At 38.5% G+C, this 244,516-nt stretch overlaps 1 protein-coding gene, 1 long non-coding RNA gene and 1 pseudogene across 4 annotated transcripts; 2 read left to right on the forward strand and 1 right to left on the reverse strand.

The window, feature by feature from the left end:
- Nucleotides 1-26,718: 26,718 nt before the first annotated feature.
- Nucleotides 26,719-172,823, reverse strand: LOC140712942 (uncharacterized). 2 transcript variants are annotated; one of them, XR_012094804.1, is made up of 6 exons: nt 171,335-172,823; nt 168,685-168,767; nt 164,642-164,807; nt 49,449-49,522; nt 31,285-31,335; nt 26,719-27,201 (listed from the first exon to the last, which is right to left on the reverse strand). It is a non-coding gene; the product is annotated as an uncharacterized lncRNA (long non-coding RNA). The 2 variants fall into 2 exon arrangements; XR_012094805.1 differs by lacking the exon at nt 49,449-49,522.
- LOC140713067 (far upstream element-binding protein 2 pseudogene) lies at nt 68,763-71,879 on the forward strand (annotated as a pseudogene).
- A 156-nt stretch (nt 172,824-172,979) lies between the features above and the next one.
- Nucleotides 172,980-242,486, forward strand: MTAP (methylthioadenosine phosphorylase). 2 transcript variants are annotated; one of them, XM_073021666.1, is made up of 8 exons: nt 172,980-173,131; nt 185,389-185,475; nt 186,666-186,724; nt 187,979-188,146; nt 200,845-200,947; nt 217,810-218,049; nt 222,559-222,681; nt 225,207-226,229. In XM_073021666.1, the coding sequence occupies exons 1-8, from the start codon at nt 173,099-173,101 to the stop codon at nt 225,243-225,245; spliced, it is 852 nt and encodes a 283-aa protein (XP_072877767.1). In that variant the 5' UTR covers nt 172,980-173,098; the 3' UTR covers nt 225,246-226,229. The 2 variants fall into 2 exon arrangements, with proteins under 2 accessions (XP_072877767.1, XP_072877766.1); XM_073021665.1 differs by lacking the exons at nt 222,559-222,681; nt 225,207-226,229 and adding an exon at nt 233,825-242,486.
- The last annotated feature ends 2,030 nt before the right edge of the window (nt 242,487-244,516 follow it).

A 244,516-nucleotide genomic window follows, 5' to 3' on the forward strand; every position in this document is an offset into this window, starting at 1 on the left:
TAAATAGAACAAAACTGTGGAGAAAGGGAGAATTCTCTATCTCTGCCTGTCTTCAAGATGAGACATTGATTTTCTCCTGAATTCAGACCTGAACTTATACCATCAGTTCTCCTGGTTTTCAGGCCTTTGGACAAGGACTAGAACTACACCACTGGCTCTCCTGGTCTCTAGCCTGTTGGTGGCTGATTATAGGACTTCTCAGCCTCTGTATCCGTCCATTTTCATGCTGCTGATAAAGACATACCCAAGACTGGGAAGAAAAAGAGGTTTAATTGGACTTACAGTTCCACATAACGGGGAAGGCGTCAGAATCATGGTGAGAAGCAAAAGGCACTTCTTACATAGCTGTGGCAAGAGAAAATGAGGAAGATGCAAAAGGAGAAACCCTTGATAAAACCATCAGATCTTGTGAGACTTAATCACTACCACCAGAATAGTATAGGGGAAACTGCTACCATGATTCAAATTATCTCCCACCAGGTCCCTCCCACAACACATAGGAATTATGGCAGTACAGTTCAAGATGAGATTTGGGTGGGGACACAGAGTCAAACTATATCATTCTGCCCCTGTACCCTCCAAATCTCATGTCCTCATATTTCAAAACCAATCATGCCTTCCCAAAAGTCTCCCAAAGTCTTAACTCATTTCAGCATTAACCCAAAAGTCCACAGTCCAAAGGCTCATCTGAGACAAGGCAAGTCCCTTCTGCCTGTGAGCTGGCAAAATCAAAGGCAAGCTAGTTACTTCCTAGATACAATGGGGGTACAGGTATTGGGTAAGTATAGCCTTTTCCAAATGGGAGAAACTGACCAAAACAAAGGGGTTACAGGGCCCATGCAAGTCCAAAATCCAGCAGGGCAGTCAAATTTTAAAGCCCCAAAATGATCTCCTTTGACTCCAGGTCTCACATCCAGGTCATGCTGATGCAAGAGGTGGGTTCTCATGGTCTCGGGCAGCTCCACCCCTGTGGCTTTGCAGGGTACAGCCTCCCTCCATGCTGTTTTCACAGGCTGGCATTGAGTGTCTGTGGCTTTTCCAGGTGAAAGGTGCAAGCTGTCAGTGGATCTACCATTCTGGCATCTGGAGGACAGTGACCCTCTTCTCACAGCCCCACTAGGCAGTGCCCAGTAGGGACTCTGTGTGAGGGCTCTGACCCCACACTTCCCTTCCACACTGCCCTAGCAGAGGCTCACCATGAGCACCCTGACCCTGCAGCAAGCTTCTGTCTGGATATCCAGGCATTTCTGTACATCCTCTGAAATCTAGACGGAGGTTCCCAAGCCTCAATTCTTGACTTCTGTGCACTGGCAGGCTCAACATCACATGGAAGCTGCCAATGCTTGAGGCTTACACCCTCTGAAGCCACGGCCCCAGCTCTCCCTTGGCCCCTTTCAGCCATAGCTGGAGTGGCTGGGACACAGGGCACCAAGTTCCTAGGCTGCACACTTCACACAGCACGGGATCCTGGGCCTGGCCCACGAAACCATTTTCTCCTAGGCCTCTGGGCCTGTGATGGGAGGGGCTGCCGTGAAGTCCTCTGACATGCCCTGGAGAAGTTTTCCCCATTGTCTTGGGGATTAACCTTCAGTTCCTCGTTACTTATGCAAATTTCTGCAGCAAGCTTGAATTTCTCCTCAGAAAATGAGTTTTTCTTTTCTATTGCATTGTCAGGCTGCTCTGCTACCCTTATAAAACTGAATGCCTTTAACAGCACCCAAGTCACATCTTGAATGCTTTGCTGCTTAGAAATTTCTTCCGCCAGATACTCTAAATCATCTCTCTCAAGTTTAAAGTTTCACAAATCTCTAGGGCAGGGGCAAAATGCTACCAGTCTCTTTACTAAAACATAACAAGAGTCACCTTTGCCCCAGTTCCCAACAAGTTCCTCATCTCCATCTAAGACCACCACAGCCTGGACCTTATTGTCCATATCACTACCAGGCTTTTAGTCAACGCCATTCAACAAGTTTGTAGGAAGTTCCAAACTTTCCCACATTTTCCTGTCTGCCTGTCTGCTTCTGAGTCCTCCAAACTGTTCCAACCTCTACCTGTTACCCAGTTCCAAAGTCGCTGCCACATTTTCGAGTATCTTTTCAGCAACACCCCACTCTCCTGGTACCAATTTACGGTATTAGTCCATTTTCACACTGCTGATAAAGATGTATCTGACACTGGGAAGAAAAAGAGGCTTAACTGGACTTACAGTTCCACATGTCTGGGAGGCCTCAGAATCATGACGTAAGGCAAAAGGCACTTCTTTACATAGTGGTGACAGGAGAAAATGAGAAAGATACAAAAGCAGAAACTCCTGATAAAACCATCAGATCTTATGAGACTTAATCACTACTATGAGACCAGTATGGGGGAAACTGCCTCCATGATTCAAATTATCTCCCACCAGGTCCCTCCACAACACATGAGAATCATGGGAGTACAATTTGAGATGAGATTTGGGTGGGGACACAGAGCCAAACCATATCAGCCTCTATAATCATGTGAACCAATTCCTTATAATGAACCAATAAATTATCAACAATTATCTGTCTATCTATAACTATTGCACACATCTGATCTCATTTAATTTTCACAATAACCATAGATAGATAGATAGATAGATAGATAGATAGATAGATAGATAGATAAAGAGACATCTGGAAATCCACTGGAGAAAAAAAAACAATATAAAACCCTGGACGGGTTGATGTCAGTAAGACAGCTTTGGTAAAGAGCCAACATTACAAGGCTTTATCCCTTCCCAATTATGCTAAGAATACAGTGGGCTTTCAGATGTACCAATAATATATATAATTTATATATATATATATATATTTACATACATAGATTTTTTATATAGACCACTTTCTTAGTAATATATTTAATCATTGGTACTATTTCTCAGGAGACTCCTCACTAATATAATGCTGGAGGAAAGGGAGAAGGAGAAGGCAATGATGACTCCCGGATCTGTCACCTAGAGGTGTTGCAGAGTGTTAGTCATTGACCAATATCTGTACTGAGAAGGTAAATAACTTTCCACCTTTCAGATGATGACACTTTTCCATTCCCCACCCCCCTCAACTTTTTAGCAAGCACAAATTCATCAAAGCTATAATTTTTTTTCAAACTCAGATACATGTATATTTAGCTCTTTTTCTCCAAGTGGGTTTGGCCCTTGATGTATAATTTTCCTCCTATGTTGAGTTGATGAGACTGAATATCTGAAGGAGTTAAGTTTTGGTGTAAGTTGCGTGTTAGCTGTACTTAACATTTGAGAGAGAAAAAACACTATAAAATTCCGGATGGGTTCATATCAGCAAGTGTGAGGGTGTAAAGAGGCTGGGTAAAAAGCAAACATTACAAGACTTTATCCCTTCCCTTCTCAATTATGCCGAGAAAACAATGGGCTTCCAGATGTACTGTGGGGAACAAGATAACCAAGGCTTTTATTTAACTCACTGCCTCCAAGTCCCATTTTCAAGTTGTGCACTTGACTTCATTTAAAAGATCAAATACTAAAGTCTTGAAACACACCCATACACACTCACAAGCACACACATACATACATACACATTATAGGTACTTAAGAAAGAAGTGGCTACTTATGCTGCTGAAAGGATCTTGATCAACTCTTGACTTTTGAGGAGGTCATTTATGGTTTTCTTTTTTCCCTTTTTCTTCTGTTAATGGTTTCCTTTAATGTTATCTTCCCTTTGATGATTTATCTGTTTGATAGAGACTCCAAAGAAGGTAACAAGGAAAATGAGATACTAAAAATGGTTCTTAGCTGACTTAAAAAAAGATTTTTAAGGCAGCAAATTGTCCATGGCAACCATACACAATTTGCAAGCATTCTAAGGACCCAGAAACATTTTCATGACAGGAGCTACACAATATTCAGCAGCTCTTACTGTGTCAATACTGCCTGGTAGGATGGAGTTAGTGGAAATTAGAACATACAGCGTGAATAAATACAGACCCACTTAAGAAACACAGGTAATTTATAATATGCCCTAAATTATATTAGAGGTTATATCTGTGAGCCTCTAGAGATGGAAGTCAAAAAAAAAAAAAAAAAAGGGAGTTGCAAATTTTTAATGAAACTGGTCTTCAAACAAAATCTTATACTGATGTCCAATAGTATAAATCTAATACAGGTTGAAAGCTGGACTAGGCCCCTTACCAATCCTCTTTGTCCCTTGCAGGGTCCTGAAACAAATTCATGGGACTATTAGACTTTCATAGAGAAAGTCTGAAAGCTGTTTGAAAACCACTCCTTCAGGCAATGTATAGAATGCATCATAAACTCATTCATGGATAATGATGCTTGACATTTTGAAGTGTTTATTTTGAGAATGCTGCTAAATGCATATGTTTTGCATTCTTTAGATAATCCATTAGTAATGTATGTGGAAGAAACCATTTTTTAATAGATACTATCATATGTTCAGTTTGTAAATAAAATCCTTTAAAATTATTGCCTGTGGCAACTGACTAAGATTTTGGTGGATTAGTATCTCATGAGAAAGTTATTCACAGGCATCCACTTCTAGCAATATGACAGATGTGAATCCTGGAATCCTCCAGATACAAAACATCTGGCGATATGGGGTATGAGAACACACACATACAGACATATACACACATACTTTTAAATCAATGGAAGATAATGGAAAAGGTAAGAATCATCTGAGGGTAAGAACAAAGCAAAACAAACCAGTCCATGAAGGAAAATGATTACTGAAACTTCCACATCCCTTGAGTACATGTATAGAACTCTGTGACCAAGAGGTTTCATACATGGAAGTTTGCAGGAAGGAGGGGGTTGTGTTCTAAGTCATGGTACTGTACAGACTAGATGACCTTAGAGTCTAACCCACATTATGCCAAGCTGAGGAAGTGTACTTATTTGTAAAAATCAATTGTTACATTCTCAGGAATGTTGCCAGCTGAATGGCTTCATACTAGTGGCTTTAAATAAGCCATAGTGAGTGTACTTACTCCACAGAAATCCACATAGGCTATAAAGTAGGGCACCCTTTTCTTATCAGACAGTAATTTGCTAAATATTTACCAGTATATCACTGGCCACTTTAAGAAGAAGAAGCATAGTTTAAATTAAATGAAAATCTCCACAGAGAGGCAAATAGAAAAAAAAAAAAAAAAAAATGTCTGTCATGTTCTAAGTTCTGGGTAAAGGTGAAAAAAAGGAAAGAAAACCAAAAACCTTCCTCTGAGATTTCAAAGCTACCTTTGACTCCCAAAATATTTACTCCTGAATACACAGAATTTGCATGGTTAAAAAATTCTCTAAGGCAAAATTTTTAAGTTAAATTTTAAAGTTAAATTTCAAGTTAGAATCTAAAGCTGGGACCACTTCCACCATGTAAGGATACAGGGAGCATGCACCATCTATGAACCTGGAAGCAGGCCCTCACCAGACATCAAATCTGCCAGCATCTTGGTCTTGGGCTTCCCAACCTCCAGAACTCCATCAGAGTCAGAATATTGGTTGCTGGCAGGCACAGCTTCCCATTGTGCTGGGAAACACTCAGATGGCAGAGTGGGCAATTCTACCCATTCCTGCCTCTCATAGCCAAGCAAGCCATGTCTGCTAGAGCTTCCAGCCCAGCAGTCCTAATTCTGCCTGAATTTGCTAAGGGAACAGCCAGACAGCAGGGAAGCAACTCATCCACTCCCATCTCTGGTAGCCAGATGAGCCACACCTGCTACAGCTTCCAGCTCAGTGGTCCCACTTCTGCCTTAACTCTGTTGGCAGGTGCAACCCCATTTCCCCCAGGAAGCACTTGGACAGTAGATTCAGCAAGGATATGACCTGTCTGCCCTCTGTGGTCCCTGCCAGAGAGAACCTATGAATCAGAACACCCCCTACTCCACCCCCACTCCAAAAAAAGGCACAGAGCTAAAAGATGAAATAGTTATTTTAAGAAAGAACTGAACTGAATTGTTAGAGCTGAAAACACTCACTTCAAGAACTTCATAATGCAATCACAAGTATTAACAACAAAAGTGAACAAACTGAGGACAAAATCTCAGCACTCAAAGACTGTCTCTGCAGAATAACTTCAGTTAGAGAAAAATAAAGAAGCATAAAGAAAACTTCTGAGAAATATGGAATTATGTAAAAAGACCAAATCTCTGACTCACTGGCATCCCTGAAAGACAGGGAGAGAAAGCAAGAAACTTGGAAAACACATTTGAGGATGCCATTTCCCCAACCTCACTACACAGGATAACATTCAAATCCAGGAAATGTAGAGAACTCTTACAAGATACTATACAAGATCATCATTCCCAATACACATACTCATCAGATTCTCCAAGAATGAAATGAAATAAAAATGTTAAAGGCAATTAGAGAGAAGGGACAGGTCACCTACAAAGGGCACCCTATTAGGCTAATAGTAGACATTTCCGCAGAAACCTTACAAGCCAGAAGAGATTTGGGTCCTATATTCAGCAGCGCAGAAGAACAGAAAATCCAACCAAGAATTTTATATCCAGCCAAACTCAGCTTTATCAGTGAAGGAGAAATAAGATCCTTTTCACAAAAGCAAATGCTAAGGAAATTCATTAACAAGAGACCTGCCTTATAAGAAGTCCTTAAGGGAGTACTACATATGGAATGGAAAGACCATTACTGGCCACCACAAAAACACAAATACATACACATTAACACTATAAAACAACCACATAATCAAGTCTGCAGAATAACTAGCTAACAACCCATTGACGGGATCAAACTCACATATCAACATTAACCTTGAATGTAAAAATGTCCCAATTAAAAGGCATAGTTGGATAAAGAAGCAAGGCCCAACTGCATGCTGTCTACAAGGGACCCATCTCAAATTCAATGACACTGTGATTGTTAATCTTAGGTGTCAATTTGGTTGGATTGATGGATGCCCAAATAGCTGGTAAAGTATTGTTTCTGAGTGTGTCTGTAAGGGTGTTACCAGAAGAGACTGACAATTGAGTCAATGGGCTGGGAAAGGGAGACCCACCCTCAATGTGAGTGGGCACCATCCAATCAGCTGCCAGCATGGCTAAAACAAGGCAGGCAAAAGAAGGTGGGATAAGCTGACTTGCTGAGACTTCTGATTTTCATCTTTCTCCTATGCTGGATGCTTCCTTCTGGTCCTCCTGCCTTTGGACATCAGACTCAAGGTTCTTTGACCTTTGGATTCTTGGATTTACACCCGTGATTTGCCAGGGACTGTCAGGGCTTCAGCCACAGACTGAAGACTATACTGTCAGCTTCCCTGCTTTTGAGGCGTTTGGACTTGGACTGAGCCACTACTGGCTTCTTTCTTCTCCAGCTTGCAAATGGCCTATCATGGGGCTTTGCTTTGTGACTGTGTGAGCCAATTCTCCCTAATAAACTCCCATTCATATATACATAGACCCTGTTAGTTCTGTTCCACTGGAGAACCCTGACTAATAAGACTACCATAAGCTGGATCCAAAGAATGGAGAAAAATCTACTAAGCAAATAAAAACAGAAAAGAGTAGGGGTTGCTATTCTAATTTCAGACAAAAGAGACTTTAAACTAACAATAATCAAAAAGACAAAGAAGGGCATTACATAATGATAAAAGGTTCAATTCAACAAGAAAACCTGACTATCCTAAATACATATACACCCAACACAAGAGCACCCAGATTAATAAAGTAAGTTCTTAGAGACCTACAAAGAGACATAGGCTTCCACGCAATAATAGTGGGAGACTTCAACACTCCACTGACAGCATTAGAGAGATCATAGATTCAAGAAATTAACAAAGACACTCAGGACCTAAACACAACATTCGAACAAATAGATCTGATAGACCTTTGCAATACTCTTCACCCAAAAACACAGAATATACATTCTCCTCATCTGCACATGGTACATACACTAAAATTGACCACACAATTAGCCATAAAACACTCCTCAGCAAACTAAAACAAAATCATACCAAATGCACTCTTCAACCACAGTGCAATAAAAATAGAAATCAATACTAAGAAAAATTACTCAAAACCATATGATTACATTGAAATTAACCTGCTCCTGAATTACTTTTGGATAAACAATGAAATCAAGGCAGAAATCAAGAAATTCTTTGAAACTAATGAGAACAAATATTCAACATACCAGAATCTCTGAGACACAGTTAAGGCAGTATTAAGAAAGTTTATAGCACTAAATGCCCACATGAAAAAGTTGGAAAGATCTCAGATTAACAACCTAACATCATACATAAAGAGCAAACCAACCACAAAGCTAGCAGAAGATAAGAAATAACAAACCTAATAGCTGAACTGAAGGAAAATGAGACTCAAAAAATCATAAACAAAACAGCAAATGCAGCAGATGGTTATTTGAAAGAATAAATAAGATTGACAACCACTAGCTAGACTACTAAAAAAAGAGAGAAGCCTAATAAATGCAAACAGAAATGACAAAGGGGACATTAACACTGACCTCACAGACATACAAACAATTCTTCAGAGGCTATTCTAAGCATCTCTATGCACACAAACTAGAAAACCTAGAAGAAAGAGATACATTCCTGGAAACATACAACCTCTTAAGATTGAACCAGGAAGAAACTGAATCCCTGAACAGACCAATCATGAGTTCTGAAATTGAATCAGTAAAAAAAAATACTACCAAACAGAAAAGGCCCAGGACCCAGATGAATTCACAGCCAAATTCTACCAAATGTACAAAGAAGAGGTGGTACCATTTCTACTGAAAATGTTCCAAAAAACTGAGGAGGAGGAACTCCTCCCTAACTCATTCTATGAGGCCAGCATCATCCTGATACCAAAACCTGGCAGAGAAGCAATAAAAAAAGAAAACTTCACACCAATATCCTTGATGAACACAGAAGCAAAAATTCTCAACAAAATACTAGGAAACTGAATCCAGCAGCAAATCAAAAAGCTAATCCACCACAATCAAGTAGGCTTTAATCCTGGGATGCAAAGTTGGTTCAACATATGCAAATCAATAAATGATTCACCACATAAACAGAACTAAAAACAAAAACTACATGTTCATCACAATAGATGCAGAAAAGGCTTTCAATACAATTGAACATCCCTTCATGTTAAAAACCCTTAACAACCTAGGTATTGAAAGAACACACCTCAAAATAATGAGAGTCATATATGGCAGATCCATAGCCAACATCATTCAAAATGGGCAAAAGCCTGAAGCATTCCCCTTGATAATTGGAACAAGGTCAGGATACCCACACTCATCACTCCTATTCAACATAATACTGGAAGTCCTTGACAGAGCAATCAGGCAAGAGAAAGAAATAAAAGGCATCCAAATAAGAAGAGAGGAAGTCGAATTATCTATGTTTGCAGACAATATGATTATATACCTAGAAAACCACATAGTAAAAAATTAGCCAGGCGCTGTGGCGGGCGCCTGTAGTCCCAGCTAATCGGGAGGCTGAGGCAGGAGAATGGCGTGAACCCGGGAGGCGGAGCTTGCAGTGAGCTGAGATCCGGCCACTGCACTACAGCCTGGGCGACAGAGCGAGACTCCGTCTCAAAAACAAACAAAAAAAAAAGAAAAGAAAGAAAACCCCATAGTCTCTGCCCAAAAACTCCTAGATCTAATAGACAATTTCATCAAAGTTTCAAGATACAAAATCAATGTACAAACATCAGTAGCATTTCTATACACCAACATCCAAGTTTGGAGCCAAATCAAGAATGCGATCTCATTCACAATAGCCACAAAAAAAAATAAAATACCTAGGCATACAGCTAACTAGGAAGGTGAAAGTTCTCTACAACAAAAAAATTACAAAACACTGCCCAAAGAAATCAGAGATGACACAAACAAATGGGAAAACATTCCATGCTCAAGGATAGGAAGAATCATTATTGTTAAAATGGCCATACTTCACAAAGCAATTTTACAGATTAAATGCTATTTCTATCAAACGACCAGTGACATTCTTCAGATAATTAGAAAAGGCTGTTTTAAAATTCATATGGAACCAAAAAAGAGCTCAAACAGCCAAGACAATCCTAAGCAAAAAGAATAAAGCTGGGGCCAGGCGCAGTGGCGCATACCTGTAATCCCATCACTTTGGGAGGCCAAGGGAGGCAGATCACCTGAGGTCAGAAGTTTGAGACCAGCCTGACCAACATGGTGAACCCTGTCTCTACTAAAAGCTACAAAAATTAGCTGGGCGTGGTCGTGGGTGCCTGTAATCCCAGCTACTTGGGAGGCTGAGGCAAGAGAATCATTTGAACCCAGGAGGTGGAGGTTGCAGTGAGCCGAGATCATGCCACTGCACTACAGCTTGGGTGACAGACCAAGACTCTGTCTCAAAAAAATAAAATAAAAATAAATTAAAAATTAAAATTAAAAAAATAAAGCTAGAGGCATCATATTATGTGACTTCAACCTATACTGCAAGGCTATACTAACCAAAACAGCATGATACTAGTACAGAAACTGACACATAAACAAATGGAACAGAATACAGAGTCCTGAAATAATGCTGCACACCTACAACCATCTGATCCTTGACAAAAACAAGCAATGGGTAAAGGACTCTGTATTCAATAAATGGTGTTGGAATAACTGTCTAGCCATATGCACGAGATTAAAGCTGGATGCTTTCCTTTTTTACACCATATACAAAAATTAACTCAAGATGCATTAAAGACTTAAATGTAAAACCTAAAACTATAAAAAAGTCTGGAAGACAATCTAGGAGATACTATTCTGGACATAGGCCCTGGCAAAGACTTCATGACAAAGTAGCCAAAAGCAATTGCAACAAAAATAAAAATTGACAGATGGGACCTAATTAAACTAAAGAGCTTCTGTACAGCAAAAGAAACTATCAACAGAGTAAACAGACAACATGCAGAATGGGAGAAAATATTTGCAAATTACATATCCAACAAAGGTCTAATATCAGAATCTGCAAGAAATGTAATCAAATTAACAAGTAAGAACCAAATGACCCCACTGAAAAGTGGGCAAAGGACATTAATGAATGCTGTTCAAAGGAGGACATACATGTGCCCAACAAGCATATAAAAAATACTCAACATCCCTAATCATTAGAGAAATGCAAACCAAACCACAATGAGATACCATTTCACACCAGTCAGAGGGCTTTTATTAAAAAGTCAAAAAATAAGAAATGCTGGCAAGGTTTCAGGCAAAAGGGAATGCTTATACATTGCTGGAGGGAACGTAAATTTGTTCAGCCATTGTGGAAATCAATTTGGCAATTTCTCAAAAAACTCAAAACAGAATTTTCATTTGATTCAGCCATCCCATTATTGGGTATATACCCAAAGGAATGTAAATCATTCTACCATAAAGTCACATGCATGAGTGTGTTCATCACAGCAGTATTCACAATAGCAAAGATATATAATCAACTTAAATGTCCACCCATGGTAGAGGGCATAAAGAAAATGTAGTACATATACACCATAGAATATTAGGCAACTATAAAAAAAAATGTGATTATGTCCTTTGTAGGAATATGGATGGAGCTGGAGGCCATAAACCTAAGCAAACTAATGCAGAAAAGCAGAAAACCAAATGCTATGTGTTCTCTCTTATAAATAGGAGCTAAACACTGAGTACACATAGACACAAAGAAGTGAGAACAGACTCTGGGGCCTACTTGAGGGTGGAGGGTGAAAGGAGGGAGGGGAATCAAAAAACTACCTATCAAGTACTGGGCTTATTACCTGGGTGATGAAATAATCTGTACACCAAACCCTTATGACACACAATTTTTCTATTTAACAAACCTGCACATGTTTCCCTGAACCTAAAATAAAAGTTAAAGAAAAAAAAAGAGAGAGAGAGAAGGCCCAGGTGTGGTGGCTCACGCCTGTAATCCCAGCACTTTGGGAGGCCAAGACAGGATAATTGCTTGAGCCCAGGAGTTTGAGAGTAGCCTGAGCACACGGCAAAATGCTATCTCTATCAAAAACTAGCTGGGCATGGTGGCATATGCCTATAGTCCCAGCTACTCAGGAGGCAGAGGTGGGAGGATCACTTAAGCCTGGGAGGTCGAGGCTGATGTGAGCTGTTATCATGACACTGCACTCCAACCTGGGTGACAGAGCAAGACCCTGTCTGAAAAAAGAAAGAAAGAAAGAATCTAGATCTGGATTGGAGAGGTATAAAATGAGCCAAGAACATCTTGTTTTGTAAGAAAGCAAGGAGATGATCCGAGAATGTTGAGAACATGTCAACACGACACAGAACTAGTTTGAAAGGTCAAATCTGACAAAATTTGTGTCCCATCAATACCAAGGGATATTATTTAGCAATAGAAAAGAACAAATAACTAAGACCCACAAAAACATGGTGAATCTCAAATAATCATGCTAAATGAACAAAAGGAGATGGTAAAGACTACATACCATAGGATTCCACTTATATAAAATGTTAGGAAAAATAGAAACACATTGATTGTTGCCAGGAGTACATATTGAGGGGCAACAGAGTAATTCCTAATGGGCACTAGGAAACTTCAGGGTGATGAAGTTATTCTGTATTATGGTTACGGTGGTGGTTTCCCTAATAAAGCTGACGAAAAATAAAAGAAAGGAAAGCTGCTATCACTCTTTTAACATCAAAGTAGACTTCAGGGCAAGAAGCATGACTGCACAAAAAATGGGATATTTCATTAAGATGAAGAAATCAATCTGCCAGGGAAATGTTAGAATTCTAAAGCTGTATGCGCCAAATAATGTAGCTTCACCATATGTATAAAGCAAAAATTCTGAGAACTGGAAGGAGAAATAGGTAAGTCCACAATCATAGCAAGAACAAGTACAGGTTCCACACAAAAATCTGTAAAGTAACAATAACAAATTTGATCATGTTGACATTTCTAAACTATTACACCCAACCACTGCAGAGTACACATTCTTCTCAAGTGTATATGGAATATTAATAAAAATCCATCATATTCTAGGTCAAAGAACATTTCTCAACAAATTTTAATAATTTACAGTATGTTCTCAGAATACAGTGGAAAAAAGCTATGAGAAATGTTAAAAAAAAAAAAAAAAAAAAAACCTAGAAATTCCCTAACTACTTGTGTAAGGAGAAAGAATCTATCTGGTCTTTTTTCTTTGGTTTCTCTTTCCTGACACAGAGCTTCAAAAGTCCTCAGAATCTCCTCATAGGAGTGTCTTTTGTTATTTGTAACTTTTTATTATTATGTCACTAGTATACCTGAGTTTACTAGTGGGGTGACTCATGAAAAGCCCTTAGATACTGTTGAGAAAGAGGCTGGTCATGTCAGAAAAATCAAGCACTGATTAGAGGATTAAAACTATTGTCTATTGAAGAAATTGAGTATATAATTTTAAACCCTCACACAAAACAATCTCCAGATCCAAATCACTTCACCATTCAATTTTTCCATCTATTTAAAAACTAATCTCACAAATGTAATACATAAATTAATCTCACAGAAATTATTCCAGAAAACAAGAAAAAAGTAGGATGCATCCTATGTAATTTTCTGAAGACAAAATAACTTTCATATTGAAATCTGACAAAAACATTACAAAAAAAATTGCAAGTTGATTTGTCTCATAAATATATGTGCAAAAATTCTAAATAAAATATTAGCAAATAAATCTAGTGATAGACAAGCTGAATAATGTCTATCACATTCTAGAGCTGCAGATATCTCAAAATATTGTTTACATTCATTACTGAAATTAAAGTAGTTATCAGGTATACTACTATATATTATTTACTGTACTAGTAATCAATACACATATGTATCACTGATTTTTTATAAATTTTAATAACTGTATTTTGTAGAACTTGTTTTCATTTTAAATGAAATGTGTTCCTTTTTAATCCTATGTGTTCTGTTTTGTATCTTTCAAAGCATACTTCTAAGAAGGGTACATTGACTTCACTAGACTGTCACAGTGATTAGTGGTACAAAAAAGGCTAAGATATCCTGTTTTAGAGTGATGCTTACAATTGACATGTTTCACCCACATGCTCAGAGCTTCCAAGCAGATGTTATATATCCTACTTTTAAAAATGAGTAGATAATCAAGGACCCAGAGACACAGGAAGAAAACATCGCATATAAAATACAGTGATTAAATAAGCAAATGGCAGAGGGAGCAGGGGCTCAGTAACCCGGAGAAACAGACTATGCAGTAAGAAGACAATTAAAATGAAAATAATATTTTCAAACAGATAAAGATATTGCATTTACTAAATTAGAATGGATCATTATATTTAAGGTACATTCAGATAATTTCAAACACTTTTAGAAATTAAAATTCCAATAAGAGAAGTGAAGAAATAGAAAACTGAAAGATAAGGGTGAAGAAATCTTTCAGAAGATAGGGTTGGAGACACTAGTACTAATTTTTGTTAGCTTAATACAGATATAAATGGTTACACATAAAAATAATTTTATATATATATATATATATATCAGCTAATATACACACATATGTTCTTTTGCTCTGTCTGCTGAGAGGTCTAGAAACAATGGTAACCCAGTAGTAGCAAACATACCTAGTGTCCAGATTTGGTTTCTAATGCCATTCTCCGATAACAGGATCCAGAGATCCTTGTATAATGGCTGGTTCTATGACTGGGATAAGAAATATAAATGATAATCCTGGAGAATCTTGTAATGCCAGAAACTAAAGAATTTTACACACACACACACACACACACACACACACACACACACACACACCCCTTTCTCTCTAAAGGAGCACAGGAGCCAACTGAGTAAGTTCTCAGCCAAAACTGGAGCAGTTTCAGCAACATAATAAAGTAGTACTGGATTATAACCCAAAGTATAAAATATATATCCATGATCTAAATGATTAAATAAATAAATGGGGGAGAAGGAGCTGATTTCCTTTGCTAAGAATTACAAGTAAGTCATGTGAATACACCCCAGCAAGAAGATGTGACATAACTCCCCACTCCTGAAGTGTGGGCTGTGCATAATGACTTCCTTCCAAAAAGCACACTATAGAAAGGGGGAGAAAAGAGTAACATTATAGTGGAGAAACCTGACAAATGCTATCCCAGCCAGGTGATCAAGGTCAATGTCAAGAATAATAAATCATGTTGATAGAATGCAGCCTTGATATGGTATGATGAGAATGGAACTTTATAATCTTCCTCCCTAAAACTCATAACCCAAGTCTAATTATGAGAAAAACATCAAACCAATTCCAACAGAGGAGCATCCTACAAAATACTGGACTAGTACTTCTGAAAACTGTCAAAGTCATTAAAAAAAAAAAAAAAAGAAAGAAAGTCTGAGAAACTGTCACAGTCAGTAGGAGCCTACGGAGACATGATGACCAAATGAATGAATATGGTATCTAGGATGGGATCCTGGAGCAGAAAAAGTAAAAACTAAGGAAATCTGAATAAACTATAAATTTCAGTTAATAATAATGGATCAGTGTTGGTTCATTAATTGTAGCAAATGTACCATACTAATGTAAGATGTTCACAATGGGAGAACTTGAGTAAAGAAGTATATGGAAACTCTATACTATCTTTGAAATTTTCTATAAACTTTAAACTCTTCTAGAAATAAAATCTATTTAAAAAGGTAAGGAATAATAAAAAGATGTATAAATTTAATAAATATATAGATACTATATGACAGCCTTTCTATTGAGGAGATGATTAACAAAAGCAAACAAATATGCAAAAATAGATTTTAAGATAAAATAGATTTTAAGGCTGAAGAGAATCATTAAAGAGGACCATTGTATAATAATAAAAGCTTCAAATTACCAAGAGGATACAGTAATTCTACGTGCACTAAAACCTAGCACCAAACACCCATCATCATAACAGGAGATATTAACTTCTTTCAGCATTTGATATATCAAGTAGACAAAAATGTCAGCAAGGATATAAAATATTTGAACAACATAACTAATGAACTTGGTCTAATGGATATTTGTCTGTATATAGAGAGCCTTGTACCCAGTAATTTGATAACTCATTATTTTCAAGCACACATGGGATTGACCACACATGTAGCCATAGGGCAAGCAAAAATGAGTTTAAAAAAATTAGTCTCACACAGATCACTTTTCTGACACCAACAGAATTCGACAAGAAGTTAATAAAAAATAATTTATGTGCAGAGCGGTTTGATCGTTCGTTGAAGGAGCACATTTCCTTTGCTAGGCGACTGCGGCTTCTCCCTGGGCAGTACAAGTGGCCTGACTCAGGAGTTGTGTGAAAGAGAATGGTCCGAACCAAGCCGATTGCTCGGTTCCACTGGTGGGAGCCCCTCCACCTTCACCTACGTAAACAGCTGGCTGCTAAAGATGCCAAGGAAACAGCCACCTCTACCAATGGGGTGAAGAAACCGCATCGCTGAAGGGCCAGACACTTCGTCATTACCAGAAACTGACTGAGCTTCTCATCCAGAAACTGCCTTTCAAGAGGAGGGTGAGGGAATCGCCCAGGATTTCAAAACGACTTGAGGTTTCGGAGCGCAGCCATTAGTGCGTTTCAGGAGGCTGGTGAAACGTAGCTGGTGGGTTTGTTTGAAGATACTAACCTGTGTGCCATCCATGCTAAGAGATTCACCATTATGCCCAAAGATATCTATCCAGTTGGCTCTCTGGAAGAGGTGAGAGAACTGAGAGAGAGCTCTCTCTGGGGAGAGACCTCAAGTGAAGGCAAATTTTATGGTATTTTGTAATAAATTCTGTAAAATACTTTGATTAGGTTTAGTTTGTGATTTTTTTTTTTTTTTTTTTTTTTTTTTTTTTTTTGCTAAGAAATTGCTTTCCATATGTTGCATTTGCACTGAAGTCACTCCATCTTTCACTCAAGATGAGTGTGAAAAGTGACTGACTATTCACAGACCTCAATGACGCTCGGGAGTAATGAGCTGCTAACATGCAGAGGAGCCAGGGAATATTTTGTGCTCCTCATGATGCATGTTTATGTATGTTAATGACTTGTTGGGCAGCTATTAAGGTAATCGATTGATAAATAAATTATACAAGGTTATTCTGCAATACAACTTTATGACTTGATCCAAGATTTTAACTCTTAGGACTGCTAAGTCTGACCACATATCGCTGTGATAGAATGTGGGCTTTTTCCAGGGTGAAGATACAAGTCTTAACCATAGTGTAGCTTACAGCTTCGAGAAAGGAAAAAAGGAAGGAAGGAAGGAAGGAAGGAAGGAAGGAAGGAAGGAAGGAAGGAAGGAAGGAAGGAAGGGAGGGAGGGAGGGAAAGGGATGGAAGAAAGAAAAGAAAGGGATAAATATGAAAGGAAAGAGAAAGAAAGAGAAGAAAGGAAAGAAAGAAAGAAAGAAAGAAAGAAAGAAAGAAAGAAAGAAAGAAAGAAAGAAAGAGAAAGAAAGAAAGAAAGAAAGAAAAAGAAAGAAAGAAAGAAAGAAAGAAGGAAAGAAAGAAAGAAAGAAAAGAAAGAAAGAAAGAAAAGAAAGAAAGAAAGAAAGAAAGAAAGAAAGAAAGAAAGAAAGAAAGAAAGAAAGAAAGAAAGAAAGAAGGAAGGAAGAGGGAAGGAAGGAAGGGAGGGATGGAGGAGAGAAGGAAGAAGAAGGAGGAGGAGGAGGAGAGCATTTATAATAGTTATTTTATGTATTATAGTGTCAACAGTTTTAAATTAAATTTTTTACATTTACAAGTGGTATAGAGAGTCATTAATATTGTCATTAATATGTGTGCAATTTAGAGTCCAGTTGTCTTTCTCCTAACTAAATTATGCTTGTTTTCACAGTATTAAAATGCTATGTGGATATCATACCTTACATAAGTCCTTATTCTACCACATGTTAACTAACCCCTAGCTGATAATAAACACAAACTGGGGGATTGTATTTATAGGGCTCTATAATAAAATATGAGCCATTCACACCAGCATTACCTTTTATCAATATTCTTAACCAGTTAGTGCAACTTTTCCTTGTGCTGTGGTTGGTCTCAACTAGGTTGAGATTTTTCTCCTTCACTAAGAGAAAACAATGTTGAAGTTATTTTCCTTGTGGCGTTAGTATGATAATAACCCTTTGTGTAAATTTTCTGTGGGGAAGTAGAACACAGCTCCAGCTCATTGAACCTCTGCCAATTAACATGGTGTCCAGTTAGGTTACATTTGGTTATCATCCTGAGAAAATCACTTTTAAGAGTTGGCCTTCCAAATGGTTTAAAAATTTATCCTTCCATTAAAGCTTTTAGGTTAATTAAGTATGTTGACTAAATTTATGAATAAATTTCTTTATTTAAAAAAAACTATGGCTTCATGTCTAATATTAAAAAAAAACTTTAAAACAACTGTTGTGCTAAAGAAGAAATCATAAGATAAATATACATACCAAAAGTTATGGGATACAGCTAAAGCAGTACTTAAAGGAAAATGTGTAACTCCAAGTATATTTACTGAGGAAAAAACTAAGTACGAACTAAATATACAATTGAAAATGTTAGAAAACAAAATAAGATGAAAGAAAGGAAATGATATGAAATAATCTTAAAAGGACAGAAAGTAAGTGGGAAATAAAGCTAAAGGATTGACAAAATCAAAACATTACTGGATTGGCAAAATCAAAACTTTACTGGAAAAGATTTATAACATTGACAAAATGTTGTTAATATCAATTAAAAAATAAAAATATAGAGCAAAACATATTAAATATTAAAAATAGATATAACTACTAACACAAAAGACTAAGAGGATAACAAATTTCCAGGAACAAGTCTATGCCTAGAAATTTGAAAATTTAGATTAAAAACTGAACTCAAGGAGAGATTGCAGATTATATGACCTTATATTTGGCAAAACCTAAAGACCCTACCAAAAAATGATTAGAACTGATAAACAAATACAGTAAAGTTGCAGGATCCAAAATCAACATTAAAAAAATCAGTAGCATTTCTATATGCCAACAATAAATAATCTGAAAAAGAAAAAAAAAGGTAATACCTAGGAATTAACCAAAAAAGTGAAAGATCTCCGTAATAAAAACTATAAAACACTTATGAATGAAATTGAAGATGACACACAAAAAAATCAAAAGATATTGAATGTTCATGGATTGGAAGACTCAGTATTGTCACAATGTTCATACTACCCCAAGCAATGTACAGATTCAATGCAATTCCTATCAAAAGACCAGTGACATTCTTTGCAGAAATAGGAAAAAAAAAACCTTAAATTTATATGAAATCACAAAAGACCCAGAATAGGCAAAGCTATCCTAGGTAAAAATAACAAAACTGGAACAATTATATTATCTGACTTCAAATTATACTACAAAACTATTGTAACCAAAACAGCATGGTACTGGCATAAACAGAGACACACAGACTACTGGTACAGAATACAGAACTCAGAAACAAATCCACACACCTACAGTAAACTCATTTTCAACAAAGTTTCCAACAACATACATCGAGAAAAAGACAGTCTCTTCAACAAGTGGTGCTGGGAAATTGGATATCCATATGCAGAAAAAGGAAACTAAACCCCTGTCTCTCATCATATACAAAAATTAAATCAAAATGGATGAGAGAGTTAAACCTAAAACCTCAAACTATGAACTTACTACAAAAAACATTGGGGAAACTCTCCAGGACATTGGTTGGGGCAAAAATTTCTTAAGTAATATCCCACAAGCACAGGCAACCAAAGCAAAAATGGACAAATGGGATCACATCAAGTTAAAAAGTTTCTGTACAGCAAAAACAAAAACAAAAAAATGCACAAAGTGTAGAGACAACCCACAGAATGAGAGAAAATATTTGCAAGCTAGCCATCTGACAAGGCATTAATAGCTAGAATATATAGGGAGATAGAACAACTCTATAGGAAAAAAATTAACAATCTGATTTTAAAATAGGCAAAAGATTTGAATAGACATTTCTCAAAAGAAGACATACAAATGGCAAACAGGCATATTAAAAAGTACTCAATATCATTGATCATCAGAGAAATGCAAATCAGAACTACAATGAGCATCATCTTGCCCCAGTTAAAATGGTTTATATGCAAAACAATAAACAATATGCTGGCAAGGATATGGAGCTAATAACAACATGCTGACGAGGATATGGAGAAAAGGGAACCCTCATACACTGTTGATGGGACTGTAAATTAGTGCAACCACTGTGGAGAAAAGTTTGGAGTTTCCTCAAAAAAAAAAAAAAAAAAACACTAAAAATAGAACTACCATATGATTCAACAATCCCACTGCTGGGTACATATCCAAAAGAAAGGAAACCAGTATATCGACAAGATATCGACACTCCTATGTTTGCTGCAGCACTGTTTGTAGTAGCTAAAACTTGGAAGCAACCTAAGTATCCATCAACAGATTAATCGATAAAGAAAAAACGTGTTGCTTGCAGCAACATAAATGGAACTGGAGGTCATTGTGTTAAGTGAAATAAACCAGGCACAGAAAGACAAATATTGCGTGTTCTCACTTATTTGTGGAATCTAAGAATCGAAGCAATTGAATTCATGGTCATAGAAAGTGGAAAGACAGCTACCAGAGGTTGAGATGAGTAGTAGGGACAGGGGTGATGTGGGGATGGTTAATGGGTACAAAAAATAGTAAGGAAGAATAAATAACACCTGGTATTTGATAGCACAACAGGAGGACTATAGTCAATAATAATTTAATTATATATTTTAAAATAACAAAAAAGATATAATTGGATGATTTTGTAACAAAAAGGATAAATGCTTGAGGGGGTGGATACCCACTTTTCTATGATGTGGTTATCACTCATTGCATGCCTGTACCAAAGTGTCTCATTTACCTCATAAACATATACATCTACTATGTACCCACAAAATTTAAAATAAAAAATTAAAAGAAAAATACATTTAAATGAATTATTAAATGAATTGAATTCGTATTTTAAAATATTTCCATGAAGAAAGCACCAGGTCTGAATAATTTTAGGTTAGTTTTACCAAACATTCAAGAAATAGAAAATCCCAATTGTATTCAAATTTTTACATATAATCAAAAAAGAAGGAATAATTCCCAATTCATTCAATGAGTTTAGTAGAACTTAATTACTAAGCTGGAAAGAACAGTATGAGAAAGGATAATTAAAAGTCAATCTCACCCTTGAACACGGATTTTTTTCAATGTTAAACAAAACACCTGCAAATTTAATACAGCATTATACTAAAACGATGCTACTTCATGGCTAAAGATTATCTACCCCAGGAATCCAAAGTTATCTTAACATTAGACAATGAGACAGTAGAAAGCAGATAGGTTAAACCTCTGTTATACTCACTCTTTATACTGGGAGTAAAAATTGAAAATGTGTTCTCCATGGCAGAGAATCATGGGAACAGTGAGAATTCCTTTGTAATACCATTAAAGTCCCCTGAGAAACCAGTACTTGCAGACATTGTAATATCTTTATATGTATCTGGTTTGAGGGACAAAAATATCTTTCTCCATATTCCCTAATCAAAAGCATATTTCTCAATAGAATCTCAACGTCTATTAACCATCATTAGAGGCTACCTTTATTTTTAATACTTCATTTTATTTTTTAAATTGACACTTAATAATTGTATGTATTTTGGGGATACATAGTGATGTTTTGATATATATAATGTATAAGGATAACCTTGATTTAAAGGGACCATTTCTAGGAGCTTCCAGCAAGAGCTATTAATTTGTGAGTACATACCACTTTGCTAGATTGCTTTTCCCATGACCACTAGCTGAGACCTATACTCTGAGGGAATAGGACATGGGAATATAAGTTGCAGTGGGAAGAGAACAAAAAGAATTTCAGAAAATAGGGAACTTCAGATGACGAAAATATTTATCCCAGAACCAGGTGTCATCCATCACTGCTGCACTTGCCCCTTCCTCAGCTCACACCTATAGTCACTGGTGGGCATATATGCCTTGGTTAGCTCAAGTATCTGAAAGTTTATAGAGTATTTGGTCCAGATATTGAATCCTGAAGGTAACATCAGATCAAGAAGCCCACTTTTTAGTAAAGGAGGTGTGGTGCTAGGCATGTGATCATAGGACCCATCAGCTCCTCTCACAACTGCACCACCCAGAAGCAGGTGGCCTGATAGAACACAGGACTGTCCTATAGAAGGCACAGCTGAGGCTCCAGCTTAGAAACGATACCCTTCAAGGAAGCGGCACCATCCTTCAGGGTGTAGTATATTCTCCAAATCAATACCCTGTATATGGTGCTGTTACATCCACAAGAGGTAGAATGAAGATGTGGAAGTAGCAGGGGTCCTATTTACCATCATTCCCTGTGACCCTCTAGGGGAAACTGTGCAGCTGCAAGGATTGTAGGTTGCCCCACTAACATTCCTCTCAGTTTTGCCTTCGAAAAGGACTGAAGAAATCCTGGAGGGGCTGTTCCCAGATAGGACAAACTTATTATACAAAGCAAGTAGACCACCCAGTGCAAAGGACCACCCAATATAGAGGATGGATGCTGTGGTGCACTGCACAGATTTCTCCCTTTATTACTAAATCACTCATTCCCCCAGCTGCCAACAGCACAAAGCTATGTTCCTACCTAGGAGCTACCTCAGTCAAAGAGCTGCCTTCCCCAAGGCTTTTCCCCTTCCTAGATGCACCATGCATCACAGGACTGACTGATCATGTTGGGTACAAAGGCCTGGCCCTCCTGCATCAACTCTGAAGAACAACCCCCACTCCAAAGAGGTTTTTTTTGTGTGTGTGTGACCCAATTGCAGTTCAACAACCCTCTGACCAATCCTGCTGCTTTTATTTTTCCCAGGTGTTTTTCTCCAGAGCACTCCTAATAAACTTCCTGCACTCAAATCTTGCTTGCCAGAATGCAGACAGCCCAAGTATTCTACTGTTTGGTAGAGATAATTGAGATATTTGAATATGTAAGACAAAACAGAAAATAGTCTCCACAAAGTAAACCTGCCTTAATGACATACTTTTATCAATATCTTAGATAAACATATGAAAATTTGAGTTATCATTAATTCAGTCTTTCATTCATTCAAAAGATATTTCTCTATCATCTATAATGTGTAGAACTATTTCAGATTATAGGAATGCAGAGATGATTAAAACACAGTCTCTGACCATAAGAAGCTTACAATTAAATGGGGAAAGAGACATATATAGGGGAACTTAAGTATATGAAAATAAGCTCAACATAGAACAAACAGTATAGATGTCAAATGTGGAAATTTATTAATTTATTTATTAATTAATTTATTTTTCTACACCCATTTTTGCCTTTATTGAAAGTAGTGAATACATATCAGTGGCTGGGCGCGGTGGCTCATGCCTGTAATCCCAGCACTTTGAGAGGCAGAGGCGGGCAGATCACAAGGTCAGGAGATCGAGACCATCCTGGCTAACACGGTGAAACCCTGTCTCTACTAAAAAACCAAAAAAAATACAAAAGAAATTAGCTGGGCATGGTGGCGGGCGCTTGTAGTCTCAGCTACTTGGGAGGCTGAGGCAGGAGAACAGCGTGAACTCGGGAGGCAGAGCTTGCAGTGAGCCAAGATCATGCCACTGCACTCTAGCCTGGGCAACAGAGCAAGACTGTGTCTCAAAAAAAAAAAAAAAAAAAAAAGTAGTGAATACATATCAGATAGATTAAAATCTATTTCAATGCTAATTTCTGCATGCTCTGGTTCTGTTGGAGAGAATACAGAGATATTCTGATTTTCATAATTTGTTTTTTAAATTTTTTTATTATACTTTAAGTTCTGGGATACATGAGCAGAATGTGCAGGTCTGTTACATAGGTATACATGTGCCATGGTGGTTTGATGCACCCATCAACCCATCATCTACATTAGGTATTTCTCGTAATACTATCCCTCACCTAGCCCCCCACCTCCTGACAGGCCCCAGTGTGTGATGTTCTCCTCCCTGTGTCCATTTGTTCAACTCCCACTTATGAGTAAGAACATGCAGTGTTTGGTTTTCTGTTCTTGCGTTAGTTTGCTGAGAATGATGGTTTCCACCTTCATCCATGTTCCTGCAAAGGACATGAACTCCTCCTTTTTTATGGCTGCATAGTATTCCATGGTGTATATGTGCCACATTTTCTTTATCTATCATTGATGGGCAGTTGGGTTGGTTCCAAGTCTTTGCTGTTGTGAACAGTGCTGCAATAAACATATGTGTGCATGTGTCTTTATAGTAGAATGATTTATAATCCTTTGGGCATATACCCAGTAATGGGATTGCTGGGTCAAATAGCATTTCTGATTCTAGATCCTTGAGGAATCACCACACTGTCTTCCATAATGGTCAAACTAATTTACACTTTCACCAACAGTGTAAAAGTGTTCCTATTTCTAATCATCCTCTCCAGCATCTGTTGTTTCCTGACATTTTAATGCTCGCCATTCTAACTGGCATGAGATAGTATCTCGCTGTGGTTTTGATTTGCATTTCTCTAATGACCAGTGATGATGAGCTGCTTTTCATATATTTGTTGGCCGCATAAATGTCTTATTTTGAGAAGTGTCTGTTCATCTCTTTTGCCCACTTTTTGATGGGGTTGTTTGTTTTTTTCTTGTAAATTTGTGTAAGTCCTTATAGATTAGCCTTTTGTCAGACAGATAGATTGCAAAAATTTTCTCCCATTCTGTAGGTTACTTGTTCACTTTGAGGATAGTTTATTTTGCCATGCAGAAGCTCTTTAGTTTAATTACATCCTGTTTGTCAATTTTGGCTTTTGTTGCCATTGCTTTTGGTGTCTTAGTCATGAAGTCTTTGCCAGTGCCTATGTCCTGAATGGTATTGCCTAGGTTTTCTTCTCGGGTTTTTACGGTTTTGTGTTTTATATTTAAGTCTTTAATCCATCTTGAGTTAATTTTTGTATGAAGTGTAAGGAAGGGGTCCAGTTTCCGTTTTCTGCATATGGCTAGCAGTTTTCCCAACACCATTTATTAATAGGGAATCCTTTCCCCATTGCTTGTTTTTATCAGGTTTGTCAAAGATCAGATGGTTTTAGATGTATGGCATTATTTCTGAGGCCTCTGTTCTGTTCCATTGGTCTATGTATCTATTTTGGTAATAGTATCATGCTGTTTTGGTTACTGTAGCCTTGTAGTATAGTTTGAAGTCAGGTAGTGTGATGCCTCCAGTTTTGTTCTTTTTGCTTAGGATTGTCTTGGCTATATGGGCCCTTTTTTGGTTCCATAAGAAATTTAAAGTAGATTTTTCTAATTCTGTGAAGAAAGTCATTGGTAGTTTGATGGGAATGGCATTGAATCTGAATCTATAAGTTACTTTGGGCAGTATGGCCATTTTCACAATATGGATTCTTCCTCTCCATGAGCATGGAATGTTTTTGCGTTTGTTTGTGTCCTCTCTTATTTCCCTGAGCAGTGGTTTGTAGTTCTCCTTGAAGAGGTCCTTCACATCCCTTATAAGTTGTACTCCTAGGTATTTTATTCTCTTTGTAGCAATTATTAATTGGAGTTCATTCATGATTTGGCTGTTTATCTATTATTGGTGTCTAGGAATGCTTGTGATTTTTGCACATTGATTTTGTATCCTGAGACTTTGCTGAAGTTGCTTACAGCTTAAGGAGATTTTGGGCTGAGATGATGGGGTTTTCTAAATACACAATCATGTCATCTGCAAACAGAGACAATTTGACTTCCTCTCTTCCTATTTGAATACCATTTATTTCTTTCTCTTGCCTGATTGCCCTGGCCAGAACTTCCTATACTATGTTGAATAGGAGTGGTGAGAGAGGGCATCCTTTCTTTGTGCCGGTTTCTCCTCACCTAGCCCCCTACCTCCTGACAGGCGTGTGATGTTCCCACATTTGAACTGAAACTTGGAAAACAGGTATGATTTTGATAGGTGAGGAAAAGGGAAGGACATCTTAAGCAGAAGAAACTGAATGAGTAAAGGAATCAAAGTTTCGCAATGCTGTGCTTATCCAAGGAATGGCAACAGTGGTGTTTGGCTGGATTCTGGTTACTTGGAGAGCTAAAGGTGGTAGACAGCCTGGAAAGAGAGCTTAGGACTGGATTATAAAGGGCTTTGGATCCCAGTTTAAAACTATTGAATTGTATTCAGTAAGTAATAGTGAAGGAAAATTTGAGCAAGTGAATAATCTCAGGTTTGTGTTTTAGGAAAATTAGCCAGTGGCCTGCAATCAAGAAGTGTCAATTCAATCTCAGCCTCCTCTTGCTGTGTATCATTGAGTAAATTATATAACCTCTTTTTGTTGTGGATTTCTCATCTGGAAATAAATCTGGAGTTAAACAACTTTTCTTAATCAGAGGGATGGTTTACCTGTTATATAAGCATTGAGAGTTTATTGTCTAGTTATTAGATTTTCTGTTTTGATGGATCTAAACTATAGGGCAATTGAGCCCTTTACTCTCCCAACCTGAGACCTCAATGACTATACTGAGTGGTTCTGTTTTAAAATGCAATTCTAAGTCCTGAGCACCTCTGTGCATGTGTGTTGGTGGGGATGGGTGGAGGTGGTAGAAGCAAGAGATGTCTTGATGGCTCTCGACAATAATAGCTGCCGTATACTACAGATTTACTATGTTCCAAAGGCAGTATTAAGGGTTGAAAACATATTTTCTCATTTATTCAACACAATAATCTTATAAGAAACATCCTGAGAAACACTGAGTCCCTTGTCCATGCATCTGCTATAGAGATGTTATTAAAGCAATACTTATGACTGTACAACAAAGGTATTTGCTCCACGTAGTGACTGGAAGATTCTGATTGTAATCAGCTAATTCAAAGAGTCAGGAGATGCTGGACCTACATGCAGTTAAGTGATGTGGGAAAGGGGGCACAGTTCAATCCCAAGCTGACACCCTCCTCATGTAAAATGATGATTTTTTTTTTTTTTGGAGGCTAGGTGAGGAAAAGAAGTAAAGGTGATTCATTTACTAATTTGCTGAACAGTAGATATTTGAACTGTACATTGGTCACTGATGCTGGAGGAAATATATTCTTCCACATTATTTTTTTATCTCAGTAACGTATTATGAACAAAAAACAACCCCATAATATTTATTCATGATATATTTTAATAAACCCTGTTTTCCATTTCACCAGAAGCAGTCAGGATTCACGTAAACTCTTCAATCTCTTGGAGTCTCACTTTTCTCATCTGTAAAATAAAAAATGATATTTAAGTTACAGAATTATTGTGAACATTAGAAATTAGGTATGCAAGGCACCTAATATAGTACCTGTCACAAAGTAAGCGATCAATAAAAAATGTCCATTAAGCACTTCTGCCTGACTTTCCATATAAACAGATTGCTATGATTTTGTTCAAGTAGGTTATATGTCCTTTTACTATAACATCTTTCCAACCATTTGGTTCTTTGACGATCATAAGTTGGTAAATTTGCTCAAGTCTGATGGAAAATGTCAGGATACCATTTATGGGCTAAAATGTTGTGGCTTACAAGACTTTTGTGATGTGATCCCTGTCCAACACCTTGTTCAGCCCTCTCACCAGTTCCCTACCTGCAAACTTATATGGCAGCTAAACTTAGCTATTGTTTGTTTGGTGTTTTTTGTTTTTTGTTTTTTTGGTGTTGTTTTTGTTTTTGTTTTGAGATGGAGTCTTGCTCTGTCACTCAGGCTGGAGAGCAGTGTCATGATCTTGGCTCACTGCAAGCTCCATCTCTCAGATTCACACCATTCTCCTGCCTCAGCCTCCTGAGTAGCTGGGACTACAGGTGCCTGTCACCATGCCTGGCTAAGTTTTAGTATTTTTAGTGGAGACAGGGTTTCAGCGTGTTAGCCAGGATGGTCTCAATCTCCTGACCTCATGATCTGCCCACCTCGGCCTCCCAAAGTGCTGAGATTACAGGTGTGAGCCAACTTAGCTATTTTTCCCTCTTCTACACATATTTCCTCATGATTCTGAAATAACTCTTCTTTCTCTGCCTGGCTAATTCCTATGCAGGCATTATATCCTCCATAAACTCCTCTGTACTAGTCAAAGTTCTTCAGAGTAACAAAACCAATAATATATCTATATATCTATATCTCTGCATATAGACAGATTTATTATGGAAATTGGTTCATATGATTATAGAGGTTGAGAAATCCCACAAGCTGGAGCTGCAAGCTGGAGAACCAGAAAAGCCATTGGAATAATTCAGTCTAAGTCTAAAGTCCTTTAGACCAGGAGATGGGGAAACAAGTGGTAATAGGGTAAGTCCTAGAGTCCAAAGACCTGAGAACCAGCAGCTTCAATGTCCAAGGACAAGAGAAGATGGATATCCTAGCTGAAATAAAGAGAGAGAAAATTCTTCCTCCACCTTTTTGTTCCATTTGGGCCCACAACAGAATGAAATTATGCCCACCTACATGGGGGGCATAATTTCTTTACATAGTTTACTAAGTAGAATGTTAATCTCTTCCAGAAAAACTCTTACAGACATACCTAGAAATAGCATTTTATCATCTATCTGGACATTCCTTAGCCCAGTCAAATTGACACATAAAATTAATTATTACATCCTCCATTCTTCATCCCCACCCCAGGCTCTTGGCTGAATTTGGTAATTTTTCTCTGCCTGTGTTTCCACACTTACCTTTTTTATGTTGAGGAACACATTCAATTGCTACAGTTGGTTTTCTTAATTGTTTCTCCCACCAGACAAGAAGTGTTTAATGGTGGGGTCTGTTTTTCTATTATCATTATGGGTATCTAATATTCAGAGTCTGGTACGCCTCCTGGTTTATTGTTAATGTTCCACTAACATTTGTTGCTTGTTAAATGAACATGAGGCAGGGTAACAAGTGTGGATGGTTTTCTCTCCAGGGAACAATGCTTTCAGTGTGGCACCAAAAGCAGTGAGTACCTTAAGAATGTAAGGATAAGAAAATCATGTCCTCTGCCAGTCAAGCCTTTTGGTTCTGACAGTGGCACTGGGATATATATTTGGAAAAGAATAAAACACCCTCATTATGATCAATTTTTAATCATCTCTAATGACTGAGAATGGAGCTATCATTCAGAGATTTTTCTAACATCTTTTCAAAATCATATATTCAACCTGTGTTTACTCTTTAAGCTAACAAAAAGTCAAGCATTCATGTCAGCTACACAATAGTATTTATTTATTTTTTTGAGACAGGGTCTCACTCTGTGTCCAAGCTGGAGTGTAGTGGCGCAATCATAGTTTACTGCAGCCTCAACCTCCTGGGCTCAAGCAATCCTCCTGCCTCCGCCTCCTGAGTAACTGGGACTACAGGCATGCACCATCAGACCCAGTCTCGCCTTGTTTCCCCTGGTGGTCTCAGACTTCTGAACTTTAGCCATCCTCTGACCTCGGACTCTCAAAGTGCTGGAATTACAGGCATGAGTCGCCGTGCCTGGATATAATAGTATTTAATCTGGAGACTTCAAATCATCTTTATTCAAGTTTTATTTTAAATTTAGGTGCCTCTTAAATTTAACATAAGGATTTTATTAATTAGTGAATTAGTTTATAGCTACCCTATTTATTTTTCTTCTGATTTGTTAAACTTTAAACATAGCTCCTAATTCATTTTAGCTGAAATCATTTTAGCCTGAGGAATTCTTTTTATCTTATTTTTTTTCCTTTGCAATCTGAGAGAATTTTCAACATTTCATTACAAACATCAAAACAAAGTCTTTACCAGCAAATGCCAAGAAAGGCATTTTGATTTATATTTATGAGAACTTGAATAGTTATCAAATGCAAGCTGGAAAAATCCAAACTTGTAAACATAATGTAAATGTATAGCTAGGGAAATCTACTTGGTGATTTCAGGCATGTAAATAACTCAGAGTTATTCTTTTGGTTAAAAGCCAGTTTGCTAAATTCTGTGACTATTTTTTAAAAGGTATATATTTTAAAGTCTATTTTAAAAATTATAATGTTTTTCTCCCCCTTATGCTGAGGTCTTTTCCCTCTTATAGATTCTGCCCTGTTTCATTATGAAGAGATTTTTGTAGGAGGGATTTTCTAAAAGAATTTTTCTCAATGTGTATCAAAGAGCATGCTGTTTTTGTGATGATCTCATGGTATATCACAGCAAAAGTGAAAATTTTCTATGATTTAAATTTATCATTTTCCATTCCTGTGACGTGCTCCCTTTTGTAGTATCTATTTACTTTTTTTACTGGTAACCCTTACTGGCTACAGCAAGTTCTAGTTGACATCATTCAAATGTAGCCAGTGTTGGAATCACCCACGATAAACTGCAATGCTTTCCGAATAACTTGTCTTCCTTTTCACACTGACTCCAGGCACAGAAGTAGGCATCTCATAGTGCAAAGCACACTAATCTAAGAGTCAAAAAAAAAAAAAAAAGACATATTCCTGTCACTTTCTGGTTGTTCTTCCTCGGGTAAGTCTACAAGCCTTCTAACTGATTGTAGGACCCATATAAGTTAGAAGTACTTTTTGCTTAAGGAATTTTAAAGGATTTTAGTGGTCATGATAGTTGACTCTCCAGCAGCATTCCATCCCAGGATGGAATGTAGATTGTGGATAGAAAGTGGTTTTCAAATTTGGTGTACATTAGAATCACCTGAGAAACTTTTTAAACTCTGGATGCCCTGGCCACATCTCAGACCAATTAAATCAGAAACTCAGGAGGTTGGATCCAGATATTCAAATTTTCAAAACTTCCCAGGGGATTCCACTGTGCAGCCAAGGCTGAGAACCAGTGGTCTTGGTAATACCTTAGCTGGTAACCAGTTTACGCATGAGCGTGTGGTTCAATTCTAGCTAACAAAATTTAAGGCAGAGGCTGAAGGAAAACTTTGGGAAAGACTGCTTAACTCCCAAAGCAAATACAAGAGACAAAGAGACTTGCCAAAACTCTGAGGTTGAAAACGCTTCAGAGTCAGCAGAGCTGCCAAATCAAAGGAAAATGTAACCAAAACATGACGCATGCCCAACCTGTAAGCTTCCAGTTATTTGAGTATAAATATCCTTATTGTGTAAACCAGACTCGCAGTTTTTCTGTTATTAGTAGCTGAAACATCCCAAGTGATTTGCTCTAAATGAGCAACATCAGTCTTACTCCTGGCTGCTGTAGCTCTAGATTAGGGTTCCCAAGCCTGTGGATATACGTTAGAATGAGTATCACTTGGGAGAGCCTTTTTTAAATTGCAAATTCTTGAACACTACCCGGACCTACTGAATTAGAATCTCTAGGAGCAGAGTCTAAGAACTTATATTTTTGCAAAACTTACCAGAAGATAACACAGCCAGTCTGTACACTGATGTTTGGGGATAACTAAGTTCTTAAAAAAGAAAGAAAAAGGATAGGAAAACAGTTACTATATCATGCAATTTAAGATGTAAAGAAACTTAAATATTGTCTAGAAAAACTTTATTACCTGAAAGATGCAGGAATTGAGGCACAGATAAGTGAAATTATTTGCTCAAAGAAAAACATTTAGTTCTTTGACACCAGTAAAAAAAATTTTAATGTATATATTTGCATTTGGTCTTCTTACAACTGAATGTCCTTTTCATTCTGTGTCACCGAATTAAGAAGTGAATTAGGCTCATAGCTTGTGGGCCCTATTTGTCAAATTATACAGCTTGGAAATGACCCAGACTGCATACTAAGAGACATATTCATTTATTATTTGGCTAATACGAAGCTGATACCACAGACTTGTTTCACACACTGCTTATCCTCAAAATTGTTCAGTTAGTTTCACTGGAATTTGCTTGCTCTGTTCTCTGCTGTGGGAAAATGTGGTTGGAAACCAAAGATCTGGAGAGAAAATTGCCAATGGTTCAAACAATATCTCTTGCTAGTTTCATTTGATCTCCTTATGTCTATTGTCCTCTTAGATTTGCTTTGGATATTTTTTCCTTGCTGTAACAGTGAGTCTTTAACATTCAACTGAGGCCATTTTAGGTAATTGGACACCATATGAAAGCTTGTATTTAGATTGACAGTCCTTATTACACATATCAACTTTTATAGAATATCACTTTACATTGTATCACCAGCGAGGAAAATTTGCCTCTACTTAGCCCAAGCCCTGGAAAAAAATCAATACATTTTGATTTTCCCTTCCATTTTGGATGGAGATGGAAGACAGAATTTCTTCATAAATTAGGTTATGTCTGTAGGTAAATTGTAAGTGGCTACCATAGGGCAAAGCTCAGATATTGTTTCTGAGAAACAGTAATATACACCTTCTCCACACTCACTATACAATTACACATTATCAGGGTGGAATTGTGCATCTTCAGACAGCCTTATTATTTATGAATTTCTTATGAGCTTTGAATTTGCAGAGTAAGGATGTAGGAGTTCTGTACTCTTTATACTCAGGTTACCTTCGAGTAAAATGAGTAGTGGTTTGAGGCTCTGTACGTGGAGGGTTTATGCTCCTTTATGTCTGATGAATAAAATGTTTGCATATATATATATATATATATTAAAATATCAGTAATGTCAGGTTCTGTTCTCCTGTTTCTAAGATTTTGTCTTTTTTTCTTCCTCAGATCTAATCTCAAGTGAATTTGAGACTCTAAAACACAACAAATGGGCCATAAAAAGTGGGAAAAACAGACAGAAACCAGGAAAGGAAACCCACGCTGTCCCATTCCCTTAGGCGCCATGGAACTTTATATAAGGAGAGGTGTCAGGATAAAATGAGAATGTATGGAAAAAGTGCAAATGAATAAAAATGCAAGAGATGAGTTAAAATGCTATATTGCTACAGTACTACATTTGCATTAAACACAATTTAACCTCTGTCACAACAAGAAAGCTAAGTCTGAATTAGCGTTTCCTAAAGTATATTCTTAAGAACAATAATTATGCAGCATATCAAATAAAATTACATGAAAAAATTTAAGTGATTAAATAGTATTCAGGAAATTGGGTTAAATAAGACCTCTTGAAGCCTTTAATACTCTTAGAATGTGAATATCCGTAAGTGAGGCTCTAATATGCCACCTTTTCCAAACATATCTTATCACATGATTGTTTTTCAATGAAGCATTTTACAGGAGTAAAGTTGATCTGTGTTTATTTAAGGTATCTCGGTAACCACAGTAAGGATGAAGCAGGTCAACCATCTAAGGTCAGGCGGAATGGATTTCTTAAGGTGGGAGAGCAGAGCCAGAAACTAAGGGCTGGAACTGTCCAGTGCGACTGTCCTTGAAGAAGAGGAGCATTAGAATGGCCCATCCCACAACCTTGGCAGAGATGTTACACTAGAAGCATGGAGCTTCTTCTCTGAAGTTTCTTGAGATTTACTAGTGTCCCTCAGTTCCAGAAAAAGTTACCTATAAATTCTCTTTAAAACTTGCATATCTTTTGGTGTTTTAGACATGAAGTCTTTGCCCATGCCTATGTCCTGAATGGTACTACCTAGGTTTTCCTCTAGGGTTTTTATGGTATTAGGTCTAACATTTAAGTCTCTAATCCATCTTGAATTAATTTTCGTATAAGGAGTAAGGAAAGGATCCAGTTTCAGCTTTCTACTTATGGCTAGCCAATTTTCCCAGCACCATTTATTAAATAGGGAATCCTTTCCCCATTTCTTGTTTCTCTCAGGTTTGTCAAAGATCAGATGGCTGTAGATGTGTGGTATTATTTCTGAGGACTCTGTTCTGTTCCATTGGTCTATATCTCTGTTTTGGTACCAGTACCATGCTGTTTTGGTTACTGTAGCCTTGTAGTATAGTTTGAAGTCAGGTAGCGTGATGCCTCCAGCTTTGTTCTTTTGACTTAGGATTGTCTTGGAGATGCGGGCTCTTTTTTGGTTCCATATGAACTTTAAAGCAGTTTTTTCCAATTCTGTGAAGAAACTCGTTGGTAGCTTGATGGGGATGGCATTGAATCTATAAAACACCAAAAGCAATGGCAGCAAAAGCCAAAATTGACAAATGGGATCTCATTAAACTAAAGAGCTTCTGCACAGCAAAAGAAACTACCATCAGAGTGAACAGGCAACCTACAGAATGGGAGAAAATTTTTGCAATCTACTCATCTGACAAAGGGCTAATATCCAGAACCTACAAAGAACTCAGACAAATTTATGAGAAAAAAACAAACAACCCCATTAAAAAGTGGGCAAAGGATATGAACAGACATTTCTCAAAAGAAGACATTCATACAGCCAACAGACACATGAAAAAATGCTCATCATCACTGGCCATCAGAGAAATGCAAATCAAAACCACAATGAGATACCATCTCACACCAGTTAGAATGGCGATCATTAAAAAGTCAGGAAACAACAGGTGCTGGAGAGGATGTGGAGAAATAGGAACACTTTTACACTGTTGGTGGGACTGTAAACTAGTTCAACCATTGTGGAAAACAGTGTGGCGATTCCTCAAGGATCTAGAACTAGAAATACCATTTGACCCAGCCATCCCATTACTAGGGATATACCCAAAGGATTATAAATCATGCTGCTATAAAGACACATGCACACGTATGTTTATTGCGGCACTATTCACAATAGCAAAGACTTGGAATCAACCCAAATGTCCATCAGTGACAGACTGGATTAAGAAAATGTGGCACATATACACCATGGAATACCATGCAGCCATAAAAAAGGATGAGTTTGTGTCCTTTGTAGGGACATGGATGCAGCTGGATACCATCATTCTTAGCAAACTATCACAAGAACAGAAAACCAAACACCGCATGTTCTCACTCATAGGTGGGAACTGAACAATGAGATCACTTGGACTCGGGAAGGGGAACATCACACACCGGGGCCTATCATGGGGAGGGGGGAGGGGGGAGGGATTGCACTGGGAGTTATACCTGATGTAAATGACGAGTTGATGGGTGCTGACGAGTTGATGGGTGCAGCACAGCAACATGGCACAAGTATACATATGTAACAAACCTGCACGTTATGCACATGTACCCTAGAACTTAAAATAATAATAAAAAAACAAAACAAAAAAAACAAAAAAATATCTTGCATATCTTACATGGTCTAATTCTTATTAAAATGCCTACTTCTATTTAAACACACAATATGGGCAGCTCGTACACACACACGCACATACAAACACACGAACATGCGCACCACTTTCACCTCCCGAAAAGGAGTCATACTTTCGGTCGGTATTCAAAAAGGAGCTCATTTTGTTCCTGTTGCTGATCTCATGGATTTGTGAGCCAACATTCCTGTGAGGAGCTGGCTTTCAACTATATTCACCAGGGGCTGCATAGGAGGATCAACACGAGGCACCTCTTTTTGACTGACTTTTCTTCAGGCGCTAAAGTCATAACCATCATTTATTGAATCTTACACTATATAAAGCATTTCTGCATTGTCTCTCCCCCTTAAAACAACCCTCTGAAGTAGTGATTATTCTCTGCATTTTACAATCGAGGAAACTGAATTGGGAAGTTTAAACAGCTTGCCAAGATTACACAGTAGTCTTCTAATACGCCTGTACTTTAATAGAAGTTGAAGAAGGAAAGTATCGATAGCTTCAAGAGGACAATGAAAAGGAACAGTTAATCCTGACAATGTATTAATTTGTAGGTATCTAAGAAGTTCAAGGTGGCAACTACTTTTCTCTCTTTCTCTCTTTCTGTCTCTGGACTTCATAAAAATCCTTCTAAGTCTATTTTATTCAATAGCCAATTATACCAATCTCCTATAAAAATGATCAAATCCAATATGTGTGTTAGAAAGAATAAATAAAAAACTTTAATAATTTTGTCAAAACCTTGCACTTATAAGTTGGTAAGTCAACCATGGAAAAAACCCAAATACAAAATTAATGCATTTAATGGTGTTTATGTTTTTATTACCCTGTAATTATATCTTTCCTGTGATTGTTTTTCTTTTCATGCTGGCCTATAAAATGTGGCTGCCTCAACCTGTTTTAAACATCTACATTTGTAGGATTAGGACTAGTGATGTTTTGCCAGTTTCCATGAAAGAAGCCAGATGCACTGAAGCAACCTCCTTTGATAGTTAAAGTCCTTCATTAATTTGACACCTGGCACTCCCAGCTATGATCTTATTTTTGGTAGAATTGTTCTGGTCTACAGATAAGAGCATATTCTTCTGTCATGATAAATGAATTATGAAAGTAGCTATTGTACTGATTTTTATACTCTGCTGTTATAACTTACATTAGCTATCCTCTTACTGTAAATATTGATTCATTGCAAAGTTAAGACTGTTTGTATTTAGGGTTGCCTAGTTTAAGAAAATTTTCCATATCATCTTTTCCCTTGCTATAAAATTCTTCATTCCAAAGGCACTTTTAATTTGGTCTCATTTATTTTGTAGTATGTCAAATGCTGCCAAAATTTGCCTAAGTGCATGGAGACAAAATTGAGTCCAGATTTTCCAAGACGGATAAATTTGTGGGTGGTTGCTTTTTTCTTCTCCACAGAAGGGTTGATTGCAAAATTCCAGTAAATGACAAGTTTTCAACATAATCAGTTTTCTAGAACTCCATATTCTAGCAAATTTTCAGAAATTAATACCTTACATTAAGTGAGTTACCATATGTATGCCTGTAAGCAAAAAAAAAAAAAATCCTACTTTTAAACGTTTTGGTTTGTATCTGGAAATAAAAAACCTATTAATTTGTACCATACACTTACGTTATCAATTAAAATACTTTTGCAGTAAATAAATATCTAATAGTTTATATATATGATATAAATATATACTTTATACATAAGAAATATATATATCTCCTTCTGGCATGAACCCAATAGTACTCAATATTTTAACATTTGTTAGGAAATCCCTAATAAACCACTAGGTTTTTACTTAACAAATGATCAGCCTTTACCCCAGAAATTTTTTAAAGAATATAAAATATTAAATTGCTAATAAGCATTTCCTGTTTAAGTTGGCCTCTACCTTTATCTGTTCTGCTTTGAAGAAGTTCCATACCACTCTGGCTTGGACCATGTAATCTAGTGCTTGCCAGTCAAAGCAGCATTTTGTAAGAGCATCCCATGGCTCTTCTTTGACCTACATCTCACCAGCTTTCGTACTCTCCTCTTTCTTCCTCCCCTACCTGCAGCACCCAAAGGGCATGAGGGTAGTTCCATGACTACCACTTTAATTCTGTAATAAATATTGCTAGAGGAACAGAGGTCATGGGGCAAGTGTGGAAATGAATGCTACTTTGTAAACTGCTTTATTATCGACTATTTCCACGCATAGTCTTTAGATGAGTGGCATCTGAACTCGCTTCTGATGCTTGTTTAAAATGCAGACACCTGGATCCCACTCCAGACCTACTGAAGCTCAGGGAAACTCTCTGGAGTCTGCAATTTTAACAAGTTCCCAGGTGTTTCTTATGCATATTGAACTTCAAGAACCACTATTCTAGATGACTAGACAGACTTCTTTGTACACACTGTAAAAAGAAAACAAAAGTATGTGGGAGACTTATCTGAAGATGGTAAAATGAGGTGACACCTGAATACCTTCTAGAGAAATTCTGCTAAAATATTTATGAAACTATTTTTTTTTAATCTCCAGAAAGCATAATAAATAACATGAAATAAGCATTGCTGGGTTCTGTGACATTTTCACAAGTGCTTAACATTTTTAAAAACCTGTTTTTCATCTCTAAAATGCATCAAAATCTCTACCTCATAAAGGGTTGTGACGATTAAAGAGAAAGGCATTAAACAAACAAGCTAGTGCAGCACCAATATATAAGTAGCATTTAAAAGTTGTCCACACTTCACTCTTCCCACTAAGATTTTCCTTAGCCTCTGGTCACTCCAGGCTGGGTATGCAAGGCAGTTATTTGAAAACTGTGCGCCACAGAGGTCCGAGCCCCTTTCCTTACCAGTCAATGGGTTTGATATTATTCTAGAGCCTTGAACTCCAAATTGTTAAGGCATCAGTTTCAGTGAACCTACACTTGTTTCCTGATTCCCAGGGTTTATACAAATATGCCCTGCCTCCTACCTATTACTTATGTCCGCTCAGACTTTGCAGGAACTATGATTTAGGCAATTTTCAGACACCAACTTCTAGTGAGATCTGAAAGTCCCCTCTGATATCTTCTTATCCTTTATATGTCAGTATCCACTAGCCTAAGACTTATATTCACTGCTCCATCATGGCTCCATTCTGCTGACTCTTGGAAGGATTCTCCTGGAGGTTCCTTAGTTCCCACTTTCCTGCTAGCCACAGATACTCTCCCTCTCATTCCAGAATGTATCATAGCTTGAAACTTATACCACTTTCTATAAGTCTCCATTGAAACTGTATGCAGTGGGTAAAAACCCTTCCCTAGTCTTCAGCCACTCTCCAGGATTGCTCTTCTATGTATACACTACCTTGCCTGAAGCTTTGATTCAAGTTCCCTACATAATCATTTATGGCACAGATTAGTCAAATAAAAATTAACACCAAAAAAGCAAGGAAAAAAAAATCTATTACAACTTACTGTCAAAAGAGCAAAAATTAGCTTATTTTTAATATTTGTATATGTGTAAACATCCGTTCTGAAAGATCACAGAGTGACAACAACATCTCTGAATAAAAGTGAGACCTAGGAGTTTTGTATTAAACCAAGCCACGTATAAAGAAAATAGGTGGGTGTGGTGGCTCATGTCTGTAATCCTAGCACTTTGGAAGGGCAAGGACAGAGGATTGCTTGAGTCCAGGAGTTCAAGACCAGCCTAGGCAACATAGGGAGGCCTTGTCTCTACAAAACTTAAAAAATTTGCCTGGCATAGTGGCACACAACTGTAGTCCCAGCTACTCAGGAGGCTGAGGTAGGAGGATTGTTTGAATCTAAGAGTTAAAAGCTGCAGTGAGCTGTGATCATACCATTGCACTTCAGCCTGGGTGACAGAGTGAGATTCTGTTTGGAAAAAAAAAAAAAAAAAAAAAAAAACCTTAAATAGGAAACTATCTGATTCCTAACATCCTTGAAATATACCACTTGTGTCTTTTCTATTAAAAAGTTATGCATAGGCTGAGCGCAGTGGCTCACACCTGTAATACCAGCACTTTGGGAGGCCGAGGTCAGGAGTTTGAGACTTGTCTGGCCAACATAGTGAAACCCCATCTGTACTAAAACTACAAAAATTAGCTGGGCGTGGTGGTAGGTGCCTGTAATCACAGCTACTCAGGAGGCTGAGGCAGGAGAATCACGTGAACCCGGGAGGCGGAGGTTGCAGTGGATCTTGCAGAGCCAAGATCGCGCCATTGCACTCCAGCCCGGGCCGACTCCGTCTCAAAAACAAAAACAAAACAAACAAAAAAAAAGTTATGCATAAAGAGAAACTGCGATTATTTATCTTTTCCCAATGATTTCTAATGTTTTCAGACATACGTTCTCATAGGAGTTGGGAGGGAGGGACAATAATCACTTGAAAAGATGTTTCTGTTTTTCTTGATCATGGTATCTTCTATTTCCCACATGTATAGGTCATAAAAGGATTGAGTATGTCATCCAGTCATTTTTTGGATAAATATTCAACTGATAACACAGCTAAATTGTATTTCTTAGAAGAGTCTCCTTAACTCCATGAAAGCTGAATATGTAAAGACAATCACTATACACAAACAATTCTATTTCCAATGTCCTCATTGGAATTTACAGTCTTAAAGAGTCAGCTAAGAAATTTCTTCCCTAAAATTCAGTTTGTTCTGGTTGAGGGGAGGAGGGCAAAGCTCCTACTGCATCTGCCTTTAGAGAAATTCCAATCACTGTCTTGTTTTCAGTTTAAGGTAAGTGATCATAGACATTGAACATGACTTTGAAAATGTTTTCTCCTTCTCTCTTGAATTCATGTATTTTTTCAGCTAAAACATATCATGCCAGGGACCATCCTAGGTATAAAGACAAAAAACACAGATAAAACAATCTCTACCCTCAAAGAAGTTGAATCAAGAAGAAACATTAAAAGCTAGAAGCTGCTTCTTTAGCTTATATAAAATTTATTTTGCACTGACTCTTGGAAAATGCAAGATAGAGTTATAGAAATATATATGCTGTGCATATGAAAAAATGATACATAAATCCAATTGACTTCCTTAGTTTTTTTCATTTATTTAGTGCTCACTATATACCAGATCCCATACTAAGTACTTTAAAATTTTTGTTTTCTATAATCTTTACAGTAGTTCCATTTTGCATAGGAGGAAAACAGCTTTATTTTCATTTTACAAATTAAGAAACTGAGCTTAGAAAAGTTATTAGTCATAAGAAATATAAATAGTGGATGACAAAAAGAGGTTCAGCTCCCAGTCTCTATAGCTCCAGAGTTGGTGGCTCTTGACTTCTCTGCTATCACATTCCTACAACCAATGTGTGGACAACAAACATGTCCTGTGCCAAACACACAAAGTGAGACTAACTTGTATGTAAAATCTTCTCTTTATGGCGCTTTCTTGCCACCCAGTGTGATCTTGATTGACACTGGTTCCAATGACTGGATGAGGCTGACTCAGGAGTCTGTTGTCATTTGAGCTGATGGAGGGGATAAGGAGAAGGTGGCAATTTATAGCCCTTTACATATTCTGTTGAAAATACGTATTTATAATTAGAAGCCTTCCCATTAGACTGACCATTTCTAAAGTATGGAGCTTTCTTATCTTTCTGTTAACAGAGACTACATTATGACAGACAAGAACAGCCATTCAGTATCTGGTTTGGAATGAATGATGCAATAAGATAGGTAGATATGGTGGACCTCCCCATGACATCTGTGAAGTCACAGCAAAAATGCAAATGGAAACCTTCAGTCCATGGCCTCCCCACTTGCTTTTCTCATTCCTCACTCATTCCTACATCATAAGGGACCTTGAAACTTGTATGTGGACACTCTAGCCTGTTATGTCCAAGGTCTGTCCACACTATGCAAATAGAACTCCACTTCTTCGGCCTATGCTATGCCCTCAGGAGGATGGGCCAGGGAACATGCTCATTCCTAGAATAGAGCTTGGGTCCACTTTGGACACAGAACTCCAGAAAGCTGTGTCTCAGATCATAATCTAGAAAAGGTATGGGTGAGTCAGGCTTCCCTTGGTCCCTTTGACCTTTAGCCCTTTGTGAAGGGACACCACAGGAAAACTAGATCAGAGCCCTTCAAAATTCAGGTTCTAATGGTGGTACTGGATCTTGCTATGACCTACTTTATAGAATGAGAAAATAGAAACTCAGTGCCTCATTCAGGTTCAAAAATCTAGTGAGGAGATCTAGAACATGAACCAGTGACTTCTAGTGTCAAATCCGAGACATCTTCCACTCTACTGGTTGTTCTGTTGTATTTGTATAGGGGAAAATGACAATTTTTCCTAAATATTTAAAAGAAATAATTTCTCTCTTAACATTTCTCTGCATATAAAGCTGGGTTCTCCCTCTGGATATCATCAAAAAATTCACACCAACTTTATTACCTCTGGGCCTCTGCCCTCTAAAGCAAAGAATGGGACTGATTGAGAGATAGCAAATTTGTAAGGGCTTCTGTCTTCTGTGGAGCAGAACTGTCAAAAGTGATGCTTGTTGTGTTGAAAAAAAGTTGAAGTTTTGTAAAAGTTGTAACCAGAGACGTCTCCTTATCATAATAGGTCACTCATTCAAATACGTTTTTAATTTGGACAGGATTGTGGGAAATGAGCATTTTCTTCCATTGCAAAGACCAAACTGAACACCAAATAGTTCTTACTATTTGCATCTCTGGGTTCTAGTCAATGTTTTACATAAAGATCAACTTAATATAGGTATTTCATTTTAAACATGAATAAGGACATGTTAAAATATGAGGAAGAATTAATACTAGTTTTTCATTTAATTATCTTTGTGATTGAAACCTTCTTTAAATTGAAGAGGAAAATGAAGTTTCTTATGGACACTGCATTTCAGGCTCTAGGCAAAAATGTGACACAATTTAACAACAACAAAAAAAAGAGGCCTGTAAGTTCCCATGCAAGTGCAAAATGCATAATATTTATGTTATTAATCCTATGAGGGAGATGGTATTTCTCATTTTAAATCCCTATATGTATATTTATGATGCTTTGGGGAGACAAACATTTACTCTGACATCTGCCTTAAGTACCAGAAACAGAATGAAAGTGTGAGAAGAATAAAGAGCATGCACTAGGCTTATTTTTGGGAAATATGAGCCTAGACCTGTGAACCTAATATATATGTTATATGTTACTAACCACCATGTGATAAAGAAGAAACAAGTCTCCAAGAATGTGTGTGGGCTACTGCTGAACCTGGACAGGTTTTGTGCTTCCTACAAATATTCCTGGCTGTGCCGTAAATCCAGCAAGGTGAACTACATTTCTTGGCCACTGTTCATCCCGTTTTCAGCTCACCTGGAGATTGGTTGGACGCTCTCACGGGCTATGCTAATCTTTCAGGCTTCTGAGCTCATGCAGTCCTTCCATCCTTTTGAAAGCACAAATCTCACCAGCTGAAATCAGTCATTATTTCCTTAGGGAACCAAATCTAAACACTAGACCTTCTCTCCCAGCCTGTAATTAAATCTGGCGGGCAGGTCACCAGTGCTACTGGGTCAGGAAAGAGAAGAAAAAGGAAGTAAAAGAAATGGCATTTGTTTCTTGGCTGGCCCTGGTGCTTCTCTGAGAGGTAGGCTCTGGCAGCCACACAGCAGAGTCCCTGTGCCCAGAATATTCGTGCTTGCTTCGGGTCTGCCAGCTGGCTCCAAAAAGGTTCTTTCCAATCAAGGTCTTGCTTGCTCACTCAGCACTTGAAGCTGAAGCACTTTGCTGGTGGTCTATTGCTGCCCCAAAAGAATTTTCCCTAATTCACCACCTCTGATTATGAAACAGCAGAGCTTGTCATACTTTAAAATGTATCAGAATCACTCAGAAAGCTTGTTAAATAGATTCCTGGAATTTATTCCCAAGACTTTGATTTAGTGGGTCTAGAGTTACGTCTGAAATTTTGCATTTCTTTTTATTCTGATTTATTCATTTATTTTTCTTAATTGACAAATACAAATTGTATATATTCATCATGTACAACATGATGTTTTGAAATATTATAAACATATATTTCAAATATATGTGGTTAAATCAGGCTAATTAATATATGTATTATATGTCAATATATAGTTTTATATTTTTATAATATATAGGTGTTACAGTATTATATGTTAATATATGTCAAATATACGAAGCTAAATCAAGCTAATTAATGTATATATTACCTCACATATTTATTTTTTGTGGTATGAGAACACTTAATATCTACTGTCCTGGCAATTTTCAAGAATACAACACATTTTTGTTAACTATAGTGACCATGTTGTATAATAGATCTCTCGAACTTATTCCTCCAATATAACTGAAATTTTGTACCTCTTGACCAGCATCTCCTCAACCCACCCTGCCAGCCCCTGGTAAACACAATTCCACCCTCCTCTTCTAGTAAGTCAATTCTTTAGATTCCACATATAAGGGAAATCACGCAGTATTTGTCTTTCTGCACCTAGCTTATTTCACTTACCATAATGTCCTCCAGGTTCACCCATGTTGTCACAAATGACAGGATTTTCTTCTTTTTTATGGTGGAACAGTATTCCATTGTGTATATACACCACATTTTCTTTATCTATTTATCTGTTGATGGACACTTAGATTGATTCTGTATCTTAGCTATTGTGAATAGTGCTGCAATAAACATCGGAGTGCAAATATCTCTTCAACATACTGATTTCATTTCCTTTGGATGTATACCCAGAAGTGGGATTGCTGGAATATTATGATAGCTCTATTTTTAAGGTTTTGAGAAATTTTCAAACTGTTTTCCATAACGGCTGTACTGAGAATTTGCACTTCTAACAAAGCCCCAGGTCATGCAGATGTTTGTGATCCACAGCCACAAAAGGCTATGGATGATCAATTGTTTTCTTCCTTTGTCACCCAGATTTTTGCGTCTAATTTTAAAGTTAAACACGGCTATTAGGTTAACTTTTACTGTCATCACATTGGCATTCTTCTTATCCTTACTGCTTATTTTCTATTTCTATTTTTCTTTCTTACTGTATATGACTTTCATTGAAGAGGGGGTGGGTTTAGTAAATTCAATAACTGAAACTAAGTAGGGTTTTCTTATTTATTCTACTAAGTAATTAGACTTGAAGCTATCTACATCAAGTTTTATTCTGTGATAGAACATGAAGAACAGGTAAGACCCCAGAAAGAGGTACCAGAGGTGATATTTGGATAATATCTACCCCATTGAATAAGAAATGTTGAATTTAATAGATTCATGCCTCCTGCAATAAAGTGGGGTCCAAATGTAGTATCTGCCCTCTGACAAAGAACTTCCCTGATTCTGTCTCACCTGTGTTTAGTTTTGGTCCAAATGCCTGAGGGTTGCTACCTCACTATGCTGCTAGTTGGGGTTCTATCTGTTCCATTTGGGCAGGAAGAAAAAAAGAAAGTGAAAAGGATGTGGTTTGTCTCACCCTGCCTTATCACAAGGTTTTTACCCCTGAGTTTGGGGTGAGGTTCAAGGAAGAATGAGAATGTGACTCAGCTGCCCCATCAATATATTTTCCCAAGTAAAAGAGAGGTGTATGTAGCTAGTCCTGCCTTACTATCAAATACCAAACTTTTCATTCATTTGCAACTATTTTTAGTATATCAGCAAAGTTTCTCTTAGGTTTCAATGTAGTTAAGGCAGGCTATATAATGTGCTAAATACTGATTCTTAAAGTGTTATTTCCCAGCCAACCTATCTCTCTCCCAAAGTAAATGTAGTATAATGCAATTGAGTAGAAGAAATGTTGTTAGAAAGATAATCTTAAATCCTCCATGATTTATGAAAAGTTAAAAGTAAGGCCTTTGCAGGCTTGGCATAGTGGTTCATGCCTGTAATCCCAGCACTTTTGGAGGCTGAGGTGGGTGAATCATCTGAGGTCAGGAGTTTGAGACCAGCCTGGCCAACATGGTGAAACCCCATCTGTACTAAAAATACAAAATTTAGGCAGGTGTGGTGGTGGGTGCCTGTAATCCCAGCTGCTTGGGAGGCTGAGGCAGGAGAATCGCTTGAACCCGGGAGGCAGAGGTTGCAGAGAACTGAGATCATGCCATTGCACTCCAGCCTGGGCGACAAGAGTAAAAAACTCCGTCTCAATAAATAAATAAATAAATAAATAAATAAATAAATAAATAAAATAAGGCCTTTGCAAACATTGACACATTATTAGTTGTGCATTTTTTGTCATATACGTCACTGCTAACTGTGGCATGCTAAGACGTCTGGGCTCTTATTTGAGTCCTTAACTTTGGTTACTTGCTGGTCATCATAATTTTGGTGAAAACTTACTTTCTATTATGTGTAGATTTTTTTGATCTTCTATTTCTCCACTACCTTCTCATATCTCTGAAAATTACTACTTACATGCATTTAACCTGAAAAAAAAAATCAAGGCCTTAAAGAAGGTCCACTGGTCTGTACGAAATATTTGGAAAATAAATAAGAATGTATTCTTGGGAAGTAAGAAAATATCATTAGAAAACATGACTTTGAATAGGATCCATCATCTCTCATCCAGAGCTATCAATCTGGTACCTTTCTTAAGCAATTTACTCTAAAGGGAGACAGATAGAAAGAAAACCCATATGGTTGAAAGAGGTACAAGATAGACAAATATACCCAAATCTATTCTATTTAATTTATCTATCATCTCCAGAATTAAAGAGAATTAAAAGAGGGAGATTTTAAAGAGTAGCTGCTGTTTTGAAAAATATAATTAAAGTGAAAGTAACAGAAAAAGATTTAAATAATGTTTGTTATACACTAAAAATGCAATCCTTTTTGCTTCATGGTCTGTACTACAAATAAAAATTGGTATCGATTATTTATGCTCAAATTATTTCACTGCGTAAGATACCATGCTGAGACTATGCCAAATGATCTGTTTTAAAAAGGTTAAAATGTAACTCTTTCATGCAATGCAATAAATATTTATTTTTAATTTGTTTATTTTATTCCCTATGGTAGACTCTGCTTCAGAAAATCAAAGAGAAGTTCTGCTTGCAAAGTTTACAACCTGGAAAAGCCACGGGTTTGGGGAGGGAGAAACAAATACCTGTGATATTAAGCAAAATAGGCGTACTTGCTACAGTAGAGGGGAGAATTGACAAGAAGCAGTCAAAGGGATAGGAGAAGAATCAATTATTGTCACTCATGCAAAGGCAGGACGTACGCAGTGGTGATCAATGCTGCAGATTGGTTGAAAGGGATAAAAACTCAGAATAGTTCTCTGTAATTTGAGATCACAGGTCACTACCCTCCTTAAATACAGCATTTTCAGCTACCAGTTGGGACTGAAGCTCATGGGTAGTAGTTGAGAGTAAGCTAGTAGTGAGACATGGAGGCAAGTCTTTTAAAACATCAGAAAGAAAAAGATAAAACGACAGTTTTGAATATAACAGATTTGAGGGAAGAGATTATAGACTAGGTGAGGACTAAAAATGTTTGTAGGCAAGGAGAAAAAGCCAGGAGAAGTAGAATTTGAGGATGAAATGGTTAAAAAAAAATAAAAACAATTTCTAGAAGTTGAATATGTGAACACAGAAGAAATATAGAAGAAAGGAAGTCTCTTTTTTGTCAGAAATTTGGAGAAGGGATAGGAGGCAGGTAGAGACTAAAGGAAAACATAGAGCCAAAGAGATCTGGGGTGGAAGCAAGTGATGCTAAAGCAACAATAAAGGCCTGAGGTTTCTGAGCAAAGATGAAGCTGAAGACTATTAGGTCTATCAGTTCTCATGGAGAAAGTTAGAGAGAGGTGTTCAGTTCTAGAAAAATGATGAGTGATTCACCATACCCTTGCTAGGCAGTAATGAGAGTCCAGCTGAAGTCAGTGAGCATAAGTTTGTAATAAACCAAGGCTTGGATTCCTGAGATTAAGTGCGGAAGTGGAAGGCAACATGAGCTTCCCATGGCTGGTGGCTGACACTGTGTTCATGGCTATCCTGTGACCCACTCATGAAAAGTCATTTAGGATATCAATAAAGGCACCATGAGACTCAAAGTGTTAATTAAGAGACCTTTGAAGCATTCAAGAGAAAAATTATAATGAGGATAGAGAGCTGACTGGAGTGAAGGAATGAAAAAGCCCAACAAAGGGGAATTTAGGAGCCCACGAACTTTGAGGTGGAGCAGTGTCACTTCTATTGGGAAGGATAAAGTACAATGAGACCAAACACAACAGTCAGCACCATGGATGATCAAATCATTGACACTGATGATGGGATGTAATGGAGAAAAGGATTGAGAGCTATGTACTAAAATAATTGAAGGTAAAATAGAAAAGAAAAAAGAGAGATACTTGGCATGAAAAAATAATGGAAAGTTGCTCCAAACAGAGGAGTATAAGTAACTCAACAGTCTACTCCTGAACATGTGCACTATAAATGAGAAAAGTGGGAGAGCATAGGGACAAAATGATAGCTGATAAGAATAGGTAGAAAATAGCATAAGCGATGGCATCAAAGTCACATTGTTCTTGATATGAGAGGGTTGAGCTAAGTACTAGGTTGCAATGGTGCAAAAGTAATTGCAGTTTTTGCCATTAAAGTTATTAAAACCGTATTAAGAATTTGGGTTTTTGGCCGGGCGCAGTGGCTCACATCTGTAATCCCAACACTTTGGGAGGCCAAGGCAGGCAGATCATGAGGTCAGGAGATCGCGACCATCCTGGCTAATATGGTGAAACTCTGTCTCTACTAAAAAATACAAAAAAATTAGCCGGGTGTGGTAGTGGGTGCCTGTAGTCCCAGCTACTTGGGAGGCTGAGGCAGAAGAATGGCGTGAACTCAGGAGGCAGAGGTTGCAGTGAGCCAAGATCATGCCACTGCACTCCAGCCTGGGCAACAGAGCGAGACTCGGTCTCAAAAAAAAAAAAAAAAAAAAAAAAAGAGAATTTGGGTTTTTATTCTAAGAGCAATGGGAAGGAATTGAATGATATTAAGCAGTATGATTAACTGGTATGATCAAATTTTACAATTTTCTTTATGCATGGTAAATAGATTGGAGGGCTAAAAATATATGTTAGGAGCCCATTTAGGAGACAATTATAGTAGTGTATGTGAACTGTGATGGTAGCTTGTCTAGGATGGAGACAGGCAGATTAGAGAAATATATCCAAGTACAATTGACAAAATTGGTTTTAAAGGTTAGGGGGAGAGCTGACTTCTGAGAGTCTGACAGGGGTCAACAAATCTATAAGAAGGGTCAGATAATAAGGATTTTAAGTGTTTCAGGCTCTATGGTCTCTGGTCTCTGTTATAACTGTTCAACTCTGTTACTGTAGTGCAAAAGCAGCCATAGCCGCCAATATGTAATATGTACAACTATGTTACAATTGCCCTTTATTTATAGACATTGAAATTTGAATTTCACATAATTTTTGTGCCATGAAATATTTTTCTTTTAAAATTTTTTCAACCATTTATAAATAGTAAAACCATTCTTAGCTTACTAGTCATATACAATCAGGCAGAGGGTTGGATTTGGCCTACAGGGCTGTAGCTTTTCAACCTCTCGGCTAGGGCAACAAACTAGAAGGTGTTGTTACATGCTGAAATACTGGAAGGGAACCAAGAAAACATTCAAGGATTGAGAGATGTTTATTGTAGGAAAACTAAGTTCTAAAAAGCCTACAAAAACAACTGTTAGAACAGTGGATATGAATGAATTACGATGGGGAAAAAAAGAAAGTATAGCTTTCAAATTACTTGGTGGAAAGGGGGAATGGAAATTTACTGGAATTAAAAAAGTGGGGTTTTGGGAATCTTCGGCAACTATGTCATTAAGGGTCTATGAGTAAATAACTTCTGGCATAATAAGGTCTATGATAAAGGTTTGGATATTAATTCCATAATATATTACTCAGTGAGTAACAAGCTGTCATTGATAATCCAAGCAGGCACACCCTCAGTTTAGGACTATTACCTCAGCTTGAGTCAGGGGTCATCCATAATTAGGAAGTGATTTCTGCATCTCCCATCTCCACTTGGACAAACCATAGAGGCTCCAGATGCTTCATTTGTTGACAAAAGTGGTGAATCGGGCAGGGTGAGGGATTTCGATTCCAGAAGCTGAAGCTCCCTTAGGGACTCCATAGCCAATTATGAAAGAAGTAGCATAAAATAGAAGTGTGTTCTGCTCAAAATCATGTAAAGCAAAGTTTTTGTCACTAATTTACTTTGTTACCTTGAGAAGTCAAGAGAGCTAAGAAGCACCAACTGTCTACTGCTTACCAGGCATTAAAATACACAATTTTAATTAAACCCTCCATGGCATTCCTAGCAAGTAATTATTATTATCTCCAGTCCATGAAAGAAAATTCCAAGAATCAGCAAACTCAAGTAACTTGTCTAAGTTTATATAGTTACTAAGACAGAATTCAAACCTGGTTCTGTTTGACTCCCAAACTCAAGCCCTCGTACAAAACCTCACTGGCTCCTTGAACTTCAGTTTGCTCATCTGTAAAGAGAAGAAATGTCATTAAGTGATTTCTTATGTGTCTTTGTTCTCTAGCACTCTGTAAGTTTAGTTTCATCGAGGCATGATGGCCATAGGAAGCAGGAGAAATGGAAATACGTAATGTGCCTCACCTTGTAACATAATTTTCCTTCCGATTTAATGCCATCATCTGAAATTATGAGATGAATGCCTGTCTAAATTCAAAGTTACAGGATAATACTACTTCAGATTTAAAATCAAAAAGTGTGTGAATTATCCAAACAGACAATATGAGCACTGGGTATTCATTCTTTTCAAACTTTGCCAAAAATATTTTTAAAATAAAATAAAAATTATACAATGTGCCAACAAGCATGTCAGTTATTGAAATTATTAGGTAAAAAACTTACTAATCAGGTTTTTAATCTGACACTTTTTAAACTGACAAATAGTGAAGCCTTTAAAAGTGATTTTATTCTCTTACTGTGCTGCTGTTAGTTAAGTGCTTTGTAGTTTAATGGAAAGCATTAGACTTGTCAAAATATTTCCCACACAATCACTGGGTAGGAGGGGGAATGAAAGACAGAATGAACCAGGTAGAACCCTCCAATGAGGGGGAACCATGAGCAACAACATTCCAGTGAAGTTTCTACATTGAAAAGTGTTTCTAAGCAGAATGTTAAACATAAATGGACATGGCAGCAATAATCATTTTGGAAAATCCCTGTGTAGACATTTACTAAATATCATAGTGATACTTATTTTCATTTATATTTGTAATATCTGAGAAACTAATACGACAATTATAATACTCTCCACAAGTGTGATAAAAGGACGGGAGAATGCAGGCTTTATATTGAAAGAAAGGAAAAAAGAAGAAAAGAAAGACGGAGGGAGAGAAGGAGGAAAGGAAAAAAATGAAATTTTTTGTCAACTTCTGAGTTCACTTTTCAAAGGTTTGGGGTTTTCTCCTTTATTCCTAGTGGAACCTTTGCTTTGTAAAAGTTAAATTGCATGTGCTTAAACCAATAAGGGTCTTAAAATAAGTTGTTGCTGTTATTGTTATTGTTTTGCAAAAGGGGGCATTTTTCTTTTCCCTTTTTTCCATTATTTTGAATCCATATTTATTAGGAGTTTAGATCCATCAAGAGAATTCACAGAAAACTTCCATAGCACTATGCTCTCAACTTTATATGAACTTTATATGCAAGTGTTCTTATACATTTCGTAATGTTCCTAGAATGTATCTACAGGGTCACTCTTCAATTACGATATCTTGGAGCTAAGTAACATTTACGAGCATTATTTTTATTATATTTGAAACAGAATGAAACAGAATACCACACATTTTGGTATTTTACTTTAAAAATGTTTGAAATCTAACGTCAAACATAAAAATGTAAAGAGAATATATTGTTTTCTTATTTTCATTGCTATAAGTAAGCTAAAGATTGTAAGTTGTCATTAATGATATTTAGAAAGATATTTCAGCAGATATTTTGTTCACACCTTAAAAACATCCAAATGGGCTGGATGTGGCGGCTCACATCTGTAAACCCAGCACTTTGGGAGACCGAGGTGGGCAGATCACTTGAGGCCAGGAGTTCAAGACCAGCCTGGCCAACATGGTGAAACTCCAACTCTACTAAAAATACAAAAATTAGCCAGGCGTGGTGGGGCATGCCTGTAACCTCAGCTACTCGGGAGGCTGAGACAGGAGAATCGCTTGAACCTGGGAGGCAGAAGTTGCAGTGAGCCAAGATCGCACCACTGCACTCCAACCTGGGTGATAGAGCAGACTCCATCTCAAAAAATAAAAATTAAAAAGCAAATACAAATTTAAAAATTTCAAATGATTCAGCTAATTCTTATTCATATTTAAAGATAATATTCCAGAGCAAAGTATCAGAGCTTAATTTGTTAAATTCTTCTATCCCACAGCCTGCCAAGCCAAGGGTTGAAGACCAGACTTGCCCAAACCCACAGAAAGTGAGAAGATTTCATATGGCTGTGTATGCGAGCTAAGGGCTTCTGTTCTGGTTGGATGTGTAGAGAAAGGGATAGTTAAATGCACAGCTTTTTTGACTTTCAGTTTTCCCTGACCTTTTTGGGAAATACAGCTTTCTTAACCTGTGTGAAAACAGCAGATTACTGAGTAACACCTAAGAGGCTATCAAATAAATATTTTCTGCACTTTTGATTTCCTTATTATGCCACAAGTTAATTTATCTTCCGTAGAGAAGGTAGGGTAAAATTAGCCACAGAGAGTGAAAGTGACTCTAAATCCCTGAATATTTTAAGGATATGTGTAAGCATGTAATAATTATGACTTATTCTCTTTCATGCCTACTTGCTTAATCAGGTGTGATTAAAGCTTAATCAGCTTGGAACGTGGTTATTGTAAATATCATAAATAGATATACCAATTTAAACACTGAATAAAGCATGAATTGCTGCGTGATTTTTATCAAAAAGGCAAGGTATGACTCATCACTTCCTTTCTCTTAAGTAAATGACCTAAATACCATGCTGCACCCACACTAAGATTAAATCCAAATACGTCCTCCTACTTGTCCATCTTTTCTATCAAGTCATCCTATTCTATTCTTTGGATGAGTCCTGTGATTTTTTTCAATGGGTCAGAGCCCATCATGGGTTATTTCATCTCTGTGACACCAGTAAAAATGTTGGATTCAGTTTTTTTAAAATTATTAATTCATCTAAGTAGGTAATATAAGTAAAACAACTGGGGACTTTGGGAATTTTTTTTTAATTTACAATATTTGAAGACCTGTTTCAATTTGCCAGAGCAACTTATACTTAGATATAATTGCTTTTCCTAATTGCTCCAAATAATTTCTCAAGTTTCTGACTTTCCAGGCAATATGGGATTTATCATAAATCCCTTACAAGTCTAGAACAGAAACAAATTTTTTAAATGAAAGTGTTTTTCTATTACTTTTCTTCTAAAGATAATAGTTTACATGGCTTCTCTGAGACATTCTGGAAGTAAAATATGAGTGACATAAGGCAAAATTATAATTGTTGAGGATGATATGATATTACAAAGAAATGTGTTTATTTCCAGATTCTCAGCTCTGTAGAAGAATTCAATGTATAAATGTCCACATGTAGTGTTAAATTTGTTATTTTTTTGTTTTATTTCTCCCAAAATGAGTATAAATGCTATTGGGAAAAAGAGGTCAACACTTCTGAATATAATCAAGATTTAATAGAATAGATTATAATTTACATTTTATAATGCTCTGAAGTTGAAGCCAAAAACTGCTTCTAACCTAGAATCAGGTTGAAATATGTTATTAAGTCTTGATTGAGACTATTAATTTCAACAAGATCCTTTTTTGCAATTTTTATACTTTTGTAATTATTTAAAAGTGCAGTTATTTTAAATGTATGGGAAAATTTGCTTTCCTTCTTTTTTTTTTTTTTTTTACAAAAAACAATACAAAAATTAGAAAAGAGAGTTAAGGAAACTTATGTCTATCTTCTATTATAAACTTTTGGTGATACAAAACATAATGTTACTGAAATAGGTCATAAATAATTTGTATTTCCCTGGAATAGTAGAATTAGATAGGTAATTTACTAGAGCAAAGTATTATGTTCTGAATTTTAAAGACAACTTTAGCATAAACTTTAATGCCAAATTACACTTCAAATTTTTAATAACGACAATGTCATGGTTACACATATTTTAGAAAGTACACATTTGTATGTGCAATCATTTTAAATACATGCTGCGGTTTTTCTTATTCACATGATTTTAAAAATCTAATTACCTGCCTTGGATTTTTCTAACTTTTATAAGAGTGTGGAAAAGAACCATTTTATTTTACCTGGTAAATAGATGTTACATTCTACAGTGGTATGGGGAGCTGAATAAGATTTCTTTATAACTAGTGCAGCTGTTCCTAACAGAATTTGAACTTTTTTGCAGATATGAGTCTGACAGGTAGAAAAACTACAGAGCAGCCAGGCTCAGCTGGGTCCTGAACCTTTGAAAGACTGTCCGAAGAATCCTGGCAGCACCCAGATGATAGTGTGCTCCTTTCGACAATCACCGTATTCATTCCCCGGAAACCAGTATCAGGCTGAGAATTCTCTAAGGAGCATTTGGCAGCCAGGAAACTGATTCCAGCCCTGAAAGCAATGTTCTCCAAACTTCATTTACTCCTTAAAAGAATATGAAAATCTCTACAACCGTTTGCAAAAGTTTAAAGTGACATCTAAAATTTGTCCAAAATGTAAATATTACAAATTATGTAACTTTCAACTATTCTTAAATATTGATCTTTTTATGTTGTTTTAAAATTGGTATATAATTTTAAAATGCATCTTATGAAACTTAGATGAGAGAGTGATTTAATTTCCTGTCATCAGAAATCTAAGAAAATAGTAATCCATACATGAACTCATTAACAGCTGGAAATTTTACATCTTCCCTCTATTTTTTAAGCCTATTTTAAAATTTCCCTTTCTCATAAAGTTTTATCCAAGTTGCATATAATTTAATTCACCAAATATAATTTTATTTTTAAATCTTCTACTAATGACCCTGTTATACTTCTTTGCAGCAAAAATGCAAAAGAAATATAATTTTTTAATTTCCTAACAGGTTGTAAATGTTAAAAAATATTTCCTGTGTAATATTACAATTATTATTAGTAAGTATGTATTAATAATGTATCCAAATACATTCTATTATTGAATTGTTTAATATAACTAAAATATTAAAATATTGATAAGTATACATTAAATTTAAAAGAATAAAATTATCTCTTAATGAGTTTTGGTTTTTCCCTCATAGATCTGTATCCAAATGTTACTTATTGCTAGAATAAGTTAGAGTTTGATATTACTTCTATTCTTGTTTGTCATTTTAATTGAGCTAAATGCTAAAACAAACAAACAAAATCCTTATTTATAAATGAGAACGAAAACACTTTTTAATTACAGTTACGACATTTAATTCTTGGACTTTCATACAGCTTTTGTGGCAAAAAATTACTGTCATGCAAAAATATTTTTAAAGATCTGCAAAAACTTTGTTTAGCCCTTCTTCATTTTGGCAGAAGGCAAAGAATTAGAGCCCCCCATGATTTGTTACCCAGACATGAAACTCTTTCCCTCTTCCACTCCTACACCAGCTGAAGTGTTTTTCCCTCCAAGACATCTTCATAATAAGATTTCAGGTGGAGGAAAAGCATGGCTTCTTCATAACTACAGACTCTTTTTTAGGAAAGAATTCACAGGATACATGTGGCTCTGAAACCATCCTTAACATTATCCATGCCCTTAGACAGTCTTTGTGAACCTCCACATAAGTACTTTTGTTGAGGACCACTGTCTTGTATCTGTGGGACCTTGGTGACCTAAGAAGTATTAAAGAAAAAATAAATAGGAAGACGGGCTGTTTTCATTGCATGCCTGCTGATGGATTTTCTACAGCATTTTAGTTTGTGATTATTTCTTAAAATCCTGACAAATAGATAAGAAACACAAGTCAGTGTGCTGTACCAAGAAAGGCCTGGATTTAAGAATCCCAAAGCATGGTTTCAACTATTAGTTATATTCCTAATTGGCCTCTGGAAAACATCACTACGTTTCTCTGGGCCTCAGTTTTCTCGTTTGAAGGCTGGGACAGTATTTCCCAAAGCTAAGTGAGATGACTTTAAGTGGTGTACGTCCAAACTTGACTTGACACATATTTCTTTTATGGTTTATCAGGAAAAAATAGTCTACTAAATCCTTGATCCTTGAATATAGTTTTTTAGAAGGTATCTAAAGCATATTTTAGGTTTTTTTAAAAAAAACTACTTAGAAAAAATATTAAATAACTAGATATTAAAATTCATGTGTAGGATTTAATGAAGTTTGTGAAAAACTAGAAGACTGACAATTTCCATGGTCTATCAAGGTCTAGCATTATATAATTTTATTTAAAACATTTGGAAGGAAAAAAAAGGAAGGGAGAAAACAAGAAAGGAAGAGGGAGAGGAAGGGAGAAAGGACTTTAAGAAGGCTATATATTTCTAGGTAGGCTTTTAAAACCTCATAGTCACGGATGGAAAATAGCATCCCACGCAAGAAAGTTCAAAAGACAAGTTCAGGCAAATTATTAAGCTAAGCATTAATGAATAGATGTTTTAAAGGCAGAATACCAATTATGCGAATCAGGCTTTCTTAACTCTCTGAGCTTCAGCTAAAAATCTTCACCATGTCTATATAGCCAAGTGATGAGGAAATTTGAGTAATTACCCAGAAAAGGCAGGCAAATAAAACTTAACCACAAGGCTCAGAGGACTGAGTTGCATGCTTACATAGGCTGTCTTTACTGATAGAATTATTCGGGTAATCTAATAACCCCATTATCACATGGCCTATGTGGCCACAGTCAATTTCTAATGCCAGACTTTTAGTCAGGATAGCTTACAGAGAATAAATGCTCTGCAAATGGTGTAGGTTTTTCTAGGTTAGTAAAGAAATTCTACTTTTCAAAAAGGTTATCCATTACTCAGAGATAAAGAATAGACTGAATTAATGAGTATTCATATAAGCAATTTTCTAAGCCTTATAGATCAAGAATATGTGTAAATGCATCCAGCTAGTAATATTAGGATATTTTTAGCTTCATTATTTTTCTTATTATGTTCAATTTTCCTGAAGTTTTTAGTAATATATTAAGAGTAAAATCTAACTTTTCTTCTCCTTCCTTCCTGTGTCCTAATACTTAAGATCAATAAAACGAACGTTGTTCAGTCAAATAAAAATACATAGTGTGTACATGCACAGAGGTACACACACACATACATACACACACAAATGAACACAGGTACACATAAACACCACCAAACAAAATTTATTTTAGAATTGCATCAATTAAAGAATGAATCAATCCAAGAAGCAGATGAGAAACATTATCTCAGCTATGCCCTAAGCTAATTCCTTTCTTGTCCTCTTGTCTTATATTCTAATAAATGAAAGTCTCTCTATTTGGCCTAGTCTACAGTGTTTCTCAGGCTCTAAGTGACTTTTCTCCAAATAACCATAGTAACTCTATGTTTGTTGTTTTACAAAGCATTTTTCCACCCATTTTCTGTATTTAATATAACAGCCTTATGGGACAGGAACACCTAAAGAAGAACTGGATGGTTTCTCTGAGCATTTCCTTTTGCTAGAAAAGTCCAAAATAATAAGAAAGCAACACTAATAACAGCTGGCATTTATTAAACACTTATTACTATCGAAGAGTTTTTAAGCACAAAAATATTTCTTATTCCTCACAACATTGAAAAGAGATATTACTTTATTTTATAAATCAGTAAGGGATGCTCTGAGGTTAACATTCTCAGGGTTATACACATAGTAGTGGCAGAATTGGGGGCTGAACCTAAATTGATCTTTTCCTGAAACCAGAAGGATTTTCTTCTATTTCAGCCCACTCCCTTACTGATGGTTCTCACTTAATGTTTGTTGAGTGAAACCTAATACTCAGACATGCTCTTTTCAAATGAGCTCAATAGCAGATGTCAGTTCAAATCCTTTAGGTAGTTAGAATTAAGTAGAAATGGTCGGTGACAGTTTTTATTTACTCACTGTGAGGCTGGGAACCCTTGAAGCCAGGTGTTCTATAAACATGCTCAAATATAATATTTTATGCAAAATTTTGGTAATATAACCAGTTGTATATTGCCACAAAGAAAGAGCAGATTGTTATTAGACATGCAAATAACCATATTGATGTAAGAATACTAAGGAATAGTTTTCAAATTTTAGAGTAATCAAGTAGGCATATAAATCAAATGTTTCTATCTTTGTTTAAAAAAGTATACTTTACAAAACTGCTGTAAACTATAGATAGCTTACTAAAGAAAATTTTCTTAAATATGAAAAACAAAATGTTTAAGTAAGGACCAACAATGTTTCAATTAAAAGTCATAAAACATTATCGGTTAAAAAAAAAAAAAAGAAAAGAAATGGTCGGAAATTTCATTATTGACTATGAGTAATAGTGAGGCCATCTGGGTACCATATAAACCCATTCACACCAATTCTTCTCCAAATGCCCCAGAAGCATTATTACTTAGCAGAGCAGGCCAAAGAAGTTTAACTGGCTGCTTTAAAGGAAAGGTGGGGAAAGAGGAGCTTTGCTCTAACATAGTCAGGTCATTCTACTGCCAATACCGTCCTAGAAGGGTCTGGTTTCAACAGGTGTCAGTCCAGGGACTATTACAAAGAAGGAAAGGGAAAGATAGGGCAAGCACGCTTTTTAAAGTCTTTCCTTATTTATTCATAAGTTGAAAGGAGAGAGTGTTGGCAGGATGTGAGTGCAGTATATCAAGAAAGGAAATAAAACAATTGAATTAGTGCAGTGTTTTCACTGTTCTGGTACAAATGAAATACATGGGTATATTCAAACTAAATGCTCTTATATATGCATTTTAAACTGGTATTTCTCAATATAAAGATATATGATGAAATGATAAAATTCACGCCAATAATTTAAATTAAAATCTTCTTTATTTAGAACATTAAATAGCAAATAAAAACACCATAAGAAGCTGAAGAGGGTCTGTCAAAGGAAGACCACCAATCTACCACCAGGAGTTGATTTCAGTTCCCCTAAATATCCAAGCATGAGGGAATGCTGGCAATGTGAACATTCAATGGCAAAGTAGCTGAGGATTCTGCAGACGAGGTTGTCATACTCATCATTAATGGAAGTAATCAAGTGCTATAAGCATTCTTTTTTTTTTTCATAAGTTCCAGGGTGCATGTGCATACATTCTAAATGCTGGTCTGTTAAACCTATGTGCAAATTTTCAAGGACTACTCCAAAAGATAATAGCAGCAAGCCCACATTCAAATGCTGGAGAAAAGGAATGGGCTCATGGCAATGAGGGAGTTAGATAATGCTTATAAATCACACTTGGGAGGCATTTTCTTCATGTTCACAGAATCTGTAACACCGCTTTGCAGCAGAGTATGGCATGTTTCATTTTTTATTTTTCTAAGTTAAGTAACAAGTTTAGAGTATATCTAAAATTTATTGGATACTAATTGTGTCCCAGGGCCTATGTCTAGAACATTTATTTGCAGTGTCTTATTTAATCCTTACAACAAGCTTATGGGGAAAATTTCATCATTACTCTATGTATTACATGAGGAAATTGAAGATTAAAGAAGTCAAGCATCAATAGCCATGTGGCTGTTAAGTGGGCTTCTGAGATCCTAGAACAGGTCAATCTGACTCCAGACTCCTTTAGCACACAATGCATTATTTCATAAGAACATAAGAGAGTTGCCCAGAGCATCTAACCTCAAATCTATCTCTATTAATTCCAAAGTCCTTTATTTTTCCATACCCACATCTTCCTCTATATTGAATCTTGTAGTGGATTTTATTAAAGGAAGTGTGGATTTTCCCTGTCTAAGAATGTCTACATGAAGTTATTTACCACAAGATGGTTTTCATCCAGATAGAGGTATATCTATCAGGAATAAATGTTTTCTGAGCACTTACCATCTGCCCCACACTACAGTAACACCGTTGAGTTCACTGAAATGAACCTGATGGCTTCTGGAATTCCAGGCAGCAACATGTTTCTCTAAATCCAGTGAAAATAGGAACTCATAACATCTTCAGCTTACATATTTACTATTAACAGGAAGGGGGAAATAAAATGATTTCATTTCCCTTTGCACTGTTTGAGGAGCAGTAAAGCCCAGCGTCTTGACTTTGAGTCATACACCTTGAATGGTAGGTTGGGCAAACTGGTGGTCACCTTCAGGTCCCAACCTGTACAGCAACCCACCTTGGAAAGCCTCATCATTCAGGGAGGTAAGTGTGCCAGGCTCCACAAACCTGGACTTGCTGGTGAAAAGTCTCTCCAGCCAAGAACAGCACAGCCAGGAAAGGGTAGTGGGAGGTAGAAAGCAAGCTCAGAGCTGGCAAGTGGGCAGAGTGAGTCATCTCTTTGATGTGGAGTGGTTATTCCAAACACAGCAAAGGTGAGCAAGCATTTCCTTCCTCTGACTACCCTAACTACAGTGGCAACAGCCCCTTAATGTAGGAAACTGAGTCACAGGCTAGGGAGGTTTCAGAGACACAGGAGGAAAATTGCTAGACTATACTGTAATATCAAGTTTACTATGATAAATTTAGTGTCAGCCTGGTAAAATATCATTCTGCCTTATTTGCATAAACTAATTTTCCCTTGTTTCCACAACCTTTGCTCATTGCTCCCTATTCTTAGTAGGGATGCCAATTAAGAGATGTACACATAGAGCAAGACCTTTCAGCAGAATTAACTCTTTAAAGGAATCAGTGAAGGTGAGTGAAAAGAAGACTGGGATTGCCTTCTTAAGAGAATGAAAACACCATAAAGAAAAGATTATTAAACCCACCGGTGGTTCTGGGAATGCCTGGTTCTTTCATAAGAACAGTTTGGTATACTGGGTCAAGCTAGAATTCGCCTGCCTCAGCCTAAATGGATTGAGTTCATTTGCAGAAAACAGAGGAAAAGCACACTGTTTCCACTGGTTTCAACTTGGAGCAGGATTGTCTCTTGGTGTCTCAGCATGGGGCCTTCTTTACTCTCCCTGGAAGCAAGGCCCAGAAACATAAGGGCTATGTTTTCTAGACTCCTTGTAAGTAGTGCTCTGGTTTAGGGTCTTCTAACAAGAAACACATGCACGAGAAGGTGGAAGAGAAGGCACCGTTATTGCACTGGAGTTAGTGAGCAGGTACAGGGTCACTGGCAGACAGCAGATCTGAGGTTTTGCCAGTGACTTTTGGGGGTCTGCCTGAAAATCATCTACTTAGGTGCCTCTCAGGCAACTGAGACAAGTGATGAAGGTTCCTTGCAACTCCTGCCCTACCTGAGTTCCTGAATATTTGTGGCAGTTGCCCTGATGTTTTTGTCTTACAATGTTCTGTAAACCCTAAGTTAAATTACTTCCTTATTGAATAGCTAAAGAGGTTTCTGTTTTAAACTAAACCCTACCTGTCACATACTTCGAAGGGGCAAATAAGGTATCCAAATAATTCACATTTCATAAATTATTAAGGATCTATTTTTATGTACGAATTCATCTTTTTCAAATGTTTATATTTTCATTGTGTACAAATTCTTGTAGCAATGACTTACAAAATTTACTATGGAGTCATGAAATATATTTCATGCTTCTCATGATACCTGTTGTATATTAACATATGTTCATCTATCCTATGTCCTCAAAGAGTTCTGTATGTTTAGTCTGTTCTTATGTCAGAGAATACAAACATACATACACGCACAACCTGAATTTTATTTTGTAAATTTAGTTGGCTTTGTCTGGATCTTTTCTGAGCAAAGAGTAGGAGAGATCGAAATGCCTGAATTCTTAACAATAGCATCCAAAATTTTGACTCATGTAGGCCAGAGTAAAGAGGCAAGGTGAGTCTTTCAGAGAAAATATAATCTTCGTGAATTAACTTTTTTTCCTTCACAAAGATCAGGCTTAATCTTTGCTCCCTCTTGCCTCTCTCATATTTATTTTCGTTTCCCAAACAGCAAAGGAAATATGCTTAATTTTAGACTTACCTGAATCTCAACATTGTGGGTAAGGGGACTTGTTCTGAGCAGTTTAAATTCTAAGGCCTTATGATTATTGAATAAACATTGAATGAAAATGGAGTGAATAAAATATCATGAGATTAATAAGTTTGACATGGTTGCATATGCTTTAGCTTGCTTATGTAGAACATTATAACTGAAAGAAATGCTCTGCAATTTTGTGGATGATGTCATTTGATTATTTGACTTTCCTAGAAAGGAATAGTTTAGATGTTCACTGCCCAAACTATATCATCTCTCTTTCCTTTGGGTGTGCTGTAAGATTTTCAATGTAAATAAGATGTCAAAAATTGGAAGCCCAAACCACAGAACAAAGATGGCTTGCAGATTCATCTATGTATTCATTCATTCATTCATTTAAAAAATCATTAATGAAGTTTATATTATATGCCAGCCTCTGTTCTAGGCACTGGGGACATAGCCATGAGCAAAATAAACTAAAATCCCTGTCTTCGAGTAGTTTACATTCTATTGTTGGAAGAGACAGAAAACAAATCAAATAAATAAAATTCATAATATTACATGAAGACAAGAGTTTTTGAGGAAAATCAAGCAGGAAAGGAAGTAAGGGGAGAGGATACGATTTCAAATAGGGCGGTCAAGGAAGGTCTCACTGAGGTGAAGACATTTAAGAAAAGACATGAAGAAGATGAAGGAATGAGCTATGTGGCTATGTAGGGAAAGGGTGCTCCTGGTGAGGAAAGTGCTGGTACAGTGGCCTTGAGACAGGAGAGTGCAGTGCACAGCTCAGGAACAGCTGGGTCAATGTGGTGGTGGCAGAATGAGTAAGAAATTGGTAGGCGGGCTGTAGGAAGGAGGTTAGAGAAGTAGCAAGCACCCGTTTGTAGCCATTATGAAGACTTGGGAAATGATGTGTTCTGCTAACCCAAACACAGTTTAAAAGTAATGTATTCCATAACATTTGATTTCTAATACCCCTAAGATTTGGCAATACTACATTGTACATTACCACATTATGACAGCAAAGCTGAGCAGTAGTTGTCCCTTGATATGGTTTCAGGGCTTTCCAGTGCTTCCTTTTTCTTTTCTTTTTTTTTTTTTTTTTTTTTTTTGACAAGATCACACGCTGTCACTCAGACTGCAGTACAATAGCACAATCTCAGCTCACTGAAACCTCCGCCTCTCAGGCTCAAGCCATCCTCCCTTCGCAGCCTCCTGAGTACCTGGGACTATAGGTGCATGTCACTATACCTGTCTAATTTTTGTATTTTTAGTAGAGATAGGGTTTTGCCATGTTGCCTGGGCTGGTTTTGAACTCTGGGCTCAAGCAATCTGCCTGCCTCAGCCTCTCAAAGTGCTGAGATTACAGGCGTGAGCCACTGCGCCCTGCCTCCAGTGCTTCCTATTTCCGATATTCTCACACTTGGCCTGCTTTATTAGGACCTAAATTGATTTTTGTTTTGTGTCTTTATAAATGAGGGGTCAATTGGCAGCTGCCTTACTTAGTCCCTTCATAGCCAAAATGTTGATAGCATGACTCTAGGCCTTGGGAGATACAGTCCTGGCAAGCGGCTACTTTTGGCTCCCTTTGGAGTCCACATTGTTCTGTGAATGACCACAAGCCACATGTATTAACACATGACAAAATTTGCTGTCTCATCACAGCACTACACATCCAGGTGTCTGCCACTTGTGCACTCAGGAAGACATGTGGCTGTGGGCCAGCACATCATCAACTCAATTGTTTTAGTTTCACTTTGGACATTCAGAGCTGCCTTATGATATGAGAAGTTTTTAAATAGTTTGTTTTTGTACTCAGAGTTCAGCTTTATTTACAGATAACATTGCGGAATAGAGTTTAATTGTGTATCCATGTGTATGTGTGTGGCTGACATGAACAAGGAGAGAGAGTAAAAGAAAGGGTGTTGTCCATGATCAAATCAAAATAAAATATACTGATTCTTCCATATTTGTGGCATACTTGATCCTCTGCTAACTACCAATAACTGGGATTTGATCTGGACTGGTTGGAAAGTCCACAAGGTCTAAAAATGATCAAATGTCCTCTCTATGGGTGATTTTCTTTTCTTAAATATACTACAAAATCTATTCATCCACACCTGATGACTCAGAAGCTATTATATTTTTGTCTTCCTAATTCTGGTAGCCAAAAGTTAGGGTTGAGTCAGTCAAATGTTTCCAAAATGAGTTACAGAATGTACACTTACTCATAATAAATGTCATTGTATACAGCAGACTTGTTCTGGGGCAGCACCAACTTGTGCCTGGGACATTTATGTATTTCATTTTTTTTAATGAAATGAACATGAGTAAGAATTACTTTTATAGCTAACCCGACCCATAATAAATCTGCTTTAAAGAATAACATTTAAATCATAGCTTGGAAAATTCAAGTTGAAAACTTCAGAGTAAATTTAACTCAAAAACATTTAAGGTGACAAAGAGACATGGATATTTAATAATTTCTTTAGAACGATTCAGGTGGATAACGGATTCACCCTCAAATGACTGGCTTTGATACTTCTCCCCTCGAGTAAGAAAAATTCTTTAAAAAGCAGGAACTGCATTTTAAACTGGTTTTAAAGGGGGTTCCTGGTTTGTTTAGGAATTTTGGTTTCTCTAGCTCAGCAAGAGCTCAGTCGCCAAACAACAGAAAGAGACACCGCAGTGAAAAACACTAAAATAACAGAATCTCATTGGGTATGAGTAAAAGTAAAGGTAGTTGCAGCTATGGCTATAGTAAAAGTAAGCAGAAAACTGAACATTTAGCAAATGAATACACTGTAAATTGTTCATTTGAAAAATGAAAGACGTATTTGTTACAATTCAGTGTCCACTGTTGACTTCCTAAATTGGATTTCATGGGAGAGAGACCCAGAGCCAAAGATTCATGTGCTGGAAGTTTATTGTGGTACTTTTGGGAGTAAGACCCAGGAGAGAGTGAAAAACTGGCAGAGAAAGAAGTTGATCTGCAATTCAACAGCAATGAAGGCCACAGTCAGTCCTGTGGGGAGCTCTGGAGCTGGGATGGCCTTTCAGAATTGTCCTAAATTGAGGCAAGGAGCTCTCTTTGGCCGAAGGCATTTCTGAGGCAGGGACTCATTTGTAAACTTTCAACAGCTAATGTGGCAGCTGGGGCAATAAATGTCTCAGTCATGAATAGGAAATTTGGTGAGGGCATTCAGCATCCACTACAGTTAATATAGTTTCATCTTTCAAAGACAAGAGACGCTATGGCTATGGCAGTCAAAATGGTGAATGATGCATAGACCTCACTGGATTAACACCACATAGTTAGTATCACAGGAAATATGGTATGTTGTGTAATTTGGATGCCGAAAACCTGAGATCAAATTGTAGCTTGATCATTTATTAGCTGCAGACAAGGTAAGCTACATAATTTGTAGGGCCCATTACAAAATGAAAATGTGGACTCCCTTATTAAAAAGGTAGAAAAAGAGTGCCATTAAAAGTACTAAAATAAAAGCTTTCTTCTTCCTTTGACAGACCCTCTTCAGCTTCTTACAGTGTTTTTATTTGGTATTTAATGTTCTAAATAAAGAAGATTTTAATTTAAATTATTGGCATGAATTTTATCATTTCATCATATATCTTTATATTGAGCAATACCAGTTTAAAATGCAAATATAAGAGCATTTACTTTGAATACACCCATATATTTTATTCTTACCACAACAGTGAAAACACTGCACTAATTCAATTGTTTTATTTCATTTCTTGATATAGAACACTCACATTCTGCCAACACTCTCTCCTTTCAACTTATGAATAAATAAGGAAAGACTTCTTAAAAAGTGTGCATCTTTCCCTTTCCTTCTGTGTTATAATTTTCAGCATAAAGGATTGGCTCGTACATGGAAGTAACATAAGTACACAAGACTTCTTGGTTGTTTGTGTTACTTAGCACACCATTGCCCGTTTTTTACATTTAAAGCAAATTCTGATTTGAATAGTAAGCTTGCTCAGTCATAGATATGACACACTTACTTTACACTGATTTTGAGTTTTACTGACCTCACACATTCCACAACAGAATTCTGTGCTCATGGGATGGCAAACAGCACACACTGTGTGTAGCCCATCTGCTTATGCATATGCTCCCTTGTCCCATCTAACTTCACTTACAAAAAACAAATTCTATGCAGCTGCACAGATCATATCACTGACACTGACTATGAAGTTGACTCTAGCTATGGGACTTTGTAAATCATCCAATCCCTCTGAGCCTTAGTTTCCTAATCTGCAAAATTGGGATAATTATACTTAGCATGCAAATTTAAATAATTACCTGAGAACTAAGGAAACAATATATGTAAAATTGTTATACAAGGAGAGAAGAAAACTAATGTATACTGAGCTTCTGAGTCCCACTTCAGCTATTCCAAAATACTTGCTCAAGATCATCCAAGACACCCTTTATCCCTTGAACCTTTGTAGATTTATTAGTCTTAGGAAATAATTTCTGCCTCTCTGAGTCCCTTCACCTGGTAATACTAACTCATTGTCAAATTCTACCTTTGATGCCACTTAACTTAACAAATGTTTATTAAGCACCTAATATGTGCCATGTGTTATGCTGGGGAGCAGAATGGGGTTCAAGTTAGCAACCATTCTCAAGACTGGTTAATTTCCCCTCTCCTTTGAACTTACCTCTGTCATAGCATGTATCACATTATGTTATATTGCCTGTTTGTATGTCTGCATCCCATCTATACTGTCTCCTTGATCTCCATCATAACTGTAGTACATACACTGTGCCTGGTATATAGCAGATACTCACTAAATATTTTTGATTGACCGAATGAATACTAGCCATTATTGGAATGCAAGGTGAAGAGGTTGATCAGCAGTTGAAAAGATGACCTGGATAAGGAGAGAGGAATGAACTGAAGAAATAAATTTGGAAATAAGAAATGTATTTCTTAGCCTATAGACTACAGAAGTCATGGAAATAGAGGGGACATTCCAGGGAGAGCATATATAAGAAGGAAGAAACCTGGGATGGAGCCTAAGCAACATGTACATATCAGGGGAGACATAAGTGGAAGGACCTGAGAAAAAGACTAAACCAGTGCTCACAGTGAGGTAGGTGAAAGATCAGAAGAAGGTGTGATTTCTGAGAAATTAGATGAACTCATTGATTTTGGTGATTAAAAGATATAGATACAATAAAGTAATTTCAGTGCTCAAAATGAACTTGATTAAAGGGTGAATATGATTTCAGGAGGATGTCAAATTAGGTTCATTGCACCATTTACATGAAGACAGAAATAGAGATTTAGGGTCCTTGATAACAGAACTTGTATAGAATCTTAACTATTCTTGTGGCTTCAGTGGGAGAAATTGCAAACAGCAAAGAAATATGGAAAAGAAAAGGTCCTTAGAAATGTCCAGACTTGTGGGCAATTGAAGGAACAGTCTACAAGTAGCAAGAGTAATTAAGAAGTGATAACTAGATCTAAGTAGACTGAAGTTCAACAAATGTGCCACCTTTAAAGTAAGCAATAAGTTATGAAAGAGAGGCAGGAAGGATGGGTATTCCTAGAACAGCTTGTTGGGGAAGGAGAGCAGGACGTTGCGAAAAGGTTCTTCAAATTCATAGCCAAAGTACCCTGCTGAGAATGAGGGTCTCACAAGTTCAGTCATTCTTGAAAGGAATGGGAAAGGCTTTTAGTCGTTAAATAGGAGAAGAATTGTCCAGAGATATGTCACATAATTGACCTGTGGCATTAAGTGCCACAGGATCGTGGAAGGCTATAACATTGAAAATGTACTAAACCCACTACTGGGTAATTTCATCCAGCAGTACTCAGCAGGCTGTGAGTAGGAACAGAAAAGAATGAGCCATTAGATTTATCCAAGTCTGGTTGTTTACACGGTATGTGTCAGAAGGACAAGAGGATGAGATTTGATAGTTCTGATAAAAGAGGCTTGAAAATGATCAATCATATAGTTCAGTGTGAGTTAGAAAGAAAATACGACCAGAATGGACTTGGTAAATAGTAATAATAAGATATATAACACACAAGTTAATATTTATTGTGTTTTTATTTAAGCTAGGCAGAATGCTACAATCTTTTTGTATGTCACCTAATTGAATACTTTCAACCATCCTGTGATATGGGAACTACCAGTAATACATATCACTTTGAAAATGAGGATGCTGAGGGTTAGGATGAATAAGCAACTTAGCAGCTTTTTCAGCTACTAGGTAGTAGAGCTTGGACTTGACTTCAGGTCTTTCAGCTCCAAAGTTGTTCCATTAAAGACCTATAAATATTAATGACAGCAAAGCAAAGATGAAGATGAAAGCAGAAGCTCCCTAGATGAATTGGAGGTTATGTTGAATGGACTGAATATTAGATTTTAAGATATTTCAGAGGTAGGTAGTCCATTCAGAAGATGAAAAGACCTAGAAAAGTTGGTGTGTGAAGGGACTTGTAGGGAAAGATACTGTTTCTGCCCAGGAAGGTGGATCCTGCCTCCAGGCATGGATATTGAGAAACAACCAATCATTTTCAATAAAATAACATGTCTAAATCATATGCAAGCCACAATGCTACACTCAAATTCTCCCTTTTCCACACAGGTATCTTCCCTGATTCTCTTTTCTGGGAAGAATTTATTCTTCCTTTGAACTCACATAATTCCATCTTTGCCTGGATCATAAAATAATATTTATTTGTATATTTATCTTATTACCCCTGAGCCACATACCCATGAGTCTGTTTCATCCTTAAATTTTCTAAAGCCTCTAAGATAGTTTCTTGCATGTGTAAGAGGATCAATTTAAAAGATGTTGAAAAGACTAACAAATTAAAGCTTCAAACATTTTTTAACATTCAGATGGGAATTGAGTTTGATGTTTCTTTTCTGCGAAAATGTAGTATTTCTAGTGTTTTTATGTTCCTTGAATATTTGAGAGCCTTTTGAACAGAATATAAAGTTATACTGATTTTTAAATAATATTATTGCATTTCTCAACCGAATTTTGAAACTAATTATAGGTTAGAGAGATTTCCTAACTGCAAGGTGATAGCATTGCAAATATTTTTTCCTATAAACCTATAAAACAAAAATATAGGATTTTTTCTATCGGAATCTACCTACCAGTAATCACAGCTATATGATTACTTCATATTGACTGACTAGCCTAAGCACTGGAAGATTGTACAGGCATTTAAAAATTATTAAAGCAATGTAAACAAATATGCTATAAACTCCAATTTTAATTGGTGTTTAATTTATTGAGAAAAATGAAGGTGAGATTTTGACACATTTCAGTTTATTCCACATTAAAAAGAAAAGTGGGTGGGAACTGAACAATGAGATCACTTGGACTCGGGAAGGGGAACATCACACACCGGGGCCTATCATGGGGAGGGGGGAGGGGGGAGGGATTGCATTGGGAGTTATACCTGATGTAAATGACGAGTTGATGGGTGCAGCACACCAACATGGCACAAGTATACATATGTAGCAAACCTGCACGTTGTGCACATGTACCCTACAACTTGAAGTTTAATAATAATAAATAAATTTAAAAAAAAAAAAAAAGAAAAGTAAAACCAAGCTTCCAACTTTAATAAAAATTAATTTTCTTCTAAGGAGGAAAACTATTTTATTTGTGCTGTTACTGATGAATTTATACTTAACTATTAAATTATTGTTGTATTATAATTCTGAGCATGTTTCTATTGAATTTAAGGAAGGCCATTTGAGTTTAGTAAAACACCTGCAAACGCAGATGAGTGGGAAATGCTGGCTGCATCTGAGCACATTTAAGATAATGTGTTTATTACTCAATTAAAATCCCAAGTAATCTACTACTTATAAATTAGAAAAAGTTGCTGAATTAAAGCCTAGGTTATGATGCAAAATCAAACTCCTTTATTTGGTGAGTAGAAATGTGAACTTTCCAATATGGTATAAAAATCAAACATAGTTGCGGCCGTAGGCAGGGGCCTGGCCCTCCCATAGTGCCTCAAGTGGGCTCCCGGAGGTGACCACCCTGCAGGGGTTAGGGGCGCACTGGGGGTTACCAGGAGCTGCTCCTATGTGTTCAGGTGCCCAGGAGCTCGAGGTCGCACTTTTGGGACACCCCCACCCCACTCCCTGCCTGGCCTTAGGACATGCCTGGAGGCAGGGTCCACCTTCCAGGCAGAGGGTCTTTACTCTCCTCTCCATATCAGGGCAAAGGGCAGTGTTTGCCCCCAACCCAATCCCATTTCTGTTCCCTCCCTTGGACAAGGGGCATTGTGGGGGGTGAGAAGGACAGTCCTTCCTCTTGAGTCGGGAAAGTGCATAGGGGAACTATTTAGGGCTGAGAACTTGGGCAAAATGGGGAAAATGAGCGTAGGAACTGGTTTTGGGACGCCTTGGTGACTTGAAAGGTGGTCTGTCTCTTTGGGGAAAAGAGGGGAGGGTCTCCCACCACCGTGTATTGAGGCATGATGACAAGAAGGTGTCACATGCTGCTAGGACTGACCTCTTCAGCTCCATTTGCAGCCTCCCCATGGCCTGGAGGGGTGGAGGTCGGTAGAATGGGAGGACTTTGCCTCCTTTCAGGAAACAGACTGGCTCCTGGGCTGTCTCAATGCCTCCGGGGCTGGAAACTGGCTGCTCCCAAGATCGCAGCCAAAATTGGAGGTGATGCTGCAAACAGCACTCCTGATTTTGTTTTGTGGGGCGGGGGGGAGGGGGAATGAGACAGTTGGAAGATGGAGATCAACCGGAGAGCAAGAAGCTGGCTTCTCAGGGAAATGCAATCAGTTACCAACTTGGACCTATCCATAGTCCTCCAAGGACTTCAATGACAGAAGAGTACAAGGTCCCAGAGGGCATGGTGGGCCTGATCTTTGGCAGAGGGGGAGAACAAATTGACAAAATCCAACAGGATTCAGCCTCCAAAGTACAGATTACTCCAGACAGCAGTGGCCTACCCGAGCACAATGTGTCCTTGACAGGAGCCCCAGAATCTCTACAGAAAGCGAAGATGATGCTGGATGACATTATGTCTCGGGGTCATAGGAGGACCCCAGGACAGTTCCACAACTCCCACAGGGGCCAGAACGGTACCGTGCAGGACATGGTCCCTGTGGGGAAGGCCGGCCTGGTCATCGCTAACGGCGGGGAGACGATGAAGCAGCTGCAGCAATGCGCTGGAGTGAAGATGATCTTAATTCAGGATGGTTGTCAGAATACCGATGTGGACAATCCTCTCCGGATCCCTGGGGATCCTTACAAAGTGCAGCAAGCCTGCGAGATGGTGATGGACATCCTCCAGGAACGTGACCAAGGCGGCTTTGGGGACCGGAAAGAGCAGGGATCTCGGATTGGCGGGGGCATCCAAGTGCAGGTGCCCAGGCATTCTGTCGGCGTGGTTATTGGCCGGAAAGGAGAGATGATCAAGAAGATCCAGAATGACGCTGGTGTGAGGATACAGTTCAAGCAAGATGATGGGACAGGGCCCGAGAAGACTGCTCATATAATGGGGTCCCCAGACAGGTGCAAGCACGCAGCCCGGATCATCAACGACCTCCTCCAGAGCCTCAGGCGTGGCCCCCCAGGCCCTCCAGGGGGTCCAGGCATGCCCCCGGGGAGGCCAAGGAAGAGGCCAAGGCAACTGGGGGACCCTTGCGGGGAGATGACCTTCTCCATCCCCACTCACAAGTGCGGGCTGATCATCGGCGGAGGTGGCGAGAACTTGAAAGCCACGAACCAGCAGACGGGAGCCTTCGTAGAGATCTCCCGGCAGCTACCACCCAACCGGGATCCCAACTTCAAGTTGTTCATCATCCAGGGTTCACCCCCGCAGATCCACCACACCAGGCAGCTTATCGAGGGGGCCCTTCAACCAGGGACCACCTGGGCTCCCCCGCATGCCAGGGGGCTCCCTCCTCACCAGGGCTGGGGCCATACCTACCCTTAGTGGCAACCACCTGCTCCTCATGACCCAAGCAAAGCAGCTGCGGCTACCGCGGACCCCAAGGCCACATGGGCCGCCTACTACTCACACTACCACCAGCAGTCCCCGGGCGCCGACGCCAGACCCCGGGGCTCCACCTGCTCAAGGTGAGCCCCCTCAGTCCCCACCCACTGGCCAGTCGGACTACACTAAGGCCTGGGAAGAGTATTACAAAAAGATCGGCCAGCAGCCCCAGCAGCTGGAAGCGCCCGGCAGCACGACTACACCGAGGCCTGAGAAGAGTACTACAAGAAGCAGGCGCAAGTGGCCCCCGGAGGGGTCCAGGAGCTCCCCCAGGCTCCCAGCCAGACTACAGTGCAGCCTGGGAAGAATATTATAGACAGCAAACCGCTTACGACGGACAGATCCCAGGTCCCGGCGGCCCCCAGCCACCGCCCACGCAGCAGGGACAGCAACAGGCTCAATGAATCGAATGAATGTGAACTTCTTCATCCGTGAAACATCTTTTTTTTTTTCCATTTTTTTTTTCTGTTTGGGGGCTTCGGTTTTGCTTGGCGAGAGAGCGAAGGCTGCCGTGAGGAGTACTGGGGAGCCCTTGAGGCAAGCACGAGGGCTCAGGGGAATGGGAGTGTGCCAAGCCCTCACTCTCTCGCCCGCACTGAGTCTCACATACTTTTTCTTTCAAAATAGGGATCCTTCAGGTTGAGCCAGCCAGAGAAGATGGCGAGATCTAAATCTCTGCCAAAAAAGAAACCTTACAAATTAAAAAAACAAAGAGCAAAGCAGAAGTTATTAAGTTTTATGTATATGTATGTATGTATATATAAAAGTCTCTATTCTCCACCCCTTGGCATTCCTGAACCTGCCTCTCTGACAATAAAGCAATTCAATTTCTCCCACCGTCGGCTCTCTTGTGTTTAAAATAAACTTCTAAAAAGCAAAAAAAAAAAAAAAAAAAAAAAAAAAAAAAAATCCAATCCAATATAGATAACATTGATTTTATTTTCCAGTTTGACAACTCAAGTCTTCATTTCCAAGCATGGCAATCATGTTATTGTGCTGAGGATGCCCTAAGAAAATACCACAGACTGGATGGCTTAAACAGAAATTCATTTTCTCACAGTTCTGAAGACCAAGAAGTCCAAAATCATGGTGCTGGCCAATTCAGTTTCTGGTAAGGGCTCTCTTCCTGGCTTGCTGAGGCTGCCTTCTCACTGTGTCCCCACATGGTAGAAAGAGACAGCTCTGGTGTCTCTTCCTTTTCTTGTAAGGGCACCAGTTCTGTCGAATTATGGCCCCACCCTTGCAGCCTCATTTAATTTTTATCAGTACCTTATAGGCCCTAGCTCCAAATACTATACTGGCACACTGGGAGTTGGGCTTCAACATGAAAATTTTGGGAGGATTACAAACATTTAGTCCATAACAACAATTACATTAATTTATTAAATTAGGTATCTCTTCTACTAATTTGCCTAGCTATTGGCCTATTTAAGTTGTTCTCAGATAGATTACATAATGTTTAAGAAAATACCAATGCCTAGGGCCCACTTAGAGAAATTTTGATTTAACTGATCTGAGATCAAACCTGGGCATTAGCATTTTTGTTCTTGCTGCTGTTGTCTTTGTTATTGATAAGCTGCTCATTTGGAAAAAAAAGTGACTTTGTGTACTTTATTCAGTCATCTATATCTAAAATATGTCTGAGTTGCCCAATACATCTACTTTAATTGAGGTAAAATTGACACACAATGAAATCTAAAGATAAATATAATTAAATGAGTTTTCATAAATATATAGACCCATATGAATATTATCCAAACAAGACACAGAATATTTCTGTCACCACAGAAATCTCTATAATTTCCTCCTCCAGGAAACCCTCTTCCTTCTGAGTAATCATAGTTCTGATTTTTTTCACCATAAATTAATTTTACCTATTCTTGAAATTCATATAAATGGCACCATGCAGTATGTACTCTTTTGATAATTTATATTCATTTTGATAATTTAGATTCATCTATATTGTTGCATTCTTATTTGTTCTCTTTAATTGCTATCTAGTACTTTATTGCATGAATATATCATTATTTGTATATCCATTATCCACATTGTTTCCAGTTTGGAGCTATTATGAATAAGTTAGTATAAACTTTTTTATGCATGTTGTTTTATGGGCACATGTACTTGTTTTTCTTAGGTGTATGCCATGGAGTGGAACTGCTAGACTGTAGGGTAGATGAAGGTTGAACCTTATAAGAAACTGCCAAGTACTTTTCAAAAACATTTGTGTCATTTTACACTTTCAGCAGTAATGTATGAAGGATCCAGTTGCTCTATATTGTTTTGTTGACTGTCATGGTAGCTCTTCAACTTTCACCATTTTAGCTGGTATGAAATGGTATCACTGTGGCTTTCATTTGGATTTATCTTTTCATGTGCTTATTGGTCATGCATGCATCCTCTATTTTGTATATTCAAGTATTTTGCCTATTGTTTTAAAATTAGGGTTTTTCAATGAGATCACTTGGACACCGGAAGGGGAACATCACACACCGGGGCCTATTGTGGGGAAGGGGGAGGGGGGAGGGATGGCATTGGGAGTTATACCTGATGTAAATGACAAGTTGATGGGTGCTGACGAGTTAACAGGTGCAGCACACCAACATGGCACATGTATACATATGTAACAAACCTGCACGTTGTGCACATGTACCCTAGAACTTAAAGTATAATAAAAAATAAATAAAAAATAAAATAAAATTAGGTTTTTTATCTTTTTATTATTCATTCGAAGCAGTTTTTATATGCTCTGGATAAAAATCCTTTGCATTTCAAACATTTTTTCCCAGTCTGGCCTTTACTTTTCATTTTCTTAATGTACCAGCTTTTAGAAAAATTTGCCAGATGCAGTCAGAGAACTATTACTTTCTGCCATATTTCAGGCCCATGTTTCTCCCCTTTTCTCCAGTGTTTCTAGATAAGAATTAACACTGTTTGACAAATTTGTTTCAAACATGCTCATTCATTTAATAAGTTGACAATTGTGTTGAATTTGGGTCACTTTCTATTTGATCCTTTTGTCTCAATTTTGGTGCAAGCTAGAGCTTAAACTTGAGTAAAGCATATTCTGGATGGTATACTAGATTACTGTCCAGTTGGATGTTAAATGAATCCAAACTTATCACTTCTTATTTTAATAAATTGCTTTCAATAAAAAATTCTCCAAAATCCAGAGTCAATCTTTTCCCTCAAATGATCTCACATTTAACCACTACGCAGTGGATCACACAATAAACACCATTTGGATTCTACTGTAAATTGTCTTCTAGGTATATTATTACACAATCATAATGTCTTCTAGGTATATTATTATACTTTATAACAAATAAATTTGTTTTAAAATTCTTCATTTGGCTATTTTTGACAGAAAAATTCCATCGGAATCTTTTTTCTGATTTTATGATGACTGAAAATTCCAGAATACATAATTTTTTTACAAGTTAGCATGACAGCATGTTAAATTAAATGAGGCCATCAGTTTCAAATGATGAAATCACATTAAATTTAATGGAAGCCAACAGTTGTGTCCATACTTATGACAGAATGATTGTGGAAACGTTATTACTTTCATTCAAACATTCAGGACATCCTCAATTCTTCCCCCTCCCTCAAACTCCTGAGACTACTAGCCACCAAGTTATGTCAACGCTCCCTTCAGGATTTGCCTCTAATTTTGTCCACAGTGTCCCATTCCCTCTGCCATTTATTTCATTGCTCCTGATCATTTCTCACCTTCGCTTTTGCAAAAACCATCTAACTTGTCATCCATACACCAGGTAGATCCCTTTATTCTCTGAAACATTACCAGAATGATCTTCCAAAAAAAAAAACCCTGCTCAAGTTGCCTCCTGCTAGTAGGTTCCAAAGGCTCCCTCATATCACTAAGACTCCAAAACTCCTCAGCATGGCAACCGAGCCCTGTTATAGATTAGCCCTCTAAATTTCTTGGTACCACATTCATCTCCTGCATATCATACCACATATCTTTCACTCCAGGCACATCAAGTTCTCACTTTTCCTTCCCTACTTTTACAGAAGTTTGTACCGCTTTCTCACATCCACTTCCCTTCATTACACCTGCAGTAAGCTTAGCTCGTTCCAAACACAGAACAAAGACAGCCTCCGTGCTTAAGAATTCTCCACTTCTTGCTCCTCAAGTGTCAGAACAAGAAGATTATTTGTAAAAGCACAATGCAGACTGTTTTCTACAAAAAAAAAATGTAAGACATTAAAGATTTTAAAAATTGATAGGATTGCAAGGTAATGGTTAAGAGTTTGGAATCATAGCTGAGTTTTAGATCCAATTTCCTAGACCTAGTTGTGTTATTTCGGGGAAGTTACTTACGTTTATTGCCTCGGTTTTCTCATTTGTGAAGTAAAAGTGTTTCCACCATAAAAGATACTTGTGAGGATTTTTTAAAATCACGTATATAGAAGAGCTTAGCACAGTGTCTAGAATATAATAAATATTCAACAAATGATAGCCATTATCATTCTTATTGGAATTGATGGATTAAATGGTTGCATGCAGAATGAAAGAAAAGTATCAAAAGGTTAGGTATTGTAGAGAGACAAAATAACTTTTCTGATTAAGTTTGGGAAAAATAGAAGAGGATAGGAATTAATGCATGAGAATGTGAATTACAAATTAAAATCTCTACTCCATTTTTACAAATACGTAGTTTGTAGAACAAGAAATCAACATATATAAGAACACCAGAAAACGTAGAAATATCTATTACTATAAAATTGCACAAACTAATATAAAAGTGCGGTATTGTTTGTAAACTGGCACCAATCTAAAATTTTGTATATGGACAAACGTAATTATTGTACTAGTTTCATTCTAGGTCATGAGACAAATGATTTACCTTTTTAAACAATTATTATGTTTACAGTGCTACTAACAACCAATGTTGTATCCAAAGAGTCTTCAGTGTTCTGGGGTGAAGAGGATAAAACAGAAATTACCCACTGCAAGATTTAAATTGCTTGGTCTTGTGGCTTGTATTAAAAAATAATGCAAATTTTTTTCATCAATACATTGGTATGTGTTTGAATATAAAAATATTTTTATTTAACATGTAGTAAATATTGCCAATCTAGGAAGATGGGCTGTGTTCCTCACTTATCCCGGGAACACTGCTAAAAATCTTTGATTTGGGATAAATCAACATTTTTAGGTCCAGAGCAAACAACAACAAAAAAGTTTACTAAAACTATCCACTTCTTCCAATTGTCTTAAGTTCATACTTATAAAAAGATTATAAGGTCATCACACAAGACGACTGTTCAATTTGATTTTTTTAATCAGTCAAAATTGCTTTCATGCATTAGATATAAAAATATTCAATATAAAAAATAACTTAGTGGTTAGGTTATTGTTTTCAATTTTGAGTCAGTTTTGCCTAAGAAATAATAGTAATAACAACGACGAATATTTCCTTACAAGCATCAATGTAATTTTTAAAAATTTCCTGTGAATAACACTTGATTTATTTCATTTCCCTGCATATGCAAGTTCCACAGAGCCATGAATATGCCTATATTACTCTAGATAGAAATGAGTCTAATGGCTTTGTCTAAAACAATAGACTAACAATAAACAATTATTTGTAATATAGATAAATTCGTCTTTGCTTTACAGAGGAATTAGATACAGGATTTCCAATATGTTCTCCTACTAATAAATCTTAATCTTTTTGAACTTATAAATCCCTTTGTGATCTAATTAAAAGCTCTGAAACTTTCTTTCCAGAAAATAATACTTGTATTTGCATATAAACCACATTTTGAGTAGTCTTATCTACTCATAGACTATGAAGTTTGTTCCATGAATCCCAAGTCAAGAAGCACTCCCCTAGTGTATTTAGAATTTAGTTTAACTGTCTTTGAAATACAATTTCCAAATCACCTTTTAGGGGCATAAACGGTATAAAATGGCCAGCTATCTCTAATAAAAATACAGACTCTTTTGGAAGTTAAGAGACCTCTTGGTGCCTAACACAAGCTTTATAATGGGCTTCATAGATGCTGGAGACTCAGCGAAGCCTGCTTACCCCGTTGGCTTCAGCAGGACTGCCTGCTGCTGGGGCTTGCCTTGGAAAATCATCCTCAGCTCGCCCCAACTTCTGCCCTTCCTTTACCTGGGGTAACATTTCGCCTAAATAACAACCAAGTGAGAAATATCTTTTGTTTGTACTCTTTTCCTATTTATTCACACTGTGAAAATCTTTAGCAGGTATGATTTGATGAGTGCCTCTCTCTATGATATTTTTGCTTTCTGAATCTGTAACTTAGTGATAGCCTTGTGTTACATGTCAAAAGCATTACTTACGCATTATTTAACAAATACTTACTGAGCTCCTACTCTATCCCTAGCACAGTACTATAATGGGGGGGGGGGGGGTGTCCAGTAAATAAAATCAGAGTCCCTACCCTCATGGGGCAGATAGTCTATTGAGAGAGATAAATAGTAATCAAAAGGAATATCACAAATAATTACAAGAATCATAGTGCTATGGAGGAGAGGTACACGGAGCTATGAAAGGATATAATTGCCCTGTCGGACAAGTCAGGAGGTCAAAAAAAGAATTGGATATGCTGAAATTTGAAGAAAGAGTTAACTCGGTGGAATGGACAGGAGTAGAAAAGCATTCCTGTACAAAAGCCTGTGTCCTCTTCTGTGTCCTGACTTGCTTTTGCCTTACTCTGTGCTCAGATATTTGCTTCTCGCCAGAACAGCCTGTACAAAGGCCCTGTGCCTAGAGAGCAAACTAATTACAGGTACAGCTGTAGTTCATACAACTTTTGCTACTATGTACTTTTTAAATCACAGACTTAGGACCTCAAGGTGCCCCTTAGACTGGAATTGCTCCTCTCCTGTGTCTAGATGTGGAGGCATATGTTTAGCTGGAAGGAGGAACTGTGGATCGCAGCATGAGAAGAGCTACCTACCACCAGTTGTGTGCTTCTGGACAAATCACACAATCACTAACATTTCAGGTCTTGTTTTCATTGGGAGAATCCATACAGGAACATTTTAGCAAATACCTTTTTCAGGTAGTTGTAAAGAGACTTACAAAGTATAGTGGATATAGGTTGTGGTGATAATTTCTGTGACAGAGGTGGTATTTCTCTTTTAAGTCAGCTTTTCTAAAACTGAGTCCTGCTCAATGTTCGGCATAAAATAATTAAATGGCAACCACAGGCTTCTGCTGTTGTGAGAGGGGCTAGACATGCAGAGCAGCTTTTTAACTTTAAGGCAAGGTATATGAGTCTGTACAAGAGAGCAGCCATGTGTTGGCTTTCAAATAGAACACAGAGCCAGTGAGTGTGTTGAAGGAGAGGAGAGATCTTTAGAAATCTCCTCCTTCACAATATGCACAGGAGGGTACTGGTCTACAGAGAGAAGGCGGCCTTCAAAGACAACACAGTTTACAGCACAGGAAGTTCAGGTAAGAGAGCTAGAAGTGGGAATTTGCAAAACATTTCAAAAGGAAGCAAAATTTTTGGAAGTGTCAAATAAGAACAATGAAGATGTTATACTTCATGCAAGTTTAATGTTTTGGCCAAGATTTCAGCAAGAAAAACATCTGAGCACAGACCAAATAAAGTAAGGAGAAAGCAAGTCAGGACACAAAGAGGATCCTTGCTGGACCAGCATAGCATCTTTTCCCCAGAGGCAAGGAGTGGCATCATCCTAGCTTCATTTTTTTTTTTTTTTTTTGAGACAGAGTCTCACTCTGCCACCCAGGCTGGGGTGCAGTGGCATGATCTCTCCTAACTGCAACCTCTGCCTCCTGGGTTCAAGTGATTCTCCTGCCTCAGCCTCCCAAGTATCTTGGATTTTGGGATATACCACCACACCCAGTTAATTTTTGTATTTTTTGTAGAAACGGGGTTTCACCATGTTGGCCAGGCTGGTCTCGAACTCCTGACCTCAGGTGATCTACCCACCTCGGCCTCCCAAAGTGCTGGGATTACAGACATGAGCCGCTGCATCTGGCCCTAGCATGATCTTTAGAGGCGAGGAGTGGAGTGTCACCTCAGCACCCAGCTTATGCTCTTCTTAGTGTGTAGAACGCGCACAAAGAGTAAACTTTACCCTGACCTCATATCAAAATAGAGGTTCAGATATTCTCAGCAAGTCTTTTTGCCTTTATGAATTTCTGTGTAAAAGAAATTTTTACAAAGAGATACTTCCACTTGGTAAATCCTTCCTGATTATTATCCAAGACTTTGGTGTGGAGATTAAACATAGTCCGCTAAGGAACCACCCTAACCAAATTCTGTCTTGATTTCTATTTGGTAACCTATGTCTTAACTTAAATTACTTCTGTTAAATTTTAATGTTCCCAAACAACTTCGGAAGTAAGTTATCTATTTACAGCCAATGAGAGTGGGAACAATTCTGATAGAATCAGTTACTTCCAATATTTATTGATACATTGCTTTCTATCTGGGACCCAGCATTACTTACCTCACTCACAGAGGTGGTTAACATGTCCACAACCTACTGGTCTATGTTACACTGTTTCACATTCCAGCTGAACAATACTCCCCTTTAAGAAGCATCAGAGAACCCAAATTACTACATGATACCTGACTCAACTTGTTCCTCTATTGTAGCATAAGATTAAAGCATTTTTTCATCTACTTCTCCCCTAACCCCCAGTCCTTCTTAATCCTCTAACTGGCTGATTCATAACAGCTGTTAAATAACTAGACATTTAGGTAAAGGCAAACTGAAGCTATAAATCAATGTGTGTGATTTAATAACCAACTCTTTCTGGCACAGCTTGCTCATACTGTCTTGGTTTGCTTTTTTTATGCTGACTTCAGCTGCAGCATCTGTATGAAGGGGTTTAGCACAATTGTAAATACTAATCTCCAGGCTGCCAATGTCATTATGGAAATAGATACAACTAAATGAAACTCACAGTACATTTCTAGAGACACTGTGGGTGATTTTGAAGACATATGTATCTTCCAAGCTGTTACAACCTTCCTGAATGTGAATATTTCTTAGGACTGTCTTCGTTGTAAACTACAGAAACCAGCATCAGCTAGTTTAAGCAGAATAGGGGAATTAGAAGGATACAGAATGTCCAAAATGTCTTATAGAACCCAGCTGCAGGGATGCAGTGGGGCCTCAGGAAGGGGCTGACACCAGAGCCTAGAAAGCCATTGAGATTTTCTCACCATTTTGCCTCTCTTCCTCTCAGTCCATCTGTTCATTTCTCTTGCTGTCTATTGACTGGTTTCCTACACGTGGCAGACATTGGCTAGTTGTTCAGCAAATTCATTTTTTTTCTTCTGGGGATATATCTAGACCACATGGGACATTAGATGTAACCACGTAGCTCAGTTCTGGCTTCCACTTCAAATTCTGACCTATAAGCTCCCATGAAATTCTGTACTCTCTCTCTCTCCTAATCTACTGGCAGAATGATGAAAACTAAAGCCTTGGAGGAGGTTAGGAGCCACAGGATAAAAGGAGCTTGAACCCTGAATAATTGCATGTCCCCTGCCGTATCATCAACACCTCTCTCCTCCACCATGGACTTGGTGTTACTGAGAAGTGAAGTGCTCTCTGTTAAGTTCTACCCTATTCTGTTAAGCTATTAAGATTTGAAGATTTATCTTTTATTGCAGTTAGTATCACTCTAAATCTTCTTTCCTTGTGTGGAAAATACCCAACCTGTGGCTTCAGAGCTTATACTTTACAAATACAGCCTCCTACCAACAAGAAAAAAAAAAAAAGCCTTCTCTCAATTGGTCTTAATTCCAAATTTTCAAAAATCAGACCCGGACTGAACCAACGGGTCAACTCCCACCCTCGATACACTCAACTTTGGTAAGGGAGGTGAGGTTGTCATGCACAAAGTGGCCACTAGAGGGTACAGTATGTGAACATGAGCTTTAAAACCAAGACCGAGCCTTGAGTTCTTGTTTCAGCTCTGCTGCTAACTTGTTGAGTAGTCTTAATGATTGCACTTAACCACTTTAGGCATCAGTCTCTTCATATCAAAATGAGAAATTTAGATGAAGTCCTTTCCAAAATATTTTCCTACTTTAATATTATATAACCCATAAGATTTCTTACTATGCTCAGAAAACAACTCTTACACAACAAAATCAGAGTTTCCCTGAATATATTTTGCAGTTTAGCACAGCAATGCTCAAAATATCACAGCATTTTTTGTGGCTTCCCAAATACCTTGCTTAGTGTCCTAACATCATAGGAATGAATAAGGATACCATTCTAAAAGTTAATCGTATATTCTTTGTGAAGTAAATGGCTTCCTCTGCTGAACTTTCTTAAGAATTTCATAATTTCTAGGACTGTAATTTCTAGGACTAGATTATACTATATACATAATCATACACTACGTGTTGATTAAGAGCACAGATTCCAGAGCTGGATTGCCTGAGCAGATCTCAAGTATACCATTTACTAACTGTGGGATAATATTTACTTACAGAGTCATTGTGGGGATTTTTAAAAATTATATATATGTGGCTCTAGCACCTAAGTGTTCAATAAATGTTTGCTTAAAAGAAGAATTTCACTTCTTCTATTGTAGTTATTTAAATGTCTGTCTATACCAATAAACTTTGAGCCCCTAAAAGCCAGATACCCAGTTTACGGAACTTCTTGTGATTCAGACTCTAGCCTAGAATTTAAGCACATATCTGCTTAATAAATAATTTTAAATGAGTAAATGAATAAATGAATGGTACTCTCATGGAGCACTGAGTTTGCCTTACAAAAATACAAATAATCTGTATTTTTGTCATTTTAATTTCCTTCAATTAGTTACTTTTTATTACAGATAATTCTTCATAGGCCAGAGGAACATTCCTTTATGAACAGCCTTAAGGTATGGCCATTCTTCCACTGCAAGATTGATCGCATGAGGCTACAGATTAGCATTACTTGGGGAGTTGGGGAGCTCTTTAAATATTCTGATGCTTGGGTCCCACCCAGACCTAATAAATTAGAATCTTAGTGGTGGGGGTAGGGCCTATGCCTCAGGATATTTTTAATGCTCCCTTGGGCAGCAGTCAGGCTTGAGAACCTCTATTCTGGCTTATCTGTTTATTTGGCTGTGATACATTAAGGATATGTTTCTTTCATTTTTGTAACTTAGATTTTTTACCCTTTCACTTGTTCATCACAGCCCATTAGGTATTGTGTTACTCAGAGTTCTCCAGAGAAGCAGAACCAACAGGATATGTGTGCTTGCATGTGTGTATGGGTATATCTATGTGTTTGTGTTCATGTGTGTGTATGCATGTGTGTGTGTGAACCGACAGGATCTGTACCACATCCTGTTAGTACACATATCTTCATACATATAAGAAAAAAGATTTACTTTAAGGAAGTGGCTCACACAGTTGTGGAGGCTTGGTAAATCCAAAATCTGCAAGGGTAGACCAACAGGCCAGAGACCCAGGGAAGAGTTGCAGTTCGAGTGCAAAGGCAGACTGCTGGAAGAGTTCCCTTTTGTTCTGAGGAGTTCAGTCTTTTTCTACTAAGACCTTAACCTGATTGAATGAGTTTCACCCACATAATGTAGGGTAATTTGCTTTACTCAAATTCTACTAATTTAAATGTAAATATCATCTAAAAAATCATCACAGAAAAATCTAGAATAATGTTTGATGAAATACCTGGGTACTGTGTGACCTAGCCAACTTGACACATACAATTAATCATCACAGGCACTTGGGACCTCAATTTTTGCCATTTCCTCTGCTTAAAAATGTTTTCTGGTAGCTCCACGTATGCTTCAACAGGGCTTGCTTTATGATAATCTCCTTCCTGTGGTGGGGATTATGACTGCTCTCCTAACAGAAGCAGGAGAGGCAAACCTGAAGTGGAAGGGTTAAAAGTCTGACTCAAAAGCACACTGTCACAATAGCCTGGGGAAGGTTCTGCATGGCTGCCTTTGTCTGCCAGAGTTCTCTTGTTTCACACTCATCTCCCTGAGAATGTCTCTTAGAAGACTCAGCTGCTATGTCAAATGAACGTACACATTCATCTGTTCTTACGGGAATTACACCCAGGAAATCTTGATTAAAACCAGATCAAAACTGCCAATGTAACCAAGAGATTCTCCTCTGGAAGTGACACAATAACTGTCAATACGTAATTGTACTTTCCAAAAATGATGATTCCAAAATTTGAATCTAATCAGAGTTCTGAATAAAAAGTTTACATGGTGTTTTCCTTGCTTGAATGAATGAAAATCTACTTTAGAATCCAAATGCTTGTATAAACCTTACCTGTGATTCCAAAATTGAAATTATTTTGGAAAAGTATAATTGTCAAGCAATAGTTTTTCATCTAGATTGAGCAGTTAGAATATCAGAGGATCTGTATCCCCATAATTATTGGAAATGTGCTCAATTCACTTGGCCCCAAGCATTTAAAAATAGGTTTTGTATAAAAAGTCTGTAAAACAGATTTTGTGGCCAACATACTTTCACAACAAAAGCCCAAACTAGAATAGTGTTTAGACTGAATTGGAATTTTAAAATAGTCAACAATTTTTGGTTAATCTCTCTTGAATCTGTTAGATAATCTTTATAATTTTCAAATTGAGGGACTTTATCTCTGATTAAACTGAATGCTTTATAGATTGATTAATTCTATGAAATTTTGAGATCTTTGAATAATAACTTCTGGCTTATGTATTCATATGTTAAACCATGCATCATCTTTATAATTGAGCTAAATTACCAGTAACATATAACTAATAATCCCACTTATTAAAAGGAAATTTGCTAGCTTCAAAATTAATACTGCTATCCCAATCTAGGGACCAACTGCTGCTAATGTTACAGTGGCATGGAATGCCTCCTCCAAACTAAAAGGATCACTCTGCTGACTGACTAAAAACTTACTTTAAAAATTGAGTCATAACCCTTTTTAAAAAAATAAAATGTTTGTAGGGCATATCTTTAGCTCAAAGTAAATTAAAATTAGGCACAATTTCAAAACTGTCATCAGATTTTTGGGGATGGGGAGCAAGTTGGTAGATTAGGAAACTACTGACTCCCCTTAAGAGTACTGGAAACTACCTGGCTGGAAATATAAAACTACTTACATCAGGTTTTCTCATACTGCCTTAGCGTTTTAGACGATTTACATGGCAGACGAATATAGCATAAGTTCTCAAGCAATGTGTCAAGATCACTTGCAAGGTATATGACAAACCGTTATTATGACAAGAATGAAAAATATGAAGCTATAAGATTTGTAAAACTATTTCCTCTCTCCCCTTTGCCCCTACTTCTAAAGAGAAAGGCTTCTTGCTACCTGAATTAGTACTTTGAATCCCTGCCCCTTTGTTTTACAGAATGCAGGTAAAGAGGGGACTTAAAAATTAATAGAAGGAAGACAAGCAAAATTGATCTACAGGCTAAAGAGCTAAGCCAGAAAGCAGAGGGGAGAGGGATAAAAATTTAATTAAAGTGGGCTTGTGAGAGTTGTTGAGGGAAATATGAAAAGAGAGATAGTTGGAGGCATCTGGGGATATTTTGGAAAAACTAAAATAGAGATGAGGAACAAGGATTTATTTTAATGATATTTCCTGTGCATTATGAATGTAGGGTCTTTTTTGCATTTCAAGATAAATGAACTAAAGAATAAATTGCTTCCCAATCATTTTGAATCCCAGGCTGATGTTTCTCTGAATGTGATTCTTTGCAGACAAAGAACCACTGAGAGGCTAAGTTTTATTTAGGTTAGATCACTAACAATAAAAATTTACATATTTTTTTAAAAATCAGAGTAACCTTACTTTTAATCAGTTGCACTCTGCTATGTTTCCATAAGTAGGAAGAAAAAGGTAAAGTTAAAGCTCTCTTGCCAGAAATGACACAGCCCATAATGGCAGCTGGTATTCATGTATTGTTATTAATTGTGGCAGTTTCAATGTATTGGTTACAAAACAAACTATTAGAAGCAAGAGAAGCAAAGGTGATCTACATTATACATACCATAATCTCTAAAAAATATAATCTGCTCTAGTCTCTTCTATCATTGATATAAAGAAATACTTGAGCCGGGCACAGTGGCTCATGCCTATAATCCCAGCACTTTGGGAGGCCAAGGTGGGTGGATCACTTGAGGCCAGGAGTTCAAGACCAGCCTGGGCAACATGGCAAAACACTGTCTCTGCTAAAAATACAAAAATTAGCCTGGTGTGGTGGTGCATGCCTGTAATCCCAACTACTAGGGAAGCTGAGGCATGAGAATCGATTGAACCCAAAAAGTAGAGGTTGCAGTGAGCCAAGATCGTGCCATTGCACTCCAGCCTGGGTGACAGAATGAGACTCTATCTCCAAAAAACTAACTAACTAACTAACTAACTAACTAACTAACTAACTAAAAACTTGAGACTCGATAATTTATAAAGAAAAGAAGGTTATTGGTTCATAGTTCTGCAGGTTCCACAGGAAGCATGACGGCATCGGCTTGCTTCTGGGGAGGCCTCAGGAAACCTACAATCATGACGGAAGGCAAAGTTGGAGTAGGCATTTCACATGGCCAAAACATGAGCAAGAAAGTGAGGGGGAAGTGCCACATATTTTTAAACATCAGGTCTCATGAAAATTCACTCATATGAGACCTGGTTTTTTTAATGTTGAGGACAGTATCAAAGAGATGGTGCTAAACCATTCACCAGAACTCCACCCCCTTGATTCAATCAGCTCCAACCAGGCTCCATCCTCAACATTGGGGATTACATTTCAATAGAGATTTGGGTGGGGACATGCATCCAAACTACATCATTCCACCCTTGACCCCTCCCAAACTCATGTCCTGCTCACATTTCAAAATAAAATCATGTCTTCCCAATAATCCCCCAAAGTCTTAACTCATTCCAGCATTTACTCAAAAGCCCAAAGTCTGAAGTCTGATCTGAGACAAGGCAACTCCTTTCTACCTATGAGCCTGTAAAATATAAAACAAGTTAATTACTTCCAAGACACAGTGGGGGTATAAGCATTTGGGTAAACATTGCAATTCCAAAAGGAAGACATTGGCCAAAAGAAAGGGGCCATAGGCCCTAGCAAGTCTGAAACCCAGAAGGGAAATCATTAAATCTTAAACTCCTAAATAATCTCCTTTTACTTCATGTTCCACATCCAGGGCACACTTCCGCAAGGGGTGGGCTCTCAAAGCATCAAGTAGCTCTGCCTCTGTGGCATTACATGATTCAGTCCCCACAACTGCTCTCATGGGCTGGTGCTAAGTGCCTGGAACACTTCCAGGCACACAGTGCAAGCTGTCAGTAGATCTACAATTCTGGGGTTTGGAAGATGGTGGCCCCTTCTCGCAGCTCTGCTAGGCAGTGCCCTGGTGTGGACTCTGGGAGAGGGCGCTAACCTCACCTTTCCCCTCTGCACTGCCCTAGTAGAGTTTCTCCATACGGGTTCCATCCTTGCAGCAGGCTTCTGCCTAAACACCGTGGCTTTTCCATACATTTTCTGAAATCTAGGTGGAGGCTCCCAAGCCTCAACTCTTGCATTCTGCACAGTCGCAGGCTTAACACCACATGGAAGCTGCCAAGAATTATAGCTTGCACTTTCTTAAACAGCAGCTTGAGCTGTATCTGAGCCCCTTTGAACCATGATTGGAACACGAACAGCAGAAATGCAGGGAGCAGTGTCCCAACAGTGTACAGGGCAGTGGGGCCCTGGGATTGGCCCATGAAGCCATTCTTCCCTCCTAAGCCTCTGGCCCTGTGATGCAATGAGTTGTCTCTTAAATCTCTGAAATGCCTTTGAGATATTTTTCTCTTATCTTAGCTATCAGCACTTGCCTTATTTTCAGTTATGCAAATCTCTCTAGCAAGTGGTTCCTCCACAGCCTGCTTAAATTCCTCTCCCAAAAGAAAATGTTTTTTTCTCTGTAACATGGTCAGGCTGCAAATTTTTCAAACTTTTATGCTGTTTCCCTTTAAAGTGTAAGTTCCAACTTGAAGTCATTTCTTTTCTCCTGCATATAGGAACAGATTGTTAGAAACAGCCGTGTCACTCCTTGAACACTTTGTTGCTTAGAAATTTCTCCTGCCAGATACCCTAGGTCATCACTCTCAAATTAAAACTTCCACATATCCCTAGGGCATGGACAGAAGCCAGCCAAGCTCTTTGCTAAGGCATCATGACCTCTGCACCAGTTCCCAATAAGTTTCTCATTTCCATCTGAGATCTGGTCAGCCTGGCCTTCACTGTCCATATCATTATCAACATTTTGATCACAACCATTTAACCAGTCTCAGAGAAAGTTGCAAACTTTCTCTCATCTTCCTGTCTTCTTCTGAGCCCTCCAAACTCTTCCAGCCTCTACCTATTATCCAGTTCCAAAGTCACTTCCACACTTTCTGGTATCTTTATAGCAATGTTCTACTCCTCAGTACCAATTTTCTGTATTAGGCCATTTTTTTATTGCTATAAAGAAATACCTGAGATTAGTAATTTATAAGAAAAGAGGTTTAATTGGCTTATGGCTCTGCAGGCTATACAGCAAGCATGGTAGCATATGCCTCTTGGGAGGCCCCAGGAAGCTTTTACTGATGGCAGAAAGCAAAGTGGGAGCAAGCACTTCACATGGCAAAAGCAGAAGCAAGAGAGCAAGGAGGGAGTACTGCCCTCACAATGGTTACTGAGTTCTCACAAGATCTGGTCACTTAAAAGTGTGAGGCACCACCCCTCTTGCTCTCTTGCTTCTGTTTTGGCCCTGTGAAGTGCTTGCTCCCAATTTGTCTTCTGCCATAAGTTAAAGTTCCCTGGGGCCTCCCCAGAAGCAGATGTGGCCATGCCTCCTGCACAGCCTACAGAACCATAAGCCAATTAAACCTCTTTTCATATAAATTACCCAGTCTTAGGTATTTCTTTATAGCAATGCAAGAATGGCCCAGTATACCCCACCAAGTCTGAATCAGGAAGAAGTAGACCAATAGTGGGTGGTGACATTGAATCTGTAATAAAAAATATTTCAACAACAAACAAAAAAGCCCAGGACCAGATGGATTCACAGCCAATCTCTACCAGACTTTCAAGAAAGAACTGACACCAGTCCTACTGAAACTATTCCAGAAGATTTAGAAGGAGGGCATCCTCCCTAACTCATTCTAAAAGCCAGAATCACCCTGATACCAATGCCAGGAAAGGACACAATAAAAAAAAGAAAGCTACAGACCAATATCCCTGATGAACATAGATGCAAAGATCCTCAACATAATGCCATCAAACCAAATCTAACAGCACATCAATAAGATAACTCATCATGATTAAGTGGGTTTCATTCTAGGAATTCAAGGATGTTGCAAAATACCTAGGAATATATTTAACCAAGAAGGTGAATGATTGCCACAAGATGAAAGAAATTGTAGATGACACAACAAACAGAAAAATATCCCATGCTCATGGATTAGAAGAATCAGTATTGTGAAAATAACTATACTGCCCAAAGCAATCTATAGATTCAATGTAATTCCTATCCAGATACCATTGTCATTTTTCACAGAACTAGAAAAACAAATTCTAAAATTCATATGGAACCATGAAAGAGCCCTAATAGCCAACACAATCCTAAGCAAAAAGAACAAATCTGGGGGCATCACATCACTTGACTTCAAATGATACTACAAGGCCATAATAACCAAAACAGCATGGTACTGGTATAAAAGTAGATACACAGACCAATCAAACAGAATAGAGAACCCAGAAATAAAGTCAAATACTTACAATCAACTGATCTTCAGCAAAGCAGACAAAAACATGCACCAGAGAAAGGGCACCTATTCAATCAATGGTGCTGCAATAATTGAATAGCCACATGCAGAAAAATGAAACTGGATCTCTATCAATCACCATATACAAAAATTAACTCAAGACGGATTAAAGACCTAATGTAAGACCTGAAATCATGAAATATTGTAGAAGAAAACCTAGGAAAAACTCTTCTGGGCATTGGCATAGGCAAAGAATTTATGACTGAGACCCCAATAGCAAATGCAACAAAACCAAAAACAAATAAATGAGACTTAAACTAAAAAGCTTCTGCACAGAAAATAAATAATTAAAAGAGTAAATAGACAACCTACAGAAAGGGAGAAAATATTCGCCAACTATCTGTCCAACAAAGGACTATTATTCAGAATATACAAGGAACTCAAATAAGCAAAAATAAAGAAATATTATCGTTATAAAGCAGGCAAATGATGTGAACAGGTATTTTTCAAAAGAAGACATACAAATGGCCAAAAAAAAAAAGGAAAAAAAATGCCCAACATCACTAATCATCAGAGAAATGCAAATTACAAACACAGGGAGATACCACATTACTCCTGTCAGAATGGCCATTATTAAAAAGTCAAAAAACAACAGATGTTGTCACAGATTCAGTGAAAAGAGAACTTATACACCATTGGTGGAAATGTAAATAGGCAGAACTTCTATGGAAAACAGTATGGAGATTCGTCAAAGAACTAAAAGTAGATCTGCCATTCGATCCAACAATCCTACTTCTGAGTATCTACCCAAAGGAAAAAAGTCATTATATCAAGGACACCTGCACAATTCACAGTTGCAAAGATATAAAACCTACCTAAGTGTCCAACAGTCAATTAGTGGAAACAGAAAATATTATATATATACACACCAAGGACTACTATTCAGCCATAAAAAGAATGAAATAATGTCTTTTGCAACAACTGGGATGAAACTGAGGCCATTATCCTAAATGAAGTAATTCAGGAATGGAAAACCAAATATCATATGTTCTCATTTATAAGTGGGAGCTAAGCTATGGGTATGCAGGGGCATATAGAGTGGTATAATGGACATTGGAGAATCAGAAGTGGAGAGAGTGTGATGGGGGAGAGGGATGGAAAATTGCCTATTGGTTACAATATATGCTATTCAGGTGATGGGCACACTGAAAGCTCAGAATTCACCACTGTACAATTCATCCATGTAACCAAAAACCACTCGTACCCCTAAATCTATTGAAATTTTAAAATAAAATAAAAAATGTTACCTTCATATTGTTTTCTATCTTATTGATGGAATTTTAACACAGCTGGTACTAGAGTTGGGGGTAGAACTCAGAATTTTTTATTTAAAAATGTATTATAATGACCATACTATCACTAATACAAAAAAGGTCAACAAAAACTTAGTACCGTTAACATTTCCTTCATTATCTTTTCACCAGATACTCAGATATGTTATAGGAAAATAATTTTCATGGTAGACAAATTTTTTTATCAACCAGTTAAACTGTCATCAGTATTTTCTATATCAATTAATAACTACATTATTTGATTAAACACCAGAATTCTCATTCCCTAGTATTCAAAATATGCTTCATGGACCAGCGGTACAGATGTCACCTGGGAGCTGGCTAGAAATGCAGAATCTCAGATTTTACCCAGCTCTACTGAATCAGAATCTGCATTTAACATCGTGCGATGTGATGATCTGTATAACATTATAGCTTTTGAAGCACTATTCTAACTTACACAATTTTTTCAAGCGAACCAGTGACTACCTGTAATAGAATCGTCTAGAATGTCTGCCAAATATGCATCTCCTAGATCCCACCTGAAATCTAATAGGTCCTTCGAATCCAGGTTTTAAAAATAATATTCTATGTGATTGTGATGCATATTAAAGCATGATGAACAAGGTGCTGTGCACTTTTGTGTTTCAATATTTTTACCCATCTGCTGCTTTGTTTATATTTAGCTCGAAGCCCATAATCACACAGTTATTGAGTTTGCTGTACTTAATTGGGTTTGGTGCATTTCCTTCATTTCTGTTATTACCTCACCCTTCTTAGGCTATCCAATGCATAGATAGGCTCATTACACTTGGAAAACCTTTTTGGGCTATTCTTACAGGCTTCTCCTGTCTTTCTATATTTCTATTCAATGATTGGAGAAAAAAGGTTGAAAGTGGATGAAAACTAGGTTCCCAGGGCTTTTTATAATTTGAATGTAAAAGTCCCTCGCAAAAAGCCACCAAGAAACCTCTCTGTAGCTCTTTCCTTGGAGGACTTTTACAGAAAATACTTTTTAAATTTACTTCCAAAATAAACTTTAAATTCATAACAGAATGCTAAAGACTTTCAGCCTAGTTTAAGAAAAAGGGCAATGCAAGAAAAACTACAATAATTACTTCCAGTGTCTTCTCTACCATCTATTAGCTATTGGCCTTGGGCAGATTACGTAACCTGTCTGAGTCTCCTTGCCTCATTTGTGAAATGAGGATAATGATACCTGCCTGAAGGTTGGGCATTGCTCCAGATTGTCCCTTGGTAACCCTTCCAGCTCTGACATCCATGATTCCATTATTCTGTCAAGTCAACATATATTGTAGTAATCACCATTTTGTGTTTCCATACGCCTGGCTTCTTTCTTTTTCTCTCCAATTTGTCATCTCCTTGCAATCACACATGCACACTTCTCTCTTATGACTATTTCTATTATCACACATGCAAACTCTTTCCTTATAACTATTTCTAGTGAAAATGAATTTAGAACATTGTTTTGGAGAAATTTACTTTCACCATAAGTGTAAAATATACTTATTTTTAAGATAATTAGCCTGCCACAATTAAAAAGCCATGTGTCTATTAATTATCTGATTAAGCGGATGCAGATGAAATAAATGGGTGTGGATAAAGACCCATACTTGAGATATTTAATAGAAGCCACTTAATTTAACTACCCTCTGAGCTCATCTAAAATGCATGACAATAAAATGGTAAAGTAGAGCCTCACAGGTTTCACTTGCAGTGAGAACAATTCGGCAAATATCACCAGTGAATAAGAAATCAGTAAAATTCAATGAGCTACTGAAACATGCAAGCTGAATAGATAGTTCCTTTAAATATCTGAATATGAAAAATGATCTGATCTCATATACATTTGCTGAGTTAATTAGAACTAAAAAAAAACTCCTCTGAACTCTGTTTTCATAGCCTCTTACATTTTCCAAAGTAGAGTAATAGAAGGGAAAGGTGCTTGTTAAACTACAGTAAGACTTGTCTAAGTGACCACTTGTACTTTGAAGAATTCTTGTTCAACATTCCCTGAATGCTACACTTAAGCAGCTGCTATAGTAGTGTGCTTATAAAAGACTTTGTTATACTTGTTTCTTGCTATGTATCATGACTGCATGATATACTTACTAAGAGCAGAAGCACTGGAATCAGACAGACCTGCATATGAATCCTGGCTTACCAGCTATGTAACATGGGGCAAATGTAAGTTTTCTCATCTGCAATAACACTAATAACACCTTCCTTAGGAGAATATTGAGGATTAAAGGAAATAACGTATATAGGTAATGCATTTGTCCATTCTTTTATTCAACAACTGTTTACTCTGTGCCATCTATATGCCAGGCATTATGTGAGTGCTCAATATTTAGCAGGGCATCAGCTACACCAGCCCCTACCTTCATTGAGATGACATTCTGGTAGACATATCTGCCTGTTGCATAGTAATCACTACTGTTGCTGTCATTGTTGTTTTTTTCCTAAATGTATATTACTTTAATCCAAAATTAAATGCTAAAAATACTATTAAATATTTTAAAGGCACAACAATAAATAAGTACTTTGCCCATGTTGACATCTCCCATGTTCACATGCAGATCTTCTGAACTCAGCTCTTATGCAAAGGAACTAATCCTGAGCTAGAAAAGCAGGACTGAGATTCCATCAAAAGGAATCATTTAAAATGAGTTTTAAGATTAGAGTTGTATTGAAATTGCCCAAAACAGCAGTATAGGATGATGCTTAAGAACATGAACTCTGTAGCCATTTGATTAGGTTTGAACTCAAATTCTGATATTTGCTAGCTTAATGACTTTGAGTAAGTTACTTAATCTATTTCCACCTCAATTTTCTCATATGTAATACAGGAAAAATGATAGTTCCTACCTCAAAGAGTTGTTGTAAATATTAAATTACATGAATTAACTCATTTAATATTTACAACAACACTTTGAGGTAGGAACTATCATTATTCTTGACTTACTGTTTTATAGGTTGTGTAGACTTAAGAATGCCTACCCATTAACATGAACATTATTAAGTGTATAATGCTAATTATATGTATTATATGTGTTAATTAAATGTATAATTATACATGTAATTGTATAACATACAAAATTATACATATATAAGGTATAATACGTTATACATATATAATGTACATCATATATACAATGTATATATAATATATACTTAATATAAATGTATATATAATATATACCTAATATGTGTATATATACACATTATATATAAAATGTGTACATACATTATATATTATACATTACATAATGTATAATATTAATGTTAGAGATAAAGAAAACTTTAATAATGAGAATTTCACTTTAAAAAGTATGTCATGCCTGTAATGGTTACATTGTTAAAAACAACATAATTTGAAAATATTCTTTCAATATTCAAGAATTAGTATCTGATTCGCAAAGAAGTCACTGACATAATTTATCAACCAATAAAGTGAGGCTCTGACTTACATCTTCATTACTTCACTTTCATCTTGCTAATTAATGTAAATGAAAATATTAACCAACATTCATGTTGGAACTTGTTATGGGACTGATGGTTTAGAGAGAGCTACTTAGGTGAAGGACAGAAACATTTTTGTGGGAAGATGGCAATGTCACCAGTATTCATTAGGTGAAGCAGCAGTGTCATCATCCCCCAAAAGTATTTTATCCAGAAACCATTCAATAATTTTGCTTTGTCACTCTTTGACAGGCCAGAAACAACAATAATCTGGAAAGGGGGGACACTGTTCTTATGGAATTTGTACTGGGGGCTCATAAGACATTCTATTTCTCCCTCTCCATAACCCCTTTTCAGGTCAAGTTAAATTTCCTTTGTTATCCTGAGTTTATAAGGCTAGGTCAATTTTTCTGTAATACTTTTTTCCAGTTGAGGAAATACTTTTGATTCAATCGTATGTACCCACAAGGGAGAGAATATGGATTAAAAAATAAACTTAAAAATATAACTTAGAATACTCAGTCTGGAGGGGACCTGAGAGATTGTCTGATCCACTGCAGTATTGACCACATTCACATTATACTTTCATAATGTGCTTTTATTGTCAGGAAGATTAATGACATCAGGTGTTTATAATACTCTTTTCTCTTGGTTGTGTTTAAAATTTTCCTTTATAAAAGATATTAAAAGAAAGCTAACAAAATATTATTTATATAGAGAGAGTATATTAAATTGTTCTTAGCACCATCTACACTGACGAGTCTTTGGACAGATAACTATCAGCCTGATATGAACTTGAAAATTATTGATCATTAATATTGTGGAAAAGTCTATGTTTGCATAGCTTCAGATCATTTTAGCACAAGTTGGAAGGATTTACAACATTGTCTCTGTCTCTTATCATCTCATCTGATCAAACTTTGTTCACTTCTTTCTCACCCAGATATCTCATCAGATTACTTTAACGCTCAAATTTCAGAAAGAGCAGAGCAAACCTCTCAAAGTTTGAACCCGTAACTATTCTAACTCACAGCTCTATTGATGGCTGGGTTAACTCTGGAAAAATTTGTCACTCATCTTCTTTAATCTTGTCACCCACCTACCACCAACACTAGCAACATTCTCCCATTTTAGTGGTCTCTCATACATTTCCAGAACTGATAATATTTCTAGGAAATGTGTAGCAATGCTTCTCCTAATAAATCCCCAGCTTTCATTTTTATATTAATATAAGGCAAAATGTATGTATCCTCTCAACATGTTTCACAGCCCTGAACCCGGAGTTTTAGTTCTACGGAAATTACAGTTAATGTTAGAGATTAGGTCTGGTGCTTTCGAAGGCATGTTATACAGATTATTATTAGGCATTTGACAGAAAAAGGACTGCTTTACTGCAAGAATTCTGAGAACCTTAATGTGCTAACAAAACTGTGATTTCCTAGAGGGTTAAAGAACACAGCATTTTCCAACTGTATGTGCTCATGGGAACCTTTTCCCTGGAACACCCTTTGGGATCAGTATTTTATGAAATATGTTTTGGTAACTAATAATATCCTCAAATAAGATCTAGAGAGTAGTAGTTACTTGTCCAGAATTCCTCAGATATATATGGTAGAACATAGGTATATAGGGTCTACTTGGTAGACTAGAATCCTTGAGTAATCTTTTGCACACCCAGGTTTTTAATACTTTTATGTGGGTCCAGCCACACCCTTTTCTTGGTTCTTATAATAATCAATGGACCATGTAGACCTAGTGACCAGTAAGAGTAAACGTTGCTGTGGAACTTTATAAATGGGGCTCAGTACAAGGGACCTCTAATTTTGTTAAAATAGAAGATAAAAGGAGGGTCCTAATATGTCCCAGACAAAAGATACAACAAATAGCAAAAACACATCATTCAACAAATTTTGTTGGGCATTTTTAATACGCCATGCACTGTGTTAGGCCCTCAGTTTAAAACCGTGAACAAATTAAACACAGCTCCTGGCATCATGGAATTTACTGTCTAATGAGGGATACCCACTAGTGAATATGCGACAATGCAATATAGGTATTGGTTGAAGTGAAAGCACAAATGAGGCACAACTAACTCAGACTTGAAAGGGAGAAGATTGAATAACACTTCACAATGATGTTCAAGATGACTCCTAAAAGGTGAGAAGGACTTAGGTGAAGGTGAAAGGGGCTCAGCACAAAGGGCTCTAAACTAAAAGAATATCTTCAAAGGCCCTAAGATTAAAGAGAAAGTCGGGCAGGGAGTTTGTCATCCCAGCACTTTGGAAGGCTGAGGCACGAGGATTATTTGAGGTCAGGAGTTCCAGAACAGCCTGACCAACATGGTGAAACCCTGGCTCTACTAAAATACAAAAACTCGCCAGACGTGGAGATAGGGGGGCACCTATAATCTCAGATACTCAGAAGCCTGAGGCAGGAGAATCGCTTGAACCCAGGAGGCAGAGGTTGCAGTGAGACTACACCACTGTACTCCATCCTGGGTGACAGTGAGATTCTGTCTCAAGAAAAAAAAAAAAAAATGAGAGAGAAAGGGAGAGAGAACATGATATGCTTGAGGAACGGAGAGCGTCTGAGGTAGAAAGGGTGGGAGGTGAGGCTGGAGTGATAATGCTTGCTGGTAGAGATTTGGGGTGTTGAAGTGATGAGATGGGGAACCACTGGCCTGTTTTAAGAAGAGGAGTTCTGCATTGAAAGGCTCACTGGAGTGCTGAGTGGAGAACTGGTAAGAATAGAAAAAACCAGGTGGAAGGCTATTGTAGTTATCTTAGGAAGACATAATGATGTCCTATGCTAAGGAAGTAGCAGTGTGGATTGTGAGAAGTGAGAAGAGTGTGAGGTGAACTAGCAGAACTTGGCGGTTGACACGTTGAGAGGTGAAATGAAGCAAGTAAAGGATAAACTAGAGATGGCAAACCACTCACAGAGTACAGTGGGAAGAAAACATTTGAAGAAGAAGAAGAAATAAGAATATATTAACAGATAGGTTAAGAGGAGACTTTTACGATCATATTTCTTAAGTTAGCATTCCATATAAACCAAATGCAAAATGTATATTAAAGATGCATTTATGCCTCATGTCATATTGTCATACTACTGTTACACATCAATAGGAAACATAATGGTAGATATTTCCTTTGACGTAAGTTAGTAAAATTTGAAAACAATATTTGCTCCTCTCCTGGAAATTTTTAGATTATTTCTAATCCTCAACTAATGGGCATTATCCTGGCTTTCTTGGTTTTAAATACATATTTTGATTACATAAAAGAAAAACTAAATCTAGAGTTATCAGGCAGAAACAAATATAAATTGTGAGCTATAGATGGACTAGTTTTCTGACTTTTAAAAGGCATTGTGTGTTGTTTTATACTTCCAGATTGCCTTATGCACCTCTTAAAATCTTTTTCTTACAGTTGGTATAAACCCTCTATGTGGGAATACCTACAATTATAGCAGCTGGTATTTATAGCAAGTAACAAGGCTGAATTAAACAATTATTATCTCCATTTTGGAATGGTTTATTAAAACAATAAAATCCTTTAAAGAAAGTACTGCATGTTGGCCAGGCACGGTGGCTTACGCCTGCAACCCCAGCACTTTGGGAGGCTGAAGAGGGCCGATCGCTTGAGGTCAGGAGTTCAAGACCAGCCTGGCCAGCACGGTGGAAACCTGTCTCTACTAAAAATACAAAAATTAGCCGGTGGGTAGTGGCGCGCACCTGTAACCCCAGCTACTCAGGAAGCTGAGGTAGGAGGATTGCTTGAGCCTGGGAGGCAGAGGTTACCGTGAGCTGAGATCCCGCCACTACACTCCAGTCTGGGCAACGGAATGAGACCCTGTCTCAAACAAACAAACAAACAAACAAACCCCAGAAAGTACTGCATCTTAAATGATGCCCAAGTAGTACTAATTTTGTTTTTGTTTCTTGTTTTCAGACAGAGTCTCACTCTGTGGCCCAGGCTGGAGTGCAGTGGCGATCTCTGCTCACTGCAACCTCCGCCTCCAGGGTTGAAGCAACTCTCCTGCCTCAGCTTCCCAAGTAGTTGGGATTACAGGCGCACCACCATGCCAGGCTAATTATTTGTAATTTTAGTAGATATGGGGTTTTGAGAGACAGGACCAGCTGGATTTCCTAGGCCGATTAAGAATCCCTAAGCCTAGCTGGGAAGATGACCACATCCACCTTTAAACACAGGGCTTACAACTTAGCTCACACCCAACCAATCAGGTAGGAAAGAGAGCTCACTAAAATGCTAATTAGGCAAAAACAGGAGGCAAAGAAATAGCCAATCATCTATTGCCTGAGAGCACAGAGGAAGGGACAATGATCAGGATATAAACCCAGGCATCGGAGCCGGCAATGGCTACCCTCTTTGAGTCCACTCCCTTTGTATAGGAGCTCTGTTTTCACTCTATTAAATCTTGCAACTGCACTCTCTTCTGGTCCATGTTTGTTACAGCTTGAGCAGAGCTCCCCCTCGCTGTCCACCACTGCTGTTTGCCCCCTCCGCAGACCCACAACTGGCTTCCATCCCTTCGGATCTGGCAGGGTGTCCTCTGTGCTCCTGATCCAGCGAGGTGTCCACTGCCACTTACAATTGGGCTAAAGGCTTGCCATTGTTCCTGCAAGCCAAGTGCCCGGGTTCTTCCTAATCGAGCTGAACACTAGTCACTGGGTTCCACGGTTCTCTTCCATGACCTACAGCTTCTAATAGAGCTATAACACTCACTGCATGGCCCAAGATTTCATTCCTTGAAATTCGTGAGGCCAAGAACCCCAGGTCAGAGAACATGAGGCTTGCCACCATCTTGGAAGTGGGCCCCAGCCATTTTGGAAGTGGCCTGCCACCATCTTGGGAGTTCAGGGAGCAAGGACCCCTTAACACTTTCACCATGTTGCCCAGGCTGGTCTTGAACTCCTGACCTCAAGTGATCCACCTGCCTCAGCCTCCCAAAGTGCTGGGATTATAAGCGTGAGTCACCTTGCCTGGCTATTTTTGGAATCAAAACTAGCAACATGAAAAAGTGACCCCTAAAAGTTATTTAAAAATTAAAATACACTTTGGGAGGCCAAGGTGGGTAGATCATGAGGTCAGGAGATTGAGACCATCCTGGCTAACATGGTGAAATCCCGTCTCTACTAAAAATACAAAAAATTAACCAGGCGTGGTGGTGGGTGCTTGTAGTCCCAGCTACTCCAGAGGCTGAGGTGGAAGAATGGCCTGAACCTGGGAGGCGGAGCTTGCAGTGAGCCAAGATCGTGCTACTGCACTCCAGCCTAGTCGACAGAGCAAGACTCTGTCTTAAACAAACAAAAAAAAAAAAATTAAAACAGCTCATAGCAACACATATTCCAAAAATAAATTTGATTCGGCAAAACTATCACAAATTTTTGCATAAGAACTCTGATAAATTCCTAGTGTTGAAAAATAAGAACTTTTACCCTCCATATTCTTTTTTAAAATAATAGAAATCTATTTTAAAAAAGAAAACTCATATCCAAGATTGAAGAACTGCTTTTTGTGTTTTACTTATCTATCCCCATTTTGTCTTAAATAGCATCTTACAGTATTTGTTACTTTCTTTAAATGAAAGTGGTGGGAAAAAATTAAAGAAAGGAATTCTCATTCACTTCCTCCCAGTTTTATGGGAACTACCTCCATATGTATTTAAAATGTCATTAAATGGTGAAGAAAGTATTTTTCTGATCAGAACATTTCAGAAGTGAAGTGTACAAGCACAAAATGCCAAATCTGCTGCTCCTCTCGTAGTATGGAGTATGCATAGCTCGTCCACTCACATTTACAATGAGTTGGCAGTTAAAACTTAACTATGAGTTTGAAGACACTGAAGAACATTCAAAGCAGCCAAGAATAGAGGATGCAGAGGGAAGAATAATTCACTGTGGTAAGTCTATATTTGCTGCTACTTTTTTCTCTTGGGCATTTGTTGATTCACAGCTCAGTGCGCCAAAGCCAGGGAAAGTCATGTTTTAAACTCTGTGGCAGTCTCACTGTGGGGGAGATCAAAACTTAGACTTCATGACTACAAAGATTAGTCATTACTGAAGGAACTAAGAAAAGTGAGCCCAACATTTGGCACAAATTTCATTTCTAAAACATTTGTTAATTCCTAAGCTATGCATTGGTGATAGGAGACAAAAAAATGAAGTTCATACCATGTCAAGGAAATACCGCCTGATAGATATTCCAGGATTTCACCCAAAAGCCTTAAAGGCTTAGACTATAGGAATAAAGACAAATTATAAACGTATCAGTTTTCACAAATTGTGAAATCTAGTTTCAAATCAATTAGTTCCCTAACTGAACCGAGGTATCCAGCTAGTACTATATTGTCCTACTAAAAGAAAATTAAATTCTCTTTGGAGAAAATTAACATCTCCAACAATTTTTCATAAACAATGTTCAACATTCAATCCAAATTGACAGGTATATCTGTACAAAGAATCACATTACTGAAGTCAAAGAGCAAAAATAAACAATGGAAATAGATCAATAAATAATACAGATACTGAAGTTATCAAACACAGGCTTTAAAACAGCTATGATTAATATTTTCAAGAAAACAGATTTAAAAGTATATAAAATTTTACTAGATAACTAGAATCTATAATAAAAGACAATTTAAATTATGACTTTAAATATACAATAACCATAATTAATTCAATTCAAGAAACAGGTTTAATACCATAGACAGCAGAATGCAGAAGCAATTGCCTGAAGCAGAGTTCAATATAAAGTATCAAAATTCCTGTAAGCAAGACAAAAGGAGGAACAAAAAGGAGCATAAAGGACATCTGAGACTGACAGAAAAGATCAACATATGTGTAATTGAAGTTCCTAAAGGAGAAGAAAAGGAATACTGGGCAAAAATTTTGCAAAACTGATGAAAGACACCAGAAATGTAAGTAACCCCAAGCAGGATAACTACAAAGAAAACCATGCTTACAGACATCATTATAAAACAAACCACTGAAAGTCAAAAACAAAGAGAAATCTTAAGACCATTCAGAGGAAAATATTATTACCTTCAGAGGAATAACAAAAGACCAACAGCTGACTTTTCAAATTTTTCAACAGAAATGTTGAACACCAGAAGAAAATAAAATGACATTCTTAAAGTGCTAAAAGAAAGTAATTGTCAATTTATAATTTTTCATCTAGGAAAACTGAGGACAAAATGAAAATGTCTGGACAAATAAAAAAAAAGAATTTTGTTGCCACTACTGAAATAATATATTTAACGGAGTTCTTTAAGCAGAAGGAAAATTACTCCAGATGGAAGGTTAATCATATAAGATGATACAAAGAGCACAAGAAAAAAATAAATAGGTAGGTAAACCGAAATGAATATTAACTGTAAAAAATGGATGAAATGATTTCAAACTACAACTTTGCAGATTGGAACACACTGCCCATGCAGACTTTTATGCCATAGTTTACTTGTTGGGCTATGATGGAGATAAGCACAGGATACTATGTGAGGTCAGCAATAGCACCTGGATACCTTGGAGACACAGGGAAGATCTTCCTGAGAAAGTAATAGATATATATCATCTCTGGTTACTCCCCTTTGTAAGTTCTTTGCTCCCGACAAACTGAATAGTCCACAGTTTCTTATACATATTCTACCATTTCTTTACTCACGATGTTTGCTTATTCTGTTTTCTCTGACTAAAATGCAAACATCCCCTCCACCTCACCTCCCAATGTCCATATATTCAAATCTTTCAGGCTTAAAGCTCTGGACCGCTATCATTGTAAGCCTTCTCTGGCCATGTTCCACCACCATCCCTGACACCTCAACCCAAACTTCAAGAATTTCTTTCTTTTTTATAAGGAATGTATGTTTATGTTATCATTCCTATTAGGATTTAGGTTCTTCAGGAACATTTTGTCTTATTCATCATTGCTTACCCTCCAATAAACATCTGTTGAATAATGAATCAATGGATGGATGGATAGATGGACAGATAGATGGGGAAGCCATTAGGACCATCCTCCAGGTAAGTATAAATTTTGCTCTGACTTGGTACTTGCTTAACTATAAATCAAGGCTCAACATGCCATTTTCTCTCCATTCCTGCTTTTTTCTGGTTTTAATCACACAGTTGCTGAATCATCAAATGCTATAGCAGAAAAATATCCAACCTAGTAAAAATTCTCAGTAACTATTTTTGACTTTGAAGCCAGTTAGAAACATACTATTAAGGGAAAAGCGATAAGTTGTTAATATTATGGTTTAATGAAGGAGAAATATAGAACAGAGCTTTCTAATATATTTAACTGGTTTGTAATTTGTAGAGTAAAACATCAACAAGTGCATGCCATTGAAATCCATAAATCTCTCCGTATTGTTTTATGTCCAGGTCAGTACAGAGAGAATAAACAATATCCATAGTAAAATGAAAACAAAATATCAAGTTTTTATTTTGTGGAATGCACAGGCCTGCATGAAGATAGATGAATTTTATAAAAATAATCTATGTTCAGTCATGGACAGATAAAAACTGCCACCAACACCAGCAATTTAAAAGAGAAACACTGCCTGAACTTGCAGACACACAATGAAACAAACCTCCTTAATGGAAAGCATGTAACATTTTCAGTGTTTTTCTGGTAAATATTCAAGCAGATGATCTAAGCAGGTCAAAATTCTCAAAAGTGAGTCTTGATTTTCTAATTGAGGGAATTTAGAAAGATGCGTTTTGGCATATGTGCACTGAGTAAATCTTCTATACTCCTTAGAAGAAAGGATAAGCAGGATTGATAATATACCCCATTAAGTTTCCTGGGTAGACACAACTACATGCCTACCTAGTGTCTATTCTCCATTTCTTAAATTAATGATTTTCTTGGAGAGCTCAATGTGCTCAGCTTAAAACAGAACAAAACAAACAGAAAACGCATGCATTTCATAATCTTTCTTGCAGCTAAGGATAGGTCAGGTGACACAGGTCTGGCCAATGAATGTAAGCAGAAATCAAGTGCATATTTCTGACATTTTTTTCTTGGAATAAACACTATTGTCTTCTTCTTTCCCCCTGTCTGAAAAATATAGACACAATTGCTAGAGCTGGAGTTTCAACAGTCATCAGCTAACTACAAGGAAAGTGCCAAGAACATTGCAGAAATCTCTGTTCTGATCTCCTAAGGTGTGAAACAAATGCTGATATAGCACACTACCGGACTTGCCATGTGAGGAAAATAAATATGTTTTTCAAACCAAAACTTTAAAGGTTTTCAGTTACATTTATAGCTGAAATTTAATCTCAGAATAAATAATTCCTTGAGAACATAAACTAAACCATTTCTTATCTTTTTCTTCTCCCAACTTCCTAACATACACTGTTTACTCAACAAAATAGGAATGAATTAATAAGTGATTGAATGAATTAAGCAACCATTCCACTATTTATAGCAATATGTATTTGAAATTTCTAGAAAAAAAAGCAAAGTTAAAAACTATGTCAGGTAAAATTACTTGAATTCAAAATAAACTACTGAACATTGTGAGTCACGGAATATATATTAAGATACTTTAAAAGCGGTCACTGTTCTAAGATCTGTCAGTGAGATATAAACCTCTATGACAGCTAGCTGCCTTCATGAAGAAGAGGCATTAAAATTTTGAAATCAGATCTATTATAATTAACTGCTTTTCTGTAATTACCTAGGTCAGAAATGGAAAGGGAGGTTAACATGACCATGGAGAAAATCAGCAGAATCAATCTTAGGATAATGGAGAACGTAGAGGCAGAGGAAATACAGTAATGGAATTAAAGTTCAGCCCTTCCTTCCTCAAGAAGGTCTCCAAACAATATACAAAGATTGACAGATAAGGAAATGAAGTGTATCTCCTTTTCTCTTCAAGAACTTGTTGTGTCAAGGACCCCTGACTGCACTGGTCAATTTTAGATTTCAGAGAAGTCTAAACTTTTGAAAAGTAACTCAGCATTATGAAAAAATTAGAGACTCCTCTACACTCTGCTACTTGAAGAGTAGCTCCTGGATCAGCAGCGTTAGCATCAACTGGAAACCTGTAGAAGTGCAGAGTCTTGGGTTCCATCTCAGAATATTGAATCAAATGATTCTTTTGTATATTGAATTTTGAGATATACTGTACTAGAAAACCCTATTAAATATTGTCTGTTTGATGCTTGAGTAGTTATTTGACTATACTTCTCTAAGTTCTAGATGTCAAATAATTTTTTAGAATGTCTCAACTTTTCCACATAATTTTATAAAATGATTACTTTTTAAATATACTCTTGAGAGAAACTGATAATAAAAAAAAGTGAGCCCCCATTTTTCCCTGAAGGTTGGGAAGACATGTGCCATTCACTAAAAATTACATTTACTAAATCGAGAAACTGGATCCTTTGGTAATGTGATATACTTTCTTTTGTTTTCTGTTTAAGGGTGAGGTTTTGACTGTGTCATTTAAGGGACTACAAAGTCCCTGGAAATTTAAATTAGTCTTCTCTTCCTTTTATCAATGTACTTTCACTTGTAGGCAAGCTCTAAATGAATGGCATGAGGAAGAGCAGATGACTTGACTAGAAGGCAGATGATTTATTTTCCTTGAGTTTACCATCATTTTCAGACATTCTTAAGGAAAATAAATTATACAGAAGTAGGACATTTGAACTCTTTGCCGACATGGCCTATCCCAGGAATGACACAACTGTGAGTAAAGTTATTGTCTCTACATTCCTTCAAAGAAACATGTAAGGGTAGGAACAGGATGGTTAATTTACCAAGGGCTTGCTTCTCCAGTTCACAGGTGTGCAAATTCTTTGGAAGTAGAGGTTGCAGTTTTAAACACTATATCCCAGATGTGCAGATAAAATATAACTTCTTTATTTTCTCTGTGACCTATTATATTTTCCTTACTACTAGGGATGGGGACACTATACTTTAGTTCAACTTCATAAACATAGTCTGATTCAATAAATAGTCTATTTGGTAATTGTTTAATCTTTTTTAGGTAAAAAGCTCCATCCTTCAGATTCCATCTACCCCTGCCCAACTCCTCACCAAGAACACCTTTGGATGAAGAGGAAAGGTATGGGGTTTACATGACCTCATGACACCCTAGGAGAGTGGTGCTCTTGAAGTCACACTTTGTGTTGTCCTGTCCTTTCTCTGCTGAGGCAAGGCTGTTTTGGATTGCTCTCCCTTTCCAAATAGTCCCTCTCTCAGTCACACCTAACTGTGTCTGAGTGATTTAGCTTCACCATGGATCACACTGATACTGCAGACCCCTCTAAGACTGTGGCATATTCTGCATTTATATCTTGGCCTTGGCTACCCAACCCAGTCACTTGATGCCTTGCCTCAAGGCTCAGTGGTAACTCACTGCCCACAAATCAGATTCCTTCAGCCTATGCAAGGAACATGCAGGCATCCCTGACTTCTTCATCTGCCTTCCTTGCTACCTTCAGCCAATGAAGTGTGGCATTGTCCTTGGCTATGAAGGAAGTAGAAGTCACCAAGGTAGAATTCTACAAAGCCAGTTTGGTGGAGTAGAAAGAGTACATGAGCCTTGTATTCTGTCTTCTTGCTCTTTTTCTCTCTTCTCCTCCAACATCTCTAGAAATAGAGGGTGCAGATTTCTGGCTTTTCAATTTCCCTACACCAGTACTACCCAACCTAATGCCAGGCCATGGACTGTCAGTGGCCCACAATAAGATACACACAAAAATCAACAGTAAATTTCTAGATACAATTTAACAGGGTAATTTCATATCTACCAAATGTGATTTAAAATGTTAGACTTTTATTTTATGTGTCTTTGTTTTTCTATTTCATTTTTCTCATTACTCATTTTTATTATATTTTTTAAATTATAGCGTGGGAGCCAAGGGAAAACTTCCTCTTCAGCCTCTAAAGAAGCAGTCCCCAACCTTTTTGGCACCAGGGACCAGTTTCATGAAAGCCAATGTTTCCACACATTGGGGTTGGAGGCTGGCTTCAGGATGAAATCGTCCCAGCTCAGATCATCAGGCATTAGATTCTCATAAGGAGTGTAACCTAGATCCCTCACATGTGCAGTTCACAATAGGGTTTGTGCTCCTATGAGAATCCAATGTCACCACTGATCTGACAGGAGGCAGAGCTCAGGCGTCAATGCTCACTAGCCTGCTGCTCACCTCCTGCTTTGCAGCCCGGTTCCTAATAGGCCATGAAGTAGTTCTTGTCTGTGGCCCAGGGGTTGGGGCCCCTGCTGTAAAGTTTTGCTTAAAAAAAAATCAACTGACAAAAGGCAGATTAATTGGAGAAAAGGCATACAAATTTATTAACATGTACATGGAGAAAACCACAGAGTGGCTCCCACAACCCCTCAATGGGATGCAAAAGCTTGCTTACCATCTTGAGGTTACAGAAAGAATGAAGGCTCAGAGCATGCCCAAAAGGTTATGGCGGTAAATCAGGATTTACTGGCAAGAGAGGTAAGATGGAGAGGAGAGACTTGGCTGGCAAAGATGGTCTTGTTACCTAAGTGAAACCTCACAGGTAATATCCCTCCAAGAGAATAAATGGTAAATATTTCTTTCAGACCTTTAAAGGTATCAGGCTCTCATTAATCTTTCCTAGATCCGGTTAAGGGAAGGTCTCAGAGAAAGCCTGGATGCATCAATGTAAATTTTCTCTTGAGATGCAAATCTCCACAAAAGAGCTTTGCAACCCTACTTCCGTTTGCAGGCCCTCTGAACAGCTGTCTCAAAATACATGAAAGAAGTGTCTATGGGAGTGAAATATTTTTATTTCTTTCAACAGAACAAGATGTGTTAGAAACGTTTTAAAAGTGATTTCTCCCACAGATAGTTTGAGAGGCACTGCTCTTCACTGCATCTGCTCTCTATTTAGCAAGTCTAAGGAAGAGGATCATCGATGGAAGGGACATCCTGTCTGCCCTGCTCTCTGCACTACGGAAGAAACATTAGGAGTCCACCAGATTTGAGTCTGGGTATGCTATAAAAATGTGACTTCTTTTCCTCACAAAGCCTGGATTTTGAACCTATTTTCAAGTTGTAGATGCAAGCTAAAATCTAATTTGATAGTCAAAGCTGGGCAAGGACTCCCCTGTGTTCTGGTGGGGACTATGTTCTGACACCTTTTCCCTGAAGCACTGAAACCCATTGCTTCAATGACTGGGAAGCCCTAAAGCAATGTGACTTACAGGATAAGAAGACATAACAAAAAAAACATCCTGAAGTTGCTGATGTAAGGAGGATTGGTTGGAGAATGGCTCTACTTCAAGAACATCTGAAAATGATGTTTTTCATAATCTTAAAAAAGCCTATATCAGTAATCAATACAATGCATCCCAAGTGACCTTATTTTTGTGCAAAAGAAGAAAAAAATCTCTAGAAAATCATTTGCATGCATATAAACTTTACAATGCCTGAAACAAATGTTTAGGCCTCAGTCTTTTCCAGTTCAAAGACCAATGAAAATAATTTGTAGACCACATTTGAACAACCACAAATTGAGCACTGTTCTTAAAGGAAGCTTTTGCAGCTGGGATGCCTGAAGCAGTTCTGGCATTAAGTGGGTGAATATTATTAATATTTAATTAAGTTTCTAGCTGAGCACCCTGCTGAAAGACTCTCTAAAAACTAGTCTAACATCCAAACCTGACAAAAACAAGAAATGGGGAAAGGATTCCCTATTTAATAAATGGTGCTGGGAAAATTGGCTAGCCATAAGTAGAAAGCTGAAACGGGATCCTTTCCTTACTCCTTATATGAAAATTAATTCAAGATGGATTACACACTTAAATGTTAGACCTAAAACCATAAAAATCATAGAAGAAAACCTAGGTAATACCATTCAGGACATAGGCATGGGCAAGGACTTCATGTCTAAAACACCAAAAGCAACGGCAACAAAAGCCAAAATTGATCAATGGGATCTAATTAAACTAAAGAGCTTCTGCACAGCAAAAGAAACTACCATCAGAGTGAACAGGCAACCTACAGAATGGGAGAACATGTTTGCAATCTACTCATCTGACAAAGGGCTAATACCCAGAACTTGCAAAGAACTCAAACAAATTTACAAGAAAAAAACAAACAACCCCATCAAAAAGTGGGCAAAGGATATGAACAGACACTTCTCAAAAGAAGACATTCATACAGCCAACAGACACATGAAAAAATGCTCATCATCACTCGCCATCAGAGAAATGCAAATCAAAACCACAATGGGATACCATCTCACACCAGTTAGAATGGCAATCATTAAAAAATCAGGAAACAACAGGTGCCGGAGAGGATGTGGAGAAACAGGAACACTTTTACACTGTTGGTGGGACTGTAAACTAGTTCATCCATTGTGGAAAACAGTGTGGTGATTCCTCAAGGATCTAGAACTAGAAATACCATTTGACCCAGTCATCCCATTACTGGGGATATACCCAAAGGATTATAAGTCATGCTGCTATAAAGACACATGCACACGTATGTTTATTACAGCACTATTCACAATAGCAAAGACTTGGAATCAACCCATATGTCCATCAGTGACAGACTGGATTAAGAAAATGTGGCATATATACATCATGGAATAATATGCGGCCATAAAAAAGGATGAGTTCGTGTCCTTTGTAGGGATATGGATGCAGCTGGAAACCATCATTCTCAGCAAACTATCGCAAGAATAGAAAACCAAACACCGCATGTTCTCACTCATAGGTGGGAATTGAACAATGAGATCACTTGGACACAGGAAGGGGATCATAACACACTGGGGTCTATTGTGGGGAGGGGGGAGGGATAGCATTAGCAGATATACCTAATGTAAATGACGAGTTAATGGGTACAGCACACCAACATGGCACATGTATACATATGTAACAAACCTGCATGTTGTGCACATGTACCCTAGAACTTAAAGTATAAAAAAAAAAGAAAAAACCAGTCTAACATCATTAATCTAACAAAATAAGGGCCAAATTAGGAAACAGAAGAAGGCTACAGTTTTATCATTGTACTGACCTACCTTAGAGGTAATGTTGACTCTCCTTAGAGATAGTTTCCAAAATACTGTTACTCAGTAGAAGAAAAGCTAGACCATGCTCAAGAATAATTGTTTTGAGATTGTCTGATGCCCCACAACCTCCCTGCAAGTGCCATTTCCTTACAACCACCTCTTTTTCAAGGATTCAATTCCCTCCAGCCTGCCTGCCAGCCTTTGTCTCAACTCAATTAAAAATGGCAAGGATATGACTTGGTTTATCTACCCAAGTTGATGGATAACCAATTAGACTTTAGTGTGACTGTATATGCTTCTATACACACTCTATATGCTTCTCAAGAAGTATTTGTAGATCTATTGTTTGCCTTTGATCTGCAATTGTAGACTGAAAGGTCTTTTTTTTTTTTTCCTATTCAGTAGACTTCAGATAACCACAAGCCATAGGTGGTCTCTCTCATTTGAAAGAGAGAATCTTTTCTTCAAGGACAATGTCTGGTCTTCCCAACCCAGATGGTCCCTGATTCCTGAGCAGATCTATTTTGTTTGTTGTTGTTTTGAGACAGGGTCTCTCTCTGTTGACCAAGCTAGAGTGCAGTGGTGTGATCATGGCTCACTGCAGTGTTGACCTCCCAGGCTTAAGCAATCCTCCCACCTCAGCCTCCTGAGTAGCTGGGACCACAGGCATGTATCACCACACTTGGCAAATGTTTTTATTCTTATTAGACACAGGGTCTCCCCATGTTGCCCAAGCTGGTCTCTAACTCCTGAGCTCAAGCAATCCTCCTGCCTTGGCCTCCCAAAGAGCTGGGATTACAGATGTGAGCCACCATGCCCAGCTTCTATTAGTAATGTCAGTAAGAGGGTACTGCCCTTCTCCACCAGCTCCTAAAATTAGGTAGGGTTGTGGCCTTCTTGCCTTTGAAGATGACATTCCCAATCACAGTTAATATATTAAACTATATTCAGATAGATTAAATATAGTATATGTAATTATATTGACTAAATTCTGCTACACCTGACGCTTTGATATATTGTCAAATTTTGTAGACATTTCTTTCATTTGGTAGCTTTATTTATTTTACTTACTTTAATGCATGTATTTCAGTGTGGTAGTTTTCTTATTTTGATGCCAATTTGTTTTTAGTGGTCTAATATTTTTATTAGTTGTCTTGGGTCAGGTTTCCTAGAAGCAAAACCTGAAATGGAGATTCATGAACTAGTGGTTTATTACAGAAGGATTCCTAGAAGAAAATGATAAGGATTTGAAAGAAGTAGTGGGGAAGTCAGGACAAGCCTGGGAAGAGGAAGAAGCGAAACAAGGCTGCAATTGCAGATAAAGTCCCAATCTCAGCCTAATCCTGTGGGGAGTTCTAGAGTATAAATCACACGGCAAGGTTTGCCCCACTTGTTGAGGCAAAGAAGTCAGGCTTTTGTACCCTTCCATCAGTCAGTTACCAGATGTCAGCCAGTGGATAGGAATATTCTCAGGCACTTCCCTCACTGGTGAGACAGTTTATATATCCAAAGACAGTCCTCTGCAGAGGCAAGGGAGCCTTTAGCAAAAGAGAATATAGAAGCTGAGGGGACAGGGCATAGTGCTGGTGAAAAGAATTGGAGAGGGAAGCACCTGGGCAGGACAAAGAGTGTTCACTACAGCAGTCATTGAAAAGATCATAAGCACCATGCCTGGAGCACCGAAAAGATGAAATAAGCCTTGAAATCCAGATGGTTTCTGGCATATCACAGGTCTGCTAGACTTTTCTTTCCTCTTCTCTAACCTAACCTTATCTTTTACTCCCCCTTTCCATCCTTTGCCAATGACTTTCTGAAAATTGTTTGTAATATCTGGTACACCTGAAGAATCTGTTAGATTCTCAGTATTAAACAGAACAGATAAATGTTTTTGCATCCTATCTGACAAAATGAAGGACACATATTTAAAAAATGATTATCTATTTTTAATCTTATAATTTCATATTTACCTCTTTCATTCTTGGATTAGTTCTTACTCAACAATAGCTTCCAACATTTTAACCTGGAGTTGTTCTCACTCTCTTACTAAATGATCTGAATCCAATTCCAGGAATAATGCTGCCACCCTATTTATAACACGCTTGTACCTCCGATTGATTCCTTTCAAAGTACAATCATCAGGTACAGATGTAAAGCTTTCTACTTCATAATGTATAGGAATGTAAGAGACTATCTCGTGACAGGAAAAAGACTCTACAGAAAACCTTTTTTTTGAAACCCCATAGCCCAGACAGTAGCATGTTATTTTTGGTGAAGAATTCTCTTAATTAGTGCTCAATGGAGAACCAAGAAGGGAAAGAGGAAGGAGTAACCTTTGAGGACAGACTCTTTTCACTGATGTTGTTTAGGATTGCAAGTACCTAGTGTTTATGAAAAGCAACGGGCTTTTAGTTGGTTCTAATTCTCAGCAGGCAATTCATCCCCTTATTCCTTGTACCTCAGGCAGATCGCTTCTACTGCCACCATTCCTCTCCACTTTGGTTTGCTTTCAGGTGATGCAGTTTGTCCTAAGACCAGTGAGTTCCATGAGTATTATCACATTGTCATTTCTTTTGCTGTAAAATAAGTTCCTTGGATAAAAGCCCTATTAAGAAGGATATGATGACAGTGAATAAGGCACACTATCATCCAGGAATAGTGGTCTGGGCAAAAGCACTGCAAGCGTGGAAGGCAAATTTGAGTTTAGAATACATCTCTGTTCCATGTGGACACATCTCTGCCTTCTCCAAGTGGTCGGCTATTTTTCCCAGGAATCATATTGTATCGGGGCTCATCGTTGGCCTCTGTGCTACAGCAATGGTCATAGCCAGATCAGCGCTGTTGATGTGATGTGGCTGAGCTCATACATACCCATATTTATGACGTTATAAAAGTTTTGTTTTTGATTCCTGATTTCAGTTTTCAGTTCAAGGCCCTAAACTTATTGTTTTCTTTTAATAAGCTCTCTAACACAGTCAGACACAGTTGACACACTGTCTATAACCTTTGTAACCACCATTATTGCATAGCAATCAGATGCCACCTGTATGTGATCACTCAAAACCTTGCTCTCCATCACCTAACACCATCACCAATGATAACTTTAGAAATCGTGGCACTGCTACCTGTCACCCATTAACAGGGTGCAATTTCTATCTAGCAAGGAGTTTATTCATGTGTGCATAAAACATGTGAGTCACCATAGTTTCAGAATCTTCTCCAGAATGTCTGTCTCATAAGGCTACTCTTGGTACCAACTACTATATCAGGCAGGGTCTTAACAAGAGAACAGAGCGCAGAGCAGGGTAGAAAAGGTGGATAATGGAGCCAGAGGACAGGTGGGCCAATACACAGGACACTTAACAAGGGCAAGTAATCAAAAACTTATTTATATTAATGTTTCTATAAAAGAATTCCTATTGGTTGTGTCATTCTTCCTTAGGCATACACGCATGACTCTTCCTAACCTTTTCTTCTCTTATTCCACAGTTCTAGCTCTTGGCTTTCCCTCAATATCACACCAATTAGATTTAATGCCTGACTCCACTACTAGATTAATAGCCCAGTAGAGTGAGCACTGCAGAAGTCTTCAGTGGTAGCATCCATGACCATAACAAACTGTGTACCTAGGAGCTATTTATTTGAGTTTTCAGGACAAGCTCTACACAGATACCTCTACTTTTCTTAAAATTGTTGTATTTTCTTTTTCAGCATGTGGGATGTTGCTTGGTCTAAACATGATGAGGCATGGCATAATGAGCATCAGGAGAGTCAGGAAAATGTAGGGGGGAAATTTGTCAAGGAAAAGAAAACAAATAACTTTCTGCCAGATCTTTCATTCCAGACATGCTGGAAACTCACACCATCATAGACTTTGGTAGTCAAAGCAAACTTTTGAGTACTGCTAAGAAACCTTTGACATGTGTGAATTGGCAGTCCATGTTGCTTCTGATTCAGCATAATTCATTAAGCTTTTTGGCATGTCTATTAGGAGTTATGAAGCACAAAAACTCATGCCTCTTTTAAAAGAGAAAAGGTCCTATTAGGTGATTGTGACAATTTACAACAGGATCAAGAAAGCTGGCACTTAGCAGTCATGGGCCACAGCTGGCAGCTCAGGACCTTGTGGTGGGTAGAATGCACAGCACAGATGTACCCATGAAACTAACACACAGACTTCTGCTTAGGGAGATTCACAGTTTTACCTACATCTTACTCACATGCTATTGCATTGTCAGGGATGGTGTCTTCTCAGTATCTCTAGATCTAAATCAGATGCCCAGTGTTTAATACCACCTTTGAATCAGTGCCATCAGTGACCAGTTGATTGCTTAGTACAAAAATAGTTCTCCAAAGACAGAGATATGGCTAAATCCATTTAAATTTTAAACTCATTGTCTTTCATGATCTGATTAAAGCCATTAACCTAACCATCCAACTCATAAATGCATTGCAGAGATGGGACGACAGGGTGCAGATGGACTAGTATAATTTCTCCCACAAGTGTTCCTGAGTGTTTGTTGTCCTGCTCTAGAATACCACACTGGACCTTCCCACACCACATCATATCATATTCAGTCAGTTTCCTTGCTAGTCCAGGGGAGATGGGAGGAAGCTTATTTAAATCTCTGGCTTTATTCCAAAATAAATATTCACTTCAGGTGTCTTAATTGCAGGGGGAAGTAACTCTTGTCTGAAAGGCATTCAATTTAGCAGGCATTTCTTGAGAGCCTGCTATATGTCCAGCACAATCCTAGGCACTTTGGATACAACAATGAACATAAACAAAAAATTCCTGTCCTCATGAAGCCTATGTTCCAGAGGAAGAAGAAAGATGTTTTAAAAAATACTTAGAATAGGTCAAGTATATAAAATGATGACCAGAGTAATGAAAATAAAGTAGAAAAAGGAGTATCAGGGAGACAGGTAGGGGTCAGTTTTAAATAAGGTGGTCAAGGAAAACTTTATAGAAAAGAAGTCAGCATTTGAGCAACAACCTGAAGAAGGTGAGGGAAAGGGTTGCATGGAGATCAGGGAGGCCAGTGTAGCTGGAGCATAGAGAGGAGCTCAAAGAGATAAAGAGGAGCCACTGCTTTGTTGAAATTGACTGCAAGGGGGCAAAGGCAGAGGCAGAGAATTCAGTCAGGAGTCATTGCAATGACCCAAATGAGAGATGATGGTGACTTGGGCCAAAAAAGCAGCAGCTAAGTGATGAGAAATGGTCAAATTTCAAATATATTTTTCAGCTAAAGCTGACAGGATATGGTGATAGATAGGACATAGCATGGAAGAGAATAAGAGGAATAAAGCTGGATCCTGATGCTTTTGGACTGAGAAACTGTAGGACTGTAAGTAGAATCACCTAGCAAAGAAACTAAGGCAGATACAAGATGGATTTATACATTTATGCTCACATGCAAACAGAAGGTGACATGTGGCTATTTTCTTACGTCTTTCATACATCAGCACGAATTAACTACTGGAGTGTGTCATTTAAAGGACAGGATATGGTCTGCACACATTTAAGTTTAACAACAGTAAATATTATTCCTGTCTGGTTAATTGGGAGTTGACATCACCCTCAGTCAGCCTGTGGTTGAGTTTTGCAGGGAAAATGCCATTGAGTTTTCTCAGTCTTAAAAAAAAAAATATATGCTTTTATCTGACCTAAAGTCAGGAACTATAAAAGAAGAAATGCAAACTTGGACACATGAGCTGAAATGAAATAGCATAGCAGATTACTTTGAAGTTGAGGATTTAGTGCAAAAATAAGTTTATCCTGTTGTAAAATTTTAGTCATAAATATCTCTTTTTTTCAGAGTGTGTTTTTTTTTCTTCCCCACAGTTCTTGGCAGTTTTTTGCTCTCAAAATGTGGGCAAGGTAACAAAAATTTGGTTTAAAAGTTTGGGCAAAAGTAACAAAATACATAAATTGTGTTATTCTTTTTTCCCCAACAATTAGCCTTATGCTTTTCAGAAACAGTCCCAGTGTTTATCTCTATTTCCAAGGAAATACAAATCTCTGAGAACTTCAAGGATCACTATTTTGCTTTACTGTTCTCATGTCCTTAGTTCCTTGTTGTAACTACCTGGTAAGAGTTTTGAAATCATGTGAAAGAGGTATGGAAAAGTAGGAAAAAATCCAGCCTGAAGCAGGTCGGATTTGGAATTGTAACCATGGGGAAGTGACTAGAACCCTTTAAGCCTCAATTTACGTAAAGGATAGTAATAGATAATATTATTAGATAATTATGGATAACGATACCTGGTTGGGTTGTTGTAAGGGTCAAAATAATTAACATGTACAAACCACCTATGCAAAAATGTGGAATTAATATCAATAATTATTACTTTCAGCATTTTCAGGAGATATAGAAACAAACCTCCAGTGGACATTGCCAAATTTTTAAAGAAATACAATTTTGAGATTAGTCCAAATTTACAAAAACAATTTTACTCTATCATAAAATAAGGCCTAGCTTTTAAGAACAAATGAGTAGCATTATTCCATTTCTCCTGGGTTTTTCCCCCTCATTTTTAAGACCCACGCAGGGCATCGCATGTTTCACAAATGTAATCTGTCCATGCTTTGTTTCCTAGATCACAATGCCAAAGACAGAAGTCTAGTCATCACTAATCATTTGATCAAGCCCTTGAATTTGACAATCTCAAACTATGTTATCACGCAGAAAATAAGCAGATGATTCTGTAACACTAAAGAAAAAATAGTTTCTTTAAAAACTCTATTCTCCCCTAATGAAAGAAAGAATGTGGTGGACATTGTCTTAGCCTGCTAAGTGTGCCTGCCCTATATGCTTCCACAGACAGACTCACCTGCCTCACCGATCAAAGGGTTGGGCACTGACAAACCGGTCACACTCCTTCCCCAGAATTTTTCAAAAGTGTTAAAAATTAGTTTGAGGGTATATTTGAGCTGAAGTCAAGGGACAGAGCTCACATTCATTGTGTAGATCAATGACACTCAAAGCATGGTCCCAAGCCAGCAGCATCAGCATCATCTAGAAACTTATTAAAAATGCAAATTTGGGGGCATCACCCTAAACCTAACTGTGTGGGAAATTCTGGGGACAGAGTCCAGGAATCTATTTTTAAAAACCTTTCAGGTGATGCTGGTGCACCTAACTTTGAAAACCACCAGGGCAAACTAATCCTGATACATAAGTCTTTTATCATATGAAATTTCTCTATTGAAGAAAAATAATGGAACCCATGGTATATCTAAATATTTGTAGCTCTACCACAACAAAGTCCTCTACTACTTGCTGATACATATGATTTATTAAACTACAAAAGGAAAATGTCTTGAATGTATGCTAGTTTCTCATTTTAAGGACCTTTAGAGTTACAGATTAAAGGATAATCATTTTCTTATGTCTGAAACCTCCAACTACCCAATTCTCCCTGCGTAACTGAATTTTTTACAGATTTAGATCTTGCCTATATTTATAACTGCTGCATACAGTCCAACAAACATAATCCACACAATAAGTTTGAATCTGAACTCTTGTGCAAGTGTCCCTCTGCACTGTGACTTTTAATCAGGAAGTTACAAAACAGCCATTTTTAATAACAATGCTATGTGTTAGATGTGCCATGAGATGTAGTCTGTCAATGTGTTTGTTCCTGAGGCCTCAAGCTCAAATTTTCAGGCAGTTAACAAATGAGCGAAGCATGCTAAGTATGAGACAGTAGGCAATGGTGGGGATGGCAAGCTGGAATATGCCTGAATGCATTTAATCCAGAGATTATATTCAAAAATTGTGAAAATACGGTATAGGCCAAGTGAAATGTCAGTTATTGGATTCAAGTTACAGGCTGTATTTTATGAACTTTGGTTTATTCCTACTGCATTCTTGTAGTTGTACACTTTTGGACTTAGAAGTAAAGTGATCCCACACCAATCACAGAAGCCACAAAGGACTGCTTTATGGAAAACAAGTGTGTTCCTTACTTCACTGCTTCTTACCCAGATCAGTCCTATCTAAGAAGCAGGCTCAAAGTTTAGGGGAAATTTTCTTCTTTTTGTGGCAGTTTGATTGAGATATAATTCACATACCCTATGTTATAAGCTGAATTGTGTCCCTCCCCTCCCCACTCCATCAAATTCATACACTAAAGTCCTAAGCCCCAGTAATTCAGAATGTAACTGTATTTGGAGATATGCTCTTTACAGAGGTAATTAAGATAGAATGAAGTTATTAGGGTGTTCTAATCCAATATGACTACTGTCCTTAGGAAAAAAGGAAATTTGAACACAGACAATGACAAGTCAAAAAGAAAGACCTGGAACAGGTCCTTCCCTCGTAACCCGCAGAAGGAACCAACCCGGCCAACACCTAGATCTCAAAGTTCTAGCCTCCCATTCTGCAAGATAATACATTTCAGTTTTTTAATCCACCCACAGTCTATTGTACACTTTGTTATGGCAGCCCTTGCTAATGAATATGCCATACAATTTAACACCCTACTGTCAACATTAGACAGATCAACGCGACAGGAAGTTAACAAGGATATCCAGGTACTGAATTCAACTCTGCACCAAGCAGACCTAATAGACATCTACAGAACTCTCCACCCCAAATCAAGAGAATACACATTCTTCTCAGCACCACATCGCACTTATTCCAAAATTGACCACATAGTTGGAAGTAAAGCACTCCTCAGCAAATGTAAAAGAACAGAAATTATAACAAACTGTCTCTCAGACCACAGTGTGATTAAACAAGAACTCAGGACTAAGAAACTCAATCAAAACTGCTCAACCACATGGAAATTGAACAACCTGCCTCTGAATGACTACTGGGTACATAACGAAATGAAGGCAGAAATAAAGATGTTCTTTGAAACCAATGAGAACAAAGATACAACATACCAGAATCTCTGGGACACATTTAAAGCAGTGTGTAGAGGGAAATTTATAGCACTAAATGCCCACAAGAGAAAGCAGGAAAGATCTAAAATTGACACACTAACATCACAATTAAAAAGAACTAGAGAAGCAAGAGCAAACACATTCAAAAGCTAGCAGAAGGCAAGAAATAACTAAGATCAGCGCAGAACTGAAGGAGATAGAGACACACAAAAAAAAAACTTCCAAAAAATCAATGTATCCAGGAGCTGGTTTTTTGAAAAGATCAACAAAATTGATAGAACGCTAGCAAGACTAATAAAGAAGAAAAGAGAGAAGAATCAAATAGACGCAATAAAAAATGATAAAGGGGATATCACCACCGACCCCACGGAAACACAAACTACAATCAGAGAATACTATAAACACTTCTATGCAAATAAACTAGAAAACCTAGAAGAAATGGATAATTTCCTGGACACTTACACTCTCCCAAGACTAAACCAGGAAGAAGTTGAATCCCTGAATAGACCAATAGTGGGCTCTGAAATTGAGGCAATAATTAAGAGCCTACCAACCAAAAAAAGTCCAGGACCAGATGGATTCACAGCCGAATTCTACCAGAGGTACAAGGAGGAGCTGGTACCATTCCTTCTGAAACTATTCCAATTGCTAGAAAAAGAGGGAATCCTCCCTAACTCATTTTATGAGGCCAACATCACCCTGATACCAAAGCCTGACAGAGATACAACAAAAAAAGAGAATTTTAGACCTATATCCCTGATGAACATCCATGCAAAAATCCTCAATAAAATACTGGCAAACCGAATCCAGCAGCACATCAAAAAGCTTATCCACCATGATCAAGTGGGCTTCATCCCTGGGATGCAAGGCTGGTTCAACATACGCAAATCAATAAATATAATCCAGCATATAAACAGAACCAAAGAAAAAAACCACATGATTTCTCAATAGATGCAGAAAAGGCCTTTGACAAAATTCAACAGCCCTTCATGCTAAAACTCTCAATAAATTCGGTATTGATGGAATGTATCTCAAAATAATAAGAGCTGTTTATGACAAACCCACAGCCAATATCATATTGAATGGGCAAAAACTGGAAGCATTCCCTTTGAAAACTGGCACAAGACAAGGATGACCTCTCTCACCACTCCTATTCAACATAGTGTTGGAAGTTCTGGATAGGGTAATCAGGCAAGAGAAAGAAATAAAGTGTATTCAGTTAGGAAAAGAAGAAGTCAAATTGTCCCTGTCTGCAGATGACATGATTGTATATTTAGAAAACCCATTGTCTCAGCCCAAAATCTCCTTAAGCTGATAAGCAACTTCAGCAAAGGCTCAGGATACAAAATCAATGTGCAAAAATCACAAGCATTCTTATACACCAGTAACAGACAAACAGAGAGCCAAATCATGAATGAACTCCCATTCACAATAGCTTCAAAGAGAATAAAATACCTAGGATCCAACTTACAAGGGATGTAAAGGACCTCTTCAAGGAGAACTACAAACCACTGCTCAGTGAAATAAAAGAGGACACAAACAAATGGAAGAACATACCATGCTCATGGATAGGAAGAATCAATATCATGAAAATGGCCATACTGCCCAAGGTAATTTATAGATTCAATGCCATACCCATTAAGCTACCAATGACTTTCTTCACAGAATTGGAAAAAACTGCTTTAAAGTTCATATGGAACCAAAAAAGACACTGCATTGCCAAGACAATCCTAAGCCAAAACAACAAAGCTGGACGCATCTTGCTACCTGACTTCAAACTATACTACAAGGCTACAGTAACCAAAACAGCATAGTACTAATACCAAAACAGAGATATAGACCAATGGAACAGAACAGAGCCCTCAGAAATAATACCACACATCTACAGCCATCTGATCTTTGACAAACCTGACAAAAACAAGAAATGGTGAAAAGATTCCCTATTTAATAAATGGTGCTGGGAAAATTGGCTAGCCATAAGTAGAAAGCTGAAACTAGATCCTTTCCTTACTCCTTATATGAAAATTAATTCACGATGGATTAGACACTTAAATGTTAGACCTAAAACCATAAAAACCATAGAAGAAAACCTAGGTAATACCATTCAGGACATAGGCATGGGCAAGGACTTCATGTCTAAAACACCAAAAGCAACGGCAACAAAAGCCAAAATTGATAAATGGGATCTAATTAAACTAAAGAGCTTCTGCACAGCAAAAGAAACTACCATCAGAGTGAACAGGCAACCTACAGAATGGGAGAACATGTTTGCAATCTACTCATCTGACAAAGGGCTAATATCCAGAACCTGCAAAGAACTCAAACAAATTTACAAGAAAAAAACAAACAACCCCATCAAAAAGTGGGCAAAGGATATGAACAGACACTTCTCAAAAGAAGACATTCATACAGCCAACAAACACATGAAAAAAATGCTCATCATCACTCACCATCAGAGAAATGCAAATCAAAACCACAATGAGGTACCATCTCACACCAGTTAGAATGGCAATCATTAAAAAATCAGGAAACAACAGGTGCCGGAGAGGATGTGGAGAAACAGGAACACTTTTACACTGTTGGTGGGACTGTAAACTAGTTCAACCATTGTGGAAAACAGTGTGGTGATTCCTCAAGGATCTAGAACTAGAAATACCATTTGACCCAGCCATCCCATTACTGGGGATATACCCAAAGGATTATAAGTCATGTTGCTATAAGGACACATGCACACGTATGTTTACTGCGGCACTATTCACAATAGTAAAGACTTGGAATCAACCCAAACGTCCATCAGTGACAGACTGGATTAAGAAAATGTGGCACATATACATCATGGAATACTATGCAGCCATAAAAAAGGATGAGTTTATGTCCTTTGTAGGGACATGGATGCAGCTGGAAACCATCATTCTCAGCAAACTCATAGGTGGGAATTGAACAATGAGATCACTTGGACACAGGAAGGGGAGCATCACACACCAGGTCCTATTGTGGGGAGGGGGTAGTGGGGAAAGAAGGCATTAGGAGATATACCTAATGTAAATAATGGGTTAATGGGTGCAGTACACCAACATGGCACATGTATACATATGTAACAAACCTGCACGTTGTGAACATGTACCCTAGAACTTAAAGTATAACAAAACAAACAAACAAAGTGTCTAATTCAATAGTTTTAGTATATTCACAAATAGGTGCAACCATCACCATTAGTCAATTTTAAAACATTTTCATCACTCAAGAGAAAACCCTGTGCCTTTAGCTATCAACATCCTATCACCCCATCCTTCCCAGCACTAATCTAGTTTATTTTCTTTATAGATTTGCCTGTTCTGGTTCTGGATGTTTCATATAAATGGAATCATATAACGTGTGGTGTGTTCTTGGTTTTCTTCATTAGCGTAATTTCAGGATTCCTCATTTTTGTCGTATGTATTATTCAAGAAGTAATGCATTCTTTTTCATGCCCAATTACTACTCCATTGTATGAATATACCACATTTTGTTTATCCATTAATCGGTTAATGGATATTTGGGTTATCTCCACCTCTTGGCTATTATGAACAATGTTGCTATAAATCTTCATGTAGAAAATTACTTTATAAAGAGAAAAGCTGTATGTTTTGAGGGGAAGCTAAAACCTGTACTAAAAGAACATAGTGACGAAAACTCTTATTTTTTTGAGTTGACTTCTGGCAAACTTCTACCTTTCTTATTTTCTCTGGGGCCCTTCCATCATTCTCACTTTAAACAAGCTATCATCATCTACACTTGCAGGCTGATTCATGACCTATTTGTTCAACAATTACATGGCACTGAGTTTACTGAAGGATATATGAGGACCCTCAGGGGAGAAGGAAAGGGTCATTGTAGATGTGGCATCACATCCATTATGAAGCTCAGGCTGGGAAAAGACATGGGTGAATGAGTGGGTGGGTGTGGGTATAAAGGGTTGAATTTGTGTTCAGAAGCATAAAAAGACTCCCCAGCTGTGGAGGGCTGGCCAAATTACGTTCGATTTGAATGTAGTGGTGGAAGAGCTGCCAGACAAGAAGAGGTATTTCAGTGAGATACAGTAAACCTAGCCCATTAGTTCATTAGGCTATTCTTCAGTGCTCACATAAAGGTGTGATTTACAAGAACTCTATTTTACAATTAGTTGTAATAAGAGCCAATAAAGAATGGGAGATTGGAAAAGTCATGGAAATCTTGATTGTTGCAAAATTATATCATGGAGAGTCTGAAAAAAGAAATTTGTGTGTACATTGATATAGCAGGTTGCCAAGTCGATGTCTCAACTAAGAGTTTCTCCCAATTAGTTTGGCATGGGAATGTAACTTCTAAAATAAAAGCATTCTCATAGTAATAATATACTGGTGGGAGTGTACATAGTGTGTGTATGGCAGCATTGTGAAAATAATAGTTTCATAGCGTTGGATCAGCAACTTACTATGTGCCAGATATGACACTAGAAGCTGGAGATGCTGTTGTGAAATAAGATAGACATGGTCCCTGCCCTCACATTGTCCCAGAAAAAATTATTTACCGACTTGTGGTTAGTGAATTGTTCCTGACATGCCTATTGGAAATTCCAGTCCCATAGAATGTGGTTAGATAGGTAATGTTTCTCTTGTGCCTTTGAATATTCTGATTCTTAAATAACAATGGAACAATCTGAGCACCCATATGTACCAGATATTACACTAGGCACAGCAAGTTCAAGAATCATTAAAATATTTGGCTCTTGCCTTCAAAGAACCAACAATGAAAGATGAACATATACCATATACATAATGAAAGATTCTATAATAGAGGTATAAAAAAGTGAAAGCATAGAAGTTACTCATTCTTGCAAAGAGTATGGTTAGTCGCAGTCCAGAGGAAAAGGGTTGGGAAGTTTTCACAGGAAAAAGTAAGGGTTGAGCCAGATCTTTAAGACTCAAAAGGATTTAGTCAGATAGTGAAATGAGCGAAAATAATTCCAGTAAAAGGGAATAGCTTGAGGAATGGCCCAGAGACATGACAGTGGTGTTTGGAGAAATGGCAATTAGACAGACATTCTGTCTACTCGTTTCCCTGTTACATCCCAAAGAGGAAAGACTCAGACCCAGAGACTGTTCTGGTTAAATGTTTCAGTGGAAAGTTAAGACCAGTCCATCGGTCTTAACTATCATTTGAACACCTGGAAAATCTCTAAGCATATCAAAGCATGCACGGCTTTCTGAGGCTTACCACATATTAAACTTGAATTTCTATAAAAGCAGATGACAAGTTTAATAGGCAAATAATCTTGACGTATAGGATCCCCCATGTCAACACTAAGTTGAGACTCAAGTTAAGGAAGTACAGTATGTCCTTTAGCAAAATTGATAGGCAGTTCTCAGTTTTACTGTGGATGACTTTAACTTGAGTATAACCAATAATGCTCATACCATGGATTTCTGTAAGATAGATTACTGCAGGTCAAGGGCAAACTATTTACATCTGATGGAGACAGCATAGAATAGTGATAAGCTCTGAAACAAAATTGTCTTGGTTTTGAACCCCAACTCTTTTACCTGTTAGGCTTGACCTTCCTGAGTCATACAAAGTCACTTGGCCTCAGTTGTGGACAACAACTGCACTTGCTCTAAGGGGCTGTCATGAGGATTAAATAGTACATTTAGTGTTCAGCCTGATGCATGTACAACATTGGCATTTGCAAGCTGTTATCATAAAGTAATGGTGAAGAATTTGAGCTTCCTAGATCTTACCTAGATCTAAATCCTGCCTCTGTCAGATCTTTGACAATTTTCTTAGTTTCTGTGCCTTGATTTTCTTGTCTAAACCAAGAGAAAATAGCACAGAGTTATTGCAAAGATTCAATAAGAAAGTATATATGATATGATTACCACAATACCTAGCACATAGTAGGTCTTCAAAAAGGTAGTTCTTGTTAATATTATGTAATTTACAATAAGAAAAATTTTGTTTTCTCATAGTCATATTTTCTAAGCTTTTTAAAATTAATTTTGAATACATTATTGGTATCTAATAAGAACCTGTGGTTGGCCCTTTTGTATAGTAAATATACACTGATGACTATTCATTTGTATTAAAATTTTCCCAGGTAGCTTCTGCTTGACTAAAGTATTTCCTCCTTTCTATTTTAGGATTTAGCCTTCATATAATTAATATCTATTAATACATGTGTTTGCTTTAGGGAAGTGTTGGGATTGGCCTCCCTGGAAAGCAGACCCTGTGATGCAGCAAGAAATGTGAAAGGTATATTTATTGGGAAGTAAAATGAAAGAAAAGAAGGCAGGATTGGGCAGAGATAGCCATCAAACCTATTGCAGGCTGACAAGGTCTAGGCCAAAGTGGAGATGTAGAGCAAGATTTGCTTGGTAATGTCATCAAGAGCTTGGTGGAAAAGGCTAAGTCCTTGTTACCCCTGCCTTGTTCAATTTCTGGCCAGAGCCATCCTGAGAAGTATAAAACCTTGGCCACCAACACCTTGCTTATTCCAGAGTTCCCCCAGATGGATTTGCCCTTTACTTGAAAACTAAGATGGATTGTGAAGGTGATCATAGCTGAAGGCCTTCAGCTAATGGAGTTCATCATAGCAGCAAGTCCCTTCTTGAAGGGGCATCCGAACAGTGGGTGTCTGTGTCTACTACAGAAGATTTCAGGAGGCAATGGTAGTAACGGACCTAATTTAGTACTTCCCTACATTTTCTTAGCCTCGCCAGTCCCTGGACTTTAGCCACTTTCTCAATGAAGAGTCCCAGCCACCTCTAATACCCCTGCACCTCTTAACACTAGTGACTGCTTCAGCTCCCCTGGGATGAGATATAGGTTCATATTCAGCATTTACTGCACTCCCCATGGCAGAAATTGCAGCAGCTCTGATGCTCATCCTAGGTAGCCAAACTTACAAAGGCTTTGGTTCTTCACACTTCTGAGCTCAGATGAGGCCCATGCTACATCTTAGGACATGGGATCTAGCCAGGTAACACAATCTGCTAGAAGTAGAGGAGAGTTAATGTCCCATGGACTGAACTTTGATCAATGAGAAACAGAAGATAAGGATTAAGCAAAAAACAAACAAACAAAAAACAAACAAAAAAAAAACCTCTTCTACTCCCTTGTCCTCAATGGACTGTCCCTGAACGCAGTGGTTCCATATAGCCTACATGGATGAAGTCCCACAAGATTGAGCATTCATCTTTGTTTTCTTATGACATCATGGTCAGCTTAAAAACATACTACCTTGCATTTTCTTTACTTTTATTCCAACTTCATTTCTCTTTTATTCTTCTCTCTTGCTTCCCAGTTGCAAATAACTGTGTTATATTTTAGCACACAAGCTGAGGTTTGGCTTATTTCCCTGGGACCTGGCCTAAGAAAACAATTAACAATTGTTCAGTGCCTACTATGTTCCCAGTACTGTTCTAGGAGCTTTAAATGTATCCTCTCATTGTCTTCTCCAAACAATCCAATGACCTAGGTATTCTTAGTATCTTCATTTCTGTTTTATAGATGATGTGAGAAACTAGGGCACAGAAATGTTGGGCAACTTTCATAGGCTTCTACAGCTAGTAATTAGCAGATCTAGGATTTGAACACAGACAGTCTTGACTCCAGAGCCCAGGCCCTATTCTGTTTCTGCAGTTGAATTTGATTCTCAAGTCTGTCTCTAAGTTAAATACTCATATATGGTGCAATTCCATGGCAAAAATGGAAGCCACATATCATCCAATGGAAGTGCTGCTGAGCCAGACGTTATGTGAAAAATGTTTATCTAACCAGAAAAGTTGAGCCAAGTGAAGGAATATCAACCAAAAGTGAGATCTTTGGAGGAACAATTTGAAGGTCTGGATTCTCTCTGGCTTCCTCAGTTTAGTTAGCCATTTAAATTTGGGTAAAGCACATGATCATTCTATGCTTCAGTTTCCCTGGCTACAGTATGAAAATACAATTCCTAAGCTGCCTGTCTCTCATCACTTGTGTAAGAACTGAATAATTATAACTAGGAAAGCATTTCTAAATACTAAATTGTTATTATTATCTCTGTAAGAGTAATTTTACTAATAAAAAGCTTACTAACTTTAATGTTACTAAAATTTAGATCAACTTTTACATCTCAGAAAAAAGGACTGAAGACACTAGACTGATATAACACGAATTTAAGACAATTAACAAAAGTAAGGCAAAGGGAAAAGAAAAGTTGCAAAGCAAACACGTAGGGACAAGATCAGTGCATAGCATAAACGCCATCCTTGCTAGTGATAGAACACACATTTTGTTCTATGCTTTCTGGCAGCTGATACAAGGAAGAAAACACCATCAGCTACTGGAGTTCCAGTATCCACAAATCGAAAATGAACCAATGGCCTGAAAATTTCTGAAACTGACAGCAGAGACAAATTTCACTATTGGTCTGCACAAAGAGGATATCACAAAAATAATGAATAATATCCTCGAAAATATTCTAGCAATACATGCATTTTTCCCTCAGTATAGGCTGATGACAACACACCAGAGTGCGACTGTATAAAATAACCCTGAAAAGAGCCCACTCTGAAGCAGTCTGCCGCCTTCTGGCTCAATCCTGGGTTAGCTTTTAGAATTCCTAGACAAAACAGAAGCTTATACTAATAATAACAATAACAAAAATATTAATAGCTAATTCATTCATTTATTCAACTGATAGTGAGCAACTCCATGAGCACTGAAGATACAACAGTGAACAAAACACATAAAAATCCCTGCTCCCATGGAGCTTCATCCTAGGCAAAGAAGATAGAAAATAACAAATAAATAAGTTAAATACATAGTATGTTGGTAATGATAAATAGAAAAGTGGAATATTTATCATTACCCATGTGGAAAAATAGAAAAGTGAGATAGAAAGGCAATACAAGAATTCAAAACAATTAAAGTCGTGGTATATGTTCTCATACAATATATACCCCAGAATGCATGCATAAACCTGAACCCTTTAGATAATACTATGAGGCATTAATGTTTTTTGTTTTTTTCTAAGTGACTTTCAATCAGTAACTGTATGTTAGCTATATGAAGGTAAGTATACATACATATTGTGAAAGCAAAAATTGCATCTGACAAAGTTAAACAGCAAGGACAATAGGAGGCAATTACAATAGGAGAGAGAGGCCAGAAATCAGCCTGCTCAACACCACTATAACAAGGGGTGGGAGGAACTTTGGGACTAGTATGAGCTAGTGGAAGGGAACTAGAGAACACTGGAGGATGGGAGCAGGTTGATCACTGGAGCGTGTGAAGCACACTGAGTTTGCAAAATACTTTTCTCTGTGATTAGGTCATCTCTGCTTGCTAATTGGCACCCATTGAAGTTAGGCTCCTACCCTCCCTTAGAGACTGGTAGACAGGGGTGCCATCTTTCATGATTATTACATTTCAAAGGGTTGGCTCACAGCTCCTTGAAAAAGACTTCCCTGAGTAGTACAACAGGCAAGAGGCTTTTAAAAATTTTTACATCTCAAAAGGGTAGAGAAAGGATTTACAATTATAATTTTTTCTTGTGTAAATGCTCTAGAAAAAAAAGAGGTCAGGGGCTCAGAGTCTGGAAGAAGCCTGTCAAGTTTAGTCAAACTGAGGGAAACATCAAGGCCTCCTTGATCAACAGGTCTACACTCACATACACTTGCTTCTAATTTATCTTTAAAATATATGCTATGCTATCAGTGTTCAAAATGTTTTTTATCTATTGTGCCATATTTATCTGACAGAACCTGCACAGTAAGCATTTTTAAAGTATGTTATAATTGTATGAAAATCACCTTATATCACAAATGATGATATAACAAACAGCAAAAATAATTCTTTGTACATAATCCATCATTGCTAATAGGATATAGGCAAGTCAATGGAAGTATGATACAGGTGTTCCATAAATGTATTTGTGTAGATTGATTATTGAAGTTTGCTTGATTTCATGCCCCATGAATTTCTTCTTAAAGTATCAGAATATGTTTATTAAATTCTTTTTTGCATTTTAAGAGCTTCTGGGGAGTATGTCTGGATGTTCTTTAAAATGCTTTGTGACACTGCAGATGTCACATATGATTTAAAAATAATAATAACAGCCCTGAACATCCCCAGTAGTCCAGGAAGAAATTTAATAGTATTTACACAGAAGTTATCTTGGCATCCATTTCTCTACCATGTGCAAGATTCAGTTTTCAATTCAAACTCAGTCTGGAAGCTTTTCTTCCTTCCAAAGGGAATAGAATTAACAATTCCCCCTAGTTCTACTATTACGGAGATTGTAGACAGAACAGACTGAATGAAAGATAGCAGTCAGATGATGCCCGAGTGACAAAAAACAGTAGATCCAGACAAACAGAAAGGTAAATCATTCTGGAGGGGTCTTGAGGCCAACAGTGTAGGGGACCATCACCTTCCTTCAATACACTTCGAGATCTAAGTAAAATAATTCAATAACCAAGATTTTTTCGCTATTACTAACAAACAGGTATAAAAAGAAATGATCATTTTAATGAAGGTCAGTTGGGAACAGCAAGAATCATAGAAATAAGTGGGCTATAGATAACAAATGAAAAGAAACACAAATGAAACCAAACTGGACATACACTTTGCTAACTGTTGGAAAGGAAGGATTAGAAATTTTGACAGAAACCTACAATTATTTTACTTAGAGTTTATAAATAATTATGCTTAAGGTACTGTAACTTCTATACAGTTTCCATCCCAATGTGCAGTTTCAATTATTTCAACTAAAACTCCTGTATTGTTCATAAAGGCTAGAGTATACGAGGTCCCTTTAGGCATCAAAGATGAGAATCCAAGTCAGAAAAATTCTAACTGACCCTTATACTCAAGATTCCAGTGCTGAGCAGGACAGGGAAGATAAACAGAGCCATTTAAGCAAGTCTTATTCCTGTCTAGCATTGTTGCCATGACACAGTTTGGAAGGAGAAGGCCTATCAGCAACTTATTTCCCCTGTGCTTCAATGCGTTAAAGCATTTTCTCACAAGAAATACATGTGTAGTGTTTAAGGATCCTTGATAGAGCTCCTTGTAAACTGAACTCTCAGAGGTTGTCATTGGAGACCCACCATTTATTTTCTAAACAAAGGTCAAGATTAAACTTGAGGGATTTAGCCAAATCTCTAATACAAGAGGATTCAGTTAAGACTAGAGTTCACATCCTTATGCCTAAACTTCACAAGAGAGAAAATCTTTCAGAGGCACTGGAGAGCAAGAGTGCCTGATTGATACACTCTTGTTATTTTAATATTGCCCTCTAGCACTTTTTGAAAATTAAGTCTCAGGAGGCAGTAAAACTCTCTTATTTTTATTTTTATTTTTTTCTGTTTTCATTTACTTCAACCCAGGATCATCATGTGACTGAGATGATCAGGTTCAAAAGAGAGGGAAAATGTGGTATGGGTTTGTATTAGTCCATTCTCACACTGCTATAAAGAACTACATGACACTGGGTAATTTATGAAGCAAAGAGGTTTAATTGACTCACAGTTCTGCATGTTGTACAGGGAGCATGGCTGGGAGGCCTCAGGAAACCTACAATCATGGTGGAAGGGTGAAGAGGAAGCAAGCATGTACTACATGGAGGAGTAGGAGAGAGAGCACGAAAGAGTAAGTGCTACACAATTTTAAACAAATAGGTCTCATGAGAACTCACTCGCTGTCATGATAACAGCAAGGAGGAAATCCATCCCCATGATTCAATCACCTCCCACCAGGTTCCTCCCCAAACATTGGGAATTACAATTCTACATGAGATTTGGGTGGGGACACAGAACCAAGCCATATCAGGGTTTATGTTTCATTTTGTCTATCTGGCTTGATTGACCATTGTAGCAGGGATGGTATGTATATTGGAAAATGCATCAGGCAGGCATAAGTAATCTCTGTTTTCTTGGGATTTTAGTGGTTATTAAATAGAAGACATCATGCATCACTTTAGTCTGCAACAGTATTTTTTAAAGCAAAATGATCAGTTGAAAGTGGCACTAGGATTGTTTAAGTGTAGGTTCATTTATGGTTCATTTACAGTTTGTATGTAGTTTTGCCAATGTTTTGTATTCCTGACAGTCCCATGAGTCACTGACATCTTGTCAATTACAGTAGCCAACCTCTCTACCTGTATATCTGCAGAAAATTGGCTGAGATACAAAGTTAGGAAATGTAAGGTGTCATTCTGTCAGTGAAAGTACAACAATGGCTCCAGGAAGTGGATAAAATTATCTCTCAAATGGAAAAAGGGGGTTTCAAGTTCCCTACCCCTCCTCCTTGGTTTTCATTATGTCCCCTCTTTGTTTTTTATTTCAAACTTTGGATAGTGTGCAAGCTTCTTTACATCCAGGTTTTTAATCCTGCCAAGAAAACATTGTACTTTTGAGATAATCAAGCAGACAGCACTGCTCTTAATCTTGAGAAAAATAAAAGGAAAAAAAATAAACCACAGAGCTGATGAGAAGACCCTAAAGGACTCAGAGCTTGTAATGAAACACATTATTTCCTTTAGTTTGAGTTTTTCCTTTCATGAGGAAAACTCTAAGATATACAAAAACAGTTCTTTATGGCTTGAGGCTCTTATATTGCTAATGGCTTTTGACAGTGGTATTACTGCTTGTTTAATCCAATTGAATTTGACTATTCATTCAGTAAGAAGATAAACTAGTTGACAGAGGACATTTTTTTCAGTCACTGGTTCATATTAATGTCTGAAAATTCAATTGTCTAGAAAAGAAGAGATAGGGGTAGAAGAGAAGCCAGAGAGATGTAATTATAATCAAGGATTTTCCTGAAATTTGAACTTGACTATGAAGAAAGTATTGTTTGTGGGAAGAAATAATGTTAATTCCCTAAAACACAGGGTGAGAACTTTTTAATGGAGTACACATAACTCATCAAACTATATTATCAAATATGTCTAACCCACTTTACACACACACACACACACACACACACACACCACCCTATGCTGCAGGTATATCAATCTTTATTGTTAACTAAATATAACACATTTCCTCCTTCCCCACTTCTGTGCCTTTGCACATTGTATTCTTTGTATCCTTTTTCTAGAATGCTCTCCTTTAAATTGATAAACTTATGCTTCAAAATGCAACAAAATTACCACCCTTTCAATGAAGTCCTTCAGGATCCCCCCAGTGTCCCATAGAGATTTGTATATCCTCTTAATTCAATGTTCTGCAACCTTCTTTGCACATTAGCACTCCTGGGATTTGGCATGATCCTATCAGTAATGCTGTCTCAGTGGGGTTTTATATGAGAAGGGGCTTCCTATGGGTGAGGCAACAATGGTTCTCTCTTGTGAGGTTGAAATTTCCAGGGTATGAGTTTAATTTGAAACACCCACAACTTCCCTTCCCCACCCCCACCCCATCATAAACTCTGGTATATCCACTTCCCATTCCATGGACAATCACTGCTCCAGTTATTGCTGTTGTCATAACATCTTGTGAATATTTGTTTCTGCCTCTCTTTCTGATACTAGATGGTATTATTCATTTTTATGGTCAATGTTCCCCTTCTCACAGTAAAGTATTTCACATATAGGAGGTGCTCAGTAAATGTTTCTTCAAAGAACAAGGGCATGAATGAATGAGTAAATGCCTGAATAACAGAATGATTTCTAGGACACCAGAGGACTTGGCATCCTTAATTGGTGAAGAGATGAACCAAAACACAGTTATACTCTTGTGCATGGAGTGATCTGGGTAGCTTTAATCTGTCAGTAGCCCCCAGCCATATGTTGCTATTGTGTATCTGAAGTGTGAATAATCTGAATTGAGATGTGCTATGAGTGTAAAACTTCACATTGGATTTAGGAGACAGTACAAATACCTATATATATCTACATATATGTATAAAATACATCAGTATCAAAAAGCAAAACATCTCAATGTTATGTTGATTACTTGTTGAAATGATATTTTGATCTATTGAGTTGCAGTATATTAGTAAAATTAATTTCACCTGTTTCTTTTTATTTTTCTAATGTGAATGGTAAAAAAATGCATATGTAGCTCACATGGCATGCATTATATTTCTCTTGAACAGCACTGGTCTTAAGAAATGAATCTTAGGCCCTGAATGGTTGAGTCTAACTTTGGCCCACTCAGATGAAAGTCTCTGTGCAGGGAAAGGAAGGAAGTTGATGTGCACACTTATTTCCTTGAAAGTGCATTGATGCTATACTGAAGAGCACTGGGATCAACAGTAGTCTTTGAACAATTTCTGGTTCTCCATTACTTTCCAGGTATCTAGTGTGATCCATACTTCTCACTGTGCCTTTCATTACATATCATTAGGTATTAGTTGTGTGCACCCTTCACCCCAGTGCCAAGGCTGTGTTACCTTCACTCTTAAGGTCCTTCACCTACTAATAACTTGCCCTTTACCAGGACAACACAGATGCTGCCCAAGCTGCAGTCTTCCTATGCCCTACCCCCAAGTATCTTACTGAGGCACCCCTTGCTATGGGTTCCCACTGCACTGATAGCATTTTCCACATTACATTGTAATTTGCTGTGTGTCTCAATAACTAGCCTGCAAGTTCTTTGAAGGCAGAGACTGTCACAATCAATATTTAAATGTTACACACCAAGAGAATGAATCAGTTCAGTGATTATCTAATTTGCCCATAAATTTCCATCAAACATCTGCCCTAGAGAAATCATACTTCTTTTTTAAAAAACATACAGTATCTGACATAAAGAAAATATATCAAAGCCCTACCTGGAATCAAGCTTGATGACTAAAATCTACTTAATCCCCAAAAAGCCTTGTGTCAGGACCCACCTTCTGCAAAAGCATTACAGTTTATTATGGAAAAGTGATTGCTAAAACATGTTGGCTTCCTTTTCCCCGTCAGGAGAGCTCATTGCCGTGTTAACCTGAGGAGCCTGTATATATTTGCCTTTGTCCCAGAAATATGTGAGTGTTCCTGTGCTGTGGAGAATTAGGCACTGGGCAGTTAAGGGAGGGAGAGAGCGAGCCCAGGATTGGAGTCCCAGTCTTCTAAATGCAACCTATAGCTCGGAAATAAATTAGACTTTTAAAAACAGATATTTATTGGAGGTACTCCTAACAAATTTTTACCTACTTGATAAACCTGAGTCATAATTCTCATATTCCATTCTGGGGTACCTAACCTCAGCACACTTATGTGAGTACTAAAAACTTTTTGATGGCAACAAAAAAAGAGTGGTAAAAAACTTAAAAACTTTTTTTAACTTAAAAACTTTTTAAAACTTAAAAACTTTTATTAACTTAAAAACTTTTTGATGGCAACAAAAAAAAGTGGTAAAAAAAAATGAGAAAACATTTACATTATAAATAAAATCCAAGACTGAGTGCAGTGGCTCATGCCTGCAATCCCAGCACTTTGGGAGGCCAAGGGGGGTGGATCACTTGAGGTCAGGAGTTTGAGACCAGCTGGCCAACATGGCGAAACCCCATCTCTACTAAAAACACAAAGATTAGTCAGGCATGGTGGTGCACATCTGTATTCCCAGCTATTTGGGAGGCTGAGGCAGGAGAATCGCTTGAACCCAGAAGGCGGAGGTTGCAGTGAGCCAAGATTGCACCACTACACTCCAGCCTGGGCGACAGAGAGAGACTCCATCACAAAAAAATAAATAAATAAAATAAAATAAAATCCAAAAATGGTTTATCATTTATTCCTTCACTCAGTTAACTCTAAAATTTATGTCTACACATGCCTCCCTAAGAAAGAGCTGATAAATCTTGACCACTGAGGTCAAGAAAATAGTTCTAGATTCATCTGTTCCCTCTTTTGCATAACCTAGTGTTTTCCTGTCTACACAGTCTAATCTGTGCTAGGTCATCCTCTTGTAATTCAGGGACCTTATTACTAATCACAGGTAGTTCTTGGCTTTTGTTTATAAACTTTCTCAAAGTATGGATTTAAAGAAGCGCGTTTTCTCAATGTATTTCTATAAGAGGCAAAAAAAATCACGTCAACAAGTTTTACAAATGGCTGCTTGCCCTTACTTGCCTTTACTGTGATGCTGCAGTTCTCTGATCTTCCCCCCTGTGAGGACATAGCAAAAAGGCACCTTCCACAAGCCAGGAGGAAATTCTTCACCAGAACCCAACTACACTGGCACCGTGATCTTGAACTACCAGCCTCCAGAACTGTGAGAAAATACATTTCTGTTATTTAAGCCACCCAGTATAGCGTATTTTGTTACAGCAGGCCAGATAGCTTAACATAGCAGTTCATATTTGCAGAAGCTCAACCTAGATTATAGTGCTTGGACAAGAAAGAATAACTATGCTACCAAGATTTAACTACACCATTTTATTTCCTTTACACTTGATAGAATAGATTTCTAATTTAGGGCCCACCAGTGAATTTTAAGGGATCCCCTTTTTTTCTGGGGAGAAGGTTTATTACATTTGTCAACTTTTCATAAGGGATCTCTGATCTAAACCTCTTTTTAAAAATTGCTGTATGAGATTTCCACTGGGGAACCCACAGCTCATAAGCCAAATATCGGGATCAGGCTTCTGCTCCACAGACACATGATTAGACATCAGTAAATGAAGCATGAATATTTATCCCCTTCTACTTGTTTGTTTGGATACATTTCCCTTTCCAATACCAAGGTAAAAGTCTTGCCTTTAATGTGGTCTCTAAATTGTATACCTTTCTTCAAGAGAACTACTAAAATCAGACATGAAAGCTGTATAAAATATGATAGCTAAAATAAAGCTCTAAAACAACCAATAGTGGAGAAAATATTTTGAATTCACTTTGAGTGGGTTAGTACTGAGTGATAGGAAGCATATCTTAGAAAAGCTCACTTGAACATCAAGGGGAGCAGTTCCTCTTTCATTAATTCACATGCTTTCAGCTATTCCCTATCCAGATAGTCACCATGGTGAAAGGAAATCTGCTGAAAACAAGGACCAAGCACTCCCTACATGTAAAAAGCTGACAGAGCACATTCATTTCTAGCCACAGGACTCGCTTCTGCACTAGTCTCCAACCCTGAAAGGCACTTGTTTGTACTTCAGGGAGGTAAGGTTGGATGTCACCTCCAGATAGGTTCAGAGGGATAATTGTGTCTATTCAAGACGTCTGTCAGCCATCACCATTACTAGGACCCTGAGAATCTGTTTAAATATATATATATGTGTGTATTTATATCAACATAAATTTATATATATCAATATACATAGATATATAGATACGTCTATATAAATACATATATAGATATAAAATATATCATATACATAATGTATTTTACATACTATATATTATTATTTATATTATGACATATATAATTACATATAATATATTACACAATGTCTATATCTATATATCATGCATCCTACATGCTCTATTTTCCCAAGCAGATAGCCATCTTTTTCACTGCCTTAAAGGACTTTCAACAAGTTACTGTATATGTATATGTATACATATATTTATATGTATATGTATTTGTGTATATGTATGTGTTTGTAGATATGTGTGTGTGTATATATACATATATATATATATGCCAGCATTTTCTTGTACAGAGCAGTATTATGCCCATGTATTAGAGGAAACAAACTTTTAGAGGTAAGGTTTCATTGACAAACAATTTTTTTTTTTATCATCTCAACCATTATTTATTATTATTATTATTATTATTATACTTTAAGTTCTAGGGTACATGTGCATAACGTGCAGGTTTGTTACATATGTATACTTGTGCCATGTTGCTGTGCTGCACCCATCAACTCGTCAACACCTATCAACTCGTCATTTACATCAGGTATAACTCCCAGTGCAATCCCTCCCCCCTCCCCCCTCCCCATGATAGGCCCCGGTGTGTGATGTTCCCCTTCCCGAGTCCAAGTGATCTCATTGTTCAGTTCCCACCTATGAATGAGAACATGCGGTGTTTGGTTTTCTGTTCTTGTGATAGTTGGCTAAGAATGATGGTTTCCAGCTGCATCCATGTCCCTACAAAGGACACAAACTCATCCTTTTTTATGGCTGCATAGTATTCCATGGTGTATAGGTGCCACATTTTCTTAATCCAGTCTGTCACTGATGGACATTTGGGTTGATTCCAAGTCTTTGCTATTGTGAATAGTGCCGCAATAAACATACGTGTGCATGTGTCTTTATAGCAGCATGATTTCTAAACCTTTGGGTATATACCCAGAACATTTTTGCAATCTACTCATCTGACAAAGGGCTAATATCCAGAACCTACAAAGAATTCAAACAAATTTACAAGAAAAAAACAAACAACCCCATCAAAAAGTGGGCAAAGGATATGAACAGACATTTCTCAAAAGAAGACATTCATACAGCCAACAGACACATGAAAAAATGCTCATCATCACTGGCCATCAGAGAAATGCAAATCAAAACCACAATGAGATACCATCTCACACCAGTTAGAATGGCGATCATTCAAAAGTCAGGAAACAACAGGTGCTGGAGAGGATGTGGAGAAATAGGAACACTTTTACACTGTTGGTGGGATTGTAAACTAGTTCAACCGTTATGGAAAACAGTATGGCGATTCCTCAAGGATCTAGAACTAGATGTACCATATGGCCCAGCCATCCCATTACTGGGTATATAGACAAACAATTTATTTAAAAAGCTTATGGAGAATTTCCCCGAAAACACTTCAGACTTTTTATTGTTTCATAAGGAATTAATGTTGTCCATCAGCAGGAAAAAAATGCAACACATTGCGTTAATTATTTAGAGGTTTCGCTTTTTTTGAGTAGTGGGAGGGATATGAATAAAACAAAAATATGCTTAAATTTTCCTAAATTTTTACCTTGGATTCCATTTACCACTACCTGTCAGAGAGACAGGTGGGAATGAGAGAGTGGCAGTGGTTGGGGTGGGGATGGAATGTGGGAACCAGGACTATGACTTTAGAGTCTTATTTCCACATCCAGTTTTCAAATCTGTCCTCGTTTTCATATTTTATTGGCAACTGGTTTGGAGTAAAGATGCTAAACATACCCATCTATGTGAAATACTTGAAAGACTATCAATTTAAATACAAAATCTGAAAGAAAACTGAAACAGTTCATCAATCTCAGGAAGTTTCAGGAATATCTAAATGCAATGAACATAATAAATTGATGACTGACTGGAGTTTTCTATTTTCTTCAAGACCATTGGAAATATTTTCATAAGAGTCTTTGAATTGTTTAAAGAGTCTATACTTCATATAGACTACTTACATAGTCTAAAAGTATATAACAAATTAAAAAGAAGTTATAAAATTATAACTGCTATATGCTCTGATATTAACAACCAATTCTTTTTCAAAAGTGTAGGTGATGTTCTTAAGCAGCTGTGGCCAGAGTAGGTATCTGTGTCAGTACTAGTCTGGATTTTCCCCTCCATTGTGTCCTGAATTTTTATATTTCTAACCCTTGCTGTTGATTTTTACAATACCCCACACTGCTCTATACTTGACTAGTCAATTCTCTGGTAACAGGATAATCTAAGGTGAAGAGTTTTGTGCACTTTGCAACTGTTCTAAATTTGTAGCTGCAAATGCAAGCTTTCTATCTCAGCCATGCAGGCTTCATCAACTATATTTCTATTGCTCTTGTTATTTCTATCTGTTTTGAATTGCCCCTACCACAAGAAGCAGAGCTGTGATGACACTTTCATGTAACTAATGTCAAATCCACAAGGTTTCTTACCTGAATCATCATGAGTGAAAGTGTTGGGATATCATCATGGCTTTCAGAATGAATAAACCCTGCTCTCATTCAGCTGTGGTTTTCAAAGTTGCTTTCGTGTTGAATTTTAAGTGGGATTCTTTCTGATTGTTCACTACAGACACAAGCTTGGTATTTTAAGCAGGTCATAATCCTCAATGGACGTTTTTGAAAGATGCTGATTAACTGCTCAAGGAGGAAAAATAGTCTACATACTCTCACTCAGCAAACATTCCCCAAGTTTTTCAGCCTCTTTAGATACAATTAAAAGAGATAATGATGGTAGGGTGTCAGAAGGCTCCCCTTTTCCCACTGAAACCAAGGGGATTCAGATGAGGCTCAAATCAGTACAAATGGGATTCAAGTTAAGTCTAAGAATCTAATTTCTGAACCTAAGTCTTTAAATCTGTTAGACTAGTAAAAGGTTTGTGGTCAAGAGATTTTAGAAAAGAGGAGATAATTTGCATACAGTATTTATTGAGAATCTGCTAAATACTAGATAACTAGAGCTGCTAAGACACTGTTTCTGCTCCCATGGAGCATGCAGTATTGAATCAGTCAGCTAATTAGAGAAGAAGTTATGACAAAGTTTGGGGTATATTATGACAGAGGAAATTCAGGATATTCTAGTATCAAGGAAAAGTAAAGAAAAGGACTTCTGGAAGAAGTGCTGCCTCAAAGGTACCCAAAGGGTGAGTTGGAATTAGTCATGAAAAGAAGGAGGTTTGAAGCACTCACCAAAGCGTTCATTTACTAGTGCAAATGAGAGCATGCTGGAAAAACATGGAACTGACAGCAATTTAGAATGGTTGGAATTCAAATGGACAGAGTGAAATGATATGAGGTGAGTATGAAACCCAAGGTCACATTGGGGTGAAAATTGCAAGCCATGTTAAGGAATTTGTAATTTTTTTTCCCTAAGGAAAATACCCATTGAAGGTCTTCTTATTTTAGAAAGGACATCACTGGCAACAATTTGACCAATGAATTAGGGGCAAGTTAGGATGTAAGGAGACCAGGTAAGAGGCTACGAAAAGTAGTTGCAACTTGTACTAGGATAGTAGCTGAGGAAACAGGGAAGACTGGATGGAGTTAGGAAATTTCTAAAGAGTCAATTACTGTAGATTGATTGAACGCAAACGGGAAGGAGAAAAAGGGAAGCTAGACAATGGATACAGGGGAATTAAGATGATAGCCTGAAAGTAAGGGAATTTACTGAAAATCAAAAATATAATCCAGGCTGGGCCTGGTGGCTCACGCCTATAATCTGAGCACTTTGGGAGGCTGAGGTGGGTAGATCACTTGAGCCTAGGAGTTCAAGGCCAGTCTGGGCAACAAAGTGAAATCCTGTCTCTACAAAAAATACAAAGCTAACCAGGCATAGTGGCATGCACCTGGAGTCCCACATACTTGAGAAGCTGAGGTGGAAGGATCACTTAAGCCGGGGAGATTGAGACTGCAGTGAGCCATGATGGTGCAACTGCATTCCAGCCTGAGCAACAGAGCAAGATGCTGTCTCAAAACAAAACAAAAGAAATACGGTTCCAGGAATTTAAGTATAGAACTTTGTTTTTATCAAAGACTAAAAAATAAATTATTCAGAGTCTTTCTTGTTCAATGATTTTATAAGTATTAACTAGTCGTTCAGTGCTGAGAGGCCATTTAATATTTTAAGTCACCTCTAGCTGTAAGCTCAATTCACAGTATTTTTTGTGAAATAACTATCTTGATTCAGAGTTTAGTTAGCCACCCCTACATGTAGGAAGAAATCCAAGGTTTATATATTTAATATTCTATAAAAGATCTGAGTATAAATATTAAACTCCTTAGCATAATTTGAAAAAGTTCAGATTCAGAAAATTTGAGTGCAAAGCAGTTTGAATTATACAGCAAAAGAATATACTCTATGTGACATACATTTTCTAAGAGGTATGAACAATTTATATATTTTATATAGTGATAATTGAAACAAACAAAAAACTTAATGGATTTACATAGCTAGATTCTATCTATGTAAGAATTACCAAAAGAACATAGAATATTAATCTATTCATGGCATAGGAGAATTGTCCATGTTTATATGTGGTGCTTTAAAAATATGTAATATATGTTCTGTATCTATATAAATTATTGATAAGAGAAAGATACTGAAAAATGGTTCCATACCAACAATTCCTATCAGACCAATCTTACCTCATCATATAATGAATGCTACAGGGGATGAAAGGAAACAAAAATATTAAAAATGAATGTTGGAATTCTGTCCTGATCAGTATTAATATGCCAGGAATATATTTTAGAAACCCAACAGTACTAGGGAAAATGATAATGATTGTGAAGCCCTAGTAATCAATACATTATTATGAAATACTATTTACAGTTTTGATTCATTTTTTCTAAAAATATTCAAAGCAAATCTACACTGAGTAAAGACTTTGGCACCTGTCTTATTTATAGATCTACCCTAGATGTGTATGTGTAACACAATACAAATTTCTCACCTCTTCTGCCCCTAAACTTGTTTACCCTCCTATGTTCCCTGGGTCATTAATGGTTCACCCTAGCTACTAGGCACCAAAACAAAATCTGGGAAGCATGCTAGACCTCACCCCTGACATCTAGTCAATCTCTGGATTCAGCCAACTATAATTCCTAAATATTGCTCAAGTCTAAATTTTGTTATATAGATATATCTTCTAGCCCTTGATATCACTCAGCTGAATTACTGCAATGTTTCCCTAACTGGACTGTCTGAATTGAATTCTCACTTTTCTTTCAAACCATCATTCACCCTTCCACCAGACAGATGAATCTAAAACACTGTTCAGACCAGGTCACACTCTGTCTAAACCCCTTGATCATCATTCCTGCTTCTTTCACTATATAGTTTTTATTCTTTCTTTGTAAAATTGTAAGGGAAATTCAAATGTTATGATTGCAGAGACTTCCAGTATGACAGAATATCTTGTATCAGATGAACCCATCCTCAGAAAACAATTATAAATTGTGTACAAAGTATTTTAAAAACAAAAAGTTAAAGGCACTAAAGAGTGATCAAAAGCAGACAGAAACTAGTGGTGAATTAATCCTGGAAATTAGAGAGTCACATGGGTTTTATAGTTTTTCCCCAAGAGGCCCTCTCTGGTCCCCACAATGTTTAGAATATAGAACTAAAACAAAACAAAACTTGCCTTCTTATTGAAGTCAAATTAGGAATTTCCTTTTCAGGAAATGGAATCACAGAAGGGGAAGATGGAGTCACAGAAGGGGAAGCCTCAAAAGTTGCATAATAATATCCCCCTCAAATCCTTGGCTGACTGCTTGTGCATGGGGGAGACTCCAAGGAAGCTGGGAGGAAAACCACAGCTGAAACACTGAAAGGATAAAAAACCGATAATGTATTTCAGCTGCTACCTACTGCAGAGAAACAGTTTAGAGTTCAAGTTCAACTAAATTAGAGGGGCTTCAAAACACTGTAATTTTCCATTGAAATTCCAGAAAGGTTATACATATAAAGACAAGACTACATTCCAGGACTAAGGGATTATTTGCTCTTCAACTCGAGGCAAAACTAAAACGGGCTTAATTTAGCAAATTGTAAAACCAAACTCCACAAGTTCAAAATCATCTGCCTATAATTTAGCTATCTGCTAGAATAACACTACCTCTATTTAGTGTGACAGTTAGCAAACTAAAACCTATGGCCTCTTTTCGTATAACCCTCGAGATAAGAAAGATTATTACCTTCTTAGGAAGGAAGGAGAGGAGGAAAGAGAAGAGGAAGAAGAAAAGAAAGAGGAAGGGTTGGGGAAGAAGAAAAGGAAGAGGAAGGGAAAGGGAAGAAATACCAATAACCAAAGGTGGCCTACAAGGCCTAAAATATTTACCATCTATCCCTTTATAGAAAAGGTTTTCCAATATACCCTTTAAAGAAATAGAGTATAATCCAGAATCTCTACAATGTATTATCTATGATATCCCAAATGCCATTAAAAATTACTGGTAATGTAAAGAAACAAGTAAATGTGTACAAAAAATGAGAAAATTGGTTAACAGAAACAGGTCTACAATTCTGGTCAGTAAAAGAACCTTAAAATAATCATGAAAATTATTTCAAATATGGTTTCAGTGGGTGAAAAGGGGAGAAATTCTAGGAGAGATTTGTAAACTGAAAAGAACAACCACCACCACCAAATGAAAAATTCTAGAACTAAAACAATTTAACATCTGAAATTTAAAAAGCATTGAATTTGGTTTAAGTCTATCAGAAAATAACTTAAAACTTGAAACAAAATATGGATTTTTTGAGTTAAAGTGCTGTTTTCTGATGTGTACGGTATAAATTAGGTAGTTATATCTCTTTCAGTAAACTAGTTCGTAATAGTGTCTTTGGCATCATATAGCAGAGCTTTAGTGTTGATGCCAGATTCCTTAGGGGTGACAGACACATCACACTAGCATATTTCATGATAAGCCCCATGTGTGTTTTTGTTAAATATGACAGTAAAAACCTCACCTGCATATTTTTAAATAAGTTATTTCTGTGATAAATCCTTCACCAGGCAATGATCTAGACTGAGACTAAAATTGCCTCAAGCACTTTCATTTTTAGTGCTTTGTTCCAGTGACTTTAATCTCTAGCTTACTTCATAAGCAAAGTATATACTGATAAATCCAATGAGGCCTAAGCCCTATTTGGCTGAATATACTATTCTATAGGGAAATTAAATGAAGTCAACTAGTAACACAAAAACTATGTTTAGCAATTTACTAATCTTATTTGTAAGGCAGTAGAGCAGAGAGCCAACACAACCACTGCCTTAATCCTTTGTTCCTTATCTTACTTCTACTGACAGGCAGCTTTTGTTTGTCTCCTAGGGCTAAGCTTAAGCGTCTGGCTGGGAAAGAGCTCTCACACCGACAGGTCTCCCCTCCACCTCTTACTCTGGAGCGACCCCAGTCCAGCAAATAAGCATTCAGGAACAGTCCTCTCATAGGTGCTCAGGCCATCTATTCAAATCTCTTAGTCACAGCCCTTCATTATTTTCCTGCCTTGGATGACTCAGAAATAATAAAGATATTTTTCTTCTTATATGTCTCCAGTAATTTTATGTGGACATCATGGTTATATAAGTTGCCTAGAGCCACAGTATTGCTGCATAAAAAATGATCCCCCAAACTCAGCATCTTACAACAACATTTATTCTTACACTTGTGGATCTGTAACTCATATGGTTTGGCTAATTGAAGCTGTCTTTCAAGCTGTGGGTTGGTTGGCCTTGGCTCTTGACTGCAGGTTCACTTCAAGTCTCCAAGTTTTTTGTTCAGGCTAGACTGATGGGGAACCTGCCGTCCAGGGCAAGTGCTTCTCATGGTGAAATGCTTCAGCCCAGGAGACCAAGCAGAACCATTCAGGTACATTTCTGGTCTCTGTTTCACTAACATCCCAGTAGTCAAAGCAAGTTATATGTTTAAGCCCAAAGTCAAAGAGTAGGAAAAATACACTTCACTCACATGAGAGCAAGGCAAGAGAGGGAATAAGATAAACCTGTCATGGGACAATGAAGAATTGAGACCAAAAATTCAATCTACAGTGGCCCATATCACAGAATAGATTAAGCTTCTTGGTGAACCAATTCCTGGAAGGAGTGAGGTAAAGGAGGGTGAAGAAAAAAAACTGCAGTTGGAAGAGCTATGAGTTCCCAGCAATAAATCAAATTAGGCAGTTCCAAATTTAGATCACATTAGATGGTTTTATTTGCTAGCATTTTTAATTCTTGCATTTTTAGCATAATTACAATACATTGGCACCTCCTTCTATCGTTATTCTCCTCATTTCCCACCTGTGTATATATTCTGCTACTAGTGAAGAATATATAAATTATGCTAGGTATAGAGTTTGAAAGACTTAGATTTTAATCACAGATCTGTAATGTACTTGCTAAGTAATCCTGAGCAAGTCCTTCAACGTTTCTTGGCCTGTTTCCTCACCTTTAAATTACGACAATATCTGTGTGCAGAATTCTTGCAAATATTAGGTATTATACATGTAATACTGCTGGCACATAATAGTGGTCTGAAAACAATGGAAACTGATTTCCTTCTACACCCTTAGTCTTTCCCCTTCTCTCTGTCCTTTCACCAGCATCCCGCCCTAGAAATGTTTCTATTTGTCTATTTAGAACAGTCAGTAGGCATCAATGGCATTTTGGAGCCATTACATTGGGGACTTTCTCATTGGTTGGCAAGTCCCTGACTTTGTCCTCATTCCTCCTCTTCAACTCAGTATTCTGTGCTATAGCATAAAGGAAATTGAAGTAAGAAATTTTGAGCATGTCAGTGTCTAATTGTACAATCAGTTTCCAACTAGGCTATGAAGAAAGAGATTTCACCCCCTGCCAGAGTGCTTTAGGTCAATAGGGTTGAGAAGCTTTAAATATTACTAAGAAAAGATCCCTTGAGGCTCTACATCTCACCTCAGATGGGATGTTACCCCACTTCAGTGTTTTCATACGGATTATAATTAAAATTTTCTGAAAAATTGTGTAATTATTGACTAGCATACAGTCTATTTCAAAAAGGTAGGATGCATCTCTCTTTTTCACCACTGGAATCTTAGCAGTTGGCATAGCAGATGCTCTATAAATATCTCTCAAATAAATGAACAAAAGAATTATGGCTGAGCCTGAATTTTAGAGAAACTGAAAGACTTCCTAATTAAATACAAACTGAGCCCATTACTTTTACTTCTCAACTCAAAATTTATGTTTATTATGCTCTTACACATCATCTTTAGGTTGTTCTTCCACATAATTATCAGTCCTGAGCCTCAATATTTGAAGTCTAATAAACTACTCTTAGAGACTTACTGTGTAACAGCTGACTTTTCTACTCTATATGCATGCAGTATTTAGAGGTTAAAGAGGAGGTCATTATAATCTAACCAGGAATATGTTTGAATTTATAAAACGAATCATAATGTTACAATGAAGCTCTCATCACTCCACAGTTTGACTTTTAAACACTAGGCCTTTAACTTTTTAATTCTCATAAATTGATATAATTGCACTTAGACTTATTTATCTTTATTGTGGTTTCTTTAGAACAAAAGCAAATGTTTGGCAATTATTTAAAGGAATCACCATAAAACACTCTTCAGAATTTGAACTGAAGTAGTAGTTCAAGTGCTGCCAAATAATTCACTAATCTATGAAATTATGTGTGTGTAGAAATAATATATACAATCCATTCTAATCTGTTACTTGATATAAATATATAATACATAACTAAATATAATACTTTACATGGTTTTATATGCAATGCACATATAATGCAAGAATATAAATTAGTTTTAAACAATGCATAAAATGTTAGCATGCTCTTTTTATGGAAAGTTTCTAAATAAAATGATTTTTATTCTAATTAAATTAATTTGAAAATATTTATAAGACTTAAAACCACCTACAATGGGATGTTCCTACAATCCTCATTGGTAGCATCCAGGAAAAAAGAAGCCCTATTAAATTTTTGGGTTGTTTTTTTCTTTGCGAAAATATATATACAAAGAGAAAAAATTAATAAAACCAAAGTCATACTGCATAAACAATTGTGCTCTCTGATTTTTTCACTCAAAATACACACTATATAGTAAGCATCTCATACTATGTATTTACCCAGTCCTCTTATATTGGACATTCAAGATAATTTAAGTTTTCTAATATTATAAATAGACAGTAATGATAGTCAGTTGCTAGGTATTCCATCCTACCCAAAAGCAAGCTTCAGCCTAACTAGGAAATAATGCATGTTTTGGCCAGTTTCAAATTCAGTTGATAATCAAACTATAATAAACTGGTTGTTTTTTGGCCAGGTACCCATGCCTGATTGAACCAATCAGGGCCAACAAACCCTGGGTTGAAATGTTCACAGGATAGAAAATAGTGCTAATCAAAGTGTTGTACCTGGAGTGGCATTCAAAAGTAGGCAAGATGGTTTTAGGTGGCACATGAACACATGAATAGTTTCATGTTTGTTTTCAACGAATAATGAGGTAACATCAGTAAGGTAATCTCTTTTCATGAATATTAACATCAGTTTTAGTGATAACATTTTATTAATTTATTGAACAAATACGTACTGAGGATCTCTCATGTAAGCATTGGGGATGCTACTATAAGCAAGACATAAAATTTCTAACCTCAGGAGGCTTACATTCTAGCAAGAGAAACAAATAATAAAGTAAACAAAAAAATATTTAAGTTCAAGTACCAATGAGAATTATGGAGGAAATATCAGAAAGTAAGAGAATATAAAATGGGCAGCCTTAGCTTCACTTTAGACAAGGGAGATCTGGGAATTAGAAGGTATCTCTTCTAAGAAATAAGGGAATAAGCTGTGTAAGGATCAAGTGCAAAGACCCAAAAGATGGAGCAAGCTTGGTGCACTCCAGGAAGCAAATTCAGCCAGCTTGGAGTAAGGGAGGGCTGGTAGAGATGACATCAGAAAGGACCTCACACACCAGGGCCTGTTGTGGGGTGGGGGGAGGGGGGAGGGATAGCATTAGGAGATATACCTAATGTAAATGACGAGTTAATGGGTGCAGCACACCAACATGGTACATATATACATATGTAACAAACATGCACGTTGTGCACATGTACCCTAGAACTTAAAGTATAATAATAATAATAAAGAAAGGTGGGTCACAGGCGAGATCACAAACAGCCTTGTGAGCATTAGTAAGGACTTACCCTGTTCTCAGTGTAACAGCAAACTATGGGATGGTTTAAGCCAGGTTAATTGAACAAATTTATATTTTGAAAACAATCTGCTGCCGTGTGAAGAACTGATTGAAAGGATACAAGAACAGAAATAGGAAGACACGTTAGGAGATTAACATAACAGTCAGATATAATAATAGTGTGGACCAAAATGATAGAGGTGGAGACAGTGAGAATTCTCAAATTCAAGGCACTTTAAGTAGAGGTGACAAGACTTCTTGATGATAGAAATGCCAAATGTGAGCCAGGCAGCATGGCTCTTGCCTATGATCCCAGCACTTACGAAGGCTGAGGCAGGAAGATTGCTTGAGCCCAGGAGTTCAAGACCAGTCCAGGCAACACAGCAAGACACCCCATCTCTACAAAAAATAGAAAAAAACAACCAGGTGTGGTGGTGCATACCTGTAGTCTCAGCTACTCAGGAGTCTGAGGTGGGAGGATTGCTTGAGCCCAGGAAGATAAAGCTGCGGTGGGCCGTTACCATGCCACTGCACTCCACACTGGGTAACAGAGTAAGAGCCTTAAGAAAAAAAAAGAAAGAAAGAAGGGAGGGAGGGAGGGAGGGAGGGAAGGAAGGAAGGAAGGAAGGAAGGAAGGAAGGAAGGAAGGAAGGAAGGAAGGAAGGAAGGAAGGAAGGAAGGAAGAAAAGAGAAGGAAAAATGTCAAATTTGAGAAAATAAAGAAAAAGGATAGTGCCTAGATATTTGATTGTGCAATTTAGGGGATGGATATGCCAACAGGAATCCATATAAAGAGCAGATGTGAGAAGAAAAAAATAATTTTGGTTTTAACATGTTATGCTTTTTAGATAACACAAACGAATGTACCTACTAGGCAACTGGATATTTTAACCTAGAGCTTAGGAGAAAGGATGGAGGGGGATTATCATCAGCATGAAGATGCTATGTGAGGACAAGTGCCTGGATGAAATGGTCTAGGAAGTGAGTACAGGGAGTGAAGAAGGCAGGACCAAGCAAGAACATCAAGCGGGAGTGCTCTAATATTGAGAAAGGTATAGTGTGCAAAGAAAACCAGGATGTAACAGCCGTGAGATGGAACAACAACTAGGAGATAGTGGTATCCAGAAGGGCTTGAGAAGAAAATGCTTCAGGGTGGATGATGATTGTGCCAAATCTGCTGTGAGGTTGCATAAAATGAAGATTGAAAATTAACTGGTGCTCTTAGCAACATGGAGATTGCTGGTGATTTTGACAGGGCAATTTCAGGAGAGTGATGAGGACTAAATCCCAACTGAAGTGGGCTAAAGAGAGGAGAAGTGAGAAAGTTAGAGTGAGTACAGAAAATTCTCAAGAAACTTGCTATGAAGAAGAGTTGAGGAATGCAACTGCAGCTAGAGTGCAACCGGAAGTCTAGGAAAGGATTGGGTTTGTTTTGCTGAGATGGGGGATCTATTTGTATGCTGATGGGAATGATCTACAATAAGAGGGAAGAGTCATGTTCAGGAGAAAAAAGATGATTAGAGGAGTAAAGCCCTGGCACAGGTGGAAGGGGGTGAGGAGCCAGGCTGCAGGAGCTGTTTCTCATCTGTGACCAAAGAGAAGATGGAGCACTTGGGTGAGGAGCAAGGAGGTTGATAGATTTGGTAAAGGGAAAGGGAAGTAGTTCTCTTCTGCTTACTTCTATTTTCTTATGAAATAAAAATCCAGGTTATCAGTTGAAAGTGAAGACAAGGAGGAAATGTTGGAGGTTTAAAAAGGGGGGGAGATACCAAACAGTTATCTGGAAAAAGAACTGACCAGAGAATTCTACTATAAAAAATTTCCTGAAGTGTTAAGGACCCACCAGAGATTTGTGGCCATAATGTAAAGTAAATGTGTGTGTTGTTCTCTTATCCCATTTAGCTGCTTGAATGCAGATATAGATTAAGCGAGTTAAATATAACCAGGGTTTAGATTTTGCTAGGCAAATATAATGGGGAGAGAGAAGGACAAAAGAGTTGAGGGCACATGCAGAAGAGTTATAGTGACAAACCATGGAATCTAAGATGAATAGGGAAAGAAGTAAAGACAAGCGAGGGAGATGATTAGGACAAAGGCTGGGATTGAGTCCATAGATTACTGGAATGATGTACTTAAGTGAGGAGGCAGAAAGAGATGCTGTGAATATCTGAAAGTGGAATGATGTAAAACTAGATATTGGAGATTACTGATAATGACAAACTCTATGGTATGACTAGGGTGAACATGATGGGGTTGGGGAAAGAAAGAAATATTGGAGTCAGAAGGTCAAATCATTGAAAAGGCTTACTGTAAAACCGATCTATGTAAGTGGTGCTGAACCCTGCTGCATATTCAGATCATAGGAGTTGTGGGGGTTTTTGTTTTTTGTTTTTGTTTTTGTTTTTTTAAAGCAAAACAAAATCTGGTGTCTAAATCCTACCTTGACTAAATTAAATCAGTACCTCTTTGGCTTGGGGGAGGAACTGAACACAGGTAGGATCTTTAAAACATCATGAGGTAATAAAAATGTGCAGTCAAATTTGAAAAATAATGACATACATAAATGTTGACATCATTAAATATAATGACAGGAGTCGTGGTGCAAGGAAATGCAATGAGCCAGCTGCTAAAATCTTCCATCATGAAGTGGAATGGCTTGGAAAATAGGAGATGAAGGGTTTTTGAAAAAGGATAAACAATGAGAAACAAGGAGCATTCCTGTCCCCACCTCCAGGACTTGGAAGCATAGGGTGTGGGAGCAAAAACAACCACCCCTGAAAAGGCTGACGGTAAACAGGATATGGGTTGGGTTGGGTGGTGAGCCAGGGCTTAGAGCAAGAAGGTGAAGGTGTTGTTCAGAGAAGAGTTGGAAAATAAAAGAGACTGTGCTTCCCAAGCCCTGAATTCCAGCAGCTGCATTGGAAGAGACTGCAGTTTTGGAAGGAATAGGAGATTGAGTCAGATCAAGGGATATACAGAAATATATGGAGGAGAGTTCCCATGATGACCTGGAATGCTTGGACTTCTATGGTGGCTGAGACCAAAAGGAGTATGAAACATGATGATTAGTTCCATCACCGCTGAAGGAAACGTGGAAAATTCATTCTAAGTATATCTTCCTTCTTGGGTATAGGATCCTTGGGTGGTATGTGATGATGGAGCAGGTTGAGGAGCTAGGTGCTTGGGGTGGTGGGAAAGGAGACTGGGAGGTTCTGAAACCCTTTTAAGTCAAGCTGGGGGCAGTGTCAAAAGGGAGATAGGATAATAGCCCCGCTACTGTTAACTGTAAACTGTGAGTCTCCTTTAAAATCTTTGACAAAAGCAGTTAAATGGTCTGGTTCTTAAGATTTACCAAATTATGTTGCAATCAGTTTTCTGTATCTGTCTGCACTAGGCTTTAAATTGCCCCAACAGAAACTTTTTCTTATTTATCTTTTAATTTTCAGCACCTAGATTAAGAAACATTTGATGTACTGAAGTTAACTGCTTAAAGAACCAAAGACAAGGTTTTGTTGTGCTAAAGTGAAGTAACCAAATAAGGAAAAATTTTTTGTTAGCATTTCTGGATTGTAATTTTACCAGGCCGGAAGTGTTACTAAATGCACTCATATTTTTAACCACAAACAGGACTTTCCTTTTTTACTAGTTCAAAGAATTAAAATAGTTTCTGCCAGGAATTGATGCAATAATATATGTGTTTAAGTGTTACATTATGAAATCAATATTTCTAGCTTGCACTAAGCACATTAAGCATCCCTTAACTTAAAAGTGTGAACAGTGTGTTTGCTTGAGATTAATTTCATGAAAAGAAAAGATAAATTAGATCAGCTAACCTAAGCAGACAATGAGATGCCAGCATTGTCTTTAGTTCTAAACTCTGCTCTATTTGGGGCATAGATTTTTTTTCCCTTTCTCAGAGCTTGTTGTTTTGATCAGGGAGATTTAAAGCAATGTGGAAAGTAAAGAGACCCTCTCTTCAAAAATTCTGCCTTCTGCTCTCAGCTTCAATAGTAAGTAGAATCCTGTTGTATTTCTCCCTTACTTATAATTATTATCTCATAAAACCAAATGCCAGATGTTCGATGTGATGGTTTGCAGCAATGTTTTTTTTTTCAATCATTCTTATATGGTATATCACAATAAACTCCAAAGTTAACAATTTATTTATAAGAAAAAATAGAATGAGATAATTTTATCTAGATGAAACCAGATATAATAAAAAAGATTCAAAGACAAATTTTCAAATATGTAAAAATTTGAAAAATCACAATTATATAAATCAAAAACTGCAATGGAAGGGAAAATCATTTTCATCAGACGTTAAAAAAAAAAGGATTCATATCTAAATTTAAGTGTATACGAAAATAATTCTGCCCAAGCCAGGTGGCTCATACCTTAATCTCCACACTTCGGGAAGCCAACCTGGGAGGATTACTTGGGCCCAGGAGTTCAAGACCAGCCTTGGCAATGTTAGGGAGACCCCATCTCTACAGAAAATTAAAAAATTAGCTAGGTGTGGGTGAACACGCTTGCAATCTCGGCCACCTGGAGGCTGAGGTGGGTGGATCGCCTGAACCCAGGAGATCAAGGCTGCAGTGATTCATGATTGCACCACTGCATTTCAGCCCAGATGACAGAGTGAGACTCTGTCTCAATATAAAAGAAAAGAAAAGAATTTCAAGAGTTTAGAGGTCAAATGATATGAACAAGACTTCACATAAGAAGAGATATAAACATTTGTTTATATCTATCAAATAATAACACAAATTCTAGTGAGGATATGCTGTAAAATAGTCACATAATACTTATGATATTGTAACTTAGGGCAACCATTTTAGAAAGTTTTATTGAAATGTCATTCTTCTAAAAGTTCATATTTTATCTTTAGCAATTCTATTCCTTAAGCAAAAAATCAATAGAATTAATATAAATTTTCCAACATGTTCATTGTGATACTACTTTACAGTTATGAAATATAATTATATTTTGCCTCACTCAAAAACAAGGGTTAATCTGAGTGCTATCTTGCATATATAATAAAATAATAATAGGAACAACCTGTACATATTACAACAAAAGTATCATTATAATACTATAAAAGGTATGTGGCATTCTTGCACTATTGCAGGACATAATGACGCAACAACTTCATGGAGCTATTAAAAGTAACACTTATAAAGTCTATACAGCCACATCAAAAAGATATTTATGCAGAAAAAAGAAAAAATAAGTTTAAAATGGTATGGGTACTGAGATTACACCCCATAAACACATATAGAATTTGGACTAAGATTAAAAGGAGCTACATTCTTAATATATTCATTTCAAAATTGACAATAGTAGTAGCTAATATTTACTAAGCACTTACCATGTGTCAACACTGTTCTAAGTTCTTTGTATATTTAATCTAATATAATCCTGAAACAACCTCATTCGTTAGCTACTATTAATATCTCCATTTTATAGGTGAGGAAACTGAAGTGCAAAGAAGCTGAATAAATTCTTTCAAGTTCACTCAGCTACAAAAGGGAATAGTGGAATTCAAACCTATGCAATGTGACCTCATGAAAGTAGAACTATAGATTATTTTTCTTTTTCATGCTATCCTATATTATGATTGAAATATTGCTCAAATTATTTTTAAACGAAGGAATTTTCTGTCATCTTTTCCACTCCAAAAAAGCTAAATGTTTAGAAAACATATCTCTGTAGTGCTTTACCAAATTCTGTGGTGATTTCTCTAACTCTTTGAGGATTACTTAGTTTTAAAAGCACCTGGGAAAACAAGAATCAGCACTCCACATCCTAGTATCATTCCTAATAAACCAGTTTCAGCTATAACTTGATTAAAGAGAGTTAATGCCGCCAGCTTCCAGGAACAATCAGCTCTACCGTGCCTGTTGGGACAAAGATTATTATCATATGTTCTCATTTACCTGGTGAACACACTGCACTCTACTGTAGGTGAACACTCCCACGCTAAAGAAACAACTACAATCAAATTATAGAAGATCATACTTTCCTTGATTGCAGAGGCACAGGTTAGAAAAAAATGTGTAACAACTTTTTTTTTGGTTTTTTTTTTTTTTTTACCTTTTCATAAGTAAAATCCTGCAGGGAATTCTCTAACTTGAGCATTGTTAACAGATGACATACCAATCTCTTTTGTTTTCACTCGAGAACAAAGGTAAATCTGAGTGTCATCGTGTATATACACTCAGTTTAGATTCCTTTTAGAGAAATAATATACTGGTTTGTCTTGCATAGCTTGGGGCCACTGGATTGTGGTGACATTTTCAGTAAACCCCAAATACTGATTAATCTCTCCAAATTAGTCCTCTTATCTAGCTCATTCCTAAGAATCAATATTCTTTTTAAAAAAAATTCCAATATATAAACATTTAAATATTTTAGGGGCTTTTCCTACAAGTCTTCAGCAATAATGAGAGACCTGAGACAGAAGAAGAAAACAACAAATACACAAAAACTAATTTCTACCTATGACAACTCCATTGATTTATCTTTGGAATAGAAACTGCTTTCATTCGCTTCAGAATGTGCTGATTTTTTTTTTCTTAGATTGTATCTCAGTGACCTGGGTTGTGTACAAGATATTCAGCAAGTTGTTCAGTAGGTAGAAGGAAGTCACTAATTTATCCCCTCTACCTATTGCCAAGCAAATTCACTTAGGGGTGAGGCTCCAGAAATGCTTTCTTCATGACTGACCAGCAGTTAGATGACATGGCTTCTGGGACAGAATGACGGTGTTAGCGGTCAGAGTCAGGGCTAAACTCTGTTAGTGCCTCTCACCTTTGCATAAGTCCTTTCAACCAACAGTCTTGCTTTCACTTACTGTCCAGATGAAGAGAAGGGCAATGATTAAAACCTACTCCGTGGCATATTTGTAAAACATTTTGAATTTCTCCTAATGAGATTTTTTTTCTATGAAGTGCAAAACACTAGATTACATTAACCATCTTTAATGCTATGCTGAGAAAAATTATATATAATTTATAAAGGAATAATTTTAATATATTAAGAGGCATTGCTATGTTGGAGAAAATTTGTGTATTATATACATGACATTACATTTTATTTGATAATAGATATACATCTGCTAGTTGAGATTTCTCTTTAAAAAAACAGTGTTACAAATTTATTTTTAAGAAAGTGGGTCTACTTGGAAACAGCATAAGAAAGATTTCATTAGGACACAGGATGTTTTTGTAAATAAAGTATGATTCAGCATCAAATTTATAACAATTTAAACAAAAATTTAGGAAAGATCTCACAGGTCTCAGCTTTAACAGCTGAAAGGGGTTTTTGTTGTTGTTTTTTGTTTGTTTGTTTTTGTTTTTTTCCTAGTCAGCTTTTTTGGTTTTCCTTAAAGTGATCATGATGTGAAATGACTAGGAAGTACCTGCTGCCTTTCATGGGAATAGAAATTTACTTCCTTAAACCTATAGAGGGTTTGCTAGGATTTAATTTATGTGTAAGGCAGAGGTTAGAATATATTCACCTTTCATTGGTCTGTCCGGCTGTAAGATCCCTTTTTAGGAATTATTTCTAGGACACACACAGAAAATTGGTGGGGAAAACTACATTCCCATTTATTTCTTCCCTAACACTGGTTGTTTAAACCCACCCACAAATCAGAATTAAGAGGTTCTTCTCTGGGCCATAAACTTCCCACTTTGCCCCTTAAGTACACTCTCATGTCACTCTGCTTTGAACTAAAATTGTTTGCAGGTTGATTTCCTCCACTAGAGTATAAGCTCCTTAGAGGCCAAAATCTGTGTCTTATTCATTCAAGCGGACCCTACAGCTAGGGTATCATATAATTTACTGTCCATCTTGGACAATAGCTACAAGTATACCTCTGGTCTCACACAGACTTGGTCCAGACTTGATTCTGATCTCATCTGTACAATGGGCATAATATGAGTAGACATCTCATATTACTTTGAGAAATAAAATAATTCATAAAATATACTTAGCTCTGTATCATGCCATTATACATAGCAAGAATTTGGGGAGGAAAAGCTTGTTGAATCCTCCAATTGAATCAAACCTCTTCCTTTTCTTCCATTTTTTAAGCTTTTCTTTCAACTGTTATTTCCCCTCTTATCTGAACTTCAGGTAACTTCTTTTCCTTTCTGTTTTTCTCTAGAATTGCTTTTAGGGCCTTGTGACTTTCATCTTTCTGTTTTCTTTTCTTTTGGCAGGAGGAGAGGGATATCTTTCAATTCATTCATTCAATGAGCATCTGCAGAGGACTTCTTGTATGCTCAAGGTGGTAATGGAAATGTGCCAAAAAGCCTTTTTATTTTTTTTACTTTATTTCTTACTGTACCTCCATCTTTATCAATCTCTAGTTTTTCCAATTCCTTCTCTAAGTACCTTGTTTCGAAGTCTGTATTTTCCACGTATGATAGCCTGGAATTTATACAACTCTGACTCCCTTGAGTTGAATTCTTATGTTCTTGTTTGGAAATGGCCCCCAGATTGGCACAGCACCAGTAAGAGTGGGATACCAGTTTAATCAGCTATGCATTTATCTGTGTGATCTGCATCCACAGTTATGAACAGCTGAGCTAACCAAATGTATTTATTCTCTAATCATGACCTGGTCCTCTCCAGTCTCATGACCTTTGTGTCTCTGAGGATAAATGGAGATCTACTTGGGGGTAGAACTTGCTTTGGCTCACTTGCTCAAAACTCTAACAAAATTACAGAGATACCAGTATCAGCTTTCCCGTTGTTATCTACCACTAGTGATAGTATGTGCAGGTACTATTAACTAGCAACCGATGGTCAGGTTAAAACAATAATGTCTACCTCAATCAAATCACAGGGTGAAGCAATGAATTCACCTTTGAAGGACTAATATAAAGTATGTGATCCCCTTACCATCCCTTTTCCCATCTTATACAGACTAGAAAACCTGTTGTGCATGTTTTTAATAAGGCATCAAAAACCATAAACTTTTCTTTTTCTTTTCACTGGACATCTGTGGACCAAATATAGGTATTCTGTAGAACACACACACGCCAGAGAATGCAGTGAGAGAAAAGCAATATGATGTTAGCCCAACCCACAAACTGGTGTGGGAGCCTATGGAAAAAGTAGAGCCTGTCACTTTCAGTTATCGAACTAAGAGACCATAACAAACATTTGAGCAGCTTTCAGTTTTCTGTTTTTGAACAAGACATTTCAGAGAGGTTGTGCAAAGTATATACTGAAATGCATGTATTTTAACTTGTCTAACATAATCTTGTGACTATTTTGGTGTAAAACACTCTTAGACTACTTGGGATTTTCTAAGAGTTGAACTTTGGAATTTTTAGAACATGGCTTAAAATTCAAAACTCAAAACTATAAATGGATATTGTGGCATAAGGGATTGAAAAGGGTGAGAATCATTCTGAAATGTTTATAGTCATACCATCAGGATTCTAGATTTCAGGAACAGCACCTCATTTTTACCAAATAGTAGATAAATATGAAGCCTCACCTGCACCACAGACCTGCCCCGTAGAGTCAGCTGGCCAGCTGACTATGGGGTACACCTGATTAAAGTTTCCAATTTTCTGCCTCCAGTCTACCTTCAGACTCAAGGCTGCAACATCATGCCTGGTGCCATTTCCCTCACTCTGCCCCTCATATCATAGTTTCTCACACCCCTTTTTACTTAGCAATGTAATAGAGAAGGAAGACAAAGAACTATTGTTGGTGACTTGTAATATATCAGAAATTATTACATGTTTTATTCCATTAAATCCTGGGGCAATGCTGCTGCTGCTGATGATGATGATGATGACGGTTTTACAGATAAATATAAGGCTTAGACAGTTTGCAGATCTTGATAAAATGGAATCACCAATGGGTGTAGAAGTGCGAAAACTTGCACAAAGTCACACAGCCAAAACCGGTACTCTTGTCTCTACAACCCAGTGCCTTTCCACCATACTAAGTTGCTTCCCAGAGTGTCTGTCTGCATCTGTACTCTTCCTCCAATTTACAACAGTAAAAGACCTCCTAAAAGCAGAGAATAATTGGCAAAGAACTTTGCACATAGCAGGTTTTCCATATTTGTTCAATGAATATCAGATATAACGTGCAAGATAAAATTTGGTTTCTCAGAGATGGGCATAGCTCAGTAGCAGGGTCTTCCTCTCCTCTCCAGCCTAAACCATGCAGACCAGCCTGGGCCCCAATGTGGTCATTAATTTTATGTGTCATCTTGGCTAGGCTATGACACCCAGTACTTTGGTCAAACACCAGTCTAGATGTTGTTGCAAAGGTTCTTTTTAGACTTGATTAATATTTACATCAGTAGACTGAATAAAGCAGACTACCATCTATTATGTAAGTGGGCCTCATCCAATCAATTGAAGGCTTAAGAAAAAAGACTGAGGTCTCCTAAGAAAGCAGGAATTCTGCCACCAGACTGTCTTCAGATTCAAGACTGCAGCATCAACTCTTCCTGGAATCTCCAGACTGTAAACCTGCCCCACAAATTTCAGACTTAGCTCCTACAACTATATAAATATAGATATATACATGCAAATGTATACAAGTACATGTGCGTGACATATACTTACACACATACATATGTATGTATATGTGACATACACTTGACACATGCACACACACATCCTACTGGTTGTTTTTCTGGAGAATCCTGACTAATATAACCGGCATAACTTTCCTGCTAAAAACCAACCAGTGTTTTTACAGAAGGCCAGAGGATGAGTATAGGATTAGTTCATCCCCCTTCTCATAACTGACTTCCCTGTCCCCTTACTCCATGGATGGAAAGGAAGTGGGTGTGAAATGCTTCCTGAGGATGGGCATCATTCTGCATTCTGATGCGAGCATAGCTGCTTCTGCTGCCTTTGCTAACTTCACAGGGGCCTGACCCAAAAGCCAAAAAAGCCACGGGTTTATTTTATCTATCACTTCAATTTAAGTTATATGCCTTTCTTCCAGAAAGTCACAGAGTATCTGGAGATAAGAGGTTGTCTCTATTAGAAAAAGCAAGTTTTAGATAGCAAAACCCATTCTGCCAGAAATTCTGTGTTGCCTCTTGCTAACTGTTGTTTTGTACCAGTTCCTCCCCTATTGAAACGTATGCATTCCCTTTAGCCCTTTTCCAGGTATGTTAAGATTGGATTATATTTCATTATCAGTTCCAAGAGGACTATCTGTTGATCCTTAAAGGAGCTGCGAAAGAAGGATGGGCTTTCCTCTTAAAATTTTAGACCTTTTGCTTACTCTTGAAAATAAAAAGAATACAGGGTTGACTAGAAGATTGGTCAGTCTTCCATAATAAGATTAAAGATTCCAGTTTTCAAAGAACAGATTCTATTTTCTAATGAAATTTAATAGTAAAATCCAATGATACTCAATTGCCTTCGTATGTGTCCAGTCATTGCTTATGATAGAACTTTTGTTAAAAGATGAAAACAATTTAGCATCTTGTCCTTCAATCCCTCCGCACAAAAACGTAAGTCGGATTACAGTAGAACCTCCTGCTTAAAATATTTCAATGCTCTGCATGCCCTGTAGAATAAAATCAGAAGTCTTTAGGGTGCTATGTAAAGGTCAGAAACACCAGTGCTCATGGGATTAGAGGCAAGGCTGGGACTGAATGTGAGAGGAAGAGGCCAGGGACAAACTGGGCAGTGCGCATGTCATCCACTGATACTGTGTTGGAATTAGAGAATGATATTGCAAGACACTCCAAATTTTCTAGAAAGCTTGGAAATTCCTATTTTTTTCATGTGGAGGTTCTAAGTTGTAAATGTTTACAGCTTATTTTAAAAAAACACTAGCCACACAGGGTGGCACATGTCTGTAATTCCAGCTACCTGGGAGGTTGATGTAGGAAGATTCCCAGAGCTCAGGAGTTTGAGATCCCCCTGGGTAATACAGTGAGAACTTGTCTCTAATAAACAAATAAATAAATAATGAATCAGCCAAACAAACCTCATCTAATTTCCAAATTAACCCTGGATTCCTGTTTCCAATGCTGGACTCTGACCTATGTCCCGAAGGGTTTCATCTTTCACTCTGCCCCCTTATACTCACACCCTGTGCTCTGACCATATTCCAAGAATGGCAGTTCTTTGAATGTACCACACTGGTTCCGACTTTGGTGCCCTTCAACATGTGTTGCCCAGCCCTGCCTTCACCACATGTCCAAAAGCCCTTCCTTGTTCCCTTTTCTTGCCTGCAAATACGTATTGCACAGTTCAGCTGAAGGACCTTTCTTCAAGGCATCCCTCACCCCTACCCAGGCCAAACTCACCATACCCTCCCTTGTCACCCCCTATCCCAAAACTCTATATAACCTCCTTATTATATCTATAACATTTGGCTCTTATTTATTTTCTTGACTCCTCCTAAAAGACTCTAAGTTCCCCAAAGGCAGAGATGGTATCTTTTCAATCTCTGTATTCTCAGCACTTCATGCAGTAGCTAGTATACCATCATCATCGTCATCATAATTAACACATTCAGTGCTTACCATGTTCCAAGTGCTTTACAAGTATTAACTTGAATTCTCACACAAACCCTGGATAATTACCCTAATTTTACAGATGAAGGAACTGAAGCAGAGTGTCATAAGCTTCAACACCAAATAGTGTAGAGTCAGAGAGTATGGGTCTAGACCTTGCTTCTCTACCGTGTTTTCTCTCATATGGCACAGTGTTATTTTTTGGAAATAAAATTAAACCTAAGGGTCATTTCCTAGTAGTTGATCACTTCAGTATTTCCAATCTCTTTCTTACATATCTTTCCGTTGCTAACAAAATAGAAGGACTCACAGATAGTTTTGCCAAGAAGAATTTTTTTTAAATACTGGTGCTTAAAGACTCTAATCCCACCCAGCCCTCCTGAATTCATCTGGTCTTGATTCAGTCTTGGTGAAAACAGAGTGCAGTCTGACCCAGTGATAACCCCATTAGGCAGTCTCTTTTGATGCAAACAGCAATTTAAGCAAATATGCCCTTTTGTTTTTTCTAGTGCTCTTTGTTATTGTAGTAATATCCAAGCTGAGCTTCACGTGGGAAATCAAAGAGCCAAAGACGAGGACTTTTCATTATACACAGAAATCCAACGGAATGCTTTTTATTCCTTTTCAAGCAGTTACTACTTATCTGCATGACTAAGACATGGAAGATCTAAAAAAAAACTAAGTGCTAGTCTGGCCTCTGCTCCTTCACCCACATGGAAGTTTCACAAGCATGTTTAAAGTTTTGGGTCAAGTGCTGTCACTCTCAAAAACCAGTGGGTCTGCATTTTCCTTTGCACTACAGGTACTCTAACTACGGACATTGCTGCGGTTTTTATCTGATTAGAAGTATCCAACTAAAGTAGTTAAATGTTGAGAAAAGGTAAATAACTGATAGTACATAAGAGAACCTGAAGTACTCTGTTGACACTTAAATTATACAGCCAAGGACAACAGAGGAAATGATTTAGTGCTATTAATCAGTAATCCAACAGTATTGTGTCTGTGTGCAACTGTCTTTCTTTTGGCTAATATCTGTGAATTAATTGGTCATTGAAAAATCTGATAAAGGAATATTCTAAAAGTACACAGTGAAATCCAAATTATTTCTATCAATTACAGCTCACCTTTTCTGAGGCTTAAACTTGACATTTAAAAACATTTTAGGTATGACTTTGTTTCAAAATGAACAATATACCTCTGGTTAAAATTCTACCTTTTAAAAATTAAGGTATTTGAGGCCTAGAGGGCTTAATCTTCTACTTAATATTTATTTTACTTTAGTAGTTTTTCTACAGAAAGTTTGTGAAAGATTTCATCCCCTATGTATAGTTTCTTTATCCTTCAAAATCTGGTCCTACACTGTATTCTTTGGCCCATGAGGTCAAGTGGTGCCATCTGCTGGACATAAGAAGTGGTGTCATCTGCTGGTCATTGGTATATAACTGTCTGAGAAAAACCACATGCACTGCTCTAGAGGTAACTTAAGTAAACTGCAGTAGAGCACACTTACCACTTTAGAATTAACCTTTAAGCTATAACTTCTCTCTTCCTCTTCCACCTTTCTCTCTTGCATTTTCTCTTATGACTCAAGCCTTAGACTATTTTAAACAGCAGATTTAAGGGGGGGAAAAAAAAAGCAAACTTTTGATGCCCCCTGGTGTTCAGATTCCTTAGTATTTCTGAACTTTCTCTTTTGCTAAAACTAAAAACATAATAATGTGTTCTTCATTCATTCATTCATTCACTTATTCATTCATCTAATGAACATAACTATATCATGAATCTATGAATTACGCTCTATTTGAGATAACTGGATACCAAATTGTGACCAACATGACAAGGAAAGAAAAAGGAAGAATCTCAAGACAAAGTTAAATTGAAATCTGTTTTTAAGTGTCCTTCGAGTTTCTCAGTTCAGTTGTACCAAATCTATGATGGCTGGCCTTATAAGTAATCTGAGGAAAAGAGGAAAAGAGGGTAGAAGGTGAAGGGGAGAGAGGAGAGGAAGGAGAGGGTGGGCTGGCTCAGTGAACATGACGTAATCCACTCATGACACACAGAACAGACAACTTGTTGCTTCCTCTTTAAGTGCATTATAAATGTAACACTTTTTTTTTTTTTTTTTTTTTTGAGACGGAATTTCACTCTTGTTGCTCAGACTGGAGTGCAATGACCCAGTCTCGGCTCACTGCAACCTCTGCCTCCCATGTTCAAGCGATTCTCCTGCCTCAGCCTCCTGAGTAGCTAGGATTACCAGCATGTGCCACCACGCCCAGCTAATTTTTGTATTTTTTAGTAGAGACGGGGTTTCTCCATGTTGGTCAGGCTGGTCTTGAACTCCCAACCTCAGGTGATCCACCTGCCTCGGCCTCCCAAAGTGTTGGGATTATAGGCGGGAGCCACCACGCCCGGCCAACACTTTTAAATAAAGAGATAAATGAGGTTAATGGGAATATATTACTTTACGCGCAAGATTTGTGTCTAATGCTTTAATTTAATTGTGGCAATTATTGTCAGATGGTCTAGGATAAAATTTTGTATCCGGTACATGACCTTTGGGAAGCTCTAGGAAGCCCTCAGCAACATCATATTTCCCTTGGCACACCTCTGCTCCATTAGCCAGCAAGAGAGATTTTCACAGTTGGATAAGAAGCTTCTTAGATGATCACCAATACTCCATGACTACTCATCAATCTAGCCACCGGAAACAATCACCAGTACAACAGGACTGCCATTATCTCCATGATATGGAGTGAAGAGCTCATCTACGTGCCAGGAAGGTGGTGCACCCCAGCTGCATGGGAACAGAAGCTCCTGTGCTCAGGACACTTCTAGGCCTCACTTTATGTATCTCATTATCTGGATGTTTATTCATATCCTTTCAAATACGCTTTGTAATAAATCAGTAAACGTGTTTCCCTGAGTGTTGTGAGCCACTGTAGCAAATTAATCGAACCCAAAGAGGGAGTCATGGGAACCCCAACTTGAAGCCAGTCAGTCCGAAGTTCCAGAAGCCCAGACTTGCAACTGGGGGGAAGGAGGAGATAGTCTTGTGGGAGTAAGCTCCTAACCTGTGGGATCTGATGCTACATCTGGGCAGATAATTGGAATTAAATTAGAGGACACCCAGTTGGGTCCTGCTGCAAAATTGACTGCTTGCTTGCTGGAGGGGCAAAATAAGCACATATTTTGGGATCACAGAAGTCTCCTATGCTGATTGTTATGGTGTGAGAGCACAGGAAAAATAGTTTAAGAGTTTTTCCCAAACAACATGATATACATGTACCAAAATATTGCTGTATCCCATAATACATAAAATTATTTTGTGCCAACTAAAAAGAAAAGGAAAAACAAGAATTTAAAAATCCTAGAATGGTATTGGCATAGAAACAGACATATAGAACAGTGGAACACAACAGAAATTCCAGAAATAAACTCGTATTTGTGGTCAATTTAGTTTAGACAAAGATGTCAAGAACACACAATAGGTATAATGACAGTCTCTTCAGTGAGTGGTGTTGGAAAAACTGGATATCCACCCACAGAAGAATGAAATTAGACCCTCATCTCACTCCATATACAAAAATCAACTCAAAATACATTGCAGATTTAAATGTAAAGCCCAAAACTGTAAAATTTATAAAAGAAAACATAGAGGAAAAGCCCTGTGACACTGGTCTGGACAATGGTTTCTTGGATACACCCTGAAAAGCAATGGCAATAAAAGAAAAAATAGACAAATGGGACTGTATCAAATAGAAAAAGCTTCTGGACAGCAAAATAAATAATAAAGAAACAACCCATGAATTGGGATAAAATATTTGCAAACCTTACTTCTGATAAGGACCTAATATCCAAAATATATAAGGAACTAAAACAATTCAGTGGCAAGAAAACAAATAACCTGATTTTAAAAAACGGGCAAAGGACCAAAGCTAACATTTCTCAAAAGAAGACAAATGGCCAGCAGATACGTGAAAAACTATTCAACATCATCAATCATCAGGGAAATGCAAATTAAAATCACAATGAGATATCAAATCATGTCTATTAGAATGGCTATTATCAAAAAGATGAAAGAGAACAAGTGTTGGAGGGGAATGCAGAGAAAAGGGAACCCTTTATACACAGTTGGTAGGAAGGTAAATTAGTACAACCACTTCAGAAAACAGTACAACGTTTCCTCAAACAAATAAAAATACAATTACCATATGATCCAGAAATTCCACTTCTGGGCATATATCCAAAGAAAATGAAATGAGTATGTAAAGGAGATATGTGCACTTCCATGTTTATTGAAGCCTTATTCACAACAACCAAGATATGAAAGCAACCTAAGTGTCCATTATGAATGAATGGATAAAGATGATACACATTGAATATTATTCAACCTTTAGAAAAAGAAATTAATTCTGCCCTTTGTGACAATGAGGATGAACTGGGAGAAAATTATGCCTAAGTGGAATAGGCCAGGCAGAGAAACACAAATACTGTACTGCATGATCTTACTTATACATGGAATCTAAAAAAAGTCAAACTCACAGATGTAGAGAGTAGAAGAATGGTGACTACCAGAGGCTGGGGATTTGGAGGTGGTGATTATTTGGATGGGGAAAGGGAAGATGTTGATCAAAGGGCACAAAGTTTCAGTTACACAGAAGAAATAAATCTGTGATGTATTGCACAGCATGGTGAATATAATTAAGAATAATGTTTTATATATTTCAAAATTGCTAAAAGAGATTTTAAATGTTTTTACATAAAGAAATGCTAAGTATCTGAGGTAGAAAATATGTCACTTTGATGTAATTATTCTACAATGTGCTTATATGTTCATATATATTATTACATCACACCTCCTGAGTATATACAATTATTTGTCAATTAACAATAAATTAAGAAAAATATAGCAAGCAAAAACTCCTCTTCCACTTTCCCTCAGTACTTTACAAATACATTTCCCATTACATTCTTATGAAGTGCTAGTTTAGTAATTAGCAAGCCTTTGTACCACTTCACCCCTATTTTAAGTCACCCTTTCCATCTCTTTTCTTTTACTAAAATCTAGTCTATCCTTTTACTCCACAGCTTTCTCTTAAGGAAGCTGATATTCTTCCATTCCCTACATACTAGGGGACTGCGATGAAGGGTAGCATTCTCCTGGTTTCTCATTGCCAACTCCAGGTTAGTTTGCTTCCATGGCCTCTAGAGAAACTAATGCTATTAGAAGGTGGTCTCTTCCATCTAGCTCTACCATCCTCTGATCATCCCTGTGGTTTTGATTTACCAGTCCCTCCAACAGCTAGACCTTGTATCATGGTCTTGCCCTTACCCCAAGTCCTATCTGCCACAGTTCCAGGAGATGCAATATTAATGTAGACAATACATACACAGAGATTAAAAAAAAAAAAAAACACCTTCCCCTTTTCACCCTAACTGACTAATTCAATTGCTTACTTCTTGGATCTTGCCATAACCTTTAGAACTTACTACTCTTCTAAAACCTTGAGCTCTGATATTTCCCTCCAGGACCTCCTCTCCTTCCCTCTTTCACATTCCTTCACCCTACCCTCACGGCTCTTAGACACCTTTAAGCCCTCCAATCCCTTGATCCTCCACCCTCTTGATCCTCCACCTTCATCCATCATCCAGGTCCTTCATGGCTTCATTGTTCCCCACAGGGGCGGGATTTCTTTGATTGATAAGATAAACTCATACCTCCCCAACATCCTCAATTCCTTGAGGTCCTATCTGATCAGACAAGGGTGAGGGGCTGTCAGAAAAAAATTAAACGCCCTTGCAGATTGGTACCATTTCTAATTCATAGTCCCTAATTTCATATGGTCAAATCTTTGTCATCTTTTCTCAAACTCATTATGCAACCCTTATCTCTTATTTTATTGAGAAAATTATACCATCAAGAGTGGTCTTCCTTAGGTTCACAGCATCTATTCTTACATTATCTAGAGGCCCCATTCTTACCTCCTTTCTTCCAGCCCCAAGTCTCCATTCTAACAGAGGACTATGATTTCTGTCAGAGCTTCTGATCCCATTCCTCTGGGATCTTGTGCCATTAGCCGTATCTTTCTTAGTGTCTTCCATGTGAACTTCTTTTCACCTGCTTACAAACATGCTCAAAACTCTCTCACTAGTAAAAGAAAAAAAAATACCCCATTGATTACCTATCCTCTGCTGTTCACCTCCCAGTATCTCCTCCCTCTTCATCCAGACTTTATGAAGGATAGGTTTGTTGTTTATTTTCCTCATCCACAGGCTGCTCACCCTCTCTCCAATTTGCCGGAGTTTTGTTCTCGAGGCAATAGTCCATGTGAGTTTTGTATTGGGTATTTGAAAAAAAAAAGTCCAGGGTAAAATAAGGGTGAGAGCTCTGTGTGTAAAGAAGTATTTAAAAGCTATTTGGGTTTTAAATTGTATTAAAAGTCAGAAAATTTAAAAACAAGTCTTCCTTAAGCATATCTGTTCAACTTACAAATCTTGTTATCCTGTTTACAAGTTGAGTACAATGAGAAATATCACCTTCACTTTTTTATTGATTACTGTAATAGCTATTTTTGGATTAACATTTCTATATTGAACAGAATAATTTTCCTCAGTACTTTATTTATATTCAATTAAATATTTTAAACAGGTTTTCAAAAATTTGACTTTAATTTTTAAGCATTTCAAATATCTGACAGGACAAATTCATAATACCTATAAACAAAATGTTTCCAAGAACTCAGTTAATGCTTGAAATAAAATTATTTATACTCAGGAAATATAACCAATCAAAGTATCTTATATAATCTGATAATATACAGAAACTTTGTCAAATTATTCTTGCCTTCTGGCTTAAAATCAAACTTAAAATCAATTGCACATTCAATTGGACTTATGAGGATAACCTCTGAAATTCTATGTATTTTATATACTGTATAAAGTTTTAAATAAGAAACAGAGTTTTTCTTTAAATTTAGCACAAACGTATTAATGCTATGTTGGCTTTATTTCAACATTTCTATATTTAATTCAAAACCATCCTATGGTGGAAAAGCACTTACCTAGAGTGAGCATAAAATTTATTTTCTAAACTGGGACATATTTGAGAGGGAAAAGGGAAACACAAAAAATAATTAAAACTTGTTAATTGATCTTCAGTAGGTATAAACCAGGACTATCCCAGCCAAACCAGGCTGATGGTCACTCCTTCCTGATCCAAGTGTAGGGAATCATTTATAATTTGGATGAGCAGAGCTTTGTGGTCAAGTGTTTATGCTCACAATATGGCTATATAGGTCAGAGATGTGAGCAAGACCAGATACAGGTCCTGAGAGTGATCTGCTTCCTCAGTGATTCCATCTGTGTTGCAAGGGGATCTCTGAGGTTTTTCATAACTGTTGCATCAACCAGGGACCTCAAGTTTATACCATCAAAGTGATTTTGTGATTCTTTCTCACTTTCTTTATTGCCTGATTTGGGTAGATACAAGTCACCACGACCAACATCATGGGTTGCTTTTAATGTTTCCAAGAGGTCACAACTCTAAAGTCATTTTAATGGCATCTCATGGGCTTTGGCATTTCCTTCATACTATTTTTCTGGCTCTGAAACAAATGCTTGTTTTCGCTCAGGATAAAGGTCACTAACTACTTCTTAATAATCAAATCTAATCAAATTTATTTTTCTTAATATTAATGGACCACATGATTAATTATCTAAATGACTGTCTTCTACACTTCAATTTCCTTCATACCCAACTTCCCCGCTAACAACACACACACACACCCCTCACCTCTCTAATTTCTTAGTTCATCCCTTAAGGCTCACTTTCTCCAGGAAAACTCTAAAAGGCGCCCAGCTCTGTGTTTTTACAGTATCTAACCTCACCCTTATCACGTTGTTTTATAATATTTGACTTCTCTTTCTGACTCCTCTCACCAGATCAGGAGTTTATTAAGGGCTCAGAGAGTATATAGATCACACATCTTTCTCTCTTAGCACTAAGTTTAAGGACCAGCACATGATGGTGTAGAGAAACTTTCCCATTGGAGAAAAGGCATAAAAATTTATGTCATGTGAACACACAGGAGCCTTCAGAATGAAGACCCAAAGATCCAGGGAAAATTTTCCATTTTTATGATTAGCTTTGTTAACCCAAAATATCTGAGACAGGTCTCAGTCAATTTCGAAAGATTATTTTGCCCAAGGTTAAGGATGCGCCAGTGACACAGCCTCAGGTCCATGATCAGCCTTCCACTGCATACACAATTTAGTCTGGTTCAATGAATTTGCATTTTTACATAAACAATAGGGCAGAGGAAGCAATCAGATATGCATTTGTCTCAGGTGAGCCTCAGAGGGATGACTTTTGAGTTCTGTCTGTCTTTCGTCCACAATGAATTTCCTTGGGCAAACTGTGAGGGAGGTATGTAGCTTCTTATATTTGTAGCCATCTTCTCCAGGAATAAAATGGGAAGCAGGTTTTCCTAACATAGTTCCTGGCTTGACTTTTCCCTTGGCTTACTCATTTTTTCCCTTAGCTAAATGATTTATATTTCTTTCACAGGTTCAACAAAGTATGGACAGCCACGTAGAAATTTGATTGGACAAAAAGGGGATGACATACTGCTAACAGACTGAGTAGGGAAACCCAGCAAAGCTGTCTGTCTAGATTCTTCTTGGCCTCTCTGTGTAGCATTCCTTCCTTATGGGTGTGGGGCAGGTCTCTCTCTGGAATGGGGGTCTTATAACCCACAGTCAATCAAGATAGGTCAGATAATTTCTTCATGGCCATATTTGCATATTTTTTGGTTCTTATCTTTTACACAGAGAGGCAGAGGGAAGGTTAGAGAAATATGTTTAGGTTTTATGGCTGGCTTTAGGGAAAACGTCTTCTGGTTTCTATTATCCACCTTGGGGAAGAAGGATTCTAGCTTCTACGGTAGCATCAGGGGGAGAATGGGAGTGAAAGACAGGCAGGAAAAGGTCAGAGAAAAACTTTTGCTTTTGAGGCTGCTTCTGAGGCCTTCATTTTTGGGGTATTGTTTTCTGAATCTCAACACTGGAAAAAATAATAATTAATCAAGAGTTCAGACTTTGCAATTAGGACAGATTCAGGGCTGAATCTCAATTACTTTAGTTACATAAATTTGAGAAGACTTCTTAAATGCTCTGAGCCTCATGTTCCTCATGCAATGATAGTGATAATAAAACCTACACTTGTCCTTTCTCAAACATCACATCTGACCTAGAATTTCATTATCTCAGTTTAAGGCTGAATAGCATAAAATTCATAAACCCCTGGGTGAGGTAACATTTTAAGCCGATTTTGGCAACTTAACAGGTTTGACAGGTTGGACTGACATTTCGATGGGCTAGAGAGAGGGAAGTCCTGAAGATTCCAAACAGACAAGGAAGCTTTGGGGAGAGGCAAATAAGCAGAAAAGATGAAGCAATTCAACTTATCTCTCTCCCCTCCTCTGTAAAATGGAAATTATAATAGCAACCACATTAATAGCTGTGAGGATTAAATGAAGAATATGTGGCTCTTAATAAGTATTAGCTGTTTTGTTGTTGCTATTGAAGATGCTCAGAAGACAAACATGACTTTGTTCCTGATTTATTTTTAGGATTGTATGTACAGACGGCATATGGATTTGGCAGAGAAGAAAAGCAATACTTTTAGACTTATTTCCTACATTTTAATGTTTTTCACTGTATACAGGTGTGTCTTAAGTTTTTAAAGTGGAATAAAGAGCAGTGGGTCATATAAGAGCTCATTATATGGGTCTCTCATCATAGCTTAGATCCTGACATGCTAAGGAGAGATTATGTTGCATCTGTGATATTAAAATACATCTGGGTATCTATTACTTTTTGGCCCTTTTCTATAAAAAGCACAGAAGCTGAGAATCATGTCTCTTTAGAGCAAGACTGAACATACTCTCTCTTTCACTGAGGGAGGTATAGGGTTCAGGGCCTAATCTTGCACTTTGCTTATCCTTAATAGAAATAATAATACCTACCTTATAGGATGTGAAGATCCCAGGATTCCAGGGTAGATGGCCATTCTGTTGACCTGAATATGCTTTTAATGTGCAGAATTAATCTAAGAAAAGTGAAAAACTGGTGAGATTTTACTTCAAAAAATCCAAATTATATGCAACTCAAGTCATCTTCAGTAGAGTTTCAGAAATGATAGGGGAGATACAATTTGAAGTAAACTTTGAAAACAAGACAAGGTGACTTGCAATGAAGGCTATTTCTAGGGTAAAAGGGTCTTCGAATAGAAGGAATGAATAAAGAAAACTGAAGGAGAACTTGATTCTATTGCAACAAAGAAACTTATGGGAAATTCCAACTATCTGGAGCAAACCAACTTTAAAGCAGACTGTCAAAACTGACCCTGCTTATCTCATTTTAAAGCATGGGGTTCTTTCTACAACCAAAAACACAGATGCCAGGTTACACTTCATAATTTCCACTTTCATTAAAGGTCATTATAAGGACTTGCCACCTAAAATGTGACGTAAATATTTTTTGAGAAAGCTACTATATCACTTGTAATTCCCTCTATAAAGTACCTGCAATAAATGCATTTTTAAAATCAGATTTCAGTAATATTTTCTTCACCTGTGACATATTACTTATTTTGTTTATCATTATGATAATGGGAGAATGGAACACTTTTCTTTGTTTTTTGTTCTTATTTCCTTAAAATTTTAGAGAAATAGTCACGTACTAACCTATAAGGAATTTAGAAAGGTTCAATTAGTTAGCCTTTCTGTGACAAAAATATCTAAGTCTCTAGCTACTAAAATGTTAATGTTTATGTGGCATCATGGTCTATACTGTAGAGTCAGAGTAAAGACACATAGCTATATTTTTTAGATCAATAATTTGTTCAGTTATTTACAATCCAGAGTGTTAAGAGAACTTGGATTGCAGACAAAATTATATTCTGCAATTATATTCAATTTTTTTCACAATGTTACCTTAGGACTGGCCTGGTACATACTTGCACATCTTTTGCTTCTTATCTTAATAAACATTAGCCACTATTTTCTTTTCAGTACATTTTTTTTTCCTTCTTGGGCGGGGTAAAGAGAAGTTGATTATTCTGATAATTGCCTGTGGAGAAGTTTCTCTGGACACAATTTTATTAAGGGCATTGAGTCTCTTTGGGGTTAATTTTTCTCTTCCCAATGACCACACTGTGCACAATGGTGATGTTGTGAATTTTGAACCCGAATTTATACCCGTTCAGACATCTTTGGCTTCCTCACGCTGACATAGGCTTGCCTGGTTGAGAATTTGAAGATGCAATAATTTTTAAAATGTCTTACCGTCATTATTACAATTAGTTTACTTATTGTTCCCCCAGATATTTCTTCAACAATGTTCTGCTAAATCTAGAGTGGCTGCTTGCTAATAGAACTTTAGCTTGTTCACTAAGCTGCCAGGATGGGACTCTAATCCATTGTCAAAAGTAGTGGCCAAAATGTCCCTACTCATTGTGGCTGTGATACAGGTGTATTGTAAAAAGATCTGATTAACACATAATTGGGGATCTCTAAGTACACTTCCATGTTATTTAGAATTTTTATTTTGGCCCAAATATCTATAAGGTAGTGGGGAGTTATGTGAGTTTCTTAGGCCATGAAAACTTGCCAGCTTTAATACCTCCAGATGAGGATGGGTTACCAGCCAGCTTGGGCCCATTTTGTAGTACCCATCCAGGACAGACATACTGGCCAGGCGCAGAAACGTAACAATTCAGTGGGAAAGCTGATACAGTTGGTTGAGGTGAAGCATTTTATGCATTTGTGTGAATACTTCCTCTTGAATATTTGATGATTCTGGAATGGTTTGGAGAAGACTTCAAAAATAACATGTTTAGTAAAAGGGAACTGTAGGACTTGAACCATTGCTCAAGACCCAATATAGTCAGCTACTGGTGATAACCATTTCAGTACTTTGTTGGCTAGGACCTAGAAGCTGGGAAGACATTTATGAGAGATTATCAAAAAGGGGAGAAGCTGTTGAAACCTTCATACTGTTTCATAATCAGAATTATTGTAAGATGACCTCGTTCTTTATAATTATCTTCAGAAAAGCAAGGGTACAGGTTAACAGAGGGGGATTTATAGGATAAGAACAGAAGGGCAGGGCAAAATCTATGTTCCTAGACAGACCGACTCTCCTTGTCTTGTTGACATAGTAATCAAAAATGGAGACCACTGAAAATGTTTGTGTATTGAAAATTAATGAAAATTTTGTCTTCCTTTTTAGGACTTGTTAAGAAAAAACATGACCCAAAACTTGGAAATAAGGCAAAAATATTACTGCCTACCTTTTCAAAGATACTGCACTAAAGAAAGCACTGTCTCACAAGCCTGCCCAAGGGTAATCCAAGTCTGGGTAGCAAGGGATCATGTGATTCAGGCACTACCCTGAGCAGAAAACAATGGCCCAAGACCTCAGCCAAACCCAGCTCTCCACCTGTTTTTGTACAACTTTGAACTGAGAATGCTTTTTTACAATCTTAAGTGGTTGGAAAAATATCAAAAGTAGAATAATATTTTGTCACATGTAAGTGTATATGAAATTCAAACTTTAGAAGAATTTCCTCTTCACAGACATCACATCTTCAAGAGCAAATGCTTGAGCCCTTACCTGCAAGTTATAGTAGAAAAGTCCAGAAGTCCAGCCTGGTCCTTTCCAAGTTTCCAACTCCTATACCTAGGGGTATTTTAAGCTTACAAGATCTAACTTGGTTACAGCGTCTAACTTTTAGCAGAGAGGCAGTGCTGAGTAGAAACCGGACTTGCTAATCATATCAAGTCACTTAAGTTGGCTAGGACCCCCTACTTAGGTAGCGGCCATAAAGCCCAGGGCATCCTTGTGCCCTCAATGGTTCACTTCTGAGTGGTGGGCTTCCTGCTCAATAGAACAATCAGCAGAAAGGCTCCTAGAAAGCTACATTGTCTTCATCCACGAAGGACTCCCTGTCTCCTGTTTCTCAAAGGAGCATCCGAATTCTACTTTCATTCCTCTTTTGCCATTGCATTTTATAACTTAAAAGAAATAGATAATTGTAATAGAATAAAGAAAACTTTACATTGTGAGAAAATTTAGACCTAAAGCATATAGTAATAAGAGGACGAAAGTCTATACTGTTTAAGTTAACAGGTTCTATGAGCAGTATCCAGGCTAACATCACACAGTGGTATTTTGAATTAAATTGGACTTGTGTTTCATTTCCGTGTTTTGCTGCTGTAAGAGGAAAGCATCCCCTTTCTCGGCCCGCCTCCCACCTCCAGGCTAATTTGCAGCATTTCTACATCTTAGAGTCCACCCTTAAGATCCTTGTCACCCATTGTTTTGTTTCAGAACGCTTAATCCATCAAGGAAGGTTAAACTGGATTATCCCAGTAGGGAAGAGATGGGGGCTTTGAGCATGAGGGATTATCCCTGTAAAGGGCTGGTGGTGGTGGGGTGTGTGTGTGTGTGTGTGTGTGTGTGTGTCCTGCTAGTGTTGAATGATGGAGACCTTAGTCTGGATTCTGAATCCAGGTGTACTAGATGCCGCTCCGGCGTAGAAAGGGTTAAAGATGCCCCCAGTCGGGTAGAGCAGACTGGGAGTTGTGCACGGTCTCAAACGCCTTAAAGCCGCTCCTCACATTGAAGATAAGTAAATCATAGTTCGTAAATCAGAAAGATTATCCAGTAGTACGTTACTCGGTTTATTTCCCTTTCGTCATCCCTGAGTCTTGGGTCAAGTCCATCCCAGCTGTGTCCTCCAGGAATCAAGGGAAATACGCAAACCCCCGGTGGGTTCGCAGCCGTAGGAAGTGCAAACCACGCCTCCGCCACGGCAGCCGCCCCGCGTTAACTGCCTAAGAGAATCTCTGGCCGGCCAGTTCCGTCCTTGGTGAGGATTTTCCCTTGCGCGAGAACCTGTGGAACGCCGCCGGGCCAGATTTTGCTGCTGAGGCCTCTGACGCCACTAATATCGGGCCAAGCAGGGAGTGCTGCTGTTCCTTACAGGGTTTTTGTGAATGTTAAGTAAGCCAATTAAAGTCCAAAACACGCAGTCTGGAACAATACAGCGCTCGATAAATTGTCTCCATTATTATCATTATCCGTTAGTTACAACTGGGGATAAAAAAAAAAACGACAAAAACCCGGAGAACCGGAAAGGTCTGCAAAAGGGGCGGAACGCGGGAACTTCGATTTGGGGAAGGGGTGGCGGGGGAGATCCCACACAAGCAACCAATCCAGCTGTCCCGGGGAGGAAGAGGAGGAGTCAAGGCCCGCCCCGGGTCTCCGCACTGCTCAGTCCCGCTCTGTGAGGTTGGCACGGTTGCAGCTCTTCGGTCCCTTTGGTTCTCTTAGTCCCGAGCGCTCGCCCACTGCAGCTTCCTTTCCCGTGCAGATATGGCCTCTGGCACCACCACCACCGCCGTGAAGGTGAGATGAGCCCTCCCAGCCGCAGCGGTTCGCCCTGCCGGGTGCCTTCTCGCCCCCGCCCCGGCGTACCGCGCCTCCGGGGGCCATACGCCCGGCCCGCGCGCCCCTGCCGCGGCGGGGAGGGACTGGGGCTGGGCACTCGGGACTCACTCACCGCTCGAGGAGAGGGTACGCTTGCGAATGATCCCCTCCTCGACACACACACACACACACACACACACCACCGTTTGGCTCATCTGCACCCGCTGCCCGTAGGGCGTAGGCACCCCTTTAGAGAGAGGTGTCGTGGATGGGAGAGGCTGCACCCAGGCCGCCACCATTCCTGAGCACCACTCTTCTCCCGAGAAAGACACCCGGCTAGAGCCAGCAGGTGTCCGGGCGCCTGCAGCTTCTGTGACCATCTCCTAGTGCCTTGCGGGACTCCAGCTTCCGCTCTCTGACTCTGCTTGCTGCCTGTGGCCCACGTGGGAGAACTGCTTACTTGCTCTTTTGCATGCTTCCGGCTTCTTCCTCCGAACGTAGGCCTCCGTGCTGAAGTTTTCCCCAGCAGCGCAATGCTGTAGGGGTTCTGAGACTTTCTTCGAAAAGTACAGGCGTCCCTTTTTAGGGCTGCACCGTTTGGAGGCGTCTGGCTTCGAACTGCTTTGTTTTGCAGGCTTGCAAGTTAGAGTTCAATTTCCTTGTGCCCTAGGCCCTGAGAGGTCTTGATACAAGGGATCATTGTGCGGTGGGAAGCTTTGTCCTGAAGAGGGCACAAGTTCTGAGGGTAGCAGCTGGCTTCCCTGGGATTTTAAACACTTATCTCCTGGTTAGTATTCCAAGAGAGAATTACAGCACATAACGAAAAATTGATGCTAAAACTTAAGACCTTTTCTAGGGAGTTTATTACTGGCTCAGGACGCAGTTAACTTGTTTGATTTTTGGAAATTTTTGACCTATGGGATAGGAAGGTCTGCGATCTTCTCCAGAGCATCTCGATACCCTGTACTCGACTGCAGTTTTCCCGGGAGAAGGCGAATCTCTACGGTCAGTGTGTAATCAGCCAGATTTGTTTATTAAGCCCTTGCAGGTTTAAATGAGCCACTTAGAATGAGAGGAATGGTGAAGGGTGTTGCATCCAGACTTACATATGAAACTTGTTTTGTCATTTTGAAAAGAATCTTGCATCCAGCAACTATTTATAGAAGGCCTCGCCCCTGCCTTCATGGTTTGGCGAAAACAAGGCAGAAATGGTTTTCATGAAACTCGTGTGAAGTATGTGACTTCTCTTGGGTGCTCATCTATAAACTGAGAATTTTACTGCCGAATTTGCTGGGAGAGCTAGAATTAAATTGTCTATGTTGCACATGGTTGAAGCTTATTAAGTGGTAGTGCTTGTAAGTGGGAGAACTGAGATTAATTTTGAATGACCTTTTCCCCAACAATTATTAAGTTATTGTGTTAGGTATCATTAGGCCACAACATTTCACCTTACCCTTGCAGGAATACACTTCGAATGCCATTAAAAATAGAGAGATGGTGTTTGAAACAGTCTTACTTCAATCTGATTAGCATTCTCCCTGCCACACGGTTTCCCTTCAAATTAATGCAGTGCATTTAAGTGCAGAAGGGGCAGTGTGATTCTCAGAGACCTGATGTAAATATTGAATAATGTGTATTTTTGATCTTGGCAAGCTTCTGGATATAAGAAGATGCATTTAAGAGATGCATATGGTGCCAGGACTGCCTGCTGATTTCTCCTTCAGTTTAGAACAGATGACAGCTTTGCTGTTGAGATTCCATGATGCCAGCACCATATTCCCCAGACTTCTAAAGCAACATTCTGTATAGAAAATGTGAGGTGCCAGTGTCCAGAGCAAAATAAGTTAAAAAAAAAAAAAAAAACCACATCCTATTCCCAAATTATAGAATAATGGGACTGGAAAATGTTCCTTCAAGACCATCTGTATAACCACACAAATCCCTTTTGCGGGTGTAAAGTTGAGGTCCAGAAAGGTCAGCTAAGGTGTCCAGAATTACACAGCTGGACCTAGATAAGGACACAATTGGGCCTAGAGCCTGGCATTCCACCAACTAGATGTGAGGCATTTCTGAAATCTGAAGTGTGGTCTCTCTGCCCTGTTTTCTTGTGACTTAATGCACAATTAAAATGAGCACTTGATAGAATGTCCATCTTGAAGAGGGAGGCAGAGTGCGAGCAGAAAGCAGGCTGTCTCCAGTGCCCGCTGGACACCACCCAGGTAGAGGTGTAGGAGGCACATGTGTGTCTGAGCCCCATTGGTGTCGCTGGCAGGTCCTTTGAGAAGTGGCTGGATTTGAATACAGTAACACATGTAACACATTCAGTCCAGTTCTAGGTACTCCTTTAATGTCAGCCCAAGTACCTCTCTTTTTAAAATAGAGATATGAACAGGGAAGGGATCTTAAATTCATTCTCAATTTAAGAGGTGCAGTTAACTCATGCAAGAGAAAGATTCCACTGAGTTTTGGATTGGCAGTATAATATTTGGCGAATCTTTCAAATCTAGCCATCTACTGGTGGAATCCTATTCAAAAATATTAATTGAATACCTGCCAGACACTTTGAGTAAGCAAGGCCTTTATTTTCTTCAAGTTTATATTCTAGTCAGGGTGGAAAACCAACTGACATGAAAGTGAAACAGCAATAAGATTCCGTTGGGTGAGGGGTGTCAGAAAAGACTCCTAGGGAGGTGGATTTTAAGCTGTGCAGTAGTCTGCCTCCAAAATCTGTATGTTGAAACCTAATCACCAATGTGATGGTATTAGAAGATGGGGCCTTTGGGCATGATTGGGTCATAAAGGTGGAGCCCTCATGAATGGAATCAGTGCCCTGGAGAGCTGCCTTATTCCCTCCACTAAGTGAGAGGACACCGTCTATGAGCCAAAACGTGGGCCTTCCCCAGACACTGAATCTGCTGTGACCTTAGACTTGCTAAGCCTCCAGACTGTGAGAAATGTCTGCTGTTTATAAGCCACGCAGTCCTAAGATACCTTGTTATAGCAGCCTGAATGGACTTAAACAAGCTGATAGTGAAAATAAGGATAAAGATCCAAGTGAAGACCTGAGGAGAGAGATGGGGGTAGGAGAGCAAAAACCAAGGTGTCACAGCAGTGAGCTCAGTGTAGTAGGAATGGAAATCACGGATGCACAGTGAGAACTGGGTGGATGCAGCTCATAAGGCCATCCTTATAGACCACGATCAAGAATTTTGATTTTAAATGTTTTGGAAACTGTTGAAGAGCAGCAGGTGGCCTTTGATTTACATTTTTAAATGATTACCCTGGCTGTTGTGTACAGAATAGCCAGTGGGCAGGGGAAGAGCTAAGAGATCAGGCCAGAAGTCGGTGTTGGTGCTGAAGTCTAGGGTGGGAGCCATGGAGATGGTGAGGAATAATGAGATTGGGGATAGAATTTGCAGGTAAGATGTGGGGAGTGCGGGAAGAAGAACAGGATGATTTCTGCTTTTGACCTGGAAAATCAAAAAGATGGTGATACTGGTGGGTCATTTCAAAGTGGGCGATAAGAGGCCGTGAGTGACTCCTTGGAGCCAAGGAGGGTGAGTGTAGGATTCCTTCCTCCCAGATACTGCTGGTTAGGGGGCCAGAGGCTGAGATGCTGAGGGGCCTCTTTGCTGTAGGAGCAGAGTGGGTGGCAGGTTGAGGGAAGGAGAAAACCACCTGGAGTGAGAGTAATTGAAACAGTCTTTTTTGTGGTTCACTGCAGTGAGAGGTGGTCCAGGCAGGGAGTGAGTCTATTACTTGGGGAGTAGCCATGGAGAGAGGCAGCAGGAGCCAGAGGCTATGGGATTAACACGGCTATTGTCTGAGAGGACCTCAGGGAGACATTGTCCTCCAGCATCAGCCAAGGGCAGGTAGTATTCCCGAGAGAGGGCCAAACTAGTCTTTGGCACCCGAATAGAGGGCATTCTGGAGGGCTCCAGCAGTGTACCATGACTCCCCTGGGCAGCCTCCCAGCTTTCACTCTGGGAGATTATAAGACTTGGCCAGGCGCAGCAGCTCATGCGTGTAATCCCAACACTTTGGGAGGCCCAGATGGGCAGATCACCTGAGCTCAGAAGTTCAGGACCAGCCTGGGCAACATGATGAAACCCCATCTCTACAAAAAATACAAAAATTAACTCGGCACGGTGCTGCACGCCTGTAATCCCAGCTACTCAGGAGGCCAAGGTGGGCGAATCCCTTGAGCCCAGAAGGCAGAGGTTGTAGTGAGCAGAGATTGCGCCATTGCACTCCAGCCTGGGCAACAAGAGTAAGATCCTGCCTCAAAATAATAATGATAATAATAATAATAACAACAACTTGTTAATCATGGTTGCTGTGACAAGGAGGGGATATGGTCCCATTGTGGGTTGGTAGTGAGCTATAAACATAATGATATTAAGGGAGATGGACAAGTCATGGTTTGTAGACTGTGGAATATGGGCCTTTACACTCTCCGCTTGGCTGTCTCGAGTGTGGCCTACAAGGGCCTTCAGCCTGAAAGTCCTTGTGTGGCCATCTGAAACTGAGGACAACCTGCAGGCCCCAGTTGAAAATCAGATGACCAACGAGCCTTCATTTTGTTGCCTAGGGACACAAGGGCATTTTGGGCAGGACAATTACTTCTTTTGTAGGACTGTCCCAAGCATTGCGGGACATGGAGTACAACCCTTAACCCCCTCCGCAGAAATGCCATTAGCACTCCCCGTAGTCATGACAACAGCCAGAAAGAGCCCTGTTTCCAGACACCCCCAGGAGAGCTGTTTGACATTTAGTTGAGGACCCTAAGGCAAAATCACAAAAAGACTACCTGCCGAAGAGAGGTAGGAGCAGCCAGGTTTTGTACTGCTCAGCAGAGTAAAAGGAGGAAATAAGGGCTTTTTTTGTTGCTTTGAGGAAGTTTATTTTGATTTTTTATTTTTGCCAGGAGTGGTAGGGCATACAGAAACAGTGACTGATATTAATACATTAGTTCCCTTTATTCTCTTGATAATTGTATGGATTAAGTAAAAATCTTACCCCTATAGGTGCGGTTGAGGAAGCAGTTAAGGAAAATGTTTGTATGCAGTGGATCCTGGATCCTTACCTGTGGTTGTTGTCATGGCATTCCAGTCTGTGCCTCAAAAGCATCTAAAGCAGTGGTTCTCAAAGTGTGTCATGCATTCATATCACCTGGTCATTTGTTAGAAATGCAAGTTCATAGGCCCCACCCCAGTCCCAGTGAATCAGAAACTCTGGGGCTGGGGCCCAGCAATCTAGGTTTTGACAAGCCTTAGGATATTCAGATGTCCACTGAAGTTTGACAGCCACTGACCTAGAGAGCTTTGGAAAGGGTGACCATCTGCATTTTTAACAAGCTCTTCCCTTAGTGTAATAGTTTCATGTTGCTGCTCCAACAATTTTCACAAATGGAGTGGCTTAAGACAACACAAATGAGGCCGGGCACGGTGGCTCATGCCTGTAATCATGGCGGTTTGGGAGGCTGAGGTGGGTAGGTCACTTGAGCTAAGGAGTTCAAGACCAGCCTGGGCAGTATGGTGAAACCCCATCTCTGCAAAAAATACAAAAAAAAATTAGCCAGGCATTGTGGTGCATGCTTGTAGTTCCACCTCCTTGGGGACAGGAGAATCACTTGAACCCAGGAGGTTGAGGCTGCAGTGAGCTGAGATTTCACCACTGCACTCCAGCAGCCTGGGTGACAAAGTGAGACTCTTTTTCAAACACATACATACACACACACACACACACACACACAGATGTATTCTCTTACAGTTCTGGAGTCCACAAATCCAAAATGAGTCTTACAGGGCTAAAATTAAAGTGTCTGTTGGGCTGGTTCCTCTTAGAAAATCCATTTCCTTGCCTTCTTCAGTTTTCTGAACCTGTAGAACCATGAGCTAAATAAGCCTCTTTTCTTTATAAATTACCCTGTCTCCGGTATTCTATTATAGAAGCAGAAAACAGACTAAGAAAACTGTTGTGCTTCTAAGAGATTGGGACACAGACACATAGAGAGGGAAGACCATGTGAAGACACGTGGAGAACGCTGCCATCTCCAAGCCAAGGAGGGAGACTGACCTTAGAAGAAACCAATCCCAATCTCGCCTTAATGTTGGACTTCTAGCCTCCAGAACTGTGAGGAGATAAGTTTCTGTTGCTTATGGGGAAAACCCATTTCCTTGCCTTTTTCAGCTTCTGGAGGCACCAGGACTTCTTGGCCCATGGCTCCACATCATGTCCCCTTTTCTCTCCCTCTGCTTCGATCATTATATCACTTTCTTCCTCATTTGACCTTCTTGCCTCCTTGTGATTTCATTTAGGTCCCACCCAGATAATCTAGTATAATCTCCCCATCTCAAGATCCTGGATTTAATCATATTTGAGGCAGGTTCTGGGAATTAGGATGTAGCTAGGATCTCTTTGGGGCAGGGGCATTATTCAGCTTACCACACTCAGCCCACGTTTTAGAAATTTATGGTCTAGGCCCTAGAGCAGGTTGCTCAGTTCTGAGGGCACTTTAGAACCACCTGCAGAGCTTTAAAAATAAACTACGCCTTCCCCAACTAATCAGAATCCCTGGGGCCTGGGCTTTGGTATTGAAAGCAGGAGAGGGGGAACGTCCTAGTATCCAGCAGCTGGCTCAGGAGGGTGGGTGGGTCCCGCTGTTGTTCCACAAGCATAGGAGAGCTCTAACAAATACAGTATGCATTAGGGAAAATCCTCCTCTGAAAATATCTGGCCATTTCAGCAGGTGAAGTGTGTCTTCAAGAGGGTGTCTGCCCTTTAGACTGGTATCTGTACTTTACAAGGGGCGTTTGGTCAAATAAAAACCATGGATGTTTTGAGCCCTTGGATCGTCCAAGCTTACCCGACTAAAATACAGAGTCACTGTATTAGTTCGCTAGGACTGCTATAACAAAGCACTACAGACTGGGTAGCTTACGCAATAGAAGCATTATCTCCTCACAGCTCTGGAGGTTAGAAGTCCAGGATCAAGGTGAGATCAAGGCAAATTTCTTGTAAGGTCAGTCTCCTTGGCTTGTAGATGGCAATGTTCTCCATTTGTCTTCACAGGGTCTTCCCTCTGTATGTGTTTATATCTCAATCTCTTATAAGGACAACAGTTTTCTTAGTCTGTTTTCTGTTGCTGTAACAGAATACCTGAGACAGGGTAATTTATAAAGAAAAGAGGTTTATTTAAAAGAAATGAAAGGGAGACCAGGGAGATAGGAAAAGGAAACACAAAAAAGAGAGAGACAAACTCTGCTTCATAACAACCCACTCTTACTGGAACTAATCCAACCCAATGAAAGCAAGAACACCCTCCCCTGGGACTGCATTAATCCCTTAATGGGGGTGGATTATTACCGAAGCTCATGACTCAAACTCCTTTTAAAGGTACTACCTCCCAGCATCACTGTATTTGGGGAACAAGCCTCAACATGAGTTTTGAAGACCACATTCAAACCATAGCATGAGCTATACTGTATTAGGGCCCATCCCAGTGACCTCATTTGATCTGAATTACGTCTTTAAAAACTGCAAATACAGTCACATTCTGAGGTACTGAGAGTTGGAACTTCAACATATGAACTTAGGGGAGACACAGTTCCATCCATAACCATTACCTACGAGGGTGGCCTACAGAGGGGATGTCTTTTCTGAGATGAAGCCTCCAGCTATCCCTGTGGACCCTATTGCAGGTTTTTAACAGTCCTCCCAGCCTGAGACAGTTAGTTGCTCCCTCCCATACAGCTAGGCTTCCGGGATTTTGCAAGGCCCTGACAGGCCTCAAAGCCATGTCAGCCTAATCATGAGGGCTTCTGTCTGCTGTGCTTGCCAAAATTGTTATGGCAACCAGATCTGAAGGACTGCAATGCTCAGATTGGGCTGTGCCAGCTCCAGCTCTGGCTCACTTACCTCATCATGAGCTTGAGGCACTCAGAGGCAGCCCATCTCCCTGGCATGAGCTGGTCTCAAATGCTTGGGGTCATAGTATTTTGAGAATGCCATTATATAGTGCTGGGTTCCTTACGGCAGTGTGCCCAGGCCTCAAAGTGATGGTGAATGGTTTCTGGGACAAAGAAGGGTTGGTAAAATCTCTTGTAGCCAGGTACTAGTGGAAATAGACACAGAGTAAGGGCTAGTATGCACCCTTTCCACATTGCTGGAAGTAACCGTTCTGAGCAGGTGAGCTGGTATTTGGATAAATGCTTTCACAGTCTTAGAGAAGTCAGACCCTTGGATTGATTTGCTCTTGAACAAACTTTTTTTCACTATGAAAATGCTTTCTTTGGGATGTCTTTAGAACATGTGATGTCAAGACACAAAGAACAACAAGTGCACATACAGTAAGACATGACTGTCATAGAAAGATTGTGTGTGAATAAAGGGTTCACATCACTTCCACCCTTTACACAGTAACAGAAGGCTTTAGGCCACCTACCTCTTCCTTGGCTCACTCAAACTCTTCTTCCTCCTCATCCGTGGCCTCCTGCTACTGCTGGTATTCAGACACCAGGTCGTTCATGTTGCTCTCAGCCTCAGTGAATTCCATCTCATCCATGCCCTCGCCTGTGTACCAGTACAGGAAAGCTTTGCACCGAAACACACCTGTGAACTGCTCTGAGATGGACTTGATCAGATCCTAAATAGCAGTGTTGTTGCCAGTGAAGGTGGCGGACATCTTTAGCCCCCAGGGTGGGAAGTCCATACAGCTGTTTTTATATCTTGGGGAATCCAACCAACAAAGTAGCTGCTGTCATGTTTTGGGCAATAAGCATTTGCCTGTCCACCTCCTTCATGGACATGTGACCCCTGAACATGGCAGCCGCCATTAGGTAGCAGCCATGGCAGAGGTTGCAGGCAGCCATCATGTTCTTGGCATCAAACATCTGCCAGGTGGGCTCATGCACCATCAGGGCCTGGTACTGCTGGTTGTCCTGGCTGGTCAGCAGGGCGAAACCAAACATGAAGTGCAAGTGGGGGAATAGGACCATGTTCACGGCCAGCTTCTGCAAGTCAGCATTGAGTTGGCCAGGGAAGTGTAGACAGATGGTGACCCCACTCATGGTTGCAGACACCAGGTGGTTCAAGTCACTGTAGGTAGGTGTGGGCAGCTTTAGGGTTCTGAAGCAGATGTCAGAGAGAGCTTTATTATCAATGCAGAAAGTCTAGTTTTGAGAAGTTTGGTTTGATGGTCAGTTAGTGGAAAAGTGTGGCATGAGCTACTAGCTTTTAAAATCTTTCAAGGACCTTGATTGACTCCCTATTTCAGAACTCTATCTTGTGTAATAAAGAAGTTCTGGCTGGGCAGAAATTCCATCTCAGGTCTTGAACACATTTCTTACACAGTCTGGAATTAACTGAACTGGGGACTGATGCTTCCAGCCCAGGAGGCCTGGCAGGGTCTTGTCATTGTTTCCTGAGCGTGGATGAAGTCATTGAGAGTTTTCCTCCCCTCTGAGACAATTCACTCAGATACCTGGAGTCACTGTTTCTGTGCTTGTTCTGTGACCTTCGTCATGAACTTGACCTCTCTGAGCACGTTGCCTCATAACATGGAGACCAAAAAACTTTTCTAATAAGGTGTAATGTTATGAAGGACTCCAGGGGATATTGGGAGAGGGCAGATCATAGTGGTTAAGCTTTAAAGACCTGGATTTCTATCCCAGCTTTGCTCCTTATGATTTGCTCTTGGATGTTTTTAGTTTTTATGCTTCTCTTTCTTTGTTTGTAAAATGGGTAACATTCTATAGGGCCCATCTTATGGTCGTGATGATGAAATAAGGTAAGACCACTGAAGCACTTAGCACAGTGCCTGTAACATGTAAGTCCACAGACACAGTTACTTTATTACTAAGGCAGTATTGAGTTGACACAAACTTAGAGACTCAAGGGAATGTGGATAGCATTGGGCCATCAGTGCTTGGGTACTTCATCCAAGTTGTACTTTGCTGTGGAGCCAGCAGGTGGCGACATTGGCCACATCTTGGCCCTGCTGGCCTCCATCTTAGAGGTCCAGTTTCCTGGGATGGCGGGACTCAGTTGCTACGCTTGTCCCTGTATCCCTCGCACAATGTAGGTTTCCATAAACAACTGGACCTAGTTAAGTGAATGCATGGGCTTGCCAGCAGATCATTCCAGAGCAGTAGCCACTCTTGCTTTCATGTCCAGGGCTACTACATGTTCCTTGCTGAGGGCTGAGTTGCCAGCTACCTAGTGCAGAGTCATTATGCAGTCAGGTGGTGCAGACTGAAGCTTGGGGCTGCTGAGAGTGAGCTCAGGGGCTCTGAATTTCAGCAGGACACCTTGTTAGCATTTCTCAACAACTGCTACAATGCTGGGCAAGTTCATGTAAACTCAGAGGGTGGCTCCAAACAAAGCCCAACTTGATTTGTGTATTTGATCCCGAGCATCCAGTGTTGAATCCAGAATCTGAGATGCCATGGCTCAGGGAACACCCAGAGACAGCCAGGTCGAAGTAGTGATAAGTTAAAATCTAGTAACTGAATCCCAGGGAGTTGGCTCAGAGTAATTTCAGAGTCAGCAGTTCATATCTGTGTCCCAGGTGAGGACGTGAGCTGGATGGTTTCTTAGCTTCCTCATGACCTGTGGTACTTCAGAGGTCCATGGAATGAAGGATAAGTTGGAGAAGCCCGGCTAAGGAAGGGTTGGGATTTCCTAAAACAGTATGAATTTTTGTTATTTTCTATTGAAGTGCCGTTATTTAAATTTATTGACTTAAGTGAACACTTCTGTTGATTTGAAAGCTATAATACTGGTTACCCTTTAACAATAATGTTAAGTTCATTGACATAAAGTATGTTAACCTGTTGTGGTTTTAATAATATCGTCCACAAGATGGCGCCAACATCAAAACCTGGCTTTGCCACTTAAGGAAATTGTGGTGGACAGTCACAAATTATGTAACCATGTCACGGGAAACAGGCAGAGTTCTTCAGTAAAAACTTCACTAAATTGTCCTTATTTTCTTGTTTGTTTTTTGTTGTTGTTGCTTTTGTTGTTTTTTGATTTCTGTTTTTTTCAGGAAACTGAGGCAGAAAGGTAACCATTTTTTTACTTGTTGATAGGACTCAACTTGTGTAACCTGACCTGAAAATTATTTAATTCAGATGTTCACTGAATTCTTAACTCTGGAATTTTTTCTTGAGGCCTAATTTATTTAGTTATCCAAGTGACAATAGATTTAAAGCTTTTCATTGAAAAACAACAATGCTCAGGTCACTTCGCATTAATTAGGTTTCTATAAAGTTAGCCTGGCACTATTTACTTTGTTCTTTAGGAAGTACCAGCCCAAGGAAATTTCCCTGATGATTTGTTACTTAATTTTTAGTTTTAACAGTTTAGTTAATATTTATTTATTTTTGTAATTGTTCTTGTTTCTGTTTCTTAATCATCAAATTAGATCAACTCTCAGGTTTCTTTAACTCAGACAAGGACTTTCAAGATAATCTCTGAAAAATGCAATACAATTCATGAACTTAAAAAAAACTTATAACTACCTTTTGAATTACTTATTTATGTTTACATAAATGTATTTACTGAGTAGTATACATGAGTATCCTATATGTATATCTACAATATGTAAATACGAATTTGCATACATATATGAATGATTGTTTTCATAAATGTATATGCGGGTAACTTTTCATGCTATTTCAGTCTCCTCTGTCTGCATTCTCTCCTAGCGCTGTGATTCTAATGGTGTGGGAAAGATAATCTCTCATTTCTTTATCAAATAGAACAGTGAGGAGAAATCACTACCAAATGGAATGCCTAATATTTTATATCGCAGCAGTCTTCTGGACATTCTTTACTCTGTAGTCCATTTGACAGAGAAACAAAATTGATTAGAAGGTACTTTCCACTACCATATTTGCCTACTTTTAGTTTCGACTTTCTAACTTGAGTTGGTTAAAGTACCTGTCTGTGCTGACTTGTAATTTAGACAGTCAGAAGTAAATGTGATGTAGTCCAAAAAGGTGCCCTACATTTTGGTTGTTTCTAGAATATAGAAGGCCTTCAAATATTTGTTGGTTTTTATAGAAGGCTTTGAAATATTTGTTGATAGTTGTTCAGTAATTTTCAGATTTCAAAAAAATAGGGCTTGGCAGGAATGGAGAAGAGCATATGAATAAATGAATTTGCTTAGAATTGTATTTCTAATAAAAATTACCAAATACAATAACCTTCTCTGTCTTTTTCTCTCTTAGATTGGAATAATTGGTGGAACAGGCCTGGATGATCCAGAAATTTTAGAAGGAAGAACTGAAAAATATGTGGATACTCCATTTGGCAAGGTTAATATGTCCAATTAGTGGAGACATGTTAGTTTTTTCATTTCTCCTTGCTGGCTTGATTTTTAAATTAAAAAAAGAAAAAAATTGCTTTTGTTTTGGCAGCCCAGGGCTGTCTGCTCACAGTAGAGAGGGCCAGAAGTTCTGCTGTTGGGTTCCATCAGCTGAGAAGGTATCTGACGGATGCCTCAGACTTTGATGTTTTGAGAAAATGGCTACTGGATATGTACATCACTTCTCAAATTCTGTTGCTAGAAATCGGATACTCATTTCAGACCACAGAGTCGTTCCAGACTGTACTTTTCAAATCTACATTCAAATCACCTAATATGGGGCCAATAGGTCACACCACACTAATTAGGGGACAGGCCGATGACTAATAGGATGAATTATTATGAAGTGGCATTTGAGTGAAAAGAACTGTTTTGGGGAATGAGAACATACCTCATGTTAGTTGAATGCATAACTGAGCTAGAAATAAAACGTTCCTCCTTTTATAGGAGAGGTTGCTTGTTCTCCAATCCCGTGTCACTTAGCCTATGCCAGGGTGAGGGTGTCTGCATTCTCCTAATTTCATATTGCTACATCCTCTGGTCCTTCTGTAAGATCTCTCTATCTGGCTGTCCCAACCAAACCCTCCTTTTCAGCTAAATTCTTAGGTTGACCTTGTGTGCTCCCAGTCCTGCAGTCATCTTGGTTCATTTTCTTAAACCCCTTGGTTCTAAGGGTCTTTCCAGCCTTTGTTACCTCAAGTTATTTCCAGGATCATCTTAGACCTGGTTAACACAAGCAGACATTTCCAGTGCTGAGTTCTTAGTGTCATGACAGTGACTTCTTATCCTTTCTGCCTTTCACCCTCATACCTGTTCTTGAACCTGCCCAATAACCTTGACACATCTAAGTTTGACCAGTCTACCGTCATAGTCCCCTGGGGTACTCGTTACGAATAGATCTGACTAAATGGTACCTACACAGGTACTCATGGTAACCTTGAGTCCTGTGAATCTATGCTTGCAAGAGGGATCAATAAGTGATTGATTAAATGATTATATTGATAATCAGATCTTGCCTCTTCTCTAAGTTGTATCCTCAGACTCTTCAGATTCCGTGAGTACTGTTGTAGTTGAATAATTTTAATTTACATACCTGTTTTTAAATCACTGAATTAATTGACATTTTTTCATTGCATGCAGCCATCTGATGCCTTAATTTTGGGGAAGATAAAAAATGTTGATTGCGTCCTTCTTGCAAGGTATGGTATTTTAAGCTTTTTGGATGTTACTACTAAAGGATAATTTAAACTTAAATTCTGGAAAGAGTAAAGATACAGGTATGAGTTTTTGTATGTTGACAGAATCAGAACATCTTAGTAACCTTTATTTACAATGTTTCATTTTTGGTTAAGTTATATTGACTTAGGAGATCAAAGATCTCATGCCCTTGCCCCTTAGATTGGGAAAGTAGATCAGATGACTAAAATCAAAGCTCTGGTTTTAGTTCTAAATGCAAGAAGAAATGTTCTGTTCATTTTTTCCCCTTTCTTATAAAGATAAAGATAAAGCAATCCATCATTAATGACCTCTTGCTAGTAGTAGTTATATGTGTGTGGAGAGTGGGCTCAGGGCTTCCGAAGTGGGTCACTTGTGTCTGTGCTGTTGTTTCCTTAAGGAGGCTGGTGCTGCTCCATATTACAGAGGAGGCCAAGTCATTTTTATCCCATTGTTAGAAATTAGTCAAGATATATGTATGAGTTCTCTGCTGTTGTGTAACAAATTACCACAAATTTAGCAGCTTAAAAGAGCACACATGATCTCCTGGTTCCTGTTGGTCAGAAGTCTGGCACAGCTTAGCAGGTCCTCTGCTTGTGGTTGTGCAAGACCCCACAAGGCATATTCAGGGGCTGAGTTCCCATCTGGAGCTTGAGGTCCTTGTTCAAGCTCATGTGGTTGTAGGAGAATTCACTTCCTAGAAGTTACAGGGCGGAGGCCTTTGGATTCTAGAGGTGGTTCACATTCCGTCGTGTGGCCTGCTCCACAGGCTGTTCACTTGGCAGCAGCTTGCTTCTTGCTATTAGGGTATGGCAAAGGTGCTAGAAGTCACCTCCATGGCTAGGCTGTACCTTGCAAGCATGCAGGAGGCCAGTAGGAGAATCTCACGTGCATGCTTGCAAGGTAGAGCCTAATCATGGCAGTGACTTACAGCACATTTGCCATTTTCTAATGGCTGGATGCAAGTCCCAGGTTCACTGACACTTTATACAGAGCATGACAGTGGGGACCACACTATGCTCTGTCTGCCAGTCTACATTTTTGAAACAGAAGTGGCTTCTCAGAATCCAGGGAACCTAAATTTTAGTTTTAGTTGGTCACTGGAGTGGGTTCTAGGAGACCCCCTGTGTTAGTCTGTGGTCATTGCTAGAGAATCACTTAATGTTTTCTAGACTCTAGGAGAAAACAGTTGGTGGTGTGCTCATCACGGGTTGACGATTTCTTCTCTCCTTCCTTAGGCATGGAAGGCAGCACACCATCATGCCTTCAAAGGTCAACTACCAGGCGAACATCTGGGCTTTGAAGGAAGAGGGCTGTACACATGTCATAGTGACCACAGCCTGTGGCTCCTTGAGGGAGGAGATTCAGCCCGGTGATATTGTCATTATTGATCAATTCATTGACAGGTAAGCAGTCATACAAAATGCTTTAGGCTATTGTAGCTTGTAGCTGGTCATTTCCAGCTCAAATGGACGATGTTTGGGAACCAGCAGGGAAACCGGGAGGGCAGGGCCACAGACTTTCTTGCCTTTTTTTTTATCGGCGGGGGGACAGAGCCTCACTCATCACCCAGGCTGGAGTGCAATGGCATGAACTCGGCTTACTGCAACCTCCACCTCCCAGGTTCAAGCAATTCTTCTGTCTTAGCCTCCCAAGTAGCTGGGACTACAGGCGCATGCCATAATGCCCAGCTAATTTTTGTGTTTTTAGTAGAGATGGAGTTTCACCATATTGGTCAGGCTGGTCTTGAACTCCCGACCTCAGGAAATCACTCACCTCGACCTCCCAAAGTGCAAAGTGCTGGGATTACAGGCGTGAGCCACCGCACCCAGCCTGCTTTAAGCTTTTCATTGTGAGTTTTTGTTTTTGAATTTTAATTGACAAATGATAAATGTATATATAAGGTATAACGTTATGTTTTGATACATGTATACATTGTACAATGATTAGCAAAGCTAATTAACGTATTACCCCACATATCATCTTTGGTGCTGAGAACATTTGATTTTTACTTTAACGATTTTGAAATACATAATACGTTGTCATTAGCTATAATCACCCTGCAGTATAATCTCAAAAACTTATTCCTCCTGTCTAACTGAAATTTTGTGCTTTGATCAACATCTCCCAAAACCCCAGCCCCTGGTAACCTTTCTACTCTTTACTTCCATGAGTTTGACTTAGTTAGATTCCACATATACGTGAGATCATGCAGTATTTGTCTTTCTGTGAATGGTTTATTTCACTTAACATAATGTCCTGCAGGTTCACCCATGTTGTGGCAATTGACAGAATTGCCTTCTCTTTTAAGGCTAAATGGTATTCCGTTGTGTATGTAGACCACCTTTTCTTTATCTGCTCCTCTGTTGTTGGACATTTATGTTGCTTCCATGTCTTGGCTACTGTGAATAATGCTGCAGGGACCATAGAAGGGCTGATGTCTTTCTTGACATAAAATTTCATTTCCTTATACACCCTGAGATGGGATTGTTGGATCATGTGGTAGTTGATGTTTTTAGTTTTTTGGGGAATTTTAGTAATGGCTGTATTTATATTCCTACCAGCAGTATACAAAGGTCCTGTTTTTGTCACATCCTCATCAACACTTACTATGTTTTGTCTTTTCGATAAAGGTCATTTGTGGCCTGGCACAGTGGTTCACAACTGTAATCCTAGCACTTCGAGAGGTTGAAGCAAGAGGATTGCTTGAGCCCAGGAGTTTGAAACCAGCTTGGGCAACATAGTGGGACCTTGTCTCTATAAAAAATAAAACAAAAATTAGCCAGGTGTGTTGGTATACACCTGTTGTCCTAGCTACTTAGGAGACTGAGGTGGGCGGATCGCTTGAGCCTGGGAGGTCAAGGCTAAAATGATTCATGAATGCACCACTGCACTCTAGCCTGGGTGACAGCAAAAAAAGCCATTCAAGCAGGTGTGAGGTGATACCTTATTGTGGTTTTTATTTGCATTTTCCTAATGACTAGTGATGTTGAGCATTTTTCATACAGCTGTTGTCCATTTTTGTGTCTTCTTTTGAGGAATGTCTATTCAAGTCCTTTGCCTACTTTTTTAATCAGGTTGTGTTTTTGGAACTTTCTTTCAGTTAGTTTCCTTATATGGTGCCAAAAAGGTTGGGGGCCGCTGTACTAGGGCCACCCCCTCCCCTATTCCTGGTAGAAATAATTCCCTCTCAGAATGCTCTGGATGAAGACAGGAGCCTCCTGGGCTGGGTGGAGAGTGGGGAGTAGCACAGAGTTAAATCATTTGGGGATCCTTCCACAGTCCCCCATCCAATCACCCTGCCTACCACCTCAGTCCATGCTGCTCCTCCCGTCAGTTATCTCTGAGCTTACGGCACTCACAGCCCTCTCCTAGAGCTTCTGCTGTGAGAGAGAGGGTTGTCCAGTCCAGGCCACGGTTGTCCAGTCCAGGCCACTGTGTCTTCTGCCTTTCATGGATTCATTATAATTTCTGGTCCATCAGAAGCATTCTTGGTTGTTTCCTGATGGAATGAGACTGTTTTGAAATTGCCCATCCCGTTGGTCAGAAATGGTTGAATATCAGCAGTTTCATGTGGTTCAACCTAATAAATAATGGATTTAGACTAAAATGGTTACATGTCTCTCACCCTGAGTTATGTCCTTATCATGTATTTATACCTGACACTATATATTTATGACCTGTTTCCCTCTAGAATATAAGCCATGTGAGATCAGAGGCCCTGTCTGCCCTGTTTGCATCGTATCACCAACGCCCACAGTTCCTGGCCCATCTTTGCTCTATCAGTATTTTTTGAGGGCTTGAACATAGTCATTTGAATAGAGGGATAGGCTGGAGTTTGTGTTTTGGAGACATCTTGATCAAAATCTCAATGGCTGTCAACGTCCATGTGTTTGGAGGTAATAGTTTAAGAAAATGATTATAATATGATTGCTAAATAGAGCAGAATACAAAACTCCATATTCAGGATGATCCAGATTTATGAAGTATTACAGATGATACTGTAAAGTCCGAATTGGGCACTGAGCCTTGGGTTAATTTGTTAGTTAAATGATATAACTATATGCTGTTGCATTTCCCAGATCTTTTACTCACATACTGGCTCTTTCAAGAAAGCAGTTGGGTCAGAAGATGGAGACTAGAAAGAGAACAGGTATTGCCATCAGATCTGGTTTCATTCTATCTTAGCACATCTTAGCCAGGTAACCTTAAGATCTTCTAGTATTTTTCTGTTTATGAGACATATGGATAACCTGCCTTCTTAATGTTTCCTTGGAAGTTCGAAGTCTCTAACAAGTGCCTTTTGTGGGATCTTGCGTGTTAACCTTCTGAATAACTGAGTGGCATTATTGAGAGTGTGGGCGGACTGGCTGGAGGGTCCACTAGTTGATACTACTTTACAAGAGCAGGAGAAAAGAATCTGTTAAAAGAAGGATCCCTGGTAGGGCACGGTGGCTCACACCTATAATCCCAACATTTTGGGGAGGCTGAGGCAGGCAGATCACCTGAGGTCAGGAGTTCATCAACATGGTGAAACCCCGTCTTTACTAAAAATACAAAAAAAAATTAGCCAGGTGTGGTGGTGAACACCTATAATCCCAGCTACTCAGGAGCCTGAGGCAGGAGAATCGCTTGAACCTGGGAGGCAGAGGTTACAGTGAGCCAAGATTACTCCATTGCACTCCAGCCTAGGCAACAAGAGTGAAACTCGGCCTCAAAAAAAAAGAAGGATCCCTAAGAGAGTATAATTTAGCATGAAATCTCAATTTTTACATTGATTACTTATTTGCAATGATAACGTTTTGAATATATTAGGTTAGACACGATTTTAAAGTTAATTTTACCTGTTTCTCTTTTACTTTTTCAGTGACCACTAGAAATTTTTAAATTACCTAGGTGGCTAACATCATATTGCTGTTGGATGCATCTTTTAAGTGCTACTGCCTTTGATTGAGCTGAGTGGGTTCCAGTTAACCAGGCTTGAGCACGTATATGATTCATTATGTGTTTGAACATCTTATAGCAGAAGAGAATCAGAACTTTTTGCCTTGTGGGTAATACCCTCTATGTGTTTTACTGATAGCACATTTCTTAGTAAAGTGAATCTTGGTGTGTTGAGACAGGCATCTCCTACCTCCACTTGCTGATGGCATCAGATACAAATAGCTACAGGCTGTGCCATTTTTAGCCTGGGGTTTCCCAGAGTCATACCCACAGCCTCAACTTGTTTAACAGAATTGTAACATCCTGTAAAGCCAGCCAGTGGATTATAGATTCCAGAGCAGCTGGGGCAGGAGCATTGAATCAGGAGGTTTCATCTTGACTCTGTTTGGCCCTGGGCAAATCACTTTACCCACTGCATGTTGGTTCTTTCTTCCAAATGGAGGGCTGAATTGTACCATCTGTCTCTCTCTCTCTCTCTCACATTCACTCTTTTGTGTGTGTGTGTGTGTGTGTTTTGTTTTTCGGTTTTTTTTTGAGACAGTCCCACTCTGTCGCCCAGGCTAGACTGCAGTGATGCAATCTCAGCTCACTGCAACCTCACCTCCTGGGTTCAAGCAATTCTTATGCCTCAACCTCCTTAGTAGCTGGGGTTATAGGTATACACCACCATGCCTGGCTAATTTTTGTACTTTTAGTAGGGATGGGGTGTCACCATGTTGGCTAAGCTGGTCTTGTACTTCTGGCCTCAAGTGATCCATTCATCTTGGCCTCCCAAAGTGCTGGGGTTACAATTGTGAGCCACTGTGCCTGGCCCAGGCTCCTTTTCCCTACACTGCCCTTGTATTCTCTCCAGGGACTTATCTAGAACCACACACATTGGCCTATTGCTATAACTTTGTCAGCACGTTGTCTCAGAAAAAAAAAAAAAATCCTCATCCTAAAGTGTGCTTCAAAGGCTATTGAGATTGTTTAATAATATGGCTATTCTTATTTTATAGATGGCCAAGCTAAAGCACATCACTTTCTTTTCCTTCAGTGCCAGCATGAGCAGGGCAGGGGGACCAACCTCAGACTTAAGAAAGACATGTGGCTGATTTTTAGGGTTGTTTTTAGAAACATTAGATTTCTGCTCTAATAATGAAATATACTATTGAAGGACTCTGACAATGCTGGAAGCTCTTTTAAGAAAAACGTCATTCTTTTCTGAAAATTTTTTTCCTTCTCTTTCTCATGCTACATTACAGCTGATGAAGTTAAAAAGCCTGGGCTTTTTAACTTCATCAGAGAAAAGGGGAACTCTGGGTGTGACTGTCCTGGAAAGAGAGATAAGAGAGTGCAGTAGGCTCAAGTATGTTTGCGTATGTGCAGTCGGTCTTTGTGTCTTTCTCATTCGAGGAAATTCCATAGCAATTAAAGTGAAAATAATAATCTTTCATTTGTGGAAGAGCATCCATAGAAAGCAACATATATCTTGCTCTGGAACTTAAATTTCAAAAGAATGGGTTATATTTTTCATTTTCCCATTTTTGTTGCACAGGGACAAGTTTCCTGATGCTTCCTTGCCATCGGTCCTGGCCTCTGTGTGTAGTGTTCTTCCCAAACCAAAAATTAAAAATAGGAAAATCAGAATCTCTACTAAGCACTTTGTCTAGGAGGCTTGTCTGCAGTAGGTTTCTTCAGTGTCTGTGCCTCCTGCTGGATTATGTTTGATTAGTCCATTTCTTTTAACTTGTACAAGGTCCCCATTGTTAGAGCCACAAGTCATTTGGCCACTGAGGGTAAGAGATGGTTAGGAGTGGGATTTGTTCCACTTATTTGCAGCGATTAAACAGTCTGTTTGAACTGGGGAAAGTATTTGACCTTTGGTCTATCCTGAAAGGAAGTCATCAGGCTATTTATACATTAAAAGGCTCTCATAAGATATGTACCCCAAGTTCATAATTTTGGAACTTCTCTCCTGTGGTACACACCCTTGTATGTATGCACACCTGGCTCTCACTGAGTCACTTATGGGAAACTGAAGCAAGATGTTCTGTTTATGGGGGAAAAAAGACCTCATAAAAGAGTCAAAGTAAATGAGACTTAGAGAAATTTAGAAGCATGACTACGCATCACTGGCCTTCGCTTAGTTTTTATTCATCAGCCATGGAGAAGAAAAGCATGACTCTTTCCTGCCTCCTGCACCCACCCGACTTCTAAAGCTCAACTTCGATGATGCATTATAAAGTGGTGCACAGGATTGGTTTTTAATGAGATTTTTGCCATTGGAGCAAAGCAAGACTGTTTCCCTGCCAGCTGCTTTATTCAAGTCATGAGGCATTTTGTTGTTTCCTCCTGTACTTGTGGTACATGGGCCCTCCATTTTCTAGCCCAGTTCTTGTGAGATACCTCTACACAATCATTTGTATGTGTGGGGGAACTGGTGATATGGCCTTTCTTTCACCCCCAACTAGTAACTGTCCATGCCATTAAAGATACATGGGCAGGGGATTCCAGCAGTGTCTACATTTGCTCTTCTTTCTCTTTACCATTAATCCTGATGATTGTAGGAAATCAGTACACCATATTTATTATGCAAATCTAAGAAAAACAAGATCTATAAACTGTTTGAAAAGATGCCCACATTATATTCTTTTTGTTTGTTTTTTTAGATAGGATCTTGCCCGGGGTAGAGTGCAGTGGCCTGATCAAGGCTCACTGCAGCCTCGACCTCCTGGGCTTAAGCAGTCCACACACCTCAGCCCCTCTAGTAGCTAGGATTACAGGAATTTGCCACTATGCTTGGCTAATTTTTTTTTTTTTTTTTTTTTAAGGAGATGGGGGTCTCACTATGTTGCCCAGGCTGGTTTCAAACTCCTGGCCTCAAGCAATCTTCCTGCTTTGGCCTCCCCAAAGTGCTGGGATTATAGGCATGAGCCACTGCACCCAGCTACATATTTTTTAAAAAAGGATCAGATGAGTAGGACTTGCTCAACTGCTGTCACTGTCAGAAGTATCTCAAGATGAAACTTGCAAACATATCAGTAAGGAGAAGGATGAGATTTCTTTTTTAATAGTCTTCTTTATCAGGAATGTTTTGCAGACATTGAATTTTTTTTTTTTTTTACAATGAGAAAAATATGACCAAAAACTGAATATTAAAGGAAGCACAGTGTGATTCCTGGAGCTAAGTAGTTTCTGTAAAATGTGGCTAATAACATATTGGCCTGTTGTGCCCAAGGCCCGTGTTTGGATTCTACCTTCTCAAAGAATGCAGTGAAAGAATCCCAGCTTAGAAGTGAGGACATCCAGAATTCTTTCCTGGCTGTGCTGTGAAATTCATTTGTCACTTAATGTCCTCATCTGCTAAATGAGAGTGTTGAATTGATTCCTAAAAGTTCTGGTACCCTCCCCTCTTCAGATGATTTCTTCAACTTATTTTCTTGCTAGAACTGGGAGGGGTTCGACTTCGCTTTTGTCACGCATTCTTACTCATCAGGAAAGCCCCGCTGTAAACACAGTGCTGAGGGATCAGTTATGTCAGTCTTGTTTCCTTCTCCCAGAGACCAGCCCTGCCTGGGCTTCCCCTAGAACTTTATGTCATAGCATAAAGCTCTGGTCCCTGAGGTTGGGAGTATGCTCTGATGTCAAGTATTTTGTCATTCTCTTTCTGTCTCTTGATGACTAGAAAGTGTTTTATGGTAAAGAGTTATGCAAGAAGCCTTTATTTAGCTCTTTCTCTCATTCCTGTCAACAGCTATTTTTAACCCTTACTGTTCTTACTGCTTCTTCCTCATTTCCCTCACTCTTTAGCTGAGAATGTCACCTCCACCTTTATAGAGAAGACAGAAACTTAAGCATGAACTCATCATCTTCCTTCACCTTCCCTTTCCCCAGTTACTTGCATCCCCATTCTTTGCCATCCTCTTGTCTGTAGCTGTCCTTGAAGTGGTGTCCACTGTTCCCCTGGATGAGGTTCATTCTTACTTTCTATTCCATAACCTAGTTGTGTTATTAACTTCCCATAATATATCCTGTTATTAACAATCCTACACTACCAATTTTTGAGTTCCTATTAGGTGTCACAATCAGTTAATCCCACTTATGGCATACAGCAGTCATTCCAGTTTATAGTTGAGGAAACTTAGGCCCTTACTATGTTTCTGACACTGCTTATTATCATAGCTCTAGAAGACGTCTTCTGTCTACCTTATCCTTCCCTTTTACAAAAAGTGAGAAAACAGGCCCAAAGAGATTGTTGTCACCACCTTTGTAGAGTGAGGATTTTTATTTTTGTGCTACTGTTTAGCATGATCTCATGAAATATAATAGAAAATAAGGGAAAACTTACCTGTTTATTAAGCAGCCTTGCTTGACTGGGATATAAATATCCATTGGTTTTCCTCCTTTTTTATACCACTATCAGCACTCAGGGGCACTGTTGATATCAGAACAGTGGGAGGATCTTAATGATATTGCTCCAAATTCATAAGTTTTCACTTCTCTTTTTTTGAGACAAGATCTCACTCTGTTGCTCATGCTAGAGTACAGTGGCGCCACAGCTCACTGCAGCCTCTCGACCTCCCAGGCTCAGGTGATCTTGCCACCCCAGGCACCCAAGTACTGGGACTACAAGCGTGTGACACCACTCCCAGCTAATTTTTCGTATGTTTTTGTAGAGATAGGGTTTCACTATGTTGCCTGGGCTGATCCTGAACGTCTAAACTCAAAGGCTGCAACCACCTTGGCCCCCTGTAGTGCTGGGATTACATGTGTGAGCCTCACTTACTTCTGGTTATTAAGACAGAATTGTTCCACTTCTTAGTCTGATGATGTTTCTGTCCGAATTTTTTCTCACGACTGCCTATTCACGCTGCTGTTTGATTCTTGGGATATATTTTAAATGATGGGTAGATTCACTTCCCCTAAACCATCCTCCTTATGAGCAGCCGTTATTCTGCTCTGCCAGTAAATTAATTGACTCATGATTCTGCATGTTGGGGCTTGTTGTGGATACAGACCATATTCTGAAACGTCCTCAGAGGTCGATGATTGTGTTTGCTTCTGCTGGGGGATGGGTGTTTGCCCTCAGCTTGTTTGCAACACCACATTTCCTCAAAGGAAACGTGTTAACCAACGGCTATCTTCAAACCCATGTGAGAGTCTTGATTCAAGAAACAACCTACCAGTCAATCTATGTCTAGACTTTTCTCCCTCTCTTTGAAAGTGCCAGTGTTCTCTCTTTAACTGTCTTGAACTCATTTTTGTTGCCAGCGCACATCATTTTGTCTCCTTTACTTTTCCATAGGCAGTTGTTTTTTTTTATTTGTCGGCTAACTTCTTATCACATATCCCTGCTTGACAACCTTAAGCAATTTGTTGGATACCCTTGACTTGAGGCCCATCAATATGTCATACTTTGGGATTGGCAGAAGAAATGTTCAGAAGCATATTTTCCATAAATGATAGTGACAGGTGCCAAGCACTTGCTTCATGTGGTCTCATTCGGTTCTCACGGGGACTTTATAAGGTCAGTGGGATTGCGCCCGTTTAAGGAAACTGATACAACTGAGGTGCAGAGAGACGAGAGTGACTTTCCCAGAGGCACACAGCTAGTGAGTGGTAAAGCCAGTGGAGAAGTCAGTCCCTGAAATCCATGTTTTCCAGTAGGATCCCAAGCTAATTGGGAGATAAAAATTAGTCCCCTTGCCTAGCTAGAGGGGTTTACTGGTTAAAGCAAGAGTAAGAAGCAGACCTTACCTTTTAGTTTTGTAAATTAGGAGTGTATCATGGGTCTCACTGAAACTAAAAAAATTGTCAGCAGGGCTGCATTCCTTTCTGGAGGCTTAGGGGTGAATCCCTTTCCTTGCCCTTTGCCACTCACATTCCTTAGCTTACGGCCCTCATCCATCTTCAGAGCCAGCAATGGCAGTGGAGTCCTCACCTGTCATCATGCTGACATTGACTCTTCTGCCTCCATCTTCCACATGTGAGGACTCATGTGAAGACATGCCACACACCTAGTTAATCCAGAATAACCTTTCTATTTTAAAGTCAGCTTGTTAGCAACCTTAATTTCATTTGCTCTCTTAGTTCCCCTTTGCCATCTAAAGTAATATACTCGTAAGTTCTAAGGGTTAGCATGTGGACATCTTTGGAGGGGCCATTATTTGAAATCTAAAATGGAGATGTTATTGCATCATAATCTATTGGGAGGTAGCCACTGGAGGTTTTTGCAGCCTTGTGTTTATATTTAAGCAAGCGTGTAAATGTGTGTCTTAGTCTGTTCAGGTTGATATAACGGAATACCATGGACTGGGTAGCTTCTAAACAACAGAAATTTCTCACAGTCCTGGAGGCTGGGAAGTTGCCAGCAGATTTGGTGTCTGGTGAGGACCCTCTTTCTCACAGATGGCACCTTCTCATTGTGTCCTTACATGGTGGTAGAAGGACAACCTAGCTCTCTAGGATCTCTTTTATAAGGGGTCTGATCCCAATCATGGGAGAGCTGCCTAATCACCTCCAAAAGGCTCCATCTCCTAATACCATCACATCTTGGAAGTTTGGATTTCAACATAGGAATTTTGGGAGGACACAAAACTTCAGAACATAGCAATAGGGATGTTGCTAATACCTCATGAAGAAAGAACTTGAAGAAGCTCAGTAATTTGCCCAAGACCACACAAAAATTCATTTGAATCCAGGGACAAAACTATGTTTCCTGTGTTTTCTCCATGTCAGAAAATTCAGCATGAGGGAGAAATATGATTCTTAATATAAAAGAGCTGTTTTGACTGGAACTTGGAAGTGAACAGGCAGGCTTAATTGGGCAACAGTCCCCATTTTGTGGGGTGTGACTGGCAGACTTATTCCAGGCTTCTTGCTAAGTTGTAAAACTTCTGATTTCTCTGATAGAGACCTTCAGAAGGAGGACTGGTGCTATTAAAGTTATACACATTTCATTCTAGAATTTCTTTTGAGGGCATCATCCACTCCCCTCAGCTGTGATTGTAAACCCCATTGCTCTTGGTCAGAATTTCATTCAGCATTAACAATGACACATCCTGTTATGCTGTGCAGGTGTGTTGCTGTTTATAGGAATTTAAGTTTAGATCATTAAACGTTTCAATACTGGATGTATTGACAATTAAGTTGATGACACAGAAAACTGCAAATAGGTGGGCAAACTATAAGAGGTGTTCCTCATCTGCACCTTCCCTTCTAGTATCTTGATAGTATAGCCCAAAAATGGTTTTAAGGCCTTGCTTCTTCCCCAGAGCTACCCTCTTTGCTTGCACCTTACAAGGTTGAGTGTTGTGAGGCCCCATCTGGTGCTGACTCAAATTCTGTCTCTAGTCCAGACCCACACTTGTGAGCTGCTATGGGTTATCTGGACATCTTGGTTGACTTAATCTTCCTAACATCCTTGTAAATAGGTGGATGAATACTATGTTTTACGATTGGAAAATGAAGACTCAGAAAGATATGGCAATTTGGTTTAAGTCTACATAGCTAGTAGTTAGGGAGCTTTGTTGAGAAAGAAAAATGCATGAGAGGAAATTAAGACTGTAGTTAATAATTATCAGGTGCATGTTAACGTTGCATGAAGTTTAACATAAATACATGTTATTCTTAACGTTAAAAAGTTCAAAACAAAGGCGGGGGTTCCAAGGCAAGTGGGTGGGGATAGACAAGAGATGGGCAGAGGTAGATGAGATGCGAGTGTTATGGTGTGGAAGTCAGTTGGAGTATAGCCACTGGAGGCTTTTGTGGCCCTGTTTTCATATCATAGTTATAAGTGGGGATGTTGCTAATGCTTGACTCATCAAAGGCTGAAACAAAGCCAGAGCTGAAGTTGAGTACGTGGCACTGTTTTATTGGTTAATCTTTCAAAAAGAGAAAAGCCTCTGTTTATACAGGCTGAAACAGTCATTTGACCTGTTCTTCAACTCCATCTGGAATTGCTTTGGGGTTAACTTAGCATTTCCCCTAAAGCACATATGACAGAGGGTTGGGAGGAGCTCAGATGGGGTTTTCATTCCTCCAGAGCACTGAAGCCTTATTTCTGAGTGAGGTGGCCTTGGTGCCAGCTAATGCCACTGTTTAGTGTGTGATGGACTAGAAGTAACAGGTTAATTTTGGCCAGTAGACATGCCAGCTGTGTAAACGGAACCAGCAAAACTATTTCTCAGTGCTGCCTCCCACCCCTGGAAGAGGACATCATGTTATCTACCTGCCCCTGTTGGCTTCCCTTGACCCATCTTTCCCATGCTGTCCCCTCCTCCCTGTGTTACTCATCAGTTCAAATTTAGAATAATTGAATGCACAGAGAAAGTGGCTTGTTCTGAAAACTTCTGACAAGAAATTTCCAGGTGACTTGGTGCTAGATTAATTTTAGCCTCTCTTATGGATTCACAACTGTTTTGTTATAGGACTTGAACTAAGACATTTTAGAATTAATTACGGCTGGGAAAAAGAACAATCTAAATGAGGCAGCAGACAGATTCCTAAATATGGAGCAAGACAAGTGGCTGTTTATTTCAGTGGGTCACTGGCATAAAACAGTGTAGTTGGCGTTACAGGCAGGAATTACTCTTAGAGACCATGGGAATTAAATGCAAGGTAAGTACTTGTTTGGACCCTGAAACTAACAAAGCAACTGTTTAAAAACAAATTTTCTTAAGACATTGGGGAAATTTGCCTCTGCTCTGAGTCAAAGCCTGAGATTTGTGTCTGTGAAAAAGCTAATAGAGGAAGCAAGTTGGACAAAATTTAAGAAATTGTTGAATCTGGGTGATGTGTATATGGTGTTAACTATATGATTTTCCACATCTGTGATGATGAAACATTTTCGTATTGACTTCTTAAGTGTTTTACCTGGCCTTTCTGAGCCCACAGTTGAGTTGCACCTGCAATCCAAAGTGGTTACCCCATCACGGCTGCCAGACCACAGACACTTTAATTCTTGTTGTGTGGTGTGTTGCTGCCAGCCCAGAGCCAAAAAAGCTGAATACCACCCTGAAGCTTTTGTAAACAGTTGTCTTCAGCTTATCCAGAGGAATTGAGTCTAGAGTAAAGACCAAAATATTGACCTAGATAAAGTTGACTCACCAGCCCTTGGAGGATGGAAAGATGGCCTTAAAATAAAACAAACAAAAACCTTTTTTGCTTTATTTTGTAGGACCACTATGAGACCTCAGTCCTTCTATGATGGAAGTCATTCTTGTGCCAGAGGAGTGTGCCATATTCCAATGGCTGAGCCGTTTTGCCCCAAAACGAGAGAGGTGTGTAGTCTTTCTGCAAGGTGTACCAGAATAAATCATATGGGCTTGGGGTGGCATCTGCCACTTGGTTAATTGGCAGAGCAGGTGGCCCCATACCCTCACGCAAGTTTGCTTTATATTATGCAAAGTTTTATGAAGAGTTATTTCCTGTTGCTCATAATGCCTCTGTTACTCTCATTTTAAGCTCAACCACTCAACATTGCAACCTACCTTTTTAATAAGTTTTGATTTTGCTATCTGGATAAGTTTTAAATGATTTAACATAGAATATCACATTACTCAAGAGTATACAGTCTGGAGCCAGATTACTTGGGACTAAATCTCTGCTCTTCAACAAAGTAGCTGTGTCCAAGAGGACAAATTATTTGACATCTGTAGGTTTCAGTTATCTTCTAAAATGAAGATAATTATAGCATGTACCTTATAAGACTGTGTGAGGGATGAGAGAGTTAATATTTAATGAAGTCTCTGAACCATGCCTGTCAGTTGTGGAACATCCAATGGCTGGTAACTGCTTTTATGACTTAAATTACTATTATTGATCTTCTAAAAATGGTCAGATTGGCAGCTGTTGCCTTTGACCTGAGTTTAGTCATTACTGCCCAGCCTTCTGTCTACCATTATAGCCAAATCAGAACTATGGGGACAGCCCCACAAGGGCCAGTGGTGGTATAAGGTGTGGAATCATAGTTTTAGTTCCCAAGGAACAAAAATGGCTACCATGACTAAGAAGTCTGTGGCTTGGTCCACATGTGCTACTTCTCTTGTAATTCCAGGTTTGAAAGTCAGGTACAACTCAAAAGATCAGAAGTATTGTTAGAGATTAACTGCTTCATAAAGTCTCCCTTATAAGTTAACTTAGAGAATATAAATACCTAAACATGTTAGTCATTCAGATAATGTTAACACTTGCATATAGAGAGTAGATGATTTCTTTTAGCATTTATGTTTTATCCTACATAATCACAGAAAACCCATTTCCTTATAGTTAACAGCAAGGGCACCTAAACTGAGGACACAGGGATGGGAGAAATATTTCTAGTCTCAAACAAGAATTTGGAATATAAAACTGAGTACTGAGAGAAGCCATTTCAGAGTTACCACTGCACATTGATTTTCTCTGACTTCTAGGAAAGTACGTTTTTAACCTGTTTTTTTTAAAAAAAAAAGTGGCAGGCAAAGTTTGTATATGTATGTATAGCATGTTTCTGGATAGTTATCCACAGAATGTATCAGAATGCTGCTATTCTTCCTCTGAAGCATAGATCAGTCCACATAATAAATTTGCTATCCCGGGGGAAATGGAGTATGGATAAAATTCTTGTCCACTTCAAAATGGGCCCAGCTTGGGAAGAAAAAGTCTAAGGAGACAGTATGCATGCTAGTATGAATCTGAGTCAGTTCTCAGGCAAAATACAGTGATTTGGGGAACTAGGAGTAGAGGTAGGTGGGGGAAGCACAATGGAGCTATAGAGAGCACATGTAAATGTGAGTCTGTGGTGATAATTTCCAGTAATCCAAGTTAGCCTCCCTTGAAGCCAAATTAATTCAGCTAAAGAACCCTACATAAAGACTGATAGAATACTGGGAAAGACAATTTAAGAAAATGGCAAAATAAGCATTCAGAAAGAAATTTTTAAATATTGTCCAAAAACATGAAGAGTAAATAGTGCTGCCAGTTGGTAATTTTCACTTTTAACATCCACATGATCTTTCATGTACTGATGGAATAGGACTGTCATGATGAATTGTCAAGTGGCAAGTAAGATACTCAGTGGTTGTACCATATTCTACCATTTATGTTAAAGTGCGTATATATACAAAGAAGTAAGTATGTAAATATTTATATGCAAATAAAATATTTTTGGAAAGTTAACAAAAAAAGCTGGTAACAGGAAATGGGGAAGATGGCAGATAAGAGACAGGGCTGGCCACCACGGTGGCTCACGCCTGTGATCCCAGCACTTTGGGAGGCCAAGGCAGGCAGATCACAAGGTCAGGAAATCAAGAACTTCCTGGCTAACATGGTGAAACCCTGTCTCTACTAAAAATACGAAAAATTAGCCAGACATAGTGGCAGGCGCCTGTAGTCCCAGCTACTTGGGAGGCTGAGGCAGGAGAATCGCTTGAACCCGGGAGGCAGAGGTTGCGGTGAGCCAAGATCGTGCCACTGCACTCCAGCCTGGGTGACAGAAACTCCAACTCCATTTCAAAAAAAAAGGAAAAGACAGGGCTAACATGCAGCTGCACATGGATGGACAGAATGGCATATAGAGACACTATGATCTTCTGTTCCAAGAACCAGGAACTTACCAGGAAAACCAAAAGAATTCAAAGATCCTTTGAAAGAAGCAGCACACCACTGCAAATTCTGCAAAACAGGCAAAAAAACTGAGTTCCCAGAGTGTGAGTCGGGGAGAACCTACCTCTGAATACACATCCCCACTGGGGAAATCTAAAAATCTAGATCGTGGAAGAAGAATTTAACCTTACCTAAAGATGAAACGGATTTAGGGGGTTATGTGAAATATGAAAGTAGAAGTAGCAGCGGGAAGTGCTTTGGATGTACTCCGAGTCTCCAGCTTGAGTCCAGGGAAGCCAACCCTGACTATATCTCACAGTGGCCCTCAGGAAAAGCAGCCAGTGGAGTTGGAGAGTGGTGGCAGGGCGAAGGAAGCTCCCAGATGAAATCGGTAGTGGTTTCAGCTGGGCACAAATTTTCTTGGGCAGAGTCCAGGGGACTAGTGGGAGCTGTGGCAGATACAAGTGAGTGCGGGAGCTGCTGCCAATGGAGTGGGCAGACAGGAAGCGGGGAGGTCCAAAGGCCATGCTTGCTTTCCCAGTGAGGTAACTCACATCCTGAGGCAAGGTCTAAGCAGGGCACTGCAGGAGTGAAACTAGCCTCACCAATTGCATAGTAGCTGGATGAGGCCTCTTGCTGCTGGCTATCTCCCACTACCCTGGTGAAGTTTATGATACAGCAGAGGCAGTCAAGATCCCCTCTGGAACATAAACCCAGTGGCCTAACAAACCATCCCCACCCCTTAATTTCCCACAGTGGCTACAGCAAGCCCTGACCAAGAAGAGTCTGAGCCCAGAATCACCTAACCCTGCCCCCACCTGATGATATTTCCCTACCCACCCTGGAAGCCAAACACAAAACATAGAAACTCTTTGGAGCTTTACTGCCCTGCCTATTGCCTGAGAAACCAAAATAGTTACCTTGGGCATCTTAGGGCAAGCTTAGAGCCCACTGCTACTACTGCAGCTGGTGCCCTCTTGAAAACACCACCTCCTGGCTGGCTGTCAACTCAGGCCATTACAGCAACTCGTGAAAGAATAACCCTGATCCCAGGACAGAAAAGACAATGCCTAATTTCACTGCCTGCAACATCCTAGCTAACTAGAGATCCTGAATGTGTCCACATGACAACTTCACTGCTAGCATAAGCAGCATTCAAGAGAGCCAGCACACTAAACATACCTACAACCAATGACTCTCGCAGAGTTTACTTCACTTCCCTGCCACCTCTACCAGAACGGGTTCTGGTAGCCACAACTTGGAGACCTGAAGATGGATCACATCACAGTACTCATTGCAGACATCCCCCAGCACCAGTCCAGAGCCTGGTAGCCTCAATGGGTGGCTAAACCCAGAAGAGCAGTAACAATCACTGCAGTCCAGCTCTCAGGAAGCCCCATCCCTAGGGGAAAAGGGAGAGCCCACATGAAGGGATCACCTCATGGGACAAGAAAATCTGAACAGCAGGCCTTGAGTTTCAGCCTCTCCACTGAAATAGTCTACCAAAATGACAAGGAACCAGAAAAGCAATTCTGGTAATATTACAAAATGGGATTCTGTAACACCCTCAAAAGATCACATCAACTCCCTAGCAATGGATCCAAACCAAGAAGAAATCTCTGAATTGCCAGATAAGGAATTCAGAAGGTTGGTTATTAAGCTACTCAAGGAAATAGCAGAGAAAGGTGAAAACCAGCATAAAGAAATTTTAAAAAATAATACAGGATATGGATGAAAGCTTCTCCAGAGAAATATAAAGAAAAAATAAATCACAGCTTCATGAAATGAAAGACACACTTAGAGAAATACAAAATGCAGTGGAAAGCTTCAACAATAGACTAGAACAAGTAGAAGAAAGAACTTCAGAGCTTGAAGATAAGGCTCTTGAATTAACTGAATCAGACAAAGAAAAAGAATTTTAAAATGAACAAAGCTTTCAAGAAATTTGGGTTTATGTTAAACGGCAAAACCTAAGAATAATTGATATTCCTGCAGAAGAAGAGAAACCTAAAAGTTTGGAAAACTTATTTGAGGAAAACTTTGTTGGCCTGCTAAAGATCTTGACATCCAAAAACAAGAAGATCAAAGAACACCTGGGAAATTTATTGCAAAAAGATGATCAGCTAGGCACATATTTATTAGGCTATCTAAAGTCAAGACGAAAGAATTTTAAGAGCTGTGAGACAAAAACATCAGATAACCTATAAAGGAAAACATATCAGATTAATAGCAGATTTCTCGCAGAAATCTTAGAAGCCAGAAGGGATTGGAGTCCCATTTTTAACCTCTTGAAACAAAATTATTCTTAGCCAAGAATTTTGTATCCAGTAAAACTAAGCTTCATAAGCTTAATAATCGAAGGAGAGATAGTCTTTTTCAGACAAAAAAATGCTGAGAGAATTTGCCACTATTGAGCCAGCACTACAGGAAATGCTTAAGGGAGTTCTAAATCTTGAAACAAAACCTCAAAATACACCAAAATAGAACCTCATTAAATCGTAAATCTCACAAGACCTATAAAACAATAATACAATGGCAAAAGAACAACATCTTTGGGCAAAAACTAGCATGATGAATAGAACAGTACCTCACATCCCAATACTGATGTCGAATGTAAATGACCTAAATGCTCCACTTAAAAAAAGGTACGCAATGGCAGAATGGATAAAAGTCTACCAACTAAGTATCTACAGTCTTCAAGAGAGTCACTTAGCACACATGAACTCACATAAACTTAAGGTAAAAGGGTGGAAAAAGATATTGCATGCAAATGGAAACCAAAAGCAAGAAGGAATAGCTATTTTTATATCAGAAAAAAACAGACTTTAAAGCAACAACAGTTAAAGCAAAGAGGGACATTATATAATGATAAAAGGAGTAGTCCAACAGGAAAGTATCACAGTTCTAAATATATATGCACTTAACACTTGAGCTCCCAAATATATCAGACAATTACTAATAGACCTAAGAAATGAGATAGATGGCAACACAATAATAGTGGGGGACTTAAGTACCCCACTGACGGCACTAGACAGGTCATCAAGACAGAAAGTCAACAAAGAAATAATGGATTTAAACTATAACCTAGAACAAATGGACTTGACAGATATGTATAGAACATTCTACCCAACAACTGCAGAATATACATTCTTTTCATCAGCACATGGAACATTCTTCAAAATAGAACATATGCCACAAAACAAGTCTCAACAAATTTAAGATAATCAAAATTATTTCAAGTAATCTCTCAGATCACAGTGAAATAATATTGGAAATTAACTCCACTCAAGAGGAATCCTCAAAACTATACAAATACATGGAAATTAAATAATCTGCTCCTGAATGATCATTAGGTCAACAATAAAGTCAAGATGGAAATTAAAATATTCTTTGAGCTGAATGATTATAGTGACACAACTTATCAAAACCTCTGGGATACAGAAAAAGTGGTGCTAATGGGAAAGTTCATAGCATTAAATTCCTACATCAAAAAGTCTGAAGGAGGACAAATCAACAATCTAAGGTCACATCTCAAGGAACTAGAAAAACAAGAACAAACCAAACCCGAACATGGCAGAATGAAAGAAACAGCAGAGATCAGAGCAGAACTAAATGAAACTGAAACAAAAAAATACAAAAGATAAATGAAACATAAATATTTGAAAATTTAAAATTGATAGACCATTAGTGAAATTCACCAAGAAGAGACAAGATCCAAATAAGCTCAATGAGAAATGAAACAGGAGATATTATAGCCAATACCACAGAATATAAAAGACTATTTAAGGCTACTATGAACACCTTTATGCACACAAACTAGAAAATCTAGAAGAGATGAGTAAATTCTTGGAAATACACAACCCTCCCCAATTAAATCAGGAAGAAATGGAAACTCTGAACAGACCAATAACAAGTAGCAAAATTTAAACAGTAATTTTAAAAAATTGCCAGCAAAGAAAGCATCTAAGACCAGAGGGATTCACAGCTGAATTCTATCAGACATTCAAAGAAGAACTGGTACCAATCTTACTGAAACTATTCCAAAAGACAGAGAAAGCAGGAATCCTTTCTAATTCATTCCGTGAAGCCAGTATCCCCCTAACTACAAAATCAGAAAAGGACATAACAAAAAAAGACAACTACAGACCAATATCCCTGATGTACATTGATGCAGAAATCCTCAACAAATTACTAGCTAGCCAAATCCAACAGCATATGAAAAAGATAATACACCATGATCCATGATCAAGTGGGTTTCATACCAGCGATGAAAGGATGGTTTAACATAGGCAGGTCAATAAATGTGATATATCACATAAACAGAATTTAAAACAAAAATCATATGGTCATCTCAATAGATGCAGAAAAAGCATTTGACACAATCCTGCATCTAGTTATAATTAAAACCCTCAGCAAAATTGGCATAGAAGGGACATACCTCAAGGTAATCAAAGCCATCTATGGGCCAGGCACAGTGGCTCACACCTGTAGTCCCAGCACTTTGGGAAACCAAGGCAGGCGGATCATGAGGTCAGGAGATCAAGACCACCCTGGCTAACATGGTGAAACCTGTCTCTACTAAAAATACAAAAAATTAGCTGGGTGTGGTGGCGGGCACCTGTAGTCCCAGCTACTTGGGAGGTTGAGGCAGGAGAATGGCGTGAACCCAGGAGGCAGAGCTTGCAGTGAGCCAAGATCACGTCACTGCACTCCAGCCTGGGCGACAGAGTGAGACTCTGTCTCAAAAAAAAAAAAAAGCCATCTATGACAAACCCACAGCCAATGTTATATGGAACAGGGAAAAGTTGAAAGCATTCCCTCTGAGAACTGAAACAAGACAAGATTCCCACTTTCACCACTTCGCTTCAGCATAGTACGGGAAGTCCTAGCCAGAGCAATCAGACAAGAAAGAAATAAAGGGTAAAAAATCAGTGAAGAGGTAGTCAAACTGTTGCTGTTCACCAATGATACAGTCACGTACCTAGAAAACCCTAAAGACTCATCCAAAAAGCTCCTAGATAAATGAATTCAGCAAAGTTTCAAGACACAAAATCAATATACTCAAATCAATAGCACTTTTATACACCAATAGCAACCAAGCTGAGAATCAAATCAAGAACTCAACCTGTTCTATAACAGTTGCAGGAAAAAAAAAGTAAAATGCCTAGCCAACAACATGAAAGATCTCTACAAGGAAAACTACAGAACACTGCTGAAAGAAATTATAGATAATACAAAAAAATGGAAACATCCCATGCTCATGGATGGGTAGAATTAATATTGTAAGAATGACCATACTGCCAAAAGCAATCCACAAATTCGATGCAATTTCCCTCAGAGTACCACCATCGTTCTTCACAGAAATATTAAAAAAAAAAAATCCTAAAATTTATGATGGAGCAAAAAAGAGTCCACATAGCCAAAGCAAGACTAAGCAAAAAGAACAATCTGGAGGTATCACATTACCTGACAACAAACTATACTGCAAGGCTATAGTTACCAAAACAGCATGGTACTGGTATAAAAGTAGGCATATAGACCAGTGGAACAGAATAGTGTACCCAGAAATAAGGCCAAATATTTACAGCCAACTGATCTTTGAAAAAGCAAAACAAAAACATATACTGGGGAAAGGGCACCCTGTTTAACAAAGGATGCAGGATAATTGGCAAGCCAGATGTAGAAGAATGAAACTGGATCTTCATCTCTCATCTTATATAAAAATCAATTCAAGATGGATCAAAGACTTAAATCTAAGACCTGAAACCATAAAAGTGCTAGAAGATAACATTGGAAAAACCTATCTAGGCCTTGGCTTAGGCAAGGAGTTCATGATCAACAACCAAAAAGCAAATGCAACAAAAACTGAGACAAATAGTTGCAATTTAATTAATCTAAAATGCTTCAGCACAATAACAAAAAATAATAATCAGTGGAATAAACTGACCACCCACAGAAAGGGAGAAAATATTCTCTAACTATGCATTCAACAGAGGACCGGTATCCAGAATCTACAGGGAACTGAAACAAATCAGCAAGGAAAAAAAAAAAAAAAAAAAAAAAAACAGTAAAAAGTGGGCTAAGTACATGAATAGGCAATTTTCAAAACACATGACCAATAAACATATGAAAAAATGCTCAGAATCACTAATCCAGGAAATGCAATTTAAAACCACAATGCGATACCACCTTACTCCTGCAAGAATGGCCATAATTTAAAAATAAAAAAATAATAGATGTTGGTGTAGATGTGGTGTAAAGCAAACACTTTTACACTGCTGGTATGAATGTAAACTAGTACAATGGAAAACCATATAGAGATTCCTTACAGAACTAAAAGTAGAACTACCATGTGATCCAGCAATCCTGCTCCTGTGCATCTACCCAGAGGAAAATAAGTCATTATATGAAAAAGACATTTGCACACAGATGTTTGTAGCAGCACAACTTGCAATTGTAAAAACTATGGAACCAACCTAAATGCCCATTGACCAATGAGTGAATAAAGAAAAATGTGGTATATATACAGCATGGGTGTGATGGTTAATACTGAGTGTCAACTTGATTGGATTGAAGGATACAGAGTGTTGATCCTGGTTGTGCCTGTGAAGGTGTTGCCAAAGGAGAGTAACATTTGAGTCAGTGGGCTGGGAAAGGCAGACCCACCCTTAATGTGGTTGGGCACAGTCTAATCAGCTGCCAGCATGGCTAGAATATAAGCAGGCAGAAAAATGTGAAAAAGGAGACTGGCCTAGCCTCCCAGCCTATATCTTTCTCCTGTGCTGGATGCTTCCTGTGCTCAAACATCAGACTCCAAGTTCTTCATTTTTGGAACTTTGACTGGCTCTCCTTGCTCCTCAGCCTGCAGACGGCCTATTGTGGGACCTTGTGATAATGTGAGTTAATACTTAATAAACTCCCCTTTATCTATCTGTCCCATTAGTTCTGTCCCTCTAGAGAATCCTGACCTTTACAGATTTTAGTACCAGGACTGGTTATAGAGGAACAGAATATTAATGATGCGGTTCTTTTGTTGTTATGGGGGTTTCTGGAGTTGGCTGCTTAATATGATTAGACCCAAAGATGCTAAGGACTCTACTTCTAATAATATGGAGAACACCAGTAGTCCTTGGCATGAACTGTTTAGAGAGTTATGCAAAATAAATACATTTGAGACTCCTGATTCATCACTCATGAGAGGCAGGGACTCTACATAATACCTTTGACCATGTGTGGAGAACCAGGGAACATAATGAAGCTGGTTGGTTGCTCCTAAGTTCAGTGGACAAAGTGATGAAAGAAAATAATGAACTCAGGGATTCTGTGTCCCAGCTCCAGAAGCAGATACTGAACCTCAAATCTGCTAAGATTGCTCTGAATGAGAGTCCTATCTCCTGTAGAGAAAGAGCTGAAATTGTGGAAAAACAGACACAAGCTCCTATCATGTGCGTGGCCGACCTGCAGTGAAAGGTAGATGCACAGCCTCACCAGGTGTCTACTGTTAAACTGAGAGCATTGATTGAAAACGAAGGGACCCTGCAACTTGGAATTGGGATATGTGGTAGGACCCTGATGAAGCTGGGGACCCTAAGTTTGAAAAAACTGATGAACTTTATTTTCCAGAAGAAGCAGCTTTCCCATCCCCAGAAGTGGCAACATTCCCTCCCTGACCTGTGCTACCATCAGCCTTTTCACCTTTGTCTGAGGAGATAAACCCTGTGCAGCGTGAGGCAAGAGTGATGGCCTCCCCTGAGGCAGTTGCCAGGCAAGATATTGTTGATTCTTCTCAGGAGCCACCCCTAAAACCACCATTTGCTTCTAGACCTATAACTGGACTGAAGCCCCAGCAGGCCCCTAGTGGTGAGGTTGAGATTGTGACCCATGAGGTGGTGGTGCGCTACATTCAAAAAGAACCGCTTGAGTTTTCTGATTTATATAAACAGAAATCTGGAGAACAGGCATGGGAATGGATACTAATGGTGTGGGATAATGGTCAAAGGAAAAATTGAGTTGGATCCGGCTGAATTTATTGATTTGGGCCCACTAAGTAGGGACTCTGCACTTAATGTTGCAGCTCTGGGAGTTAAAAAAAGGTTCTAATTGTTTACTTGCTTGGTTAGCTGAAATATGGATTAAAAGGTGGCCTACTGTGAACAAGCTGGAAATGCCTGATCTCCCTTGGTTTAGTTTAGAGGAGGGGATCCAAAGGCTTATGGAAATTCAGATGGTGGAGTGGATTAGTCACTTTCGACCTATTCATCCCTGGTGGTCCAGAAAATATGCCCTTGACCAATGCCTTGCAGAAAGATTTGTGAGGGCAGCACTGGGATCTTTGAAGAGCCCTGTAATTGCTCTTATCTGTATGTCAGATCTAACTGTGGGAACCACAGTCACTCAACTATAAAAGTTAAATACAATACAGTGGGAATAATTGGATTCCAAGGTGGCAGGGGCCATGGCAGCACTCAACCGTCAAAGGCAAAGTGGGCATAGCTACCATAATGGGCAGCAGAGGCAAAACGGCAATCAGAATAGTCTGACGTGTAAAGCTCTGGCATTGGCTAATTAATTACAGCACTCCTAGAAGTAAAATTGATAGGAGGCCTACTGCATTCCTACTTAATTTATAGAAGCAGAAACTTCTAGGTCAAATGGACAAAAGACTAATTTGAATTCTAAAAACAGAATCACAGCCCCTGAACCAATTTCCAGACTTGAGCTAGTTTACAGACCCAGAACCCCTTGAATGAAGGGGAGGCTGGGTCCCCTTGAGGAAGGACCCCACTATATTACCAACAATTTATGCTGTGAATCTTTCTCCCATCCTTCCCCAAGGAGACCTCCGACCTTTTACCAGAGTAACTGTGCACTGGGGAAAGGGAAATAATCAGACATTTCAGGGACTACTGGACACTGGCTGTGAGCTGACATTGATTCCAGGGAACCCAAAACGTAATGTGGTCCTCCAGTTAAAGTAGGGGCTTATGAAAGTCAGGTAATTAATGGAGTTTTAGCTCAGGTCTGACTTGCAGTGGGTCTTATGGGTGCCCAGACTCATCCTGTGGTCATTTCCCCAGTGCTAGAATGCATAACTGGCATAGACATACTTAGCAGCTGGCAGAACCCCCACTTTGGCTCCCTGACTGGTAAGGTGATGGCTATTATGGTGGGAAAGGCCAAATGGAAGCCCTTCGAGCTGCCTCTACCTAGAAAAATAGCACATCCCTGGAGGGATTGCAGAGATTAGTACCACCATTAAGGACTTGAAAAACTCAGGGGTGGTGATTCCTACCACATCCCCATTTAACGCTCCCATTTGGCCCATACAGAAGACAGATGGATCTTGGGGAGAGTGACAGTGGATTATAATAAGCTTAACCAAGTGATGACTCCAGTTGCAGCTGTTGTACCAGATGTGGTTTCATTACTTGAGTAAATTAACACTTCTCCTGGTACCTGGTACGTAGCCATTGATTTGGAAATGGCTTTTCCTCCATTCCTGTCCATAAGGCCCACCAGAAGCAATTTGCCTTCATCTGGCAAGGCCAGCAGTATACCTTTACTGTCCTACCTCAGGGATATATCAACTCTCCAGTTTTGTGTCATAATCTTATTCAGAGAGACCTTGATCGCTTTTTGCTTCCACAGGATATCACAATGGTCCATTACATTGATGACAGTATGCTGATTGGATCCAGTGAGAAACAAGTAGCAAACACACTGGACTTATTGGTGAGGCCTTTGCATGCCAGAGGACGGGAAATAAATCTGACTAAAATTCAGAGACCTTCTACCTCAGTAAAATTTCTAGGGGGTCCAGTGGTGTGGGGCCTGTCGAGATATTCCCTCTACGGTGAAGGATAAGTTGCTACATTTGTCCCCTCTTACAACCAAGAAAGAGGCACAAAAAAGAGGCCTAGTGAGCCTATTTGGATTTTGGAGGCAACACATTCCTCATTTGAGTGTGTTACTCTGGCCCATCTATCGAGTGACCCAAAAGGCTGCCAGTTTTGAGTGGGTCCAGAACAGGAGAAGACTCTGCAACAGTTCCAGGCTGCTGTGCAAACTGTTGTGCCATTTGGGCCATATGACCCAGCAAATCCAATGGTGCTTGAGGTGTCGGTGGCAGATAAGGATGCTGTTTGGAGCCTTTGGCAGACCCCCATAAGTGAATTACAGTGGAGCCCTCTAGGATTTTGGAGCAAGGTCCTGCCGTCTTCTGCAGATAACTACTCTCCTTTTGAGAGACTGCCCTTGGCCTGTTACTGGACTTTGGTGGAAAGTGAACATTTGACTATGGGTCATCAAGTCACCATGCCACCTGAACTGGGGGCTTTCTCACTCGTCTGGCCATAAAGTGGGTTGTGCACAGCAGCATTCAGTTATCAAATGGAAATTATATATATATATACACACACACACACATATATGTGTATATATATGTATATGACTAGGCTCAAGCAGGTCCTGAAGGCACATTGCTGTGCCCATGCATAGCCTCCATCCTTGCCACCTGGATACCTTGGGCTCCTCCTACCTTTAAGTCAACAGGCTAAGAAGGGAATTACAGTGCTGGCTGGAGTGATTGACCCGGACTATCAAGATGAAATCAGTCTACTAATCCACAATGGAGGTAAAGAATACAGGAGGTAAATACAATGGAGGTAAAGAATGCATGGAATACAGGAGATCCATTAGGGTGTCTCTTAGTATTACCCTGCCCTGTAATTAAGGTCATTGGGAAACTACAACAGCGCAATCCAGGCAGGACTACAAATGACCCAGTTTCTTCAGGAATGAAGATTTCAGTCACTCCACCAGGAAAAAAAACCACAACCTACTGAGGTGCTTGCTGAAGGCAAAAGGAATACAGAATGGGTAGTAGAAGAAGGTAGTCATCGATACCATCTACAACCCTGTGACCAGCTACAGAAATGAGGACTGTAATTGTCATGAGTATTTCCTCTTCCTCTTTTTAAACACACGTTTGTGCATGTATACAATTGTACTAAGAAAATATCTTCATTTTATTTTCTTTCTCCTTTATCATATGACATAAGATTTATTGACTTCACATCAACATTTAAATATTGCTAACTTTATGTAGTAGTATTTGGATTGGTGTTTGGTGCATTTCTAGTTGCACAAAGGATAGTTGTATTATGTTAGGTGTAATTATGACCTTATGATTGTCTTTATTTGAAGATGATGATCTTAGGAGATGTGTATGGATTCATGTGGACTTGTGATGGTTAATACTGAGTGTCAACTTGATTGGATTGAAGGATGCAAAGTATTGATCCTGGATGTGTCTGTGAGGGTGTTGCCAAAGGAGATTAACATTTGAGTCAGTGTGCTGGGAAAGGCAGACCCACCGTTAATCTGGTGGGCACAATCTAATCAGCTGCCAGCATGGCTAGAATATAAGCAAGCAGAAGAATGTTAAAAGAGAGACTAGCCTAGTCCCCCAGTCTACATCTTTCTCCCATGCTTTATGCTTCCTGCCTTCCAACATCAAACTCCAAGTTCTTCGTTTTGGAACTTGGACTGGCTCTCCTTGCTCCTTAGCCTGCAAATGGCCCATTGTGGGACCTTGTGATCACATGAGTTAATACTTAATAAACTCCCTTTTATTAGTTATGTCCCTCTAGAGAACTCTAATACAATGGAATGCTACTTAGCCATAAAAAAGGAACAAAATTATGGCATTTGCAGCAACCTGGATGGAGTTGGAGACCATTATTCTCAGTGAAGTAACTCGGGAATGGAAAACCAAATATTATGTTCTCATTTGTAAGTGGGAGCTAAGCTATGGGGATGCAAAGGCATAAGAATGATACAATGGGGCCGGGCGCGGTGGCTCACGCCTGTAATCCCACCACTTTGGGAGGCTGAGGTGGGTGGCTCAGGAGGTCAGGAATTCAAGACCAACCTGGCCAAGATGGTGAAAGGGGTCTCTACTAAAATACAAAAAAAAAATAAAATTAGCTGGCTGTTGTGGCGGGTACCTGTAATCCCAGCTAATCAGGAGGCTGAGGCAGAGAACTTCTTGAACCTGAGAGGCAGAGGTTGCAGTGAGCCAAGATCGCGCTAATGCACTCCAGCATGGGCAACAGAGTGAAACTCCGTTTAAAAAAAAAAAAAAAGAATGATATAATGGACTTTGGGGCCTCGTGGAGAAGTGGGAGAGGAGGATCAGTGATAAAAGACTACACATTGGGTACAATGTGCATTTCTTGGGTGACAGGTGCATCAAAATCCCAGAAGTCACTACTAAAGAACTTATACATATCACAATAAACCACCTGCTCCCCAAAAACTATTGAAATGAAAAAAAAAGCCTGGTAAGAGTGGTTTCCCTTGGGAAGGGACAGTGGTTTTCCTTGTACTATTTAAGTTTTGTACCATGTACAAATATGTGTTCCAAAAGCAGTGTTACTTCTGTTCATTTTAGGAGTTAATATGAAAGTCCTGACATCAAATCTATTTAGGCTGATGATCTAATATTGCTAGTTCCTTGGTGAGGGTTGTGGTAGTTTCACTACCACATCCGTCTTTTTAGTAGTTCACAGTGATTACACGAAGTAAGAAAATGAAATCATCTTAACCTCAGACCTGGACCTTGACCCTGTATTTGATATTTTTTGCTACCTTAAGATAGTGTTAGCTGTTCTTAAAGGAGTGCAAAAATGCTCGTTCAGGTGGCTGACACATATTCATAGCCTCCATTTCTTCCTTCTCACAAGCATAGTACCTATCTCCCAAAGTGCCAGATTGACGATGAGGACTTGTCAAGAGCCATTCATCTCTAGAAGCACTCTGAACTTTAGCCAAGGCATACAACTCAGTTATTCGGGATCTTTAAAAACATTATTTTTTTTTTTTTTTTTTTTTTTTTTTGAGACGGAGTCTCACTCTGTCGCCCAGGCTGGAGTGCAATGGCTGGATCTCAGCTCACTGCAAGCTCCGCCTCCCAGGTTCAAGTGATTCTCCTGCCTCAGCCTCCCGAGTAGCTGGGACAACAGGCGCCCACCACTTCGCCCGGCTAGTTTTTTGTATTTTTTAGTAGAGACGGGGTTTCACTGTGTTAGCCAGGATGGTCTCGATCTCCTGACCTCGTGATCCGCCCGTCTCGGCCTCCCAAAGTGCTGGGATTACAGGCTTGAGCCACCGCGCCGGGCTAAAAACATTATTGAACCAGCAGGAGTGGGCTTGGTATGTCTTAATTTTGGGGGGAGAAAGGGGGTGGGGTAGAGATTTAGGCTTTTGCATTTGTAACATATACTTTTTAGGGAAAAGTGTTAATTAAGCATAATTGTATTTTCAGCATTTATAAGATAAACATGATATAGCATCAACTGTTCATTGTCCATAGCTTGCTAAATTTTGAGTTGCCAAGACTCTTGTTAAAATTCTGTTTCCCATTGCAGTGGCATAGTGTAAGTTATTTTTTAAGGAAATAAGTTAATTTGTTTCTGTGATGAGCACACGTGCAGGTGAGACTTTGCCCAGATTGGAGACTTTGACTTTGAGTCACTCCACTTTATTTATAGAGTATCCCAGGAAGGTTAGCCAAATATATGTAGAAGCTGCCAGTATTAATAATTGTTAGAAGACCAGCTTAGTGCATACAGCGTACCTGGCATGCTTCTCTGCTTGTGTATACCTTAGTTCATTTAATCTTCCTTATACATTTGAGTTATGCGATATCATTATTCTTAGTTTACACTTGAGAAAACTAAGGCATACAGAGATGATTTTTCAACAGTGCTTCAGTAAGTTAACAGTTAAGTTGAAAAGACTATTTTTTTTTAATTTAAAGGGAATATTGAAGCATAAGCTAAGAAAAAATGAAGGTAATTAATAACTTGAAGATTAGATGTGAAGTATTAAATAAAACACTGGAGAAAACGATCAAACTTTTCAATGATGTTTCTAAAAACCCATGCCTAACCTTGCTGCTAAAGGAATTCCAAGATGTTTATCCCTGAACAGAAAAACAATCAGCACAAGTCTGTGGAAAGGCAGTAGGCAAAAGAGAAATCACTTTCTAACCAGAAAAAGCTTTTACAGAAGTCTTCAGATTCTGTATTTTTAAAAGTAATGAGAATTAGCTTTTCAGGAACCTGGCAATAGAACTCAACACACCTGTTTGAGAAGATGAGCGATGAGAGGCATCTTAGCTTAGCCTGCGAGGTTGAAAGTTAAGACCCAAGTCTGTATTCTTAAACCAGCTTAGTCTCTTAAAAAGTTGTTAAGAAGCAGATGAGATTAAAGCATATAAACAAATGCCTGGTGAGTAGAAAGAGCTCGGTGCTCACTTGTGTAGCTATTAGTTTCTATATGCAAAGGGCTGGGGAAACAAGAGGATTATGTAAAGGAGAAAGGGTCCAGGAAGCACCCTTCCGTGGTCGTCGTCTGAGAGCCTGGCAGAGAGTAGGCATTTATTATGGTGACAAATCGTCTTTAAGAAATCAACTTGTTAAACACTGGGGGGAAATGCAGCCTTAAGTTGTGCATGTGCTTGTGTGTTTTGAAGTTTCTGGTTTTTCTTTTCTAGGTTCTTATAGAGACTGCTAAGAAGCTAGGACTCCGGTGCCACTCCAAGGGGACAATGGTCACAATCGAGGGACCTCGTTTTAGCTCCCGGGCAGAAAGCTTCATGTTCCGCACCTGGGGGGCGGATGTTATCAACATGACCACAGTTCCAGAGGTGGTTCTTGCTAAGGAGGCTGGAATCTGTTACGCAAGTATCGCCATGGCGACAGATTATGACTGCTGGAAGGAGCATGAGGAAGCAGTAGGTGGAATTCTCTTCTGAGCACATATAGCATGGGTTTCTGGGTGCCAATAAGAGAATGTCTTAACTGTTTGTTTCTATTACATTAGTTTCAGAAAGTGCCTTTCTACAAGGTTTTAAGTTGTCAACATTTTCTGTAGTTCCTATTGGAAGGTAAGAACAAAGATCATAGGAAAGAAAGAGACACTTTTACCCAAGGATTAATAGTGCATAGTACATTATAGGCATGTAGATGTGTTGAGAATCATGCTATGACCTGGTCTTTATTTTAAGGATAAAGGTGTATTTTGATTGCCAATTTCTTCTGCTGTGCTACTTTTTGTTTTCAAGAAGGAAAAAAATCTATAACTTAACCCTTTCCTCGTGAGAGGGCTGTATGTTCACATCCATCTATTTAACCTACCGTGGCTGGATACTATGTTCAGCATAGAAATGTGACAGCAAATAGACAAGTCCTTAAGGAGACAACATTCTGTTAATGGAGATAGAAGTTAAGCAAACCAATATAAGAAAGCTAATGGTTATAAAGAAATAGAATGGCGAGGTACAAGGGTACAGTAGGTCAACTGAATAGAGTTGACCAGACCAAATATTTGAAGTATGAGAAGCCTTCCTGTTTTAACTGTGATGGGCAAGAAGGGCATGATTGAGTAGAGTGGAAAGGAGGGAGACCGGGGAGAAGGGAGAGAGAGGAGGGATGCGATACAGCCGGGCCAGGCCTTATAGACCATGGTAAGGGTTTCAGATGGAAGTTCAGTGAGGGGTTCAGGCAGAGAAGGCAGCAGGATCCAGCTGGAATTTGAGGACACTGAAAAAATGTCAGCTTCCAAAACAAAACAAAACTTTAAACATCTGTGTAAGTACAGGGTGGAATATAATGAATTCCAGGTACCCATCACTTAGGTTCCACAATTAGCCATGGCCAATCTTGTGTCATAGGTATGTCCCTACCTAATTCCCTCTCCCCTGCCCTCATTGTGAAGTAAATATTTTCCTAAAAGGTCTTTTTAAAATTAAGTTATAACCATGCCATCATTGTACAAAAATAGTGATATTAATTTCTTAATATCAAATATTCAGACTATTCCTTTTTTCTTCAGTCTCATAATTTTTAACAATTTGATCAAATCAGAATCCCTTACAATCCATACATTGTATTTTAATGATATACCTCTTGTCTCTTTTAATCTGATTTTCACCTCTTTCTCTTTTTATTCCTTGTATTACTTGAAGAAACTAGATAATTTGTCCTGTCATTTATCTCATTTTAAGATAAAGAAAGGGACAAAACTACAGTCACTTTTGAAGTAAGGAAAAAATTTAGGGGTGACCTTTCTGAGCACATTTAGGGTAAGTGACGTCTCCAAGGAGGACTAATATTGTACCACTGTTTTTAGAGAGTTGTTTGTTTTACTATCTAATTTCACGTAAAATGGGGTTAGATCTTTTTGCCATCTGTCCATCCATGTGTACAGTATTTTGGGTCATAGATGAACACAGGTTCTTTGTTTTTCATGAATTCCTTATGATGACTCCTCAGTGTAATAGACTGTTTGCTTAGTACTAGGATGCCTTTTATGTAAGAGATTTGCAAATTCTTACATTAAGTCACAACATAATATCTTATTTGGCAGCTTTGGTAACCTAAGGAACAACTCAGCCTCGTAATGTCAAGAAGCTGCTTCCAATTAATAGGAAACTCCAGCCCCTGCCACACCCTGAGAGCGGTTTGCTTCCTGCCTGTGGCTTTCTGCTCAGTCTAATAACATATGTCTCCTCCTTTGTAGAACCAGCAGTGATTTCCTTTAGTAGGCAAAGGAGGTTGGGGAAATAGTCAGCTGGAGCTACTTTATTGAAAAGCAGAGAAATTAAGTTCTGTAAGTGGAAAGGCTTGAAGACAGTGTTAAATGCCACAAGGAGGACCCACATAAAGATGGCATTATTTCAGCCAGTCGTGTGTATCGTTGTGCTTTGTGCAGATGTGCAGCCTGGCGTGGCAAGAAGGATTTGGAGTTTTCTAAACCCATCTTCAGATTCTAGTTGCTCCATTTGCTTGTCACATTGGGCGAGTTATTTCACTTGTTTACTCTTCTGTAGAATGAAGCCAGGGCTCTGGGTGAGGAGTGGAGGTTGTTTAGTCATTGTTTAGTCAGTTAGACCTTGAAGGATTACTGGAAGAATTAAACCAAATGATATATGTAAAACAACTAGTATAATGCTGGCTCATAAGAAGGTGGTCATCAGACGGTGACTCTGATGGAGTGGGGGACCTGAGAGGTGGGTCGTATCGGGGAAAAGCATTTGAACTGCACCTTGAACAGAGGGTTTATTGTGGGAAGGCTGTTTTGGGTGAAGCCCTACAGCTGGAACAAAGAAAAGGTAGGTCAGTGTCTATGCAGAAATAACCAGTCACAGGAAAAATATATAAGAAAATGAGTAAATACAAGGCATATTTCTTGGATGCTTCATGTCTCTGCATTCAAAGACTCTGCTTAAAATGTATCATTTACATGCACCTGGCAGATACCCAGCCTGTCACTGCTTTGTGTTCCCATAGTAGTGCAGACTCCCCTCTGCTGCAGTCTTCATCATTTTTTCCTACACACATCTTGGTGTTTGTGGGTGGGGTCTGGACTATACTTAAGGAAATAGAAAGGTGTAATCCTTGTGTCCCTGAATGTTGGATTTCTTTGAAGCATAGGAAGGCATGTCAAGTACTCTATCTCTGATGGTAATTTTATATTTACTTTCTTCAACTTTTTCTTATGAAGCTATTTTAGTCATATACAGAAGTAGCCAATAGCACGAGCTTCCATGAATTCAGCATCTAGCTTCAACCATTATATTAACTTACAACCAATATGATTATTACTCCCATCAATAATTTTATCCATAAACACTTCAGGAGGTATCTAACATGAGCACATTATCATTTTCATTCTCCAATAATAATTCTTTAATATACCCAGCCAAAATTTAAATTTCTTGTTAAATGCCTTAAATTATTTTTTTGGTTGCAAGCTTTTTATGAAGGAACCAGATTGTTTGTCCTGTTGAGTTTCCCACAGTCTGAATTGCTGAAATCATCTCCTTGGAGTAGTTTAATAGGCTTCTCTGTCCTCTGTGTTGTCTATAAATTGGTAGCTAGATTTAGATATTTAATCAGATTCAGGTGTCTTAAGGTAACATTTTATTTTTTCATCAGGAAGCACATAATGAGTGGTTTATTTGGGATTTTGTTTGTTTGGTTCTGTTTGTGATGTTAGCAGCCAATCCATTAATTCACTGGGAGCCATAAAATTGGTGGTATTTTAATTCCATAATATTTTTCTTTATTAGCTGGAATAATTTTCTAAGGAGAAACATACTTCTGTTGGATTATCCAGTGTTGCAACAGTTTTAACATTGTAATCCATTCGACTATGGACATGAAGAGAACAGCCACCTCTTTCTAGACCATACTAACCCATTATACATCTGAGATATTTTCTCAGATACCATATTGAAATCTGTATTAGTCTGTTATCACATTGCTATGGAGAAATACCTAAAACTGGGTAATTTATAAAGAAAAGAGGTTTAATTGGCTTATGGTTCTACAGGCTGTACAGGAAGTGTGATGGTGGCATCTGCTCAGCTTCTGGGGAGGCCTCAGGAAACTTCCAATCATGGTGGAAGGCAAAAGGAGAGTGAGGCATCTCACATGGTGGGAGCAGGAGCAAGAGAGAGAGAGAGGGGAGAGGTGCTGTACACTTTTCAACAATCAGATCTCACAAGAACTCACTATCAGTAGAACAGCACCCGAGGATGCTGCTAAACCATTCATGAGAAATCCAACCCCACGATCCAGCCGTCTCCCACCAGGCCCCACTTCCAACAGTTCGACATGAGATTTGGTGAGGACACAGATCCAAACCATATCAAAATTCATCAGTGCTTTTCAGAGATGTCACTGAGTGTCTCCAAGACCTCCCTAGGTCTCCTAGGACTAAGACCATCTTGATAAATGCAGAACTTGAACTCAGGGGTTTAAATGTAGAATAAAAAGCCTTCACAAGTCACGTTTTTCTTACTCTGTCTGGACTGTTGTAACAAAATACCATAGCATGGGTGGCTTCTGAATAACAGAAGTTTATTTTTCACTTTTCTGGAAGTTGAGAAGTCCAAGATCAAGGGACTGGCACATTTGGTGTCTAGTGAGAGCCCACTTTCTCATAGACAACCATCTTCTCACTGGAACCTCACACGGTGGAAGGGGCCCTCGAAGAATGGCACTGGGGCCTCTTTTGTAAGGTCATTAATCCTATCCACGAGGACTCTGTCTTCATGACATAATTGCCTCCCAAGTGCCCAACCTCCAAATCCCCTACATTGAGGATTAGGTTTCAACAGATAAATTGAGGGGACACAAACATTTAGACTATAGCAAGGCTGGAACTCAGAAAAATGTTTTATGACAAGCAGTGGAATTTTAAGTTCTAGTAACCTCCAGTGCTGTTGTTTCTCTAGGTTTCAGTGGACCGGGTCTTAAAGACCCTGAAAGAAAATGCTAATAAAGCCAAAAGCTTACTGCTGACTACCATACCTCAGATAGGGTCCACAGAGTGGTCAGAAACCCTCCATAACCTGAAGGTAAGTGTCAGCCATGTACAATCAGGCATGTCTGTAGACTCTCTATTCTTTTCTTACTTGCATTTCACCTTTGGTCCTCATGTATTTTATGCCAGCCTAGATGTTTTCAACAAGTTTTTGTGACATCTACTACCATACTAACCACTTGTGAAATTGAGTAGTCATATTTTCTGGCTGGTAATGCAAGACCATTGAGAGAGTTTTATTATCTAGTGTACCAGATTCTTCACATTGTCCTGCTCTGTAGTATCCCTAAGTCTTACTTCAGAAGATTGATAGTGCTTTCTCTGCATATTGCTTACATTGTTGACAAAGTTATTTTCTCTTTGGCAGATCCATTCAAATTTGTGGCAATCCTTTAAAGCCAAAACTCTGACAATAGTACCAAAATGGTGCCAGAAAATATCTGCTTAAGGTTAATCATGTGTCAAATTAATTACTAAACATTAATGTTTAGTATTAATTACTAAACATTAATTACTAAACAGTAATTAATGATACCTCTGGGATGTTTGTAGATTGATAGCTTTCCAACTCTAGTATTAATTCTCAGAATATAATTTAAACTAACTAATAAACTCCGAGTTGCATGATTTTTGTTTGGGCACTTTGTGACTCTTCTTAACCACATAGGGAAAGACTTGCCTCAAACTGATCAGATATTGCATTCCCCTACTATCCAAAGAGGACCATATCTCGAAGTCTCCTAGAATACACCTGTACTTTGGGGTCTTCTGGCGGTGGTGGAGAGAGGATTTGAAAGGTTGATCTAAGCCCTCCCTACCTGAATTACCACCTAGGAGCTCTGGAATAAGAGAGCCACAGTTTTAGTATAATGAGGACGTTATATGGTGGTAAGTGACTGCCGATCACTGGGCATGGCAGAGCCTTGATTTGTAATGTTTGCTGATTTACCTAGTACAAGTGCTCCAGTACGGCCAATTTCACACTACTAATGTGAAGCCACTGACGAGTTGAGAAGTGATACACACAGTCAACTCTTGCAAGCTGGTATGAACAGGGCCCAGCACACCACTGTAACTAAGGTGTCTCTCAGCAGTTAGGACTGACAGTCAGGAATATTGGAATTTGTAGTTTATCTTCCCTGCTAAGAAACAAATCTATTGGTTTCAACACTGTATACCTAGGAGCTAAATGTTATTTAATGAATAAATAATATCCCCTTTCCCCCATGAAGTGTTTTATCATAATAGAGATAGAAACCCTTATTATTAGAATTAAAAGGGAAAACATACATTTGAGCGCAGTCAAATGGCACAACTGGAACTTGCATAAAAAACGCATGTTGGTTTGCCAGAAATGTGACTCGTACTATTATTAGCAAAATGTCATAGAAGTTTGCTTGTTTGTTTGAGACGGAGTCTCATTCTGTCACCCAGGCTGGAGTGCAGTGGCACGATCTCAGCTCACTGCAACCTCCGCCTCCCAGGTTCAAGCGATTCTCCTGCTTCAGCCCCCTGAGTAGCTGGGATTACAGGCACGTGGCACCACGCCCAGCTAATTTTTGTGTTTTTAGTAGAAACGGGGTTTCATCATGTTGATCAGGCTGGTCTTGAACTCCTGACCTCGTGATCCACCCACCTCAGCCGCCCAAGGTGCTGGGATTACCGGCGCCTGGCCAAGTTTATTTTTTTTAAGTCTCCCAACTGACCCCACTTTGACCATAGTCTTTCAAAAGCTTGAAGTTAATTTCTCAAGTAATATATTTACTGTTTTAGCTTTATTTTTAAGTAAAAATGCTTGGAGAGTAGAAATCAGTGTTCTCCTTTCCTGGAGCTTCTGAAATTGTGTGGTTTTATTTGTATGCATTTTTAAAGAGGCTTAGTTTACGTAACTTTCATCAGATTTTCAAAGGGGGTTATGAGATAGATAGATAGAGATAAATATATATAGAGAGAGAGGGAGAAAATTAGGAATTCCTGCTTTAGACAAAACTGAGAATCTTGGCCTTCATTCTGTAGCATTAAGGAACACCATACTAATAATCCCTTATTCTGGGGTAGTAGTTTTAGTCCTCTAAGCCCTGAAATATATATCATTCATTCACTCACTAAGTCATTTCAGAAACACTTAGCACCTACTATATGTCAAGGTCTGGTTTGCAAAGTTAAAAAGACTTGTGTGATGATCCTATGGTGTTTGGAGATACAGACACATAAAAATTTCAATGATTTCTTACAGTGGGATAAGGATAAGGGATAGAGGTTGCATAAACAATAATCCAGGCTGGGGGTTGGTGTGGCAATAAGTGATTATCAGAACGATGCTGTGAGATAAGCATTATTAACCTCACTTTACAGGAAAGGGAGGTGAGGAACCAAGAGTTTAGAGTACCTAAAGTTCCACATCTGGTTAGTGAACTTGAAAATTATCTGTAGAATTTATTTGAAGTGTATGTTTCCTGAGTCCTCACTCTGATCTAGAAAATCAAAATCTGTTTTTTTTAACAAACATCTCAGTAATCGCCCACATGTGAATATCACTGCCTCCTTTCTTCCTTTCAGAATATGGCCCAGTTTTCTGTTTTATTACCAAGACATTAAAGTAGCATGACTGCCCAGGAGAAAAGAAGACATTCTAATTCCAGTCATTTTGGGAATTCCTGCTTAACTTGAAAAAAATATGGGAAAGACATGCAGCTTTCATGCCCTTGCCTGTCAAAGAGCATGTTGTAAGAAAGACAAGACATTGTGTGTATTAGAGACTCCTGAATGACTTGGACAACTTCAAGATAGAGAAGAAAAGCAAATGACCAGTAAATGTGTGGGAAAAAATATTACATTTTAGGGGGAAAAAAACTCCCCCTATTAAATTTGCAACAATAAAGGGTGGAGGGTAATCTCTACTTTCCTATATTGCCAAAAAATATGAGGAAGAAATGGGACTCTTTGATTATTTATTGATGCGACTAAATTGGTACAGTGTTTCTGGAGGGCGATTTGGTAAAATGCATCAAAAGACTTAAAAATACTGATGTACTTTGTGATGGGAACTCTACATCTTGGAATTTCTCTTTAAAACCATATCAGAGATACATACAAAGAATTACATATAAAGAAGGGTGTTTAATAATGATGGTTGTAATAACAAATAATTAAAACAATCTGAATACCCAGCAGTTGGAGGCAAATTATGTCTTAGTTATAATTAGATTGTGAATCAGCCAACTGAAAATCCTTTTAGCATATTTTAATGTCCTAAAAAGACATGGTTGCTCTATATATGAAATGAAAAAAGGATGCGGTAGCATTTTATAGTACTAGTTTTGCTTTTAAATGCTGTGTAAATATACAACAAAACTAGAAAGAAATATATATATAATCTTGTTATTGTATTTGGGGGAGGGATACTGGGATCATTTTTATTTTCTTTGAATCTTTCTGTGTCTTCACATTTTTCTACAATGAATATAATCAAATAGTAAAGTTGTTGTAAAAAAAAAAAATGGATTTAGAAAGATCCAGTTCTTGAAAACATTGTTTCTGGTAATGAAGCAGAATTTAAGATGGTGATATTAAGGTGAATGTCATTTAAGGGAGTTACATCTTTATTCTGCAAAAGAAGAGGATCATTGATTTCTGTACAGTCAGAACAATACTTGGGTTTGTAACAGCTTTCTGAGAAGAGCTAGGTGTTTAATAGTGAAGTAGTCTAAAAGCAAACTATTTAAAAGACTAAAGGCACATTTTATGGTGTCTGATATTTTGAGAAGTAATGTTTGATTCTCCTTTTTATGAGTTAAATTATTTTACACGAGTTGGTGATTTTTGCTTTTTAATAAAGTGGAAGCTTGCTTTTTTAACTTTTTTATTGTTAATTTTATAAAAATGGCTTTTTGTTTTCTTCAGGTTTTTATCATGGGGAGATATTTTTCCTCAGAATTATTTTCTTTTCACTGTAGACTATTACAGGATACTTAAGGATCAGGATACAGAACCTTTTATTTAAAGAGTTTGTAAAGTCAATGTGTTTGTTTTTGTCTGTGAGATTGACTTCAAGATAATAAGCTGCTGATTGTAAACAAAACAGTTACTCTCCAGTATTAATCTGAGTCATTAGTGTGAGCCATTTGGGTCAAGTATGATTATGACCCTTGGATTCCCTCATGTAGTATTAAATTTCAACTCTGGTTATCCATTAGCAATCCGTAGAGAACTTAATGAACCTGAACCCAGGCTTCTCTAGCTCTGTAACCTGTGATTGTTTTTGCTACAATATGATACATAGATGATACCTTACTTTTCCTCATTCTTAGTAGGTGTCTGAACATCAGGGCAAAAATATGGGCATTTTTCCTGCTGTGTTCAGAAAGTACAGTTCTCTCCAACTTGCAAAGGTACTTTTCTTGATTAAATAGCCTTCTCTAGCAACATCATTTTCAGACTAACCAAATGAATGCAGTATACTCTTTTCTTTCACCCAATCATTCACGCCTTACGCAAAGCCAATATGATTTTCCTCATACCTTATGCTTGAGGATATTGTTGAAGAACACTTCCTGGAACACTTCTCACTTGTGATGCTGTACTAGTTTTTTTTTTAATTATTATTTAAGCTAGTATATTAAGTGAACACCATTGTCAGTTGTGAGCATTTTGGTTTCCCCAAAGGATGAATGGTGAGCATCATGAGAAGCTGTAGTTTAGTGACTTAGCCCTTACTGATTAATAGATTTGCATGTACATAGAAGTCTTTGTTGGCATTATAATCTGCTGTTGTGTTTGGCATTGATTTTCATGGTTTTGAGAATGACATCTTGGCCCTGTGGTCCCCGAGGGTCATGGTCCTTATGACCTGTACCCTGTTCACTGCCCCCTTCATTAGCATGAGTCGCTGTGCAGGGCCAGAGGTAGCTACCATGGCTTGTTTCAAGGAAGAAAACTCCGGGACAGTGGCACCCTCAGGAGCAGAGGACAGCGAACTTCCTTGAAGAGGGAGTGACTAAGATGACCCCCAACCTGCCCTGAGCCAGCCACCCTGCAAGTGCCATGTGAGCCTGCTCTGGCATCCACAGGATGCTCCTGGAGCCTCTTCTCTGGCTGTTACTTCAGGGGCATGGTTGTGGCCACAGCAACACCTATTTTCCAAATAATTATTCATTCTTGTGACAGTGGCCTGAACATGTTTTTAATTTTCTCAACAAGCATTTAGCCGGCACTTATCCAGTGAAACAATTTGATAAGGTTTCGAGGAGCATCTGCTGGGTTAGGAAGTCACGGACTGAGGAGTTTGTGCCACAATTTCTAGAGTGCCTCCTTGATGTGTTTTGGCTGTGTCCCCACCCAAATATCATCTTGAATTGTAGTTCCCATAATCCCCACATGTTGTGGGAGGGACCCAGTGGGAGGTAGTTGAATCATGGGGGTGGTTACCCCCATGCTGCTGTTTTCATGATAATGAGTTCTCACAAGACCTGTTGGTTTTATAAGGGGCTTTTCCCCCTTTTGCTCAGCACTTCTTCCTGCCATCATGTGAAGAAGGACGTGTTTGTTTTGCCTTCCACCAAGGTTGTAAGTTTCCTGAGGCTTTCCCAGCCATGTGGAACTGTGAGTTAATTAAACCTCTTTCCATTATAAATTACCCAGTCTTGGGTAGTCCTTTACAGCAGTGTGAGAACAGACTAATACACTCCTCAAATGTTTTGAAGATTGTTGCACCTTGGAACACCAGTGTGCATGGAATCCGGCTCAATATATGTATTGGCCCAGCAAGGCAAAGAACTGAAGTTTCAACATGGAAGAACCTGTGTTGTCCTCATAATAGTATAGAATAATTCAAGATAGGCAAGAAGGACAGCAGTGAATGAAGACCGTGGAAGAAAAAAAGGAATGCCAAAGATAGAGGAAATCTACCAAGACTAGTCGGGTAGTCCAGAGGAAGCCATTTCAGGGCCTGTTGCCAGCTATGCCTTTGAGAACCTTGGGATCCAGAAGAATGAGGGGAATTTCTTCAGAAAGACAATTTCAGCGTGCATTATTTCTTTGTTTTGGAGATTCACTCATGTTGTTGCATGCATCTCTAGCTTGTGCCCTTTTGTGCCTAGTAGTATTCTGTCATATGCCTATCTTACAATTTGATTATCTGTTCACCTGTTGATGAATGTTTGAATTGTTTCCATTTGAGGAATTTTACAAATAAAGCTGCTATAAGCATGAAATTACAAGTCTTTTTGTGAACATATTTTCACTTGTGCAAATGCCTACACTCCCACCAGTAATTTTTTTTTTTTTTTTTTTTTTTTTTTGAGACAGAGTCTCGCTCTGTCGCCCAGGTTGGAGTGCAGTGGCCGGATCTTGGCTCACTGCAAGCTCCGCCTCCTGGGTTTACGCCATTCTCCTGCCTCAGCCTCCCGAGTAGCTGGGACTACAGGCACCCGCCACCTCACCCAGCTAATTTTTTTGTATTTTTTAGTAGAGACGGGGTTTCACAGTCCCACCAGTAATTTACAAGAATTCTTGACAAAGCTTGGTATTGTCAGCGTTTTTAATTTTAGCCATTCTGTTGGGTCTATTTTGATATCTCACTGTGGTTTTGATTTGCATTTTTCTGATTGAAAATGTTGAACTTCTTTTCATGTGCTTATTGGCCATTCACATATTTTGTGAACTATCTGTACAAATATTTTTATTTAAAAATTAGATTGTTTTGCTTTATTATTGAATTGTAAGAATTGTTTATTCTGGATATACTCTTTTTCAGATATATGTATTGTGACTATTCTTAGTCTTTAGCTTGCCCTTTCATTTTCTTAATGATATCTTTCAAAGAACAAGTGTTTCATTTTGACGAAGCCTAGTTTATCAGATTTTTTTTATGGTTGGTACTTTTTGTGTATTCCAAGAAATCTTTGCCTACTGATTGAATTACATGTGTGCCCTTGTCAAAATCAATTTACCGTTTAACTATGGATCTGGATGATCTATTTATGTCATTTATCTGTGTCTCTTCTTATGCCAATACTCTACTGTCTTGATTATTGTGGCTTTATGGTGTCTTGAAATTAAGTATTGTTAAGCCCTGCAGTCTTTTCCAAGATTGTTTTGGCTATCAGGTTGTTTCTTTATAAAGTTTATATTAAGCTTGTCCATTTTTCTTTAAGAAAAAAATCTGCTGGAATTGCTATTGGGATTGCACTGAATTTTTAGGTCGATTTGGGAAGAATTTACAATATTGAACCTTTCAATCCATGAACATGGTATGTTTCTGCAGTTATTTGGGTCTTTTAAAATTTAAAATTTATCTCAGCAATGTTTTGTAATTTTAGTGAAGAAGTCTTGTATATCTTTTGTTAAATGTATTCCTAAATATTTTGTGGAAATGTTATTGTAAATAGTACTTTAATTTCATTTTTAAGTTTATTGCTGGTATACAGAAATACTTTTTTTATATTGACTTTATATTCTGTAATCTTATTAAATTCAGTTAGTTCATTAGTAGTTCTTATTTTTATTTTATTGCAAGTGCCTTAGGGATACCTTGTGTACACAATCATTTCATATATGATTAACAACAGTTTACTTCTTCTTTCCAGTCTTTACCTTTTATTTCTTTTTGCTTTGTTGTATTGGCTAGGACCTTCAACCTAATGTTGAATAGAAGTGGTGTGAATAGTTATTCTTGTCTTACTCTCAACAGCAGGGGACAGCGTCTAGTTTTTCACTATTAAAATATGTTAGCTATAAGTTTTTTCTGTTTCATGTTTTTATCAGATTGAAGATCTCTTTTATTCCCATTTTGCCAAGAGTCGTGAACGCGCATTGAATTTCGCCAAGTACTTTTTCCTGCATCTACTGAAAAAATCTTGATTTTTTTCTTTTATTTCGTTAATGTAGATTCTTTAATGTTAAACTGATCTTGCATTCCTGGTACAAACCTTACTTAGTCATGGTATGTTATCCCTTTTATATAATGCTGGATTTGGTTTGCAAATATTTTGTTTGATTTTTACATCTATGCTCATGAGACAGATTGGTCTGTGATTTTCCTTTCTTGTAAGTCTTGTCAGGTGTCAGGGCTTGGTTAATTTTGACATTTACAAACATATATTTTTAACATAAAAATAAACTTAAAAAAAAGATGACAGCCTGAATTGTTTATATACAGAATGTTAACCAAAAAGATTGAAAAAGGCTGGAACAGCAGGTTACATTTGATACCTAAAAGTATTTTGCAGATATAAGTGCATCTTGGAACTGTTATAGGCAAAAGCTTGGGAATGACTAAAATTCTCAGGGTCATAGGATGTTCTGAATAAACTAAGGTACATCAAATCAAATAAGTAATGTAAAGTTGTCAAAAAGAATAGATATCTGTTTATGCACCAGTATGGAACAATGTTCATGACAAAAGTGGAAATCAAAAATACATAGAGTAAAGTAAGTATAAGTTTGTGGTGATGTATAGATAGGATGTTTATATTTCCCGAAAGTTTCTGGAAAGAAACTTATTGATAGATTCTGAGGGATGAATCAAGAGACTTAAACTGTCGACTTCATACCTTTCTATAGTGGTTGAATTTTTCACCGTAGGCAACTGTTCCTTTAATGTATATATTTTAAGGAGTGGATACTAGAGGAGACCTAGCTTCATAGCAGTTCATGTAACATGAGATAAAATATATGATTCTTGGCCTTAACTTATGATAGGTTATGCTTGGGGCACTGTATCCAGTTCTGGGCACCATGCTTTCAGGAGGATGACTATCTAAAAGGCACCAAGAGAAGGGTGAAGGGACTGAAAAAAACCGTGCCACATATGTAATACTTAAATGGGTTAAGTATATCTAACTATTTAGGAGAAAGCCTTGAATGATAACTTTGTTTAGGGGCTGTCATTCTCTTACAGACATGTGCCTCCCTCACTGTTCTGTAAGCTTTTGTAAAGACAGGAAGTTGTTTTTTTAACTCATCAGTTTAGGAGCCTCCTTTCCTTGTATTTAGCACAAGCTCAACAAATATTTGTGTGAATAAAAATCTGATTATATTTCTTTCCTACTTAAAACCCTTCATCAGCTCTCCCAAACACCTCCCCATTTTCACTTTCAGCAGGTAACTTTAGTTCCCTCTTCACGGACAGAACTGAAACATCAGCAGCACACTTTCAAGACCCCCGCTCTGTTCTCTCCCAAACTGTTTTCCCTCTTGTTACCATCTGTGACAGTTCTTCTCAAATGGGAGCATGCATCATCATCACCTGGAGGGCTTATTAAAACAGGTTGCATGGCGCCACCCCAGAGTTTCCGATTCAGGACTTCTGGGGCATGGCCTGATAATTTGCATTTCCAACAAGTTCCAGATGATGCTGGTCCCATAGAACTACTGTCATAGGTGTTTCTCCCTAATCATTCTCTTATGCACCACCAGACCCCATGCTTCTCACCTAGTAAGGACATCAGTCTAGTAACTACCCCTTTCATAATCATTTTTCTCCTTATTATTGAATAATTCTTTCAGCACACAAATATGCTTATTTCTCCCATTGAATTCTTGACCCCAGTTCTATGTGCTGTCTCATTTTTAAGCTTTTCATTGGCATAAAGTCCCTTGAGTTGATTCTCCTGCCTGCAATTCCTCTTCTCCAGACTTTCCTTAGTCCTCTTCATTTCAGATTTTGCCAGTGCACCACCTTCAGCACCACCAAGATTCTCAAGGTCGCCGATTTACTAATTGTCAATTTTCACACTTAACCCTTCATTTCCTATCAGCCGCATTTGATACACTTGACCCCTTCCTCTTTGGAAGCTTTCTTTACTTGACTTCCAAGGACACCACACTCTTGATTTTCTTCCTTCATTGATGGTTGTTGCTTCTTAGTCTCCTTTGCTGGTTTTTCCCTGATCTTTTAACGTTGCCTGCCCTAGGGCTCAATCCTTGGACTTCTCCATCTTCACTTGTTCCTTCGTGGTCACTCCTCAACTTCCCCTACACCTGCTTTCCCATCTCAGTCTAGCAGTTCCATCCTTCTAGTTCTTCAGACTAAAAACTTGAAGTCCTTGACTCTTCTTTTCAAAACCCACATTCAAACAAAAAATTTATTTACCATCCGAATGTGTCAAGATACTGACTATTCCTCACCACAGCTACTGCTTCCAACCTAGTCTGAGCCACTCTCATCTCACCTGGATACTGTAATAACCCCTAACAGATCCTGCGTCTACTTTTGCTCCCTAGATCAAGCAACCCAAGAGGCAGAATGATCTGCTCAAAATGCTATTTCACTTGTATTAAAATCCCACATCTTTATGATAGCCTATGAATCCTCATGTGATTTGCACTTGCCCTCCTGCCTCTCTGACTTCCTCTCACTACTGTCTTCTCGCTCACTCTGCTCCAGCCCTTTTCCAAAAACACACCAGGCCTCCTCCTGCCTTTAACATTAGAGTATTTGGTTTGTGTTCCTTCTACCTGGAAAACTCTCCCAGCAGATAACCACCTGGCATCACTACAGCACCTCCTTCAAATCTGTGCTCCAGAATCACCTTAGTGGGTCAACCCCAAATACCGTATTTTAACAGATGATAATACCCCTCACTCCGTGCCCAAAGTACTCCTAAGGACTCTTACAAGCACAACCTTTCAATTTTCCCATAGCTCTTAACTTCTCCCTACATACTCTAGTATTTGTATATATTTGTTTATTGTTTTGTGACTCCCAACACACACAGTTCCTCCAAAATATAGAACCTCTGTGACAGCAGGAAACTTGTCATTTACTGATATCCCAAATGACCAGACTAGTGCTTGGGATTTAGTAGGCTTCCAGCCAATACTATCTTGAATGTACAGCTTCCCAATACATATGACTTGCAAAGCCCTGCATGTTCTGACTTACTCCAGCCTGTTTCTCACCTCCTACACCTCATGGCACTCTAAATCAGTGCTGTCTGATAGAAATATGTGAGCCAATATGTAATTTTAAATTTTCTAGGAGCCATATTTACAAATTAAAAAACAGTTGAAATTATTTGTAATATATTTTAATATATCCAAAATGTTATGGAGACATGTAATATTTTAAAATTATGAAATGTTATATTCTTCAAATACTAAACCTTTGGAATCAGATATTTTAATACTAACAGTACATCTCAATTCAGAGGTTAATTTTTTTTTTTTTTTTTTAGATGGAGTCTCTGTCTCCCAGGCTGGAGTGCAGTGGCGTGTTCTTGGCTTACTGCAACCTCCACCTCCCGGGTTCAAGCAATTCTTCTGCCTCAGCCTCACGAGTAGCTGGGATCACAGGTGCCTGCCACCATGCCCAGCTAATTTTTGTATTTTTAGTAGAGACAGGGTTTCACCATGTTGGCCAGGCTGGTCTCAAACTCCTAACCTCAAGTGATCCGCCAGCCTCGGTCTTACAAAGTGCTAGGATTACAGCCGTCAGCCACCATGCCTGGCTATAAGGCTAAATTTTTATAAGAAATGTTCTATCTGTGTTTAAAATTCGTAAAATTTACTTTGAAAAAATAGACTCACATACCTAAGTTGTTCCAGTTATATTGTAGTGGCTATCAACTTTTAAATTTAACTTAATTAAAACTAAATAAAATTAATTTCATTTGCTCAGTTGCACTAGCTACATTTCAAGTGTTCAACAGCCACACTTGGCTAATGATGTATTAGCACGACTCTTTGACTCCATCTCCAAGCAGGTCAGCCTCCTCCTTGTTTCTAGCCTTTTGTAAGTTGTCCCTCCACTTGGAAGACTCTTCTTTGCTCCACCATCATCTCTTTTTATCTGACTCACTGTCTGAATTAGCCCTTTCTCTGCACTTTGCAAACACCCTGCTCTGTTACGTTACTAGTCATACTGTATTATAATTGTCTGACTCATTGTCTGATGGTTCAGGAATTATTTCTACCTTGTTTACTTTTGTGTCCCCAGACTCTTCAGACAGTACCTGTCATTTAAGAGATACTATGTGTATCTATATATATATACAACATATATATGTTAAATAAATTTATAAATCTATGAAATTTATGCCTATAGAAGTTTTAGCCATCCTTCTGTTTCCAACTCAAATTGCTTCTTCCCAGGATTCCTGTCAGAGCAGTCTACAGCAAATATTTCCTCTTTTATACTCCCAAACCACCGGGAGCTCATATTACTCATAGGCCATTTGTAATACATAATTTTACTATGTAAAATTCTACCTCCCCAGATAGTGAGCACTCCCTCGCAGGAGGAGTGTGAGTCTGGGGTCTGGCCCTCTCTTAACAGTTCATGCCTGGTAAGGATCATGGTGTCCTGGCATGACAGACACCAAAGTCCACATTTTCCAAGGGAATGAATGTTTATAAATACATTGGTTCCTTAACATTACTAGAGCCCTCTTCCTATTCTCTCCTCTTTTCCTAATTCATGCCCCCTTATTACCTTAACAGATGTGAGAGTTAATCAGGATGTAATTAAGTTGAAAAAGTACCTAGGATGGAAGGAATTTGGAATTCTGAATACTGTGTTTTAAGTTGGAAAAAAATTATATAAAATGTATTCTGTTGTCTTGACAGTTATTTACTTTGTTTTTTATCTTATAGTTTGTCTTCTTGAGACTGTAGGCTTCTATTAAATTGTGAACTAATTTAGATGCCACTCTTGAGGGCCTGACACATGATTTGCACTTAATGAACAGCTGCTGTGGTCTGAATTTCTGTGTCCTCATAAAATCCATATATTGAAATCTAATCTCCAATGCAATCGTTATCAAGAGGTAGAGCCTTTGGTGGTGATTAGGTCATGATAGTTTTTCCTTCATGAATGAGATTAGTTCATAAATGAGGCCTGAGGGAGCTCTTTTGCCCCTTCTGCCATGTGAAAACACGTCTAGAAGGTGGCATCTATGAAGTAGAGTGGGCCCTCATCAGACACTGAATCTGCTGGTGCCTTGATCTTGGACTTCTACCCCCCAGAACTGTAAGAAACAACTTTCTATTGTTTTTAAGTTACTCAGTCTAAGATATTTTGTTATAGCCACCCAAAAGGACTAAAGACCGCAATGTTCATTTTATCTCAATCAGCAATTTAAAAGGAACAGCTATAGAAGTTGAACAACAGTCATACTAACTGGATTCTAAGGAAGTTATTTTTGAAAAAGTATAAATATCAAAATGAAAATGTTTCAGAATTCAGTATATAAGTGAAAAGGGGACCTGTTCTTGGTTTAATAAGCATTTTGTTGCAAAGCACTTTTTTTCAGAATAAAAAATAAAAACATTTGATGATTTCATTTAGGGAAGATTAACAGGAAATAGTGTTATCAAACTGTGCCCTCCGTTTTATAGATGATTCAGTCTTAAAAACTCCACATATCGGAATGTGATGATGTGTTCATTAGCTGCTCTCTTTGACCTCACTTTAGTTTACAAATTCCCACCCCTTAGGAATCAAGATTACAAGACTAAAGCAGTAAGTGATAGGAAAGTCAACTTCAAATGTATACAGAAATACAAAGATCAATATAGTGAACCCCTGTCTGCCACCCGGCTTCAAGAATTACTTCATAGACAATCTGTTTATTCTATAATCCCACTGACTATTCACCTCCGATGTTATTTTGAAGCATTTCTCATGTATGATTTCATCTATGAATATTTCAGTGATACTATTAAAGGATAAATATTTGTAAGATAACCACAATACCACTAGCACACATAAAAAATAAAAATTTCTTAAGTCAGAAAATAGTATTCAAAATTTCAAATGTATTATAAATGCCATTTTTACATCTTGTTTATTTAAATCAGGATCCAAGTAGAGTCTGTACATTGCAATTGGTTAACACATATTTTGTGTTTCTTTTATTCTAGGCCATCTCTTTTAGTAAATGTCCTTGAATGTTCCTTAACTTGCTATATGTTCACGGACCATTTCCAGAGACTTTGAATGGTTGTTTTAAAATAATTTTCACCCATTCTGTAGGTTGCCTGTTCACTCTGATGGTAGTTTCTTCTGTGCAGAAAAGAACTCTGGATTCAGTTCCCGGAAAGACTAGTGAAAATTATTTTTTAATTTTTCTTTTTGTAAAAAAAATTAAGTGCTGGGATACATATGCAGAACATGCAGGTTTTTTACGTAGATATACACGTGCCATGGTGGTTTGCTGTACCCATCAACCCGTCATTCTACTTTAGGTATTTTTCCTAAGGCTATCCCTCCCCTAGCCCATGCCCCGACAGGCCCCAGTATGTGATGTTCCCCTCCCCGTGTCCATGTGTTCTCATTGTTCAACTCCCACTTATGAGTGAGAACATGCAGTGTTTGGTTTTCTGTTCTTGTGTTAGTTTGCTGAGAATGATGATTTCCAGCTTCATGTCCCTGCAAAGGACATGAACTCATCCTTTTTTATGGCTGCATAGTATTCCATGGTGTATATGTACCACCTTTTCTTTATCAGGTCTATCATTGATGGACATCTGGGTTGGTTCCAAGTCTTTGCTATTGTGAATAGTGCCACAATAAACATACATGTGCATGTGTCTTTATAGTAGAATGATTTATAATCCTTTGGGTATATGACCAGTAATGGGATGGCTGGGTCAAATGGTATTTCTAGTTCTAGATCCTTGGGGAATCACCACACTGTATTATTTCCTGACTTTTTAATGATAGCCATTCTAACTGGTATGAGATGGTATCTCATTGTGGTTTTGATTTGCGTTTCTCTAATGACCAGTGATGATGAGCTTTTTTTCATGTTTGTTGACTGCATAAATATTTTCTTTTGAGAAGTGTCTGTTCATATCCTTTGTCTACTTTTTGATGGGGTTGTTTGTTTTTTTCTTGTAAATTTGTTTAAGTTCCTTGTAGATTTTAGATATTAGCCCTTTGTCAGATGGATAGATTGCAAAAATTGTTATTTTCTCTGCTCCTCCTCCTCCTCCTCCCACCCTTTACCCTCAAGTAGGCCCCAGTGTCTGTTGTGTCTTCTTTGTGTCTGTGAGTTCTTATCATCTAGCTCCCACCTGTAAGTAAGAACATGTGGTATTTGGTTTTCTGTTTCTGTGTTCCTTTCCTAAGGATAATGGCATCCAGCTCCATCTATGTTCCAACAAAAGACATGGTCTCCTTCATTTTAATGGCTGCATAATATTCCATGGTACATATGTAGCACATTTTCTTTGTCCAGTCTGTCATTCGTGGGCATTTAGGTTGATTCCATTTCTTTGCTATTGTGAATAGTGCTACATGTGTCTTTATGATAGATTGATGAATGTTCCCCTGGGTATATACCTAGTAATGAGATTGCTGGGTCAAATGGTAGTTCTGTTTTTAGCTCTTTGAAGAATCCCCACACTGTTTCCCACAATGGTTGAACTAATTTCGACTCACACCAGTGTATCAGTGTTCCCTTTTTCTTTACAACCTTGTCACCATCTGTTATTTTTTTACTTTTTAATAATAGCTATTCTGAGTGCTGTGAGATAGTGTGTCATTGTGGTTTTGATTTACATTTCTCTAATGATCAGTGAACCAAGCTTTTTTAAAGTATGATTGTTGGCCACATGTATGTCTTCTTTAGAAAAGTGCCTGTTCATTTCCTTTGTCCACTTTTAAATGGGGTTGTTTTTTCTTGTGAATTTGTTTAAGTTCCTTATAGATGCTGTATATTAGATGTTTGTCAAATACGTAGTTTGCAAATATTTTCTCCCATTCTATAGATTGTCTGTTTACTCTGTCAATAGTTTCTTTTGCTGTGCAGAAGCTCTTAAGTTTAATTAGATCACACTTGTCAATTTTTGCTTTTGTTGTAATAGGTTTTGGTATCTTTGTCATGATATATTTGCTCGTTCCTATGTCCAGGATGGTATTGCCTAGGTTGTCTTCCAGGGATTTTATAGTTTAGAGTTATACATTTAAGTCTTTAATCCATCTTGAGTTGATTTTTTTATATGATATAAGAAAGGGGTCCAGCTTCAATCCTATGCATATGACTACCCAGTTATCCCAACACCATTTATTGAATAGGGAATCTTTTCGTCATTGCTTGTTTTTGTCAGTTTTGTCAAAGATCAGTCATAGATGTGCAGCCTCATTTCTGGGCTCTCTATTCTGTTCCATTGGTCTATGTATCCATTTTTCTATCAATACTTTGCTGTTTTGGTTACTGTAGTTTGGATTATAGTTTGAAGTTGGGTAACGTGATGCCTCCAGCTTTGTTCTCTTTGCATAGGATTGCCTTGGCTATTTGGGCTCTTTTTTTTGGTTCCATGTGAATTAAAAAAAAAAAAAAAAAAAAAAATTTCTGTGAAAAGTTGTCATTGGTAGTTTGATAGGAATAGTATTCGATCTCTAAATTGCTTTGGGCAGTGTGGTCATTTTAATGGTACTGATTATTCCTGTTCATGAGCATGGAATAGTTTTCCATTTGTTTCTGTCATCTCTGATTTCTTTGAGCAGTGTTTTGTAATTCTCTTTGTGGAAATCTTTCACTTTCCTGGTTACCTGTATTCCTAGGTATTCCTCGGTATTTTATTCTTCTTGTGGCAGTTGTGAATGGGATTGCATTCCTGATTTGGCTCTCAGCTTGACTGTCATTGGTGATCTCAAGGTTTATGTTCCCTCCCCAACTTGGAGGCAGCAGAGGAAGGGACCTTAGTAGTGGCTGTGGCCAAGGGTCTTTTGCTTGTCTCCTGGTGGAGGCTCCACCCCAGAGATGCAGATCAGCAGTCATTCAGTGTAATCAGCCCAGGATGGATGGTCTGTGATGTGGGTCCAAGCTGGGGGTATCCTGTCTGGTGATGAGCAGGGGGATGGGTGAGACCCACAGGAGACAGACTGGCCTTCTCTCCTTATGTCAACAACAGTTTATTGGAGGTATGGATAGGGCACTTAGGATCTTTGTTCCTTTGTTAGTCTGAGAGTAGCAAGGGCTATTCCACTGCAGAGGAATTTTGGTTTCCTATCAAACCATGAGATGTAGCCAAATATGTTCAGAGGGAAATTTATAATTTTTGATGCTTATTTTCAAAAAGAAAAACAAAAAATTAAGAAGTGAGGCCCCTAACTCAAGAAGTGATTTAAAAAGAAAAGCAGAACTTAATTAAATTAATGAAGTAAAAAACAACGAGGATACATTTAAAAATAAGTTGCAGGACAGGAGAAGATATATGCAATACTTATAACTGAAAAAAAGAAACTCATATCCAGAGTATCCAAAAACACCCTCACAAATCACTGAAAAAAGGCAGACAATCAATTAGAAAAGGAAGTAAAAGACTTAAATAGTCAGTTCAATAAAAGAGAAACTCTGCATGGTCAACCACTTTATGAATAAATGCTTAGTGATAAGAGAAATGAAAATTCAGAGATACCTCTACAATGAGATACCTCTACACCCCATCAGTTGAACAAAAAATTAAGTCTGACAACTCCAAGTTTGAGCATGAAGAATTCTCATACAGTGCTAGTGACAGCATAAATTGATAAACCACATTGAGAAAATAATGTGACATTATCCAACTAAATTGAAGATAAGCTTACTGTAGCAGTCTGGATCCAATCAGGAGATAGAAACCCCACAGTAGGCTAAACATGGAAGTTAAATATCAGACTTAGTACCTATGATTAAATAGCAACTATAAAATATGAGGAAAGAGTACCTAAGGAAAGACAAACTTGAAAGAGTTTCAGACCTCATTGGAGAACGTGTGTTTGGCCACTAGATAGCAAAAAAATATCTGCTGATGTAGCCAGACCACAGCTGGTCTGGAGTTTCCAAGCAAACAATAGGGAACCCTCTAGTGTACAGGTAGGGAAACAGGCAATCAGCAATACCTAGTGTGGCCTGCAATAGGAAGCTGGGGATGAAAGCAGGAGACCAGAGCATACCCACACACGGGAGCCCGCACAGGAAGTGGTAGCTCTGTGTTGTGAGCCTCTGTGCCACAGGGGGCTGTTGTGAAGGTCATGTGGGAGCTTTGGTTTTTATGTCCAGAGGGCTGTGGAAAGGTTATCATCAAGCTGAGGCTGCAATATTGCAGAGAATCTTAGGCCTTAGTGGGTTCTAGTGGATGTCCTCACGTCCACACCTCTGAAAAAATTGCAAGAAACTTCTTTATCCTGCAGTGTCCCGTCAACATCCTCACTGAAAAAAAGTTAACGTAATGCTCACTTTAAAAGAGAAGCACTTGGGAGAATTCTATTATTAATTGTAGACCATATATTGAAGAGTGCATTTAGAGCTGAAAAGTGAACAATTGCTAATGGAAATACCCTGTAATTTGAAAGGCATGAATTTGTGTTGGATGCACCAACACATACATAAAAACGGTCATAGATGCTTTGTTTTAATTGCCCCAAATGGACACAACACAGTGCTCAGAATGGATAAATGGATTGTGGTATAATGGAATAATAACATCAATTAAAAACAACAAAGTAGAGCTTGTGCAAAAATATGGCTGAACCTTTCAAACATAATGTTAAGTGAAAAACAGCAAGACATTGTATTATACAAATTACATGTCTTAGTCAATTCAAGCTATTTATTGTAAAAATACTATAGACTGAATGGCTTAAACAACAAACATTTATTTCTCACGGTTCTAAAGGCTGGGAAGTCCAAGATAAAGTATTGGCAAATGTGGTATGTAGTTGAGCCCCACTTTTTGGCTTGTAGAATTCTTGCTGTAGACTCACATGGCCACTAGTGAACTCTAGTTTCTTTCTCTTCTTATAAGGACATTAATCCCATCATGGGGGCTCCACTTCCATGACCTCATCTAACCCTTGTTACCTCCCAAAGTTCCCACCTTTGAATACCATCTTATTGGGGGTTAGGGTTTCAACATATGAACATTGTGGGGACACAAACCATCTAGTCCATAAAATTGCATGATTCCCTTTATATCAAGTCCCCAACTAGGCAAAACTAAACTGTATTATTCAAGGTCGCATACACAATTAGTAAAACTGTAGAGAAGTAAGGAAACCACTACCATAAAATTCAGGATTATACTAACCTTTAGAAGGGAGGGAAAGGGTTATGATAGACAAGGAATATATGGTGGGAGGGGCTTTCAGGGTACCAGAACTATCTCTCAATCTGATGATAGTTAAGCTGATGTTTGCTTTATAAATGCTTATTTATGATTCATACTTTATATATAAATTTTATGTGCTTTTCTGTCTATATGTGTTATATCTTTTAAAAAGAAAAACAGTTTATGCCAGGAAACAACAAAACCCAGCCAGGCCCACCCAGAGATTTTATAGGCAAAGTATATCATACATTATGGAAGGAATAATCGTAATTTTATGCAATTATTTCCAAAGAATACTTTGGAGAAAGCTCTTCTTTGAATCTTGTATACTCCAATATATTTGTTCTTAAGAGATTGGGCAGGATTAGTAGAACCTAAAAGTTCTGGGCACCATCCCCCAAGATTCTGATTTAGTAGGTCTGGGGTGGGGCCCAATAATTTGCATTTCTTTTTTTATTTCAGTAGTTTTTGGGGAACAGGTGTTGTTACCTGAGGATGGTCTTTAGTGTTGATTTCCAAGATTTTGGTGTACCCATCACCCAAGCAGTGTACACTGTACCCAATATCCAGTCTTTTATCCCTCACCCACCTCCCACCCTTCCCCACTGAGTCCCCAAAGTTCATTGTATCATTCTTGTGACTTTGCATCCTCATAGCGTAGCTCTAAGTGAAAACATACGATGTTTGATTTTCTGTTCTTTAGTTACTTCACTTTTAATAATGGTTCCCAGCTCCATCCAGGTTGCTGCAAATGCCATTATTTCATTCCTTTTTATAGCTGAGTAGTATTTCATGGGGTGGGTGGGTGGGTGGGTGTGTGTGTGTGTATACACATATTACATTTTCTTCATCCACTCTTTGAATGATGGGCATTTGAGCTGGTTCCATATTTTTGCAGCTCTGAATTGTCCTGCTATAAACAGGACAAGTGTCTTTTTCATATAATGACTTCTTTTCTGGGTGGAGGTAGATACCCAGTCGTGGGATTGCTGGATCAAATGGTAGATCTACTTTTAGTTTTTTTTAAGGAATCTCCATACTGTTTTCCACAGTGGTTGTACTAGTTTACATTCCCACCAGCAATGAAAAAGTGTTTTTTTTCACCACATCAATGCCAATGTCTATTTTTTATTTTTTAATTATGGCCATCCTTGCAGGAGTAAGGTCATATCACATTGTGGTTTTGACTTGCATTTCCCTGATAATTAGTGATGTTGAGCATTTTTTCATGTTTGTTGGCCATTTGTATATCTTGTTTTGAGAATTGTTTGTTCATGTCCTTAGCCTGCTTTTTGATGGGATTGTTTGATTCTTGCTGATTTGTTTCAGTTCTTTATGGATTCTGGATATTAGTCTTTTGTCAGATGCATAGTTGGTGAAGATTTTCTTCCACTCTGTGGGTTGTCTGTTTGCTGATTATTTCTTTTTGCTGTGCAGAACCTTTTTCATTATATTAAGTACCATCTATTTATCTTTGTTTTTGTTGCATTTGCTTTTGGGTTCTTGGTCATGAACTTTTTGCCTAAGCCAATGTCTAGAAGGGTTTTTCTGATGTTAACGTCCATAATTTTTATGGTTTCAGGTCTTTGGTCCATCTTGAGTTGACTTATGTATAAGGTGAGAGATGAGGATCCAGTTTCATTCTTCTATGTGGCTTGCTAATTATCTAGCACCATTAGTTAAACAGGGTCTCCTTTCCCCACTTTATGTTTCTGTTTGCTTTCTCAAAGATTAGTTGGATGTAAGTATTGGACTTTATTTCTGGGTACTCTATTCTGTTCCATTGGCATATGTGCCTATTTTTATACCAGTACCATGCTGTTTTGGTCACCATAACCTTATAGAATAGTTTGAAGTTGGATAATATGATACCTTCACATTTGTTGTTTTTGCTTAGTCTTGCTTTGGCTATGTGGGCTATTTTATAATTCCATATTAATTTTAGGGTTGCTTTTTAGTTCTGTGAAGACTGATGGTGGTATATTGATAAGAATTGCAATGAATTTGTACATTGCTTTTGGCAGTATGGTCATTTTCACAATATTCGTTTTCCCTATCCATGAACATGGGATGTGTTTCCATTTGTTTGTGTCATCTATGATTTCTTTCAGCAGTGTTTTGTAGTTTTCCTTGTAGAGAGCTTTCACATCCTTGGTTAGGTATAGCCAAAGTTTGGGGGGGTAGTTTGCAGCTACTATAAAAGGGTTTGAGTTCTTGATTTGAATCTCAGTTTGGTCACTGTTGGGATATGACAGTACTACTGATTTGTGTACATTGATATTGTATCCTACTGGATTAATTTATCAAATCTAGGAGCTTTTTAGATCAGTCTTTAGGATTTTCTAGGTATACGATCATATCATCAGTGAAAAGCGACAGTTCGACTTCCACTTTAGTGAGTTTTTACTCTTTATTTCTTTCTTTTGTCTGATTGCTCTGACTAGGACTTCCAGAACTATGTTTAATAGAAGTGGTGAAAGTGGGCATGATTGTCTTGTTTTGCCTTGTTCCAGTTCTCAGGGGGAATGCTTTCATGTTTTCCCTGTTCAGTATAATGTTGGCTGTAGGCTTGTCATAGATGGATTCTACTACCTTAAGGTATGCCAGTTTTGCTGAGGGTTTTAACCATAAAGGAATGCTGGATTTTTTCAAATGTTTTTTTCTGCATCTATTGAGATGATCCTGTGATTTTTGTTTTTGATTCTGTTTATGTGTTGTATCACATTTATTGAATTGCACATGTTAAACCGCCCCTGAATCCCTGGTATGAAACCCACTTGATCATGGGGTATTATCTTTTTGATATGCTATTGGATTTGGTCAGCTAGAAT

This window comes from Chlorocebus sabaeus, chromosome 12 (genome assembly GCF_047675955.1).
Source record: "Chlorocebus sabaeus isolate Y175 chromosome 12, mChlSab1.0.hap1, whole genome shotgun sequence".
Lineage (NCBI taxonomy): Eukaryota > Metazoa > Chordata > Mammalia > Primates > Cercopithecidae > Chlorocebus > Chlorocebus sabaeus.

Excerpts from the sequence above, each read along its gene's own strand:
- MTAP (XM_073021665.1), top strand. The coding sequence starts at position 173,099 with ATGGCCTCTGGCACCACCACCACCGCCGTGAAG. Across the intron at positions 188,147-200,844 it reads ATTGATCAATTCATTGACAG|GACCACTATGAGACCTCAGT; the intron begins GTAAGCAGTCAT and ends TTTATTTTGTAG. Across the intron at positions 218,050-233,824 it reads GGAAGGAGCATGAGGAAGCA|ATGGAGTCTCTGTCTCCCAG; the intron begins GTAGGTGGAATT and ends TTTTTTTTTTAG.